At 39.9% G+C, this 241,847-nt stretch overlaps 1 protein-coding gene across 1 annotated transcript; it reads left to right on the top strand.

Annotated features, from left to right (window-relative positions):
• The first annotated feature begins 16,281 nt into the window (after positions 1-16,281).
• Positions 16,282-226,834, top strand: LOC121507547 (plexin-A2-like). Its single transcript, XM_041783970.1, has 32 exons — positions 16,282-16,369; positions 46,865-48,206; positions 58,701-58,883; positions 106,900-107,034; positions 122,180-122,280; positions 128,614-128,737; positions 132,902-133,055; positions 133,570-133,666; positions 141,094-141,208; positions 144,213-144,413; positions 149,382-149,478; positions 152,289-152,488; positions 159,748-159,899; positions 160,949-161,066; positions 162,760-162,896; positions 167,834-168,001; positions 171,420-171,513; positions 183,529-183,768; positions 189,032-189,175; positions 189,636-189,870; positions 192,396-192,538; positions 196,742-197,010; positions 200,382-200,448; positions 200,803-200,949; positions 209,160-209,319; positions 210,050-210,153; positions 213,836-213,932; positions 216,063-216,262; positions 217,123-217,292; positions 217,605-217,817; positions 221,127-221,277; positions 225,177-226,834. Exons 2-32 carry the CDS (start codon positions 46,986-46,988, stop codon positions 225,270-225,272), a joined length of 5,733 nt encoding a protein of 1,910 aa, XP_041639904.1. The 5' UTR covers positions 16,282-16,369; positions 46,865-46,985; the 3' UTR covers positions 225,273-226,834.
• Positions 226,835-241,847: the final 15,013 nt, after the last annotated feature.

Genomic DNA, 241,847 nt, shown 5'->3' with positions numbered 1-241,847 from the left:
CTCATGTAAAATTCTGAACTCAAAAGTTTACTTTTCCTCATCAGTGGCATCATTGTAGCTCTGTGACCCACTGACCTCCTGATGACCTCTTGCTTATCTTGCAGGATGAGACATAATGTTGATACAGTAATGCTTTATAATCAGGAGTCCATACATTGTGTTTTGAAGTAACTTTGCACTATTTTTTTTTTTTTTTTTTTGTAGTTCGGGCCAATCTGCTTACATGGAATGACACGGTTTGGCAGCAGCCAGCGCCAAAAATATACCTAGAGGGAGTGATTTGCTCCACGTCGCATTTCGCTGTCAGATTGCATTGGCATTGCATGTGGAAATTGGAGATTATGGTCTGGATTTTATGGTATTTGTGCAAAGTATTCAAACAGCGGAGCCAATGTGTTGGAGCCTCCCTAACCTTGAATTGCAAATATCCAAAAATATGTGATGCCTGTGATTCCGGGTATGGCTGGACAGTCAGCAGAGAATCTCCCTCATTCTCCAGGGGTTTTTGTTTGATTTGTTTGAGTCTTGATTGATATCAAGTTTCAGTGTGTTTAGAGATGAATTTGTTATTTTACTTGACAAGGATTTTAAGTGATTTATCTTTTATGTTGCCAACTAGACTGATTATAAGTACAAGTTATCTTCAGAATGGCATTAAAAATTGATATTTATACCAAGATAGGCTGTGAGTCTTGATTTATATGGAGAATTCAGACAAATCAATGCAATAATGAACATTGATCACCCCTGTAAAGCTTGAATGATCCTTGTTTTATAAGTAGGCATTCCACCTTGAGATTTAATGATGGCCTACAGTCTTTAAATAAATCATTGAATATTTGACTATTTGGGATCACTCTTACTACAGCCATAATATCACAGTTAACACAGAACTCATCAGTAAATGTGCTGGTTCCCTGTAGCCCTTAGCACAATGCCGATTCAAGGCTGGATTTTTACACTATTAACACCTTTTCTGCAGTGTGCTATGTCTTCAAAAACATCCTTGATGTCAGCTGTTTTTCACCACTGCTCTCAGTGCTTTTGGTTGAAAATAGTTCAGTTTTTGGAGCAGCATGTGCTCGGCAGCATCACTTCTCTCTCACTCCCTCTCGATGGACTCGATGACTTCAATCATCTGCTCCCCTTTAAATGTCCTTAAAGACAAGATATAAAAATAACACAGCATCATTAAATAAACTCTAAATTTTCCCTGCATCTGCTTCATACTGTATGTTTGTTAATATTTCTACTATTGACTTGTTGCATTTTGAGTGTGGTATAAACAGGAAGCCACAAAATGTCAGAAAATGTCAGCTGATGAAAATGCATGACTAATGAGTGAGCTGTGTTTTCATATCACATTCACACACAGTTTGCTCTCACCCTCCTCCTGTTACGGGATGCTGCATCCTGCAAAACACCCTCAGAGTCAGTGAGGGTAATAAAGTGATGATAAAGGCTAAGCTCACGTAAACACGTCAGAAAACTTCATTTACACATGGCAGCAGAAGAGGAAAGGGTCAATTTAAACTCGATTCAATCAGCAGAGGTGCTGGGTTGTTTATAAGACGATTCACAGAGGTGGAAATATTTGGTCCCATATTTTCACCTGTCAGGACGTCCTGAATGAGATCTATGTTATTATTTTATTACTGCAGCTTAATTTAAGCAGTGTCCTGAATCGGAACAAAGCATAACCGTGACGGATATGGCTGGTCTTGTACTTAACATGTTCTCACCTCCGATCTCTGCTCCAAAACATCTGACATTTTACCTTTTTCTTTTTTTCTCCAATAAAACAGTCTTATAGCCCACCTGTGAGGTCAAATTACATAAAGATATCTAAAGGCTTGAAGATGACTTATTTGTTAAGGGGGAAAAAAAATCCAAATCTATCTGTCCCTATGTGAAAAAGTAATTGCCCCCCCTTGTTGAATCATGAGTTAACAGTGGTGAACCTTGGAGCGGTGGCTCATCCAGGAGGTCACAAAAAACCCCAGAACGACATCCAAAGGGCTGCAAGTATCACTGGCCTCAGTTAAGGTCAGCGTTCATGACTCAACCATAAGAACAACTAACCTTGCATAGCAGATTGATCCGCCCGTTTCCGTGTTTCTCACTGGCAAATCCATCTTGCAAAGCTCCCATCTGAACCGTTTGGGCCTGGTTAGAAAGTGACAGGACCAATCAGTGACTTTTAGGCATGGCATAGTCGGGATGTAAGCAAGAGGCGAGAAGAGGCTTGTGCAATTATGGCGGAAGACATTAGAGTGGATTCAGCTAAAGTGCCAGTTTTATCAGAACTTGAAGACATTTCTTTGTTAAATGAAGAACAAAGAACAGCATTGAATTGTTTTCTTTTGAACATGTTTACAGTCACTATGGTTCGCATTATGCAGCTCTCTATAGAATCTATTTGTCGGTAGTGGTGCACCTCGGTTTGGGGCTACAACATCACATGTGTTGTTGATCTGATTGGCCCGTAAAGCCGTGACAGACAGAACGTTCATCCAATCACCCTCTGAGAGTCAAAGACGCTGCCCTTCCCCAAACACCATCTATGGAAGGTTTCCCAGATGGATGTGTGAAACACATCCATCAGGGCTGTATATGAATGGATGTAAATTTGAGAAGCTTGGCAGATTGCATGTAATAGGAACAGTGCGCTATGACAGGTTTTAAGTAGTCAATGGAGATAAAATGGTGTAAAGGCTTTCCAGGGTTGAACTCCTGCATTACTACTCAACCGGGGGAAAAAATGGCCACATATCAAAGGACGATCTCAACTCGCAAAGAAGATTGAAGGCTGGCGGCGCTAGCTGCCAATGTTAGCTACACTCTATACAGTATATCAGGCTACAGCACACCTGCTAACACAACAAACCTGTGATGAATTTGACTGCTTTCTACGCATTTTCTTCTCTTTCGACTTGTCAGTTAAACAGAACTTAACTTGGGGAAACAGACACCTAAGAACATCCCTAATTTACACGTACCATATTCCTTGCATTTCATAATGATGGATTTAACTGAACTCCAGGGGATGATCAGTGCCTTGGAAGTTTTTTGTATCCATCCCCAGACTTTAACTTTTCAATAAGCTTTTCTCTGAGTTGCTTGAAATGTTCTTTTGTCTTCATGGTGTAATGGTAGCCAGGAATACTGATTAAACAGTGACAGGACCTTCCAGACAGAGGTGTCTTTAAACTACAATCACTTGGGACAGATTCACTGCACCCTGGGAGATAAAATAAGCGAGCCCTCTGTTCTCTAGATTCTCTAAATCAGTCTCTGTCTGAAAGCCCTGACATGTTAACACGCAAACTGAGCTAAAAAGAAAAATCAAGCCGTGTCAGTCTGAAAGGGGCTGCGCATAGCTGGTGTAACACACTGAAGAAGAGGAATCGATCCTACTGCTTTGTTGATTTTATGATCATATATAAAATTTCCATTTTGAGGTGTTGCTTAGCTCACTTGGTAGAGCAGCGTTCTCACATACAAAGGGGTGTGACTACATTTATTAATGCATGCTCAGCCACGTTCTTCCTCACATTTCCTGTCTCTTTAGCTGTTCTTCCACAGTGCCAATTTGGTATTTTCTCTGTTTTATGTGCTGTACAAACAAAATATTTTGATTATAATCCAACTAGTTGTAAGAATTTTTGCAAAATCCCCTCTTTTTGTACACAGATCAGGTGTAAACAGATGAGAAAGCTGTGACGCTTCTTTGTTTAACTTGATTATACCTGAAAAAAGTTCCTTATGAGGTATTCCCAACAGGTGCCTTGTTTAAAGAGTCTCTGATTGCATTTGCTATTAAAAAGACTTTGTAGTTTGTCAAAAAAGCAACAGCCACTGTTTTATATCAAACACAGAAAATGATTTATCTACAGGAAATCAGACTTTAAGAAAAGACTGAAGAAGCATGACTTTAAAGGAAAGTTAAACACAAAGAGACCAAAAAGACAAGCATAAAGGTAAGTTCTGATCAAAATAAGCCACAAACAAATGAAAAACACCCTGTTTCTCTGATTTATGTGCATAAATATTCTTGTTTATGTTTAAATGAGTGGATGCTTCTGTGTCTGAATATTGATGAAGAATGAATTTGGAGTATTTATAATGAATAAATTAATGACTTGTTCATCTGGATGTATCGAGTGTTGTTGAACAGAGAAATTGATTGATGTAATGAGACCAAGGGATGGCATCAGTGCTTGTATTCTTCAGATTAATTTCCCAGAGGAAATAATTAAAGGTTGGCTGATGAATCAAAGTCAAAGAGTCTCATTTGAAAAATTAAAACTAACACTTCTACAATACAGATAATTGTTTTTTCATAACTTAAACCAAACAGGTAGTTCCAGCAAAATGTTCATTATTGAAGGTTCTGTCACATGTTTAAAGGGTTTGTTTTCAGCTGTCCCCCCTGCAGATTTACTGTGTGTATTCTCAGATAAATGTTGTAGACTTGTTATGATCCTGAAGGAAATTCTGGTGTTGACTGTTCTAGTATTATAGCAAGAAAGGAGAAAAACACAGATGAATATAAAACGTGTTAATTACAGTTTGAATGAACGTGAAAAAAAAACACACAAGGACAAAAACAGCCCTTAAAACAGAGCAGCAACAGTAGAAAGACAGGTAAGAAAGTAGGGAAGTAATTGTACTGATTGTGGTCATTTATATGCTCTATGATTGTGTGATTTAGTTCATTTTAAAGAGGAACAAACAAAGCTAAAAAAACAAATCTTACATCCTTACTGTATTTGGAGGATGCTCTAAATAAGCAGGTATTCAAAAATAAAGAAAAGAACAGACAACAAAGAAGTAGAGACGTGCATCTGTCAAAGAGACTGACTTGTGAATAAACTCTGAAGAAGGAATTAAAAATGTGGAGCCCATAATTTAAAACTGACTTCAAAATGTGTTATGACACAATGACAGTCTCCTGTGCAGGGACCCCAGGTTTGGCAGAGTGCATAAAACACACTAACATGACTTGGCACCAGATTAAGCCATAAAAATAAATGCTTGGACTAAAAGTAAAGACTAAAATATGAAGACTTTTTATGGACTAAATCTAGACTACAATGTTTTGAGTTTTTGTCGACTAACACTAGACTTAAACTTAATAGGATAGAAATGACTAAAATGTGACTAAAACTAAAATGCATTTCATTTAAAGAATAAAACTAAGACTAAAATTAAAAATAGATGCCAAAATTAACACTGATTTAGATTTTTTAAACTTTTATCAATTTATTTTTGTATTTAGTGTTTCATTCCTTGAGAACAAAGCGAACTGGAGTTTTTGTAAACATACTTGGCCAATAAAGCTGATTCTGAGAGGACAAAAAGGGATATTTCAATGTTTACAAGATGTGTAGAACATTTTCTGTATCTCCACTGCTGCTGCTGCAAAAATGTATGAGACCATTTCTTTAGACACAAATATATGATCATAGAAATACCGCAACTTCTGGGATTTGATACTTGTGGTGGGACATATTGCAATTTCATCTGCATTTCAATTATTCACCCAGCTCTGGTAGCTACTGAGGAGTTGTATAATGAACTTTCCTTATCAGTTTTTCAGCTAAAGTCACACCTCTATTATAAAGTGAAATACAACATGTGGAATCATCTCCATGTGCCACTGTGTAGTTAAAAGAGGTGGAAAAAGTACAAGAGTACTGTACTCAAGTTAAAGTACAGCAACTCTGGTTAAAACTTGCGTAAATAGAAGTAAAGTGCACATTTCAAAAAGTACCCATAAAAACTACCCAATTATAGTAAGTTGAGTGAAGGTTATTAGTATTTTCCACCTCTGATATATCTTTCAGTTTCATATCCTCTTGTGTTGTGCCTCCCATTCCCATCCCTACAGCAAATCATGAACAAACAGGCATTAAGCTGAAGTCTGAGCTCACCCTTTTATGATTGTGTTTTTTTATGATGTAAATAAACATATTATTATATTTTTGTGAAAAATTGATCATTCTCACCAAACTGAACTTCTTTTTTTGCAGACACCGTTGGCAGTTTTGCTGAGTTGAAGTGAAACATAAATGTGATAATAAATGAAGTATGTTTACATGGAGGCAACATGATAATAAATATAACAGGCATTCACTTGTTTGTGTGATGAAGGCAATGTCCAATCTACAGCATCTAAGGCTCATAAAACAGGGCTGTATATGAATGAATATTTAAGCAGCCACACTGGCTGTGGAGACAAATGTTGATCATCAATCAGTTGTGAAAGATGCACCTGGTTTCATTTTTCTTTTGGATGATAAATGTATGTGAACACTCTTCTATAGACAACAGAAAAATGTGCATGAGAAGTCTAAATAGGAACAAATGACATGGAGATGGATAATTGTTTTTCAGCATAAGACTCCTCTTGATGAATGTCTCATTATAATCTGCAGATGATGGATGTGCTCCGGATAAATCCGGGTGTGAATCTGTGGCTGCTGAGGTGAAATGAGGGATATAAGGGCCTCTCAGTCCTATTCTTTGCACAGTGAGGTGTAACCGTTCGGATTGAAAGGTTTTAATGGCTTCCAGTTGTTATTATCCTCCGTGTTATGACAGCTTGATTGGGCCTGCAGTCTTCTTTCATTGCCGTTTCATTTGCATGCATGTCCCCTCTGCAGATTTGTGTTGTTATGGTAATTTTCATGAAGTAGATTGCATCTGGCCGGCTGCAGGCTGGTCCCGTTTGTGGGAGAAGCCCAGAGCGACGGCATAATGTTCTTAATGAACACATCTCAACTGTGCAAGGTTTAAATAGGGTTTTATGTAGGGTCAGAGTTCAGCTCAGAGCAGCTAAAAATCTAAAAGCTTTAACCAATCAGATGCCTCAGCTGAAGGGCTTCCAAGTGGAAAAATAAGGGGAAAAATTGCAGTGGGAATTTAGTGGATCATAAAATTTCTCTGGTCATACCCGTTTGACTCTTTCACACATGCACTGAAACTAAAGAAAACTTGCCAAAGTTGACAAAGTGAGCAGAGTGAGAGTCAGAAATTTTAACCCCAACTCTACTCTGAATTTTTCCCACCATGCCTGAATGAAAATATGCAAGTCGATGTGAAAAAGCAGCAGGAAATATGCAGAGAAATTCACCATTAAGCTGGCGTTGACTGTCATCAAAGTATCAGACTTAGAGTATTGTCAGTATTGTTGAGCCAATGATACAAATGCTAAAGGCTGCTATCAGAGCAACCTGGGCTTCCTAACACCTCAGCAGTGCCACAGTGCCACGCCACTCACATGTAGCAGTCATGCAAAAGGAGCTGCAACCAATTACTGGGTGCATAAATAAGCAGAATTTTCCTGTAGGTCAACCTTTCTGTGTTATAAATCCTTTTTTCTGACTGATATTTTGTGGTATTTATATACACTATATTGCCAAAAGTTTTCACTCACCCATCTAAATAAAAGCATGACAACTGTTGCTTTTACAGGTTTAAATTCTGTTAATGGTTATGCCATCAATCCCTCGCCTCCCCACACCCAGGTCCCTGTGCCTGGTTCCTAACCCTGACCCAAGGATAAACTAACTCTTCCTGCTTCTCCTCCACACCCCCTACCCCTCTCCAACCCCAGCTGCTACTGTAAATGTTGCTAGTGCAGAGCTCATGGTGATTAACGTTGGGTCTTTATAACAATACACCAAAGAGGTCTAGACCTGCTCTCTTTATAAAGTGTCTTGAGATACTTTGTTTATGAATTGGCACTTTACAAATAAAGATTGATTGATTTTAAAGGTCATAGGTCAAGGTCATTGGACCTTGTGTCCATCCCCTTGGGTGCTTTCACACTAGGCCCAGTCGATTCGAACCGCGCCACGTCACGATTCCTCCCCCTCCCCCTTCCCCTGCAGGCTTGCTTTCACACTAGCAATATCAAACCGTGCCCGGGCGCACTTCCGTATTTACTCAGTCTGAAACAGCAGGTGGCAGTATGCACATAGCTGGTTTACAACCCTGCGAAGGAGGAGAGAGAAGAAGAAGATTGTTTTTGTTCTGACCTGGAAAAACGTCCATCCTGCATCCATGGATGATTAAAATCACTTTTAAGATGCCAGCAACTTGGCTCTTCGTATCTGCACATCTACGTGCAGCTCAGAGGATTAAATGGGTTTGCGCTGCAAAGATACAGCGGTTTTGGAAGTGATTGGAGACTTTTTACTGCCTTTGCATCTCCTCTCACTGACTCCAACCTGTGTTCATCTGTAAGGTGAGTCACAGCAGACCATTCATTGACTGGATTCTGATGATTTCCACCCTTTATTGAGGAAAAATGTGAACAAAATGTGAACAGCTGCGCTGTTAGCTTTTACGATGATGTCATAAAGCTGATCCAACGCTCTGTCCCTTATCCGAGCACGGTTGCATTCACATCTCATCTGAACCATGCCAGAGTCCACTTGAAATGCGCCTGAGACCACCTTCCCAAGTGGGCCCGGGCCCGGTGCCCGGGCGCGGTTCGTTTGCATTCACTCTACCCAAATGAACCAGACTTTGGCCTCAAGTGCACTTGGATCCGGGACTGGGCCCCTAGTGTGAAAGCCACCTTAATTTTTACAGCATTCTCAACAAAATATCTGAAGATTGCTTTGAAGTTTTTTCTTGAAATTTTCAAAAAAAAATCCTCTCTGATTCAAGGATAAACTGGCTGTATTTTGGGGGTCAAAGGTAAAAGTCAGTAGTAGTACCACACAAAACACCACAGTCCTTCCTCATGACCTTCCATGCTACTTTTGCATTTCTAGGCTTGAACGAGATTTCACAGTTAAATTCAAGCAGCGCTCTCCTGCTTCAACAATATAATGACACATTTCAAAAAGTACTACGGGTACATTTTGTGCATTAGCAGCAGCCTCATTCAGACGTTGTTCATCTGAGCAGATAACCTGTGGTTTCTCCTCTCTCTGAGAGTCTCCTCAGGAGTCTGGTTTACTCGAGAGCTACTCTTGAGGAAATGATAACACAGGGTTACAGAGCAGCTCAGAAACTCATTCATGACTGTGACTGCCCTTGAAAATGAAGATCTGCAATTCAGAAACATGTGCTTTCAGTAGAGTTACATTTATAGAGGCATGAATCCTCACGTCTGTATACTCAGTATTTATTATCACTCACAAGGTACATCACTTATATTTCAAACACAATGGAAAGCTCCTTCAGTGAAAGATCTGCTTAAAAAAAGACTAATGTGAAGCCTTGAATTTAGCATGTGTCCTTGTTAACCCTGTGTTTTCAACATACTGAAATCTCTACGATGCTCTGCAATATTCCTCCCACTCACCAGTTGGATTTTTCCAACAGTTGCTGGTTTTGCTGCCACATTTCCTGCTTGCCTGTGTACAGGAAACAATGTCGACTGAAACTCATGTTGGAGTTGGAGCTGATAAATACGGAGCAGCAGCTGATTAAACTGCAGTTATGGAAAAGAAAAGAGAGGAGACGTCAGAGGAGCCGCTGAATCAGCTGAGGAAGAGGATGGGGGATGTTTAACACTCGTTCAGTCACTGAGAGAGACGTAGATGAGGAAATGCAAAGCTGATATATTTTGATGTCAGCTACCGTCTGACTTGAGGCCTGAGTCTTGAGTAACCACAGTATGTCTATTGACATGACTCAGGCCTCAGCATTAGGATCAGGGCCATTGATGTATCCACTGATGTACAAGAAAGGCTTGGCAAGGAAATGAAAGGTATGACTTTGTCCAGTGGGGTCATCAATCAACAGGTTTTCACAGGTAGTTTTAGTTTCCCATTTATGCTGCCATTCTTGTGCATTGCATTCTGGGTAGTAATGTTGTTGGGCTAGTGGGTGATTGGTTGAGATTCAGTTACGATTTTAGCTTCCCACGATCATAAAAACAAGAAAATTGAAAGCAAAGAATTGCTATGCCACATGAAGGGTGTGCTTGATTTGTTTTGAGTGGCCTCCCAAAAGTGTTTGCAGGGATATATCTAAAGATGCTAAATGCAGAGGCGGAAGCAGTACAAGACTATCTTACTCAAGTAAAAGAGGAGTTACTCTGGTAAAATTCTACTTGAGTAAAAGTAAAAGTACTAGTCTTTAAATTTAATCAAGAAAATGTAAAGAAAAAAAAAAGATCTAATTTGATTTGATTTTAAGTACTGAGTAACTACTGAGGGGTTGTACTATAAAATCTGATCTTTCCTTATTAGCAAGAACAAGAGAATAAGTGGTTCAGGTAAGTTACACCTGTATAATAAAGCAAAATCAACAGTATTAGTTAAGCTCATATAGAATTTAATTTAAAACTTGAATGGTGTCTATACTGGTCCATATACAATTAAACTATACTTTTGAAAGTGTTAAATATTTTACAGTATGTCAGAGCTGCAAGAAACCCTTGAAAATCTGTAGTAAGGTGGATCTCCTCTGGCAAGAACAAAGCAGAGAGTCATCCTCATAGCAAGGCAAAACATACTGATGAAGAATACACTCTATACGTCCTTTAGGAACACCTAAAGTGACAGGAGTGAACTCTAAGGTTGAACTATGGTGCAGAGCAAACAAGTGGACTCTTGTCTGCTTGAAAACATCTGTCTCGGTTTGCTTTGAACCAAGGTTTGAAAGCAAAGTGGACCAACTTGCGAACCAAAGGCAGGAAGTGACATAAATGAGTACAGTTAAATTTAGGTCATCTGATACCCTCAAATACATGTTCAAATCTCACGCTGTGTCTGTGTAACCATGGCAACATGTTATAGGCTCTGGCTTTCGCTTCTGCTCAACTTCTTCTTCTGTACTGATGCATCGTCACATGCTTAGAACGACTCACTGCCTCACTGCCTGCTGCTAATGCCTCAAAGCAACCTAAAAGACCTCACTCAGTGAAAACTTCACTCATGGTGCAAATGTGCCTCACATCAAAAACAACAATAATTCACCAGAAACATGAGCAAAGGAATCCCAGCAGGGTTCACTGTACAACAGACAACATCCAAACAACACGAAAGCTAATACATACTAAAGCACACTAAATATTCTGACCAAGGGCATGATGGGAAACCCGCTCACACATCCCCCCCAGATTTGAAAATCACAGAGGGTGGAGCTTGAATCAGTTGACTCTTTCCAGAGTTGAATAACACTGGTGGATCAACACTGAAGACCCTTTCAGTCAGAATGGAGTTAAAATTACACTTTTGGAGTTAAAATGAACTCTGAAATGTTTAACCCTGAGCTATCAACTCTCCAGGTTTTTGCTGTTATGGGATTTGATTTAGAATCACTTTCTTGTTTTCTGCTGAAGTGCAACAAAGGTGGAAAAAGAACAAGAGAATAGCACTCAAGTAAAGTCTAGATTTTTCACACACAAGTGAAATATTCAAAGTCTCTTTTGTTTTTAATCTTGATTATTACAGCTTAAAGCTCACAAAATCAAAAGCAGTATCTCAAATTATTACAATATTGCAGGAAAAGTCAAAATTCTTGTAAGTTATTTTCACTCTGAGAGCTCTAATCAGCTAAATAACTCCAAACATCTGCAAAGGTTTCCTTAGTCTTCATTCTCTCACTCTGGTTCAGTACACACAACTACAATCATGGGGAAAACTGCTGGCATACCTTCAGTAGACAACCACTGACAGGCTGCACAAGGTGGGCAAAATTAATGCAATGGGGTGCCATTCTTCTAAAAAGTACAGACATGTTTGTAAGATTCGATTATTGCAGTATAACATTCACATTAACATCCCTGAGCTTTCTTACATCTGTAAACTCTCTTTATTCCCGAATTTGTTTTTTTTTTTTTTTACTTCCCCTAAGCTGAAGCTCAGTTTCTCTGCAGACATGAGAGCATCTTTAGTCTTATTTCTATTCCCAGCCCTTTGTAGGAGCATGTGCCTGCCTTAAGTGTCTTGCATGTATTTGTATTCTTTCAGGCTTGTGTGTTTTTCCTTTACAACGTGTTTGTGTGTTTTTGTGAGTGTACTGTGGCCTCATGAACCACAGCACCTGACGAGGGGCCAGCGAGGACTTAGCCACCATCTGGTCAGCCCTGAGGGAGTCCGCCGGCCACCCAGAGCTGCTGAGCCTTAACAGGTAGCCCGTCTGACATCTCCAACTCATCTCCAACCCACCAAACGACTCATAATGAGGGGCGGACAGCTGGCCGCTGGACCCCGAGAGCTCTCCAACCACCGACGCTGGGGGAAATGTCAGCTTGGAGATTTTCAGCAGCGTTAGCAGTTCTGTGGTGGAGGAGAGTTTCATCTGGATGCGCTGCTGCTGCCTCTCTGTGTTTGTGTTCATAGTTGTCCTTCAAAAGCAGAGGTACACATGCATCATACATGACATCCTCCTACCCTGAAGTCACACATGTTTGGAGCTTTTACGTGCAGCAACTCCATAATGACTGGTTCTTTGTAAAACACAAGCTCTGTATCCAGAGGTGAGTCAAATACAGATCCTCATGACTAAAGAAGAGGTGTGTTTACTCGTATAAAGAGTCTGGTTCAAGTAAAAGTGCTGTTGTAACTTCTTTACTGATGTAGAAGTGAGAACAGGCATAAATATGTTATTGCTGTGTAAAGCCTCTTTCACACGTGTTGTTGTTGTGTACTCTTGTGTTACACCATTCATTTTAACATCAACAGGAATAACATGTCACTCACAGCCACTGTCATAGTAATAAAGTCAAAATGCTAAAGCAGAGAGATAAATAGTTCCAAAATCTGTGAGTTAAAGGGGACATAATGTGCAAAAATCACTTTTTTAGGCTTTTCCAAAAAAAAAAACAAAAAAAAAAAAACAAAAAAAAAAAAAACAAAAACTAAAAAATTCCAAAAAACATGTGCCCCTGGCCTGTCCACGAGTCCTCTAAGAATCATTAAAAATCCATTCTGTCCCCCCCCTTTTCTTCTCGACCTTTCAGAACTCAAGCCGTTCTTAGATTTTCCCCTCATGATGTCATGTGGTGAGTTAGCCCCGCCCCCAGGTTCAGTTGGCCCTCCCTGCTTGGAACAAAGTTCCACCCCCCTCTCCTGATCCTCCTCTCAGCTGCCACAATTAAGGCACATCTATTTCCTGAAGGGGTGTGGTCAGGGGGCGGAGTCAGACAGCTCAGTAACATTTAAAGCCACAGACACAAACAGCTCTGCTGAGCAGGGCTGAAACAGATGGGTCTTTAGACATACAAAAATCCAATACTGGAGATTTTTTTCAGAAACAAACTTCACAAACATGTTTTGGGGACCTCCGAGTCCAATATAAACTTGTCTTTAAAGGGTAAAATAGTATGCCCCCTTTAACATTATTTACATTACAGAGATCAATAGTGAAGCTGCAACACAGAGCACAACATCTTAAATTACTCAAAGCAGACCAATATTGTCACAGAATATCTTTAACATTCATTTTGGAGATCCTCCCAAACATATGGCATTTATAAATTATATGTTTACCAAGAAAATTCACTTGTTTTCAAGTGTTTTATAAGAGCGACTCACCACGGGGACAGCAGACTGGCAACCAGGCACTGTTCATTTTGTGAGTCAGCAAGTGCCCCAGCAGAGGGCGCTCATGTCACACAATGTACCAGTCCCAGTGGAAACTCATAAAAACACTTTATAAACAAACCAGTTCAGAGCCAGTGCTTAATCTAGCACCAGTTTTCTTTAATCACAGAACTAGCTGTGGGCCAGAAAACCGGTTCTGGTGTGCAACTCCATGCTGGCCCAGGGGAAAGAACCGGACTATGTATAGGCCTGTTCGCTGATGTTGGGGCTTTGTGCTTAAGTCTGTGGCTGTGTTTTCTTGTTTAATCTGAACATGGAGAAGTGTTTTAGGTTTGTCATCACATCCAGGCAAGCTAAATTATTTTCTGGTGGACGTTTCAATAAAGTCCAGTTATTTTCCTGCTCTACCACTTTCTCTCTCTGTGTTATGAAGAAAACTAGACTCATGATCTTGGTATAGTTTCTGTCTTTTAGTGTGAGTTTGAGAGTGAAGGCCGTCTCCTCTTCAGCAATTTGGCAGAGAGAGTGCATATGTTATGCAGGTGATGTGATGTAATAAGGGACAGGGAGGAGGGAAAACTGAAGTGAAAGATGCAACAATTTTTTAATTTCATAAAAAATCTGGCACCAGTTTTGAACCAGTACACCCAAGAAGTCTTCTGAGAAGTATCGAGGACAATTGGAGCAATGGTGTGCTGTCAAAGTCAACACAGACACGTTGTACTTGCAGAGAAAGATGTAATTATTTCCTAAATTCACAGCATGACTTCATCTAATGAAACTGACTTTTATAGCCTTTGAAAATGAGATTTATATTCGCCTTTTTCACATTTATCTGCTTGCAGAAACCAGCAGGCTGCAGCTTGACAAACGGAATCGCAGGCAACTACATCAGACAGCTTGATTCAAGCTGCAACAGCTCGGTTCAGACGGCTGCAACTCTCGCCAGCGAAGTTCTGAAACTGTCTCATACTGTTACAAATCTTTGGTCTGAAATGGACTTTAGACTGAACCAACTGTGAACCTGCTCCAGCTGTAGCCAAGCACCAGACTGGGATCTGGATTGGTGGAGGAGGGACAAAGGATTAGCCACCCAAACCCTAAAGGTTGGGTTACGCTAGGAGGATAGAATTAAATAAAACACACAACAAACTAAGAAAAAAAAAACAACAAGGGTAAGTCACATCCTGCCCCACAGTCAAGGTCGCTCCATGACAGAGATCTGCAACAGATGAGCCAAAAATGCCTCACCACAGAGGTCTGCAGTCAGATACTCCCGCAGGACTGCGTAGCCTAGCCTTTCCTCCACACCAGGTTAATCTGTTAAACCGAAATAAAAGCTATAGACGAATAGTTTTAGTCATAGTTTTAGTCAACAAAATGAACAGTTTCCCACTCATTCCTTATGGCTGTCTCCCACTTCCTGACCCCTAACCAATATTCAGGATCATTGATCAACCTATAAAGGCAAATGATGGCAAGTAGAATCATTAAAACTGCAACATGTTGAATTGGGTGTGGTAGCTGGAAGATGCCACTTCACTTCTGGGGCACTGCTGAGGTGCCTTTGAGCAAGGCACCAAATGTCCAGCATCCTCTGCTTATGCGTGTGTAGCATGCTCAAAACCAGAGGGTAAGACTAAGATTCCTCTTTGGGATTAAAGAAGTATGTCCTGTTTTTCATCTCACTGCATTTAAGGTATAGGATTAAGCTTTAGCTGTTACTTGTAGGGCTAGGAAGTATAAACATTGATGTTTTATTGATTGATGAAGGATTTATAACGTTGTAATAAAAATCTCTACTTAGGATTCAATGCTGAAAGCTCTGTTTAAGAACGATAAAATGCATCAAGGCTTAGTTATTTTCTCTGTATTACAGTTGCGAGAAAAGCATGCAGTTGCATGGTTCTACCTACAGATGGCAGTATTTTCCTGGAAACTTGGAGAGCAGGCTGCTGCTGAAAGCTGAATGAAAATAAAGCAGAAATGAATTCAGTGTAAAATGTATGAATGGTTACTACATAAAAAAAATCTGAAATGCCTGACTGTGTCTGTTTATGCCTGCTGATGTTACAAAAATCACATTTTACATTTAATTCATGCATATAAGAAGAGATTAGTCTCAAACATGCAAATATAAGACATATAACGCTGATTTGCATGGACTGAAGGCACTTTACAAAAACCTAAAGATGACAATCGTTTGATAAATAAGGCTATTTTACACTCTGACACTATCTCCATCCTGCCTGCTGCTGATAACGGACAGACCAGACACCTCCATACATTTTTCAATCTTTAATCTCATTTTAATCTATCGACAGTTATTCTATATGGACAAAGGGTACATTTTCATAAACATTTATGCAGGAATCTACGAACATTTTCAAGAGTTGTTCACGCCAGTAAACACAACGTGTAATGCAACGCGCTCAAGTTGTGCCAAAAGGATGACGCGATGGAGGAGGCTGGGTCTTATAGCGCGCAGCACACTGTACGTGAGGTGCAAGTGAACTGATGGGTGACTTCATGTAGCACCGGCATCCACGCATACGGAGAGAGAGGGAGAGAGAGAGGGAGGTTATGTGGCAGCATGTTTCAGAAAATGATCAATCCCTGAACGAGGTGTGGGAGGGTCAGTTGGCACCGAGATGCTCACCGCTGTCCAGATGACTTTACCGGCTGCGCTTGGAAGAGATTAACCGGCAGTTTACCGCGCTGCTTACGGCGTCCAACCTTTGACGAAGCTGACCGACCCAGTGGCTGAAAACGTGGAACCATCCACCCTCAAAAAAAATCTCAGAAATAACCGGATCTGCTCTGCTCATGAATGAGTCTCCTCTTATTTCAAGGTGAGTGGTCTCTCCTCTGAGCTGCAGCCTGGAGTGTGCAGGAAGGGTAAAGTTGGATAGACTTTACGCGCCCTGGACGCAGAGAGAGGCGTCCAGGGACATTGTGCGCTTTCATTTGCTACAATTTGAGGATGCTGCATGAGAATATGATCGATTATTTTCCCTGATGGCCACCTGTAACCGCAAACAGATGTGTGCAGATGCTGTGAACCATCTTTTCCATCACGGAGAGAATTCAGAGGAGCTGTGTGCAGGTTTTTGAGGATTCATTTTTTAAAGCATGCTGGGCTGTGCAGATTTTTGCAACTCTTTGCACATGTGGCTAATTCAGCAATTCAGTAGCAGTGGTTGTCAGCTGGTTTTGCCAACACCACCTTCTAAGGGAGGAAATGCAACCCAAAATTACCCAAAATTTCAACCACTCCTATTGATTTAATGGAAAAAAAAGTTGCAGCTTGGATCTTAGATGGAATAAAAATATGATTGAACAAAGAAAGGATGAAACAAACATTATAGCTTGCGTAAAATTAAAGTCCTGGAAGGACATGCATGCATCATTTTACTGCGTTTTCCATGATAACATGTAGATTTTAGTTGTTTTGAAGAGATCTAGAGACATTAGGACATTATCACGGGGAAGCAGCCTTGTTATCCCTACATAATGACATAATAAGTCAAAATTAAGAGAAAATAACCCAAATGTAATAATTATCAGAAGGAAAAGAGCATAAAATCACATATCTGTGTTTACTTAGGGCTTCCGTACATGATATACTTTTTCCAATATTTCTGCAACCACTCCAAAACCAACTTTTGGGTCCCAACTCACCAGTTGAGAACCCCATGAAGTGGTTTCAGGTTTTTGAGGATGCATTTAAATTTGATCGTGCAGATCTTTCCCAGAACTCTTTGCACATGGGGCTTACGCCGTGGTCATCAGGAGGATAGCAGACTGCAGTCCGTCCTTCCCTGCTGCCTCCTCGTGCAGCCTTGGCAGCGTGTGCAGAGCAGAAGCCACTGGGACGCTGATAAGCCCGGGCAGCCTGCGCCTGAAAGAAGCACACAGCTGTAGCAGCGCCAACCCCAACAATGCTGTTGACCAAGTGCATCTTTGTCGGAGCCCTCACAGTCTGTGCGTTTGGGTGGTAGTAGTGGGGGCTGCGGCGGTGGCGGCGGTTGGATTCTTTGACTGTTAGCCCTCATGCAAACCAGATGAAGCCCTCTTCTTTTCCTCTGTATGCTCTTTCTGGTCCGGCTTATCTAACCGGCCAGTTGGACCAGCTTTTATTCTCCTGGCCCCTCCAGAGCGGGTAAAACCTCTCATGGACAGACAGAGAGAGAAAGATTGGCTTTTCTGTCAGCGTGCTCATGCCAGTCATGAGCTCTGCCACTTTATCAGTTGCCTGTTAATTTTAAAATTTAAATGAATCTCCACATTAGTTCTGTGTCTCGCTCTCTTTCGCTGTTTGAAGGACAAAACTGAGCCTGTGGTTTTGGTTTTGATGATTTCTGTTTGTTTGGGCAGTTTCAGCAAAGTAGTTAGAGGGAAAAACAATCTAACTCCTGAATAAACCCATTTTAAAGGCTACATTTGGCAGGAATACAAAAACCTCTTTGTTTCTGAGTGGTTTTTCAGCCATTCAGATACTTTAAGACCAGTTTGAAAAGCAAACTTTCTTCAAATCCTCCTTGTTGTAAATTTGCTCATAGATCAACCTGATGAAAGTCAGTCATAAGAACAGACACTGACTTATTTGAAACACCAAACAAAGCGAGTGTAATGCTTAATCTATTGATTTATCGCATCATAAAGGAAATGTCAGAATCATGACTCATTCCTTGGGTTGCTGTCGCTGTCTGGACACCTTCCGTGTTTTTTATTTGATCAGTGAGACAATCTCGCTTCTTAATTTGAAGCCTCTGTTGACTTTTGGACTAACAACATAGACTGACATGATTCATTTTTCCAAATCTTCATTTTCTTCCTACATGCATTGGTGTAATTTTCCTTTAAAATGTTGAGACAAGTATTGATTTTCTCCAGAAGGCAGACCGTTTCTTCTGGAGTGGGCAGATCTTCAGAGCAGTTTGATGCATTTGCATATTCAGCTGTGATTTCAGTTTGAAAAGTCTTATCCTACCCAGAATTCACTATACTGCCAATTAGCAGTAATGGAGATCCATCTGTGTGCCATGGAAGTATCTAGTGATCTATCTGAAATCAGACTAATAGATATAAGCTTGATTCAGGGCCTTTTTGTTGAAGGGAGCTCCTTGTATGATGTGCTGAGTAGAGCTGTCATCATTAACATGTTAGTCATAATGCAATTAAGGCTAGAAATGAACACATCACAGATTTTTTATCCCATTAATTTCATCCTATTTTGACCTTAAGATGGCAACACCTTCACCAACCTTTCCACCAATCACTGTACAGTAGAGATCATCAGTAAAATATTCCCTATATGGACACAGTGATGAGCTGCCTGTGCACAGGGGTTCTCAACTGGTGGGTCAGGACCCAAGAAGTGGGCTGCAGAGTTGTTTGAAATGTGTGCCTGAAGAAAAGATGGTCAAAAAGGATTTTTTTCTTTGTTTCGCCACGTTTGGTACCATGTGGAGTCAGGATATGTTGAAAAGGTGTCTGCACACCTCAAAGTATGACGAGTGGAGGGATAGGATTCAAAAACTCTAAAAAAAGTCCCACACACCGTCTCGCTTTTAGCTGATGTTTACTGAAATACAACGTTTCAGTCTTACCAACCTTCATCAGGGATGGTGGCAGAATTCACACTCCCTGGCCACTTTATTAGGTACACCTTTCCAATTGGTTGTTAACACAAATAGCCAATCACATGGTGGTAACTCAGTGCATTTAGGCATGGAGATGTGATCAAGACAACTTGCTGAGGTTCAAGCCAAGCATCAGGATGGATAAGAAAGGGGATTTGAGTGACTTTGAACGTGGCGTGGTTGTTGGTGCCAGACAGGCTGGTGTGACTATTTCAGAAAATGTTGTCTACTGGGATTTTCTTGTGTAAACATCTCCAAGGTTTACAGAGAATGGTCTGAAAATGGGAAAATATCCACTGAGCTGCAGTTGTGTGGAGAAAAATGCCTTGTTTATGTCAGAGGAAAATGGACATACTGGTTCGAGATGATAGAAAGGCAACACTCAAATTACAACTAGTTACAATTATGGTATGCAGATGCCATCTCTGAATGCATTGAACCTTGAAGCAGACGGGCTACAGCAGCAGCAGACCACACCGGGTGCCACTCTTGTTGGCTAATAACAGGAAACTGAGGCTACAGTTTGCACAGGCTGACCAACATTGGACAATAGAAGATTGTGACATTTAGAAGGCAGGGTCAGAATTTGGATAAACAACAAGATAGCATGGATTTATGGATTCTCTGGCTTTGAAAACTGTTGTAAATACATAATCCAACATAATCCAAGAACTCAACTGAAAATATGAGCAACATATTAACAGCCATGCCTTTGTTAATTTTGACATTTCAGTGTGAAAATTCATATTCTACCCTCAAACCTTTGATTTGAAATCCAATTGTGATTAATAATTGAAATTCAACAATTAGCCCTAATTAAAGAGCAATTGTTCCACACTCCTAATGCTGGGGCATTAAAGCATGGTCCTTAGATATTTTGAAGGGATGCATGATATGAGTGTCAAAAGAATTTAGCTTAAAAAGCTATCTGTACAGGTGGATACGAACATTATTTAAGCTATAAATATCAGCTGTAAATACTGGCCATAGGAACAAATAAGATAGTGAGTTTTAGGCTGGACCAACAGACCTACATCAGCCCCAGTCTTTTCTCTGTTAATCATCATTCCTCACACTTTAAAGTGGATTTTATGGACTCAACGTTGTTAATCTGTTCATTCTTGAACTTTAAACTGTGTACTTTAAGGACAGAGGTTGTTGGTAGGACTGTACAATATCAATCCATCCACGCATTTTCTTCCGCTTAACCGGGATCAGGTTGCAGTAGCAGACATCTCTCTCCCCAGCAACATTTTTCAGTTCCTCCTGGGGGATTTGGAGGTGTTCCCAGGCCAGATAAGATATACAATCCCTCAAGCGAGATCTGGGTCTACCCTGAGGTCTCCTTCCAGTTGGATGTGCCCGGAAGACCTCCACATGGAGGCGACCAGGATGCATCCTAATGACATGGCCGAACCACCTCAGCTGGCTCCTTTCAACGCAAAGGAGCAGCAGATGTCTGAGCTCCTCACCCTTTCTCTAAGCCTGAGCCCAGACACCCTCCTGAGGAATCTCATTTCGACAGCTTGAACACGTGATCTTATTCTTTCAGTCATTACCCAGAGTTCATGACCATAGGTGAGGCTTGGGCCGAAGATCGGCTGGTAAATTGAGAGTTTTGCTTTCCGGCTCAGCTCCCTCTTCACCACGATGCTGTGGTACGTCTGCAAGAATGCAGATGCTGCACCGATCCGCCTGTCAGTCTCATGGTCCCTTCTACCTTCACTTGTGAACAAGGCAAAGACACTCTCCCCATCTGGAGGGAGCAACCCACCGTGTTCCAGTGCAATACCGTGCAGCCCTAATACTATCGCTGCTACAGTGATATGATTACATACCTGGATTATAATTCTGGTTTGAATGAAGGCCAAACTCAAAATCTGTGCCTCTTTTCTATTACAATTTTTCTCTAATTGGGAATCAATCCAAGTTTCTGTCTCTGATCAGTTTTGATCCATAAAGAAATCAATATTGAAAAAAACTTTGGTCTTTGGATGTCTAGTGTCACCAGTAATGTTGAAATGTGATTCACTTTTTAGCTTTCTTGTTTTTTTTTTTGCAAAAAAAGAGGCAGCAAAAAGAAAATTTACTCTGTTTTTGTGCAGAGACTAAAGGTACTGAGGACTTCATATTTTTCTAAGTAGTGCTTCAGCTGAATTGAGAAATATTCAAGCTGTTTTATAGACATTTTAGGATCAGACTTGACTACAAAGTGAGCAAAGGATGGCAGAAAAGAAAGGGTTTTTTTGTTGTTGTTTTTTTTTTGTGCAGTCTTTAGAGTTTTTCTACCATTTTCACCAGTTTTTGCAGAGAAATGTGTGAGTGCAAAAGGATTGCGTGAGAAACTTCATTATTTTGGAGTCTTTTAACCCCGCAGACAACAGCAGACCAGTGTAGGTGAAGTAATTTGGAACATCTGTCTCTGTCGAACTCACCCACAAGCCAAGAGTTAAGTGTTATCTCCGACTTTACAGAGATTAATGAGGGAGTATGTGGGTTTGGAGAGACAGAGAAATAAATGAAGAAATAGGAAACGCGAGCCTGTTACTGCTGAGAAAAACAGCTTTTGATTTAAACGTCCACCGGTTCAGCGTGTGACATCGATTCTGGGTTAATTTGAATATCAGGCAGCGCAATGGATGTGGGTCAGGGGCAAAGGCGACGGCGAGTTGCTGCAGTAGTACATCAGGCGAATTAGTGTATGTAACACAATTACACGGTGTGTGAGTGCACAGCAGCTCGCCGCTCCTACCCATAGATGGAGACCCCCCACCTTAAACCCTTCCACCCTCCCCCTACCGCTACCCCAGTTGCCCACGGAGACACTGATTAAACACGACTGTTCAGATGCTACAGCCTGAGGAGGAAGAGGAGGAAGACGGAGGAGAGCCCCATTCTCTGATAGTGTTTGCATGTACTGTATGTGAATGCATCCATACATAAGTGCCTGTTCATTTGAATTGACTCATGTGTCTGCTCAGATGTGTTTGCATTAAGAAAAGGGGAGAAAAAGCCTTAAAAAAAGGAGAGACACAAAGTCTGACAGAGATGAGTTGTAGAAAATAAAATGCTACAGAGCATCAAGCCAGCATATATGCTTTCATTTCTGAGTCCTTTCTTCTTTCTTAGTCTTTAAGCTTCCTGTGTGGTCAAAGCCTGAGGTGACATGGATGCACAGGTAGATAAAGGTAGAAAATGTGGTTACAGAGGAGATTAAAAGATGGAGAATGATAGGAAGCAAGAGTGAGAAAGGCTAATAAAGACAGAGAGAGAGAGAGAGAGAGAGAGAGAGAGAGAGGCAGCAGAAGAGACGAGTAAAAAGGAGGAGAAACCGTGCAGCTCACCTGCCAGATGGCAGCTTTGGCAGCCCCCTCAGCATGCAGTGATGGCGGTCTTGCAATATGGCGCATCGCCTCCAGATTGTCACACCGTTCTTGATACAAACAGTGTGATAACTTTGCTGATGTGTTTGTTTTGCGTGGTTCTTTCTGGCACCAGTGGAGCAGAGAGCATATGGTCGATTTGAAGAAACACCAACAAAGTTAGCAGAAGTCGTTTGCAGTTTTTTAGAGGAAAGTGTTGACACGTGAGTTTTTAAGTTTGGAGAGTTTGTAGGGGTGTTTCTTTACAGGGCATTCATGAAGAATGTCTATCAATCACTTCAAAAACAACTGAAAGATTGTAGAAAATAAAAAACGACTTCTATTGGTGCAGCAAAGGATAAACTCAAAGCAACAGTATGAAAACAGTCAGTTTGTTGCATTTTGACCCACCAAGGGTTTCACTGCACTGTGGTAAAGTGCAGTTTCTCCTATGGGGGGTCCCAACTCATTTTCAGTGGGTCACAGATGTGTGCCTGGAAAATATGTGGCCAAAACTCTATGACTTGCTTTTATTTTAAAGGATGCTTCTATATTTTTGTTCCATCATGTCCTTTGTTCCATTGCAAGTTCAAACTGCCCCAAAAAATGTGACTATGATTGAAAAATGTAAGAAATTTGGGTCAAGATTTGTCTTTAAAGAGGTAGTGATTGGTCCTGATGCCACCCCATGAACAACTGTCATGGTCAGCATGCATTTGTAGAGACATGGTGGCCAAGTCGACCATGAGTGAGTTGTTAGAATGTCAACTTACAAGCTAAAGTAATGCTACTAGAATATGGCCTTGGCCTGTTGTCTGCAAACTATTTCAAGTTAAATTCCAGACTAGCCATCCCAAGCCTATGCCATCCCATCCCATTAGAATTTATGGACATTTTTTCAAAAGTTTCAAAAGTTGCTGTTAATTAAACCATACTACTAGGATGCTTTAATAACAGAAATCTGTTCAAATTATATCCTTTGGGGATCATGGCCCAACCTGGCCACCTTGGACAAGTCTTGGGCTCGCACAGCAAATCTAACCTCTAGAGCCATGATCATTGACTGGTGGCCATCAGGCCCCCCAAAGATTCCCATTTCCCCCTGAGAAGATAATTCAGGAAATGTGATGAGAGTGAGGATGTTGTGGTACTGAGGGTGTCTATTTCTTTAAAATAAGGACCAACTTCACATTTTACCCAGAAATCTTCCTGTCATGGGGCGCGCCGGTAGTCATGTGGTTAGGGCGCGCACCATGTACACAGGCGGCCCGGGTTCGAATCCAGCCTGTGGCACCCTTTCCTGCATGTCTCTCCCCGCTCTCTTCCCTGTTTCCGAATCAATCCACTGTCCTCCTATCTCTAATAAAGGCACGAAAAAGCCCAAATATTCAACCAGGAGTACGAGCCCCCACTTTAAAAGAGCTTTGCCTGCTTGCTGTTTATTAAATAGTTGCACCCAATAACAACAAGGCATACTGGCACCAAACCCAGTGATGGACAACATGACAGCTGTAGCTAAGATATCTTAAACGCCCTCTTGTGGCTAGCTGCAGTATAAGTCATAGGGATGGATCTAACTTATCACGCCTAAAATCACATACATTTTGTGAGAAAATAAAAACCTTAAAACAGTAAAACGTAAATTAGAACAAAATGTTAGGGTATTATTAAGTGTTATGGAGAGGGAAGTTTATTACATGCTAGTTGAGATAGATTTATAAGGTTCCAAACTTTTACTGCTAACTTGAAGATCAACAAGAAAAGTGGTAACTATGGTTAAAATAACTTTCTGCATCTGGTAAAGCTGCTCAACATGAGACAAGTATGACAGCGATAACAGTACAGCCTAATGTTATCACCAGCTAGCAGTAATAGCACCGCCAACCTTGGATCCTCTTTGCAAGCTAACGTCCACAGGAATGTGGACATGAGGGATTCATGGCTTCAGTTATCTGAATATGACTGGACACAGCCTCTAGACAACTTCATTCCCATTTACTAGATCAAAATAGTGGTAAATGGGCTTGTTCCTGTGGGATGCTATCAATGCTATTGGTTCACCATTGTTTACTTCAGATTTGTGGCAGAAAAGCAGCAGCAATTAAGAACAATTACAGGTGCAACTTGCAAAGGGCAGCTGGAGTTTAGATGGAGTCAGTTTAACAAGGATAGGTCTTGTTTGATTTCTACAACATTCATATAAAAGTTTTATATTCTTATCGTTACAACCCTTAAACAAGGTCAGGCCTGTTTGAAAAGCATTGGCGTTTATTTGTGGTATAATCAGAATGATCAAATAAGCTTCTTGACTTTGCTGACGCTTAGTTTGTCAGTACTGAGTATATTTTTAGATCACTTGCGTCACTGTTAATAATCAACATTACTGAACTTGTAAGAGGAAAAATGCCTCTAACCTAATGCCCTAAACATCTATCTCATCATATCCCAAATGACCCATTTCTGCTTGGTTCCAGCTTCTTTTTTTGGCCGCTGTCCCCAGGAGTAAACTACATAAGACGAGCTTGATGTAGATACATGATTCTAAATTATCAGTGGCAAGTTAAACTCTTACCAAATCTTCAGAAGAGGAGTAAAAGCATCTTTTCCACTCAGAAGAGCTTTCAGTGTTTGCTCTTCTTTTTATAAAGAAATTCCCAATTCTGGTAGAACTACCACTACAGCTGCATACATGCTAATGAGCTCAGTGGCCGTCATTGTTTACAGGTTTACAGTCACTTCAGCTAACTGCAGCTATCGCCTTTCCTTCAGTGACTTTGACTTGTCGGGTTGTTCTCTGACTGGGAACAAGCTTTCAGCTTTCAGTTTTGCAAAACTGATCTACATGATGATAGATTTGAAATTTGCAAAGTTATTTCTTTTTCAAAACAACATCAGAGTCAGTTCTGTTGTGGACCGGGTCGTTCTCTGGGATCTTTGACCCTTTCTTGTTCAATAAATGCTAACTTTGGTGAACTTTGGTGGTCAGCTACAATCTGTGTTTATCATGGCTCCAGATTAAGTCACTAGTGCGATATGGAAATGCTAGTTACAGAGGTGTTTTGGCTTCACTTTTGTACAAAGGATGGAGATGGAGACATGTTGTCTTTGTTAATATATAATGATTTGCACCCAAACTCCCATTATTTTTGACAGTTTCCTGCATGTGTTGCTGTCAGTGGAGAGCAGGAGAAGGAGACAAAAGAAAGAAATATCACGGTACCAATACAGTATAGATATTAAAAGAACCAAAACTTGATATTTTTCATAAGACAGATGCTTGGAAAATGAATGAACCCATCAAAAAAATCCATACAATGTGCATCCCACATTTAAAATCTGATAAGCACTGGCAACTTACTGTTTTTACAATTAAAACAGTCCTCATGAGTCTGACAGCAATTTTTTGTCATTACAAACAAGAAATTACAAGTTAGTGGCACCACAATATCTATAATTGTTGCTGGAATATCTAAACATGTCTTAATTTGTTAGATTTTGACTAGTATAATACTGGATGTGGACATTTTGATATTGTAACCCCTTTTTGAGGCAATGGTTTTCAAACCTCATGGCCCACTATCAGCTCCTAAATTTAGAATTGCAGCCCAATTTTCTATTATTATTTTACCAGTCAGATTTACTTTAATGAAAAGAGGCTGGATGTGGGCCTAAGACAGTTTAAAACATGACAAATTAAAGAAACAGGACGAAAATAAGCATGTTTTGTTAGACTTTTTGGCACTTTTTCCAGGCACACATTTTGAGACCCACTTTTGGGTCCTGACCCACCAGTTGAGAACCATTGCTTTAAGGCATTAGATAAAGGGAGCAGGGTGAAGTGTTTTATCTATTTAAATACTTTGCCAAAAATGACCTCAACTAGCAGGGATAATTACCCAAGCAGGGACTGATATTCTCCTAAGAAGTCTATTTTGGGTGAAAACATGCTAGGTAATTTGTGGTGTGATTTTTATATTGCAAATAAGGGACTTTGAATTCATGAGGGACTCACATGGGACTAAGATCAAGGGCGGCCTCTCCAATTATGACAAATTACCAGACTTCCCCAGGTAATACTAAATAGGACTGTAGGGAATAACAGTCAGGATACTTGGGCAGCTCTTAATTCCTCCTTTTTTTTAAATCAGTGTCTTCCTCAAGCCCAGATTTAATGAATCCTCAATGCTAAACCACCAGAGCGCCACTTTAACTGGTCCAGACTGGTGCCAAGTTTAGAAATCATCATTTTGGATTTCATACATCTTATGAGTCGAGGAACCAAGAAATAGAAGTCTTGGAACATTGAAATTTGCTCTAAATTAACATGTGGTGATTTAACATAGAAATAGAAATGCAAATATTGGTCACGGAAAATGTTGTTATATAAGATGGAAATGTATGGAAATTGGTGCTAATGTAAAAAAAAAAAATGCATGGCTAATCCGTGTCACTCCGCTTTAAACGCTCTGCTCGCCTCCGTTTCTGCAAACCCCTGCAAGTGAAATCATTTTCAATCCTAGAAAATGATCCGTCTTTGTGGCATTTCTGCACTGACTGTCAGTAGACATGGATGAAAATACCATAAATAAAAACACACAGTGACTTTGAGTAGTCTCCACATTTATCAGAATAAATATGACTGTAGAGGAGAATGTTAAAGGCTGTTTTTGGGTTTAAGTCATTATGTCTGCTCTCCCTCCATAAAAACATGTGTTTCACAATTGTTGCATTTAAAATATGTCAAACCACTTAACATCAATCTCATCATCATTTAAAATTTTCTGTTGAATTTAAACTTGATTTTTATGATAGCCAGTGCCGGGGGCATTCTGTTTTGAGTTGTTCGTCCATCGGTCAGTCTTGTGAAAGCAATTTCTCCAGAGCGCTCCTAGGGATTTTCTTCCAGCTTTGCACAAAGGTCTGTTCTGACTCAAGGATAAACTGAGTACATTTTCGTGATACAGGGTCAAGTTTAAAAAAAAACAGCCAAGACGAAAGGCTTGGCCCACCACTGTACTTTCACTGTTGGGAAATTGTATGCCACATACTGTAGATAAGGGCTTTCTACAGCCATACAATACTCTGCAGACCTTCTAGGCATATTTGGGCCAAATATTGAGGCTGCAGTAGGCAGTAGACTGCTTTAGGGCATCATCTGGCAGAAAGGCGGATTGACACAACCCTATTATCATGCTCTGGATGTCCTTGCATGTTCCCAGCAGCATGGGATAATCTGTTTAAAAAATAAATGGGGTGTTTTAAGGGGTGGATATGATGGGTAAGCAGGGCCTAGGGTACTGTCTCAGCAGGTAGTAGGGTTTCCACTAGTCCCTGGTCATGCTTTGCATGTCTCAAGGGCCTGAAAACCACTGGCTGCATATTATGAGGGCTAAAAAGTCCAGACTAAAGAGATGCCATCAAGCTTGACCTCAGTTGCTGACATGTGTCAAGCTTGACTCTGGCTGCCCTCCCAGGTTGTGGCACATCAGCCAGGCTCTATTTCTAGTTTATTTGCTTGGACTTCTATGAATTTAGGCTCCAATTGCTTTATACTTTCTTTGTAATTGTGAGTTGGGCCAACATTATTGTTATCAAGCTTAAGGCCAAAGAAAAGACAAAGAAAAGGAAAGAAACAAACAATGGAAGAAAAAAGAAAGATGCAAACGCCTCTAGCTGAAATAATTTGTCGAAATAATGATTGTGCACTATTTTACCGTCTCCCACATACAGGCTTTATCTCTGCTTATTTCTTCTAGTAAATAGACACTTCATGCCTGGCTGCAGAGGTTTGAAGTAGCTTTTTAAATAAGGAAAAGTCATGAAAAGGTCAAGGTTAAAGAAAAGTCCTGATTCAAAAGATCTGAATTGAATTACAGCAGCAGGAAACTACATCTTTGCCTCCCCTTTGTGACCTTTTGAAACGCTTTTCAAGGAAATCTTCAAGCAAATAATGCTGCTCTTACACTGCCAGAACTCAAATCCAAGTAAGTGTAGCTGTTTGAGTTTCAGTCAGAAAAATAGGTGATTAAGTTTAATATAAGCAACACTCGCTTGATAGTCTGAATTTATTTTGAAAATAAGAAATATGAAATACTGTCTGTGTTTCTTGTAATGAATAAAATACCTGCCTGTCTGTCATGACTAATTAACACACTACAACATTTAAAGACTCCCTTGTAAAACCTTCCTGGCCTGTTGGTAGAATTTTCATTCTAGTGAATTCAGTATTTCTTCAAAGAACACCGTGAAGAATTTTCCTTAATATTTGCTGAATCGTCCGTTTTGTCTAAATCAGTGGTTCTCAAATGGTGTTGCAACAGGCAAGTCGAGGTGTTCTGGGGTATTGGTACATTATTCTTAGAACTATACAAACAGCTAATGATACTATTACTAATATTAAAGTGGTTTCTGTTGCATGCTAATGAATTTAAGTGTACCTTGACATTTTGGCATGATCTCTACTGTGCGTTTTGCAATAAAGTTTAAAAAACACTGATCTAAAGGATTAACTGATCATATCTTGGAGGTCAAAGGTCAAGCTTTGGGTCATACCAGCTCTGAGTTCAAACATAGCCTGGTTTCAGCTTAAATCCTTCTTACAACTGCCCAGGAGAGCTGGGATGAGAATCATCTACTTTATACGGGACCGGCAGCTGTGCTTCTAATGGCACCCGGTGTGCTTTCCCAGGCCTGATCCAGCTAACCGCATACTGGGTGCTCAAGACCTGGCGGGCTGGTTAACAAGTCAGTACCAACCGCATGTGTCACGAAGGGGCCCACTAGATGATGGCCATCAGGAGGCCAGAGCAGTACAGGTGCAAAGTTGATGTGGCAAAGCGCCAAACCAGCATATGCTCCCATACCTGACCGTGCAGACAGGTGCTGGAGCTACTTGGGGGATAAAACTCATGCCGAGGCGGGTTTGGAGATGTGCAATAACATCCTCTCTGCCGGGAGAAACTTTCAACATGGCTCTTTTCTCTTGTTTTAATAAAGAAATGTGGTCCAATTCTGATAAAACTGCTGCTATACTACAGCTACATCCAGCAGCAGCTGTTGTATTCACCGACTTACAGTTCAGCTAAACCACGTCCGTAACTATCGCAGACTCTTGCCAAAGCAGGTGGGGAGAAAAGCGTAAACATTTTTCTGCCATGAAAAGCTTCTAGTGTAGTTCTTTGTTTTTTAACATAAAGAAATGCGGGCCAGTCCTGATAAAACTGTTGCTATACTATAGCTACATCCAAGCTAAACACTACACTGGTGGCAGCTATGGCTGGTGGCTTCCAGTATGACTAAACCCTACCTGTAGCCCCCGCCTTGTTCTCTTCAAATGATGCCGATCCATCTTCAGACACGGAAAGTCATTTCAGATGGGAGCTTTGCAGGATGGACAGACATGGAATCTGGCCAATCCATCTGCTTTGCAAGGTTAATGAACAAAGAGAACAAAGGCCATTATTTTATGCATGATTGAACCCTACGCATTTTCTTAGACATATATTTTTAGGCTTTTTATGCCTTAATTTAGAGCAGAGGACAGTGGATATAGTTGAGAGAGAGAGGGGGTGAGACATGCAGGGAAGGAGCTGCAGGCCAGACTTGAACCCAGTCTGCCTGGACACATGGGGGGTGACTCAACCACTAGGCCATCTGCACCCCAACTTGCATGCACTTAACTTGCTTTGTAATCCACAGTTTCTTAGAAAACATGCAACTACACCATGAAAGTAATATGATTTCCACCAACTACCACAAAACCACCCCAGCTCTCTTTCTTGACCCTCCACTGTACTTTAACTGACCAAAAATTGCATATCTCATGGAGGCATACAACAACCAGGCATTTGTTCTAGTTTTAATTCATTAACAAAGCAATGAAGGCCTCATATTTTGCGTTTTATATCTTGAAATAAGGTGTCTTGCAGGGCTTGTCATGTAAATATGGCTTTAGTGGCTTAATACATCATAATTACGTGTTTTTGGCAAGGATTTAGACAGATATCCTTGCTTAGATTGAAGTTTTTTCAGTGTACCTTAAAAGTAAGTCATCACCTACCTGCAGAGCAACATTTCCCAGAAGCCCACAGCACCTGGACTACATCAATGTTCAGCCTTTGGCAGCAACAAACCAGATGGGACTGGACTAACTTAATAGACTTGTCGAATTCAATATAAACTGAAGATCAAATCCTATCAAGAGGACATGGTTGAAGCAGTAGAAAGTGGGAAAAGTTCCCTGCTGTGTATTTGCTGTTTACTTTAGCTTCACTGTTTTTGCAGAAGAGGTGCATTATGCAGATTTTTGAAGCTTTCATTCCGTTTGCCTCGCAGAGAATTTCTATTTGAGTGATATTCACCTGTGTTTGCAGTCCTGGTAGACCTCCAGCCCACTTGGGTGCTGTACTTTTAACCAGGCTATTTCTATTTCTTGAACATTTTCCCCAAAATCGCACTCAGGGGCTCAGGAGGCAGAATGGAATTTCACAGCGGGTTAGAATCGGGGACGAGGCGGGTGGACCTTGGAGACAGACTGAGATAATCTGTGAAGATGCTTGTATTTGTTCAGCTTTTGGGTGAATGGCCACCAAAGGCCTTATTTGCACAGCGGATTAAATGTTAAATGGGGTTTGGAGCGGCGGATACTTAGCAGGAAAGTTGTCTAACATGCAGCTTCTCTCCTCCTCTTCGCTGTCGTTCACCGTCTCCTCTCGCTCACAGTGATTTGTCAGCAGTGGAGGTAGCAGCTGTTCCTTTTGCATTGTAATGCCTTTGATCGTAATTACTCGTGCCAGATACCTCCAACCTTGGCATCCTCCACCCGATGGAGCCATATGGGCAAAGATGGAGGAAGCGGCGGAAACATGCAGACGTCTTTGGAACCATTTCTTTGATTTCCGTGTGCTGTGGTGTGGGAATTATGGACATATGTGCTTCACAGCCTCACATGTATCCTCTGAATGGCTGTGTTTGATTATTTTTCTCATTCATACGCACACTGGGGTCTAGTCTCTGCCAAATGTAATGTCTTTTCCCTGTCTGGTCCCCATGATTTATGCATGCAAAAGCAATATAGCGCTGCACATCTGTAACTGAATCAGCCCGAGCAGAGATGTAGCTTTGTTCTACAGAAAGAGCAATGTCAACTCAGACGAATAAAGACACTACCCCAGAAGATGGAGCAGACAATAAAATTACAGGCATGTGAGAGGCTGGATATCAGGCTGGTAGTCACTGAGCCAAGTAAAAATGGCTCTTAGAGGAGAAAAACATGACTGAAGAGCTTTCCTGTACTGGAGAGTGGAGCTCACATTTCATTCGGCCTCATTCTGTATTCCCCTCAGCTGCACCGGCCACAGATCACTCAGAGCCCTGTTCGGACTCCTCTGTTTACCCCCTTGTTCTTCTCCTTGCACTTAAGCGAGGTTATGGATAAGGGGCTGCTGAGCGGCCCCGGCAGCTCGGCTCTCACGCACACGCTGCAGGCTTTCCAAAAGAAAAGGCAGCCATGCTCTGTCTTCTTCTGCGCTCGCTGAATTATAGAAGACCCTCTATTGCACTTGAGCTGCATGGGTTTTCATCACGGAGCTGGAGGTCACTTTGACTCGCCCCTCTGCGCTCATCATATATGCAACACCAGGGCTTCTGCAGTGGAGAGGAGCCTGCTTGAGGTCACCATTAACCAGGGAAGACCGACAATGAGATTTATGGAAGAGGAGACAGAGCTGAGGAGAGGGACGAGAGGAGAAAAGGCATGCATGGTTAAATCTGACTGTGGCTGCAGTGCCCTTCATCTGCTCTTAACAGCAATTTCAGACATACAACTGTATCTGCATGTATAATGCATAGCTCTAAGATAATGGCATGCATTGCAGAGGAGGCTGCTGACTGTGTTGTGGCAATGTGCTGGAATTGGTCCCCTATGTCACATTTGCCTCTGCTGGGGTCCCTCGCAGCGTCCTGCAGTTATTAGGAGCAGAGCGTGTGGGGATGACGTAGTGCTGTTTTAGTTTTCCCCGCAGACAGCCTCCACTGCTCCACTATCAAGATTAGTGGCAGGCTGGAGAGTCCTGAAGTGTGCAATATCAGTGCTGGCCAGTAAACCAAACAAAGCTGAGAAAGGCAACTACACTTTTTGGTTTTATTAAAGCAATTAGAAACCCAAATCCACTCCAGCCTCCCAGCATTGTTTTTAGGGTTCCTACAGTGCCATATAACAGTAAACATCTAGAAAGAATGACAATAATGTTTGTTTTTATCCTTTACCAACTTTATAGTGGTGATCAGTAAAGTGGTTTCACTTAATTATAATCATCTCTGCCACTGAATGGATTTTTGCCAAATGGCCATCATCAGTTTGAATGCAAAATAATCTGAATAATAAGGAAATAATCTATGACTACAGTCGTGGTGTTCAAAGTTGCTTATTCTGTGACCTTCCTTATGCTCAAACGTCAGTTCAGTACGCCATCATGTTTTTTTTTTTTTTTTTTTTTTTTTTTTTTTTTTTAGGGAAGGTTAAACACCTGAATATGCATTCAAATTTGTTATCACCTAAATACCATGATGTAATACTGTTAGAGTAAGGCCATATCACCCTGCCCCTGTCATACACAGATTAACAATGTAAAAATGTTTGACAAATAAAGGTCAAAGCCCAGAGATTGATGTTAAATATGACAAGCAGACACAGGTTACAAAAGGTAAAATGACTTTTGACCATGAATAGTAGCCTCTAGCTTTTTCCCTCTTGCCTGCCTTTGTGCCCAAACAGAGGCTTTTAGCAAGTCTGGAACTTGGTTGACTTTCCGGGGCATTTAAAGATTAAACCCACACCAGTAACTCCAATATTGAATGTCAATGTTTTAATCTATTTTCTATCCTTTCTGCTACTATCTTAGCATTAGCCACCACGGTGGAGAGCCTGTGATGTGTCCCCCTGTGTCACTGCAGACAGGGGCTGTTTTAAATAGTGGCACAAATAGAGCCAATAAGAACAAGTGCAAGGACTTTTTGCTAAAGTTGTGAGTATTTTGAAGACTTTTTGTCAAAGAATATTTTTTTTCACTTATTGGTTCTCAAGATATGGGAGAACAGGTTTGAACAAAAAAAACCCTCTTTGCCATCATTGTTTACTGTTGTTTAGAGCAGTGGCTCTCAGCTGGTCTGGCCTCAGGACCCACCAGTTTGTCTTATGACAGATCGTGACCCAACTTTCCAAAACATTTTCAACAACACATGTTTAATTGATTGAATATGTTGTTATTTGGAGCATGATTGGACCAAAACACCCGATATAAATAAGAAAAGGGATTAAATGGACAAATTTCATACCCTCTTTCTCCATCAAGTGTCAATTTTTGCCAATTTTCTGGAGAACTTGTGAAATTCCTTCATTATCATGAAAAAGATAGACATTTATTGCAAGAAGAAGAGATAAATTGTTTGAAATATTGATCAAACATTTAAATTTACCCAATTTCACAATAAAACATGGTAAAATAAAAGGTATCGATGCATGTCCAATAAGGACTTCAGGTCTTTTGCCACCATTTTTTTTCAGACACCTAGTCGCGACCTCTGAAAACTGCTCTGCGACCCACCTTTGGGTCCCGACCCACCAGTTGAGAAACGCTGGTTTAGAGCTTGACTGTGCTTCACAGGGTCAATGTTTTACGAGTGTTTATGACAGAAAGTCCAGGTGAGACAAAATGGTTCAATAGATTAGGGTTCAGAGGGTTAACGATGACAGTCCTAGTTGATGTTTTTACTTTGATTTATTTCAACAACCAATGATATATCGGTCTTCGTAGACAGATTATTACACCCCTATTTGTTTTAGTGATTGATATTGAAAAGTATCAAAGCCTTCAAACCCTTCAGTGGAATTCAGTCAGACCCAGGCAAGTGAGCTAAATTGTGCAAAAATATGCAGGAATTTGCCAGCACTTTCGGCAATATAAATAATAAAACAGCTGATACTGGATGCTTTAAACGTCACTCCTTTAGTGGTTCATTCATCAATATTGTTTGATTTTTACTGGTTTTTAACTGAAGTTTAAAAATCTGATACAGGGAGAGCCCTCCTTCAAATGGTTGAAATCACACTCATTTATCAGCAGTTATGTGTGATGAAAGGAGCCCATCTAGAGAAATAAGGTTTATAAAGCTAAATGAGCCGTTTTCAAACTAGGTTTTCCATTTGCTACAAAAATTTAATTTCATTCAGACTTTGGTGGTTGCTTAATGAGACTCACACTTTGACAAATAAGTAGAATTTGCTGAGGCTTTTATATCTTTTTTTTTTTTTTTTTTTGGAGGGAACCACAGGCATTACGGCAAACTAAATTAAATTACAGCACTTGTTTCCAGAGAGTAGAAACATCAAAAAGGGTTGAATTCATTCATCTAAATACTTGTTGTTTAATGTTTTCCTCCCTGAAAGAGATATCAGGGGAAACTCTGCTGTTTCATTTACATTAAAATTAACCACAGGCCAACTGTCACTAAATTTCACTGCTCTGCATCAAAATCTCTATCTCCTGTGGGCATCTGCAGTGTGAGCATCCACGCTACACATTTTACCCTCTGAGGCTCCGGTCTGTGGGGGCGGCCTTGCAAGGCGGAGCCAACCTGCCCCTGGCTTCCCCTCCAAGACGTACCCATGGATAAAACATGGTGGACTGATCCTAAAACCTTCCTTTTTCTTACAAAGCCCACCGGTCTCGTGTGATTGGACGTGACATTCAGTTATAAGTCATCGCTAATAAAGACGACATTTTCATGTCCTAATTCCCCGACTCATCACTGTAGGTACCAGCGACAGCCCCTGGCTCTGGCTTGCCGGCTCCCTCCTCCCTCCTGTCTCTGCCACGTTTGACCTACTTCTGTCTCCACAACATTGTAAACAGATCTACTAATTGCCTTCATTTATTCATTTGGAAGTCAAGTTCTGTTGCGGCTGGCGCCCTCCCAGCTCATTCATGTGTAATGTGTACAACGCCGGCCCTCCCCCCAATGACTCGTCCGTGTGAGTTTACAGGAAACCCCTGACAAACGTAGCCTATCCGGCTATGTGGATTCACATACTGTAAATGCTAATATACTACAGTACATTACCATCAAGTGCTGCAAGCTAAACTTTCCCCTCTAAATCTGAAATTATCTCAAAGTAGGAGCATTTCCATCTTAAAGAAATAAATCCTGACACAATATGTGTGAGTTTCTGCCTCGTCGCCCTGTAATCATAATGGACAGAAGCTGATATGACTGCTGTAGTTCAGACACCTCTCTGCCTTCCTCTCTTCTCTGTTATTGCTTTTTGTGCTGTCTTATAAATCTAGGCCACACATAACAACAGCAAAAGGAAAAACATGTTTTTTATCACCTCTGATGCTGCCGACAATCACTCCCATTGTTGACTAAGTGTGACCACAGACAAGCTTCTTCTGACCTTTTCAAAGATTATGGCAAAGTGTAATGACAGTGTGCCCAGTTTCACAGAAATCTGTGATGGTAAAGAAAAGCAAGATAAAACTACACAGTTCTCAATATATCTTTTATTTTTAGAGATGTTGTGATGAAATATTTCCATCACAATACCTACATATTTGACAATAAAAAATAAGAAATACACTGCAATTTAAATATTCTGTTTATTAGCAGTTTTGCAGCTGTGACTGTTCTGGGATCCCCTTGCCCTTCCTCAAGACTGTTTAGAAATCATTAATAAGTAACAGGACACGTTCCTGCCTTTCCTGTGCCTACAAGGAAAGCCTAAGGCAGGGAGAGAGGCAGAGCAGAGCAGGCATCAATGATAACAGAATGACATTAAGTCTGATAAGCAGACAGGAGGAGCTGGGGTGGGGGAGGGTTGCAAAAAGCAGCTTGCAGAGGGAGTCGCAAATCATAGCCAGGCTAGAGCAACTCAAATATGGCAGCATGAGTGCAATTAGCCAATGGCGTGCTTAGAGTGAATCAGCTGGTTTTCAGCTGATAAGTTTGTGTGAGATCAGCTGATCTCAAATATATGGCAGTGCTCGACTCTGTGGCTTGCCTGGACTAACGCTATACATTTGATTTCTTGTGCCCTGATGGCCCTTAATTCAATTTAAGGACCCTGCAACTCAACTAATAACACAACACGTAAACAGATGGGCAGCAGAAAGCCAGCAACAGCTCAAGGATGTCTAGTGGGAAGGTCACTGTATTTGAAAAGCAAAAGATTTGAATTTTGAAATAAAGAAAACAAAATCAAGGGACAAACTGGGTTAAAGTGCACAAATTCAACCCGATTAAAGCCCAACTGTATTGTTGTAGCCTATCATCAAACATTGGGTCAAGTATGAACATCATGGTAATGACAAACTCTACTGTAGTTTGATATCAGTGATGTGTCTAGGGCGCCACACGACTCAGATTCAACAAGACGTCAGATTTTTTCTTGCAGCCTCGCCTCGTCCACCACCCTGACCCGATGACAACGTGTTTCCTGATGCTTACCAATAGGGAAACATTCGCTCTGTATCATCATTTACTAATGACATTTTACAACGCCCCAAACCCAGTCTTTTATTTTCTGTTTACATTCATCAGTGGTTTTCAAAGTTTATTTTTTGTTTTGTCCAAAGCAGACCCAATATCCAGGCAACATTGCATGGCACACTACATTCATGTCTTTGCAAAAAAACCATTGTAAAACATAATACAGTATGTTTGGTTGTTTTACAGTTGTAATCATAATGTCTAATCTTATGAATTTACAAATCAAACCGTCATGTTACCATTGCATGGACATATTTTACATTCATCTGGAAAACCTCCCATATGAAATGTTTGAGAAGGGCAGGACTTTTCACAAAATTATTGGAAGGCGATTGGACAAGTGTTCTTTCTGTCACATCCATCATAGGATAATCAGAGCAACAAGATATAATGAGGTGCTACAGCTGTAACCTGAGCTCGACAGACAGGCACTGCCTTGTGCATAAAGACGGGTATAACACATGCTGAGGCCAGTCAGGAGAAGTGCAAAAATATCTCCCTCTAGAGAAGCTGCCAGTGTGGCTCTTTGCTCTTGTAATAGTAAAGAAATGTGGCCCAGTTCTGATAAAATTGCAGCTATGCTATTGCTACATCAGAGCCGGTGGCAGCCATTGCTATTGGCTTTCAGGACAACTAAGGCTTTGCAAGATGGATCAGCCTGATAACAGACATGGAATCTGCTTTGCAAGACTACTTCTGGTAGTCATGTGTATTAAAAACCAAACAACTTGCCAGCTTCATGTGGTTTTCAGAAAGATAGAACCTTGTTTTGACTTTTAGTCTGTTTTTTTTTTCTACTCAGTGATGCTTTTAAGATGTAATGAAATACAATACTTCCCCCACAATATACTTAAGAAAAAGTAAAAATACTGATTTCAAGTTCAAGTCCACAAAAAGCTAATCAATTACAATAATTTCAATAAATCTAACTAGTTACTCTCCATCCCTGCTTGGTGCATAAGGCCAAGTCCCCAATTATCTTATCTTTGTTGTTCTCTCTTGTCAGAGCACAAGATCGCTAGCATCCTACAGAGCGCTTGTGTTGTAGCTAGGATTGACACCGCTTGATTGGCCAATGATTGACCAGGATCACACTGGTAGTGATGCCGGTCTATTGGCCCAGTACCATCGTCTGATCAGGCCATAAGCTCTCTGATGTACAAGAGGTGGTGTGCTCTTGCACAGGTTTTTGTCAGTCCATGTCTCTATCTAAAAGCAGGGCTTACGCAGTCCCTTCTTCTTGAGAAGTTTGAACATCGTTCACAGACTTTCTTTTTCTACCCTCCGTGGCTGGCCGTCAAGGTTTCCTCCTACAGCAACTTGCTGCTCTCTGAACCCATATGGGGTCACAGAAGGCTGGAGTAGATCCCAGTTGCCATTGGGTAAGAGATTGGGTACACCCTGACTGTCACCAGTCAGTCCTAGTTAGAAAGCAAACAAGAAGCAACACTCACATCTATGGGCAATTTAGAGTCACTAGTTAATCTAAGAAGCATGTTTGGGGTTGTGGGAGGAGGCCTAAATACCTCGAGAGGACCTACAAATGCACTGGGAGAACATGCAAAATGCATACAAAAAGGCCTAGTATGATCAGGATTCTAGCCTGGAATTAGTACAAAAAAACTAATGTTGTAATAAGCAGATGAATGGATATCTGCCCAGCTCTGTAAGCTCCTACTGTATATTTTGTCAAATCTATTAATCACAAGGTTAGACAGTTAATCAATATCACCCTTAAACTGTTACATATTGATATTTTACACAACAGCTTATCTGAATGTTCTCTAACGGTTTATAAATTGACAGGAAAAAGCCTCCTGAATAGTTTCTTTCTGAGGAAACACAGCTTGATGTTATTGAAACCTCAGAGGCAGTGGAAATGATGCAAAGTGACAGCCAAACAAAGAAGTACCCAACATGAACATTTTGCTTCATGTCTGATGGCAGATGGGTCAGACAAACAAAGAATCGAGAAAGCTAACCATCCCTTCTGTGCCGTGAATCACGGCTAACAGGGCACAACGGCAGCTATGACGGCGTTTCACCCCAATAAAGGCTGAACCCACAGGACGGCTTTGCTTCCACTGATCTCGATCCAGGTCAAAGGGTCATGTTTGTGGAAGCACAAGAGGCTGTCTTCTCCCTGCTCTGGCCTGTGATTGGTCCCCGCTGAGAGCTCGCGTCCCCAGAAGGCCTCGGCAAACTGTGTTCTTGTGTGTGTGAGTGTGAATGAGTCACGTCTGGGCTGGAGCGTGTCTGAGTGGCGAGGCAGAGAATTCAGCGGGGAGGACTGCGCAGGGCAAAGAGTTGTCTCTATAATCCAGGGTAAACACTGAGCAGCATGACTGCACGCTTTAGACGTGACTAAAGCCGGGAGAAAAGAAATGGATGAAACGATGAGGCTGCTGCATGCCTGCCCGGCTCCACTCGCCACCAGCACTTCCTCATTTCTCTTCTTGTTTTCCCCTTCTTTTGTGATTTCTCTGAGGATTGGACTGGAGACTCTCAACACTGAATTAACCTCAGGGTAGCTCTGCTGGTGTCTGATGTTTAAGGTCGTGCAGGACTCAAACCTCTCTCTGCAAATATCACTCCATCTGATATTTACTGTGGACCCCAAGAGCACTGCTGTATTAATTATTTCTAGTTTGGAAAGGACAGGAAGTCTGATAAGATTACAATGCAAATCCAAGCAAAGGTCACTGAGCCTGACTCACCAAACATTCTCTGGAATAAATTTGTTTTTGAAACCCTCTCACAGTTTTAAAGAAGATTCTGACATTCACCAAAGTTTCCTTCACTGTGATTTGTTAATTAGGACAAAATCTAAGATCACTCCAGAGCACTCTTATGACCATGTAAGTGCTGATAAGAGAGAATAAGATGTTTAATGTTGCACTCTTTAGCACTCAAATGTGCAATATTAATAAAGACACAATAAAATCTACTTTTTAAATTCTATTTGACTGCATTTTTTAGTAAATTTAACGCTTAATATGATTGTATTGCATGCAAACATACAAGACTGTATGGTACTGTAGTAATTTAAACATGTTGTTTTGGATCTTAAATATAAATTTAGCGCATGTGTAGGAGTTTTATTGACACTATTTCAAGCAACAGTTTGGGGAAGGCCTTTTTTTATTCCAACATGACTGTGCCCCAGTATACAAAGGAAGAGCTAAAAAGACATGGCTTAATGAGTTCAGTGTAGAGGAACTTGACTGGCCTGTACAGAGCCCTGACTTCAACCCCATCAAGCACCTTTGGGACAAACTGGAACAGAGATTGTGAGCCAGGTCGTCTTGTCTAACATCAGTGCCTGACCTCATAAACGCTCTACAGAATGAATGGGCACAAATTCCCACAGAGACACTCCAAAATCTTGTGGAAAGCCTTCCAAGAAGATTGGAGGCTGTTATAGCTGCAAAATGAGGCCAGCTCTATGTGTTTGAATACAGTGCCATTACAGTCCCTGTTGTTGTCCAAATACTTTAGTCCATAAAGTTTACCCTTGGCCTTAGTTTAAGTTGACAAAACCAATCTGATGTAGGTGAAGAGTTGTTTAGTAAATAAACATACTTGAAGAGCAATAGCCACAGCCAACAAGAGAAATGACTAATTGTTAGTCGATCTGATTTTGGGAGGTAATTTGTGTTTTTGTCGTCTTCTTGAGCTTTTGGACCCACGCTATGCCCTCCCATCTCGACATTACATTACTGACACTGGCTTACCGAAGCAGTACAACGAAATACATGACAGCAAACTAGAGACTTTAAAAACCAATGTCACTGCCCTTAACTTCACTACAGACATTTAGAGCTCAGATGTTTACCCCATGTCCCTGCTGAGCCTCACTGCAGAGTCCTCCACCTTTGATTTAAAGCATGCAGTATTTCATGCAGGCCAGTTTTGTGGGTTTCACACAGCAGAGCATGTAAAGCAGGCCATGCTGGTTCTCCTAAACAATAAGCTACACTTCATTTTAAAGTAATAGTGGGTAAAGAAATAAAAGTAAGTGGGGAAAAGTGATGTAGCAGCTCCAGGTGCACTTTAGAAATGGCTCAGTAATAACAAGAGCGCCTTGTATTTGATATTTGGGTTCTGTTATACTGTTAATTTTCTGGTTCATGTCTCAGATTAAGCTGCTACATTTTAATAGGAATTGTTGTTCTGAATCTGTATGATTCATATGTTTTTGATCCTATTCACATTAAAATGTTTACACCACTTAAACGTGAAGTTGGGATGTTTTTAATTAATTTTTTTAGTTCAGTTTTTGTTGTGACTAATAATCAAGTTAATTACCACTTCTAAGTGGAATTATAATACTTCAGATTCATTTATTGAATTAATTTGTTATTGTGACTTTTGACTCTGCTTTCATCACCTCTAAGTGGAACTGAGGTTATTTGAGTTCACTTTTTTGGCTGCTCAGGTCTGTCAGCGGTTTTGACCAATTTTAAGTGGATTTTTGATTGATTTAATTAAAATGCTGCACTAAGTGAAAATGTTACTTTATTTTTTTGACAAATGATTATAGTGAAACAGAGCTATTACACCATTCAGAGCAGAAATGTGATTTTATGTTTTTTACAACAATATTGGCTGTACTGAGTTAAATGGAAGTTTGAGATATCTAGTAGTCAGTTTACTTCAGTTATTTTTGTAAACAAAAAAACAACTGAAACTCTAATCTAGGTAATTATGAGTATTGAATCGGGACTCGGTATCTCTACAGTATTAAAAAAATCGGATCGGGACTGGAGGCCAAAAATGCTGATCATGACAACCCTAGTTTAAAACCGTATTATGAATCCCACAAGGTTTTCTTTTAAAGGGGACATATTATGCAAAAATCACTTTTCAGGCTTTTCTAACAAAAATATGTGCCCCTGGCCTGTCCACAAGCCCCTCAAGTACCAGAAAAATCCAATCCCTCTCCCCCTCTCTTTCTCCGCCTTTCAGAGAATTTGTGCTAAAACAAGCCATTCTCAGATTTTACACCTAGTGACCTCACATGGGGCGTAAGCACCTGCCCCCAGGTTTGGTTGGCCCTCCCCCATTTGGAGGAAAGTTCCGCCCTCCTCTACTGATCCTCTCAGCTACCTGCTGAGGTGCTGGATAGCTCAGTGGGTCTCCCTGGTCTGGGAGATTGATGGTTCAAATCCCAGTCAAGTCCCAAACTTTGGATAAAAATGTTTGTAACATCAGGAGTGCTGCATCCATTTCCTGAGAGGGGTGTGGTCAGGGGCGGAGTCAGACAACTAATTACCATTTAAAGCCACAGACACAGAAACAGCTAGTTCTGAGCAGGGCTGAAACAGACAGGTTTTTAGACATGCAAAAATCCAATACCGGAGTGGTTTTTCAGCAACAAACTTCACAGGCATGTTTTGGGGACCTCTGAGACCAATATAAACTTGTCTTAAACAGATAAAATATGTCCCCTTTAAAATTTTCGTATGAACGAATTTAAGAAAAATGTCAATACGATATTGGTGAACAAGGCCCATTGCCTTGAAGTTTGCAGCAATTTAAGAGAAATCCAAAGTAATGGGATTCTGCTGAGTTTCACAAAGCACAGACAACCCTAGTTGAATTGGTAAACAGGAAATCAATTGTCTGCTGCTTTTTGTGGCGTCTCAAGAAGCCGCACAAAAGATTGAGTCAGATTTTTGTGATCTTACCCGCCCACTTTCAAACAGCTCTTTGATGCATTACATCCATTTCAGCGTTCCTCTTTCACAACATAAAGCCCACATCACAAATGCAGACAAAAGACTCAGAGAAAGATTTCTGAAAGGTTTCTGCTGACTGCTGGTCCAGGAAATTCTGTGTGCTGGAAAACAAGTGCTGCTATATTTCAGTTAACCAAGACGCCGTCTAAATAAAGGACAGACACGCGTCCTTTGAAAGATTTCATCAAGGCCTGAATGTTCAGGGTTTCATATTAAAGGGACAAACGTCTGAAATTTGCAGTTACATCAAAACAGGAACTGGTTCAGGGACTCGTCAGCTTGCAAAGCAGATGATTTGAGGGATTTCCAGAAGGAATTTGCTGGACACTATTTCTCCCAAAATAAAGAAGCTGTAGCTATTCAAGCCAACATGTCCTGCCAAATCTCAGCTTTTCTGAGAACTAATAAAAGCAAACACAGTTGCTGAGTCCAGTCGGGGAAAATTACAGCAAAGCACAGAAAAGAAGCAGCTTCTGTCATCCAACTTTAAAGAAATATAAGGACAAAGATAGAAAGAAGACAAGCAGAGAGTGACTCTAGTTGATTCATATGGCTCTGTGCAAATGTCTGTCTTATAAATAAGAAAACAAACGTTCAACTTTAGTTTGAAATCCAGGAACAGTGTTTGTCAGATGTTGCTCTATGGTGGCCAATTACTGCTAGAGATGCTTACGCCGAGTCTGCCAAAATGAGCAGAGTGGGTCGAGACACTCGAGTGACTTCGGCCCCCCTGGGTGTGAGCGCTGCGTGGACAGATGGACAGGAGATGCTGGAGTAGAGCTGGACTCGAACCAGCAGGCTCAGTGTCAGTCCATCCGCTCCATCGCTGGCTCCCGCTCAAGTCTGCTGGACGTCCTGTTAGCCAGCCAATGGAGAGCACCCACCGCATCATGACCCCCGCATTAGGACCTGACATGGCTGTCTCCATTTAACCTTTAGTTATACCGGAGGAAGTCTCGCTGAGAAAACACCCTGTTTACATTAGCTCCGGCCAACATGGACAGTTGTCTTTGAGCTGAAGGCCTCCGGGAATTGGCAGGACATCTTTAGGGGACATTTAGATGAATTTCACTGAAGGATTTATGAGTTTTTCCTCTAATCTCTATTTGCAGATCCCTACGTAGAAATATACAGTACCTTTAAAAAGTATTCACCCCCTTGGATGTTTTACCCTTTCATTCATTTTATGAATCAATCATGGTCAATGTAATTTTTCTTTACCTCTTTAATGTCAAAGTGAAAAAGTTTTTTTGTAAAATAAGTGAATAAAAATAAGTAATGTAAAATAAATGACTGTGTCAATCTTCATCCCCGTCAAGTCAGTTTTGAGTAGAGTCACCTTTGGCTGCAATCACAGCACTGAGTCTGTGTGGATAGGTCTTCAACGGGCTTGCACATCTGGACACTGAAACTTTACTCCATCGTGTGTAGCTTTTTCTGTATGCTTCAGGTCATTGTCTTGCTGGGAAATAAATCTTCTCTAACAATCCATCGATTCAGGTCAAACATTTCAACTTTAGCCTCAAATCTACCTTATAACTGTTACTGTTTTTGTTTCCTGGCTAAAAAAATGACTAGTCAGTCTACTGCTGAACTGAATTGAGACTCAACACAGAAAGAGATGCCACTCCAGGGTTATTATGGACCAAGAACTGCTGGTTTAGCTCAGTGGGTAGAGCAGGCGCTCATATACAAAGGCTAGCCCTCAGTGCACTGGTTATGGGTTTGAGTCAAGGTCTTAGCACAGTTTGGTGCTTGTTCCGGTGCTCTCTCCCCATATATCCTGTTAAAGCTCAGCATGGGAACTGCAGAGCATGCTCAGAACCCCTTTGAGAGTTTGTGACCGATTGGAGAGGTATTTGGCTGCAGACCACCTATGGTGGGGCGTTTCAGGCTCATCTGTTTCAGACCTCTACAATGGGGCGACCTCGACTGTGAGGCGGGAAGTGATGTGCTGACCCTTGCTGGGCTGACCTTCATTTATGGAGTGTTATTTTTGTAATTGTATCCCCCTCCCCTTCCCTTTAACCTAGCCCTAACCTTTAGGGTTCAGGTGCCTGACCCTAACCCTCTTTGGGTTTTCCTTGGATATAGTGTGTTAAATCTTCATATCATATTTTAACCTTCAAGATTCACAATTTAAAATTTGAAGTCATATTTTTACCCTTTAAACTTGTGATTTTCTGTCTCATAAATTTGCCTTTTTAAAACATTATTTTGCCTTTAAATTTTCTTTTTTTGACCATTTGGACTAAAACATTTGACTTTTTATCTCAGACTTTGAGTCTTTAAACTTATGATTTTGAGTTTTTTCATCTCTGAATAATTTATTAATATATATTTGACATATATTTTATTATATATTTATTAACATTTATGTGTTTTTTCATATATTACTAATGGTGAATATGACAGTTTATAGTTAAATGCTGACCTTGTTAGGCTCCTAGGTTAGCCCTAAATTCAGAATCCACCATTGACTTTGACACTCCTGGCCTAAATATTCCGGCCCTCAGGACATGTCATTGGAGCAAATCTGGCCCCAGACTCAATATGTGTTTGACACCCCTGCCTTAGAGTTTGGATGCCTAACCCTAACCCTCTTCGGGTTTTTCTTAGTTTGTGGTGTGTTAACTTCAAATTTATCCCCCTCAGTAACTGTTTTATTTTTATTCATAAAATTCTGTTGTTGGGAAAAATAGCTGCTTACTGTAACCCCTGACAGCGTGCAGAAAGTACACATAATTCAGTACATCATTTTAGATGTGGCTTGGGTAATGTATGTCACTTCCCCACCCCACGGTCTAGGTCGGCCCATTGTAGAGGTTTACAATAGATGAGCCCAAGATGATCCACCATAGAGGTCTGCAGTCAGATCCTCTTGCCCCCCCCCCAGCTACATCATAGGGGTGTGTTCGACTGATTTAGTACAAATACAGATGGTCTTACATGTTTGTATGCATTTAAAAAGTCGACTTTTAGTTAAATGACCTCAATAAATTGTCTTTTTCATTATTATTAAAATGTATAGTGTGTTAGAGGTGCTAAAATAATACATGGAGAAAACAAAGGGTGAAATGGAAAGCACTTTTGTTGAAGCTTCTCATGGTACAAGCAGGATTTAGGGTCATGTAGGTGTCTTAATTTATGAGCCGTCCTCCTATGCAGACAGTTTTATTACTCCATTAATGGACTCTGTGGGGTAACACTGCATATGAAGCCACTATATCCACAATGCTTGTGTTACCATCACTGAAAAAAGCATCTTTATTTGAGATAAAAACCTTTTTTAGTCCCAAATGGGCCTATTCTGTCTCATCCTGCTTCAAACTAAAACACATCATAAAAACAGCAGTGACATGGGGAATAGTGGAGCGAACACATCAAACATCCTTTGTCATACCTCTAACTCATCCATCCTGCTGTCCACGCTGTGTTTGAGGGACATTGTTTGTCCCCTGGAAATAACTACATAAAATATGCTAATGAAATTAAACAGGGAAGTGCGAGGCTTGATGCTGCCTGGCTCTGAATCTCTAATGACTCCCTGGAAAAAGCCTGATTAATTTAGGAATGTCGGCCGCAGTGGAGAGTGATTAATTCCTCCTGGATTCAACCATTTAAACGAACAAGAAGGAGGGGAGAAAAGGAAACAGGGAGCCCAAAATATGGACGCATAATTAATACATTTGAATCATTTAATTAGCCAACGAAACAGCGAGGCGGCACGGCTACAGATTGTCACTGCTTTGTTCAAGTAATAGGCCACAGTTAGTTCTCCGTTACACAAAAGAGAATATAATGAGCCCCCCTGTTGGTAGGGGGGAAATTGGACCATCTCTAAGGCTAGTAAATATGGGGAGACAGTTTGAACAAATGATTACTTGTTTCTTTGATGTCTCGTGTGTCTGACTAAGCAGAGACTGAGGGAGGAACAAGCACATATATTTCTAGGTTTTCAGATAATGTGTCTAATGTTACCCTGAAAGAATTTTCCACTTTTGAAGAGCGATGGCTCTGCTGAGCTTAAACAAATATCTTTCTGTGTTTTTCAGAAATATGTGAAGATCACTTAAGAACAAGGAGACGGCACTTTAGAGCATCTTTTCAGCAAAACCCTGCATCACATTCCTGGGAGTTTTCTCTGAGCTTGGAGGTTTTCAGAGCCCTGTGGGGATGGGGACGTGCTTGGAGAGAGGATGGACTCACTGCGGCCTTACTAAAGGACACGGCCGTCTAAAGGTTATGTCATGGCCTCTGGCTCTATGGCTATTGACTCTTATCTCTATGAGCCAAAAGACTGTTGGACAGACTTTAAACAGCTTCCAATCAGAGAGGAAAGAGTGGTCACTGAACCACCTGACTGTGCATCAGTCCACTGGTGCTCTTTATGTCGGAGCTGTCAACAGAATCTACAAACTGTCAGCCAATCTAACCCTCCTGGTGTCCCACGATACAGGCCCAGAGTATGACAACAAAGCTTGTTATCCTCCCCTGATTGTGCAGCCGTGCTCTGAGTCTCTCGCCTCCACAGACAATGTGAACAAACTGTTGCTCATCGACTACTCTCATAACCGGTTGCTGGCCTGTGGCAGCCTCTACCAGGGCGTCTGTAAGCTGATGAGGCTGGACGACTTGTTTATCCTCGTGGAGCCAACACACAAGAAAGAGCACTATCTGTCCAGTGACAACCAGACAGGGACCATGTTCGGGGTTGTCGTGCCCTCGCAGAATCAGGATGCCACTTTGTACATTGGCACAGCTGTTGGTGGCAAACAGGACTACTTCCCAACGATATCCAGCCGTAAGCTGCCTCGTGACCCAGAATCCTCTGCCATGCTGGACTATGAGCTTCACACTGACTTTGTGTCCTCTCTCATTAAAATCCCCTCGGACACTCTGGCTCTCGTCCCACACTTTGACATCTACTACATCTACGGCTTCGCCAGCGGAAACTTCGTCTACTTCATGACAGTCCAGCCGGAGACGCCTGACAACGGGATGCCGGCGGGAAGCTCACCTGGTGACCTGTTTTACACCTCTCGGATCATCCGCCTCTGCAAAGGTGACAAGAAGTTCCACTCCTACGTGTCACTTCCTGTGGGGTGTGTACACAGAGGCGAGGAATACCGCCTGTTACAGGCTGCGTACCTGTCCAAGGCTGGCAGGGTTCTGGCAAAGTCGCTCAACATCAGCGCCCACGAGGACGTGCTGTTTGCTGTGTTCTCAAAGGGACAGAAGCAGCTACACGACCCCCCGGATCACTCAGCTCTCTGTGTTTTCACCATTCAAGACATCAACACAAGAATCAAGGAGCGACTGCAGTCCTGCTACCAGGGGGAGGGGAACCTGGAGCTGCACTGGCTGCTGGGAAAGGACGTACAGTGCACCAAGGCGGTAAGTGGAGGGAGAAAGACAGAAGAGCAACCTCTGGTTTCTCCATCTCTGAAGGTGTTTTCAGACCAGACCTGCAGCCTTGCTATCAGACTATTATGTTAACAATTCAGCATTAACAGAAATACTGGAACAAACACTGAAATAGGGCTGTGCAATGAATCCAAAATAAGATTAAATCACAGCATGTCCTGCTGCACTTTTCAAATCACAGAGGGTGCAATATGTCTTCAACCAGAAAGGTTCACAATACCAGTAATGGTAAAAGTAGTACACTTGACATGCAAACATTCAGTTATAAACATTTTAGAACAGCTCACAAATAGGGGTGTGTATTGGCAAGAATCTGGCGATACGATATGTATTGTGATACAGGGGCGCCGATATTGATATATTGTGATAGATTGTGATGCTATGAGCAAGGCAATATATTGCGACATTTTGGATATGCCAGCCTGCAGCCAACTAGTGGTCAGGGGGTGAAATTACACCACAAACTACCGCACCAACAAAGTAAATTATCAATTAAAAATGTCGATACTGCATTTTAAAATATCAATACAGTATTGTTTCTCGAAATATCGCGATATATCAGTGTATGAATATTTTCTAACACCCCTATTCACAAAAGAATCATGCTTTTCTTATTTTTCTAATATTCTGTTATGAAAATGAGAAGAAATGACCATTCCCTTCAAAACAGCAATTCTTATGAAGTTTGCAATATGAGTTGGAATAATCACCTTAGATATTTTTTCAAAGTCGTTCAGCCCTACTTTATTCTAACATTGTGTTGGTTATGGTATAGAACAATTTATTGTTTGTGTTTGTTGAAAAATTTATTAGATTAGCAACTTTAAAAGTATTGCATATTAAATTGCAATTACAATATTGGATTCAAAAATTGCAATTAGATTACTTTCCTGGATTTTTCAGCCCTTTACTGTAACTAAATACCTAAGAATTAAATAGAATAGCATATGAACATAATGTTTAAGTACATGTTGAGGAATATTGGCATGTGTGAAGAGCAAAGTTTGTTTGGATAGTGGGCCTTGAAGGAAATAATTAAGCGTGTTATTCTCAACAAACACCGAAATAATTAGCCTAATGATGCCATTATCCTTGTTTACAACATCTAACACACATTCTGTTGACTGCTTCTGATGGAGAGAGAGGTGCAGAAATCCAGATGCTAATTTGTACAGGATTGGTAGTACATGTGGACGTGTATGTTCAAATCTGAAACTATAATCTACAAATTAAGAGATGGTGGATACTGTTGGGATTAAACTTTTTGAATTGATGTGGATTTTAGTTTGGATCCATTATTTTCCTTTACTATATGCACAGTACTGTGAAGAACTTTTATTAAAGTTACTATTTATTAAACTTTTAGTAAAAAATTAAGGCTAAAGTAGGACGTGGTGAGTAAATCTCCTGATGGCAACAGTGCGTGGAAAGGAGGATTGACACAACTTCTGGTCAGGCTCTGGATGTCCTTGCATATTGCCAGGGGCACAGGAAAATAATCTGATGAAAAATTAACAAAGTCTACACCTTAAGGATGGGGTAAGAGGTGGATGTGACGAGTAAACAAAGCCTAGGGTATCATGCGGGCAGGTAGGGTTGCCCCTGGCCATGCTGTGGATGTCTCAAGGGCCTGAAAACCACCGGCAGTCTCCTACCAGGTCACTAGGGGGAAAGTCCCAGACAAATGATGCTGTTGAGCTTGACCTTGGCTGCTGAACTACACACAGGTGTGTCGACATGTGTCGAGCTTGACTCTGCACCCCAGCACCCTAGATGCCTTAAGGGCAAATTTTTAACCATAGAGCTGTGTAACTTAATTGCTTACTATTACCTACTATTGCAGCTTCCCACTGAAAGCATTCACTGGCAAGAGTACTTTTATTTTGAAGGAACATTTGACTACTTACTGGCTTACAACAGAAAAATGCCTCATTGTAGCATTAACATTTAATGTTCATCAAAATGCATTCAGTTGTTAGGCAAAACAAACATTTTCTGTGACTATTTGGACAGCAAATCAGACTGAAATGTGTCAGGGGAAGTTTTAATTGTGTGCAACCACAATCAGAGCTGCAATATGTTCTTAAATTTGTGGACAATTTAAAAAAAGGAATAATAAGAGTCATTTTTGGGGCCGTCACAAGCTGGGCAAAGGTGTCTTTAACGGGGACTGTCGCATTGGGACAAAAAGTTATAGAGATATTCATGAACAAAAGTTTACATGAAATATCAAGAGCAAGACATGAAATTGTTTCAGTCTGAGTTTCAACCTGGGTGAGAATTTGCTGTGTCCCAAAAGCCTTTAAGCACTGAGATTTTCCTGATGTCCTGAGATTGCATCAGATAAAACCAATCCAACCACATTCAAAAAGGGCAAGCATTAAAACATTTCTGAGCCTGTTGTTTTCCAAAAAGACTCCATAAAATATTGATTTGTACATTTTATGCTATTTTTAAGCATATGCAATTGATATGTAAATATAAAGGCAGACAGTATTGATCCAAGTGTTGCAGAAAGCCCAAGGATACTTCCTATTTTTTTAGTTATTCCTTCATTTGAAACCAACACAGGGTACTTATGCCCTTCTGAAAGATTAAATAATCAGGATTAAAATCTCTAAACCCAATTACACCGGTAGTATTTGCAGACCTATGAGTAGCAAAGAGCCAGCACTTAGCCAGAACTGTCAAGTGGGAGCCCCTCTTTGCTGGTGTTTTATTCAGTTAGTCCTATGACACCTCCAGAGGGTTAAAGAGTGATCTCCATCAGCCCAGAGCCACACACCTCCATAATAGCTACCCTAACATATGGCCACCACAGCCCCAACAGCATCGCCACCTTCAACAGACCCAGGATCTGTACATGCAAGCAGGCAGCGACAATACCCAAACACATAACTCATAATTGCCACCCAGTAAAGAACTATTCCTGGTGCTGACAATGCTCTTGAAAAGGATCTGCAAAGAGAAAACAAAACAACATAGAAGGACAGAGAAAGGTCAGGAGAGAGAGCTTTGGTGGAGGACGGCGGGAGCAGAGACAGGGGTGCAGAGTCCGGCTGATGGTCTGCCTCCCCCTACTCCCCCACTGACATGAATGGAAAGAGGGGAGTTTAATATGGTAAATTATGAGATAATTATTCTCACTTCCTCCCTTTCTCCATGTGTAAAACCAGAACAACTTCATTCACCTGGTTCCTGAAGCATTAGGAGTTGGTGTCATCCGGTCTTTGATAATAAAACTATTTTTTATTTGCCAACACTACGCCCACCAATGGAGCTGTTTGAATGTTTTAGGGGAGATTAGATGTCCTCTGAAGCTAAACTCCCTCAAATCTTTGTCGGAAAGAGATTCCTTTGGTAAACACCAGAAAAAAGGAGATATTTCAGCCCACAGTTGTTAGATTAATGGATAGTCCCAAAATAAATGCAGCATTGAACCATCATTTGATTGATTACATTCAGCACAAAGAGGTCTCTTTGTTCTGTCTGTTACAGATGAATAACTGACATGGAAGTCTGCTTAATTTGGGGTCAAACAGCTTTAGTGTCCCCTTTGAGACTTGCAGGTTAAAGCGAAAATGCCACTCACTGGAGACAGATTGACAGGAGCTCCAAAGCTCAAACAGCACGCTGGTAGTAGACCTGCAGGATGTTTAGCAGTGTCGGTTCAGCATTGTTATGATGATTTGAGGTAGATAAATTAAACAATGCATGTCAGCTTAAACACAGTTTTTATGTCTATCTGCTGTTCTTCATGCTTTACACAACACTTGTGCATTTCCATTATAAACCCAAAATAAATCCACAATGCAGTTTTTATGACTAAATTGGCTCCAATTTATCTGAGGGGAGCAGAGAGCTAGCTTGAGCTACATCTGACTGCATTATAACGGTATAAAAGCAGGGACATTATCCCTCCACCAAAAAGGTCAAGCCCAGTCAAACTTCATCTTCAGCACTTTTCTTATACAGGAAAATGTGTCGCACATTCAGTCGATCAGTCCATCAATGCAGATAAAATGACTGCACACGCTGTATTTTTATATGCACTTAGAAAAACCTGACCATTTTGCCCAGTTAGTTTGCCCAAAAGTGGACTTTTAAAATGCATGTAATTCTGTCTTAAATTGTATTGAATTTCTAGCCCTCAATAATGGTTGGAGATCAATTATTCTTGCATGAATAGAATCATTCTGACAAAGTATTATGTGCATGCTCCACAGTTTGCATGCTGAGCTTTGGCCTGTGAAGTAGACACAGCAGAGGTTGGGCTGTTTCTAGGTTTGGATATCATCATAAGCTATAAGGAGAGGCTGCATCAGGCAGGCCCACGAAAACAGCTAGGCCCCTGAAAAGCCCCGTGGGCCCTCCTCCAGTGTGATTTATTAATTTGAACGCATGTGTGTTGGATTAGTAGCAGTGGTGCCTCCTGACATTTGCCCCCATTTGGAGCTGAAAAGTATTTTAACAAATTATTGTTGGGTTCAACAGCTGCCTCAGTTTCTCTCCTTTATCTGACATCCTGAACTTAGTGCAGGTTATGGCATATCTATGAACTCTGACATGTTGTCATTAACACTTATAGACACTTGTTTAATTTTAGGAAATAGGGAGTATGCATTTTGGAACAGGCTATATTTTACCAAAGCAACAATAAATACAGTTCATAATTGTTTTGATAAGAATTTTGAGTACTTAAGTGAAAGAAAAATATGGCTATCACAACTTAAAGCTCCTGTAAAGTGAAAAAAAAGCCTCATTTTAGGTTTGGTGTATTGCAGGCCACTGTATTATGAACCACCAGACCAGATTTCAGTCAATAAAAACATCTCTAAGTTTATAAAATTAAGCTTTAAAATCATGAAAAATGAGGCAGAAAAATCTGCTCCAGGATGGTGTAGGCGTGTCAGTGGAATGAGTCTAAGCCACGCCCACTCAAAAGAAATACGATCCCAACTTTACAAAAAAAGATTTTTTACCACATTTTTACTGATTTATCTGGAAGCGATCAATATCACATTACTCTGTCCCTCTAGGCCTTAGTGTCATCTAGCCTGATGATGGGAAACAAGGGTCTAGAAAAGTCTTGTACTTAGCTAAGATGCTAGCTGAGCCCCTTTAATATACAAAACCACATATTTCCTTCATAAACATGCTTTTAACTGAAAAGGTAATATACTATCAACTAAATAAACTGTGTGAAGTAAGCAACCGAGTAAAGATGCGTTGTTCTACTAAATGGCTGTTTGATGTGAGCCACAGTAGCTAGCTGTCATTTGAGTGCCAGTTTCCTTTCCTCTATTCTGTGTCATTATTTAATCCACATTTAAAAAGCCAAACTGTTACCAAATAAAAAGCAGTTTGGGAGTCAAACAACCAGCTCTGCTGAACTGAGCCAAATGATCTGGATCTCTAAAAAGTGACATATATGTCCCATCACAAGGGCGAGAGTGGACAGACAACAGCTGAGGAAACACAGGCAAGATTAGAGTTTAACTTGCTAATCCATGGCCTCTGTCCAACTGGACTGGACCACTTTGTGGAAATGAACCATTACATAAGGCTTGTGTGACATTGCTGGTCCAGGCTTTAGACAGAGGGGATTTTTTTTTTTTTTTTGCCTGAATATTTCATTTCTACTTCATAGCTCAAGAATTAAGGAGTTTTTTTCCACACTTTGAATGCTTGACATAATCATAAACACTACAAACATGACCTTTTGGTCGTTTCTCTGTGCAGAAATTACTACTTGCCCCCCAGCAGAGTTCTCTGCTGTGTGACATCATCTGCAAAGAACCTCTATAAAAGTCTGTGTGGATTAATGGTAGGTTGGTTGCGTGGATGCTGAATAGACATGATTAAAAGTATAAAATGTGCAATCATTTAGAGGTAGATAAGATAGTTTACATTAATTAGTGGATGACTTAACTGTGCATGTAAATGTACTGAGTACAAAGTTACTCTTATTTATTGTGACACTAAGAGATTCTTTTTTAAAATGCTCATTCTACATTAATGATGCATTTATGATTTATTCTGCAAAGCTAGAAGTGTTTTTTTTTCTTTCTTTTAAATCTGACAGTTTATCAGTGAGCTGAATCAAGCCACGCATAAATAACAGGATATCAGACTGGTTAATCCTGCTACAGAAAAAGAGTAGAAATAGTTAAAATGCATGCCCCAATGTTAAGGACCAAAATATGATAGCTGTTGATAGCTGATTTTCTGCCAAATCCAAGCACTTTTACAAGTGCCATGTTCACCGTTTTACATCAAATCTATTAAACAGTGGCAGAGGATATTATGTAAAGTGCCCATCAGTATCAACTAACCCCATTCAGACAGTACTATGCCACTCCAGAGCAATTTGGGATTCAGTGTCACTTTGGCATGGCTGGAAATCAAAGCACCAACCTCAGCAACCAACTCTATGACTAGGCCACAGCTGCTCCCTTATTACTGAAGTTTATGAAGGGTTATTCATTTTATGGTCTGATCTGCACAGGAAGGAGCTTAATAGTAAGTAAAATTAGTCCAGCAAACACACTTTCATGCACATTTCTCAACCATATGGCAGTGAGCAGTGCTGATATAGATTTCCTCAAAGTTGGCACCCTGATTATCTGCGTCTGCAGCCCTGTTAGGTGATAAGCAGGCAGTCAGAGTTGGTTTGAAGAGCCTTCAGGTTTCAGGATCCCACCAGAGCAGCAGAGCTGGAGGAGATTAATTCCACAATGCTAATCAGAGGAGTCTTGTGAGGAGCTTTGATTCCATTCAGGGGTTTGGGCACCAGCTCCCTCCTCCTTCTCCACCCCTTCTCTCCTCACCTCTTCACGTCTTCTGTTGTCGCTGTCAGCAGTATTTGAACCCTCGGAGACCTGCTCTTGATCTTGAGAAAAAGGCTTTCTTGTAAATGTCCAAGTCTTTTGTGGTGTGAAAGCCATAATTCTGTATAATGAGCGGCTTTTATAGAAACAAGTTGAAAGAGAAGCATGAAGACAATGATATTCATCACATCACTGAGCTTTGATTTCACCATGTGTTCAAACAAATAAGATGTAATATTATTCATAAAAGCAGCTGAAGGAGGACAGAGGCACATAATAATTCAATAATTAACTCTCACAGTACGGCTAACCAAAGATCGTTATTTTTAAACCGGTCTGTAAATGAAACATGGTGCTACAGTTTGTTAGGATGTCATTAGATCCTCTGTTTCTGTGTTTGCTGATTTATTACTCAAAGATAAACAGTGGGCATGTTGATGCACAGCTGCGGCTTTTCAAGGAAAATTAACTTATCTTGGAAATTTTTCTCTTCTATCTTGTGATTTTAAAAGCCTAAGTCCTGGGATAATGACTTAAAAAGATGTACATGTTTTTTTCTCTCTTTATTTCCAATTCTTAGTTGTTTTCTTGTTTTTGCTTTTTAAGAAAGTAAATCTCACTACCAGCCAGTTATAGCAGTAAGAACACAGAGGAGTCTGCAGCCTTGGCAAGGGTGAATTTAGCATTTTGGAGGCCCTGGGCAAAGACAATAATGAGGCCCTGAGGTAAATAAGGGAGGAGGGTAAAAATCTTAAGTATAAATACTCAAAACCCAACAGTATTTCCTCATCAGCTCTTATAAGAGCATCATAACTCAAACTAACCACATCTGGCATTAGGGCTGGGAAATAAATCAATTAAATCCATAAATCGGGTTTTGAAATTGAAAGTCGAGATTTTCTGTCAAACTTGACCGCAATTAAATCTGCAAACCCTGTAAAATTACACATTTGTCTTTCATAACAAGTGTTCTGAAACTAAAGGGAAAATTCCCCTCAAACAAAGAAAAACCTCCTGCTCAGTTTTATTGATCATATTCACTCTGAATCTTTTTACTAGAAATTGAAATTTAATGTAGTTTTGGTCTGCTTGCAAACAATCACTGAATTGTTGCACAACAAACACTGAAATAGTTGTCATCTGCTTCTGTTCTTTTCAGAATTCATCTAAATACCTGTTATAGTGCTGTGAGAATAAAAACTAACCTGTTCTGCCAGATAGACGTCTTCAAATACTCATTGCATGGGAAATATTTCTCATCCATATGGGCAACACCGGGGTGTTCAGGATGGGCAAAACCTTAGGCAAAGTAGTAGTAGGCATACGCAACCCCTTCATAGTCTGATAGTCAACTGTTATCTTTACTCAGGGTCAGTGGAGCCAGTCGGTAACACTTGCTGAAGCAGGAACATCTTTTCTACCAAAAAAAGCTTTCAATGCATTTCCTTGCTCTTCTGATTACTTCACCTGCCGCCATTGTTTACGGGCTTGCAGTTGTTTCAACTAAACCACACCTGGAGCTACCACCTTTCCTCTAGAGCAGAGTTACTCAACACGTGGCTCTTGAGCCACATGTGGCTCTTTTGTGATGATTTGTGGCTCTTTTGTGTCTTAATTTAAAATATTTTTGCCCCAGAAATCTTTAAAAAAGGGAAACTTTGACCTCAGAAATTATCCATTACAAGTCACAAATCAGTTTATTTCCTACAGTAGGCTTTTATTGTCAATCTTTATTTTTTTGTCAGTGTATTTCCATTGCCCTTATTTGCAATATTTTGCCCCTTTTTCTATTTTGTTACCGCTTTTAACAATTTCTGCCACTTTTCGTAAATCTTGCTACTTTTATTCCTTTTTTGCTGCCTTTGCCCACCTTTTTGTTCACAATTTTCCCCTATTTGCCATTTTCTACCACTTTTCATTCATTTAAATTTTCTTTTGCCATTAAATGCCACTTTTTGCTATTTTTTCCCAATTTTTTGCTGCTTTTATCTCATTTTAGTCACTTTTCACTAATTTATTTCTATGGTTTGCTGGTTTTTGACCATTTTTGTCACCTGTAACCTACTTTTTTGGTCACTTCTCATCCATTTTTTTTTGCCACTTTTTCTCCCCATGTTTTCCACTTTTACCCAGTTTTAGTCATTTTTATGTTTGTTTTGCCCCCTTTCATCAATCTTTGCCACTTTTTGGTCATTTTTGCACTTAAACTTATTTTTATTGCCACTTTACCACTTCGATTGTGGCTCTTGCAAAGGTAATTTCCAACAATTTGGCTCTTTGGTTGAGCAGGGTTGAGTAACACTGCTCTAGAAGGATGCTGATTGGTCCGGTCACTCTCTGACTAGAGAAGCCTGCAATGAAAAGTGTGTTTTTATTTATTTTTTCTTAGTAAATAGTGTCGGCTGCTCCTCCCTTAAATGTCCAGATGTCCAGCACTGCAAAATAATGCTATTAAATCTAATAGTGAAATCATTGCTCATAAATGGGGAAATTATAATTAAAAAATACATTAAAATGCAGAGATATTTGTAAAAATGATGCAACATTTGTTGCTCGGCGGTCCGGTTAAGGGGGGCCCTGTGTAATATTCTCTCTGGGGGCCCAAACTCCCTAGCTACGCCCCTGCTTCTAAAGCAGAAACTCATGCAAAAAGTGTGATGGATTCATCATTTAAGATCTTTAAATGTCTGTTCATATCTCATGATTGAACAGATGCTCCTAACCAATGAGTTATTACAAATAAAAAACACCATCAGAATTCAGGCTTGCTTTCAGGCTTTGCTGCAAACAGATGACAGTAAGAGCTGTTACTGTTAAAACATACTGTATACACAGAGAGGATTTAAAATATTGAATAGCTGCATTGTTATCAGCCAAGTAACCTGGATGAAGCCAGAGAAGGTTGAGTTATAAAGTCACTCCACTAACATTCAGTAAGTCTTGATGAAAGAGGGTAGACAGTAAGCACTAAAATGTGCATGAGAAGTAGGCGATGTGATTTAAGAAATTAGCTGCCCTAAAAAAGGTAGATTTATACGCTGAATGACAAGCAATTAGCCCGAGTTTGAGGTCCATGTTAGTAGATGTAACAGGACTGCTTAGCATGCTGCTCTCTTTGATGCCTAATCAAACCCTGACATCTCTTGTGCTGTGTGTTTGTGTGATGTCAGATCAAGCGATCTAAAAAATCACAGAAACAGGCACAAAACACATAGCCTTTCTCGTGTTTGCCATCAGCAATTAGTCAGTGCCGCAAAAATTTGCCTGCTCCTAGGCTTGTTGGTAAATCCAGCAGCTCCTCAACCCTTTTGAAGTAACCGATTTTATGTGAGGAAACCGTGCCCTGAACGCATGTTACGCTTACCAGGAGTCAGTTTGAGTTCTCCTCTCATGTGCTCATGTGTCTACAACGATATCCGTCATTTTTGGAGCTCCTACTTACGCTCTCGTTACCTCCACCTCACCTCCTAATATCTGTCATCCCTACTCCTCCTTTCTTTCACTCTTGCCTTTTCCATCCCTACCTCCTGTAATCATTTCTTCTCTTTTCTCCCCATTTCTTCTGAAAAAAAGAGAAAAATCCAGCACTGTTAATGTGTTTTTTTTTTCTCCATACCTCCCTCTCTTCATGCAGCCGGTTCCCATTGATGACCACTTCTGTGGCCTGGATATAAACCAGCCCCTCGGGGGTTCTCAGCTGGTGTCGGGTCGAACGGTGTTCACGGAGAGCAGGGACCGGCTGACCTCTGTCACCTCCTACGTCTACAATGGACACAGCGTGGTGTTTCTGGGGACCAAGAGTGGACGGCTGAAGAAGGTGAGAGCACTTAAACACTAACAGGTTTTATCAGGAAGGACAGGCTGTATTTGCCTTTTTAGCACTCCTCAGGGATTGTACTTTTCTCCACTTTATAATCATCTCTGTGACAAGTGGCATCACTTATCCAGTCCAAACACAAATGATTTCTTCAGACTGCTAACCATTTTGCCAACTGTGCGATATCGCTGTCTCTTTTTACAATTAATGCTCTGGTTAGTTTTTTGGCCAGCAAACCGCTCAGTCAGAGGCAATGTCCTGACATTTAAGGGCACACTAACATCAGGCCTAGTTGCTATCTACTGTGCTGAAGCACACCAGTCACCCATATGGAGTCATTATTGCAAAACTCAAGAGCCCTCAAAATTTTCACTGTTCACATACGAAAATATTCTGGCCACATGCAGAACTTTCGGTGTGCACGTACAAAACTTTCTCTGTCTACCCGAAAGTTTCTCTGTGCTCATAAACTTTTCAGTGCACATATAAAACTTGCCGTGTCCACTCGAACCTTTCTCTGGGGGAGTACGAAACTTCCTCTGCCCACTCAAAACTCTATGCGCAGATATGAAACTTTCTCTGTCTACTCAAAACTTTTATCTGTCCACTAAGAAACTTTTTCACCGCACACAGGAAACTTCCTCTGTCCACTCAAAGTTCCTCTGCGCTGATGAAAAACTTTATCGGCACACTTGAGAAACTTTCTTCGTCCCCTAAAAACTTTCTCCATACGGGTCAAAAACTTTCAAGGGGCAGGTACATAAGTTTCTCTGCCCATTCAAACCTATTAAACATATTAAATTTTCTCTGTGCATGACAAAACTTTCTCTGTGCATCCCTGTGCGCCTTTGAAACTTTATCTGTGCACTCAAAACTTGATTATCGCATAAGAACTTCTTCTGTGCACGTACAAAACTTCCTCTGTAGGTTGCTATATCTGTGTTGTGGGCATGCGATAGCAATCATACCCTGCCAGAGTCCACCTCGTCCATCAGCGCCAGGGCTAAAGAAGTGTCCTGTGCCTGAGCGCAGAGTGGCACACTCACATTTGTCAAACAAACTAGACTAGACATGGTATGGATTGTCTCGTGCAGTGGTTCACAAATGGTGGGACATGGCATGCTGGTGTGCCTTGAGGCAAGTTTAGGTGTGTCTGGGATTTTGCTCAACCACGTTATTACTACAACAACTAAATATTCTTTAACATGTGTTAAAGAGGCTATTCTGTGTGGATATGAACATAGTGTGCCTTGAGATTTCAGCTAGATTCTAGGTGTGCTTCGGCCAAGTAAAGTGTGAAAACCACTGGCTTACTGTGCCTGGCCCCCTTAGACCAGGGTGGGGCACTGACTGCTTCACAGGTGGCATTAAGTTTGTGTGCATTAATTGTTTTTATCTCAATCAATCAATCATATCTTTTACAACCAAAAGCATAATAGTATGTCCCGTTGATAAGGGCTTGGGTGAGAAATCTGAAAGTTGCTGGGTAAAGTTCCAGTTAGACCAAGACTGCAATTTAGTCTGATGGCTAGTAAGGTGCGATTTAACTTCCTAACTACTACCAAGGTGCCCAGGGCTCCCTGGGTCACTGTGAGATCAGCCCCTGTTGTGCAGGGATACTTACAGGACCGAATGTGCACAACATTGAATTTTTACTATCTGATATTTCCAAACTCATCATAGCAGATACCTGGTATTTACTTAACTTTTTAAACAAACACTCAGTCTTTCCTCTACTAGAGCTTACCTGTTATTGAAATCAATTCTCCTAGTTAAACAGCTCAATAAATTCAGTAATTTTAAATCTGAAATAAAACAGATTTATATCATGTGTAAAACATCTTTTTTTATGTATTTATTTTTGGGCCTTTATTAGATAGAGGAGGACAGTGGATAGACTCGGAAACAGGGAAGAGAGTGGGGAGACCCATGCGGTAAAGGGCCACAGGCCGGACTCGAACCAAGGCTGCCCGTGTACATGGTGTGCACCTTAAACCACTCGACCATCTGTGCGCCTGATGTGTAAAACATCTTTGATATAAATAATAGAAGTTTGAAAAGTTATCAGCATGCAGTCATCCACATTAGGTAAGCTAATGACTATGCTTTGTTCCCAATTTGAAGAAAACTACTTAAATATATGCACTACAAAACAAAGGTCAGTTGTGTTACTAATTGTTAGAGCCTTATCCCAAAGAAAAATAGGTGTGAAAATGAAATGATACAAACAACATAAATTTATGAAGGGATTTTGATGGTTAGGCTGGCATTGACTTTGGAGCCATCTCACTAAGCTAAGATTGGATAAAGTCACCTATAATAGCTAGACTATCCCAGGCATCATGTTCAAACACTGAAATAAGAGGCATTAATCAGACTAAATGTTAGAGAAGGCTGAGGGAAAGCTCCTCACAGCTGTGATAACACAATGTCAGGCAAAAGAGCATTCAGTCTTTTTATCCGGTTATGCAAATTTATGAAATCTTAATGTACTTAACATGAATTTTACATGCTTGTAAGCATCATGTGTTTGGTTATTTATGCCGCATTTGAAGATTCAGGTCAGGACTGGAACCTTGACCTTTTATGAGGCAGAAGCAAAGACAACAGATTTAATGTATAGATTCAAGCCAAAACCAGCTGAATTTAAATATAAGTGTTGATATTAAATACTGCACTTCTGTAATGCTAAGGACTTTCCAGAGACATATAAATGGAGGATTAGTCAAATTTAAAGCAAGAGCTGCTCAAAATGGTTTGTTCTTGTCAGGCTTTTAAATTAAAAGGCTGAAAAACTGCATTTCCTAAAATGCACTTATGCTAATATGGTTTAATCATGCAGCTGCAATTTAGAGAAAAGTCTGTCTTGAAGAATTTTAACTACCAAATCTCCTTTAAAGTCATGACAGAAAAGTGTTAACGTGTCTAGTGTTGTGCTAGCCATTTACAAATTCATGTGCTGAAAAGGTGGAATGTCCCTTTAATGCCATAAATCACCACAAAGGCTCTTGCCAGTAGCATCTTTGGTCTGTATGAAAACGTGAGATACATCACCCGCAGCTGTTTTTGTGTGTAACCTCCATGGCACATTTAATGACCTTTAATCCATTAACACTAATTAATGCAATAATCTGATCAATTAATGGCCCAATTAGCATAACAGGCTGGCTTTAATGCATCACGGTGATTATGGTGGGAAATTATGCAGCTGAACAAAGGTGCAGTACTCGTGTAGCGCTACATCTCATGCTTCAGTCTTTACTCTGGAGCTCTCAGACGAGGGACAGAATTGATGTAAATTTTCACTGGTGACTACTTGAGCCCAGACTGGAGCACACCTCTGCTTCTTCTTCTCCTTTGTATCGGTTGTTTAAGCGTCAGGACATTATGCCGCTCTAGAGCCTCTTGTCTAATACTGTCCTGGTGGATGTCTGGTTTGAATAGCTGTTAGCATCATAGAGTACTTTGAGGACCACTTTACTGTGATTATGAATATTATCTCTGTGTACTTTACATTGATTTAGACATGGTGATGACCTCTGTTAAGGTAAACTTAAATAACAGGCTTCAATCATTCACTGTATGGCTCAAAAATATAGTTTCCCATAAAAGGTTCACTTTTAAACCAAATAAGAGATGTTCATACCAAATCTAGACTTTAACACCCTTCCAGTTCTTGCACAATAAGAAAAAATAAATTAATTTTGTAGACTTTTAAACAGCTTCAAATTGTACTTGTGGTGTACATGCTAGATTTTTCCATTAAGATCCAGTTCTATTAAAATCAGTCAACATTGATACCTGTTTTGATAGCATTACAACAGAAAAAGAAGACTTCTGCTGTCAGTATTTGGTCATTTTGAGTATTGAGTTTTTTAAATTATAATAATATGCAGGTAAACTCCAGCCAACTGTCTATATATCACACAAATACACTGGCAGAGTAATTTAGACCAGTGGTTCTCAACTGATCCATCTACTGTAATGCAAATTTCAGATTTTTATGAAATTAATTAAAAAATGCAGAAATTTGGACCTTAGAAGAAACTCAGCAAACGGCTGAACAAAAAGACTGGCTAACACTTTGGGAAGACATGCATGCAAACATTTCATTTCAGTAAGTTTTACCATTATAAGACATTTTGGTTGTTTTTTTGAAAGGTGACAAGACATTTACAAAACTAACTTTCCTGAAAATTTTTCCATCCAAGATAACAGGATAAATAAGTGAAAATCTCAAGAGACAATCTGAGTTTACTAGTTTTCCTGCAAAATAAAGTATATGGCTAGATGTCTGCCTATGGCTTCAATGCCAGAGATATTTTGTCTTTTTTTTTCTCCTGAAACCAGTTCGCGACCCACTGAAAACAGCCCTTTTTGGGTCCGACCCACCAGTTGAGAACCAATGATTTAGACAGCACTCTCAGTCTTTCAGTATAGGAAAAACTGACTTTATGCTTTATACTTTCTTACGTTATTTCCCCAAATAATGAAATGAAAACCACAGATCTGTTGTCACTGTCATTTTTGTAAAAGATGTCCCCTGATTTTAAAATAATGGAAATTCAATATTTTTAAATCTTGTGGCAATGGAAATGGATTGGGAATTTTGCCAGTTTTAGAAACAGTCCATACCACAAACCCTATTTTGTTTTTCAAAAATGTTCCGATCATTGTTTCGCCAGATTTATAACACTAAAGAAATCATCAGTTAATAAACAAGGCAAGTATCTCAGAATGAGCTAGACTGATATCCCATAACCCATTGAACCTCCCCCCCACAAGCCCCACATGAAAAACAATGTATTGCTATGCAATAAGTGATTTATCACAATTATTGCACCCCCATCCCCAGGATCTTTGGCCCTCCACCAAGGAGATCTTTGACCCTATAGGTTGGAAACCAATGCTATAGCCTTTATACAGAGGAGTGTTTGCTCTAATATGTCAGTTAAGAACAAGTTTTGATGTAAAAACAGATCTTTTTATAAAAGCTGAATACCAAAAACGTGTACAACAACAAACGGCTTCTGCACAAGCACACAGCTCATGACTGGTGCATGATGTAACGTAACCTTGAAATGAATCTAAATCTAGTCTTGCAATTAGTGACCCTTTAAAACCCCCAACTTGGGGGTGCAAACTCAGGGACTTTCTGACAAATTGTCTTCAGACGTGAGAGAGTGTCAAATGTTAGTCTTTTAAAAAAATGTCAAAATCGTTAATTGTAAAAGCAGCTTGAGTAGGAAGTTAGACGGCATAATTGGCTTAAACAGGCTACCTAATGAAGGATGCTAGATAAGGATGTCTTTAACTATTCATGTGCATATTTAAGGAACTGATTGCAAAAAATTCTGCGTTTCAAGCAAACCAACATCTGCTCTTGTTTTTTGCAGTGCAATATTGGTCCTGTTTACATCCTGGTAATTCTCAAAACCTGTATACTAAACTACTGAATGGTGAAAAAAATAAGAAAATTGGCCTCTCATCTATGGCTTCAGATAGTTTATGTCAAGTTGGGCTGGACACTATGAGACATCATCTATTTACAGACATACAAACACATGTTGCACATACAAGTAAAGGCAAGCCACGGAATTGAGATCAGCTGATCTCATGCAAGCCCTCATCAGCAGACGACCAGCTGATTTTCCCTAAGCATGCTATTGGTGAATCGTTACTGCCATATTTAAACTGCTCTAGCCTGGCTCCTCTTTGCTGCTCCCTCTTCAAGCTGCTTTTTTCAACCCTGCTCCACCCCAGCTCCTCCTTTACTCTGCTTCAGACTTAATTAATGTCATTCTGTTGTCAGTGATGCCTGCTCTGCTCTGGGGTGTTTTGCTGCTTCTCTCCCTGCCTCAGGCTTTCCTTGTAGGCACAGGAAGGCAGGAATGTGTGCGGCTCCTGACTGATTCTTTTCATGTAGGCTCGGTGAAGGGCAGGGGGATCGCAGAACAGCCACACCGACACCACCAAACATAAATAACGGCAATAAGTGCAAAGTAATAACTGCTAATTAAGAAAAATATTTATAACTGCAAATCATATGTTTCTTGACAAAGATCTCCTGACTGAACTAGAATTTATGGAGCTACTTTTTCATTGTCATTTTCTTATCCTTTATGTGTGTTTTTGGTCCTCATTCAAAGGTTCAAAAGTTTAACTATATTTGGCAGTAGCCTCATGTCCAGGGACAGTCCACATTTTGTTAACCGTAAAGAAATCCACTTAAAAAGACCAAAACCATCAATGACTGGTATTCTTTTATATAGTCTGAGCATCTACAGCATGATAAAGCTTGTTCCTCTGAGCCACAGAGCTCCATTGTTGTCCCTGAACGATTAAAAAACACATGAATGAGCCTCACTGTTACACTGGCTGACATGTTTTATGAACTCACTGTTTATTTTGAGTCATCCCACACAGACACGCTGCTCTGCTGCTCTATTCTGTCACTACAACACCACATCTGCAGCTGAAAATAATCCCCAACAAATGCACTTTTTACTCCCATTTGGTGACATTTTCTGAAACCTAGCGGGACCAGCTGTTTTAGGAAATCACTTAGCTTTAGCCTGTCTTTGAAAATGAAAGTATACTCTCAACCTCTTTATTCATGACCCTTTTTCAAAAGATTTAAGTCGGCGAGGACAAAAAAGGCTGAGTGCTAGAGACCAGCTGGGGAATTCCAGATGCATTAAGAGATTGACTGAAATGTTTTCATCTTTCTGTTGGATTAAAAAATTAGAAAAATAAAGAATATTACCATTTTTATCCTTTAAACTCTATTTTAAGTATTCCTCATCTAGAATCTAAATAAAGTTTCATTTTGTTCTGAGTTTAACCTCTGCTCTCGTGGTTTTTAATCATACTTAATCTGGTTCAGGGATGGTTTACAGTGTTTTTCTGCTGTTAAGCTGTGATTGCATCATCAGTAATAGGATGAAATCAGAGTAGTGACCACTGTAAAGCTCTGGGATACAAACCAGCTATATTGTGTGTTTGGGTCGTCTAAAGTCAACAGTTTCACCATCCAGTCATACTCATTTTTCCATCCTTACACCAGATTTGATGCTGGTCTTGCAAACTTTTGCTCTCTTCCCAGTAAATCCAGGGCCTGGGTCCACTATTGTCATGAATTCAATATAAAACCAGGCCAGTTCAGTATTTTTAGTACTTTGGTATGGATGGAACGGGTGCATCACAGCATGCAGTAGGATAATCATTTAATCTCCATTATCTTGTTTGAATGACCGTGGGAAGCCAGATTTATAATTGAAATTGAAACTCGATTAATCACCCAGCACTAGATGACATGGGTCTCGGATTTATGATCCGCATTCTTTGCATAAGGTTTTATTTTAAAATTTACCAGAAACTGTAGGCTATCCCATGCCTACTTGCTTGTTTGGATTAAATGCCCTCATCAAATAGTCTTGATCCAAGTTTTTTTTTGCAAAGGTGATCCTCAGATGGACCAGTGAAAACCCAAGCCCTTCCTGTGGGGATGTAGTGGTATACTGGTTGATGACACTGGCCCAGCTGACAGACTTCACCTCACTGGCAAATGTGGCATGAACCAATATCAGTAGCAGATTCTTTCTGTTGTACAATTTCTGTTCACTGCTGGTATGTATTTCACTTGGTTGCTGATTTTGTAATTTGTAGGTGTAGGTACCCCAAAAGCTCAGATTTCACCTCTGTACCTTAAAGGGGCTCTATGTAAGATATTTGCTTTAAAACTTTCCACTTTTGAGTATATAATGGTGCGCACTTTACCCCGATGTGTAGAATGAGGCCCTTTATGTCTTCCTTGTTTGCTTGTATAAGCCTGTGGAGTCATTTCTCTGCGAAGAATTCGGGCCAAATTTTCTGCGAAATCTCAACGGAAGTGACGTCGGGTACTACGTAATGTGCGCACCCCCTTGCTCCGTTTATACCTGACAACGACGTGATGAATGGAGAAGGCTGCTTCCGCGAATAAACGACCGGCTAGCCCAGCTCAAACACCCACACAAACTCCGTGAAAACATAAAAAACTAAGATAGTTTTATCTGCTGAAGCCCGTCAAGCTAAAAGGGAGGGTGACCGACGCAGGGGGGAAATCGAGGATAAATATCGGTGGAGCATTTGAGAAATGGAGGGAGCTTCGCTCGGGATAAATACCAGTCCAGAGATGGCCGTCTTTCTGTTGAAAAGGTAAGGCATCACTCCGGACCATGAAATACAATGTAGTGTGTTTTATGTTGTATAAACCATATGCTACATCACGTTAGTTTGCTTACGAAGATGCTATCCAAACAACGATAACGTCACGTTGCTCATTTAGTGTTTTCCGGATAATATTGCATCTTTTTCTTGCTTCCTGGCACTGGATTCAACTTGCTGAGTTTATTTTTTGATACTTAGTTCGTAAAATATCTTCAACACATAATGCCAGCTATCTGATATCCGGGGTCGAGGCACCATTATCAGAGCTAATGTTTGCCCTGTTGCTTCTGCCCTAAAACGCGTCCCATTCAATACACATTACACACGTAAAAAAAAAAAAACAATAAAATTGGTCAGTGCTGCATTAAGTAGCGAAGTAGTCCCTTGATAGAAATGGTCGCAAAAATATCGTCCCTATTTAATCGCCTCATATGAACCAATATTTAATTTTGTGCCGTGTCCGCACTAGGTTCAAACATACTTTATTCATTTTCACTTTTAGTTCGTGGAACTTTTAAGTGTTACTTCACTTACCTGCTCATCATACATGATGCCGGTAAATCACCTTGGGGTGCGTGTGTATCAGCTGATAAACCGGAGGCTTGTTCATGTGTAAGCGTGCCTTTGTGGACGAGCAGCACAATGTTGTTGTAGTTCGCCTAATGGCCGGCGGGGTCGCTACACTGATATTTTTTCTAAATCTTGCATAGAGCCCCTTGAAACTGGAAAATGTTGAGAAACCCCAGATGAGAATATTTGAGGAATTATAAACAAACAGATAAAAATCCTTAATGTATTTAAATCTATAGCAATGCAAACCAATAGCTGATCATTAATACTAGATAAAGGGCCTCTGTTTGTTGTTGACCATCATAGACCTCCTGTAGGGCTGGGTATGTCCAATAGCCTCACAATACAATACATTTTACGATACAGAGGCCATGTTACGATACGTATTGTGATTCACATTGGTTTGGGATAACAACCATGTTGTAATAAACATGTCCTACTCTGAATTCTTAGCAGCAGCTTCTTTATTTTAAAGTATAATAGAAGATGTGTAGTTTTAAGGTTTTTTCATTTTAAAAAACTTTAGTTCAGGTCCTCAGAGATTGAAGTACAACAAAATAGTCAATTCATAACTAATTGGCTATTAGAAATATTTGACTTCTACTTAAAATGGCCCTTTCTGTAATTTTCTCTACTTTTCATCTAATATTCTGGTTTCACTTTATTATAAGCCCACTTGCATTTGTAAAAATTAGTTTTTGCTTTACTTCTGCATAACCCGGCACAACAGTTTCTACACTGAACCACTGAGTGGGAATTAAACAGTGTCACACTGTCTGAAGCAGCTGCTTTAGGCTTTTGTTATCAACACTGCTGTTCAGCTCATGACTTTACCAATAAAGTGCTGCCTATGATCTCTGGATCCTGTCTCCAAATTTAGAGTTTGCGGTGTTGCTTAGTCCTGGTTGGAACAACACAGATTAGCCCACTAAACCTACCTACCTAGTAATTAACCCAGTGTGTCGATGAAGATTGGTGTTACTGCAGTGTTTTACCTTATTACAGCTGGCATGATTCATGTCCAACTCCTGACTTTCTGGTGTAAAAAGAAACCTGAAATAATTCTGTAACTTTGCCTTTAGCCTGCTAGTAGTAGGTAAAAGCTACAATCTGTGTTACCAGAGCGAGTACCAATTTCTTCTGGTGTGAGATGTGAGCCAGCACTGCATCATGCAGTTTTACGACTGCTGCCATCTTCTGGCCTTTTTGTTAACTGCACCATAGAGGACGTGTATTTTAAAACTTCCATCACAGCGTTTACATCCATGTTGATTCTGTAACATCTGGATTTATACATGTATCAGCTTGGTGCATGTAATTGCCTGCCGTATAGATCATTTGAGCGCAGGCCTAGACTCCTGAAGGTTTTACTTGTTGCTAGTTTCATTAAACAGTGATGGGAAAACCCAGGGTAACCAATTCTTGCTCTGGGTGCAACTTTTTAGGAGGCCTTGGAAACAAAACAGGCTTTAAGTAAAGAAATTTACCATCATCTCAGATTCTTCTTGGTGATTTTTCTTCCACCAATGTGCGACCCCCACAGTCATACAGTGACCTCTTTCTGAGAGGTTCATGAAGTTAATTTAGCTTATTGTCCATCATGTTTCCTTTAAAATGCATACTGTAATGATATATTATAATCAAGGTTCTATACGGACCATCTTTGATGTAACTGGATTGACTTGGCGGCACCGCAGGCTCTGCTTCCTGCGCCGTTGTGCGGCGAGCGACCGACTGAGGAAATGTGTGAGAGGACTGTTGTGACATTAGCCCGGGGGCCTCAGTCTTATGAGGAGCAATCTGTCTGACACACTAGACACAAACACAGACTCACATACACATGCGTCCAGATTGGTAGCACAGATAGCATCACTGCGGCTCTTTCATTGGGAGAGCCATCGGGGGAAAACACAACACAGCCAGAGAAAGAGAAATTGAGACAGCTAGTGTGAGACAAGGACAGAAGAGCTGCAAAGGGAAGAAAAGAGAGAAACAAAGGAGGCTGAGGGAAAAACGACAGAGACAGAAAAGGAGGAAAAGAAAGAGGGGCGGATGGATCTACAAACTTAAAGGGATTAATAAGAAATAAAAATACTGCTTAATGATTTTTATGATTGAATTAAATGATTAGACCTTGTTGAGGGATTTTAAAGCAAATATGTGGAACAACTGTTGTTTTCAGCTCCTTATTCTTGGCAATTTGCTGCTTCGTGCTGTTATTTATGATAGAAAACAAAAAATAAATTGGTTTTGAACACATGTAACATGGACATGGTCACAGTGGCATTTCTGAGGAGGCATTTTGAAGCCCAACGATGACAGCTGCCATATTGAGAATGCTGTCTCACATCTTCTGTCAGTCAAGAACATACAAAGAGACAGAGCTGACAGAAGCTTCCTGGAAAACAACTACGATGTGCCTGCATGCCAGTCAGTTTTACCAAGCCCCCAGTTATGCAAATGCATGCATAACTCATGACATTAAAATGGTCAGGCCAAAATCTCTCTCTGTACCAGGCTGTAAATATGTTTATTTTTGCTGTAACATTTTAACATGGGAATCAGTGGGCCTTGGATGCTTTTCCAGCCAGCCTCAAGAGGACTTCTAAGGAACTGCAGATTTTTGCATTTATGCAGTGGTGCCACCTTTTATCACCTGTTGTTGCGATATAGTTTTGAAGAAATCAGAAGCAGAATTATTCAAAACGCAAGATAATTCTAACCCTCGCAAAGCAGATGGATTTGCCAGACTCCATCTCTGTCATAAGTCAGGCAAATCCATCTTACAAAGGTCCAGTTCACAACATTTGTGCTGCACCACACACTGTTTGGACCAATCAGCGTCATTGAGGAGAATGAGGCGGTAGCTATGAGCGTGGTTAAGTTGTACTCGATGCCGTTTGTAATGGCTGCCTTCAGTGTGTCGATTAGCTCGGATATAGCTGCAGTATAGTATCAGTTTTACCAGAACTTGACCACATTACTGCATGAAATAAAGAATTAAGACAAACCTTAAAAGCTTTTCACGATGGAAAAGATGCTTTCGCTCTTCTGCTGACCTGCTTCGGCATGAGTCTGTGAGGGTTACGGGGGGAAGGGGTTTGTTGTGTGAGTGGGTGTAAACAATGACTGCTAGTGGAGTGATAAGCTCTGACTTAGCCACAGCTCCAGTTTTATCAGAACTTGAAAACATTTCTTTATTAAAACAAGGAAAGTGTGCAACATTGAAAGCTTTTCATGATAGAAAAGAGGTTTTCGCACTTTACCTGTCCTGCCTCGGCATGAGTTTGTGATTGTTATGGGTGGGGTCTGTCAGTGTATGTCTGCTGCTGTTGTAGCTATTAGCCAGGATGTAGCCGTAGGAAATACGCTGTTTAATAGGAACTGGAAAAAAAATCTTTTTTAAAGAAGCACAAAGAGCCACAAGAAAAAAACTGTCTCAGCAGAGAGGACACTTTTGCACGTCTTCCGACCGGCCTTGGCATCACATTTATTCACTGAGAAGCTCCGCCATTAACAATCTACAGCAGCGGTAGCATGTCAGCTCAAGAGAAATGCATGCGTACAACGTCACCTTGTGTTGTCGCTCTGATTGGCCTGTCATGAATTTGACAGACAGTTTGTCCAATCACCTTCTGGGATTTTTTTAAAAAGGCTTACCCTTCAGAAAAGCTTTCTATGGGAGCTTTCCCAGATGAATGTTAAATATATCGATGCAATGGATATGAAACAGTCTGTCGTGTTAGGGTTAAGATAACTATTACCTCTCATACTGCCTGAAAAACATTCTTGGCATCCACAGTGGGCCACAAATCCATGAACTGGATACCATTAATCTTCTCCCAATAAAAGCAACTGGTTTAGTTAAATTATCACCATTTAAAGAAATAAACAAGCTTCTTGTGTCCTCCTGAAAGTATTAGTTGGAAAATCCCTAACCCAGTTATGCCATGAATACACTATGGCATTTTTGGACACAACCCACATACTCAGCTCTGCTGCTCATCCCACAAATGAATTTTCCTTAGAAATTCAAAAGGAAAATAAAAAGGCTTTCCAACGGTATAAGATTTATTGCTAAAAAGCATTTTTACAACAAAGAAATAATCTACCAAACACAAAAATATATATTTGTTTCTAGCATAAATATCTACTATATATACACACATACAGTATATAGCCTGAAGAAAGGTGTAGATTTGGTGAATGAGCTTTCTGAGGGCAGGAAGGAGGATTGACACAACCCTGGTGGTTTTCTGGATGTTCTTGCATATTAGGGGCAAGAGAAAATAAGTAGTAAAAGAAGTAACAACATCCAGACCTTTGGGTGAAATAAAGGGTGGGACCCCCGTCTTCCCTTGAAGGGGATAAAGCGTACAATATTGCAAAAAGCATTTTAGGTAGATTTAATAACTTTTACTTGCATTTAAGCACAATAATTACAAAGTTTTGATTTTAATTTGAACTCATTACAACAATATTTTTTTAAATCAATAGATCAAATTTTTGATTTTAAATCATGAAATTTCTCTTTCTTTTATGGAAAGCATTCCATGACCCCCTGTCACAGTATTGTGACCCCCCTGGGTTCCCGACCCCTACTTTGGGAACCACTGGCTTATGGTACTGTCTGGCTGAGTTGTAGGATTGCGTCGACAAAAATGATAACATGCAGTGCAAAATTGGAGGCATCAAGCATACATGTCATGGAAAAACTACTCTGATGCTTTCAGTGTGCACAAAGAGCCCAAGCAGAAACCACACAGATAGAAAACAGGCAGTTTCTTATCATGCGCTATCCTTGTTATAATATGAGAGATGATAAGCCTGCTAAAAATAAACATGGAGACTGGAAAGATGCTCTTGTATAGTTTGGTGGAAGGAGACGGGCTCTGGTAGCTGATGGGGTTTGTAGAACCAGAGTAGAAGCCATCATCACAGCGAGCATCAGCCATGAGAGAGGGAGAGTCACAGCAGAACTGAGGGCTGATATGCAACATGCTGACAACATAGATGTTAATACAGACTGATGGATAGTAAGAGTTAAAAAGTTAGTCATGTAGATCCAGGAGGTCAAAGTGGACTTTTTTTTTAATGATAAATCAACTTATTTGTCTAATTTGTACTAATTTGTACGGTAATGAGAGGACTCGAATACTTAAAATCAATGAAAATGCACATCCCTAGTACTTTGTATGGAACTTTTCAAGTCAAGACTTCAGGTTTGGTATCAGGATGAAAATAAGTGTCTCTAAATATGTCTGATTAGAAAATTATTTAAGGCTCTGGGAAACTGGGACAGGCATTTTTCTTAAGCTGTTTGATATTAAATTCTTAAAAAGATTAAAAAAAAAAATCAATATTGAAATAATTGCTGCCGCAGCCCAAGGGACAAATCTTGGAAGAAAAAGAAGGTAGTCCTTGAAAAACAAGAGCAGAAAAACTCTTTCCTCTTGTTCTTGAGGAAGTGAGCAGCACGTTTAGGTGAGCAGAGTGAGAAATCCATCATTGCTGCTTTAAGTGCGGAGCGTCGAAAGGCCAGAGTTTGCCATTACACTGACAGGGTGTGCAGCCATGATTCAGACTCCCAGGAGCCTCCAAGGAGCACGGGTCACCTCTCAAATCCTAGTCCATCACCCCCCAAACAGACAGGCTGAGTGGAAATGAGGCATGACAATAAATGCCATCAGCGGATCACTCGGGATGCAGGGTTGCTGAAAAGGTCAGGGCTGCCACCGGAAGAGTACAGCTGGGGTGAAAGATCGCGGGGTTAACCAACAGTCCCAGCGTCCAGGCTCCGTGCAGCATATGGATGTTTCCATCATCATGTCTGGATGAGGCTACTCCCGTTCTTAATACAACAGGACGTATCTATCATCGCCTGACACGGCTCGGTAGCACTTGGTAGTTGATTTTAGGTGAGTAATACCCCCGCTGGGTGACTGTGTGCTGAATACAAAAGGGGCTTTTACACTCAGCATGACGTACGCTAATGAGGTGAATCCAGGTAAAAGCCATGATGGATCTTTAGCTCTATGACAGACAAATGCAGCCTTTAAAAGCACTGTCATGTTAGTTAAATGTCAGTAGAACCAAAGATTAGCATTTCCCTGCCTCAAACAATTGATCTCAGCTACTTTCCAAGACTTCTTTTGACCTGTTGTCCACTGCATGGACACTGCGCTGCACTGCTACGCTGCTTGGTTTAGCTTTTTCTGCATGGTGCCTCAGTGCAAGTAGATGAAAGCAATAGTGAAAAATATCACATTTTTTTTCTGCACAGTCTCTGACTTTCATTAGTCATTCTTACACAACAAATCTGACCTCAGAGTTTCCAAGACTGTCACATTCAGTTTGAGGTTGTCAGCCATTGAATCTGCTTGCTTTACCTAAAAAATGAACCCTTTCTGTTTGGCTGCAGAAGCAAGAAGTCAAGCTTGTACATGAGAAAAAAAGGTCAAGGTTAAAGCTTAGAAACTCTTCACCCTGATTCAGAACAACTGAACTGAAATACAGCAGGAAAGTTCCGTACATCTGTGCTTCGTTTTTGTGAAATTTTTCAAGGAAATCTTTAACCAACTAAAGTGTGCCTTTTACACACTAAAAACTAAAATCTAAGAAAGCGTAGCTGTCTGATTTCCAGTGAAAAAATAGGTGATAACATCAAATATTAGCCACATTCGCTGGACAAGTCGGAATGATAATCTAGTTTCAAAGTAAAACAAAAGAAAATGCATGCTTTGCTTGTTGGAAGTGAAAATACCAGCCAATAACAAATACTGATCAACACATTTTACAACTTCAATACACACAAATAAAATTTGCCTGCTCTGTTTGCAGACTTTTATGTTTTTGTCTTTTTTCTTGTCTATCCATCAGTACATCCAAATGCAATATCTCAAGAGCACTTTGGGAGGATTTTCTTCAAACTTTGCACAAATGTCCTCTCTGACTCAAGGATGAAAATTATTTTATTACTTGGAGATAAGGTCAATGGGATCTCAAATTTTGAATGCACTTAGGGATTTTTGTCAAACTGGGCACAAACTTAACCTGACACACCAGCTAGACTGTTTCATTTATCTCTTGTATGGGTATTTTTCAAATTCATCTGGTTAACCTCCCATACAAAGTGTTTGGGAAGAGCAGGACTTTTCATTTCATTCTCTGAATGTGATTGGACAGTCGGGCCAATCAGAACGATGACAAAATGAGGTTGTACACATGTGTAGCTTCAGAATAAACGCTGCCATACATGGACAGTAGAACATGATGTAGATAAAACTCATGTCGAGGCTGGTCGGGAGATGAGCACAAACATCTTCTCCACATAGAGAAGCATTAGCACTAGTCTGATAAAATTGCCTCCAATCATGATCCAGTTTTGAAATATTGAACATCCATATTTTACTGTTTTACCTGACAATAACACTGACAACTGAGTTGCTGTAATTTCACAGCAGGAGTGTAATGATACAAGTTATTACCGTGAATAGGATACAGCACCATATTGTAATCCTGCAATGAAATACTGTGATTTTAGAGTATTGTTGTGGTGTGGTAACTGTAAAATTCAGGAAACTTTTGAATGAATTCAGAGTAGGCAATAATAATTATTACAGTAGCGTACTGTAATTTTACATTAATGTACTGCTATTTCAGAAAAGCATACTATAATTTCACAACAGCAGACTGTAATTTAAAGGTAATGATGTGTCTAGATTGCTGTGAAAACATCATAAATTACTGTGTTTTTATCCATATTGCAAAATAATGGCAGCTTTATGCTATAAAGGAGGAGGCTGGGGTGGAGGAGGTTAAGCTTTGCCTCCAGTCGCAGCAGCAGCAGTGTAGTGCATCAGCATTGATGCAAGCAGGGATTAGTGAGAAGTACTTCATGTTTAAATACACAGCTGTGTTAAGAGAAAGAGCTGTGATTGGCTGTGGGAGCTGGGAGGTGATAATTAGGATTAGCTGGCCGCTGATCACAGCTTGGCGTATGACTACTGTGTCCTGCATGAAGTAATGTTAGGCTCCTTTATAAATCTGGGCAAATCTGCTGGCTGGACCAAGATTATTGAAACCATATATTTGTGTACAAAAGCAGTTGAAGTGAATACTTACCAGCAAAAAACCTTTTGTCACCCTGTAGCTTGAATATTAATATTTAAAAGCTGAACCTATACATGAAAAACAGATCATGCAAGCTAAAGTCTGCAGAAGCCAGCTGGTTAACAGGCTTTTAACCTAATGCTGCTTTTAAGTCCTGTCTGAAAGGAACCTGAACCAGAAAATGTTGCTGTTTCCACTGAACTACTTAATTTATACCTTATAAAATAGTAATCTTTGAAGCCTCGCTGAATCTTATGCTCCTACTGCAACATAAATAAAGATGATTGGCTCTGTTATATTTTAATTATAACCCAACCAGCCACTGTGTTTATGGTCTTTTATCCTCTTTGTCAGTGAAGCAACCTTGAAAAGGTTCATCTTTGGTAATTACTGAATACAAATCTACTGCCGTGCAATCGCTTTGTTTAAATTCTTTTATTCATTGTGATAAAGAGTGATTATAACACAAAGCATGGCGAGAATGGTTGACTGAGAGGCGGTGCATCACAAAAGAGGGTTTTTTTGGTTTAATTTTTCCAATTTCTTCACACAACAGAGGAGGATTCATGCAATTTAGCGTTACTCCATTGATTAGACGCTGAAAAGATAATGAAAAGTCACATTTCTTATGAAGATTGGGCTATATGTTAGCTGTGTATACAATCTCTAGCAATCAATAGGTTAGTGAAGGAGTCGTGACCGAGCTGTTGGTACCAAATAACAGGATCAAATGTGACATGAATAGATGTCAGTGGCAGATTTTTATCTGCTATGTTTAATCGGGTTTAATGTTGGCATTATGTACACTCTGCTGAATTAAATACCAGGTTTTTGTAATGGGCAGAAGTTGTCACCTGTTGGATGACTTAATGTTGGCATCAATTAAATGCTGACATCAATTACATCTAGCTTCTAATTCAGTAAGGAGGTTTTTTTCATCGACAGAAGAAGTCATCTGTTGGACAAACTCTGACCCGTGTGATAAAACTTTAGAGACAATGTTTGCATTTTGGGAGTCTTAAACATCTAAATTATTTTGTTTCACACTATATATCAATATACTATACTTTTGAAGGTTTCAAATATATGAAGAGAATGTACTCTTCATCCTTTGGGAACACCTAAAGTCATAGGCAGGGACTTTAACTCAATGGATAACTTCACTTATGGTGAAGGTGTGTATAACAACAAAAATCAATCAATCAATCGATCAGCTTTTATTTGTAGAGCACTTTACAACACATACAGTGACCAAAGTGCTTTCCAATAGAATCAAAGTATAAGAATAGGAATAATAAAACAATATAAAACAATATAAAACCAATAAAAACTACAATAAAACAAATACAAGTAATGTGTCACGACTGAATGTTAAAAGCCAGTCTGAAAAAATAGGTTTAAAGCGGGGATTTAAAAACGCCAAAGTCGGTGATGGGTGTCATGTCTGAGGGTAGCTTGTTCCAAAGTCTGGGCCCCGCCACAGAGAAGGCCCAGTCACCCAGTGTTTAAAAACAACAATAATTCACAATAATGAGCAAAAGAACCCCATAAGGGGTCACCGTACAACAGATAACAACCAAACACAACTAAAAACATCTAACCACAGGGTATGATGGGGAACCTCAGCCCACACATCAGCCCAGATTTGAAAAAGCTGTGGGTGAAGCTTAGATCAATCGACTCTTTACAGATTTGAACAAACACTGGTGGATCAACAGTGTATCTAACTCTGAAGACAGCTTCACTCAGAATGGAGTTAGAATTACACTTGAAAAATAAACTCTGAAATGATAAACCCTCTGATATCAACTCTCTTGGGTTTGCTGTGTACATCAGCTGTTATGGGATGTGATTGTTGAATCATTCGTTCGCTGTTTGCTATTGTGTAGTCAAGTACAAGAATGTTGCTCTCAAGTAGAAGTACAGTTTCTGTGGTTAAAACTTCAATAGAAGCTAAAGCACTAATTTAAAAATGTACTCAAAGAAGTACACATCTAAAAAAGGCCCAAAAACTGCCCAATAACAGTAATTTGAGTAAATAAAATTAGTAACTTTCCACCCCTGGTCATATTCAAAATTTCCTTGACAAAAATAAACAAGTCGTGTTTTTCAGAGACTGTCATGACAGGCAGGGTAACAAGACACATTCTGTTTGAATTAAAACAATGTAGAAATTCTCTGTTTTGGAAACTGTAGAAAGTATTTGGTGTAATGTAAGAACTCAACTTAAAATATCCAGTATTGTGCAGACCAAAAATTGAGTCTGACAAAAAGTGTATAATGGTGAGAGAGCCAATCTGAGGACAGCATCCAGCAGAGAGAAGGATTGACACAACCCAGGCTGTGCTCTGGATGTCTCCATAATGAAAAAATACAAAGCCAGGGCGCAGGTCTAGTGGTTTAAGGCTTGCCCCATGTATGCGGTCGGCCAGGGTTTGAATCCAGCCTGTAGCTCTCTCCCATATGTCTCTCACCCCTGTTTCCAATTCTGTCCACATCTGTCAATAAAGGCATAAAATGCCCAAAAATAAAACTTAAAGAAAATACAAAGCCCACACCTTTAGGGTGGATTTGGTTAGTACTGTGAGCATGGCCTGGGGTACCGTCCAGGTGAGTAGTGGAGTTGCCACGAGCCCCTGGTGGTGCTGTGGAGGTCTCAAGGGTCTGAAAACCACTGGCAATCTTCTGGTGTACCACCAGGGGCGAAAAGGCCAGGACAAAAGAAATGCCATCAAGCTTGACCTTCCTGCCAAATGACTCGATGTGTGTGTTGACCTGCTTAGCCTGACTCTGGATGCCTCCACAACCCTGGGTTGTGGCTGTCAGGCTCTGTGATGAATCCTTAGATCCCTGCATGCCTGAAATTAAACATACATTTCAGTGCAAAAATCTACATTAAATAGCCTCAAACATCAGCATCAACATTTTTACATTCAGCGCATCCCTGTCAAATAAGGCATGTAATTGCCAATTTATCTCTGCATATGTCAAAACGTTTCCCGACATTTTTTTCCTTTCTATTGTTTTTTCAGAAGCAGAGACTTGTAAATTTTCCAACCTGTTACACAGCAGAGGCATTAGTGCAGTGTTTTAGCTCCCCAGCCTGAGGCAGATTACAATGATGACTACAAAAGATTGTTCCTTTCTCATTTCTACCACTCTGCTATTTCCACTGTATTCCTATGACTCAGTATTCACTCACCCTAAATATAGATTTATAGGTATCAAGTCCAACAATTCGCTCCAGATACAAAGAGTGATATTTCCCGTGTTTTATTGTTTTCCACTTCTATTACAAAGGACAGCACACTTCCGTCTCTGAAAGTGTGTCAACAGCAAACATACTGCTGAGCGACAGTGTACCTGCACTCACCCTGTAGCAGCCTCAAACACATAACAGGCGCTGAGTGGAATTGATTTTCTGAGGTAATGTTTCTGAAGAGCGCTGTAATGCTTGGAAGGGCTACCATGGCATACGCGGCACAACCGGAAGCTTTCCTGACAGAGTGAGTGTGGACTGTGCAAGCCAGTATCAAAATAGTACAGTTATGTTTGTGTGAGTGCCAATTTCAGAGGAAAAATGATTAATATCAGGCATGCCTTGGAGAAACTGCAAACATATTCTAGCATGATTAAAGCCATTAATATGTGCCAGAGGATTTTAGGCAGAAGACAAAACCCTAAAAGTCAGAGGGAGGGCGGTCTTGTGGAGAAACTGTCCTTTCACTGAAGCATCACAAATGTGTTCCCTGCAGCTGCCTAAATACCGTTATTGAGCAAGTTGCTGGTGCCTGTACAGTCCACTTATTAGGAGTGAATTCACTCTGTGTGCGTAAATATAATTTAGAGGATGCTGACAATGTAAAATAAAGGCGGTCAGGGAAATAAAGACGGACAAGAGCTTTACTTTAAGCTGTGCCGTTTTCCAAGAAATGGCCGAAAATGTTAAGCACAAGCCAAATAAAGCCTTAGTCAAATACTCTCTTGAGCAAATAGCAGATTCATTATGGCTTATTGAGAGTTGACCGGGTGGGGAAATTCTCCGGTGAACGGCTAAATGAGTTGGACTTTTCAAAGTCATGGTTTCTAAGGAGGGCCAGGAAGGGGAGATTAGGTGATAGAAATCATGAGAATGGACTTTCAGACGAGGCAGAGAAGGTGTGTGTTTGAGGCTAAATTGAAAGGATTTTCATAACTGCGGGAAGCAAAGTGGACCTGAGGGTGAAAGTCTTTGGAGCAGATCGCTGTTAGATGTCTGAGTGCAGCTGAAGTAGTAAGTGGTTTTTAAGAGATCATTTCATAGGGAGAAATATAAAGGTGTCTGACTGTCTGCTCCTTTTTAAAGCAGTTTTATTATTCCTACAGGAACATCCTGATATATTTCACCACAAGAAGAGCCACAGCTATCAATCTGATTATTGACAAACATGCAAAGCAGATAGACTGGCTGGATTCCATGTCTGTCATCAGGCAGATCTAACAAAGCTTCAATCTGAAACAATTCCCTGTCAGAGACTGAAGGAACCAAAATGTTTGGGATCAGTTACAATAGATTGCTTTAGTTAACGGCTTTGTGTAAGGTTGATATGGCTGAAATGTATGCCACAAAAAAATGTGAATTTTAGCATGTATTTGTGTTATTCAGTTGTTCCAAAATGGTGTAGCATTGTGGATTTGAACAACCATGCATTCTTACCACAACTATATATCAACTAAAAATACTATTAAAAATTTGAAAGAGGAGATTTTGCATGGGTATAAAGATGGTGTGCCTTGAAACTTTGGCTTGATCTCAGGTGTGCCTTGGGCAAAAAAGGTTTGAAAGTCACTGATCTACCTCACTTGACACTGTGTATGCCTACCTTGTTCACACAGCCATCTTTTGGACATCCACATGAAACTTTTTAATTCTCACATCCTGTTTTATACTCTAGCTGTCACTCAAACCAGAGCCATAATCGACAAATGAGTGAGGGCCAGGAAATTCCAAGACAGTTTGGCAGCAGACCGTTCTCTCTGACTCACTACCATAGACCGTTCATCTCAGAACAGAAGCGCACGCTAAAAATTTTAAAATAAAATCGGATTAAACTTCCGTCTAGAGTTCGAGGAAGGGTTAAGGTAATGGTTAGGATACCAAAAGTTCAATATCAAAAAAACTGACTTGCAAAACCTGATTATAAAACCTTTAACAAAACCATGTAAACAGCCTGCTTACGGGAAAAAGCTAATCTTCTAACGCAGCAGAGCTTTGTTATCTACGTAGCTAATGTAGGTACATAGCTGATTTAGCTAAAGCTAAGCTCACAAAGCAGCTATGAAAGGTACATATCTACATGATCTACATTGCTATGTTAGCTTTATCTATGTTTGCTAAAGCTAACGTTGCTAAGGCTAACTTAGCTACATCGTCTTATGTACTGAGGTTAATAAAGTCAGTGGTTCTCAACCTTGGTGGTCACAACACACCGAGAGGGGATCACCAGATTCCTTAAAAAAAACTAGAAATATTTTTTAAATTACAGTTTCCACATTTTTCCAAATGTTAATCCTTTTCATCACTTTTTAACACAGATTTTAGCACATTTTTAACACTGAAAACCCATTTTTGTCCATTTTAAACCCTTTCCATCAGTTTTTTTCTGCCTGTTTTTTCCCCTTTTCTGAACAAATTCTTGCCACTCTCTTCCCATTGTTGCTTCGGTTGACTCTTTATTACCTCTATCAATCACTTTTTACAGTCCTTATTGACAATTTTAACCACATTTAACCCATTTTTGCCTGTTTATATCATTTTTTATCCTATCCCACCTAAGTTTCCACCAGTTTATTTGCACTTAAAAGCCCTTTCAGCCACTATTTAATCCCCTTTTACCACTTTTTTGTGTCCTTTTTTGCCACTTTAACCAATTTTTGTTTATTTTTGCCATTTTTATCTACTTTTTGCCACTTTCAACCCATTTGTGTTCTTTAAAAATCCAATTTCATCACCTTTTACACCATTTTTTTTAGCCATTTTCAACCCATTTTAATTGTTTTCAACAGAAATTATCTTCATATAGAGAAGGCTATTTACTACACAAATTAATAAATAAAGATTTTTGTTTCTTTGATAAGAGTGGTTATTATTCAGGTCAAAATTAAAATATGGTTTTCACAGCTTAACTTCACAATGGACCATGGTTTTGCTGACCTTCATGGGCCCCCAGTTTGGCTGGGTTTCAGAAACCTCCCCCTTTATACCCCCTTATGGACAGCCTTGTGTGCACATGACTTTTCATGGCTGTTCAACCACCTTCAGGTACAGTGGGGGTCCCCGGTCTCTGGCACCTTTATTTTGGGGGTTTCGTGGGCCAAAAATGGTTGAGAACCACTGAATTAAATAGCCAGTAGAGGTGGGACTCACTAGTGGCCCCAGACCTTTCTTGGAAATTCTTGTACCATAACGTTTTGAATATACAGAAAAAAAACAGAAAATTTTGGTATACCATGCAAAATCACAGGAAATCAATGTCTGCGATTATAACGTAAATAGATTATTCCAGCACCTTTAGTAATAGATCCCGCAACTAATCATACATTACAAATTTTTTACTTGTAAAAACAACAAAACAAAACAAAAACAGAGCTTTTATTAAATCCATGAAGGTTTTAGAGCAAAACAATCCGGGCTGGCTAAGTTTTATACTAATTCAGATGCTAATTAGCGTGATTCACATGCTGTGAGACTCAGGTCATCCTTGTGTCAGTGCAGATATTTGTGCAAAGTTTGGCAACAATCCCTCAAAGTGTTCTTGAACTAACTCATTCAAAAGAATGACCTGTTGGATGTACTCACAGACGTAAGAACAGATGGACCACCCCGGCTGTCAGAATCCAGTACAGTGTCTTCTTTAAGTGGGCTCATGTAAATGAGGACCTGGGTTGTTTAGGTCCTTGGTTCTCAGTTGCTCGTCAGGATCCAACAGTTGGTGACGAAGCCTTTTCAATGGGTTGCAAATATGTGCCGGTAACGTATGTGGCAAAAATTCTATGATGAGCTTTTATTTTGAAGGATACATCGCCATCTCTTTGTTACATTTGATATTTTGTTCTATTTCAAGTCCAAACTGAGCCTCTTTTGGCTCTACATTTTGTTAAGATTGATCATTTAAGAAATAAGGGACCAGATTTGTGGGTAGGTCCTGGTTCTAGACCAGCAGGTTTCAGCGTCTTTGATAAAGTAATAGCAATAGAATCAGATATTAGCATGTCATGGTAAAGTCAGGACTTCAAATTTAGCTTTTTATATCTGAGAGCTCTAAAAAGAGTCGTCTCTGCTTCGTCGGTATCTCCATCTCTGTATCCTCTCGGCTTTCCTTGCCCTGCTCGGTCACACAAATGGAAACACACATGAGGATCGTGACTGCACTGCGGTCAGGAAAATGAAGACCATACGGTTGTCATGAATTGTTCCACTGTCCCCCTCTCCCACTGCTTTTTGTTGATGGGCCATGGGAAACCTGACAAACAATGGGAGTGATTTTGAAGGACTGTGGGCGTCTGGAGGAGGACAGGAAACAGAGAACAGGAAACCGTGTCCTCAAGGAGAGAGAAAAGACGTTTACACGCTGAGACAGAGAGGAGACTGTGGTGAAGCTGCAGAAATTGTGGTATGAAGATTTGGACGCTCGCCACACAGCTGAAGGTTAGAGCTGAAAATCTGGCTGCTGCTACTTGAAAGGCTCGTAACAATAACCCAGAAACCACACATGCACGATCATGCACATAGCGCCCTTCTAACCCGGTCAGTAATCGTGTTTAGATATGTGCACTTGCCAGCACAGAGCGAATCTACTGACTGCAATCAATACGGCTCTCTTTGTGACTGCAGTTAATGTGATGGCTGAATGATTAGCCGTGTCCTGTAATACACATCTCCACCTCACTGACCCCTCAGCTTTATCTAGAGTGTCGTCTCATTAGCATTCACACAGCCGTGATGGATATATGGGCTAATCAATGCCCGCTCTCCTCTCCTGTCGTCCACGTTGGGACCATATGCACGTCCATTCAACCCTAAAGGTGGCCAGTTGTCTGGCCCGTATGTCGCTCAATGTCACAATATTGAAACAAGCCTGAGCCAAAATCTGTCTTTACAGTCTGTCTACATCTACTTCACATCCAGCCATGCATGTTGTTTCATTCACTGCCCTTTTTCCAGTGTGATGGAAGATTTATGTGAGGTTTCCTGCCAAAATATGACTTCTTTATTCTCAGTGGTTTTCATATGAAACACAATACTGTACGTAGAATCAGAAGGTTGCGTGCAAGAGGACAGGATATAGAGCAAAATGTCACAAAAAAACAACAGAGTCTCTGGAAATATAATTTGTTTGTCACTGCAATGCTCCATAATTAAACTGTGGTTCTAAAATAGTCAATGCAGGTTAAACTAGAGCAGAGACACTCAAGAAAGAAATCATCTTGCTTGTTTAAACAGGGTTCCTGCACCCTTAAGTAAATCTAATTTAAGACTTTTAAAGACCTTTTTAAGACTGGAACTGAAAAAAATAATATCACTTTTTGCAGGAAATGAATTTTCTGATTTAATATTGCTATTAAATGTTAAATGGCAGAGCTTCTGTCAGTGGTCTTTGGCCAGTTTCATAGGTGGATAAAAATATCTACAGACAAAATGTCAGGCTGAAAAATATGCCAATTACCGAATAAGTAAAAGTAAATAATGATACATTATGTAACCTAGAAGATACGTTGCAGGAATCCTTTAATATAAACCGAAAGTTACTCAAATTTTAGTACGACCTACCTCTGGGTCGGTGCTGGGGTTGTTTACCTACATAGGCAGCACATGGCTAACTTAGGTGGGGAATATTCATGTGATCAGTGAGGATGACAACAAAGAGCTTGGTCAGTGATCATCAACTGGAGGCCTGGGGGCCACATCGGGCCCCTCATGGTTTCCCATCCAGCCCTCTGAGGATAATCAAATTTAGAAAATTTGGGAAGGAAAAAATATGGCATGCTATTTTTAAACTTTTTTTCTTAAAGTTCAAATAAAACCTTCAACTTAGCAACTTTCAAACAAGAAGCAAATACGTATTGCATTCCTGGTAAAGAAAATACTTGTCATTCCTGTCTTGATTAAAGCTGCATTTTTAAGGCTCTTTGAGAGGGCAGTTTTCCTTTCTGGGACTCTATACAAAAGGCTTGTTTCCTGCATGTGTATTTGACCAATCACGGCACAGCTTATTAGCTTCAAACTCAGTGATGGACATTAAAAAGGCTCCAGAGATGTGTACCCAAAATATTTAAATCGCCCCCTTGTGGCTGGCTTCAGTATAGGTGATAAGTTTATAAGAGGTGATAGGTATATTACCTCACTGTTAAAAGCTAAAAGTTCCAGCCATTTTTAAACGCAGTAATACTTTTACAAGAATATGTTAATTCGATCAAAATATTAATTTTAGTTTCATTTCTTTGAATGTCTGTCCTACAGCGTATGTCAAGAAAAAGCTGGCCCTTGTGTGAATGGAGTTGATGACCCCTGAGCTAGGATTTTAGAGCTACTGAAAACTATGCGGGGAATTTGATGGTATGGAAGGATTTTGAGTTAGTCATTGCTGTAAGTAATAGCGGAGTGGCATAAATACAGATGCAACCTAGGCTGGCCAGAGTTATTGTGGACTTTAATGAGTGGGTAAATCTACCCGTGACAAATTGGTCACATCAGTTTTTCTTTTTTTAACACAGGATCAGAAAGGTGTGGATCGTTAGGACTCTGGTTAAATGGTATAGGGCAAATAATTGTACATCTACCATAAAAGCCCAGATTTGATGATTTCTGGCATGTTTAATGCCTCTATTCTATGAATATCTTACATGGTGATATTCATCATAATGCAGTTAGCAGGTGTGCTAAGCTGAGTTATAACATTTCGACTGTTAAAAAGCAGAAAAATGCTTTTTGTCGAAGAGACCTGTTAAGATAAGGGTGGGTAGCACAGATTTTTAAGTGAGCAACTTGGTAACCTAGAGACTTAAGAACTGGACTTTTGTGCTTTAAAATAAGATAAGGGTGGCGCTCCACCAGCAGCCATTGTTTATACAGGCCAGTTCTGAGAAATCTGTCGCGATACAATAGCTACATCTGAGCTAACTGCTACAGTGTCAGCAGCCATAGGGCTGGTTCACTAAACCTCTTTGATACTCATGCTCTGGTGATGACGACAATCTATGCCTGGATTATATCAGTGGAAATGTCTGTCTGTTGTGGAGAAAAAATCTTAACCCCTTAAAGCCTGTTGTATCATATTTGATACATACTTTTATGATTCCTCTATCTAATCAATATGATCAATAAATTACAAAAAAAATCTAAATACAATCTGATAAATGATAAAAATGCCCTCAAGTGGATTATCAGTTACCAAAAACACCTAATGTATCAAATGAAATACAAAAAAATATATGTGTTAAATGTTATGGAGATTTGGATTTTTTTGGATTTCAGTAGAAAGTTCAAAAATCATTTCAGTCCCCAAAAAATGGACGTTTCTGGCTATAATTGGTGTTTTCAGGCTTTAAGGGGTAAACCAAGCTTGAATTGTCTAATTTGGTCAAAAATCACTTTACAAAATAAATGATCAAATCATTTTAGGCATGTTATAAATATAGTGACTGTATGTGACACAAAGAGTTAAATGCCAGCAGAAGAACATCACAACTTTTAAGGCAATGTGTGCCCACTTATTTTCCAGTGTGATGGAAGATTTATGTGAGGTTTCCTGCTAAAATGTGACTTCTAGTTTTTAGCGGTTTTATATGTAAAAGAATACTTTTCCAGAAATCAGAGGTTTGTGTGCAAGATGAGATGATTTAGAGTCACATAAAAACACAAAGTCTCCTGGAAATAATATTTATACCACTAAACCTCCCAAAGATTTGTTTCTGGTTCTAATCTAATCAGTGCCTGGAATATTTTAAAGGAATCTTTCTGTTTATTGAAGAGGTTAATCTAAAACAGACTACTAAAGACAAAACTCATCTTAGTTTTTTGAAATAGCCAAAAAAAAAATCAGTAATGTACACTTGACATAAAACAGAACGTGTTAAAGCTATGAAAATCAAATTAAAGGACATTATAATGTCCATTAAAGACACATTTTTAACTATATTTAAGCCCCCACAGTGTCTCTCAAGAAAAAGTTGGCCCTTGTGTTAATGGAGTGGATGACCCCTGACCTAGGATATTGTCTGAGCGAGTAGTAGGGTTGCCATAAGCCCTAGTCATGCTGTGGATGCCCCTGACAATATAAGTGGGTTAAAAAGATTAGAGATTCAGAGACCACATAGCCCAACAAACTCAAACAGTTACTTCTCATTGAACAATAATGTTAATAATATTAAGTAACTATTGTTTTAACTACTTTGTATGAAAAATAACCACTAATAAAGCACTGAACTGAACTTTAATAGGTTTTTACAGAAACATCTGCCTTGTTTTCCAGTGTAATGGAAGCTTTGTGCTTGCATTATGAAAACCATCGTTGAGCTTGAAAAGACGTTTGCATGTAAAGTGACATGATATGACGAAAAAAGTAACAAAAACACACTGAGCAGCTCAGATCTGTGGTTTCATATGCTGTCCTGATAAAGGTGTGGTGATAGTATAATCACTTCCTGGATTTTTTTTTAATAAAGAATGATCTTTAAACTTGGTGAAATACCAAATAATAGTAAAAACAAACAAAAACACTCCATCCACTCATTGCAGCAGTGTTGGAGTGTTAATAACCTTTAGGTAACTGTTAATTCATAGTGAATGAACTAGAACCAAAGTTAATTTACCATGAGAACTAATCTAGTCTGGTTAACTTTATCGACTAAGAAAGTGAAACACAACAGTACAAAAAGATCACAAAAAAAAAACTGGAATCAACGGGGTTTGTTGGTACAAATGACTGCTCATATCTCTGCTTTGGAAGATTTACTGCCAAACTTTGATTTCATTACTTTTGGTGGTTTTATATGTAAAACAATATTTTACTTGGAAGCACAAGTTTGCCTGCAAGATTTTAAGATTTAGAGCTAAATGTCAAGAAAAGACCACAGATGCAATCCTGTCTAGTGGAAATATTGTTAGTGTTCAATCTTCTCTTTTAATCAAGCTGTGGTTATGATATAATTGCTGCCTGGATTATGTCAATAGACAGTGCTTATACATTATAGAAAAAAGAACAGCTTCCTGAGGAAAAATTAGTGTCAGTAAGTGCTCTTTGCTGAGGCTATTCAGAAAATAAAAAAGGTAAAACCACTCAGGAAAAGAATTATTTGACAGTAATCGTTATGCAGAAATAGAATAAACCATTTTAGAAAAGTTTAATGTCTGCAAAAATCCAGTTAGGAAAAAAAGTGAAATACAGCAATAAAGGAAAGCACTTTCTGATCCCCAAGAAAAAGAAGTTGTCATTATTGTTCAATTATAGTTCTAGTTTTGGTTTATTTTTTTGATTTTGCCTTTTTGTCCCATAACTGTTCCAAAAAGTCAGTGACATAGCTGCAGCACACTTGTTCTTAAAGCCCAGTTTGCACTACAGGATTGATGCTTTCAAACTTTATAAGACAATGAGTCCAGTTGAGACAAAATGGTTAAAAATAGCTCAGGGTTCAGAGGGTTAACACAGGCTATGTGCTGAAATAAATCAACTCAGTTTGCTGGGCCAATCACTGCAGGGAACATCTCTATAAAACTGCATATAAAAAGCTTTTGAACACTATTTTTTATTTTAGTATTTAGTATTTTAGTAGTATTTATTTTAGTCTCAGTCTTAGTTTTTAGATTAAATGCCTTTTAGTTTTAGTCACATTTTAGTCATTTCTACCCTTCTAGTCTAGTTTTAGTCCATAACAACATTTTAGTCTTTACTTTTAGTCCAAGCCTTTATTCTCTTACCTGAATCTGGTAGCGAATCATGTTAGTATGTTCTCTGCACCCTGACAAACCTGAGATCTCTGATTTCTACAGCTGAGAGGCAGAATAGCTATACATCTATTGTATTTTGACAGATTTACCCACAGTGGAGAAATATCTTGGACTTTGAATGTCTGACAAAAGCTTAATTAGATTTTAGTCTAGTTTTTATAAACTTGACAAAAATGAAACCCTCTTTTAGTCAGTTTTAATCATCAAACATCTATATTTGGCTAGTCTATCTCAGCCCTTCTCCTTGGTTTTGAGTGTTCACGTCAGGTAAAATGGTGTCTCAACTCTCTTTTGAATTGAGGGCTAGGGCTAAGGGTTAAGGGCTACATAGCCCTTGAAACAAAGATTTTTCAGAACCACACTTAAACCAAGGAGTATGATGAATTACCCACCATGCACTGCATTCACTTGTGAAATGGCACAATGGACACCGTGGGAGGTGTGTAAATGTAAATATTTTCAGCCTTTATAAATGATTATAGAAAAAAGCAGTTGAGGTTTTCTCATATATTCAGTCTTTAACTACGAGGGATGGGAGTTTGTTGTATTTGTAGTATGTACACATGTAAACCAGAGTCATTAACTGTATAAATAAATGGAGAAGATCAACATGGATATCCATAGTATGAACAAGATTGTCAAAGCTTTATTGTCACCTCTGATGACGCACTGTTTATCAGCAGTGTGTGTTGATGAACAGCAATCAAGTGGTGTCTCTTTTCTTAAGGGAAAGTTTTCACCCCTACCCCTTACCTCTCTAACCTTGCAAAGCAAATGGATTTGCCCGTTACCGTGTTTCTCACTGACGAATCCACCTTACAAAACTCCTGTCTGAACCACTGGGCCCGGTTAGAAAGTGACAGGACCAATCAGCGTCAAGGGAAAGTTCCTTTGGTTGCAGCAGAGTCGTGGCATAAGAAAGCAAATCAAAGGCTCTGCCTTTTCCCAAACGCTGTCTATGAGTGGTTTGTCAGATGGATGTGTGAAACAAATTCACCTGGTGTGCCAGGTTATAACCGTTCTGTTTTAAAGGGCAAGGGGAAGGGCAAAGGGGAAGGGTTAAGCGGTAGAAATGGGATTGGCCCTTAGTCTAGTCAGTGGAGAAGAGGCTGTTGTGTAACATTTTTAGTCATAGTTTTAGTCAGCGAATTAACACTGGCTTTAACTCATGACTCGCTTGTCCAAGATGAGTCAAAGAAGTGGGCTGTAGCTCTGATCGTGGTCAAAGAGGTGACTGTTAATACTGTTACTCTGTACACTGTCTGTCAGGTTTCTAGCTCTGCTAAAGTGTAGTTCATTCAATTATAAAAGAAATTTTCCAACAAGTTTTGCATAGAAAAGGTCCCCATTTGTTATTTTTGCCTGAAGGCTTTTATCATGAAAAAGTCATATCAGAAAGTTGTGTTTTCAGTACAAGCTAAACACGACTCTTCAGGAGGGAAAATGAAACTTAAAACAAAGTAATGCAGACTGAACACATGGAAAGACTTAAAAAAGCATCTTTCTGTGGTCCTCTTGCACAGATATTGGTCAAGTATCATGTCACAAGCTTGTTTGAGGGGGAGACAGGGGTCGAATTCCTGCCCACGTCTAATGGGCATGCTCTTTGAAATGTACAGGGCCGGCAGAAGACCAGCATTTTAGAGTAAATGGTCCAACCTTCTTGTGTGTGGTTCAGGTCAAACACAGCCATCTTCAGGGACAGATGAAACCTTGTAAAGAGTGGCAGATTGGTTATGACTGGTTGAGCAGAGTGCTCGCTCCCTCCTGGGTCATCATCCATATGTTTGGGTTAGCAGGCCTAAAGTGGAGGGCACATAGCGGCTGGTCACATATGGACACGCTTTTTCAAGATTGGACAGACGTCACCACATAAACATTGTAATCATCTGCTGTTCTCAGGTCCCCCAATTTGCAGCAGGAAAGCCATCCTTCCTGGACATTTGCTTGCATACTTCCTCTCAGCTTGATGAAAAATCATCAGCAGAAATGAATCTTGTGTAAATACTCACAGGAGAGACATTTGGGTGAGTGCACTCCTCACTGAAGCTCTGGCAGCTTTACAGCGGAGCCAACCAGACTCGAGCCAAGTGACATCTTAGAAGTCTAGGGTGTTTTTTTTTGTTTTGTTTTGTTTTCCTTGGCTCTCAAAGGATGAGAGTGCGGCCGAGCTTTAAGGATGCAAAAACCCTGCCACAAGAAAAGGAGGCTGTTTTGGTTAAGGGCACGGAGGCTCAGGTTTCATATCTGTTTGTGGAGGATATGCTAAAGTTGGTTGTTTATTCTGACCACTCATTCTGCTCGGGAATTTCAGCAGCAGGAAGGATATTGTGGTTATTGGCTTAATATTATTCATGGGTTAAATATATATCCTTGTGAGTTGTGAGACGATGGGAAAAGACTAAGAGGAACAGCTCATTGAGGTCAGGAACATGTGGTATTAATGTTAAACCAGTTTAGTTCTTCAATTACATGACATGGACCACACAAGGGAAATCTGTGTGAATATTTGTGGGTGGTTTACTGAGGGTCTGGTACATGTGCAGCATCGATATTCATCTAAAAAGAGCCCTAACTACTAAAAACAGATCCCATTTATGCTTACACGGCCTTGGCACCCTTCTCACGGGGATCAGGTTGCTTATCTTTAATAGAAAAGCTGACCACAAATGCAACCAAAGCATTTGAAGTGGGTTAAAATCCCATTTCTGTGGTCTAGCTTCATGTTGACGTAGAACTGTGTAAGCACAATGGAAAACTAGACTAGAGGAAGAGAATCTGAAATAAGACTGATCTTTCTCTCCGTCTAATTAAAGCAGCAAGAAAATTGATTTTACACAAGCTACTAGAGTGTGTATCTGATTCACAATCAATCTAATCACTAAATGATGTGTGCAGGTGGGACAGCAACACATGGCAGGTTGTAAACACCAAAATATTTCTGTTGAACTGACCTGCAACCAGGTGTTTCTGTTATTTCTGTGTTGTAGAATAGCTTGGTGACTGCTTAATGCAAACGAAAGGCATCAAGTAGGCCCCTGCACCAATAATCTCTATTTACAGATTCTGCATGAAAATAATCATTTTGTAGCTCTGTTTGGTTTATTTGCACTCTTTAGAGTTTAGCATTTATTTGCATATTTAAACATAAAAACAAAAGGATAATTTGGTTTCAACACTTCATTATTCATTATCACATCATGTGATTTGCTTGAATGTGATATTTACCAGGACACTGATCCTGAACTGTGAGTGCAGGACAGCATTTGCTGCACGCAGCAATAGAAAATTATTCAAATGAAGGATAACTCTTGTACAGTATATATGTTTTGATATAAAGATAATAATATACACAAGGGGGTGCATACCTTTACAGGTGGATAAAACTTATAAAAACTACACATAGCCATGGAGGAGATGCTAATTTTGACAGTTTTTTGCCATTCAGTAATTTAGAATTTGCCTTTGAAGAGCTCAGAGATAAAAAGAAAACTACAACTACATGGCAGCAAATAAGTCAAGAAATTATCCTGCCAGGAAAATAGCATAATTTGTGGACTATTTCACTAGAAAGACATACATAGATGGCCAAAGCAGCTCAGCTTAGATAAGCTAACTGTTTTAGTCATTTAGATGTTAGTTTGTATGTTAACTAACCTGTTTTAATTTAACTATGCCTTTCAAGTTTTAAATGTACAAATATTAGGACTGTGAAAGGTTTAAATTCTTTAATTACAATTAATCTTATAATGTTTATAATTAATCACAGTTAATCTCACTTTGCTGCATTTTAAAACTCCATTGTTTTGCACTGTCTTTGTTTTCTTTTTGTATTTTTGTACAGTCTTAAACTGGGAAATTGAATTCCTTTTTTGACACAAAATAAAGAACCTATCTGAAGATTATGACATGAGCTTGACCTCTGAAAAAGGAGCTTGTTATGGATTAATAAGGGAATGGTAAAAACTGATTTTTTTGGTATTACAAAGTGCTGATGACTTTGTCTACAGAGCTGAGATTTTTTAAATAAAATGAGACATTAAGGTGCAGTGGTAGACTTATTTACATCACTTACTGGGAGACAATGTAGTGGCCTACCCAAAGTGTGCCAAAAACTGATAATAAAATGTGTGATTTAAAAGAACATGATCATGCTAATTATTGACTTAAATTGCATGATGCATGATGCATTAATGCTGACAGTCCTAATGAATTATTTCAAACTTCTAAGATAATCTGAAAGCTCTTCATATAGAGCAGACCGGGGTCTGTCTTCTCAGCTGTGTTTTGCAGGCTGTCACGCTAAAATGACGTCAGTGCAGACCCTCTGATGCCTGCTCTTTGAGGAGTGGGTAAAAATTGGAGACAAGACGGACAACTATACATTTTAATCGGGGATATTTGAACTTAACAGAGATCCATGCTGTTTCCTAAAAATGAAGTGGACCGTGGTCATAAATCGAATTTTCTGACATTTATATGGACCTAATTTCAGTTACACAAAGCAGAGCCTGAAGGCTAACATCAGCCTGGCTCATCAGTGATGGATGTGAAACTGAATCAACATCAAAGTTTTGTCATTACAAAGTTTAAGATCAACTGTTTCTCCATTTTTCAGTGATTCATGTACTTTTGCTGAATGGTTGTTAAATCTGTTAAAAATCTGTTTTAAAGTCAAATTGTATTTTCAAATAAGATCAAGGCAGGATTTCTTACTTAATCTAGTTAAATGTAACCCCAGTTAACCCTTCATTTTATTTTTTATTTTGACAAATTCCCACAGTACAACTTTCAGCTTTCATATATACAGCGTCCCACTTTATGAAGCATTCACAGAAATAACTTGGAATGCCTGGAGAACCACCAACATTTTTGGGGCTCCTGGACAATCCATAGCATGATCAGGGGATTTTGGCAACCCTACCACCCGCTTGGAGAGTACTTTAGGCCAGTGGTTCTCAACTGGTGGGTCGGAACCCAAAGGTGGGTCGCGACTGGGTGTCTAAAAATGAATGGTGGCAAAAGTCCTGAAGTCCTTGTTGGACATGCATCAATACCTTCCATTTTACCCTGTTTTACTGTGAAATTGAATGATTTTAATTGTTTGATCAATATTTCAACTAATCTATCTCCTTGCAATAAATGGCTACCTTTGACATGATGATGACGTGATTTCACAAGTTCTCTTGAAAATTTGTAAAAATTGACACATAATGATGGGGAAAATGTATAAAATTTGTCAGTTTTGTCCCTTTTCTTTTTTATATCAAGTGTTTTGGTCCAATCATGCTCCAAACTGCAACATAATCAATTAATATGCGTTGATGAAAATTTTTTGGAAACTTGTGTCACAATCTGTTGTAAGACAAACTGGTGGGTCATGAGGCCGGGCCAGTTGAGAACCACTGCTCTAGGCCATGCTTACTCGCCACATCCTCCCTGTATGCCACCCCTAAGGCATACACTTTGTTAGTTTTTCCACAGATTATTTTCCCATGCCCCTGTTATATGCAAGGACATCCAGAGCATGACAGAGGCTGTGTCATCCCTCCTTCCTGCCCGATGGTGCCCTTAGGCAGGCTTACTTGCCATTACAGGCCTGACTTCAGCCCCAATTTTTGGCCTAGACATGCCAAAAAGTTCTGCATACTGTCAGTCATACATCACAGATATTCCTATAGGAGTGAAAGGATGTCAGGGTGACTCGTTACCATACGGCAGTCATGTATGGATAAAACCAGCTGGGCGCTGATACTTAAGCGGCCGTAAATATGCCTGTACGGGCTGCGTCTATGTGTGAGAAACACTAATAATGATATCAGCTAATTATAGATCTACATGCAAATCAACATGACAGATCAACACTTGTCATTTTGATTTCCTCTTTGAACTTGCCGGGAAAAATGTAAATGTGGGTTTGCATGACATGGATTAGATGCAAAATATGCAGATATTTGCATTTTGCGTGTTCTTGATATGCTATAATCCATGATAATGTATTGATTAAACAAGTGATCATGCACACAATGTACGATTACAAATTTAATGAGCTCCACTAACAAAAGCCTGAGTGCACAGTGTGTTTGTGTGTTAGTGGAGCATGTGTGTGTCTTTGTTTGCGTGCATGTGTGTAGGTGAGGTTGTGCGTGTGCAACTTTGTGTGTCATTTCCTACAAGCAGGCTCATTATAAAACCAATTAAACCCGCCTTACTCTCATTATGGAGCTGTGGGGCTTAAGCAGAGATTGAGGACCTGTTGTACTCCCAGAGGGCTCCTGCCTGGTCAGCCTTGCTTTAAATGATAAAAACACTTTTAATCCTCTGAAATCAAACACCGCCGACTGGTCACCATGGGTCACAATTTGTTTGAGCTCATCCATGCTCTCTTGGCCCTCTCTCAGCCTCACCACGGCCAACTGAAAAGCACTCACAGGTCTGTGTTTCTGCTCCTCTCTAGACTAATGTTTGAGTGTTCCTTTAACACGGTTTCACCACAGAAACATGCTCTGGTTTCCATCCCTGCTATTTATGAAATGAGGAGTGTGGGAAAATATAATGTAAACTGGCTCGGTTACAGCGTGGGACTGTAGTATGGGAGAGGAGAATTAGGCTGAGGATAAAGAGGAGGAGGAGGAGGGTGGGGGAGAGAGAGTAGGAGCAGGAGAAGACCAGGCAAGAGAAAGAAAGCAGACAATGAGCGAAGAAAAAGAGCTTAGCTGGGAGATAAATCTGTCTATGAAACAACTATTTAAAGGATGGGATTGTGCAGTGTTGAGGTAATGAACTGTGAGAGACAAACAGTGTCCTCTTATGATCTGCTTTAACAAACGATCTCATACAATTATAAGCACTATTTACCAAGCAGCAACCTCCAGAGATGAAAAATGAAGCCAATGCAGAAGTACAGAAAAGTGCAGTTCCTCAAGTGTCCACATGAGGCTGGCTGCAAAAGTTCAGCGTCCCCATTAGGACCCAAACTGTACAGCAGAAATAGACATGTTTTGAGCAAAATGATTTTGATCTTTACATTAAAAAATACATCACTGGGAATAATTTTAATATAATTAAGTGGAACTTTTTTAGCATCAAAAACAAGAAAATACTCCAAAAGGCTGTTTTACTCTTCTGTTTTTATTGTTGTAGTATCCAAACAGCTATCAGTGTTGTAAGTTTAAATTATTTCTGATTCATGATCAGATAATCTCCTCTATGTAAATCAGACAAAGAAGGCAGCAGTAGGCTACTAATCTGAAGGGAAATTGGGTCAAATGTCAAGACAACAACATGTTGGATAAAAATTAGCCTAGGCTAGGCTCAGACAACAGCTATCAGTTATATCCAGCCATGAAACAGCAACTTTAGCTGGAAATGGCTAGGTGCTAACATTAGCTGATGTTTGCCTATCCATACATTAAGATTAAATAACTAGCCAGCCACTAAATGCTAATGACAGACTCACTTGCTTACTGTTAGAGAGGAAGTAGCTTAATGATAATATTAAATGAGATTTAAAGTGACTTTTTAATATACAGCCATTCTGCTTATGCTAGCATCCAGCCCCTTGCTGATGTTACTCTGAGCTGTAAATGGCTGGATGCTAATGATGCTAATGTGCTAACATTAAGTGAGTTTAAAATTGAATGCTAGTGTGCAGCAGATTCTAAGTTTTCATCCAGTCTCTGGTTACTGTTAATGTGAATTAGGAAGTGGCTGGATGCTAACATTAGCCAGCCACTAATTGCAAATTATAGACTCACTTCTTAATGTTACTGTAAGCTGGGAAGTGGCTGTGTGCTAACATTAAGTGAGTTTACAATTGAATGCTAATATGCAGCAGATTCTTTGTTTCATCCAGTCTCTGGTTACTGTGACTGTTAGCTGGGAAGTGGCTGGATGCTAATATTAGCCAGCCACTAATTGCTAATGACAGACTTGCGTGCTAATATTACTGTTAGCTGGGAAGTGGCTGGATGCTAACATTAGCCAGCCACTAATTGCTAATGACAGACTCACTTGCTTACTGTTGACTGGATGCTAATATTAGCTCTGTTTCCAGATTGACAGCCATATTAGAAACCGACTTGTTGTCACTGTGAGCTGTAATCCAATTATCTTGCTTATGTTAGCATAGGCTGTTTATGCTAATTTAAGCACCACTTATTGGTAAATAATTATGGCTAATGGCTAGTTTTGATAATCCTAGGCTATCAAAACCCTTAAATTCTTAGCTAACATACCACTTATGTAAGCCATGGAACAAATTCCTTTGTTACCCTTTAATCCATCCACTTTTCAAATGGATGTGACTTTTTGGTTCACCTGCTGTGCAAAATTGGAATTTTATGTTTGTAAGGCACTTTCATAACTTGGATAAGTTCTATGCAGTCAAACATCATTTATATTATATTTCACATACTAACTAGCAGCTAAATTTACGTTAGCTAACATAATGTGATCTTGGTACGGCTTGAATACTAGAAGCCTGCGTGCTAAAATGTTGAGGCTTAAAGCCTATGTTGTTGAGGCTATTGGGAGCTTTCAACAAAATTCATGTATTTTTTTTCTAAATTTAATACTGCCTTGTTTTGTTTTTCATAATTGAGTTCTGCACACTTTACATTTATTGATACTATAGTTTCCATACTTACTACCAGCTAAAGTAATGTTAGCTAACTAGCTGGATCTCCTTTAATTCCATAAGTCTACATGCTAAAGAGTTGGATGTTGCTGTTTAAACTTATAAAACAGCTACAGTAGTCTACATGCAGCTATTTTACTTACATTGCCATCCAGCCTGTTGTGGCTGGATGCTAACGTTAGCTGCTGTGGTTGTTAAAAACCAATAATCCTGCTTATGTTTGTATAAACCACTTATGCCAACATAAACACCACTTACTAGTTAATAACTGTGGCTGAAGCTAGTATTTGGTAGTCTACTTAAACAAGATTCTCAACGTAAGCCTTAAACTCCTAGCTAACATAACAGTAACATGATCTTTCTAGCAATTTCCTCTTGTTCTACTTCTCAGCCACTTTTATAAATTTTATATGTTTGAAAGACTAATTTCGGTAAGTTCTATGCACTCTAACTTTATTATTTTTATTGCTTATATAGGTAACTTACTTACAGGTGATGCAAGCTAACATTAGAGGGAATACCTCAAAAGTAGTACACTCTTAATGTTCTAATTTATGAAATTCTACCAAACTGTCTTAACTTAAGGCATTTGACAAGAAGGGGTGAGCCCAGCTGTATCATATTTTTGAGCGTCTCTGTTTGAGTAACCATGTGTTGGTGCTCTGAGCTTGTTACTTTTGTTTTGTATGAAGATGACAATTCTCCTCCCTCCCCATGAACTCCAGAACATCCCCACAGAAGTGAACCCACAGGTCTCCACATATTCTCTGCCTCCCTTCGTCAGTACTCGCAGGCAGAGCTGACAGTCGGAGAGGCACAGCTGCCTGGAAGGTGGAGGAGTGATTGATTGATGAAGTTTTGGTGCCCAGGGGATCCAATCATGTAATCAGTTCGTATTGATTGACTGTCCCCATTGAGAGACTGCCGAGGCTCTGCCACCATGTGTACGAGAGAGACCTGGCACATGCTCAAAATCTTCTGCAGTCAAATTTGATTTGGGTGGCGAGGTTGCTTAAGTCCATGCGTCAGGATGTATGCAGGAAAGACTGGCAGAACCCTTCTGCAGACATTTTGCAACACTTCCGCAATTCCCTGCTCCAGTTCCTTCATTATTTTTGCATTTAGTTTAATTATCATGATTGAGAGATTAATTCAGATTTACTGTAATTGCATCACATGTTTAATGATCCAATCTCACAGGGATTTGAATCAGGCTGCGACCTTGGTTTGCATAGCTAATGAGCATTTTTCCCCACTAGTTATGCTTAATTCAGACTCTCATTTCACTTTTCTGACTTACATTACAAGTGTCAGGTTATCATCACTCGATGATGCAACTCTCGTCATTCCAGTGCTGCAATCATTCACATCATTTCAGTGGTGCAAGATGGGTTTTATGAGTGCAAAACCAGGTATCATTGTGAAATAAAAATAGAGATTTGAAGCTCTGCCAGGATTTTTGTGGTGGTAAAAATGGGCAATAGTTATGCAATAAAAAAAGAGACAGAGATTTCTCTTTGTGGCGAGTTGATGAAAAGTCTAAACATTTTCATTATGTAGGGTGTACAAACAGAGATTATATCAGCAATAATAAAGGGGTTTTCAGCTTATCCACCACTCTGAATCATTACAAACTGTTTCACCTCCTTATGAGGCAGCCTTCCAACAGCTCCAGCATCAGTGAGACACTTATTACAAAGACAGACCTGCTTATTTGTTTGCTTCACTGCAGCAGCACATCTTGTTTGTAGGCAGAGGTGGGAGAGGAGAATCGAAAACCCTTCACCACTGGGCATCTGTTCTCCATGTCTGCATTTAATGAGCCCCACAAGATTGTTGCCTGAAAGTCGTTCCAAAGTCAAATTAAGGCTGAGCTAACTGAACACATTTCAAAACTCGACTGCATGCGTCATGGCTGTAACCTCAGGGGTGGATTTCCGTCAGAGTGGCACTGGTGCTCAATTGGACTTCTGAATGAGCTGCAGCAGATAGACGAAATCTTCCTGTGCTCTGAGTATCACAGCACTTTACTGTGTAAGCTCCCTGTCACACAGCTGAGCTAGTACTAATTCAGAGGTGAAATAAAAGAAGACACACGTTAAGAGGCCATTCAACAGTGAAATGAAAAGCAGAATAAAGCTTAACTGATGTTTTCTAAGGATCTGTTCAACTTCAGAAGAATTTAAGTGCTGTTGCTCTGAGTTATCAACTATGAAATCAACATTAAGGCTTTGCAAGTCAGCTTTGTGATGTGTTGAAGAAAATATAAGCTTTTAGCAAAAAGCATCAAACGGGAAGCTTTGTTCAAGAGTTGTTGAAGATGCTTTCAACAACTCTCAAATTGTCTGGAGCTAATGATGTTTGCCTAATGATGTAGTTTCATTTTCTTCTGTATACAACATGGACATACTGTAGTCTCAGTCATGTCATCTATTGGTTTCCAGAAAGAAGTTCTGAAGCCCAGTGAAGGTGGCGGCCATATTGGAAATGCTATCTCAAGGTTTTTACTGGAGATGCACGGTTATCTGGTTAAACTCATCTATCAAATTATCTGGCACAAGATTTATGAGTCCATTAAAGCAGTGGTTCTCAACTGGTGGGTTGGGACCCTAAAGTGGGTTGCCAAGCCTTTCTCAGTGGGTTGCAAATGTGGTCTCAGGGAAAAATATTGTTCCGTAAGCTCTAAGAGAGTCTTCAAAACATGCCCATTTTTACTCTGTCTGGAACATTTTTCATGTAGCAAATTTGATTGGTTAAAAAATATCAAACATTTGGGTCCCTATTTAAGAGTAGACGGTTGGTCCTGCATCTCAATCAGTTAAAAACCACTGGATTAAAGTAAGTTTCTATCATCTTTTTTTATAAATATGACTTGAAATCCTGGTTAACACTCTGTAATAAAGCCTCCCGCCACTAGTAGCAGCTGTAGCCACTGCCTTACTTCACCAGTTGTATTTATGACAAGCTTAGCAGTAGCGTAGTAGTTAGCATGATGTAGGAACAGAGAAATATGACTGTTTTTTTTTACTAGAAAATTGAAATAAAGTCGTATGTCGGCTGTTCAGAGTTATACTAATGTATAATGACTCAACTGAAGTGACTTGTAACCACATTAAGCATGATATTAATCTGCGAAGAGAAATGAAGGCCAGCAGAGCTAGCAGCTAATATTAGCCATGCTCTACACAGCATATCAAGCTTGTTGCTTTGATTGGCCCGTCATGAATGTGACTGACAAAATGGCGTCCAGTCACCTTTTAAATGTTATATTATAAGGCTTATGGGTGATTAAAAAGAATTGCCTCCATATTACAGGGGTTGGGTTTGGGTGAGGTTTAAGGAAAATTCCATGTAATTGCCAGAGAATTGCTACATTATTACAAGGCTTAGGGTTGGAGGGTTATGGTTAGGGCAAGACACCACCAAATTACCAGAGAAATGCTACAACATTAGGGGGGTGAGAGCTGGGTTAAGAGGGTCAGGGTTTTGTAAGATACTACCTAATTACCAGAGAATTGCTACAGTTCTTTAGAGGGTTAATGTTAGAGGGCTAGGGTAAGGTTTAGGGTAGATACCACTGTACTACCAGAGAATTGCCACAATATAATAAGAAATTAATTGATGATTAATACATTTTGACTAGGTAAATACTTCCACAAGGTTATCCATCCATCTATTTATCCATCTTCTTCCGCTTATCCAAGGTCGGGTCGCGGGGGAAGCAGCCAAAGCAGGGAAGCCCAGACTTCCCTCTCCCCAGCCACTTCGTCCAGCTCTTCCCGGGAGATCCCAAGGCATTCCCAGGCCAGCCGAGAGACGTAGTCTCTCTCCAGCGTGTCTGGGGTCTTCCCCGAGGCCTCCTCCTGGTGGGACTTGCCTGGAACACCTCACCAGGGAGGCGTCCAGGAGGCATCTGGACCAGATGCCCGAGCCACCTCATCTGGTTCCTCTCAACGCGGAGGAGCAGCGGCTCTACGCTGAGTCCCTCCTGGATGGCCGAGCTCCTCACCCTATCTCTAAGGGAGAGCCCAGACACCCTGTGGAGGAAACTCATTTCGGCCGCCTGTATCCGTGATCTTGTTCTTTCGGTCCCAGCCCACAGCTCATGACCATAGGTGAGGGTAGGAACGTAGATCGACCGGTAATTCCAGAGTTTCGCCTTACGACTCAGCTCTTTCTTCACCACGACAGACCAATGCAGAGACCGCATCACTGCTGACGCCGCATCGATCCGCCTGTCAGTCTCCCGCTCCATTCTTCCCTCACTCATGAACAAGACTCCGAGATACCTAAACTCCTCCACTTGGGGCAGGATCTCATTCCCAACCTGGAGAGGGCATTCCACCTTTTTCCACAAGGTTAATTTCTCTATAATATTACCAAGTTATCATTTGGTAAAATAACTTATTACTAGGTAATTACACCTTATTCTTGGGAAGAATTACCGCTTATTTCTATTAACTTATTAGGAACGTAGGTCTAATAAAATATAGTACTTCCAATGTTTTAACTTTATCTGACCAGTTAGTGAAGAGTATGTTTGAAGTAACTTGAAAAACTAAAATGTATTGAAATATGTCAAAGCAGTGTGACTGCAGGTTAGCTAAAACCCCCTAAACCTATAGCCAGTGTTATACAACAAGAGTAGTGAAATCATCGCTAACATAGGGTGATTTTATGATACTTTATTGTTGGAGGAAATAAACTGAGTGGCACCCACTCAGACACAGTCTAAACAAGCAATCCTGACAAACAGAAGCTTACTGGCCTCTATTCGTAGGACTCCATGTCCCCCTTTTCCCGGCCTGTTACGGCCTGGATGCAGAAGTTTGGGGGAGTGCTGGCGCAGGAAGGTGGTCCTGGAGCAGTTCACGTAATCGCTGTTGCGTCTTGTGTTTGCGGCGACCTTCTGGGGTGAGGAACTTCTTCACCTGCCTCCACAAAGAGATCTCGTCAAAAAGTAGCTCCCTGACTTCTGACAGAACTGCATGGAGGTTGTCAGCCCTCAACCTCTGCTGTTCATTTTCTTCACTCAGTCTCTCTTTCTCCTCCCTCAGATCACAGCTGGTCTTCTCCTGGGCCTCAAGTTTTTGAAGCTGTATTTTAAGCTGGTTCTTGGTGGAAATTTCCCACTGGGAGGCCTCATCTTTCAGGCCCACGATCTTCTGCTGCAGCAAGGATTTTTCTTCTTCCAGCTTTTCAACCATCATCGAGGTGCTCTCTGTCGTCTCCGGATGCTGACGGCTGAATTGCTCCAGTTCTTCCTTGAAGCCATCAGCCCTCAAGGTCTGTTGATGCCGTTCTGTCTGAGCTTCTTCCAGCTCCTGTTGCAGCTGTAAATTGGTCTCCTCCTGAGCTCTCAGTTTTGACAAGAGCTCAAGTTTTCCAAGCTCCAGCTGGTTCTTTAAACTCTCTACCTGCTCTGAAAGCAGCCTTTCTCTGCTGGCAGCTTCATCTTTGAGGATGTTAACGTCCCTCTGCAGTGCCATATTGGCCTCCTCTTGGGTTTGGAGTTTGGAGGCCATCTGGAGATTGCTCTCAGTCATCTTGTTTAAGTCTTTCTTCAGGCTGGTGATCTCACTGGCACTTTTCATGCTGCTGCTGAAGGCCTGCATCTTCTGAGACTTAAACTTTTCCACCAGAGTGTCTTTTTCAGCCCTAAGGCTTGCATTGGTATTTCCCATGTTGGAGGTCTCCTCTCTGAGAACTTTGACTTCCTCCTCCAGGGATTCCTTTTCTGCAGTGAGCCTCTTGACAAGCATCGTGGCCTCACTGACCGCCTCCTCTTGTTGTTTCTGGATGCTGTCAGCTTGACGTTCTGCTGCCAATTTGGCATCCACCAGCTCCTTCTGCAGTTTAGTGTTTGCCTCCTGCATGGCTTGAAGATTGGAGATGAGCGCTTGTTTGCGTTGTTTCTCTTCCTCCAATTCCTTCTTCAGGGCCAGAGTCTTTTTGGCGGTCTCCATGTCGCTGCTGAAGGTTTTCAACTGAATACTCTTCAGTTTGTCCTTCAGAGCTGTGTTTTCAGCTCTCAGGCTGTGTTCCAGCGTGGAGTCTTTGGATGGATCCACCTTGAACTTTTCCTCTAGCTTCCTGTATGATTCATGGAGCATTTGATACTTTTCATGTATCATCTTGCTCTGATTTTTCTCTGTTTTCAGAGCAACTTTGGTCTCCTCCAGTTCCTTCTGGAGTTCAGCTACAATCAGCCATACATTAGTCGGTCTCTGCTCTTGGTAATCCATCGCTGACGTTTGATAATCCGTGTCGTGGATTGAAAACATTGTCACTCAGACTTTGTAAAATCTCAGATGATCTTTGAGCTGTCCTGCTATGTAAGATTTTTGATGTGACATCGTAATCCATTTGGCCATTGATGAGTCACTGCACCAGAATTCCAGAACACTGTTCTAGAATTCCCTCAGTGTTCTGGGCTTCCCCTCTCTCCTCCTTTAAAAAACAAAACAAAACAAACAAACAAAAAAATTCTGTTCCATGACAACACAGAATCATTCACAACACTCCCTGTAATTTCAAAATGGCCGCCACAGCATCAACACTCCACACAACTCTACACCAATGAACTATTCTAACACCATGTCCCAACAGTGAGCATCAGCTCACATGCCTGCTGTCCTCACCACATCCATTAAACCAGGGGTGTCCGAACTTTTTCAACCGAGGGCTGCATGTGGAGAAATTGAATGTTTCCAACGTTAAAATGTTTAAAATATTTATAGAAAAATATCCTACATCACAGCTTTCCATGAATGGCTTTTTAAAATAAAGAGCTCATAACTGTTAAGGATTTTGGGATTGCCACTCAGAATTCAGGGGGCCTTCCCCTCTAGATCTGCCCCTGCTTAAGATGAAAAAAGGCACCACATGGTGACAGCTCATCTCCACAGTCAGACAAGTATGGCAAGCGGTTTTAAAATTTAAAAGTTAAGTTTGACTATCCAGAATTCTAATTGTAGATATCTGTAATTCAATTTCGCCTAGTCAAAAAGAACATTTTGGATATCCGAAAATACATTCTGGCTATCCAAAATTGTCATTGAAGATATCTACGACGTCATTTTGACTAGGCGAAATGACCTCACTTTTGCCATTCATGTGAAAGGGGTTCGTCATTTCGGACATCCACAATGTGAATTACGGATATCTGCAAATGAATTGTAGATATCTGTAATTCTAATTCAAGATATCTCTGATTACATTTTGACTAGGCAGAATTAGAATTACAGATATCTTGAATTGTATAGAATTGATGCGAATTAAAGATATCTTGAAGATTGGAGCTTTTTTGCATTGTACCTCCAATTCCTTCTTCAGGGTCAGAGTCTTTTTGGTGGTCTCCATGTCAATGCTGAAGGTTTTCAACTGAATACTCTTCAGTTTGTCCTTCAGCTCTCAAGGCTTTGTTCCAGCATGGAGTCTTGCTTTGGCTCTCTGGATGGATCCACCTTGAACTTTTCCTCTAGCTTACTCTAAGATTCGTGGAGCATTTGATGATTTTCATGCATTATGTTGCTGTGATGTTTCTGTTTTCAGAGCAACTTTGACCTCCTCCAGTTCCTTCTAGAGTTCAGCTATGACTAGCCATACATTAGTCGGTCTCTGCTGTTGGTAATCCATTGCTGACGTTTGATAATCCGTGTCTTAGATTGAATTTTTTTTTATTAGTGTGTCAGGTTATGTCACAAATCCTTTATCGAAACACTTGCATCCCTATCGCCAAGCAAATACTGTTGCAATGCTAAAATGAGCTAAACATGCTTGTTTACATGATCTGGTATTTTCGTCCTCTCCAGTTGAGGATGGAGGAATAATTATTATAAAATTCAGTTTTAGTTTTACAAGATTCCGTTTACATATTTAAATCTCCAGATCACTCTAATAATCAGGATTAGCCTCCTGTTGCTATGCAAAAAAGGAACAAAAGTCCCGTCACATTTCATACAAAGTCTAATTGGGGCAAGGGATGAGGTGGATAAAGTAGTTATCAAAAGTGCAGCCTAATCCTTCATGATTTGTTCTCTCAACATTAATCAGGTTGGATTGTTTTCACATTGAAGTTTTTAACCAATCAAAAGCATGATAGCCTTAATAATCCATAATGCTACTGAAAGGCATAAAATTTGCTCTGTCTTGAGTCGAAAAATGACTAGATGAAACCATTTTGTTTTCAGGCTGTAAACATATTTGATTGCACTGTAAAGCAGGGCATTTTAACACAGTACTGAAAGGGTATTGACTCTTTTTCTGCCAGCCTCAAGTGGCCAGTCAGGGAACTGCAATCTTAGTCAGACACATTGGCTGTGTTTTGCAATTTAACAAGCAACTGAACAGGTGTACCTAATAAAGTGGCCGGTGAGTGTATATCCATGCAGTGGACACATGAAACAGTCTATCTGACGTGTCAGGTTACATTTAAGTGAGTGGACACTGTGTTCAACCTATTAGAGCCAAAGAGAAAATATTAAAATTAATGCTCATCAAACATAATCAGATCTACATGAAATATCTCAAAGATCGACCAGATCTGGTGACCCCTGCTGTAAGGTGTACTTCCTCTTGTTTAGGGGATGAGTTATGAGATTGTTCTGAGAAAGGATAAAATACTATACAGACTTATCTACGTTTTCTGTTGAATTAATTTCCATCTTCTTTGCTCCTATAATAAATGTTCAAAAGTTTCTGAAAAGTTTTAAAAGGATCTCTAATTGTTTTTTAACTACTAGAAAAGATCAACCATTAAAAGTTGCTCCAATTATAATCTGTCTGTGCTTAATATTTCTAGTGTACCTGCAGGTACATCCTGCTTTTACACTGTAATATAAAAAACAGAACATTAAATGAGCCATTTCCGATAGGCAGCCTCTCTGTTAATGAGCTAATGTTTGCACAAGAGGATGAGGGCTTATTTACAACTTATTAGTCATTTCAGATAAGTACGTTTGTCCTCAGAGAACAAAATGTAAATGGCTTTGACTAGAAGACATTTTGTACAGTACAGATGGTTGGACCAAGGTTTTCTTGAGGTAATATTTTTGTTATTTCACTATTTAATGAGAATACCAAGAATTCAGGGTTGTTACAGTACCCCAATGACAAAACCTCAGGCTTACCTTGGAGTTTTCCAACTGTTAAAGTAAGATAAAGGTGATGAAATGGATGGTATAAAGCCTGAAGCTTAACTGTTATAACCCATCCTCTTTTAAACAAGCTATTTTTGGCTCCAGGACCTTTCTGTATTGTGTTTTATGTATGCCGTCTTGGTTTACATAATTAGAGAGAGCTCTGCACAACCCTAGCTTTGCAGAATGCTAACAAAGTTTGTTCTGATTTGATCTGGATGAATTTTCCTGATACCAACAGTGTTTTTGAAGACAGACGTACAACAACAGACGTTTCTCTACAGTAACCATGCACCTACCGTGTCCTGCAGCGAGGCATTCACTGTCTCTTCCTCTCTGTGTTTATCTGTGTCTCTGCAGATCAGAGTGGACGGTCCTATGGAGGGAGGGGTGCTGTACGAGACAGTGACCGTAATGAAGGATAGCAGCCCCATCCTCAGGGACATGGCTTTCTCCCTGGACAGGACTTCTCTGTATGTCATGTCTGAGAATCAGGTAAGCAAACATCCTCATTTTGCCACATTTGTCATGAGAAACACAGAGCAGAGGGGTCATGAAGACAGTGGAGAGACTCGCAGCGAGTTCAAGCCCTTCTGCAGAAGGCAACATAAGGTCTTTGAGTTTGTGCAGATTTCTAGATCACAGCCTGTAGTTTTGATCTCTTGACTCTTTCACATGGCTGACTGTGTCTTCATTCTCTGTTGTTTTGCAAAGTATAAACACAGACCATACATTTACTGCACTTCTCTCCGCAGATTATTATGATTAGTCCTCTAGAATCTATAAGAACTACATCCTTAGCAACCATCTGCTTTTTATAGTAATGTGTTTTTAACAATCATGTGCCACTACAGTATAGCAGGCCCTTGTATGCATAATTGACCAATCAGAATAAAGTTTATATAATAGCTGTGTGATTACGTAAAGATATTCTTGGGATAATTGTAAGGCACTGGTGGACTCAGAGGAACAGAGAGGCCAGTCTTCCCTTCATGGTCCCCTAATGGCACCATGAAAGTGCCCTGTTGAATTCCCTAATGGCACATAAATGAATGTGATGATGAAGTACCTTTAAGGTGCCCTCTTAGTAGACAGAACATGATAGAGCGCCCCCTAGGGTGTACTCCCAGTGGACAAAAATGTGATAAAGGGCCCTGAAAGATACCCTTCCAGTGGGTATCCTGACAGAGTGCCCTTTCCTACCCTGACCGAGCTCCTCAAATACTGTACATGCCTAACCTTGCAAAGCCGACGGATTGGCCAGATTCCATGTCAGGCAGCTCCATCTTGCAGAGCTCCAATCTGAAATAATTGTGCCCGGTCTGAGAATTGAAGGGTCAATCAGCATCATTTGCAGAGAATGAAGTGGTAGAGAAACAATGCAGCATTCATGTTTGGTCTATTTCTACAAAAGGGTCCGGGTTGGTTCAGTACAATTTTGTTATGGTTTAGCATATTAAACACTGATCCAACCCATGTTTCCTGAGCTGATGTCTGTCTCACCAGCATCCAGCTTTCCTTGTCGTTCGTCTCATTTAAGAGATCCAGATCATTTGGCTCAGTGGAGCTGGTTGTTTGGTGCCCAAATGGCTCTTTATCTGGTCAGAGTTTGGCTTTTTAAATGTGGATTACATAACAAAACGAGTTGGAGGAAAGGAAACTGGCACTCAAAGAGGAGCTAGCTATCACGGCTAACATAAAAGAGCTGTTTTATATTCTTTTGCTCTCTTAGGCCGGCCACACACTACAGGATTTTAAGCCCGATTTTAGCCAAGATTTGACTTCCCCTACAATTGTGGGGGTGTATACTGACTGGAGCCTCATCGCAAACGATTATTTGTCTGAGTAGTCTGCATGTGTGTGGTGTCAACACGACTCATTTACTGCTCTAAATCGCGTCGTAGCCTCCCAGACCCTGAATCATAAATATCAAACATGTTTGATATTTACTTCATCTGACTAGATGACTCTAGACACTTAGAGGTCTGCAGGACTGAGAGATATTGATCAGGTCCTGAAATGCTGTACCTAGGAACACTGTCGTCCCTTGAGGCAAGTCCAATGTGCCTTGAAAATCTGTACAAATATACGCTGTTACTACATCTATGCAATGACTTAAGATACTGTAACACACAGTATGTCACAGAGGCTGTTTTGCATGGATATGAATATTATGTGCCTTTACATTTTTGGGCTTATCTTAGACCTAGGACTAAGTTTGAAATCCACTGGTATAATCACATAATAAAGAGCAATTAAATGTAACCAGAATTAATAACTACTTCACCATAAATGTGACAGCTTTCTGTGTGCTGGTGGCCCAGCTTATATTATTTTTGCCCCTGCCCCTCAAACTTCCTAGGTCTGCCACTGTCGTATGTTGTAACATAGTATGCTAATAAATCCTAACCAATGACATTTCAATGGCTAAATGGCTAAGAGGCCTTGTGGGGGCGGTCTGTTCCGCTTTGATGGCAGCACGGATGAACCACGAACCAGTCGGGAGTTAATATTGCGATGACCTCATCAGTTCACTCCCTGTTCGCTCCATCGAAATCTTGTCTCGGGAGAATCTCGGGAGAGATTTTCAATGAAGTCAGTTTACACGCTAATTCCAATATTTCTGCCACATACGTTTATCTTGTGGTTGAAAATTTGCATATGTGGAGTATAGACACCCAACATTGTGACTTTATATTTATGTTTTAAAAATCGAGAAAGTATAATACCCCCTCTTTAAATTTATTAAACATCACAGGCTAAAAATGTGACTGGAAAACACAGATAGCTTAGCTTTTGTAAGCTTTTATGTACAATGCAATGCCTTTCTAGCACCTCTCTGCTGTTGTCTACAGCTTAGAAACAGTGGCTAAAACAGCTATAAATTCGTATTGCTTAAACCTCTATCCTTTGTGAAGTTTTAAGCTCATTTTCAGGATGGTTTATATCATGGTGTTGGATTGGTGCATTGGCTGGTGTGACTGGGATACAGAACATTAAATTTTGAGTCGTATTAGGGCAGTTTAGATGTTAGAAGTGATGGTTTCTGGACAATTGTCATATTTGGTAGCTCAGCTCATTCGTATTTCCTTTTGAGGATTAAATTGGATTCAGTTTATCAGGATGGTGCAAACAGAAATGTTTGCCTTTGTTGTGCACATATATGAGCATTAGCTAGCCTTGTTGTGTATAGCCTGGGAATTAGCATTAAAACAGTTTCAAACCAAGCACACTAATTTATGTTAAATGATGAATTTATGCTATTTTATTTGGAATCCATCCAGATGATAAAGCCTTATCTCCTAGATTCAGTGTAGCAGGACCCAAACATTCATGGGGAGCGTGTCTCCTGTAAAGGGGTTGTTAAATATGTAGGCTGTGAGTAAGGGGATGGACCACTGTTCTAATTACTTATCCATGCGAATCGACTTACAGTGCATGCATCTTTTGTGTGTGACACACACTAACACACACTCTGTTCAACCATTAACCGTTTTCTCTCCTGAGCGGCGGTATATCCCCCCTCGTCTGCTCCTCTCTTGGCCAGGCATCACAGAGGAGAGCAGTTGTTGCTGTTGCTGGATGATATTCTCTGCACTCATTGGAGATAAGAGTGAACAGTGGTAATCACTTTCAACTCCCATCAAGTGATTATTTTGGCTCGGCTGCATGGCACTGTGAAATGGGATTAGGTGTCAGTACGGCCAAATAAAAAAAAAAAAAAAAAAAAAAAAGCCCATATAACCACTCCGGGATGTCCACTGACTGCTGGAATGTATCGAGCTAGAGTCACAGGACAGAGAGGGCAATGGGACAACTGCAGAAGAGGGGGCGGGAGGGGGGGGACAAATTTGAAGAGGGGGCTGCATGGAGGGTTTATTGATGCAGTGTATTGCATAATACATGCGTAAGAGTTTCGACAGTACAGCTCATAAAGGAGAGTATAAGGAAAGGGCTGGGTATTAGTAAGGAGAGGTGAGTAAAAATTTAACAGTGCTGTGTATATCAAAGTGTTTACGTACAGCCACTCCTCAGGCTGTGGCCATCTGTTGAAAACTTTGGGTCATCTATCGGAAATAATTAAATAAATCCATGAGCGTATAACCTTATTGCATCAATTTGACCTCATTTTCTCATTTATTTTCACTAATGGACACTATTTATCGCTACTTATCTACAACACTGCCCAAACAACACAACTCTCGTTAAAATAAGTTTTACTTGTGACGTCCCTATCACAACAGCTGAGCCCTGTGTGGGAAAACTCATACTGTAGCAAAACTATGATAGGGTAGAGACATTTGCAGCAACAAGCTGAAAAAAAATATAAAAGAACGGCATTAGAGGGGTCTTTTCAACACCTCAAGGAGGAGATTAACCAAAAAATGTCTGTCTTTGTCTCTGATCAAATCATGTAGACACCACTCATGACCAAGTAGCAATCTTGGGTCTTAAAAATCAAATCTTCATTCTTCAGGTGTAGAAGAATTCCCATTTGACAGTAAAAATAAAGAAGTGTACAGCTTGTTCAAAAAGAGAGAAAATAACATGTCGTCAGTGCTTATGTTTTACCACTACACTTCAGAAACTAATGAGTGAAACCACTGAGATTTCTTTGCACAACAAGCATTGCACGGGTGATACAGCCTGATTGATTGCACAGGCCCTCACCCACTGGATGCATTTCTGAAGCAGCGGAGCAAAGCCCTGAGCAGCTGGAGAAGAGAGATCACAAGATCAGGGGTGGACTACTGTGAGATCACGATAATGAGTCAAATGTGTGACTAGTATGTGACTTTACCTTTATGAAGTTGAGTTGCTTTTCACTTCCATATCATTCTGAGAGTTGTTGCTATGTCATTGGTAAGTGCATAAGAAAATTAGAAGGTTTATGATTTCTAGAAATGGCACGTGGTTTCATACATAAAATCCTGTGATTTTGGTATCATGTTACCTCTATGTTACCCTCTAACTTGATGACTTGTGGCTTGTGCCACAGGATGGGACATAATGATCATGTAGAGAAAAGATTTACAATCATCAACCTTTGCATTGTGAAAAATTTAATAACTAAGGTCACTAAAGGGAAGGGGAAACTAACAAAAACTGCATGAACAAAATGGGTTTTGGGTTTCTAAAAGGTGGCAGGGGATTATGTCTTCACACTGCCACCCACTAAGTCTATCAAAATGATAGATGAACTGAAAATATGACCCACAAACAAAAATAGGTGGGAGTCATTGAAGTAAGGGGAAGGTGAAATGACAATATTTTTGATTTTCTCACACTCACACACAAAAGCACTCCAACAAAAGTTCCTGTAGCACTAAGGGCAGAATTCCCAAAGTAACTGTGCATCTTGTTTTAGCATTTTAAAGGTAAAAGCATGCCCTTTTTCAGTTTTATCAAATGAGAAGCACTGTTATTTGCCATGTATTGTCAATTTGCATTGATACTTCTGTCAAAAGTATATTTCTTAATGGTAATCCATACATCTCATTAAAACATTGAAATAGTTGAGGCAATTAATCTTTTAATTCTGCCTTTTTTCAAATCTTGCGTTCAGGCTGAAATGCCGCACACATAGCCAGATGCAATAAGAGCAAAACCGTTTGGGTTTGCAGACTGGTGGTGGTAATCGCAGCACAGTATTTAAGTTATTGATCTAAGAATTAGAAGGATCCATAAATACAGTATTTTTGCTGTGTTTTGGGATAATTGTTCAGGACTGACCAGCCCATAAGGGCACACTCTTCAGCATGTGCAGGGATGGTTTGGGGCTATCTTAAAGTGCAGTTTGCTCTGCCCTGAGAAAGAACAGATATCTGTGTCGCGTTAAGTGCGGTTCATGGAGCTATCAGTGTCTGCATCTATTATTTCTTTTTCTCACCACTGCACTTCAAAAACCTGAACTATCCCTGAAAGAGTAGCTCCAAAAGTCTATGCTGTGAGCTGAAATAGCAGTCTGAAAAACCAATAAAAGTATCAAGTTTAAGAAAGCAATGGATGTCATCTGAGAAGTGAGGGAGAATAGAGACAGTATTGTGTCAAGTACTGTCTTCAGAAACAAATCAAGGCAGCTCTTCCCTCTGTGTGATAGACTGGAAGAGACAGGACATCACTTATTGATGAGCTCCGGTCGTTCAAGGAGAGACACATGCTTCCTTCAAGGAGATAGTTGGCTACTGTGTTCAGTCCGCCTCCAGTGACACAGAATAACCCAGCACAAACCCAAAACGGCCGGGGCATTTTCGCTCAATATTAGATCAGCTTTGGCTTTGTAGCCCTCAGGAGTTTTGGAGCAGAGTAAAGCCTTCCTCTCTCTGTCTCCCTCTCCATCTTTGCTCATCTTTCCCCCCTCAGACTTTCACGCGTAAGGGATCCCCAAGGGAGAGGGCTTCACTCACAGATTTCCCACATTTCCAGTAGATCCCTGAGATGAAGGATTTTGTGATTCCTGGGAGCCAAACAATGCAGGAATGATGTGGAATGAGGAGCGAGGCACAGACAGATTTGGCTGAGATCAGCCGACCCTCGTGGAATAACAATGAGCCTCTCTGTCTCCTGCCGAGTGAAACACGCAGGGATAGCATGATGATGAAGAGTGAGGAGAGAAGAGAGGGAATCAGTGAGTCTGTGGGTATATATATGAGTGTCTGTCTCCAACCAAAACATCATTTAAGAACCATTATGGATTTGAAAAAGAAAGGGATCTTCACAGCAGCTTATCTTTTCTCTCTGTGCCTTTAGTTTGATCATTTCTAAGAATAGAAACTCTCAGTATCCTCACACCAAACGCACAATAACCTCAGTGAATGTCACCGTCTGACTGTGAGATGATGGCTAAAGCTTTAAACATGGCATTCATGAGTGTGGGGGGGTTGCTGCTGCAGGCTTTTTCCAGGGCAATCTCTCAAAGTGCTTCTCTGAAAAATGTTAAATCATCGTTTGAAATCCCACACGTTCACTTCTTTGTTCCTCTCCCTGTGTCTCACCTGTTTCTGAGTTTACTGTACAGCTGCCATGCTCCTCAGAGAAAAGGAGGCGAATCTTTCTTTAGATCCTGTGAAGCCGGAGGTCACCATTAAACGGCAAGATTTCCTTTTCTGTATGGAACTTTACTGTCGATCCCTTTAGCAATGTAAGCCAGAAAAAGAAACGATTTTTAATGTCACATTTAAGGTGAATTAAGTTTACTGCCATAAAAGATCATGACGCAGGTTTGTAAAAGGTCAAATTTTGTTACATCTCCTTTTGAAAGGTGAAGAACACAACTTTTAAATCACATGTTTTATGAATGGAGTTTGTCTTGATCCTGACGGGTCTTAGGTTGGCCACACACTATGTGATTTTAAGCAAGATCTGAGGCCAGACGTCTAATACTCCTTGTGTGTGGGATCAACATGATTATTATACTCCTCCAAATAATGTTGTAGCCTCTCTGACCTTACATTGTAAAGATCAAAAATGTTTGATATTTAAGATTCTTGGTTGTAATGCCTCCGACAGAAGACCCACAACAACCAATGAGAGTGAGTATATTCAAAGTGGATATACAGTTTTACTTGGCAGAGAAGGGTTAGTCAAGCAGCATACTTTGACTTTCCAGGGTGCTCACAGCTAGAAACCCCCATATGGATAGATACATTAATGACAATGTATAATGAATACAATAAAATGAGTTCAAAAGCAATTAATGAATCTGAATATGAGGGTGCAACAAGCTTTATGCTATAAAGGAGGAGGCTGGGGTGGAGGAGGTTTAGCTTTTCCAGCAGGAGCATCAGCATTGATGCACACAGGGATTAGTGAGAAGTATGTCATATCTAAACACATGGCTGTGTTGGGAGAAAGAGCTGTGATTGGCTGGAGGAGCTGGGAGGTATCAGATGGATGTTGGCTGATGAAGATTGGTGTTGCTGCAGTGTTTTACCTTGTTTATTGCACAGCTTGTATGACTCATGCCTAACTCTTGATTTTCTGGTGTTCAAAGAAGCCTGAAATAATCCAGTATTTTTGCTATAAGCCTGCTGGCAACAGATAAACATTATGATCCATGTTACCATAGTTAGTACTATCTTGTTTTGGTAAGAGAAGGGGAGTGAGACATGCGCTGCATACTGCAGTTTTACATCTGCTGCCATCTGCTGGCTTTTTTGTTAACTGCGCCATAGAGGATGAAACTGCTGTCACAGCATTTACAGTCATATCGATTATGTAACATTTGTATATTGCTAATTTTTTTTAGTAGAGGCCTAACTGTTACCTTGATTGGGGATAAGGGGTCAGGGGTCGAGGTTGAAGTTATGCCTTACAGCTTGGACAACAGAAATCTCAGCCAAAGGCAGAAACAATGGTGGTCCACCACAACTAAGCATCACAAGGTTTCCTTTATCTTTGAAAACTGTCAGAAATAATGAGGTAACTTAGGTACTGAAAAAAATCTTTCCTTTAACTTTTTGAGACTTTGAGACTTCTCATTTGTTTTTCTGATCCTACTGATTAGATTCTGACCATAAACTGAAGGGAAACAATGCACTGATATAGCTGAATTACCCCCCTTTATTTCTTTCTGTCTTTCCAATTCATTTATTTCTGCTGGATCCAAAAGGCCATAAAATCCTGGCTCTAACTTGATAACCCCGGCCATCACATGATACTAAACAGTCAAGTGGGGAGCGCTGCAGTCTAAAAGCCTTTATGTCCACGACAGAGCTCGCAAAGTTCAGTTAAATCCGGATGAAAGAGTTAAAGTGATAGTGAACTGGTGAGATGATAAGTTAGGGCATTAGTGTGAGGCCATACCAGATGTTATGAAAAAGATAAAGACTTTGTAATTCCCAAAGCTGGAAAAGTGGATGTGATCATACAGCTCTGCTGTGATATAACTCAGAAAAGCCTCCAGAAGCAGTCAGAGAGAGACCCTCTCCTCTATCTGGGCTTTTATGGTTTTCTGTGTTTACTTTTAATGATCAGATTCTCCTGAAGAAATGATCTGAGAGAAGAAAAGGAAACAAAAGCATGATTAGAAATACTACCAACGGCTGCTTATGAATGATTCATGAGGAAGTACAGTACATTGAACATAAACTAAGGATGAAGGCTTAATCCAGTCATCCCTGATTGCAGAGTGATGATTGGGATGAACAGAGAATATGAATTATACTGTGAAATGAAGCTCAATCTACTCTGTATTTAAAATTTAAATCACAACAGTAACCACATAAATTATCGTCAATCATCTAAATATACCTCCATGTTTAACCTACATTCATGTATATGGTGGCTATCACTGGTCTGGAAATAATAAAAGGTTAACCAAAGCCCAGAGGCATGAAGTTTTTATCTGATTAGCAGCTGTTTCTATACACAAATCCTTCATCTATTATGGGCTAGTCCAGTATTTCTGTTCTCTTTGTGAAAATGGAAACGGGTTCACCTTCAACATGTCTGATGTTGAACCTTTAGGGCTATAAACAAAGGAAGTTAAGAACATTTGTTTCTGTGCATTTAAAATCTAGCCTGTATGAAGTTTTATAATTGCAGCAGATAAATAACATGTAAACTCTGCATAAGCATCTTCACTGTTCAGTTAGTGTAACCTCAAATCTTCAGTATACTGCCATGATATAGACATTTAACCTGTAATGACCAACAGCTTTTACATTGAGGTTCATAAAAAGCCTCATGGGCCTCATTCACCAATATCTGAGGATTTCTTCTGAAATTTGTTCTGAAATTCAAAAGGGGTCTGGCAACAGACTGCATATCTCAGACGCCACCTCTTGAAGACAACTACTGAGTCAGCACCTCTGCCAGAACAGGACAGGCATTATTTGCCAGTACAATTATTTAGAAAGATTTTTTTAGTTCAACTTTATTCATAAACAAGGTCTGGCAGTTACATTCAAGCAATAATACTTTTTGGAAATAGTTATGTGAAAGCAGACATAGCTTTACTAGCTACGTACCGGTAGTTAACATAACTACATAAGCCAATGCTTTTTGATTAGCTTTAGCTAAAGCTAACACAGCTAAGGTGAGCCACTGTTCACATAGCTATGTTTAAAACGGCAAAACATAGCATTACCTGACATAGCTAACATAGCGTCGTTTTTTTAAGTCTAGCTAGAAGACGCTGATTTTGTAACTACTTTACATTCATAGTTAACATAACTTCATTAGATTCAGCTTCATTAGCTTCCTTTCCTGAGTAGCTTATGTAGCTTTGTTAGCTATTATTTAGCTTCATAAGCTATATAGCTACCATACCTACGTAGCTTTTTTAACCTTTAGATTTAGCTACTTTATCTATGTAGCTAATGTAGCTCTGCTATTTTTAGCTTTAGCTATGTAAGTAGCATTAATTACATTGCTAAAAAAGCTTCATCAACTTTAGATTAAGCTGTTAGCTACAGTACCTATATTATTTAAATAACATAGCTTCATAAGATCAAGATTTAGCTACTTAAGCTTCATTTCACATGTAGATATTGCATGTTCTTTAGTTTTAGGTTTAGCTACTTTATCTGTGTAGTTATGTAGCTAAAGTATCTTTTTGGCATTAGATTCAGCTATGTTAGCTAGAATACCTATTTTTTATGTAGTTAATGTAGCTCTGTTAGCTTTAGATTGGCTACCTTTGTAGCTACATAATCTATGTGGACAATGTAGGTTTGTTGGATTTAGCATTTAACTGCTGGTAGCTACATCTCCCATGTAGATTACATAGCTCCTTTAGTTTAAGATTTAGCTACATGTAGCTATGTTTGCTACATAGCTAAAGTAGATTTTTTGGCATAGATTCAGCTATGTTGGGTACACCTATTTGTTTTACGTAGGTCTGTTAGCTTTAGATTGGCTACCTGTGTTGCAACATTATTTATTTAGCTTTGTTAGCTTTAGCAGTTAGCTGATGTTTGCTACATTAAATTGTTTTAATTGAGGACAACCTTTCTTCCTTCCTTCCTTTGCTTGGCTTCATTAAACGTTTTGTAAATAGGTTTTGCAGGTCAGGTTTTTAATTTTTAACCTTTGGTAGCCCTACTCTTTCCTTAACACTTACCCTAAATCCAACTTGAAGTTTATTATAATTTTATTTAAATTTTTGTCTCATGTGTATGTTCTGAAAGAGGTGTCTCACCTCAAGACTTCAGAAGAGACAGTAAAATAAAATAATGTAAGAATTACACACTGGAGACCAAGGGAGATATTCCAAAGTAGTCAGAAGTGCCCAGTACTTCAAGGGAGGCTAAACAAACATTAATAAAGCCATGCAGAATACAGCAGATCAGTTAAAGGCATCCCAGACCACCTCTGTATGCAGGTCTGAGCTTATGGATATCAAACCATTTTTCATTACACACTGAGGTACATCTACAGATATGCATACTGTACTCTGTGTAAAAATGGTGTATGTCAATCATACTGTAAGAATAGAGTGCACAAAGAAAGAGTAAAAAAAAAAAAAAAAAAGGTTAAATCCATTATCCACATTTTGCAAACCAAATATGGCTAATGGATTCTTCCTAACTTGAAACTAGCTGACTAAACGCTGATAAAATATTGGATTTGACATTGGTCAACCAGGAGCATCCTTTCTTTAATACAGTAGCAACCTTTACCCCACATTTCCTTCCTTCAGCCTTGAATCCAATGAAATCCCAATGTCCAAACATTCCCTAAAGACAATGCGATTACTGTAAAGTTCAGTAAATAGACTGGTGCTCATTCACATGCAGGATGCTCTTCTTTTAAACCCTCTGAACTTAAAAATAAGGACGCCTCTCCTAATCTTATTCTGTGCACTGGTGCTCAGGTCAGATCCACTAAACAAATCATTTGTGATGTTCAGACAGAGCCTCACATTTGATTCTTCGCAGGAACGTCCATAACTCTCTCCTTGTAAAGGTCACAGATCAACTCTGTTAGTTCAGAGCAGCTCCAGTCCACAACAATTCACGGATTATTCCTGCTGCGTCAGGTACGGCCCCTCGGCCCCTCCCGTGCTTACAAAATCATTTTGCTAATGGAAAGCGCCGAATTGCTTCTGAACTGCTGCAGAAAAGAGAGCAAAAGTTATTTCATAGGGAGCAGCAGATAATCCATTTTGCCAACACAGACCTGAGAGAGCACCCACTTATGCTATCAAGAGCAGCGGAGACACTCTAATCTATAATCCACTCTTCATTTGTGATTGCTTACATCAGGAAATTGCTTGCATCACACGTCCAGAGCTGGAATAATAACAAAGTCTAAAATAAGTGGGCTCAGGCTGCAGCTCCAGCCTGGTTTATATGCAGGGGTGATGCTGGCCGGGCGACAGCAGCGGCTCTCACAGCGGTTAATGAAGAGCTTATGCTTTGCCAGACATTCATGATGGAAGTGGCAGCAGAAGGAGAGCGTGTGGCTGTCTGTCTTTTTAGGAGGAAGCAGCATAAACCAGAACTGTGTGTAATTACTATTGCAAGAGTCCAAGAGTGCTTAAATAATGCAAGAAAATCTACTGTGGTAAAGAAAAGTTAAATCAGAATAGTCCTGCAGAAACATGCGTCTCAAGTAGTTGTGGTGTCATTTCATGTGTTTTCTGACTTCTGAGGAGAAAAAAATCGTCTTGTGTGCAGAAACCACAATGCTGCATGTTACAAATGTGTCAGCAGCAAGTAGTAGGAAGAAAACAGGCTTGTTTTCCTCTGGGAGTTTGCACAGTGTGAGTTATGATGAGGCTTTCACATATTGCAAAATAGACGACATGATGAAATGGCTTTTGGTCTCTCTCTGTCTCTCTCTCCTCATCAGAAACTGCTCATTATTTCATCAGAGCGATTTGGTCGCTCACTTTTGTTGACCTTATTTTTACTCCAACGCAGCCATTTTTAACTACACCAAGATTTCATTTGAATAAATAGATGGACATTTACATAAAAGTACTTTCAACAATCAGAGCTCCTTTGCACAGTGGCATAATTTAGAACCAGTATCCAGGTCAAACAAAGTTTTATAGGTGGATTTGTGATGTTAAAATTACAAAACAAAAACAGTGTGTATTTATTTCGTAGGAATATTGCAACATGTAGTCATAAATTTTATAAAGGTGGACTCTGCCAATAACTATTCAGCCAATATTCTGTTTCTCTAATTAGAAAGCATCCAAGGGCAGAAAGTCCAAATCAGACCTGCAATTTGTCTTCCTAATTATCAGGAGTTTAGTGAAGCATACATAAAGAGCTCTCGTACTATCAGGAAAATAAAGAAAGAAAAAGGAAACATAGAAGTAATTTATTGATTCACTGTCTTGTCTTTAATGAAAAGAAAAATTGTGACACAAATGTGAGTTACATCCTTAAAAGCCTTTCTTTTCTATGGAAAAAGTAGTCTAAAATTGAAAACACAAAACAAACAAAAACCTATGCTTTTAGGGTTTCACTCAATGTGTTTACATGCAGGAAGAAAAAGTTGATGTATTGTGTTAATCTAAAACTGGACTCGTGAAATGCATGTAGACTTTTGGTCCTACGCTGTAAAACAGAACATGTTGAAAGTATTCTCAACGTTTTTTTGAAAGTGATTACATCAACGTTTTTGAGTTGTGGGAATGCATTTTTGAGTAATTCCTAATATAACTCAAAAATTTAGGTAACCGGAAAAACTATATTTGTTTAGTAGCAGGAACTTGACCATGGCACTTATGTTGGGTTATTTACACTGTGGAAACTTCCCAACACTTCAAAATTATGTTAAAATCAAACTGAAAACAACCATTTATATTTGTCATAGAGCTACATGTTCTTCATTGACTTTGATCTATCCTTATTTTTTATCATATTTTCTTATCTTGAACATTTATGCCACTCAAAGTTGGCCAACTTAAGGGACTACAAGTGACAGTAAGTGAAAAACGCACACTGAACCAGACAGTCCTCACTCATCATGGTCTGTATTCCCTCTACTGTGTACTGAGGATGCTCCCTACAGTGGGACTTCTCAAACTCAGTCAGTATCTTTATTCCTGGTGCAAAAGGGCCTAATGCCCAAGGGCATGCTGGGGAAAATCTGCAGATTAAGGGATGATTGTCAGATAATTTGAGTACAATTGCAAAAAATACACAAAATGACTGAGTACTGTTTACATAAATCATATAGCACATAGTACTAAATCATATGTAGTTTGATTTCTCAAAGTCACACCATAAAGGGTTGATGATCAATTTACTCTTACCTGAAAACAACTAAATCAGACCCAAGCAAGACTAGGGTTTAACTGCATTTATGCTTTAATCTTATTTGACCAGGAAAACCTCATAGAGGTCAAGAATCAAGAGTGTCCTGACCAAAACCCAAAGTTTCAGACATAAAACATAAAAAACTATGAAAAAAACATCAAATCCTGGGTCACAGAGCAGAAAGTCATCAGCCAAATATCTAAAACCTGATAAATTTTCCTCCAACACCTTTCTAATCTAATCTATTTTTTACCACAGACAAATTTTCTTGCAGTAGATTCCGAGCTACATGAGCAGCCTACCTGAAAGACTCACTTTAGTGACAGATAGCAAAAGCAAATCTAGGGACTGAGTCACAGAGCGAAGGCTATAGCTTCCAGCACTTTTCACATAAATAGAGTCACGCAAGTAAGAGAGAAGCAGATTGAATAGAGTTATAAATAAGGATATGCCAGTTATTCTGTCTACAAGTGGCCAATGAAGGCGACCCAACTGGAAAAAACACTCAAAAAGATGAGTTATGTTTTATAGATTGGTAATGGACCTCAGTAACCCATGGTATCCAGTATTCAAACACCTAGACATTAAAAAGACAGCTGACTCCGTAGTAGATTTTGAACCAATGGTAGAACAATGAAGAAATGCTGTCCAGATCTGATCAAAACTGTAGCTACATGTAAGCTACTAGCTTCAGCAGTGGCAGTCAGTTCTACAATGTACTAAACTCCACCTGTAAGTATTGCAAACCCATGCTAAAGAAGGTGGGGAGAAAAGCAAAAACATCTATCCTCTTTCCACTATGAAAATCCTTTTTGTTCTATTCTTTGCTCTTGTTTGAATAAAGAGGTGTGGCCCAGTTTGGATAAAAATGCTGCTATACTGTAGCTACATTGGAGCTAATCGCTGCATCAGCAGCCATTGTATCGACTTACAGTGCAACTAATCCCCACACATAGCTATAGCTAACTCATGCAAAAACAGCTCAGGAGAAGAGGAAAACATTTTTTCTAATGAAAATCTTTAAATAAAGTAATGTGGTCCAGTTTGGATAAAAACTGCTGCTATACTACAGCTACTTCTGTGCTTATTGCTTTAATGGCTGCAGCTATTGCTACTGGCTTAGTAGAACTAAACCCCCACTCATCGCTACGGTCAGGTCCGTTCTAAGACTGGGCAAAGTTGTTGCAGATTGGAGCTCTGCAAGAAAGATCTACCTGATGACATGGAACCTGGCCAGTTAAGTTAAACTGCTTTGTTTAACCCTCCTCTGGAGGTGCAGCTTGACTAAAGAGAGAGAATTCCAGTCTTTATTTCCCTTTAAAAAACCTTTCCCATATCTAAATTTCAAGTATTGCTTATGCATCTTTAATTTTTCCATGCTTTTCCACACCTTAACCCTCTCCGTCTCTATCTTTCAGGTGTCTCAGGTGCCTGTGGAGGCCTGCGGACAGTACGGGACGTGTGCCGAGTGCCTGAGCTCCGGTGACCCTCATTGTGGCTGGTGTGTGCTGTATAACATGTGAGTCTCTGTCTCTTCATATGCTCACATCTCACATCACAGGCGAAGGATTAAAACTCCAGCATCAACAAACAGCTCATAGAGATCTATAAATATGCTGTGGCAGCACGTGGTCACATGATTCGTGCAGTTTGATATGAGAGAGTTATTATACTCTGTGTTTCACCATTATCAACAGCTGGCAGGACAAACGGAGAACCAGGGAATGGTTGTTGGGCAAAGTGATCCCTCTTAAATAGCGCTATTTAGGACAGCAGAAACCAGATTGAGGCAGGGGGGCTGACTGGTATTAATGGTAGAGGAGGGATTACAGTCTGTGTGGCACAGCGGGTGTACAAACTGCACCTCCACATACCCGGGGAACATTTTGAACCTGGACGAAGCTTATCTCCACCATCTTAATTATCTGACCCTGAGGTTAGCTTGCATAATACCTCGATATGGAGCAAAGGGGATTCGGGAGATTAAAAACCCTGTGTTTGTGAACCAGCTGCTGAGTTTGGAGTTGACCTGAGCGAGGGATTTACCCACTGCCTCAACTTATGACATCTGCATTTCAGCTCCGAATATCTTGATGACGATCGGCTTTTTTTAAATTGCAGCTCTCAGTATTATCACATGGAGAGGGGTAGAAAATAATGGGGTTGTTTTAATCTAAATTACCTCATTAACCAGTTGTTTTTCCTTTTTCCTGAGTGCTGACTTTGTCTGCGAGACCCATTACACTGTTTATTTAAATGAATGCCTTACACTTATCTGTGAATAGATAGGCGGCTGTTCCCTCAAGTAACCCAAAAAGTGAATCATTATCCCTCACTGCAGAATGAGACTACTTTATTTCTCTGTCTAATAAACCCACATCAGGGTCTTTTTCCTGCCTTTGAATGTCTGTCACGCTGTGTCATGTGGACCCTTTCAGGAGCTCACTTTCCCACCCCTGGCTGAGTGCACCTTTCGAACCAAGGGTGGGCGTAGCTGCACATGTGCAAAGCCTGGAGGAAAAGGGAACAAATGGCTCCATCAGACAAAACACGGTGAATAATAGAGATGAGAGATGAAAGCCCTCCGACTTTTTTTTCCAGGCACTTCAGCTGATGAGCGGTCAGGAGGTGACTGTCTGTACTCCTGTGGCGCTGGTCCGCCTCAAGGAGCCGAGCTGGCAGCAGCTGTTGCCGCGTTTCCATACCGCCTTTATATTGTGCTGTAATTACAGCGGAGGCCTCGGTGCTCTTTGAGCTCTCTCAGGAGGTGCCGCCCCCTCAGCAGCATCAGAGCCAGTGTATTAAGAGCCATCTCCCCTCGCTGTACATGTTTAAAAGAAAGACATGATGGTGTGCAGCCAAAATGCTCTGATTTAACTCAACAGCTGAGACTCTTGTTCTTTTGAATGCAGCATTTATGATTAAACACAGCCTGCGTGTTATTATCTAAGCCTGCAGAGACTTTGCTCCTAAAATTCCTCTTTCAAAGTATCAATGCAGCCATAATAAAAATATCTCTTCCACAAATCCCTGCCTCTAAAACGGGATAAATTGCTAAAAGTTTCTTCCTTCTTTTCTTCGCCTCGCTGTAACTTTTAATGTCCTTTTGCATAACATTTCTCCGTTACAAGATTAAATAAAGGTCACACTCTGGTGCAGACACTCTCACTTCTTACTTTTAATTGCCTGTTGGGATGTAGGAGGATCCAAGAGTTGAAGCTTCTTCGTCTGTTGCACTCTGGGTAATTTGTGCAGAAGAAAAGCACGGTTTAGATATAAAAGGAACAATTCAACCAAGCATGAGACAGGCAGCAATTTGGTTCAGATGACCATGTTGAAACTGAACTTATCTAAATATGCTAAGTTCTGTGTAAGAGTTAAGTTTAGTAGCTAAAACATTTATTTTACATAAAACTGATATAATTCATTTAAAGAGAAGTTATGGATAGCCTCAGGTGTTGCCTAGTCATTGTAATGTAATCCACTGTTAACTTGATTTACATGTTTGCTTACAACCTTGATCTGATCCTCTGCAGCCATGCTAGGAGAATATGACGCTGTTATGTAAGCTGTGACCAAGAAGAGCAGTTCCCTGTTTCTCTCAGCTATCTGGAGTGACCACACCCCATCATGAATGAAAAAAAGCCTTGAAATTGAATGGTGGTAGATTAGAAAACAGTAGTAGTAATGTAATAAATCACTATTTTATGCCCCCAAATGATGAATGCGTGTAAATAGGGATACATGCATTAAAATTGTTTAGCAAATAAGCTGGTGCGAGATGTAGGAGTCGGTGTAACTTACTACTGACATTTTTTTATTAACACAGGCTTGATATCGTGGTTTATAATTCTGTATTAAACTGCGATGAACCTCCCGCTCGGTTGCAAAAGAAGAGCTCTGTGGCTCTGGGCTGAAACTAGAGAGGGACAGATGATCTCAAATGAGGGATTTCTGAGCAGTATATGAAACATTGTCAGTCTGTTAACAGAGACTACAGTCTGCAGTGTAGTTCACACACCTCATTGTTAACCCTCACAGGTTAAGTTAAATAACTTTGAACCATGAGGTGTAGCCTCTTCCTTTTTTTCCTCAAGTATGTACCCATTGTGCAGCTCCAGTGACGCATGCCTTTGTAGCCCTTACAGAAGCTTTCTAGTGAGCCTGGAACTTAGGTGACTTTCTGATGTCTTTAACCATTAAATCTACACCAGTAAATCTGATATTTATCTATTTTTTAATCAATTTTTGATCTTTTTTTACTGCTAGCCACTAAGCTTAATGGCATATTGTTTTCCTGAATGCTTTGTGAGTTGCTGTTGACCAATGGCAGGCTGTTTTCTGCCATCGGGTCATGCTGTGTCCACCATATGGTTAAAATGTGCCAGTTTTCCACAGCACAGTCAGTCCAGAAAGTTTATAACAGTATTGGAGTGGAACTCAGTATTGGACGATACCCAGTGCTCTGGTTTGGGATCTGTGTCGGAAAGGAAAAAATGGTGTAGGAAGATCTCTGTTGCTAACATTGTGTTGCATTACTTTAGAAACAAATGTAGAATTCCCTCTTGATCTTTTTTACATACCATGTGGTCTGCTACACAGCTTTCTTCTGCTACACAGCTTAATCACAGACACTTTGCTGTGTTCATCTGAGGTGTAGGGAATGGAATAAAATAAAACTTGTGTACATCACTTGGCCATTTTTCAAAGTTATAACTGTATAAATTCCACAGAAACCACCGGAAAACCAACGTTGGTAAAGACTTTTTATAGGGATCAATGAGGCAGTTGTCCAAGCATATGTGTAGCTGCAAGAAATGTAATTGGCTCGTGGTGTTAGAGGGCGGTGCTTAGTGATAGGTAAATTAACAGAGCAATCAGGACACATTCAGTTTAAACAGGTGACAGATGCAAACAAGATGGAGAACTCTTGAGCAGCCAAGTAATACTGTGGAAGTTATTGGTGACAACTCAGTAGAAAAGGCTAATACCAAAAACAAAAGTGACCCTGAAGGATGTTACCCTGATTTGAGACACAGCAACAGAGATGCTTGCTCCCACCACATGGCTATAATAATTCCCCACTGTCACTCCACTTCTTTACCTTTGCACTGAGCCCTGCATCAGGCCTTTATTGCTGTCCCCTGTGTGTAACTTTACATTGCGTTTTTACATTTATACAGCGTTGTTCTGCCTTCCCAGCTCAGACATGTGACATGTCTCGCCCCGTTACACCTCTCCTCCTGCTCCAGCAGCGGAACCATTCTGCTTCTGTGACATTTACACTGATGGTAAGATGTAGCAGTCTCAGTTTGACTTGGCAGAACACAAGGTGCTAGTGCCTCGTACAGATGGAATAGGCAGACTCACCTTCAGCATCTGCATGAGACACTCTGGACACTAGACTGACTTGAATTTAAAACCAGCCACACTCAGTGCAACAGCTGTTTGTGACTCCGAAGAGAGAAAACAGACAAAAATAGACCCATGCCTGTCAATTTCACACGTAGTTTCAGTTCTGTTTGAAACCAAAATCTGCATCAAATTGTTTGAACAGTGGCTACGTGTTTGGTTTAGCCCTGATCCAACTATTCTGTTTGAAGTTAACCAAGAAAAGAGGAGAACAGACACCATTAATGCCTGTACGACAGAAACTACAGATTCTACCTTGTGCTGCAGACTGGGATGACAAAGAGGTTTGACACAGTGATGGTACCACATTAGTTGGGATGACGACCTTCAATAAGTAGAGCTAAGCTTGGCTTTGGATGCCAATAAATTTGAAATTTTAGATTGACTATGAAAATCAGTCATACGAGGGAGCACAGGCTGTTAGGTAGGGCGAATATGTAGCTCTTCTGCCTTTCAGCTGTAGAAAGCAGGGATGCCAGGATTAACATGGAACAAACAAGTATGATTCAGGCAAAGAGAGTAAGTATTTTGACTAAAATGTCAGGATTTCTTCTGAACAGAAACTGGTCTTAAGCTTTTTTAAATTTTTCATCGACTAAACTAAAACTGTAAAGAGAAGAAAATGACTAAAATGTGACTATATCTAAAAAGCATTTCAGTCTTAAACCTGAGACTAACCTCCTTTGCGGTGCAAATAAACAGCACAAAAATGCAAATAGGAGCCATGCAATTTTCCAAATAAGTTATGCAAATTGAGAAAAATTGTGCTGTGAAAGTCGTCAGTGTGTTTTGCACTATCCTTTGTACACTGAGATATATTAGAGTGGAAGATAAAATGAGGTTCCTGCATCTGTCTCCTTCTGTCTGTGCAGTCCTGTTTTATTTAACTGTTTTAATCATGTTATATATTAAGGCCGGACTTGAGGTTCACTGCAAGAAGCTGCAGGGGAGTGATATCAGAAAGCTGAGCAGTGATGAGCCTTGTGTTTGAAGTGGAGACTATGCTCATTGTACGGGGGGTGAATTTTTTTGTACCACAATGGTTTAGATTATATTTAGGAAAACCTCACTGCACACTGATTGGCGCGTCTCATTTGATTGACAGATAGCTTGACAGGCAGACGCTACCTATCTGTCAACCAGAAGGCTAGCTAGCTAGCTGGCTGGAAGCTGAGCATAGTGGGCGGGCCTCTAGGTTGATCCAAAGTTTGGTTGAGACTGTAATTTCAATATGGAAGCCGTCATGGATTGGCTTCAAAAGCAGTTTGAGTCCACCTATTGTAAGCAGACAGCTGACTTCACACAGACTTTGTCCAATTCTTTCAACTGTCTATGGTGGCAACCCGACTACCCACCCATACAACACTCACAAAGTCTGTGTCAGGACCCTTCAGTTGGTTGTGGGAGATTTTCTTTGGGTTGCCAAAAGTTATCTGAATTTCTTCACTACAGTTTTTAATGGGACATTTATTTCTGCAATATACATTATAGACACACTGGGGAGCTCCACTCACTCTCCACCATAATAAAACACACAACAAGGATTAATGTTATCCAAGCTAGCACTGGCTATCAGCCCAACCAACCAGCTGAGGATGGCACAGAACGCAGACCTGATCAGCAGTAACCTACTGAAAACCAAGCTGTTGGGTCACGATGGCTTTTATCTTCTAAAAAGTGGTTTTCCAGAATAAAGTTTTGGAAACACTGCCCTAGGCTGTGCTTACTCACCACATCCACCCCTTATTCTGCCCTAAAGGTGTGGACCGTACCATTTTTTTCAACAGAGTATTTTCCCATGCCCCTAGTAATATGCAAGGACATCCAGAGCATCAATCTCCTTTTTACACAATGGTGTCCTCAGGTGGCTTACCTGCCATATCTGTGCCTTACTTCAGCCTCAAGTTTTGGCCCAAACATGCCTAAAAGTTCTGCACAGTTCTGTATCAATGGACTAAAGTCCTGTTTGGTCTGCTGCCTGTCTCTATCTGTTACCAGGTTACTCCTCTATCTGCCTCATAACTCTTCCACCATTGGCAAAGACAAGTGTGTTCATTGGTTAGATGTTTTCTCATCTGAAGCCTACTTTGAAAAAACTGAACATGGTTAGAAAAAATATTAGTTGCAATTTTGTACAAAAAAATTACACTGCTGATGTGAAAGCTTGCATTGACTCATCTAAAATAATAACTATGTGTGTAAATTTATGACTAAAGTGATGTCTATTGAGTCAATAGGATTCTGTCTCGAGGTACATGTAGTGTTTGTTGAAATGGTCAAGGTGGTCCATGTGAGATATTTTCATCTCAAAGCGTCGTAATGATTTACTTTCTGCCTTACAGAGCTGTGCCCTTCACATGGATGTTTGCAGGTCTGTTCAGTGTTAAATTTGCTGCCCTTTTTTTTTAATAATTGAATAATTTGTCCTTTTTCTTCACAGGTGTTCACGGAAGGATCGGTGTCAGAGGGCGGAGGAGACGTTCCGGTTCGCCACTGACATTGACCGCTGTGTTAAGGTTATCGCTCACCCCGACAGCATCGCTGTGTCAGCACATAGCGTACCGGTGAGTCTGCTTTATCATTGCACCAATCACTGTCACTCCACGCACACCGAGCCCGCGTTTATGAGCAATCACTGAGAGCGGCCTTGTACGTGAACAGGAACATGTACAGTAACTATAAACCTGACTCAACGCTCGCTCTGACCTCTGAGAGACATGAAGACAGAAACACAGCTCCCCCTCAGGGGGGATTCACTCAATTTGTTTTGCTGTAAACACATTTAGTGTGAGATGGGAGACAAGTGAAAAAATTGGGTGAGGGATGTTTTTTTGTGGCAGTGAGCTGCTCTGTCTGCATCTCTGATGCATCTGCCAAAAGGTTGATTACATTTCCTGAAAGCTGAATTCAGCTGTTTTGCACTGTGGCCAAGAGCTCAGAGGACTTAAGTAGTGTAGGAGCGGGGATTAGCTCAAGGAAATAGTTCAACATTAAAACACTTTCTTTCTTTCTTTGCCCACAGTTAAACGAGAGGATTAATACCACTGCGGTATCTGTCTCTTAGATAGTTTATGATGTTTCAGCCAGTTAGCTTAACTTTGCACAAACACTGGAGAGCAGCTAGCCTTCTTATGTCCAGTAACCCTTAAGCATACTAATTAAAATCTCATTATATGATCCGTTCAAAAACAGAATTTTAAAAACAACCAATTATTCTTTTACAGGAAGGATAAGTATGATTTCTTTGCCAGGAGCAGTCATTTTTGTCCTTTTTACAGAGCAGCTTCTGCATAGATTATATAAATCAGACTTAAAGTGTTAATTAGCGGCTTAAGAAGGGCTGAAAGGCAGATTTTGTTAGCTAAAACTAAATTATTCTTGTCATTTCCAATGCAGGAACTTGCTAAGCTAACCCCCTCAAGTTAAACTTTTATATTAAACAGACGGATGCAAACCCTGAAAGACAACCTGAGCAAGAAAGTGAATGAGCAAAATTCCCCAAAAAGGACAAAAAGCTTCCCGAACTCTGTGAGAGTGAGTGGAAAACTCCAGTGAGGGAGAATGAAGTCAATTTAGAAAAACTTCAGTTTCTGAGTGTCGACTTGAGGCAGGCTTCAAAACCAAGAAAGTCTTGTTTATCCCAAAAAAACTAAATGCTTATTATTACAGCAGAAATTAATGTGTTTACAGCCTGGTACTGAGACAATGTTGGTCTCTTTTTGGTAAAAACTCTACCAATACTAGCTTATAATTACACAAAGTGTGATTAGGAGTGTAACGGTAAAAAAAAGACACATAAAATCCCAGATTTATAATTCTACATTTCTGTCTCTCTTAATTACTATAATATGGCTAAGATGAGTGCAATGTATATTTGTTTCTATGTAGTTTTGTTTAGAACTATCAGTGATAGTTGGTACAGCCTGTGATGTAGTAAACATGAAACAAAAAGAGGAAATTAGGGGTTTAAGGTACGCCCCATGTACAAGAGGGGCCTGGGTTCAAGTCCAGCCTGTTGCTACTTTCCTGTATGTCTCCTCCCACAGTCTCTCTCTATCCACAAAAAGAAAACAAACACCTATGCAAAAAAAAAAGCAAAACAGAATTGTATGGCCTAGCTTCTGAGTTGAAAGAATAAAATTGAATAAACTGCAAATTAAATACATGCAATATTAGAGCACTGTGCAATATGCATGATTTATGAAGAGTGGCGTGACCCTGTTGTTAGAAAAAAGCCAGTACAGTGGACACTAGTGCAAAATCCTGACTCATGTTTGTCAGTGAAGGATCAAGGATGGTCTTATTTTATTTAAGCGCTTGTAGCTGCTCTTCTCTACTTCTAAATGTCCGTGCATAGCCTTTAAAATGCAGCAGCATCAGTATAACCTTTTACATTGGGATGCTTTTTAAAAACATTGCAGAGGTGAGGAGAGGAAGAAGGAGCTGATGGGTTCTGCTTGTCTGCTTCTCATGCAGCGGGAGTAAACTTTTCTTCTTTGTGTGATTTGTAAAGCCAGCTTCTGTGTCTTCTTTGTTGGTTGATAAACAGCGGTTAGCAAGCACTTACAGACATTACTGCTGCCTATATAGAGTGGTGCAGTGATGATATAATTTTGCAGACAAAACCTAGAAGTTAGGCGGTGAGCCTATGGGGTTTTTGGATCAATGCTGAAAATAAAATCTGTGTCCACTATAAGTCCATGAAACTGACACGTTTAGTTCATAAATTCATCTCCATAAAAAATGATAATACGAGCATCATATTTGGTTTGTAAGAATAGTTGACGAAAGAAAAAAGCTGATGTCATGCTATATTGAAATACACAGCGTCATCAGCATGGCTCATGCAAGGAGGCAGGCTCAGTTTAGCCCTTTAGCAAATGCCTTTATTATGATACAAAGAGATCTAAAATTCAAAAGTGTGGCACTTTTTGGATGTTTTTTATGTCAAAAAAACATTAAAATCTCTTGAGCTTGTGTTTGACTCAGACCTTGTTTCAGGCATTTAACTGAAACTCAGTCAAAATTTCCATAAACAACCAGACGAGGGAACCAGAAGTGGTAAAATGCAAACTCACTTCTGGGTTTTAGGACTCACACCTGCACCATTCCATAGACGGGTAAATACTGTCTTTCTACTTTCTTGTCTTTATATATTTTTTAATGCTTCACAGGTATTTGTCTTACGGCTGCACCCACCAAACTGTGACCCCTGAACCCTCACAGTTCAGGACGAATACAAAACAACATTACACCCAAAGAGTGATGCATCTTTAGGCACAACGAAGGCTGTGGCTGATTTGACTGATGGATGCATTTCCAGCATTTATACATAAAATATATTTATCTACATAACCAGTGTCTTCACTCTAGTGGTGCTACATAAATATGTAACTCTATGTAGGTCCCAGTGCCCTGTTCTTGCATGTTCCACCCCGTTACGCCTCTCCTCCTACCTCAGCAGCTGAATCATTCTGCCTCTGTGACATTTACACACATGGCAAGATGTAGCAGTCTCTATTTAAAGAGGTAGCAAAGTGCTAGTATCTCATACAGATGGAAAAGGTAACCTCGACTTAAGTATATGTGTGAGACACTCTGGATGCTGGACTTGCTGTTATTTAACTTTTAATATGAAAAAGTATAAAAATGAATAAATTTTATACATAGGACTCAGTCCAACTGCATTTTTTGACCACTGAAATTAAAACAGATAGCAGACTCTACCACACTTGTCTGTATTGTGCAAAATCCACTATATGTACAAAAGTATTCTGATGCTTCACCATTCTAATACATGTACTTTAATATGGAGCTTTGCTACTGTAACAGCCTCCGCTCTTCTTCGAACACTTTCCACAAGATTTTGGAGAATTTTTCAGAAATTTTTGACCATTCATTCTGTAGAGCATCAATGAGGTCAGGCACTAATGTTGGACGAAAAGGCCTAGCTTGCATATTCTGTTCCAGTTTATCCAAAAGATGCTTGATGGGGTTGAGATCAGGGCTCCAAACTCCTCAGACCATGTCTTTCTAGTCCTTGCTTTGTGCAAACCCCCAGCTGTTGCCACAAAGTTTGAAGCACAGCATTGTCCAAAATGTCTTGGAATGCTAAAGCATTATGATCGCATTTCACTAGAAATAAGGGGGCTAGCCCAAACCTTGAAAACCAGCCCCATGCCATTATCCCTCCTCCACCAAACTTCACAGTTGGCACAATGCAGTCATGCTGGTAATGTTTCTCCAGCATCTGCCAATCCCATATTCACCAATCTGACGGCCAAACAGAGAAGCATGATTCACAGTCCAGTGCCAGTGTGCTTTACACTATTCCATCAGACACTAGGCATAGGACTTGCAAGCAGCTTCTCGGCCACTGAAACGCATTCATGGAGCTCCTGCTGCAGTTTTTGGGCCTATATTAGCTATGTAAACTTGGGCTCTGGAATCAGCAGAGTGTTGGCGACTTTTACGCGCCAAGTGCCTTAGCAGATTGTTGGCACCATTCACAAATCCTGCTGATGACTCTCAAGGCTCTGGGAGATTTCCATTAACACTCCACTTGGAACGTGTCCCTGGAAAAGTTGCCATTTGAAGAGCCATGTAGCCGTAACCCTTTACCCTACCCCCCTCTAGTCCAACAAGAATCAGGATGTGAACACAGAAGTGGGCTAAGAGGTGGGGATGAGGGATGGACATTTATTCTTCTTTGTCTCCGTGTCTTGAAGCTTCTGCTGGAGGTGAACAACGTTCCTGACCTCTCCGCTGGAATCATGTGCTCATTCGGCCAGCAGGCTGAATTAGAGGGTCATGTCAACGGGAACAGGGTGATGTGTCTGTCCCCGGCCGGGAAGGAGGTCCCTCAGATCCCAGAAGGACAAGGTGAGTTATTACAAGCTCAGCAAACTTTAACATATGAATGAGTATATACAGACGGAGTTGATGTCAATGTCAGGTGAATAAAACTTCAAATATCAATATTCCAGACACATAAAAACGTCCTTCTTTTCAGATGGACCACCGTGTATTTTCTGTTTATCCTGAAAGTTTGATAAGTACCAAGGAGCAGTAGAATTTTCTCTGAGCATATGCACTAATCCCTCCATTGAAGTTTCTGACTGAAGGTTTTTCTCACGACAACAGCAGCGTGCCCTTGCAGAGACGCAGACACCAGGTGGCTCTTTACAGAAATGTGATAAAAGTATTAACGCATTTTTTTTCATTTTGACCTCCTCTTTCCACTCATTGTTTTCGTCCTTTCATCCACCCTCTCCCTCTCTCTCACCTCTTTTTTCACGCTGTTCTCTCTCTTAACTTTTTTTCCTGCATATTTTTAATTCCCCCTCTCTCTCTCTGTCCTGTCATTATGCTGTCTCTCTCTGTCTGCCCCGCTCAGACTGGGCCGGCGTGGAGCTTCGTCTGAACTCAAAAGAGACGGGCCAAATGGTGGCCAGCACAGAGGTGAAGTTCTACAACTGCAGCACACATAAAACGTGAGTCCAGCCACCCCCGCTGCCCCATCTCTCTCTCTTTCCAGTCACCCTCCCCCTCCCCTGCCTCCCCCCAACCTTTGATTTGTTCAATAAATGGAAGAGCACAACTTAATTTAGGGCAATGATGTACTGACGCTTGCAGCTCCACTTAAGATCAGCCTGTTAGATAACCTCTGAGTTCAATTTATCTGTCAGGTTTCATTTGAATCAACATGATGCATTCGCCATGGCCTGTTTGTTTTGACTTTGCTTAAACTGCCAGTTTGTAGGCTTATTGCTCGCAGCTGTAGACACAGATATCTACTGATTTCATGTAAGTTTATCTGCAGTCTTTTTCTGATGCATGCTAAATCTGCAAATTATGTATACTCCTTTATGCTTAACCTTATACCAGGGGTCAGAAACCTCTCCTAATGAAAGAGCCACTCCCTTAAAAAACTCTATCTGGAGCTGCAAAACACATTTCAAATTCAAAAACTTTACAATGAAGGTAACAGCTGATAAAGTCTAAACTACATCAACATTACTGATAGAAGGGTTATTTTACCCTCACTTAGCATTTTTAATACAACCCCCTTTCCAAAAAAGTTGGGACATGGTGTAAAATGTAAATAAAATCAGAATGCAATGATTTGATAATCTCATAAACCCTTATTTTATTCACAATAGAACTTTAACAACATATCAGGTATTGAAACTGAAACTTTCTAACATTTCATGGATAATACTTGCTCATTTTGAATTTGATGGCAGCAACATATCTCAAAAAAGTTGGGTCAGGGCCATTTTTACCATTGTGTAGCATCCCCTCCTTTTTTTAACAACAGTCTGCAAACGACTAGGGAGTGAGGAGAGCAGTTGCTGGATTTTTTGGGGGAAGAATGTTGTCCCATTCTTGTCTTATTCAAGATTCTTGCTGCTCAACAGTCCCATGTTTTCTTTTTTTTTTTTTTTTTAAGATTTATTTTTGGGCCTTTTCATGCCTTTATTAGATAGAGTAAGGACAGTGGATAAACTCAGAAACAGGGAAGAGAGTGGGGAGAGACATGCGGTAAAGGGCCACAGGCCAGATTTGAACCCGGCCGCCCACGTACATGGGTAGCGCCTTAAACCACTCGACCATCTGCGCTCCCAGTCTCATGTCTTCTTTGCTGGAATTTTTTGTTTTATAATGTGAAAATTTTTTTCTTGTTCCCTCAACTCTTCAACTGTGAAGCCATGCTGCTGTGATGGATGCATTGTCTTGCTGAAATATCCAAGGCCTTCCCTGACAGAAATGTTGTCTGGGAGTATATGCTGCTCTAAAAGACACTTGCAAGTCTTGAATATATGGAGTAAATTGAATGTAGAGCATTGAATGACTTATGTAATTATGTTTTCTGTATGTTTTATATGATTCCCTCTCAGGAACAGGCATTGAAAATGAGCATTAGCTACAAATGTTGTGGTGTAGTACATGGAAAATGGTTGTTCAGTTCTCTGTGTTTACTGCATCTGTCCCTGCCAAATAAACCAATAAAATGAATTGAAAAAATTAAAAAAAAAAACCCTCTATACTTTTCAGCATTGACAGTTTCTCTCCAGATGTGTAAGCTGCCCACACCATAGGGACTAATGCAACCCTATACCATGAGGGGTGCAGGCTTTTGGACTGTGTGCTGATAACAAGCTGGCAAAAGCACTGGGGGTTTCAAAAAGTATTTTCAAATTTTGAGTCATCTGACCACAGAACAGTTTTCCATTTTGCCTCAATCCATTTTAAATGAGACTGATCCCAGAGAAGACAGTGATCTTTCTGGATTGTGTTCACATATAGTCTTCTTTGAATGATGCAACCTTAACTTGTATTTTTGGATTGCATTGTGATCTGTTTTGACAGACAGTGATTTCTGGAAGTGTTCCTGAGCACATGCTCAGTACAGTACAGAATCATGCTTGATTTTAATGCAGTGCCGCCCCATGAGCATCCAGTGACCTTCGGCCTTGTCCCTTGAGTACAGAGGTTCCTCCAGGTTCTCTGGGCTTTTGATGATAATATGTACTGTTTATGGTGGGATATTCAAAGTCTTTGCAATTTTAAGTTGAAGAACATTTTTCTAGAATTGTTCTACAATTTTTAGACACAGATTTTCACAGATTGGTGCATCTCTGCCCATCTTTATTCCTGAGAGACTCCGCCTCTCTAAAATACTCCTTGTATACCCAGTCATGTTTGTGACCTGTTGCCAATTAACCTAAGTAGGCACAGAGTGCTTCTCCAGCTGTTTTTTATAAGTACCACTTACTTTTCCAGCCTTTTGTTGCCCATCCTAACCTTTTTGAGATGTGTTCCTGCCATCAATTTCAATCAAAATTCAATACTTTTCATGAAGTGGTAAAATGTCTCAGTTTCAACATCTGATTGGTTGTTTATGTTCTATTATGGATAGAGTGTGGGTTTATGAGATTTGAAAATCAATGGATTCTGTTTATATAGATTTTGCACAGCATCCCAACTTTTATGGAATATAGGTTGTATAGAAAAAATAAAATAAAAGTAATAATTGAATGAAAAGGCTGTACATTTTACAGTCAAAGAATGTAGAAGTATCTTGAGTTCTCCTTTATTTAATATTTTTGACACGGCTGTAGAGAGCCATGGAGGAGGGGTAAAAGAGCTGTACGTTCCTAACCCTCTTATACATATTCACACCTGAATCTTGCCTATTAAACCCTCATTTCCCCTCACAGAGCAGCTTTACTTTGTGCGACTAAGTGTGCCTCATTGTAGGCCAGCGTTCCCGAAGGAGCCCTAAAAAGATAAGCGTTCGTCTCACCCCTTTTTGACTCGCCTTCATCCCGAGAGGCCCCGCTGCAGAATTGTGTTTGTTAGATACAAGCCATAAAGACATCTTTGATTCTTTTAGCCTTCCTCTGGTGCCTTGAGAGTAGATAAAATAATGTAAATTAAAGAGGGGGCTTCATTTGAATGCTCATCTGTTTTACCCTGCCAATACATAAGCTGCCTAACTGTTCAGGGAAGCTGCTTTGACTTTGAGCCATTATGCTAATGTCAACTATATTTAACGTAAGAGTAAACTATGACAAGGGTGTTTCTATCTGAATAACAATTGCACACAGAGCTACAGAGCTGGAGCTTATTAGGAAGGATGACAATTACTGTGGAAGTATTTGGCAGCTTTTAGGCAGGTCTGCAAATCAGAATCTTAATGAGTTTTCACTGAAACATCGGACGAGTCAAATCATAGCATGCAAATTTAACTTGTTGCTATGGATGATCCAATAGTAGATCTACATTTGCCTTCAATGCAGGTGAACACACATTACATAGACACACTATTAGAGATCCTGCAATTAGCCCTGTCATGGCGCCAGCTTTGCTTTCTCCTCATTTACTCACTTTTTCTCCAAACACTGCCATATTTCTGCCCAAATGTGTGATAGTAAATGGCGTGCCAGTGTTGCAGAAGCAAAACAGATGCGATGTGTATAACAAATATTCACAAAAACACACTTTGTGCTATCCTGCCAGTTCCCCCATTTACACAGATGTTGATTTGGCTCTGTGTCTACTCTGCTGTCAGCTTCACAGCTGAACTATCACACACCAGTTTGAGTTAATGAATTAGTAGAGTACAGTATTTTATGCATTATGTATGAGCTAATAAGAAAGTATTACCAGACAATATCTGGGAAAGATCTGAAAGAAGGAAAGCCACTTTAACTTAAAAGGAACAGAGATCTTTAAAAAATATCCCGGTTTCTATCACATTTTCTAAGTATCCTAGTTTCTGTTTGGGCATGTAAACATATCCCGTTTTCATAAACCAGGGTACATCCTTATCCTGGTTTTGTAAAACCTGATTTTGCTGCCAGGAAAGAAAATGACTAGGAAAGAAAATGCCTTATCCTGATTTCTGATAGCTGCCGACTATATGCACGACTTTGATTACACTATTCGAGTCACTTTAGACACTTAATTTACACACTAGCCTTTAATCTCCACATATGCTGCCTGCGCCGCAATCTGCCTGTGAAGCGCACTGCGGGGAAAATTGCCCCTCTTCTGGTCAATCTGTGCAGTCCATCTCTGGCGTGTCCCAGAAGCATCACTCTCAGAAGGTCACAGAGCTAATGCATTACCACTGATGGAGAAAAGTTGACTTTTGAGGTGGAAAAAACATAGAATTTTACATGAAACTACCCATAATCTGTAGCAAACATAAACCTTTTATCTTCCTAATGTACTCACCCATGGCAGAAGCAAAAAAACAATGAAAACATGTGGAAATGAACGATAGATCAACCCTAGAAACACAGAGTTGTGCTATACAAATACATTTGAATTAAAATGAAAATTACCAGGCTTAGGGTCAGGGGGTCAAGGGTAGGGTTAAGGTTGGAGAGAAGCAAAAAACTAATGAATTAATTGGAAATGAGTGGTAAATCAACCTTAGAAAGGCAGAGTTGTGTACCGCCAAACCACCGGGTCATGTCTAGATTCACTCTCTAGTAGCTGACTCAGAGTGACTGTGTCATCAGAAATGTTGATGTTTCCACACACATGGGAACTTCTGCAGTCATCAGTTTACATAATTTATTAAGATGAGACCCTAGGAAGACCTGGAGAAGGAGCAGAAAAATTCAAACATATGCCATTTCCCTGAATTACTAGTAGAGATAAAATAGTGGCTGGTTTTAGTAATAATGATGATAAATTTCTCTACGGTTATCACACGATTCATTATTTATCATTTAAACCTTTAGCTAAAAACACACTATAAAAAGACTCCTCTCTCATCCAAATGTACCTTTGTCTGTCAGCTTAGAAAAAAACCCAAAACAATAAACTACTTACTGGCTTTAGCTGTCCCTCAAATTCTTAGCTTTTTTTGTGAAAAGCACTCCCAAGTTTGTAGCAAGCCCCATTAGATAATAATATAAATCTAATGTTGAAATTGACATTGGCAGGTGTATAATAAAAGAGAAAAAATCGCAACAGTACTCGTAGAGCATCCTGGGATCATTTGCAGTGCAACTTGTAGGCACTATTTAACGGCTTTTCTTCTTCGGTATGAGAATTTAAAGGTCTCATATTATACAAAATACACTTTTTTAGGCTTTTCTAACACAAATATATGCTCCTTGCCTGTCCACAATCCCCCCAAGAATCAGAAAAATCCCCCCCTCACAGAAAATGTGTGCTGAAACAAGTCTTTTTCAGATTTTCCCCCCGGCTGGCCCTCCTCACTTGCAGAAATTTCCGCCCTCCTCCTCAGATCATTATCCCCCTCTCAGCTGTCAGCTGAGAGGAGGATCAGGAGAGCCACATCCATTAAGCCACATCCATTTCCTGAGAGGGGTGGAGTCAGGAGCGGAGTCAGACAACTCATGAGACAGAGGAAATAAAGGGCTTTTTAGACATGCAAAAATCGTATACTGGAGTGTTTTTTCCGCAAAAAAAAAACAAAAAACTTCACAGGCATGTTTTGGGGACCTCTGAGACCAAAATAAACTTGTCTTAAAGGTGTAAAATACATGACCTTTAACAAAGAACCAGAATGTTAGTTTATTGTTTAATACATTATAGGGCAGCTTTTAATGAACAGGGTCATCAGTTCATAAACAGAAGTAAGCTGTGGAAGTTGGTGGCCTAAGCAGTGGGCCTGGTCTCTGGTGTCTGGACTCTGATCTTGCAGCAGGGTTCAGTGTTATGGGATGAGCTTGAACTTGTAATCACTGGCTGTCTCTATAAGCAGACACATCGCATTAAAATTATTATTTGTAAAACTTTTTAAATTTATGTGGACATTTCAGTGCAAAACATCTATATATTGTGTCTTTGAAGTGTAGGTGGAATACATCTATCTGCCCCACGTATATTTACTCTCCAGAAACATTAAACTGAATGGTACTTCATCATGAGCACACTACAGCTCAGTAAATGGATATACAATTAGTCCACCTGAGCCAACGTTTCATTGATGTATTCACAGCTAAACCCAGGAAATTAGCCCGCTGCGGCTACACACGCCACCTATTCAGAAATGCTCTCTGACTGCGACATGAATGCCCCAGTATAACCAGATTAAGCCATTAGAGAGAAACAGTGGGAAGCTCATCACAACCGCCCCACACCAATACGGCCTCCATTAGCTGCAGAGTGACCCCGTGAACTCCTGTGATTAATATTTCAGACCAAACACACTCCAAACCGTGCACCTCTTCCTCTACCTCCTCCCTCCACGAGTATCACCTCAGCATCAAATCACCCTCCATAATTAATTATCCAGTGTTTGCAGCTCCCTGCCAGTCTGCTTCTATTAATACCCAGCCCCTACATTTCTCTCTTACTCACAAGCACACGTTTTTTATGTCCACACTGGCCCTGGGCGGCTAATTAATATCAAAATTTAATGGTGCCGGACTACATTTATTGGCATTTGTAGCTTGATATGAGCTGTGGTATTGGAGCACAGCTAGAACTTGTATTTTTTTTTCAGTTTGCTCATGGTTCATCTTATTTTAAGACCAAATGCAGGAGAACAGACTGATCTGTTTTCTGCACAGTGGTACACCTCTATTGTACACAGCCGAGTCCACGCCCGCCCCACAGGAGAGAGAACGTGCTCAATTTCCAGCTCTCAAATGGCACTGTTTGGTGAATCATCCATCTCTGTTCTCCCATCTCTTTATCCAGGAATGCATCAAAATCACGGCCCCTTCAAAATAATGATTAAACCCGGTCCAGCGGTGTTGTTTCTGCTGAACTTTAATCCAAAACTGACCGCTGGCTGCAGTTCACTGAATCATGGCCAAAAAGTTGTGCTCTCCTAGCCATCAAATATTCAGTTGATACTGTCAGTGTCAGAGTTTGAATATAATCCAGAGTTGCAGGGTTGACTTTAAAAATGTACTGCTTTTTAATAAGAATGAGAAATATGCATGAAGAAAAGGTCCAAGAAACACGATGAATAATGGCATATTAGGCTTAGGTTGCTCCATCTATACCAAGGACGCCATATATCCTTGTGGATGTACTTCCTTTTTAAACAACAGTTTCAGCTGCATAAAAGTGCTGCAGAGTGACAAGGACACTTGAATATTTACCTTCCTGCCAAGGCAGCAAGCTTGAGGTCGTTAATTGTCACATGTGACAAAAGACAACCGTTCATTTCCTCTGCATAGAAACCAGGAACACATCTGCTCTCTTTAGGACTGACAAGACAAATTCATTAAAAGAGCTTTAATTCTTTAACAGTCTGACATTTTTAATGCGATCCGCCCAGGAGAGGGTGATGTACATGATGGATAGGGGGAAAAGTGGAGTTTATAATGCATGCTGTGTCTGTGCAGCAGTAGTCGATGCAGCTGGGGAGGTATTCTTAAAGATTGGTGTTTGTGATTGTTGTCTTTTTGTCCTGCAGGTGTCTGTCCTGTGTAAACAGCACGTTTCGCTGTCACTGGTGTAAATACCGCAACCTGTGCACCCATGACCCCAGCAGCTGTTCGTTCCAGGAGGGAAGAGTCAACGCCTCGGAGGTACTTGACATTCACAGAAGTGACAGTGCAGACTTACGAATTAAAATGTAATGTAGCAGAGCATCATGTAAAAGGAGCCACTCATGATTCAAATTTAAACATGTTGTCCTAACTGACAGAGTAAGATAGACAGTCCTCAAATATACTAACAGATCTAAGAGTCTGCATTCAGGCACAACAATGCTAACATCTCCTTACTAAGAACCTCAAAACAGCTAACTTTCTAATAACCTGTAGTTTAATGTAGTGGCTGTTGCTATACAGGTGTGCTAACCATTACCTCACATACAGGTGCATCTAAAAATACTAGAATATTAAGCTTAATTGGATTAGAAGTCACCTGCTTAACAGGAAACAATACGTTGTTTGTAATGGAGCTAAATCTTTGTACAGTAATATCAAAATATAATACAGTAGTGGTAGTACTGTCTTTGATTGGCCAGCCAACTGATCTGACCTGAACGCCGTAGAGAATCTCTGAAGTACTGTCAAGAGGAAAATAAGAGACAGCTGACGCAATAATCAAGATGAGTTGAAGGCTGCTATCAGAGCAACCTTGGCTTCATAACACCCCAGCAGTGCCACAGACTGATCACCTCCATGCCACGTCACATACAGTATATTGCCAAAAGTATTCACCTGCCTTGACCCACGTATAAACTTTTGTGACATCCCATTCTTAATCCATAGGGTTGAATATGTCATCGGTCCACCCTTTGCAGCTACAACAGCTTCAACTCTTCTGGGAAGGGTTTCCACAAGGTTTAGGAGTGTGTTGATGGGAATTTTTGACCATTCTTCCAGAAGTGCATTAGTGAGGTCACACACTGATGGTGGACGAGAAGACCTGGCTCTCAGTCTCTGCTCTAATTCATCCCAAAGGTGTTCTATCAGGTTGAGGTCAGGACTCTGTGCAGGCCAGTCAAGTTCATCCATACCAAACTCTTTCATCCATGTCTTTATGGACCTTGCTTTGTGCACTGGTGCACAGTCATGTTGGAACAGGAAGGGGCCATCCCCAAACTGTTCCCACAAAGTTGGGAGCATGGAATTGTCCAAAATCTCTTGGAATGCTAAAGCATTCAGAGTTTCCTCCTGAAAAACTACCCCACATCATAATCCCCCCCTTGACCGAACTTGGCACAGTGCAGTCAGACAAGTACCGTTCTCCTGGCAACCGCCAAACCCAGACTCATTCATTAGATTGCCAGATGGAGAAGCGAGATTCGTCACTCCAGAGAACGCATCTCCACTGCTCTAGAGTCCAGTGGTGGCGTGCTTTACACCACCACATCCGACGCTTTCCATTGCACTTGGTGATGTATGGCTTGGATGCAGCTGCTCGGCCATAGAAACCCATTCCATGAAGCTCTCTACGCATTGTTCTTGAGCTAATCTGAAGGCCACATGAAGTTTGGAGGTCTGACTCTGCAGAAAGTTGGCAACCTCTGCGTACTATGCACCTCAGCATCCGCTGACCCCGCATTTTACGTGGCCTACCACTTAGTGGCTGAGTTGCTGTCGTTCCCAGTCGCTTCCACTTTGTTACAATACCACTGACAGTTGACTGTGGAATATTTAGGAGAGAGGAAATTTCACCAAAGGACTTGTTGCACATGTGGCATCCTATCACAGTACCACGCTGGTGTTCACTGAGCTCCTGAGAGTGACCCATTCTTTCACAAATGTTTGTAGAAACAGTCTGCATGCCTAGGTGCTTGATTTTATACACCTGTGGCCATGGAAGTGATTAGAACACCTGATTTCAATGATTTGGATGGGTGAGTGAATACTTCTGGCAATATAGTGTAGATGCAGTGCAAAAGGAGCTCCAACCAATTACAAAGAGCATACTTAGCATAATTTCTAGAAGGTCAACATGTCTGTATCATAAATCATTTTCTGACTGAATTTTTTTGTGATATTCTAATATTTAAAGCATGTGGATTTTGGATTTTTTTGTTATCTTTGCCAGAAAAGTCTTTAAATACGTCCCTTTGTGTGCAAAGAATCCAGAAAATATGGTAGTTTAACTTCAAATCACAGGGAAAAAAATGAACTTTTTGATGCTATTCTAATTTTTTAGATGCACCTGTATATCCCATGCTGGCGTGTCAGGTAACGTATGGCTAGAATAGGAACGTAATTGCAAAAATAAAGTAATGAGTAGAACAAACACAGATTGTTGAAGAAATAAGGCTGGACACTAAATGCACAGAGTGTAAGGAATAAGAAGTATTTACAAAAGTGCATAGAGACAGACTTAAAAATGGAATAATTTCCATTTTACAGATTGAAACCATTGTGCTTGACTAAAAGTATGTATCATATGTTAACATGTGCCTACTATAATTCTGTTGGACTCAGAAAGTATCAAATATCTCCATCATAAGACCTCACAAATACACAAACTGCCGTGTTGTACTTAATTTTGGAAGTTTTTGAGGAGAAATTAAAGTCTGTGTGGACTGACCATCTGTCATCGGCCTCCCTGAGCTACACAACAAGCTTGATGAAAACTGACAAGGCATTAAGAAGCTTACAAAACTACTGGAGGAAATTATAATCAATATTTTACAGAAAAGCAGGGAATTAATATCCATCAACAAAGAGCGGGGTCTAAAGTAATCTTCTGTGGTATTTAGCATAAATCACAGTCTCACTGTCCTTACATATAGTTTATTGTGGGAAAAGAAGAATTTAGCATCAGCATGCAAATTCAGTTTGGATTAGTGTTTTTGCCCCATTAATCCTTGGGTTACATGATTCCTGCTTGTTTATGTAAACATTCACATGTATTTATACAGATTACTAAGTTCAGATCCACTGGCCTACATGCATAGAGGAGACAATGATTGAAAAAAATATAGAAACTAGTTATGTAAATACCTCTCATGTATTATGCATGGTTGATATTAACGCACAACAGCAGAGAGAGAATGAAAACATGCATGTTTTTCCTTTGAATGGTGCAATTATGTTTGTTTGTATGTTGTTTTCACAGAACTGCCCCCAGCTCCTTCACTCCGGGGAAATTCTCATCCCAGCCGGCGAGGTCCGACCCATCACCCTGAGAGCCCGAAACCTTCCCCAGCCACAGTCGGGCCAGCGTGGCTACGAGTGCGTGGTGCACGTGCAGGGTGTCAGCCACCGTGTCACGGCACTGCGCTTCAACAGCACCAGCGTGCAGTGCCAGAACAGCTCGGTATGACCTCAAACACTCCCTGTGGGACTCTCACAGCTGTCAGATGAGGCGCACAGCTTGGTTGCTGTGTAGGCAAGGTACATGGGGTACATCACTGAATACCGCCCGAGGTGTGGAGCATACTGAGGAGAAAGTAGAGGAAAGGGAACAAGAGCGTAGTGAGGGGAGAAAAGAGATAGAAAATGAAGGAGAGTAAGGATAGAAAGGCTTAATTGTTGTATGGACAACCACAACTCTAACATGACCTCATCTTTTCAGCTGATTCATCCAGCCTAATAGTGACGTTCTTTTAAATACAGTCAAAACTTTTGGGATGAAAACAGAAGATCTTTAAGTTTTCTCTACACAATATTTATACCTATCAGCAAATCCTGCAAATGAAGGCGAGATCTGACTGTGAGGGGAAAAATCTACTTGCAGATCAAAATTCTCTGTCTTCCACCTCAGCTGTTTCAGCAGCCGTATGTTTCATATCCTCCCATGTCTCGTCTCTTTTATTTACTGCAATAATTGCAGTTTGATCAACCAGTGCTTGATATTTATTTGTTTTACTCCAATATAATACCCTGGTTTCAGCTGGCATGGTTTCCTGTCCACAAACAAGAATGTGGTGGACTGGAAACTGGTGATGGAGTTAGCATAGAAATCCCACTGCCAAATAGCATTTAGACAAAGCACTGCAGAGCCATGTGACAATGGTGTAGGTCACTACAGCATAGATAAATCAGGTTTTTGAGGCATAAATGTAACCTTTGCATTTTTATTAGGCATCAAAATGTCTTGAGACACATCAGTAAAAACATGCAGCACTGAAAAAACACAGTGTGTTGAAAAATTATGGCAACCACAACCAGCATTATCTCCTTCCAAGATCCCACTGACTACTGTACCATACTACTCAGACCTCAAATGTGAACCAGAACACTAATAAATAAAAATGTACTAAAAAATAACTAATGAAAATCAAACATTGCTTTTGAATTTAGGCTCAACAAAATCATGTTAAAGAACAAACTAATGACACTGGCCAGGACAAAAATGATAGCACCTTAGAAAAGATGTAAATATTTGACCACAGAGATATGTTAAAGACCCTGTAAAGTGAAAATAAATCTGTATTTAGGTTTGTTGTATGAGAGGTCACTGTGGTCAAATTTCAGCCAAATAAAACATCTCTAAGTTTATAAAATTAAACTTCAAAATCATGAAGGAGGATGGTGTGGGCGTGTCTGTTGAATGAGCTGAAGCCACGGCCACTCAGGAGAAATAAGATCCTCTCTGATTAAAAAATGTGAGTTGAGGAAAGCACTCAGGCCATTAGCCTGCCTCTTGACCTTTTCTTGACCTTAGAAGAAGAGACAAAGTCAGTTTTCTGGCTCAAATCTCTGTAAGGATACTTCAAATAATCCATAGGACACTTCGGCTGATAGATTTGGCAAATTTACATCACCATGAACAGAAAAACAGCATTTAACTGACTGTTAACTTTCAATAAAGGCAGTGACATTAGCTAACAACAGACTGTACTGAGATGAACTGCTCTGTGATTTACATTGTACTATTAGAGGGGCAGGGTCATTCCCACTGTGGGCTTGTGACATCATGAGCCCACATATAGACCACACCCGAGTTTAATCAAGCCAGAAAAGAGGTGAAAATCTTTCTAAGGGCCTTAATCCAAAATTCAGTCACATGTAGATCTCAGTGTTTTCACATGTTTACAGCAACCATGTTCCAACATATTTAGTGTTTTAAGACAAAACCTTTGTATTTCACTTTGCAGGGTCTTTAAACTAGGGTGTGTCCTGTAATCAGCATCACAGGTGTCTTCAAGCTTGTAATCAGTCAGTCTGCCTGTTTAAAGGGTGAAAAATAGTCACTGTGTTGTTTGGTATCAAGGTGTGTCCCACACTGAACATGGACCACAGAAAGCTAAGGAGACAGTTGTCTCTGGAAATTAGAGAGAGAATTGTAGACAAGCATGTTGAAGGTAAAGGCGATACGACCATGTCCAAGCAGCTTGTTGTTCTTGTGACTACAACTGACCATATTATTCAGAAGTTTAAGATCCACAGGACTGTAGCCAACCTCCTTGGATGTGGCTGCAAGAGAAAAATTGATGACAAATTGAATAGATGGATAATACGAATGGTGGACATGGTGAACTCCAGAGTCAAGGTACATCAATGTGAGAATGCACCACCCATCCACCAAAGTGGACTTAATGGAAGACGACAGAGGAAGACAGCGCCGGTCTGGAAAGCATTTTAACGATCACATTGTGAGAAAAACTGTCACGCGGCTACCATTCTTTGCTACTGCAGTGGGTCCTTTGCTTCTTCTTCACTGCTCTAAAATGGTATCCTTCGCTGCTCTAAAATGGTAGCCAGTGCAGCCAGTGTTTCCGGCACTGGTATTGGAATCGAAACAACCCTATTGACAAGCCGCAAAGCTTCACAAAGAATGTTCTTTGGACAGATGAGACAAAACTGGAGTTTTTTGGTGAGTCATATCAGCTCTGTGTTCACAGATGAAAGAATGAAGCAAACAAAGAAAAGAAGACTGTACCAACTGTGGAACATTGAGGAGGCTCGGTTATGTTCCAGGGTGTGGCACAGAGTGTCTTGGATCTGTGTTGGGTACAATAAATCTAAAGACTATCAAGACATCCTGGAGTGAAATGTGCTGCCCATTGTTAGAAAGCTTGGTCGTAGTCACAAGTCATGGGTCCTCCAACAGGGAAATGACCCAAAGCACAGCTAAAGACAGTCAAGAATGGCTACAAACAAAACATTGGACTATTCTGAAGTGGTCATCCATGAGCCCTGTTCTAAATCCTGTTGAACATCTGAATGGGCCAAAATACCTGAGGACAGGTGCAGAAGTCTCATTGAGAGTTACAGAGTCATCATTTTGTCTAGGTCAGTTTTGTTTTTTGTTTTTTTAATGATTCTGTTTAACCACAAATCAAAAGCAGTGTTGGATTTTCATCAGTAAATTTTCTGTAAATTTTTGTTTATTATTACTTTTATCAGCTCCAAGTTATATTAGTGACTACTGTGGGGTTTTCTTTCTTTAATGGAAGGGTACCAACAATTTTGTCCATGTGTGTAAATCTCGCTATTCACAAACACCTTCTACCTTTATCTGCAGAATGTATTTCTAGAGTTCGAAATGTGAAAGAAAACTCTCAGAAATTGTCTGCATTCATCCCAAAACTGTGACTGTGGGTTTAAAATGCAGCATTTATGCTTCACAAACACTTAGATGTTCCTCTGACAACATTCAAATCTCTAAAACCCATCAGCTTATGTGATGACAATATAGCTCCTGAGAGCGACAGCCAATTTATAATGGCTTCTGGTGTAGCCAGCAGTTTCAGATAAGCTTAAAAGTATCTCTCCGCCAAGATTCATATTTATTTACATTTGAAAAAAGCAAGATGAGACACAAGAACTGAGTCTGAGTTGATGGGCAGCGTTTATGACCGGACTGCTCATATATGCAGATGTCTTTTTATAGAGTAGTTAAATGCTGAATCACCAGTATACACTACTGTTTCTGCAGGTTAAAGCTGTATGCAGGTAAATTGTCTGTATGGAGAACAAAAAAGAGGCTGAATACCAGACCTGTAGTCAACTAAAGAAACACTTGGTTGACTGAACTTACACCAATGCACCGGCCTATTTATTGTTCCTAGAATTATTTTTAAAAAAACACAGAAAATGAACATAACAGGCTTTTCATCAATTTAAAACTTAAATCACATCATTTCTGTGATCATCATACAGTAACTTTTTAGTGTACAGCCTACAAAATAACCTAAATCTATTCCAGTTGCTTCTTCTTGACAAAGATTTGGAGAACCATGACCTGGATGAAAGGATGGATTAAACCCTGAAGGACCAGGAGACTAGTTATAACAGTCACTAACACTAATGTGTGCATTTTAACTAAATGGAAGAGAGACTGAAACAATTCAAGGTATGGCTATTGAATAATGAGACTGTGCTTATGAGGATAAAACCATGTGGTTCACAGTCACACCGAGTGTTAAATATTAAAGGTTGGGTTTTTACACACAACTGCTGTAATTTTCCAATAAGCTGCCACCTGAAGTGTACATGTTTTTGCTAAGGTGTCCGAAAATGGTTAGCTTAAAGCTGAACAAGTTGAATTCTTTGGTGAAACTGAACAAAACAGCAGTTGAATCTTTTAGAACATTACCTGAGATGTATGTTTAACCCTGCATGTCACACTCGAGTATTTTTGAATGGCACACAACATTGTGGGCACCCATGAACATCAAAAACTCAGGTTGAACAGAAATCTGTCTGAAAAGTGAGAAACAGTGAAAGTGCTCGTGAACATCTTAACTTTATTTGTTTTTATGTAGCTAGAAGAAAAACTGCAACTAGAAAAGAGGAAGTTTTGACACCAAAAACTTTTACTGTATATTTGAAAACCTGCCTGTGTTACCAGTGAGCTGTTTTCCCAGCCAGAGGCTGGATGGTCTTTCAGCTACAGCCGATGGATTCTGAGATTAGATACTGTCAGAATCTGAAAACTCAGCCTTCAGAAGCACAAATGTGACTTCTTCTCACTGCGGCAGCTTTGAAAAGGATACAAGGAGTTTTTTAGTCACACAATGCAAATGACAGGCGAAATTACAATGCAGGGCACACCTACTACACAGTGACAATGAATGAAAAGGCCATTTTCCTCAGATGTGGATGATCGGCCACCCCAGCCAGGGTTTGTGTCTCTACATGTCAAGGAGGAGAGGAGCAGACAAGCATGGCAGAAATGACAGATGGTTAAAAGCCTCGTCTCTCTGTTGCCCTTTCATCCTCTCATTTTCCCCCCACTCTGTCTTTCTTTGTATCTTTTTTTCTTCTAGTCTATCCTCTGACTTTCTCTCAATCTGGATCCACTTACTGACACTCAGTCTCTGTTTCTGCTTTATAGTACATGTACGAGGGAGTGAGGATCAGCGACCTGGCGGTGGACCTCTCCATCGTATGGAACGGCAATTTCATCATCGACAATCCCGAGAAGATTAAAGGTACCTCTGCCATCCATCACTGCCAGGCCAGGGAACTGTAAAGCACTCAATCCCCAGGGGATAGATGGGTCATACAGATCACCTCAAGGCTCCAAACGGGCCTTGGGAGAAAGTTCACAATAGCAGGCAGTGTTATCAAAAAGCACCCAATCACTTTGGTGCCCCAGGGGAAGAGGGGTGAATCTTCATATTTGCTCAGTTTGGTTTCCTCTCCATCATCATGCCGTTAAAGGTGCTTGTCAGTCGTCATTGTGGGTTGCACGTTAAACACATCCTGGCAGTCAAGGATGCACAGAGTGACGGCCATGAATTTAAAGAGGCCTTGTCATTATTGCCGTGAGTTACTATAGAGGCAGAAAAATACTGCAGAAGGGAGGATGTAAAAGACAGACTTCAAAGAAAGGTTTATTGGATTACTCCGGCATCGCTTTTTCGTAATTCCTCCAAGAGGGAATTTACACAAACATGCTGTTTATGAAATTTATTAAATTCTCAAGCTGACTGTCCATGGTTGGAGCACACTGTACACTGTCTTGCATAAATATTCATATTTTTATATTTTGTAATGTTGCAGCTACAAACTGAAATGGAATCAAAATCAAACTTGTGTCTTATATAATAAATAGACCAACGCGAACCAGTACATAAGTCTCAGCTATTTGGGAATATAACTATGAATCTCTAACATCTCAAAATTTGGTTGTAATTCTGAGGGTCATGATTTGATGTAGAATTGATATTCAGACTGGTTCCTGATTCACAACAATTCCCTTTTTTTCACAAAGTGCACTTTTTAAAAACTGAAGTGTTGATTTCTCTGTGTTACATTGATTTAACCCCCAAAGTGTAATTTTAATTCGAGCTGAATGGTCTTCAGTGTTGCGATTATTTGATAGTGTTAATCCAACTCTGTAGAGCAGGGGTCATCATCCACAGTCTATGTCTATGCAGACACTGTGAGGGCCAACGTGTTAAATTAACTAAATAAAATAAAACTTTTTTGTCTAAATAATGTATTTTTTTTTAAATGTACCTTATTGTTAGCTTTTAGCTGTGAACTCAGTGCCTATTCACACAGTTAAATCCCTACACTGCAGCAAGCCACTAGGGGGCGATCGAGATATTTGAGCCACATATTTCTGGGGCTGCCATGTAGTTTGAAATGAATATTCACCCCGTGTTCTACAGTGAAGTAGAGTTAAGATTTAAAGAAAGACTAAGCCCGGCCACACACTAGACGGTTTTTTAAATCTGAAACGATTTTAAAACCGTGTGAGACCACAGATATGAGGACAATTTCAAAAGATTTTTCATCTTTAATCCTCTGAACACACACTAGACAACTCAGCCAGACTGTCAGATCACTGGAGACCACACACCTGCCAACGACTTTGGTGATCACCTGACTTCAGAAAAAAAGCAAACAAACAAATAGATGTCTGTGATACCTTCTTGCTGTCCTGGCATGAGTTACAGGTGCAGCAAAAATCATAAAACATGGGAAAGGCTCAGGAGAAAATCCTGGCTGAAATTGAGTTAAAGTTGTGTTTATGGTTGTGAGCAGTGAAAGTATGCTGTGACGCTACCCCGTCTGCTCGCTCTGATTTGTTGTCGTGGGTACTTTGTCAGAGGCACTACGATATAGAATCATAAGCATCAAACATGTTTGAGATTTACGATTGGGATTTTGGAGGCTACGATGCGATTGGAGTAGTAAAACAGTTGTGTTGACACCACACATATGAGGATTATTCAGGCAAACAGTTGTTTGCGAGGAGGCTCCTCTTGAGATACGCCCCCACGATCGTCGGGTGAGGCAAATCTTGCCCCGAATCGGGCTTAAAATCCTGTAGTGTGTGGCCAGCCTAAATTTGACACCAATATGGGATGGGACCATATACACTCAGATACAGTGTTAAATTAAATCTTTAAGTCTTACTTTCACTCTGCAAAATGTACTGCTTGGTAATTATTTCAGCATCTATTCCAGTCTACTGTGCACTGAGGAGCTGAAAATAATATTTGGCATTAAAAATCTTAATCAAATGTGTTCAAGATAATACATGTTTAAGCCTTTTTTTTATTTTTGGAGCTGATTACAGTAATGTAAATACACGTAGGAAAACCTTAAACAAAGATGACATTGATTGCTGCTTTACCTCCAGAATAATCTTAGAGAAATCAAAATGTGTGAACTTAAGCAAGAAAAGTATTTATCAGGAACTAAAAAGCAAACATAAATCTAACGTCTTCACTGTTGATGATGCTGCAGGAGAAGTAAACAGTAATCCAATGTTTTATTTTCATGGATAAATTTTACATTTTGAGAGAAAAAAGGCTTAAAAGTGGGGATGTATTCCGGCCAAATGCAGATTAAAGTTACTTCCTGGTCACATGTTTCTATCTTGGTGTGCAAATAGTATATGGGACCCTGACTTTCCATTGACTCTGCACATTTGCTCCTTTTCTATACTGCAAGCTATCTCATGTTAAGATCTGCATATGGTAGGCTATTATTGTAGGTCTTAGCCATTGAAATAAAGGGGTTGACTTTACCTTTTAGTGCTACCATGTTTAATTCAGAGGATAAAATGTAAAAATCAGATGTGGATTGTGGTGGAAAGTTTTGGTTGCCATCAGCAGACCAAGTGTGAACAGAGTTGAATGCTACAGTTCTACGTCACATCCAGCTTAAATCAGCCTGTCTCCAATAGCTGTATTAACAGCGGTGATTTTTAAACGCTTGAAAAAGATAAATATTAAGCTACTTAATACTCTGACTGACAAGTTACCTCCATTTTTCCCCACAGTGCATCTCTACAAGTGCAGCGCCCAGCGGGACAGCTGCGGGATGTGTCTGCGGGCGGAGAGGAAGTTTCAATGCGGCTGGTGCAGCGGAGAAGGCCGATGCACCATGAAGCAGCACTGTCCTCCCATCTCCCCCTACGCCAGCCGCTGGCTCAACCTCTCTGCCAGGAACGTCAAGTGCACCAACCCACGCATCACCGAGGTGAGCTGTTTGTTTGGCCTGTGGCCCAGTCTGTGGGTCTATTAGTCAGTCTGTTTGTCAGCCAGTGTTAACATCAAGATTCAACATATAGTGCACTTTAGTTATACATAAATTAGATGTGGGTTTATGCAGCAAACTAGTTACATAAAAAGGCAGCCTTATTTAGAATTACTCCCTTTTCAGAAAGCTGGATTTCCTGGACCAAATAAGCCTTTCTTTACATATTCAGAAGGTCAGAGTAAATAAAAAAGAGCGAACTTGCAGCAGTAAAACAGTGGATTTATTTGCCTGTCTTGGCGTTGGAGAGCTACAGCAGGTTTAGTCTTGTTATACAGCTACAGGTCACAATGTAGAGGTGTGACACATGTTTATAGAAACCAAGGTGAAGAAGGTTGATACCATAGCTGAATTCACTTAATTTACCATGAACTGTTTGCAAAATAAGGATGTAGCAAACGTTACATCATCCTGCTTATCAGGAGCCTTGAGTTTGGCATCCTGATTTTTTTGGAACCAGGAGCTAAAAGAGGCAAGAGCAAATGCTAGATTATCTTTTAATGCTCCTATTAGCTTTGGTGGCAAGGTGAATCTTAAATGCACCTTGTAGTATGCAGCCTATGTCATTTTAATGTTGATGCTAATGTGGTCCAGAACTAAAGCTGGCTTAAAAAACACATTTATAACCAGCACAGTGCTCTGGTTGTCTCTTAGTTCAACCAAACCTTGAACAAGGCAGTATCCTTTAATCATACAGTAGCCTTAAGCCACTGTGCTATATCCTCTATTTTGATCTATCCAGTTTCTATCAATCCTCATCTATACCAGCTGTCCCTGTTGGGGTTGTGGGGGGCTGGAGTCGATTTCAGCCGAGAAATTGCCAAACAGAGATTCATCTTTACATTCAAACCAACAGGCAGTTTAATATCAGATATTTACCTAACAAGCATGTTCATGGTCTTTGGATGGAAACTCCACACAAAAAGGTCCTATTCAACCTCGACCCTTATTGCTGTGAGGTGACAGCTAACAACTGCATCACTGTGCAGATGATGCCACACAGCAGCAGAAAACTCCCCTTGGGGGGCAAGTAGAGATGTCTACATAGAGAAATGCTACCAAAAGGCCATGTTTGAGCTTTTTGTGACTATAACAAGCATTCAAGGTGTGAAAATACAAACATTTTTAACCCCTATGCTCCTTTGTGTCCCAAAAATAGGGAATTATTCAGGCAAAATCTTTTAAAAAGTTTAAAAAACTCACAGGTGGAAGAAGGTAGGAATTGAAAAAGCCCCCATCTAAAGCCTGGTCACATAATGCTCGTGTATGGTCTGTTTCCACAAAGCAGTCTAGTTTGGTTCAGTATAGCTGGTTATGGTTTAGTGTAGTAATCTCTAATCCCAGCCGTGTTTCAACAATTAATATCTGTGTCACCAACTACCAGCTTCATTTGTTGTGATGGGAAATGCGTCTATTTTAAGAGATCCAGCATATTTGGCTCAGCTCAGTGGGGCTTGTTGTTTGGCTCCCAAATAGGTTTTCATTTAGTGATAGTTTGGCTTTTAAAATGTGAATTAAATAATGACAAATGATGGAGGAAAGGAAACTGACACTCAAACAGGAGCTAGCTACTGTGGCTAACAGTAAAGAGCAGTTTCGTAAACAGGCTCACTGCTGAACGGCTCGTCATTACTGTCTCTTACTCCACAAGGTTTATTTGGCTGACAGTCCATCACCGTTTCAATTGAAAGTGTGTTTGTGACAAAATAAAGTTGTTTTACATGTTAAAGGGTCTTCATCTTAGTAGATAACGGTAGACACTAGGTCTGCAGTGCTGAGTAATTTGTGATATTCGTCAGTAAAATTTTGGTAAAAATTGCTTTTTTGTAAACTGTGGGGATCATACTCAATGAATGTGAATATTTTCCAAATGATAACTGCAGTGAACAGGTCCATTTAGAGCTGTAAAGTAGCCTATTAACTTACCTCTGTTCCCATTCATCTCTAACGGCTGCCCCCCTCTTCCTGACCCCCAATGGACATTCAGAACCACATGACTGCAAACAACCTATTAGACCATAGGTTTAAATACTGCATTTATGTATCTTTGATGAAGACATGAAGCTAGCAGTTGAATGGGCCTTAGGCCCATCAAAGAACATGTAGTGAGGTTTTAAAAGCTTGTGAAAAGTGGGATAATTTTCACATAGACCTTAATAAGAGGACTATAATAAAAGGACTTTTTATGCAGTCAGTGGAGTCATCCCCTGCTAGCTGTTACAGATAAATGCAGGTTCAAATCATTCATGGGAGATGTTAAACTCACAATGAATAGGTGCTACATTTTAGTCGAAATAGAATCCTGAATAGTTTCTTTCCAGTGTCATTATGCCTAAACACGGAGGACAGAAGGCTGCGGGCTGATTTGTAATGAAACCATCCAGTGTAAGGTTCTTATACTAATAACAGAGAACTTCATGTTGGCACAAAATGAAGTAAAAGTTAAGCCTGTCAGTAGAGATAGCCTCAGGCTTGAGGCTTGAGGCCTAGTGTGAGAGGGGAAGCCTTTAGATATCTTCTTTGTTAGCTCGCCATCCAGATTTTTCCAGTGATGAAAAAAGCCTGACCTGTTTAAAGAAACAGGTAATTCATGAACATGAAGTTTTCAATGAATAATGTTATTTCTCCTTTTCTTCAAAGTTGTTCACCGTTCTCCAGCAGGTTCTCACTCAATTCAGTTGCATGAGGTCACACAGAAGTATCCACATTTTCTGTAGGGGGTTGAGTTGATATTGAGGTTGGGTTATGGAGAGGTTTGCTAGTATTGACACAACTTTTTTAAAATTCTTATGGTGTTTTTTTTTTTTTTTTTGCTTACCACGTCCAAAGGTAAGTAATGTGGTTCCAAGATCAAGGTTCCAGTTTCCGTTTTGTTCACTTTTTGCTTTTTCCAAAATTGGAAAAAGTTGTAGAGGAATGTTGAGTGAGATTTTTCTGCTGAGATTTTGCTGATGCTGCTGCTCTCAGTATCAGTCGGTGTGTGAAATGGAGATCAGATTATATTGATTATAAATATAAAAATCTGGATCATCAAATTCATCTCTTTGCATTCATATAAACCCAAATTAAGGCACTGAGAAGAATTGTTTCACCTGTGGAGGTAAAAATTAAGAGATTGCAATCATTTGACAAGATATTGTCAAGATATATTTAGCAAAAAAGTTCCACCACCAAACAGACAAAAAATGTCATTATTGCAATGTATGAAAATAAGATGTTTAAAATTAGAGTTTTCTATTTCTATCCGTTTTCTGCCTGCAGTATGGAGGATTTTAGAGGCTGTAGGTTTCATAGAAAACAACACTTACATTTGTACTTGTGGGCTAAATGAAACCTGCTGGCAGATTTGGCCTGTAACTGGTGTATGTTTGACATCCTTGGGTTTTATTCTCAGACTTACAACCTACATCAAAGTCTTCATATGCGGCCCATCCTGCCAACTCTGGAAATAGTAACAGTATAGGATTGTAGTTTGGTTTGTGCTTCTGCAGAGTTTGGAAATAGTGCAGATTTCTTGTTAATTTCATGGACTTGTGGCTTCTACTGCATCTTACCAGCAGAGTTTAGTTTCTGGTCCTGTTTTTTTTTTTTTTTTTTTTTTTTTTTTTTTTGTGGTATTATTGAAAGAGTTTGATATTTAAAGTTTTGAACAGCAGCCTAAAGCCAATGAGTTTCCAATCACAAGCCTGTTTCTACTGTGTAAATCAGAGAATAACACTCCTTTAAACTAACACATCAAATACTAACCTCCCAGTTTCCCTAGCGACTGTTTACCTGAGACCATCTCACATTTTCTCCCTTGCTGGCTGAATACTTTAAGGGCCTGACAGCTAAACGAATTCAGTTTGTTTGGAGAGTGGTGATGGATCTTTTATGTCACAAACTCCTGTTCATCCTCCTGAATGAGGCACAGTGGGTCAGGCGCAGAGATGCGAGGCTCTCCCACTTCAAAGAGCCGCGAGCCTTTGATGTTGCTGTCACATTATTAGTGTTTCTGAAGGAGCTGCAGCAGAATGAATCGACCGCCGAGTCCTGCTCACGAGTGGAGGGAGTGTAGCTCCAACATCACTCCTGTTCTGCTCGGCAGGTTCCTGCTGGGATAGTTAACTCTACACTGAATGGTTTCCTCCAGGCCTGCTTGTTTACTGAATTATTCATTTAAGTTTGTTTTGAATTAAAGCTGATCGTAAGGCTTTTTGAATAGAGCCTGCCAGTCAGTGAATTATGGATATCACACAGAGTTAAAGCAAATTTCCTTCATGTTTACAAGGAGATTCCACAGTCATAGTGTTCAGTGTATCCGTGATTGATACTCATGTAAAGATGACAGAATCTGGGTTCTCTAAAGCAACAATATGTAACTTTCTACCCTAGGGAGGATGACTTTATGGCACTGGTTCACACACCCGCCTCTAGCTAAAAAGAAGCCAGTTAGCCTGTCTTAGCAACGAGTGCACTAACAGTAGGGCCAGTTACCTTAACCCAAGTAAACATCTTGAAAACTCAAAGGCTTATGCCTCAGTTTTATCTGCAGACTTTGGCTCTGCTTTTAAAACTGTCCAACCTCACCTGCTTAATGAGAAGCTTTTCAACTTACAGGTGATCCCTGTAATTATTAGATGTTTTTTCTCTCTCTTAGTAGAGAGGTCACTACAGGGTAATGTGAATGGAACTGCTGGAAATTATGTTATAACCATGTTTAACCACTGCAACCCAGTAACACTGCCCTCAGTGGTATATCATAAGAAATCATAAGGTACCTATATCCTCCTGAGACCCGAGCTTTTGTGTGGAATTTTCTTTAAATTTACTAGAGCTTCCCAAAACATAAAAATCCCCCCCAATTTCAAATCAAATTCTCAAATATCCACAAATAAATCCCCCAATTTCCTATGAAAATACCCAAAACTTTGAGACCAAATCTGCCCAATGACTCAAATAAACTACTTCATACAAACATATTCCCCAAAATTTTCAGAAAAATTTCTCACATTTTTAAATAATTTTTCCCCAACATTCATAGCAAATTATTTAAACTTCTATAGAAATTCTGGATAATTATCTTAAAAATTCGAATAGCAGAATTTATTACTATTAAAATGATGATATGGGTTGGGAACCATGTGCAGTGAGACATATGGATGACATGGTGTGTGATCAATATGCCAGATAGCAGACTGACTAAACAAATATTTTAGTGGGACATGTTCAATAATTACACCTGGGCAAGAGAAGTAGCAAAAATATTTGATAAGGCTGGTCTCCAATATACATATATATATATATATATATATATATATATATATATATAGGAATAAATTAAGGTGTCATGTCAACCAAATTTAATCAATACTTTTTGAGATTTATAAACAAAAGTGGATTGAGGAAGTTTTATGTAAACCAAAATTATAAACTTATACCCTCTTTCTTTCTTTCTTCTTTCTTTTTAGATTTATTTTTGGGCATTTTATGCCTTAATTGACAGAAGAGGACAGTGGACAGAATTAGAAACAGGGACGAGAGAGCTGAGGACAGACATGCAGGACAGAGCCAAAGGCCAGATTTATTATTATTGGGTAGGGACTCTGTAAGAATCATGTGTCAGGTCATGCCCACAACGTGATGATGTTTATTTCAATGTAGGAAGTGCTGCAAATACCTGTGGTCTCGTTTAAGAAGATTTTTGTTATGTGCGCTTTATTGTGTATTTTTTACAGACCCAACACTGCAACGAAACAGCACTCTGAAACATGGTGAATGTGTGACATGTTTGTGTAACTCCCCGGATTTTACATGCAAAAGGAATGACTGATCTATCTTATCCGGTTTCAAATCTACCACCGACCAAAAAGGAATATGCTAATCGTAGCGCTGGCGCTACGCTGGGTTCTATAGGGTTAAACCAAAAGGCCTTCTGTGACCCAAAAATATAAGAATTTAAAAATATATTCATTTTTGTGTATTTTAGGTCACTTTAGGAAATGTCATCCAATTTCAGGCTCAAAGAATGACGTTTAGAGGGATTTTTACTGCTGTCAAATAACAAAACAGGTCAAATTTGACCCGAACAGTATGAAAGGGTTAAGTTAGACACAGTGAGTCTACCCTAAGAGGCAACATTGACAACTTTGGAGGATGAGGCTAAGAAGAAGACTGAAAGAGTTAAGCAAAACATAATAACATTACCACTCAGTCTTTTGAGAAAATGACAGAGCAAGAAGCCAGAAAAAAACAGCTGTTTTAAGGTAGAGTGTACATTTCTGCAGACATATAACAGATCGTGATGTCCTATTATGGTTTGTGGTCATGGGTGCCATGCTGATTTAGAGAGGAGAATTACTAATGAGTGGAAGATGTGACCTGTTGGACAAACTATGCTCTGTTTTCATGGTCAAACATGAGAGAAAATGTTGGTATCAGCCCTTATTTTTAAAAATCAGTGCATCATTACTTCAAATGCATGTTCAAGCATCATGATCTTCTTACTCAAAAACAAGCCTGTGATGGCAATCTTTACTCATGTATGTGGATAGGATAACAAATTGCTGCATTAGTTCTCAGTTCTTACCAGCAACAAAATCTATGGTTTTACATTTAATGGCTGACTCCACAGCAGCACATGGGTAAACGCTGTTGCCTCACAGCAAGAAGGTCCCTGGTTCGCTTCCCGGTCAGGGCCTTTCTGTGCAGAGTTCTGGGTATTCCTGCTTCCTCCCACCACCAAAAACATGCTCATTAGGCTAATTGGTGGCTCTAAATTGGCTGTAGGTGTGAGTGTGAGCGTGCCTGATTGCCCTGCGATTGACTGGCAACCAGGGTGTACCCTACCCCTAGCCTGGTGACAGCTGGGATAGCTGACCCCCCAACGAGATAAGTGGTATAGAAAATAGATGGGCTGACTCTAGCTAATGGTAGAGTTAGATGTCTTGCAGCTAGAAGGTTGGTTGTTCAATTCCCAGCTCCTACAGTCACTTTAGCCAAGACAGCCGCCCCAAATTGCTCCTATGATGGCATCCTCTGTCATCAGAGCATGATTGTAGACCTGAGCTATACAAGCTTAAGTCCATTTAAAGTTTGTCATGCCACCTTTATGCAGTCTATGGGTTCAGAAATCGACTATCATCTTGCAACTGACCATTTAATATTTAAGAACCCGCCTCTTTTTTAATGCTTATAACACTTTTAATATCTTTTCTCTGCAGGTGAGCCCAGTGGCAGGACCTCTGGAGGGAGGCACACTGGTCACCATCCAGGGTCTGAACCTGGGTCTGTCCTTCTCTGAGCTGCAGGGCAACGTGGATGTGGCAGGTGTGCGTTGCACCCCACAGGAGGAGGGATACATCACTGCAGAACAGTAAGAGACTCTCCTCCCTCCTCTTCTCCTGCACAGACACACATGGATTTATAGTGCACTGTACATCCACACACTGCACGGATGCAGAAACAGAAAATAAGCACTCTCCTCGTCCCCCACACTAATTTCCTCACAGACTCTAGCACAGTCTGTGAATAAGCCCCGTCCCTGTGAAGCCTCATCAGGTTGTAAGATTGCGCGGGGCTTTGCATTGCTCTGGTGCAGTCGGAGCCAAAGGAAGAGACAGCCTTCTTTGTGTCGTTGTCGTTACGAGGCTGTCGGCGCAGCTGTAATTGAAATGCGCTGCATGTCGCTGACTGGAGGGACAATCTGTTAGCCATGTGTTTCTCTCACAGCCATGTAATGCGATTGGGCTCAGGCTGCAGGGACTTTATTTATTTCCTTGCAAAAAAAAAACGAAAAAAGGAAAAGAAAAAGAACATGCCACCAGAAAATTGGAAAACTCTGGTGATGTATGAATAGAAAGGCTGGGCAGGGACGATTCATTGGGTGCTCTTATTGTATTGGAAGGACGCAGAGTCTCTGTGCGTTCAGCAGGGCCATTCACAGTGCTTTAAAACACGGCATTACAGCTGTTACAACCATTAATTTCAGCATGGGGTCAGTTGCTATAATGACTTATTCATGGCGCACTTTATCTTATTGACCCGACAGGCAATACTGATTTATTGAAGAAAACCCCTGTGTTGTCATGGCAACCAGAGGTAATGGTGGGTGGCGATGGTGCCGGAGATGAGAAGGGGGGGCAGTTTATCATTTGAGTTATATTGCTGTTATAGGTTTCCCATTAGGAAGAAAGATGGCCCAGTGTATTGACCCACAACTTGTATGAAAGTCTGCCTCAATCACAGCGGCCGGCAGAGGCCATCTTCAGCCCGAGCCAGTCAAAACAAATGTGATCGAGTGCACCGATTCTGCAGTTTGTGGGTCTCTAACTTGTGGTACTACTCGTATGCATACTGATTTTTTCTCATGCCTTTTGCTTTTGTGCACTCACGTTTGTGTATTTGTCTTCTTTATTTCATTAGGATTGTTTGTGAGATGGCCGAAGCTCCTAAAGGAAGTGCTCCAGGTCCAGTGAAGTTATGTGTTGGTGAATGCAAGCCAGAACTACGAGCACAATCCTCCCAGCTTTACTCCTTTGTGGTAAACACAGAAAATCCTTTATTTTGTCTGTTTTATCTGTAGTGGTTGCAGTGATTTAGGCTGAAAATGCATTTGTTGATGAAAGAAAATGGCAAATTTGGTCTACTTGAACTACAGTCACAAACTGAAGAATAACCTGGGATGCTTGAAGTCACAAATACCATGATTAGAGATCAGATTTCATTTGATATAGGTTGTGTCTGAAATCACACTCATTCTCTCTATATACAGTGCTTAACAAGATTTTTAGATAAATATTCTAGAAATCTTTCAAAAAGTTGTTTAAAAGTAAAAATATCATTGCCATTTATTTAGCAAATAACAAACTAAAACAACCAAATCGTCTTTCTCACTCATAATAATGGACGTTTCCTCAGTCTCTTTTGTTATTGAGTTCTAAATAGTTTCTAGCTGTTCCCACCAGAGTGCTTAAGATGAATTTTTTGTGCAGTCAATCTTTGAATCAACTAAATCTCAAATATGTTTAATAGGATTCAAATCCTGACTTTGACTTGGCCAGTCCATCAGTTCCAGTTCTCCATATTCCTTTTTCTTGGTCCAGTAGTCTCTGCTGTCACAGCTTTGAAGTACGCTTCAGGTCATTGTCTTGTTGGTGTATGAACCCACGACCAATCAGATTCAGTCCAGAAGGGCTTCCATGAAGATGTGGTAGACGTTCTTGTTCATGCTGCCGTCGATTTTCACTAGGTGTGCAAGCTGAACGCCGGAGTGCATTGTGTTAGCAGCAAGAAATGTGATTGGCTCATTGTATTGGGGGTGGAGCTTAGAGACAGATAGATTCACAGAGCAGTCATGATCCATTCATTTAATAGGTGACAAGTAGATGCCATTGATGAATGCCTAATGTAGACTTGAATTTTTCTGCCTACATTACAAAGATTTGTAATATTATATTATATTATATTTTCAATGTGATTTTTAAATGAAAAGAATGGGATGCTTTATTACCCTTAACAAGGGTTGTATGCTTTTGGGAAGTTTTCTGAAATATGCAACCTCATCGGTGTAATTAGTTGGCATCAGATTTTATGGTTGGTTAAAATACCTACTAATAATTGTTTTTATAAATTTACTGTACTGTACTTTAGATTCTCAAGGAAAGCCACATATTTCAGTGGCAGTTTATTTGTGCACCTTTATTAAATTATTTGCAACCACGCTTTGCAGGAGAATGTGCCATGATCACAATGTACTCTGCAAAGGGCCACATAAGCAGCTGAATTTAAAATATCTGTTATTATCTGGTGTGATGTACTGTTTCAAATGAGGCCACACTTAATAATAATTTAGACCATGTTTAACTATGAAATGAACTGTGCTTAATTTTGACTGTTTTGTGTGTTTTTTCTTATCTCAGTCTGGATTCTAATGTCTGCTTAATCAACAGAAAATTTGTAGCTAGGAACATCTATTCTTTTGATCATTCAAAATATGTGAAGTATTTTTCAAAACCTCTCGAACTGTGGGTGTCATTAAAATCTCTTTTTGTACCCCAGAAAGTTCTTTATCCACATCCTTTTAACACTCTTTTGAAAACATTTTTAACACAGAAGTTTATTTAGCCAAGGCTGTTGAAGGAAAGGCTTTCAGAAACTGATAATTCATGAGACACTCTGCATTCTGTGTTTGACCTGTGTTGAATGAAATTTTAATGAATCATGGTCCTTCACAGACACCATCCATGCTGGCCCTCACTCCAGGCAGAGGACCTGAGTCTGGGGGCACGAAGGTCACCATTGTTGGGGAGAATCTGGGCGCTGGAAGTGCTGTTAATGTGTACTTTGGAAATCAGACATGTGAGCTGTACAGGTGAGTCTGATGGAAACATAACCTTCTGAAAAAATGCAAATTGTTTGAGAGAGGAAATTAAGACAGTCACTATAATGTAAACCAATCTACACTATATTGCCAAAAGTATTCACTCACCTATTCAAATAATTGAAATCAGGTGTTCGAATCACTTCCATGACCACAGGTGTATAAAATCAAACACCTAGGCATGCAGACTGTTTCTACAAACATTTGTGAAAGAATGGGTTGCTCTCAGGAGCTCAGTGAATTCCAGCGTGGTACTGTGATAGGATGCCACCTGCGCAACAAGTCTGAATTTTTTCAAAGTCAATCGCTACAGACCTCCAAACTTCATGTGGCCTTCAGATTAGCTCAAGAACAGTGCGTAGAGAGCTTCATGGAATGGGTTTCCATGGCTGAGCAGCTGCATCCAAGCCACACGTCACCGAGTGCAATGCAAAGCTAGCGATGCAGTGGTGTAAAGCATGCGCCACTGGACTCTAGAGCGACGAATTGCTTCTCCATCTGGCAATCTGATGGATGAGTCTGGGTTTGGCAGTTGCCAGGAGAACGGTACTTGTCTGACTGCACTGTGCCAAGTTCGGTCAAGGGGGGAATTATGGTGTGGGGTTGTTTTTCAGGAGCTGGGCTTGGCCCCTTAGTTCCAGTGAAAGGAACTCTGAATGCCTCAGCACACCAAGAGATTTTGGACAATACCATGCTCCCAACTTTGTGGGAACAGTTTGGGGATGGCCCCTTCCTGTTTCAACATGACTGTGCACCAGTGCACAAAGCAAGGTCCATAAAGACATGGATGAGAGAGTTTGGTGTGGATGAACTTGGCTGGCCTGCACAGAGTCCTGACCTCAACCTGATAGGACACCTTTGGGATGAATTTAGAGTGGAGACTGAGAGCCAGGCCCTCTTGTCCAACATCAGTGTGTGATCTCACAAATGTGCTGCTGGAAGAATGGTCAACAATTCCCATAAACACACTCCTAAACCTTGTGGAAAGCCTTCCCAGAAGAGTTGAAGCTGTTACAGCTGCAAAGGGTTGACCGACATCATATTAAACCCTATGGATTAAGAATGGGATGTCCATTAAGTTCATATACAAGTCAAGGCAGGTGAGTGAATACTTTTGGGAATATAGTGTATGTGGAGTACAGGAGATTGTTTTTTGTATATTGGACACCATTTTGGTTTCCTTGAACCAGGAGTATGGCCAAAGATTCAGCAAATATGGTCACTGCAATATTTTGTCTTTATCCTGCTTGACAGCATGTTGCCATGGTGACAGTTGCTTTATCATTTATTCTCAGCAAATTGTGAACCCTATCACCTAATGTAAGACACGTATAGCCTCTGGGAGAAACCATTTTTGGGGGGTTTCTGTTGATTTTTCTTATAAAAAGTTCATCATTACAGGGTCAAAGCTTTTTAACAAATTAAAGCCCATTTCAACAAAGGCCTTTTTTTTTTTTTTTTTTTTTTTTTTTAAACTGGCAGCGTCTGTGACCTCAATGTCAGAGCACTACTCACCGGTTCCTACCGTTGCTCGGTCCTGAAAGTTGGCTCTTTCACTTCCCCTGGCGCTGACGGTTAAGTGTAGTTTAAACTATCTATGCCTATTAGTCGCTTTTACCCAAAAAAGTTTGACTAAGAAAACATACAACAGCAAAAGGATATTGTGTCTTGGTAGCAGCTCTAGACTTAAAAAAAAAACACATTAAAAATACCAAGATTAGATCTCTTCTGCAGTTGTTGTTGACAAAACTGAAATCAGGAGTCCTGCCTTTCTTGACTTTGATCAATCAGCTAGATAGAACTGACAAGGATGAGCACAGAAGTGTTTGAAGAGCTAAACTTTTTCCAGTTTTCTCCAGCTGTGAGTGCTTAGAGTATTGCACCTAGGATGCTGAATGCCATGGCTAGCAGTATTAAAAAGATGTTAACTGACACACTCTTTAGATGCCAGAATCAAGCCGTGAGGTCAAAAGAACTGCCTGCAGAGCTCAGAGACAGGATCATTGCAAGGCACAGATCTGTGCAGGCTATAAAAAAACTCTGCTATACTTTGAGTTCCCAAGAACACAGTGGCCTCAGTAATTCTCAAATGGAAGAAGCAATCAAGGGAGGAGAAGGGCCTTAGTAGGAGAGGTGACCAAGAATCTGATAGGTACTCTGACTGAGCTCCATGTGTGGAGATGGGACAAAGTTCTAGAAGGACAACCATCACTGCAGCCTTCTACTGATCTGGGCTTATGACAGAATGGCCATGGAAAACCTGCTTGGCTTTTTATTTTGAGTTTGTTGCAAACTCCAGGTGGGCTTCCTGTGTTTTGCACTGAGGAGAGCTACTTATACAGTATAATGAAGGGGGTCTGAATACTTTCTGAATGCACTGTAGACATTAAAAAAGCCTAAATTGTCATTAGAATAAAAGGGTTAGGCCGTAGTACAGCCCAAATGCCTGTGGTGGCTGCTGTATTATTCAACAAGATGGGGTGCAGTTTTTCACAGATAGGTCAGGATGTACTGTACATTTTAGTTTGTTAGCTTGATGCCAACACTGATTTTTGCTGTTTTTTCCCCCTTTTTTAAATTCATTTTTAACAGAAGCAGGTGTACATCCTCATGTATCAGTAACATTGCATGAATTCATAATTACGATTAACAGCGTTACACAAAAACATTACAAAACTTCTACTACCTATTCTTCTTAGTTTCAAAACCCAAACCCTCCCCTTCCCCATGGGTCTCTCTCTGCAATATCTAACTCAAGAGATCTTTACAATACATCAAAAATAAATCAATAACTCCATGTTTCAACCGAATAGCAAGGGCGAAGAGAAGAAAAAAAATGCTAGTACAGATAGCAGTATAACAGTTACACCATAGATCTTGCAGCATTCAATGCCCCAACTCTATTTTTAATCACAACACTACCTGCCAGATTTATCCTGGCAACTGAAAGCTCCATTATCAAGATATCTATACTTACTTACACTCTTATTTATACACTTACTGGCTTTTGCTATTAAATTTGCAAAATTTGAGAATTTGCATTGATCGCAGTCATTTAAACTAAGAGATGATCTGCTTTATCAAGTTAAAAGTTAAGAGATGACTGTGGTTTCTTGGCATTGATTGCAAAGCAGCGGTTCGGTCACTGGTCACTCAGTCAGTGAAAGAGCAGAAGAGATGGTTGTGCATCTGAAGTTATATTAAAGGCAGTATGTTAGTAACTGTGCAAAGCAGATGGATTAACCTGACTCCATATCTGCCATCAGGCAGATCCATCTTGCAGCGCTTCAGTCTGAAATGATTGTGCCAGGTCTGAGAACAGGAGTGATCAGAGCAAGGTGTTAGCTACAGGCAGGGTTTCATATTGGAAGTCAGTGTGGTGATTAGCTTGGATATGGCAATTTATAGCAGCATTTTTATTAGAATTGTGCCACATTTCTTTATTGAATAACAAAGAACTGCAATGAAAGTTTTCCATATTGGAAAAAAGTTTATGCTCTTCTTCCAACAAAGGATGTGGATTAAAGCCCGGTCCGTGAAGACCTGTTGTGTATTTTTATGTTGTTTTAGCTTATTGATACTGCTATCGAGTCTGACATACTCTGTGATGTAACGTAATTTTACCATATCACTAGTATGAAACATTCATCAGTTTCTGCAAGGAGAACACAGGCTTAAAGCAAATCAGCATTGTGCATCAGATCAAAACAGAACGTGGTTCCATTAGCTCTCATCATGGATTAAAAAAAAAGCCTCTGCCTTCTAGTAGCATGCAATCACACCTGCCTGCACTGGCAGTAATGTGCATTCATAAGACTTGTTTCAGCTGCTGCAGGACAATTTTCTTCTTCACCTGCTCATATAAACGCTGAAAAGTTCTCCTAAACTTTGTAGTAGTTCCATTAGTTAAAGATATCAATCCAGAGTAGAAATCTGTGGTGGAATCGGCAGAATTTACATTAATTTGCTGACTTAACAAGCTGAAAGACAGATATATATGATGCATTCAGGTTACCTCAGTAAATTAGACAACTGTATCCTATATGTCATATGTTCTAATGCCACTTAAAAAAAGAAATTCAGTTTTGTTGAGAAACATCAACAAACAACAAAAGTTGTGAATATAAGGGATGTTTTTGTTTTTGAGGCATATAAAAAAGAAAATTTCAGACTGAATCATAAGTTTTTAACTCAACCACTACTCAGTTTGGACCACTTGAGTAAATATTTGTAATCATTTAGCCTTTTCCCCAAAAATAGAGACGTATTTAATTTTTTAAAGCATTATGCAATGTGTACATTGTTTAAGCTCTACCAAGAAAATACCATGTAACTCTGAAATAAATGTAAAAAAGATGTACGCCTTGTACATCTTTGAAGGTTACACTTGTTAGCTAACCCTGCCTTGAATATCAGTACACCCATATTCCCTCCAAGACTGCAGATTCACAGACACTTAACTGAATCTGCCTCCAACAATATTAAAGACTTCTTTAATCTCTATAAAACACAGGAAGAGATCACTCTATTTAAAGCAGCTCACTTTAGATACAATTAAGCGAACCTTCATTAAGTGAGAAGTCTAAGTAATGATGGGAGAGGAGGTGATGAAACCCACAGCGGTAGGTATTGTTCTCTGTGTATTTATAGATATCTATTTAAAGTTCAAAAAGCCTCACATGGTTGGAGTCAGGAGGGTGAGCGGAGGAAGCCATTAGCTGGAGCGCTCTCTAATTACACTGTTCATCCCTAATGTGTCTGTAACGAGGAGGAGACGGGACAGTCTATAATGAATCATCTCCTCTTGTACTGAAGTGCAGAGCTCGTGGGTGAAGTCAGAGATATGACACCAAGCAGTAGAGAGTGGGCATTCTTAATCAAAAACATGACTGTATCAGCCTTTTTTTTTTTTTTTTTAATTTTAACAGGAGAACCATGACGGAGATTGTGTGCTTCTCTGCTCCGTCTGTAACGAGAGCTGGACCGGTGCAGGTCAGTCTGAAGGTGGACTGGGCCAGAGTTCCTGGGAGTCTGGCCTTTGAGTACATAGAGGACCCAACAGTCCAACGAATTGAACCTCTGTGGAGCATTACCAGGTAACTTACCCTTATAGTACTGCCTAAACAAGTAATCCAATATTGATTCTTAAGGGCTGGCATGATATATCTATCACTAGTAGTTCATGGGACAGGTAACAGATATTTAGCAAGTCAGCAGCTATAAAGCAAGAGTACCTGATGATATTTCATGTTAAGATGTACAGCAATGAAACTAATAAATAGTGAAATGAAGCAAAATTAACAGCTTAGCACAGCTCCATTGATATCAGAAACAGCACAGGGTGAACTGTGGGAAAACAGGAAGTGATGAACTGTGTCAACATTGCTTTGACGTTGTTTGCGACTCCAGGCCAGAGAGTTTTGTTGGCAGGTCATAGGTGAGACTGTGAAGAGTGATGTAGAGCCAGAGGTGAAGACACACACTGAAAAAGAGCCAAAGTAGTGAACTATGTAAATTTATTAATTTTATAAGCAGTCAGTAAATTAAAATGCTGATATGGATAACCAACCAAATGCAAAATATCGGCGCTGATAATCAGCTAGGCCCATAACCCCTAGACCCTGTAACAAACACTGTGCACATTGCTGCTGTTGGGCCGTAACCTCCTATTTTCAGGGAAGGGGAAAAACTATTTAAAAGTGAATGGTCATAGCATTTTTTGACACTTTTTATTAGTTTAAAACCACCAACAGATGTAAAGGGTGACCACTGGCACTGATTTATGAAAAAAATTGCAAATTTTAGGGATAGGAGCAAGGTTATAATAGTTTTGGATTTCTCATTATTTTTTTTCTTATTTTGTTTTCACTTTATGTGTTCCACTTCAGTTTAATTTTTATTAGTTTTGACTGCTGGTTTGTTAGTTTAATTTAGGTTGTATATTTCAAAAATGTTTTGTTTTAGTTTCTTTTTTATTAGTTTTAGTGTTTTAGTTTTTTACGGATAGATGTCGGGACGTAACCCTGTTTAGCTCTCCAACCTGCACTTACTACACTAGAGATAAGGTGAGACACACATGCTGCAGTACCATTACTCCATTAATTAATCATATTGATGACTGATAATCGGCAAAAAGGCCAAATATTGGCACTGTCAGTCAGCCAGATCAATTATTGGTCAACCCCTAAACAACAAACAAAAGAAAGCCCTGACAAAAATAGGTAATATTGAAGAAATAAGTAAGAAATACATGTAGATTTCTAAATATACTGTATTTAGATGTTCATATCTTCTCCATGATGTCACCAGTAAATTGCAGGGGCCTGCCAGCCAGTGTTTATTTTGTCGACTGAAACTGCCTTGTTTTTTTTCATGACAAAAAATAGACTAAGACTTGCCAAAGATAGATCTGTGATGACTAAAACTCACTAAAAGTAAGTTCAGTTTTTGTCAGAATGACTAAAACTAGACTAAAATGTCATTTCATTTTCATCAAACATTCAAAATCCATGATATTTCTCCACCGTGGGTAAATCTGTCAAAAAACAATGCATCTCTTTTCCTTTTGCCTCTTAGCCGAAGAAAACAGAGACCTCAGGTTTGGCAGAGTGCATAGAACACACTAACATGACTTGGTACCAGATTTAGGCAAAAGAATAAATGCTTGGACTAAAAGTAAAGACTAAAATGTGAAGACTTTGTAAGGACTAAAACTAGACTAAAATGCTTTGGAGTTTGTGTCGACTAAAACTAGACTAAAACTAAAAAGGGTAGAAATTACTTAAACGTGACATGTAATCAAAAGACTAAGACTAATATTACAAATAGCTGTCAAAATTAACACTGCTGCCAGCATACATCCCTCAACTGGTTTCAGCTTTTTTGGTTAGGTTCTGCTTATCTGCATTAACGTTACAGCTTTTATTCAAAGTACAGCACACTAAGCATTATCCTCAGAATATACTTTAAGAAACAGTGATTTTGTTCTTCCCATGGTGAGACCAATTTGCCTAACCTAGAGACCATCAATATCACAGTCCTCAGACTTTATGTCCAGCCTGATGAAGGTGCTATAGATGATGAGGGTAGACATGAGTGTTGAGCAGTCGTGTACTGTACTAAGAGGCTAGAGCTGCACCCCTTCAACAGCTTTCTCCCTTGTTTTATCATAAACATGGAGGTGTGTCACCACTTTTCTGCTTCATTGTTAAGCAATGCCATCTGCAAATAATTTGTTTGGATAGTAAAACTGCATATTAACAACAGGGAGTAAATGCATGCAAAAGTACATCTACTGAGCACACTAGAGGCACATCCATTGTGATGATTGGATTTTTCTTTAGCAGCTGTTTCTTGAGATTGTGTTTATGTTTGATTCCATGCATATGTTTCTTTAATGCAGTTGTTCTTATTTATATTTGCAGTGACAGCAGAATTTAGCATGCATTTTTATATTTTAGTTTCAAAATTTGCAGACACCTAAGAACAAAAACAAGGGCAGGTTTGTCTGCAGATCTCTGACACTGCATTTGTAATAGATGAATTTAATAATATGGGTGCTAGGATGTAGAGAGTAATGCACACAACAGCAAACCTTTGTTAGTCTGCAAACAAGAAAAGTAAAACACATATCTGATAAGAGATCACAGGAAAAATTGCCTTCTGTATTCAGCTGAGGTACTTCTACAATTTTTAGCTGATTGAGAGTGGAGCTGCTAGCATTGCAAGGACAGTCTTCTGCATAAACAGATCTCAAGTTACCTGTACTGTGCTGAATAAAAGATGGGACTTAACGTGGTTTGGGGTGGGATTACGCGGCTCTGCGTCCCTGCAGGTTAGACTTCAGAGAGACACCCTGGCCCTCAGCCTGGTGACAGGAGGAGCTTTGTGGAGCTGCAATCAAGAGCCCTCATCATGAATGTGCAGCCTCACTATGTGGCCCTACAAGCTTAGGTAGCCTTTGAAGTGTGAGAAGAGAAGGATTGGCACTCTGTCAGACTCAAGATCCCAGCCAGATTTTTTAAAGCCATTTTTTCCCCCTGTCTCATTTTTTAGTCTCCCTCTTTTCTTTTTCTGTCTCCATCCTACAGCTTCTCTCTGCAGAAATTAGAGAGTCTTGTTTGTTTTAATCACATCTAGCGCTGAGATGTAAACAAGCAGCACCTGTATTCATGCTATGCCAGCCTCACAGTCATGGATGAATATAAAATAGCAGCCAGCTGGTTCCCCGTTTGATCTGGCTCTCCTGGCCAATAACAAAGAGCGGGTCTCTGTGCCAGCTATACCTCCTCAGACCTGCATTAATGCAGTTTTCTCCAAAGTGTTGGTTTGCAAGTTAAAAAGACTGATCTCTCTGCAGCCGTCTCTCTAATTAAATCATGCTAAAATAGACAGCTTGTGTTCACATGCACTCTACCTGGAAACTCAGCCGTAATTGACTAGTAAGTCTGCATATTCCTCTAATCATCTTTGTTTTTTTGTTAATAAACCCACTCTTCTTTTCTGTTCTCCCAGCGGACACACCACCCTCACGGTGACTGGAACTAACCTGGATGTAGTTCAGGAGCCACGGGTCAGAGTCAAATATGCCGGCCATGAATCTGTCAATGTAAGTGTGACAACTGCTAGTTTACTACAGTCCATACATTGATGTTACTTACCAGAGCTGGTAGATGTCAAAGTGAAGTTGATCTTTATCGATGGTTTGATATTGTGGCACCAATTAAGGGAAAAATACAGCAAGCAGGGCTTAGAGAGGAAATAAACCCAGGAAGGATGTTCATTATCCAGATTATTTAGCTGCTACACAATGAAACAATTCACTAAACTAATCCTTGGAAATTATTTCATTGCTTTATAGTGTATTTCTTCACTGAGAACACTTTCTGCAGATGGATCAATCCATCTCTCTTTCCTTGACCTTCCTTTCTCTTCCCTTCTTTAACCTTTCTATTCCTTCCTTTCCTTAACCAAAATTCCCTTACCCCCCATAACCTTCTTCCTCTTCCTTTCCTTAACCTCTTTCCTTACATCACATTTCTTTCCTTAACCCTCCCTTCCATGCCCCCTCATTTCCTTAACCTTCCTTTCCCTTCATTTCCCTCCCTTTCCTTAACTTACCTTAACCTTACTTTCCTTTCCTTAAACCTCCTGTCACTTATTTCACTTCCCTTCCTTTTCCTTCCTTTCCTTAACCTTCCTTTCCTTAACTTTCCTTAACCTTACTTTTATTTCCTTAACTTTCCTTAACCTTTCTTCAATTTCATACCATAATCTGTCGTCCTCTTCCTTTCCTAACCTCTTTCCTTACATCACATTCCTTTCCTTAACCTTCCCTTCCTTGCCCCCTCATTTCCTTAACCTTCCTTTACCTCCCTTTCCTTAATTTAACTTAACCTTATTTTCCTTTCCTTAACTTCTCTGTCACTTCTTTCCCTTCCCTTCCTTTCCCTCTCTTTCCTTAACCTTCCCTGAATCTTACTTGACTTTCATTTCCATAACCTGTCTTCCCTGTCCTTTCCTTAAACTTCCTTCCCTAACCCTTCCTTAACCTTACTTCCTTTTACTTTCTGTAACCCCTCTTCCTCTTCATTTCCTTTACCTTCCTTGCCTTTACACTCCTTTCTTTAAGCTTTCATCCCTTGCCCCTTCATTTCCTTAAGCTTCCTTTCCTTAACCTACCTTACCTTAACTTACTTTCCCTTACATTTCCTTGACCTTCTTTTCACTTCCTTCCCCTTCTTCCTTTCCTTCCTCTTCCTTTCTGTTTCTTTCCTCTCCTTAATCTTCCTTCCATTTCCTCTTCTTTCCTTTTCCCAACCTTCCTTTCCCTTCCCCCCATCCTCTTTCCTTTCCTTTTCTCTCCCTTTGTTCCTCTCCTTTTTGTGAGCCAGGAACTTGGGTGATTTTCCAGGGTCCTCAGAGATATCTTTATCAGATATTGAACAACTTTTTATCCTATTTTTAATCCATTTTGATAGTTACTTCTACTAGCCTAGCATTAGCCACCATCTTGAGTTCCCAAAACAGATGTCACATGGGCTGTGACAACCAATGGCAGGTCGTCACATCATACTTGCCAAACAGCACTGGTGTAAACACTTAAAAACTGAAGGAGATGGCCTAGATAGCTCATAATGGAGAGACAGGGAGCCTGTGGCCCTCTGTGTCACTGCAGACAGGAACCGCTTTCAATGATGGCTCATAATCAGCCAATATAAAACCGTGCATTCTTTTTTGAGAATGTGTGAATGTTTTGAAGATTTCTTTCTTTGCCACAGAATGATTATTTTTTTCACTTTTGGTCTTTACTGTTTACTTTGGTCTTAAAAGTCCCATAACTTTTTAAAAATTCAAGTGCCATTTCTGCATTACACATATTCTTAAAGCCCTTTTGTCCTGAAAAAAAGGATGTTTAGAGCTTGGCTGTGCACCACAGGGTTGAGTCTAGTCTAGACAAGACAAAATGGTTAAAATAGATTGGGGATCAGAGGGTTAAGATTAAAATATGCTTAGTTTTAGTCACATGTTAATGATTTTTCACCCTTGAAGTTTCAGTTGATGAAAACCCAAAAATATTTTTGTTCAGTTTATAAATAAAACATCCTGTCATTTAGTCTTTACTCTTAGTCACTGTGATTAAATAGTCACAGATGAGCCAGAATGGTTTCTCTTCCACTATTATCAGAAGTCTCACCCCATGATTTTGATTGGCCAGTAAGGGAGAAGTGACAGTGACGATCACGGTGCTGTGCCAAATGCTGAACTATTTTCAAATGAGAGCACTGTGAGTTCAGGGACTGACACAGCTGCAGAGGACTAATTTTCTGCTCAGGGCACTGAGTACAGAAAACACTGGACTGCTTTGGCTTTGTTTCGAAAATGAGCATTGCCAGTGCTGGGCACAAGCCCTTACTCTCATAATACAGCATTCTGGCTGAACAGTTCCCTCATTAGACAGAGAAATGAAATAAGTTGGAGAGTTTTTCACATGAAATGACCACCGGTCCGCTGGGGCCTCTCCTGGCCCTCTGAGTCTGTGTGAGTGGCTGAAATCTGTCAGTCTGAGTGGATGTGACCCAGCCCCCCCGATGAAAACATGTCAGGAAAACACGTTTCACTGAGCCTTGGCTGGACATAAAGGCACTCACAGCCGTATGCCTTTACAGGGAAAAATACTGTCTGTAAAGACTACGTGGTAGCTATGCTTCTACTATTATATTATCTCTTTAACACTAGAACCGCTGTGGATCTCTACATACCTCAAACAACCAACGGGTCAAATTTAATGTCATTAAAGTGCCTTGATTTTCATAAATAGCACTGATCAAGGACTGATAGTTAACCACTGACATTGAACAGCTTATTAACCACAGATAGCAAACTAGATCACTGTTGGAAGATGATCTGTCACCCAGAAAATTGTCTTTGGACTGACTGCTAATCCCGAAACTTTCTCATCACCATATTCTTCCTTATTAAAAGCAGTTAAAAGCACTTAACTTACATTTCACAATGGTAAATGTCTTTTTCCCTGTTTTATTCATGTTGAAGGTTGATCTATCGACTTCTGATTAGGCATTGCTGTAAGAGAGAGATGGTGTGAAATAAAAGAGTGGGAAAATCAAGGCTTTCTTATGGGGTAAATTTGACCTGCATGGTGGTTCTAGATATAAACGTCCATAAAAAAATTTGGGCTTAGGCAAAGATTTTTTTTATGATACCAGGTGCTGTTCAACAAACTTTTAGGAAAAGTCAAACAGTCTTTAAAACTTTATACACATAAAATAAGATACAGTTAAAGACCAGCCTTGGGTAAATTTTACCCATTGGCAGTTCTAGTGTTAATTACAAGGAAGTTAAATAATTATTATCACGTAGGAATCTGTTTTTATCTCAGTTGTAAGGTGCTTGTAACTTGAAAGTGCTTAAAAAGTTCTTGAATATGACCTTTAAATTTGTGTATGAACCCTGATAATTGCTGGTATCTTCCCATCTTAAATATTTAACTTGTTTTTTTAATGGTTCTGTGACTTTGTATGGCTGCTCCGGGTCTTGTAGAGGAGATATTTAATCTCTGTGCAACTCCCTGGTAAAATAAACGTTTTAAAACAAACTAAACAGCACATTAAAGATCTGAAAACGGATCTGCAGTGACATTTTCTACATGTTGCCTTAAGCAAGGCCGTCCATAAAGTGGTATAAAGGGGAGAGCTTTCTGGGGCCCAGCCAAATGGAGGATCCATGGAGGTCAGCAAAACCACTCCACTGTAAAGTTAAGCTGTGATAACCATATTTCATTTTTGTTTTTACCTTAGTAACTGTGTGTTAAAGCAATACCAGTAAAGTTGCAAAAATAGGTTAAAAGATGCAAAAATAGGTTAAGAGAGACAAGAATTGGTGTACAAATTGGTGGAAAGTATTAAAGTGGGAGAAATCAATTTAAAATGGCAAAAATAGGTTCAAAATGTCAGAAAATGTCAGAAAAGGTGGTGAAATTGGATTACCAAATGGAATATTGGGTTAAAAGTTGCAAAAATTGGTTTAAAGTGGCAAAAATGGAGTACCTGGGGTGAAACGTAAGCTGAGAGTGAAAAAAATTTGGCTAACAATAGAAAAAACAAGAATAAAAGATGGTGGATGGGGTTAAAAAGTGGAAGACTGGGTTAAAAGTGGCAGAAAATAGGTAAAATTGTGGCAAAATGGATTTAAAACGGCAAAAAAGAGACATAAAAAGAAGCTAAATTAAACTTTAAAAGTGGCAAAATGTGTTTAAAGTGGCAGAAATGGAGTAACTGGGACAAAACATAAGCTGAAAGTGAAAAAAAACTTGGTCAACAATGGCAAAAACAAGCATAAAAGATGATGGATGGGTGGTGGAAGATTGGGTTAAAAGTGGCAGAAAGTAGGCTTAAAAAGAGGCTTCATTAAAATCAAAAGAGTAGAGATTTGTTTAAATTGGCAAAAATGGATGAGAAATGTAATAAAAGTGGATTACAAAGTACAAAATGTGTTTAAAGTGGCAAGTAATGGGAGGGGAAAATTTTTGGAACGGGGTTAAAATGTGGCTAAAATGGGTTTAAAGTTGCAAAAAATTGTTAAAAAAAGATGCAACAACAGGCAAAAGTGGCAAAATGGCAAGTAATAGTGGCAAAAATGGATGGAAAAAGTGGTTAAAAGGTGGTCAGAAGAGGCACAAATGTATAATTTCAACATCAGAGCCCAGCTTGACACAGTTTTCAGCTCCAAAATTAGGCAGCTGTTAGCCAGGACGCTGATCCAACACAAATGCATTTATATCACCAGTAAATCACAGCTGGGGAGGACCCATTCTCTGGGTTTGTCAGGCCTGGCCTTAGGCATTAATAAAGTTCAACACTAAACCTTTTCTCAAGGAAGGCTCATGACATGCTGGTTTAGATTTGGTTTGGTTTTGAGTATAAAATACTTTTGAACCACTAAAAAGTGAACAAAGTCAGAAAAACAACCATCCTCTGCACCAAAAAGCCTCCAGCAGCTGAGAGCAAATTAACCAACAAGAGCCTGAAATCTTTTGGCACAGTTTAATAAGCCGTAGTTTCTGAAATGTCAGTGTTGTTGTGAGAGCAGAAACGGAGCTATAAATAAACAGCTGGGCTAAAAAGAGGTTGCACACACAGAGATTTATTCCAAAATGAGATTTTAAAAAAACCTGACATGAAAGTATAACTGAGTTTTTGGAGGTGATTTATGGCGCTGATTCTGCTCGCAGAGCTCCTCAGGCGAGTCGCCTCAAAGTGATTGATTGTTGTAAAGTGCTGCAGCCCCAATGGCAGAAGTCTGCTCACCTTTAGCCTTTAAGTTTCCACTTCACACCCATCAGGGGATCGCCAGAGGATCCCAGACTGCACACAGGGTCCAAACTTTGAGAGGGAACTTTTAGCTTGACCTTGAGACAGATCAATATAATCCTGAAAAATCAATTTCCAACTGTCAGCGAGAGAAAAAAAACTGCCAGGATGGAAGGAAAACACTATATCAGCCTTTTTCCTCTGCTATGAAGTCTCTGCCTCAAACCTTTCCTTACCATCCATCCATCCATCCATCCATCCATCCATCCCAAAAGGAGACTGTTTGCCTCTAAAAACCACCACATAGATACTTCCAGAAAAAGACAGAAAGGTTAAAAATGTTTGATTTTATGGTTTCTTTAAATTGTAAATACATATTTTCCTCACCCATCACTAAGGTGATCTAATACAGCAACTTGACCATAAAATCTAATTTTAAATGATCAGTTTAAGACTTATTAATGACAGTAAAAAAAGATGCTTATTGAACTGCAGCTTGAATGCAGAGGGTTCTCAGCTTGTTGTCACAGCTCACAAGCATCATCTATGACTTTGAACTGTGCAGCATTTATTATTATTAGAAGAATTATCATTTCTGTGTATTTAGGGTCCTCCTAACAGTCGGAAATCTGAAGCTTTTTTTCTGAAGGTACAGAAGCAAAAGTATGGAAATCCATTTCCGCCAATTTAAAAAGAAAAATGTGAAAGTTAGGAAATTCTACAAAAAAAAAAGAATCTTAAGTCATAATTATGCGATTAAAAGTCATTATTATTGGATTGGAAAAATCAAAATCATGAGATAAAAAGTCGAAATTCATATTTTTCGACTTTTTATCCCATAATTTTGATTTTTATCTCATAATTATGACTTTTCTCTATAATTTTGATTTTTCATTTTTAAATTTTGACTTTTTATCTCATAATTTTGACTTTTCATTTAAGATTTTTTACTTTTTATCACATAATTTTGTCTTTTTTATCTCATTACAATGACTTTATATCTTATAATGACTTTTTATGTCAGAAATTTGACCTGTCCTTTTACAATTATGACTATTTTCCTGTAATTTTGACTTTTTTTCCTCATAATTTTGACTCAATATTCTTTTTTTTTTTTGTTACATAACATTGTGAACATTCAAATTTGTCTTTTAAAGTGGCAGTAATGGGCTTCCATACAAACGTGTATTTTTTTCTATCGATGAGCCTATCTCCACTATCTCCACTTAGTAAAACAAAGTGTAAAGATATGTGAGAAAAGTGAAAGAAAAGTCAGTGCATTGCATGCTGTTAGGACATGGTTCACATAGGTTCCAGGTTACCTTGTCTATCCAGAGATCTTGGAGGTCGCAATTCTTCGCCTGCTTCAAGGTTGTCAAAGTTAGATTTGCATGTATTGACTAAAATAAGAAAGCAGTTTATGGATAGTTTGTCTAAAGGTCTTTTGGAAAAAACATGTGTGCCTATTCTGTTGGAATTTTATTAATGAAAACACTCACATTTTTATGTTAACACATGAGTTTGGATACATGTTTTTCCGTAGGGTTGCTGAGGAGGAAATTAGCTTATCTTAGATACACTTCAGGCACGGTTATGCTTTTGGCGTGGACGGCTGCATTGATGCAAACTGACACAGAATCATGACGCTGAAACGTCTGGTGCATTTATACCTAGCACCAGCTTCCTCCTCACTGCAAACCGATATTCACCCAAAAGCTAGGGGGCAGTGTCTCCAGCACGGTTTAATGAAAGTTACAAAGGAAGAATTATTGTTTACAATGAAGAGAACCACAAAGAGGAGGTGATTTGTTTACTCTTGTCACTAAAACAAAAATAGAGCAGAGATAGTCTCTGTTCTTTAAAGTTCACCATGCATCAGTGTCTGTTGCAATTTCTTAGAAAAATCACCACACAGGACCCCAAGGAATGGGCGTGTCTTAAGATTTTATGTCACGTTTGACACGCGGACACTCGTGACTCTGCAGATGCATCAAGCATAAAACAGGTTTTAGAGGGCTCCATGGAGAAATGGTCATGAACTGCTTATATAGTCCAGAACTACTTCTTACACAATGCACTGCATTCATCCATACTCATATAAATGTACTCACAGTACCTTGCCTGCATTTGTTTTCATGTGGCCCGAATCCAACCACAGATCTTTTGCTCAGTTGGAGGCTCACCAGTCTAAATACTCTATACTTATACCAATGATATAAGAAGATGTTCCTTATATTTTCCTATCTTTAAGAGTCTCTGCTTCAAGTAAAGGGGTTCAGAAATCTTGTTTACAAGGGTCTTCCTTATGAGTTAGGCTGTGTGAATCTTGAGACTGACTGAAGGATTTATCAGTGATCATGGAGGCATTCTTGAAGACTGCTGCGGTATAAAGGGAGCTTTGCCTGAAGGAAAGACCATTCGTTTAGCTGTCAGTTGATCCAGTATGTTAAAACCCTCGAGTATAGTCGTGAGATTTAATGTGATGACCGGAGGAATTAACCTGTATCCATCCAAATGTTTCACATATCCATGCCATGGGACATACACATACACTAAGATCAGGACTTCTCAAAAAAATGTTGGAGGGTGAACGTCCTGTCTGTCATATTTATAAGCAGCCAATCAGAGCAGTAAATGTATGCTGTAGCAGGCCTGGAAGTAAACTACATATGAAGCTCAACAGGCAGCCCTTACCTTACCCTCTTAGCCTTTTTTTTTGCTAAGCTGGTTGTAAAAAGAGCAAAAACATATTTTCCACCAAGAAAAGCTTCCATTGCATTTATTTGCTCCTCTTCTAATTGATAAATGTTGACCAGTTATGATAAAACAGCCACTATAGCTGCATCCATGCTACCTTCTTAAACTGTCACCATGTTTACAGGCTACACAGTACAACTCAACAGAATTGAAAGCTACTGCCTCTTTCTCCTTAAATGACCCTGATTGGTGCGGCCTGGGAACATGCATTTCAGCTAAAGCCTTGCAAGACGAATCTGCCTGATGACAGTCGTGGAATCTGGCCAATCCATCGGCTTTGCAAGGTTACAGAAGATTTGAAGGCGGGTACAAGTGGGCAAAATGAGTTTCTGTGAAGAGTGGCTGGGCTCAGCCTTAGAGGAGGGGTGAAGAGCTTGGACATCTGGAGGGGGATCGGTGTAGAGCCACTACTCCTTTGCATCCAAAGGAGCCAACTGAAGTGGTTCAGTCATTTGACTGGAGTGCCTCTTTGGCACATAGTTTTGGAGGTTTTTCCGGGCATGTGCATATGGGAGGAAACTCCGGAGATTGCTAGAGGAATTTGATCTAGTCAGGGGGACACCCCAGAATCCCCAAGGAGGAGCTGCAGCCATCCTGACCTTTCTTCTATAGGTGCTTCAATCAGTTTCAATTTGCCTCTTAAAGCAGAATTCATGGCTGACCTGTTGTACACGATTGTAATGAATTTCAGCAGTGTATCAAAAGAAGTGATCAGGGAGTGACTTTGGAAATTGCCTGCTTATAAATCAGCTGAGCAACTTGGAAATAGCCTTCAACTTTTCATTTAAAGGCATAACATATAGTGAAGTAAATGTTTAGATTTTATCCTTGAAATTGTGTCCCTGGGTGTCAGTGGATGCACCTGTATAGTGTGCACAAAAACGCTGAATCTAATCATAATGGATCTCAGGTGAGAGCATGAAAAGACAAAGTCAGGTGAGGCCAGAGAAAATTTAAGAACATTAAACGTGAAGCACTTATGTAGATTTTTTTCTGTCAGCAACACAGTGACTACCAGAGAAACGCCCTGAGCCAATTAAACGCCAGGGTAATGATGGTGTCCCTGCTGGATTTGAGCCAGTCATTAAAACTGCATGTTTTACAGTGTCAGTGGCAGCAGGGAGATCTAAAGGGATTAACGCTGAACTTTAACCTGAATCAGCAGCTAAAAGAGGGTCACTGGTGAATTTAATGAGGGCAGTGTCTTTGTCATACTGATCTTTAAAACATAACTAGAATTACTTTTAAGTGTTTTTGGTTTAATTGACTCGAAACAACTTTCTGTGTAAGCTCAGATAAAAATGCAGCTTAGAAATTGGCCTGGAGCAAAGGGAGGGGGAATTTAGGGGCACTGCTTGGTTTTGAGGAGGGTTTTTAAGAACTGGAGAACAAAAGGAAGAGAGAATAACAGCTGTGGATAGGTATTTGTCACAGAAAATATACATATAACCAGGAATTTTGTGATTAACTGTGTCAAGGGAGTATTTGTTTTCAAATTATTGTTTTTTTTTCCTCTAGGATGCCTCTAGTATCTAATGGTGATTCTAGAGTGGTTGCCAAATGGTGTGGGAAGGCACACTAGAGTCTTGAGGCAAATCTAGGTGTGCCATGGGATTTTGTACAACCATACACTATTACTAAAAAACTATACAAGAACTTAAGTTACTGTAATACATTTACAAGAGTCTATTTTGAATGAATATGCATATGGTGTGCCTTGAGATTTTGATTTGATCGTAGCTGTACCTTGGGCAGAGAATCGGTTGAAAACCACGGATCTTGAGTCTGTTTGGGCCATAGGCAAAAATTCACATTGGGTCTTTCCAACCAGACTTCATCACCATTGTGTTCAGAAAACAATCTGACACCACCAAAAAAGCAAAATGAGTTACTTCGAAAATATATTTTTTTGTTGAGAATGGGTGCTTTTCAGATGGGGCGCCCTAAGGGGGGTTTCCTACTGTCATTGCAAACTTTGCACATTTTGAGCCACTGCTGTGGTTTGAAGTTTTTCAGCCCTCTGATGTCCCTTTCTGGTCAAAAGTAAAGCCTGGAATATATACAAAATGTACACAGCAGTTAAGTGGACAATGATTTTACTGTCAGGAATAAATCAGCTGGAAGAAGGTCCTATAATAACTAGCAGTGGAAACGAAAGAACATTTGGACACTGGAAGTACTGTCATCAAAAAAATAACTCTCACCTGTGCTTATATACTGAAAATAGGACGGTTGTTCAATTAACCAGAATATTAAGATTACCCTGAGGTTGTGGTTTTTATAGGTTGCATGCACTCGTGTGACCCAGATGACAGGCAAATGTCAGATGAAGGGCAGGAAGTGAAGTTAGGTTAAAGCTTCATTTATAACCACATGCTGCAATTATCAGTAGAAGATTTCTACATATATATGTTATGATCCCTATACATCAAAAGCTTTTTAATATTTTCGGGTTTTCATCAATTAGCCTGTTGTTGAGTTGATTGATATAACAAACACTTAGTCCTACTGATCTCTAACTGCAGGCCTACCCAGATAAAGGGAGACAAAATGAGACAAGATATATGAAACTGCTCTCTAATGTGAACCACAGGAGCTGGCTCCTGTTTAAGAGCCAGCCTTGCTTTCCCATTGCAACAAAGAAGGCTAGATGGACATCAGCTGTGGAAACACAAGCAAGATCAGGGCTGACTGGCATAAATCACAGCTAACTGTACTGAACCAAGCTAGACCGCTTTGTGGAAACATACCATATGCTAGCGTTGTCTTAAACAGCTTACTCAGACTTTAGATGGAGACTTTTAACCCATGTCTGCTGTCATTTCTCTTTGAGCTTTTGAAACTGTTTTGCCTGATGTGCAACTACTTTTGCAACACAAAAGTGGCTCCAGATTGGGTTTTTTTGCCCCCCATCTGGAGTTCTTTGCTAAGATGTGATGTCATCTGCAAACACCCTGTTTTCAGGTGTAAAAATGTTTTCAATTAACACATAAGCTTAGTCTCTGGAACCACCAAAAATGCAAATTTCAACATTTTATAATCCAAAATTCACAAGTCTTGTTTTTAAAATATCATGTATCATGTCTTTTCCAGAGCAAATGCTGTTAGATGGGGCCCTCTTAGGGAGGTCCCCTACTGCCATTGCAAACTTCGCACATTTTGAGTCACTTGTGTGATGACAAGATTTAATTCTTTTCCAGAGTGAGTGATGTGAGATGGGGCCCCCTTAGGGAGGTTCCTTGTTGTCATTGCAAACTTTGCACATTTTGAGTCACTGCTGTTATTTGTAGTTTTTAAGCCCTTGGTGGCCCCTTACTGACCTTGCATTCCAAGCAGTTGCCTGTCTCTCTTGTTGACAAGCAATATCTCTGTTAGAAACATCACTGAAGCAGTAAAAGTAGCAGAGCAACTGTGGTACATTTATAAGAGGAAGGTGAAAAAAGAGCAGTGAGGTGAACATATGGACGAGAGGAGGTAGATACTCTAATGGCTAATGAATAACAGACATCTACATGTGTAATTATACATTTTTAGGCAAACACCACAGAGACCATCTGTTTATTTATGTTCACACCATTAAAAGACTCAAAAATTGTGAAATAACCAAGAAAAGGAAGTATATCTCACTTTGGAAGGAAAAACAACACCTGCTGAGATAAAACTTCGCTAAATTGGTTTCTAAAAAGTAAAAAGAGTTCTTAATTTATTGCCTTGTTTTAGATACTTAATGTGCTGTTGATAATTTAAAGAGGACGATTGAAGTAGGGTTTATCCTGTTGATTATTTACTTGATGGCTGTTCCTGCTTTGGATGTCAGATTGTTTTAATTATTAAACCCGTGAGGATGTTTAATATCTGTCTTTTAATGATTTATCCAACTATTAATCATGCAGCATACAACCCTGTGAGTCATTATATCATTAAATGCATGCACAGTCATATGTACAACAAGGTTTCTGTGACAAATCTCAGTGCACGCTCTGCATGTTCGACATTATGTGTAGTAACAGCTGTTGTGCCCCCCCCCCCCCCCCCAGGTGTGCAAAGTCCTAAACACCACCACCATCAGCTGCTTCGCCCCCTCTCTGAAGTCGGAGTACACCGCAGACCAGGAGACGATCAAACACGTGGACGAGTTCGGCTTCGTCTTCAACAATGTCCAGGCTCTGCTCACCTACAACAACACCAGCTTTGTGTACTACCCCAACCCTTACCTGGAGCCCCTCAGCCTGACCGGCGTGCTGGAGCAGAAACCTGGAACTCCCATCATACTCAAAGTAAGTCACCTGCTGCAAAAAAAATTAAGCTCACAGATACAATATTTCCCACTGACAGAGTAATACAACATTAATGTCAGTCAACGTTTAGTATAACGATTCAACTGTTTCCACTCCAAATATGACTCACAGAGAAGGCATCATAGGCAGCATAAAAATGTCTGCAAGACGTCTACAAGATGATTACAGTCATTATACTAATGGCCCAAAATTGCATGGTGATAATTTATTGAGTTTGTACCGTAATTCATGTGAATAAAAGAACACCAGGTTAAACACATTAAATCAGCAGTACTGCAGAAGAATGCAGCCTCATCTAAACAGACTCTGACATCAGATCAAGAAGTGTTCACTCTTTTGTTAAGAGATTTTTCCTTTATTTGGAAGAGAATCAGTACCTGGCATTGTTAAAAAATAAGAGTTACTTTTGCAGTTACTCTGTTGAATAAATAGGGTTGAAATACCCGAGTGTAAAAGGCAAAGTGTCAAGAATAATGAAAAAAATCCTTCAGTTTGGAATGTGAATCCTTCAGTATTTCACAGTTCAACTGGGATTTGGATACTGGGGTAAATGTTTTATTCAGAATCAGGGGGTGCTTATTTCTGTATGATAAGAAGCTGAAAAATTATTATTTGCCTTTGAAAATATTTTTAAAAAGTCTTCGAGTTAGGGCAGCTTTTAGCCATTATTTCTGGCATTTCTATCAGCCAATTACAAAAAAATCAAACTACAGAGGAAAACCTAAAACAAAGAAAATATTACCCGTATTTCAACTCCAAAATATTTTATATAAATCAAACGTGAGTTCAAACCAGAAAGAAACACATTTATCAGTGAAAGCCCTTGATGCTAATGATGCTGTAGCAGAGCAGGTGTTACAGTGTAACAGGTGACCGTATAAGATGGTGACCTTCAGCTGAAAATGTCAGTGGTTGATGCAGCAAAAAACTCAACGTTCTGCATCAATCTGAATTATACTTGCCAGACATGAATTTAATGAAAACTAAACAAAAGGTATTTTTAAATTTTGAATGTCTGTTGTTATGACAACCAGAGGTGCATTGATTGTCACCACACAGCAAAATCTTTAGAGTTAATTCAACCCCCATAGTGATAACTATAACACTTTCCTGAGTTTCAATAAGTCTTATTCATTTTACCACTCACAGTGTTTTCTTATTACACAGTAAAGTGCACTTTTAACACAGTCTCAATTCCTTTTATTTGCCTGTTAATATAAGTGTGTCATCATTTATTAATAACAGAATGCAGAACTTGTTTTATTCTTACAAAGGCAGGCAATGCTCTTCTTAAAAGACATAAAAATCAACACGTGAGAGATCCCTAACTAGTGGATAACTTCATTCATGATGCAAACACATCTAACACGAAAAACAAGGAATCCTAGCAGGGATCACTGTCCAACAGGCAGCATCAAAACAGACATGGAACAGATGATAGATCCTGTAATCTTTTTGTCTAACCTGTGCTTCTATACTGAAACCAGGACAGTTGTTCAATTAACCAAAATATTAATGTAGTATTTAGTTCTGCGTACTCAGAGGTAAGTGTTGATTTTTACCACAGACAATATAAACAAAGAGAGGTAGGTGTCTCAATTAAGAGAACGAGAGGCTAGCAACTTCAAATTAAGTTTACTTTTATTTACAGTTTTTAGGTATATAAAAAAGAAGTCCAACTGGACCAATATAATTATAGGCAGTCAAACAATAAACATAAGCACAGCTACCACAGGAGTGTGCAAATTTGCTTCTACAATCTCATTTGATGCAGTAGTAAAAAACTTAGATCTTAACAGTTGATGCTCTTTAATACTTCACACCGTCCCAAAATAAGACCAAACTCGCACGGCAAAATTGGATAAATCACTACAATTAACAAACACAGTAAACAAAGGGATCGTGCCGGCAGAACAACTACACTTCTGGATTTTACTATGACTTGAGGATTGCACTTTGCTTATTAATATATTAATATTTATAATATTTATTAATATTAATATTAATATTTCATGTAGCCCATTCAACAATGAACTAATATTAGTAGAGTGGGAAAAGAAACAGCAACAGGAAATAGCACCACAGTCCTAAAAGAAAATAAACAATGCATCAAAATACTATATACACATATGTAAAAATAACGATTCTTTTAAAGAAAGTAACTGGAAACATACCTTAAATTAATACACCAAGCACTTAATCAGCCGTGTGACTAGTGTTGTGGTAAACCCAGCTAAAAACAAAAAACAAAATTACAACTCTAGCTGCATGATTCAACAGCTTTGCTTTGATTTAATAAAGCAGATAAACATTTACTGCAATCGACAGATGAACTTTACCACTAGTACCAATGGCTACATTAAAACAACTCACCCTATGCAGTCATTTACAAGAGAGTGAAACACTGATTTAATAAATCATATCACATGTGAAACAGCCTACCGTTGGTAATGCTTCACAGCGACATTGCAGCAGAGTGTCCGTCGTTCGTTATGTTTTCTGGATGCTCCAAAATAAATATACTTAATTTAATGAGCTGTCTTACATGAACTTTTAAATTGCTTGGCCAGAGTTGCGATTAAACTATGTAGATTGCTTACCGCCAGCAAATGTTTGTCAAGCGTGTGCTCCTCACAGCACTTCCTCATTTAGCCCTGTCTACGTCACCCTCATATAGCCTCCCGCAGGGAAACAGCGGTTTTTGTAGATTGTGTGCACTTGTGATCCAGATGACGCACCTGTTGCTGCCTGTTGTCCTGCTTATTTCAAGTCCTGGTGGCTTTGTATGATGTGAACTTTGGCTTTTGACTTGTTTCCGGAGTCGAAAGCCTGTTTGTAGATTCTGCAGTGCGTCTTAACATTTTTCTTTGTGAAAATGGCATGGGTTAAGTGTGTCACAGCTCCACAGACAGTGCGGGTGGTATGCTGGAGTGTCAGACATCGCCATGTAAACATTAGACAGAGTTAGCAATGCTAATGCTAACAGTGCAGAAATTGAGCCATATAGCTCCTGCGGCATTGTGTATCAGGGAAGTAGTAGTAAAGGAAAATATGTGCAGAATGAAAATGTTCTTAGACTGAAATGATGTACAGTTAAAATAATGTCTTTAGGTTTTTTTACATTTTGACTCAGTTCAAACTTTTTCAAATGTTTATTAGCAATCCGAACATAAAATAATTTTTCCTCTCTACTTTCAGAATTAAAAGTATAACAACAATGTGAAGAGGAATATGTTATTACTTTTGAATATTTTGAATGAATTAAAAAGTGAAAAATTGAAAATAAGTCAGATTTTCTGTTTAAATGCCAGATGCTAGAAAAATAAACAAAAGAAGATGGCTTTTAATTTTCTCTTTCTGTCTTTTAAAGAGTCGAATGCCAATGGTAGAAACGAATAGCAAATTAGATTAAATACTACATGCGAAACAAAAATTTCTGCACTTCAGCCAATTAAAAGCACACAAATAAGAAGTTGTTTTTCCTTTGGCATTTAAAAAAGAAGAAGTCCAAGGCTGGGAGAGGAGTGAAATGTCAAGAGTGTAGCTGAAAATGAAGCATTTGTGCCATTTCAGAAAAGAAAGTGCAGAAAATGTTTTCTTTTAACTACAGAGGGAAGATCTTTGGATATTTTGAAATTAAATGTTGGAAAACTGGTTGTAAATTTGTGAACAGACCCAAAAGAATCAATCAGTGGCAGACATTGCACAGCTATCTTTGCATTCACAAACAGGTCTACATAACTGCAGATGTGTGTGTACTCAGGCTTTCAATCATTTAAAATGTTCAATTCATTTGACTATTTCTGTAGTTATTCTTGATTAATTTTCCTTTTCTGACACATTTTGAAACTCTATGTTTTGCATTTTAATCAGGTTTTTTTCATTCCGGTTTTTGCACTTCTTTAACGCTTCAGGTCTTAAGCTATTTTTTAATCATTTTCTCTCACCTTGACTTATTGTCTTAAAAAGCTTGTAAAAACATCAACCTTGTGGTACACAGTCAAGCTCTAAACATCCTTTAAGGACAACCTTGGCTTAAAGAATATGCAGTAATGTTATTAGAATTTTAAAAAGTTATGGGACTATAAATACAAAAGAAAAAACTAGACTGAAATTGAAACTCAAATATTTATATATGTGTATATATGTGTGGCACACACAATGACTAAGACTTTTTTACGCAAACATGTCTTCTATCTTGTGGGGACCAAAAAGTGAAAAAAAAAATCATTCTGTGACAAAAAGTCTTCAAAATATTCACATTTTTACAGAGAAAAAGTCATTTCACTTTTTTATATTGGCTTATTATGAGCCATTATTCAAAGCGGGGTCCCGTCTGCTGTGACACAATGGGCCACATCACAGGCTCTCTGTCTCTCTTTCGCTCAAGTATTAGCTATTCATGCTGTCTCCAGCATGATTTAACTGCTGAGGCATGCACAGTTTGACCGGTGACAGCACAGCCTGCCATTGGTTGACAGCCCCTCACAAAGCATTTTGTTCGAAAATAATGGATACATGATATTGGATTTCTGCAGCTGATATTTAGAATTAAGAATAATTTCAGCCAATACCGATATTGATATCAATATTTAAATGTAGTTCAGACCTAAAACACACAATTTAAAGTTCAAGGATGAACAGATTAGCATATATCAGACCTTATATCATACTTTAGAGAGTAAGGAATGATGACAAATAACGAAAATTGACAGGTCTGTTGGTCCAGTCTAAAACTTCGCTAACTTATTTGTTAATACAGCCAATATTTAAAGCTAATACAGCCAGATATTTACAAGCGAAATATGGGTTGTAAATATCGGCATATACCGATATCATAACAATAATATTTAGCATCCATATCGAAAATTTGGATAACTAAGGGATAACTAAGGGAGAAGGGAAAAAAGTACATTTTTGACAACATAAAGCGCAGATACATTTTGCTTGTCCACTGAAAAATCTGCAAAATCTTATTTTTATTTCATCCAGCCTCAATATAAGTATTCCAGCTGAGATGCAAAAATCAAGAAGACAAACTATAACAAAAAAGCTCATATCAGTCTTGTTTTTACACATTTGTGTATCAATAAATGCATTTACAACAATTTTTAAAACAGTAATATCTCCCATTTTCTTTATCACATTTTCACAATGTGGAGATGAACATCAGTGTGAAGAATTTTTGTAATGTCCTTTCTGATCTATTCCCTTTATATATATTTCTGTATCTGTGTTTCAGGGACGTAATCTGGTGCCATCTGCGTCTGGTGGAGCGAGGTTGAACTACACGGTGCTGATCGGAGACACGCCCTGCTCTCTCACCGTGTCTGACACTCAGCTCCTCTGCGAGCCTCCGAACCTCACCGGGCAGCACAAAGTCCTGGTCAGTGTGAAAGTCTTTCTACCTCCACGCTTGATTTCTGCCAATCACTGCGTCTGATTGCCTGCCTGCGTGGAAGTGGGTCACAGTGTGTAGGTCACAGATTGTGTATGTGTGACTGTGTTTGTGGGTCAATGACGGGCTTTCAGTTATTGTCTGCCACTCATGGTCTGCTAGGTTCACAATTACAGCACTTTACCCCCCGGAGTTATTGACAGGCACTCTTGCACATAATGAGAAAAGAGCGGGAAAAAGAAAAGCCGCAGTGATGGGTAATTCAGGGAAGAAAGTCTTTCTTCAAAGATGATTGTTCAGGGAAATGCTCTTTATCTCCTCGTGTTTGCTAATTTAATCCTTCAGTAACAATGCTTTCAATTCATCACCAGCCTCTTTTATTACTCATTATTGTCATTTCTAATGTGAATTTTGAAATACTGCTCTAATAATTGTTTTTATGGTCTAGGTCCAAGTCGGAGGACTCCACATCTCTCCAGGAGAAGTTCACATCCGCTCGGACAGCCTGCTCACCCTCCCTGCTATCTTCAGTATCGCGGCAGGAGGAGGGCTGCTCCTCATCATCGTCATCATCGTCCTGCTCGCCTACAGACGAAAGTCTCATGAGAATGACCTCACGCTAAAGAGGCTGCAGATGCAGATGGACAATCTAGAGTCCAGAGTGGCTCTGGAGTGCAAGGAAGGTGAGGAAGAGCAACTAAAACCCTGATTATTTTAACTATACATACAAATTATTAGTGTCTTACAGCACATCATGTTAAGAACTTAGTTTTTACGGATGTTTTTGGGTCCTTTGATTACTAAATTGTTATTGATATAAAGGATTATTCCCTTGTGAGTGTCCATTTTTAGAGTTCTACGGTGCCTCAGAAGAACTTTTAGATTCCTGATCAAGGACATTTAAGGGCATTGCTCCCCTTATGCCCTTTTTTAAAAAAAAGATTGTATCATCATAATTTGATGGGGCAGGCTGAAATAAACAGGAAACTGGAGCAGAAGGGTTGCACCATATAATAACATGTCTGGAATTTAAACCTGGGAGTAGTACAACAAGGACGTTAACTATATGGGACACCTGCTCCTCTGACTGAGAGAAACTAGTTCCCTATGCCACACATGCAGTACATTCAGGAAATATTCAGACCCCCTTCACTTTTTTCAATTTTGTTATGTTGCAGTCTGATGCTGCAATCCAAAAATCCATTCTTATCCTCATTAATCTACACTCAGTACCCCATCATGACCAGAGGTGTAAAGTAATGAAGTACAAATATTTCGTTACCTTACTTAAGTAGAAATTTGTGGTATCTAAACTTTACTGGAGTAATTATTTTTCAGCCGACTTTTTACCTCTACTCCTTACATTTTCACGCAATTATCTGTACTTTCTACTCCTTACACTTTAAAAATAGCCTTATTACTCCTATTTCATTTCACCTATCCAGATAAAACACGCCATCCGGATAGAGTGAATTTGATTTTGGTTGGATGAGAAGTATAAACATAACACCATTCTGACACCCTATTGGTTTGTACGCGATCCATCACACCTGCGCATGTGACACAAATCACACTTCAGCAAGGACATAGCAGACGTATGTAGCCTAATACGAAAATGTCCATGGCAGAGACTCAAGAGAACTCGAGCGAAATGTCCCAACCAAGCACCAGTGAGGAGGTTGGTAGCCAGGAAGACTAGTACTTACAGGCAACTAGTCATTACATCTTTCGTTCCATGAAACACATGTTAATGCTCAGTAGTACACATATGGTTCTTGAGTGTATTTGCATTGTACTAAAATGTGTTCATTTTCAATAGACATAAATGCGGCTGAAACAGGTGCATCCCACATTTTTTCAACAGGGCTGCCGAGGGGGGGGTAATGCACTATAGGCCACTGTGGCACGGCCTAAGCTTTTGTCCTTAATGGCATTTTTTTCCCACTTATATTACTTTTACTTTTATACTTTAAGTAGTTTTAGAACCAGTACTTTTATATTTTTACTTGAGTAAAAATCTTGAGTTGATACTTCAACTTCTACGGAAGTCACGAGAGCATAGTGGCCTCTTTAATTCTCAAATGGAAGAAGTCTGGCACAACCAGGACTCTTCCAAAAGCTGGTTGCTTGGCCAAACTGAGAAATTCAGGGAGAAGGGGTTTAGTAAGAGAGGTGACCAAGAACCCAGTGGTCACTCTGGCTGAGCCCCAGAGATCCTGTGTGGAGAAGGGGCAAAGTTCCAGGAGGACAACCATTACTGCAGCCCTCCACTGATCTGAGCTTTATGGCAGAGTGGCTAGATAGAAGCCCCTAGGAGTGCAAGTCTTTTCATGAATAGGTCAGGGACGTTTAAAGGCTTGGACTGTTAAATCGATACGCGCATGACCAAAAATGTTATTCTTACAACACCAATGATGTGGATAGCTGTTAGCGGCCTGCTACATCCACACATCTCCTTTTGAGTTGGATTGTGATGTGTTTTTAGAACTGGACCCAAAAGTGGGTCGCAAAGCCCTTTTCAGTGGGTATCGGATGTGTGCCTAGGAAAAAAATTGCACCAAATTGTCTATGAGACTCTATAAAACGTGCATTTGTCCTGTGTCATTGTTTTGTTACACCTTTTGTACTGTCTTAGGCCCAAGTTCTATTATTTTTTTTATCATATACACCTGAACGACCAAAAAAATCTAAAAAATTTGGGTCGCAATTCTCCTTGAGGAGTTGATTGTGGGTCCATTGACCCAAGCAGTTGAGAACCACTGTTAGTAAACTGTAAGTTTGTCCTCCATTTTTGTTGCCATCTAACTTTATAATTCATGTTTACCATTGTCACTGTGGCTGTGTTTGCTGTGCTTCCTCTTTCGTTCAGCTTGCTTTCTGACTGGCTGCTATTCAGTTCCACATGACAGATTTCCAGTTGTCAATACTGAATGTTTAATATTTATTATTTAAAATGGCCCCGATTGTCTTCCATGCAGATCGGGGAGGGTACAGTCACTCTTAACAAACCACAGAAAAATTTGGCCTTTTGTAATAAATGCCTTTTGATTTATTGTTGTGCCTTTTTTGGATTTTTTTTTGAAAGTACTCAATAAATACAGTACCTGTGTTCATTATTTGCTATATAAAAGAAACACCTCATTAGCTTTCTGTGATTAACATCTAAAAACCTCAGTAAGTCTTTAACATACTCCCCTGTCACACTCAGCCTTTGCAGAGCTGCAGACCGACATCAACGAGTTAACGAGCGACCTGGATCGAGCCGGCATCCCTTTCCTGGACTATCGCACATATGCAATGAGAGTCCTGTTCCCTGGCATCGATGATCACCCTGTGCTCCGAGAGCTGGAGGTAAAAACACCCTCGAGCAAGACTGCACAACTTGAATTCAGTTTCATATATTTTCCTGACATGTTGACCTCACAGCTCACGTATACTTGAAGCTAAATTGATTTTGGCTTGTTGGCAAGTGCTGTCAAACTGCTGTTGAACAGAGCGGAGTGAAAAATGTCAGTTTGTGCAATGTGCTGAGTGATGTTTGTCTAACGGTGTCCACAGCGGCTCGAAGAGTCTGTGTGCTGATGTTATCCATCGTTATCTCAGGTCTCAGTCACACACATTTTTAACTTCACACTCCAATCGCTGTCTGACTCACACTTTGTGACATTTAAAACTTTCTAAGAAATACTTTTCCACATTCTACACATCCCACATTTCCTCATCACTGACTTTATTACAGGTAATAGAAAGAGCTTGTCAAGTGTTTATATATTGCCTTGTCGAAATCTTGTGCCCCAGTAGGTTTGATGTTGAAGGAAACAGTAATGAGGTCTTCAACATTTCACATTTCAAAATACTCCCTCAGGTTTAATATTTTACAGTTGTGTTTAAGGTTTTTAGAGCTTGTTTTGTGCAGATTTTGTGCAGGATGAGACTTGCCTTCCTTTTCCTTGCAGCCGTTTTAGACTGGGTGCGTGGCGGCTGCACAATAGCTGCGACATGCCTTGATTTTCATTTCAGCATGCTAACAAGTCGGGGCTTTCAGACCACATGCATGAGTGCTGCATTTCATGCATCGTGAATTTAGAGAATAGAAGACTTAGCTATTTGTAACCAGAAGTTGTGCATGCTTTTTTAAATTAGAGTTTATGCTTGACTGTTGTTTTTTGTCTTCGGCCCATGTGGCCAGCAGTCCTCCAGAATTCCAGCTATTTCGAAAAATTACTGATCATACACTTTGGATAGCCATATGCAACTACAAAACCTGAATTTAACAGCAATAAGACCCTCAACACTACAGATACATGTCTGCAGCCCAACAGTAAACCTGAGTTGTTGTTTCTCTGACTTGCTGGACACAAGTTTACACATGACCAGAACTTGGAAAAGACTAATAAGTCTTTTTACTTATCTATGTAGGCTGTTTTAACAAAAACACACTGTGAAATGTGTGAGCTAGAGGTTTGACAGTTCTGTACACATAGTCTCACGACATCTGAATACAGAAAAACGGCAACCACACATGTCAGTATTACCTGCCAATGGGAGTGGCAGTAATGTTTCAATTGTAAGCTAACTGCTTTTGAACAACCAGTGAAGAAAAAAAAGAGTACGGGTGCAGTAGCAGAGGAGTGGCAGGATCCGCCAGCTTTTTCCTCCTCTTGCTGACTTCTCTGTGCTGTTCCCTAAAACAAGATTTAAAAGCAGAGAGAGTTGTGGACTTTAGCAACACTAATATGTTTTAAAAGCCATACGCGGATATGCAGAAGTAGAGAACAGCAGCTACAGGTGTGTTTAAGGGCCCTTCTTTGTAATGGAGATTACAGCATCCCATCCTGTGTTTACATGACCTGTTCTGTGGTCCTTCACCGTCAAACAAGAGTAATGTTTTTACATGAGTAGTACACACATCAGCCTGCTGCTTTTAACTTTTAACTATCACAGTCAGTTCTCATTCCAAAAGGATGAAACTGTGAGCTTCACGACTGTCAGATTTAAAAGTAATAAATGAGGGAAACCTGGAACTAGGTCTATAAATCTGGGACGTTATGTTTAGATTTTACCAATGAACCTACCCTGTATGGCAGGGATCATCAACTGGAGGCCCCTCCACAGCTTCAACTCCGGCCCCCAGAAGATTATTAAATTCTGAAAATGTGACAAAAATGTGTTATGTTATTTACAATGTCTTGCCATTTTCAGAATTTCCTAAAGGAACCCCAACATTGACTTAGATAAAACATTTCTTCTGGATTTGCTTGATCAGTTTCACAAAAGTCGACCTGTCAGCCATTATTAATAAATAAGATGAATGACAAACACACACTGATCGGTCTGTTACATTGTCAACCTACCAATTTCCCTGCCTGGATATCAAAAACAAAAGACTTGTTTACTGCATGTGTTTTTCACCAACCAGGATTACAAATATTTGACTCAAACCCAGTGATGCACAGCATCATAGCCCTAGAAATATGTGGCAAATATATCTCAGTTGCCCCCTTGTGGCTGGCTGCAGTATAGGCAGTAGGGACTGAATTTACTGCTAATGCCTAAAATAACGTCCATTACAAAGGAAATCAAAACATCTCAATAGATCTTATTTTCTTAATTAACAGTCTGGCTCCCATAATGTCTGCCAAGAAAACAATCTGGCCCTTGTGCCCTCGTGCAAATGTATCTGGTGATCCCTGCCATAGAACCATGACCCAAAAACCGTTAGACCCCTAGTGTGAGCTGTTCCTCACACATGGTGTCAGTTGCACAACAGTTGCACAATGTATGCCTATTTAACACATGCACAACAGTGCTTAGCTTCACATCAGCTCTCTGTTAGTCTGTTAGCATTTCAACTTCTTCCATAACTTAGCAGCACACAGCCAAATTATATTCTCCACAGAAAGCACCAAAAAATCGTCTCATCAAGTAGTAATAGACCAGTGGTCTATTAACTAGACACCACAATAAAACTCTGCATTTCAAGTGAAAAGTTGACATAAGGTGGTGAACTCAACTTCAACGGCCGCTACCTTAAAATGATAAAAAAAAAAAAAACACTGTTGTTTATTTGGGGTAGTCATGTAGAAAGTCATCCTCATTCCCGGCCACTGCATTGGGGTTTGTGTTGCTCAGCTCTCTGCTGTTCCCTTTGCTCTGGCTTCTTTATTACCTGCATCAACGACTAACTCTGAATCCTGTCATTAATTTCCCTGCATAGTTTTCCATCGCTCTAAACTCCCTCAAAGACAAGCTTTGTTTTAAGTTGATCAAAATAATATTCACCACCTAAATTAGCCACAGGCTGTGTTACTAAGATAAACAACCCCAGCAAGAAACAGGAAGTGGAGTCACTAGTGTGATGGTCACTGTAGCTACAGAGTCATGGATCTGTCCATGGTGTTATGTGTTACTGTTAACTATATTTTTGTGTTCAGTCGTGTGTTTTGGTCTGCAGAAGAGTTGACGCGATGATTGAACAAAGCCTGGATTGTGTGGTTCATGCTAAGTTTTTCCTCTATGCTATATAGCTATCAGTTTTATTGTCATCTCATATTTCCTTCAGAGCTGGATCTGAGATGCTGATGAGCAGTACACTTTTAAAAACACAGAAAGCCACTGGCAGCCCTATGTTTGATGTATTGTTTTTCATAGTAATTGTGATTAGTGAGTACTTGAATAGCGAAACTACTGTAAAATCTTTGACTGTCCAGTTAGTGCTTTTCAAAGTAAAAGCCCAGTTTGTCATTTCTACAAAATGCTTTTAAGTTGAAATTTTCCAGCTCAGTTATGCGATGACTTAAGTCTCTTTCGGGGAGATCTATTAAGGGAAAGCCTCAAAGGATGGACAGGGCTGTGACAACAGGGCCACACAGCCAACACACAGCACACAAGCCTGGTATGAAAGCCAAGGCGGCGTGAACTCAAGCGGACCCATGCAGCAGCACAGAGTCTGAAACAGTCGTCATCTGACCCTCCTGTGGTCTTGAAAGTTTCATAAAAATTTGTTTGATGAAGACAAGATTGTTTTTAGTTTTTACCTTGAGGGTTTAATTTTGAAGCACTCTGTTCCTAATAAATAAAAAGTCTGATAATGACCCACTTTCCTTTTTGTTATTTAAACACAACTTTTCAGGCATTCAAAGGTTACAATGAACTGCTGCTGCTGCTAAAAAGTGGTTGTAATCAAGCTGTTATTATGTTTCAGTGTTTTTTTTAGATTGGAAGAGCCTCTCTTATGACAACTAAATCATCATTTAAATTTTATAATCAAACAAGCCATTTGTTTTTTCAAGAATTATGAAGCTTACTTTTGGATTTTCTTGATGAATTTTTCTAACATAATCAACTATGACTCAGACTTTCTCATGCATGGATAGCTGTGTCCTGTAGGTTTCTATCAACTCTGCCAGGCTTCGCCTGAAGCTGCACCACTGGTTCTGTTTTGCATTAAAAGCTTCGGGATGATTCATGCTTCTGCACCTGTGTTTTGACTTTCCTCATCCTTGAGTGAGTATGAACTAATGAGTGCCTCTTTCTCATGTGTGATGCATGCAGGTGCCGGGCAGCGGACAGCAGAGTGTGGAGAAATCCTTGAAGCAGTTCGCTCAGCTGTTGAATAACAAAGTTTTCCTGCTGACGTTCATCCGCACGCTGGAGTTGCAGCGCTCCTTCTCCATGCGTGACCGTGGCTACGTGGCCTCACTTATCATGACCGCTCTGCAGGGACGGCTGGAGTACGCCACAGACATCCTGAAACACCTGCTGTCAGACCTGATAGAGCGCAACCTGGAGAGCAAAAACCACCCCAAACTACTACTACGCAGGTAAACCATCAGGGTTTGTTGTTACAAAAAGATGCTTGAAACATTTATTACTTTGTTCTTTATTTCAAAGTATTATTGAATTGATTTCTCACTCAAGGACTCTCATTTGACAGCAGCTTTACAAAAAAATGCAATAACAAAGAGCATAAACTTCACTTTAAGTAGAAGCCCGGAACAAGAAGAGTTGTTCTTTTCTACTTTAAGAAGCTCAAGCTTGATCTGCCCTGCATTTTCCCGTTTGAATCAGTTGTTCACTTGAACAGTTAGTTTTTACAAGTAGAGCTGCACATTGTTGGAAAAATCTCTTTTGTCTCAGGGACATTTACTTCAGAGATATAGGAAACAAAAACAGTTATTAACATCAAATCCATTCATATACAATCACAGAAGAAGACTCACATGCCTAGTTATGCCTGCTGACATTGGCTATGACTGTGACAAAAATCTAAAGACTTTATTTAGAAAAGTCTGAAGTTGAAGCCATAACTGGTCATTTCCTCTATCTCTCTCTTCATCACAATCAAACAGCATTGGCATCTGTGTCAGCTGGAGGTCTGCAGGTTGGCATGTTCCCTGCTCATTTAAAGTGCCTATAAAAAGTATTCACTCCCTCAGATGTTTCACCTTTTTACTGATTTTATAAATCAACCATCGTCAATATAATTTGGCATTTTGACCAAAAAAAAAAAAAAATTACAAAGTGATTGTATAAAGACACCTGTGTCTGGAGGGTTCAGTCACTGTTTAATCAGTATTCCTGGCTACCATTACACCATGAAGACAAAAGAACACTCCACGCAACTCAGAGAAAAGGTTATTGAACAGTATAAGTCAGGGGATGAATACAAAAAAATTCCAAGGCACTGAACATCCCCCAGAGTTCAGTTAAATCCGCCTAGATCAGCCTGTCATCACAAACTTAGAGACCGTGCAAGAAGGAGACTCGTGAGAGAGTCCACCAAGACACCTCTGACTACTCTGTAGGAGTTACAAGCTTCAGCAGCTGAGATGGGAGAGACTCTGCATACAGTGACTGTTGAACTGGGTTTTCAGCAGTCAAAGCTTTATAGGAGAGTGGCAAAGGGAACAGCACTGTTGAAGAAAACTCAGATTAAATCTTGACTAGAATTCACCAAAATGCATGTAGGAGACTCCATGGTCATGTGGAAGCAAGGTCTTTGATCTGATGAAACCAAAATGGTTCTTTTGGCCTCAGAGAAGATGCCAAACACTGCACATCACCACAAACACACTGTCATCACTGTGTAGCATGATGGTGGCAGCATCATGCTGTGGGGATACCTCTCAGCAGCCGGACCTGGAAGGCTTGTAAAGGCAGAGGGTAAAATGAAAGCTGGAAATCAAGGAAAATCCTGGAGGACAATCTTATTCAAGATTCTGCAGGAGAACTACAGTTCAGGAGAAGATTCTTTTTCCAGCCAAAGCACACATTGAAAGATACACAGAAATGGTTTAATGGCAACATGGTGAATGTTCTGGAGTGGCCGAGTCAAAGCCAGACCTCAGTCTGATGGAGAATTTGTGGCTGGACTTGAAAAGGGATGTTCATGCCTGATTCCCGGGCAACCTGGCAGAGCTCGAGCAAAGAAGAATGGAGTAAAATTGCAGTGTATGGACGTGCAAGCCTGGCTGAGACCTATCCACACAGACTCGGTGCTGTGACTGCAGCCAAAGGTGACTTGAAGGGGGTGAATATTTATGCAGTCACTTCTTTTACAGTATTTTTATTTAATTGACAATACTTTGTTGAAATCTTACATTAAAGAGGTAAAAAAATGGTCAAAAATTCAATTTAAATTGAAGGGTAAAACAACCAAGGGAGTGAATACTTTTTGTAGGCATGAGTATATCAAGGTGAATATAAGCAGAGAAGCTGCTATGAAAAAACATGTGTGCTGCAATTCACTGTTTGCAGCTTCAAGTCATGGCTTTTACAACTGCAGTTTTAAATCTGTTTTTTAAAACCATTCAAAAGCAATTTTTTATTGAATAATGGGAGGGGCCGCACAGACAGGGATGAATTCCTCTTAAATGGAGATACTGTGGACACTCCCTTGAAGGCTGAGCATAAATAAGGCACTGTAGATAGAAAGGCACCATCTCATGCATCTTTCAAGGCTAAATTTGACTATTTCAACAGAATAAAAGCCACATTCTTCCTCTGTCTATATTCACCACCACGGTCAGGTTATTTAAACTGAAAATCCTTGAACACTCCCAATGTGGTCTTCTTATATTTTAGCACGGATAATTCCTCTATGCATTGCTCTTTCCAGCCCAGTTCCCTCGCTTCTATCGGATGAGTAACTAGGCCAGCGACGGAGAGCCCACCTCTGCTCAGCTTTGTTTTGTGCAGCGGCGTGAAACAGCCGTAAAGCGTGTGAGAAACAGTGAGCCTGAGCAGACAGGTGAAAGACAGGAGCAGTAACAGTGATAGAGAGAGGGAGGGACTGGTAGTGGAAGGGAAACTTAATGGGGAAGAGTGAGTGCAGCGGCAGCAGCAGAGTCGTTGTCAGTCTGACTTATCTTCTGCGTGCCGCTCATGAAACATTCAGCTGTAGCTCACGTTCCTTCCCCTCCGTCACCTCTCCTCTCTCGCCTCTCTACCTCTTTTCCCTCCGACTCTGGTTATCTGCCGATTGTTTTCCCAGTGCTGAGCCTGGCCTCCTGAATCTTTCATGAGTTTCCTTTTTTTCCGTTTTTGAAAGAGAGGGCTCTCTCAATCTGAAGCACACTCATTAAATATAAGGATGAGCTCGCTTGGGAGCCGACACAACAGGAACTTGTTAGCCTAAACATGCTGCACTTGTGGAAAAAATCTTAAATTTAATGGGATGTCGTGAACAGGAGAGCCAGTAAAGGTTAGAGTTTGAATGCAGGTAACAGAGTGACAGAGACAGCAGGTGAGGAAGGGAAAGATGGATCTAAAGCTGCAGACTTTGGATAAGTTTTAGATTAAAAAGAGCTTACACACCATTTGACGGGTACAGTTTTATGATTTAAAGGATTTACGACCAAATCTTTCCCATCTGTACCCATGTTTGGCAGCTAAATGCAGACTGAGCAAAGAAGAGAAAGTAGACTTGAAGTGGTAGTCTGCACATTTATGTCATGACCCAAATATGTTCTGCACAAGCAGCACTTAACTTAAAGTATATCCAAGTATGTGTCCTTAGAGACCAGGCGGCTGAGTAAGGATGCTTTTCTCTGTAAACTCTCCATGTCATGTGTTTTCGTCTCCAACAATGTCAGCCTCTTCTAAATTATAAAAGAACAATCAGAGCACTCCAGCTCTCTGTGGGATGTCTCCAGCTTTAAAAAAATGAGCGTGCTTTCTTCTCCTCTTTCAGAACCGAGTCGGTGGCGGAGAAGATGCTGACAAATTGGTTCGCTTTCTTGCTGCACAAATTTCTCAAGGTAAAGTGAAATCTCCCTTGCGCCTTATCTCTACAGGTGTCAATGTGATACACGAGTGCAATGCTTCTTAAAATCTCCGCATTGATTTTCTCATAGACCGCTGTGAATGCTTTTGTAGGAGCTGTCACTTTAAAAGTCTCAGACTGATAAGCTTTGTGGATATTGTGCTGAGATAATAGTCACCTGTGGGGTCAATCATATGCTGACTTTGCAGTTTAAAAAGCTCTGCTTTGCTACGTTTGATGCTCTTGAATCTCAAAGTCTGCTCTGTGCTGGTGATGAATACCTTTAATGTCTTATTTCCCTCTCTCCCACCGTTCGCTCCAATCCCCCGGATCTCCTTCCAAAACAAAGGAGTGTGCTGGCGAGCCTCTCTTCATGCTGTTCTGTGCCATTAAACAGCAAATGGAGAAGGGACCGATAGACTCCATCACCGGAGAGGCTCGATATTCCCTCAGTGAGGACAAACTCATCCGACAGCAGATTGAATACAAGACGCTGGTGAGTCACAACCACATTGATAAGAAAGGAAGAAACTGTTTGTATTCATTTTTGTAATTTTTCCTCCAATGTTGACAGATTCTAAGGAATGATCACAAGGCTGTGGTTGTATTTTTATAAATGCTTTGAATAGTTGGATTGATTGCAGTGGGCCAGTAATTCTGCCTAGCCACATGCTTTTCTTTTATACCTCAGTGAAATCTACTCAGTGTTATTCAAGACAAATAGATTCCTAGAACTTCAGGTAGATTTGAGTTTAATACCAGTCAAGTAATAATCATTAGGTTAGTTTGCCATGGTAGACTTTGAAATAGCTCAATAATATGCAGGTAGGCTCATACTTACGCCTTCATTGATAATCCTGATACACTCAAACATCCAAACCATTCGATATGAAGCACTTCTTTCTGCAAAGACACTTTGAACCTTAAATATTAATAAATAAAATGCATTTTGGACACTTTCTAAGTCAAAGTCAAAGTATTCAAATTCAAATAACTTATGAAACATAAATCGAAGCTGCGTACATATTTTTCTTCTGAAAGCCCTCCGTTTTGTAGTTCTGATGACGCTATCCACGCCTTCATAGCCTTACAGAACATTTTCTTGCGAGCCTGGAACTTAGGTGAGTTTCCAGTGTCGTTAAAAAAAGATTAAACCCACACCAGTAACTCTGATACTGGACATCTTTCTGTCCATTTATAATCCATTTATTGATCATTCCTGCAACTAGCGTGTGTTAGCTTGCCGCCATATTGTTTGTTTGTATCCCAGAATGCATTGTGACTGTGAAAACCAATGGCAGGCTGTTCTGCCGTCACGTCATGCTTAGAAACTGGAGAAGAGAGCCTGAATGCCACATAATAGAGAGAAAGAGACACAGAGAGGCTGTGATGTGTCCCTCTGTGGCACTGCAGACAGGAACTGCTTTCAGTAATGACTCAAATTCCCAAAAGCGCAAGGATTTTTTTCTGTAAAAATGTGAATTTATGGAAGAATTTTAGTCACAGAATGATTTTATTATTTGGCCCCAAATAGCTGGGAGAAAAAGTCTGTGCAAAAAAACACATTAATGTTACTTGTGTGCAATACGTCAGTAATCTTTGAGTTTTAACTTCCGATTATTTTTTCTTTGTCTTTATAGTCCATTATTGTTCTTAAAAATTCAAGTGACTTTACTGCAGCACAAATATTCTCAATGCTCAGGCTGCCGTGAAGAAAAGGATGTTTAGAGCTCTACTGTGAACCACAGGGTTGATGTTTTACAAGCCTTTTAAGACAACAAGTCCAGGCGAGACACAATTGTTAAAAAGATAGCAATCTCTTCCCCTTCTGCATCAACACTGCTAAATTTTGGATTTCCTCTGATCAAAGCAGTACAGTAGGTCTTCTTCAGACAGTTGTCTCAGAACCTCTGCTGTCCTTTTCTTAACGTCTGACTCAAACATGTTGCGTTGATCTTAGGAAAAGGAAAAAGTCACACAGTGCTAGACCAGGTGAATGGGGAGGGTGATCAAGCACTGTGAATTGTTTTTGGACCAGAAGCTGCTTTACTGAAAGAGCAGTGTGAGCTGGAGCGTTGTCTTGATGAAGAATGAAACCATTTTTGCACAATTGTGTTCTCTTTCTTCAGACTTTTTCTCATTGTTCTTCTAAAAACTGTTTGTGAAGGTGATGATTCACCTTTGACCCTTCTGGAACCCAACTCCTCTGAAATGATACCCTTAATGCCAAAGAAAGTTTCATCCCATGTAATCAGTCCTTCCAAAATTATTTGGGTTTCTTTCAATTGTTCCAAAATATCTCCACAAATTTACTTGTGTTTTTCCTTTTGATCAGGGTTCAGAAGTTTTGGGGTAACTTTTGCACACTTTGTCATTTTCAAATTTTCACTCAAAACTTGTAGAAATGATTTTAATGGGGACCATTTCTGCTATCATTCTTATACTGAGTCATCAATCACTTTGAATGATTTGTTCAATTTGTTGAATGTTTCAAGAAATTTTTGATGTGGATGGGTACCCAGAACTTCCATGGTCTTGGTGATCCCCTCTGCTGTCACTAAATATTTTGTACCATTCAAACACACATGAATGTGATATGCATGTTTTGTTCAGTTTCACCAAAAGTTGATGTGTCTCTCAACTCATTTTCAGACACCTTAGCAAAAAGACGTTCACTTATTGGAAACTTACAGCAGTTGTGCCTGAATTGGCGTATGGCTAAGCCACGCCCCCTCCACTCACTCGCACAAATAATGAACATTCAGTGACAGACGCTATTGCAGTTGTCACAGTAGGAGACATTTCACAGGAGGCCATTGATGATCTTTGGAGACAGAAAGATCACATATCATCTAGAAGTCACCAAAAGGGTCTAAACTATGCAATGGAGGGATATATTAATCATTTTATTGTCGAGAAAGTTGATAAAAAGCTTCAGTTACAAGCCAAAATTTACAGGTCCCTGTGCAAACGTGATAAACCGCATCTCGTTGCCATCACAATCTCAGACCACGAGATAGAGGATCAGAATCAAAGTGCCACTGAAGTTAAGGTTTTTGGCTCAGAATATGAGAAAAATATAACAGCCTTTTTACCATCTTTACCAAGAGTGTCTCTCCGTTAGTTTGGTGCTACAGTATTTACATTGAATCATTCAGCATAACATTTGCCAACCTTTGTTATCTCAGCTTTTACAGATAAGTTAATGAAGCTAAGCTCCAGAAGTTAACGTTAGTTTAACTACAGCCCTTTGGACAACAGCTAACAATGATGTACGATCACCAAAGAATAAAAACTAGAACAAACAATGCCAATGAACTCTCAACAAACAATGTGACACAACGAACAATGCAGCTAGGAGCTAACGTTAGGCTAACTTTAGCTAACGTTAGAGATGTTAAAGATAACTTTATATTTCTTTCCAGCGAAGTGACAATGTGCTGCCTCAAATACAGTGTTGGCTTACCTAAGAACAGATGTTGTTAACTTTATCCACGTTGAGTTGATGTTGTGGTCTACCACACTATCATATCCAAAGAAGACACTTTTCTCGGTTTAGATGTGGCTTAGGAAAGGGTAAAAAATACATTCCGTTGCCCAGCCTCCCATAATACCTTGTGTTGGAGTCGCATGTACCCCATGAACACCGTTTGACCATTTTTAAACTTAAAATCTCAAAAAAATCCCTCAAAAAACTGGACGAAAACTGACTTTCTCCCATTCATTTCAATGGACGTCCAGGCAGCCGATGTCCGAGTGTATGGAGTGGCTATATGCACTGTGATTGGCTCATCGCGTTTGAGGGCGGGACTTAGCCATAGGTCAGTTCCCAACCCAGTGAGACTGTGAACCATGTTGTTTTGTCCTCATAAGAGCAGTCTTTATTTAACAGCCATACCTCAGCCACATTGATGGCTTAAACTTTTTTGGTTCAGTGTCTTGCTAAAGGAAACTTCTGCATGCTGAAGTGATGAGACAGAATTCAACCCACAAACTAATCAATATGTTTATGTGTATTGTAAAGCTGTTGTTATGACTAGAATGGCAGTTTACCCTGATGACTGACCTTGTCCCAGTATACATGCATGCTATGAGAATTGACTCATTGATGAGAGCATGTCTGCTTCTGCTACAGTAGATGGCGAAGGCAATATGCCCCCATTCAGCTTCTTACTGCGGATCTCTTCCTGTTGACCTTACTAATAAGTCAGACAGCATTAGACTGGTTTGATGTTGGACTGTGAAAGCATGGGCAAACTTAACAGCTCTGTACATTTCAAGGATCAAGGACATGTTTAATGTCCCCCTGAGGGGCAAACTGCTTCACAGCTAGCAGTACCATACAAAATATATATATAAAAAAAAAAAGCTGGAATAGAAAATTAAATACAAAACACATCAGAAATAAGAACAGTGGCATAGAAAAAATAAAAAATAAGTATCACATTCAGCTGTTTAACAGGCTAATGGCAGTCGAGACAACCCCTTAAACTCGTCTCCCTGTGGACGGCTGCTTAATCAGATTGTGTTGTGATGTATAATGATAATAAAATCTATAAATATTGATGAAAAGTTGTTTTCTTTTTGTCAAAACCTTTGAGATGTGAGGTCTTAAGTTTCACATTGAGCTCTATGCTATACTTTTTGCACAAATGTGATGCATGCAATCCCTCCAGCTTGCTGTACTTTTGATTATTTTTAAGGGCTTTTTTACTTTATTTGATAGGATAGCTAAAGGGAGACAGGAAATCTGCGTAGAGAGACTGGGGGAAGAGATGCACCAAACATAGGCTGAGACTGGGATCGATCCCATAGGACTACAGCCTCTGCTTATGGGTGCCTGCCCTACCAACTAAGCTATACCAGTGCCCTAACTATGACCTTCTTCTGTTCTTACTGCTGAGAATTTATGCAATCAACTTCTGAATCAGATTCAGGCATGTAAGGATGTAGAGCTTGCACAGACTGCTGTGTCAAATTTTGGTCTGATTTAGGACCAAATGAGTAAATAAACCTCCGCCTACTGTCAGTCTGACTTTGAGAGATTCAGTTCTGTACAATTTCAGTCTAATATATTGTCTTTTTTCTAACTTCATGCATGTGCGCAACTACGATGTGTGTACAACAAAGCACTGACTGTTGTGCTGAAAGCGATGGAAAGCTACTTTTTTGGAGGCAATTTTAAAAGTACTGCAGTCAGTAAATCTAAATAACCTGAAATAAAAATTTGATCTCTGTGGCTGTCACTCATTATAGTCATCCAATCACTGGTTAACTTATCCCTCTACATCAGTGGTTCTCAGCTGGTGGTCCAGGACCCAGAAGGGAGTCATGGAGCTATTTCCAGTGGGTTGCAAATGTGTCAGAGTCTGCTCAGTGCTTTTTTAAGATAAACTTTTAGTACTCCTCTCTTGGAATTTTCTTGTAAATCTGTAATTATCAGGAATTTTCCCACATAATTTCATTGTCTAGTCCTGAAAAATTTCAGGGATTTATAAGTGGAAATGTCAGGGAATTTGGGGAATCTTTCTGGATTTTTAAAAATTTTTTATTAATTTGGGATTTCCCCAAACAGTCAGGAATCTTCTCTGACACTTCCCCAGAAATTTAATTCTTTATCATTTATATTATTTCTTATTTTTTTCATTCTGATTTGTCACTTTCTTTTTTTATCGGATCTGTCTTTTATCTAATAAATCTACCTGACCGATTTATATATCTGAAATTTGGGTCCTGAAGTTAGACCAGCTGAAAAGCACTGTTCTAACCTTTCTGTGCATTCAGTGCATGTTCTCCCACTGGAGTCAGGGAGCCTCCTTTAAACTAAAGCTTGCAGGGTAGAAAGAAATAAAGTTCAAAGTATTTTTATTAATTTCAATTGCATTTTTAGAGATTTATTTTCATGTTTATTTAGATAGGACAGTTAATGAATAAACAGAAGAAAGGGAGTGCAGGAACAAAGCCACAGGTTAGATTTGAACACAGGCTGCCTGCTTCAGCCTCTGTGCATGAGATCCGTGCACAACTTCCCAACCCTGATACTTTGAGAGTTTATACTTTGACAGTCTGGTTATCTTTCCCTGGTTTCTCTGAAGTTTCCTATCCTGACTTTAAGATTCTCTTGGCCTGATAAACTTTGACAGGTCCCCTCTTTTCTTATCTCCATATACAGATCCAACATAAAAAGCTGAATCCGCTCTGGGGTTCTAAATTTAAGCATTGAAGTGTTCTGGTTTTGGTTAGCTGCACAGTTTCACTCAAAATAGATCTGATCGATGACGTATCAGTAGGGTTTGGTGTACAAGGAAAAGCAGTCCATTTGGACAGCAGAAGCAGGCAGAATGTGAGCTGTGGTGATGACATCCAGGCTACTCATGGCAGTAATCTGATGACAGTTTATTATTATCTATAAACAGATACTATCTGCATGTAGTCTGCTAAATTAGAAACTGGACACACTGGATGATACACAAAATGTTTTCTTCTTTTCTGAGTGCAGTCCTGAAAAGTTTGCGTGTTTCCTTTTCAAATCTGTGTCAAAAGTTTTTCTGCAAATTTCATACCTGCCATAAAAAAAATCTGTTCCTTTTTCAGAGTCATGTGGCTGAAAGCCTCCATGCAACTTAGGGTGTTTTCACAGTAGGGCCCCGGAACTGAGCGCACTTGAGTCCAAAGTCCAGTTGTTTTTGGTAGTGTTAAAGCAAACGAACCATGCCAGGGCACCGGGCCCGGGCCCACTTTGGGAGGTGGTCTCGAACGTGATTCAAGTGGACTCTGCCTCGGTTCGGATGAGATGTGAATAGAACCTCGTATCAGCTGTATGACGTCATCGTAAAAGCTAAACTTCTTTCCACAGCGCGGCAGTTTGTTCACATTTTTCCTTAATAAAGTGCGGAAATCATCAGAATCCAGTCAATAAACGGTCTGTTGTGACTCACCTTGAACCACAGATGAATACAAGTTGGAGTCAGTGAGAGGAGGTGCAAAGGCAATAAAAGTCTCCTGTCACCTCAAAAACTGCTGTTTCTGCACAGCACGAGCCCATTGAATCCTCTTAGCTGTAGTAGATGTGCAGATATGAAGTTGCTGGCATCTTAAAAGTGATTTTAATCATCCATGGCTGCAGGATGGACTTTTTGCCGGGTCAAAACAAAAACAATCTTCACTCAGGTCATGACCCGAGTGGTTGCCATGGTAGCTTCTTCTTCTCTGTCCTCCTTGGCGGGGTTGTAAACCAACTATGTGCATACTGCCACCTGCTGTTTCAGACTGAGTAAATATGCAAGTGGGCCCAGGCACGGTTTGATGTTGCTAGTGAGAAAGCAAGCCAGCGAGGGAAAGGGGGAGGGGGAGGAATCTTGCTGTGGCATGGTTCGAAACAGCTAGGCCTAATGTGAAAACTCCTTTAATATTTACAGAGAAACTGAGACTTGCAAGAAACAGATGGATGGCTTCTCCTGGGGGGGGGGTCTAATGAAGCAAGACATTATGGCATTTATGTTACAGCCATGTCAGATAAGGAAGAGTTTAGCTTGGCTTTTGACCTGAATGCACACTCGCTCATAAAATTGCAAACTGGAATGTAAAAAAGCATGAATGGAAAAGGAAAGTCTCAGCTGGAAGTCATATGTCGCATACACGGGGAAAAGATGAAGCACATATCATCACCAACAATTGCCAACAGGTTCAGAGATCACTACTTGTTTTATCTAACTTTACTTACTTTACAAAAATTTGTAACAAGGGGCAGAAACAGGCAGAAAATGGTGAAATGGGTTAAAAAATGGCAAAAATTTGAATATTGGCAAAAAATGTGCAGGAAAAGTAGTGGGAAGTGTTAGTAAATTAGAAAATGTCTTAAAAGTGGCAGAAACTGGTGGAATAGCGTTAATTTGGATTTTGAAAGTAGCAGGAATTGGTTTAAGGTGGCAAAAACTGGCAGAAAATGGTGAAATGGGTTTAAAGTGGCAAAAAATGAATGTAATAAATAATCAAATGGGGCTAAAGTGGTGAAAAATGTGAGTATAAAGTGGCAAATATTGGCAGGAAAAAAGTGGTGGAAAGGGTATAAAAATGGCAAAATGGCTTTACATTTTCAGAACTGGGTTGAAAAGGGATGAAATGGGATTTTAAAAGTCACAAAAATGGGTTAAAGTGGCAAAAATGTGTTCAAAATGCATTGAGTGTCAATAAATCACACCTGGGCAGGGGCCAGTCTCTAAGTTTGTCAGGGGTCCAGCCAAGTCTGTGGGCAGGCCTGAAGATAGATCGATAGATAGGAAATACTGAGTCAAGAGAACGTGACAAGGATATGGGTATTAGTAGAGGTCGTGTGACTGGGCCACCTGTATAACACGACATGGCTCTCTTCTATTAAAATAAGTCCGACTGGGTGTCTCCGCCAGCCCGCTAGAATAAGTTCTCCCTCAGGCTTTAGCTGCAGAGCAGAGCCAGCCAGCGACAGGATGACACCTCTCTGATATCCGTGTCCGACAGTCTGGGCGGCTGTGTCTCATTACTTGTTCAATGCCCCTGCTAGAGCCGCACAGCCACAATCTGGAGGTGTGAAATTACATTTCTGGCCAAGATCCTCTCCGCCAGGACAGTTTGGTGAGGAGCAGGTAATGAAAGGACTTCTCTGGCAAGCAACACCTTTCTCTTATTACCTGCTTTCTCTCTCTCTGTATCTGCACCCTCCATCCCCAGACGCTGAGCTGTGTGAACCCAGACAATGAGAACAGCCCGGAAATCCCTGTCAAGGTGCTCAACTGTGACACCATTACCCAGGTAAAGGAGAAGATCCTGGACGCCGTGTATAAGAACATGCCGTACTCGCAGCGACCACGGGCTGCAGACATGGATCTTGGTGAGCATTCAGAGGCTGCAAATACACTGTGAAAAAGCAATTTCATACCTCTAATTGTCTTACATATTCTGAAATAAACACTGACTTAAAATGCACCATTATGTTGGAAATAGGACAGCGGGCATGCACACAATCTGGAGATGGTATTTCAGCAGAGATATCACACGTTTCACTGAAGCTATATGACATAAACAAAGAGCTTAACACCACTTTTTTTAGGAAACAACCCCTCCCCACACCTGTTTACATCAGCGCTCACCAGCACTGACATTAAACCTCTCTGACAGCTCACCTACTCTCAGGATTACGCCCACTACATGTCATCTAACAGTGAATGACTCGGCCCAAATCCAGCTGACACGTACCTTCAAAAGCAGTAAATAAGATGCCTTGTAGGTAGTGGCTGATACTGCTCTAGGTTTGTAGTTTTACACCTTAAGAAGCTTTCACAGGTCGGGGATTTAGAGAGGATCTGTTACTCCTTGTTGCTTTGGGCAGCTTAAATCCCCATGAAGACACTGTGTCCCTTGTTGTGTTTGTTTGCACAGTCAATTTAATTGTTGAGGAGAAATGAAGAGAAGTGCCTCTCAGTAGTGTTTTCGCTGCCGTGCTTGACAATTTATAGAATATACAGTAGACAGAAGGAAAGACAAAGGATGGAAATAGGACATTGTGTTCTTTAAATGATTCCCAGAAATGTCAGATGTCACATATTTGTGTTTTTCTTCAGAGTGGCGTCAGGGCAGAACAGCTCGTGTGGTCCTGCAGGATGAGGACATCACCACCAAGATCGAGAGTGACTGGAAGAGACTCAACACACTCATGCACTATCAGGTCAGTTTATACTAACAACTCCTGTGGCAGATAACCAACTGGTGCCAGGACATGATGGAAGAGCTAAGGTTTTGCTAGGCCTGCATGGTATGAGAGGAAGAAGTGATAAAATTGTTCTGTACTACGATGACAGTATCAGGTGCAATAAATGTAAAAAAGGGAATACACCATTGCTATCGCTATTAGCTATTCATCATATTTACAAAGGGATGGAACACTAAAGATCAATGTGCTTGTTGCTATATTTCATATTGCAATAATGATGAAACTAGAGTTTACTTTGGATCTTCTTTAATCTCCTTTAAACTTTAATATGAGTCACAATTTTAAAAAGATTTTAGAGGGGCTTTACTGCTTGCTTATTGCACATGGTCCATCAGAGTTAACAGTAGTTTAATGACAGAGCACTTAGAAGAGGAGGACCTCCTATTATTTTGAAAAGGAAGAGTAACTAGAGAATTCAATTTCTGGGGGCGCAGGTGGCGTAATTGTTTAAGGTGCACCCCAGCAACTGAACGGCCCAGGTTCTAATCCAGCCTGTGGCACTTTCCCTAATGTCTCTCCCCAGCTCTCTTGTCCCTGTTTCCGATTCTGTCCACTGTCCTCCCCTGTCAATAAAGGCATGAAAAGCCAAAAAAACCTAAATCTTGAAAATGCAAAAGAAGTTGCAGTGTGAATGCTGCATGCTGATTGGCTGACGCCGAACTACTAATGCTGCGTCCAAAAAAAAAAAAAAAAATTTATACATATATATATATATATATGTATAAATTTTTTTTTAATATATATATATATATATATATTTTATGAAAGAAGAATAATGAATTGTTGAATGGCTGGCACCAAGTTGCTAATGCTGCATTGGAATAAATTGAGTAATATATTCTATAAATGAAGCTTAATGAATTGCCGAATGGTTGAAGCCTAGTTTCAAATTCTGCAAAGTAAAATCATTGAATGATTTTAATAATGAGAATGGATGTAGGAGATTGTAAAAAATCTTGAGCTGAACTGCTAAATCTGCATTTTGAATGTTGATGAATGTCAGTCCACAAGGGACTTCTCACAAACCTGTTCTTCCATGCATGTTTTGAGCATCGATGAGCTCTCAGAGAGCAGTTGCTAATGGTAACTGTTGTTAAACAGCCACGTTCTGCTGGTTCCATTCTCTTATTTTCCTGTCTGTGTGCTGTGGCTGTATGAACATGTGCAGGCTTTGATGAAGCAGTCATGTTAGTTTCAGTTATGTGACCCAACACAGCAAAATAAGAACGCTCTGGTGTTCTCCTCAGGTTTTAGTCAAAGCTCTGCACCATGTCACATGGAGGAGTTGGTGGTTCTCTTGTTACAGTCGGTCGATTTGTAGTAAAGAGGACGATTCTATTAATTTGGTTCCTGGTTTAACACATGGTAGTCAAGATCATCTCTGTTTCAATGTAGGCTATTTTTAACTCGTGTTGTTGGATTTGTGATTTGAGCCCCAATTTGTTTGGGAAAGTTAACGCTTACCCACTTGTTACCATGGAGATGGGAGACCCATTTCATTTCAGTGGGATTTTAAGTAGGATTTGACTTGAAAAAGTGCTCTGAAACTTATGTCATTGTGCCAAGACTGTAACTGCTATCATTAAACGGGTTACATCATGAGAAAGACAAGGCTTTGAAGAGGCAGTCATGTCAGTTTTGTGTTGTTAGAGCGAGAAATGTGTCCAGGGCAAGGACATAAAAAAGTCCTGTCTTCTTGGTCTGCAGAAATTTTGCAGTGGAGACATTGGAGATTTTGGATTTCCTGCAACAGTTGGCAGATTTCTGTGGAAGGGATTCGTTTTATTGATAGAAGCAGGACAAAATAACCTCCGTCTTTGGTCCTATTTTGATGTTTGTGGTGTTAGATTTGTGGTTTACCATGCAATTTAAGTGAATGACGAATGCCCTGACAGGATGGAAAAGGTGAATCTAAGCTCATTGTGAAGAAACGATAACTGATAGGAAGGAGCTGAATCATACTGAAATAGCTGAATTTCCTGTGAACATTTTAAAAGTTTGATTGAGTCTCTGAGTGGAAGAATGAATGAGTTTTAAGGTCCTGAATAATGGTTAGAAAAAATGTGAATTTGGCAGTTGAAGCCTAGTTGAACAGTCAAATGCTTTTGAAACTGTTCCAATTTTTTGGAAAATCTCTGCATATCTTATACACTTTAATGACTATTTCTTAGAAAAATCATCATGATGTTGTCCTAATAAGGCTGAATGTTTTCATGTTTGAATGGTTTTAATCAGTTGAATTTTGTAGAAGAAGAAGCATGCCAAAAATGTGGGCAGAAGAGAAATAGACAGAAAGAAAATGGCTAAACCAAATCACAACACCTGCGAATGCCTTTCAGCATTCAAAAGGTTGTGAAAATCTGAGACACTGTGACTCCATGACAACGATATATAAATATCAATAAAAATGGCACAATATATTGTCAGATAATCAATAAATTCTGTCATGAATTTGTTTAAAAAGTCACCAAAAAATCCCAAAGGCAAAGATCACTTAAAATTGCAGTTTTTTTCTAGAGAAATTAAACAATAAAATGAAAGAAAAAAAATACACAATAGCAAGGTTAAGTAGAAAATAGTCGTTACGCAATGTTTGGTGGGCTATTTGAAAAGTGACTCAGATTATTGAACGTCTTTAAGAATAGCCGCAGATTCATCCACCATGAGCAGATACATAATTTCAGACTTTTCCCTCATTCATTTGTCCTCCTCCTTCAAACCTTGACTCTTTCAAACTTCTGTAAAAAAGCAACAACAATCAAGTTCCTCAAAGGTGGTGGATGCTATAGATGAAGGACGGAGGATTACTCATTCACATTCATCTCACCAAAAGCAACCGTCCCTGTCACCAGCCTGCGTAGCCGACCTAAACACGAGCTTTTGTCTCTGTGTCTTTTACAACATCTCCTCTCCTGCATGAAAACGACTCCACAGGTCAACGACCTTGGATGAGTCATCCTGCTCCGCTGTCAATCAACTGTTTGTTTCAGAAATCAGCTTTGGGCCAACGTGACACCCGCTCAGCCAGCGTTTCAGTGCTGAATACTTATTTACTCAAAGAGAGAAATAAAGACAAAAGAAATCTGCAGTTTCTGCAGTAGAAGTTTGTTTCTCTCCTTATCTGCAGTAAACAATTTCTCTCTCATTCTTAATCTTTTTTGCCAGGTGGGGAAATGTCTGTTGAGTTGCAAAGCTGGATTTGTTATAGCTTTGTTTTATAGCTCATGCAATATTGGTGCAAATATTTTCAGAACTGCAAATGACCAAAAAGCATCTGCAAAGAAAAGATACAGAGTGAAATATTTACCTGGAGCTGCTGTTTAGAAGACTTGTTAGAAAATCTGATCATTAGACACTCTGACTGAGCCTTTGCTTTGCTATGATGATCACTGCTATGCTCTCTTTACTTCTATTCAGATTTAAAATGAAAGAAAGTGTCATTAAGGATGTTTTACTTCAGCTAGACGACACATTTTTTCACGTGATGCCCCCTAACAGGCTCTGAAAACCTCAGAATCATAATTTCCATATCAGCTATTCATCAATGCTATCAGTTCCAGCCATGATAACTTGTGACTAACCTCTGTGTGCTGCACATTCCTGAAAACAACAGACTGATCTTACCTTTGTGCTGCAGGTGTCTGAGCGCTGTGTGGTGGCCTTGGTGCCCAAACAGATGTCCTCTTTCAACATCCCGTCCTCGGCCAGCTTCCCCCGCAGCATCAGCAGATACGGTCAGTAGCGTTAAAAGAAACACAGATACTTTATATTCATCCAACACTGCTTCACCATCTGTTACTGCCATTCATCCCTCTCTTTTAAAGTTATGAATCACAGCACAGTAAATGGTAGGAGATGCAAAATTTAAACAATCAAGATGCATTTAGCCACTTTGAAACAGCTCAGACTTGCTACACCTGTTCAGACTACAAAGTTAAATATGTATACTATAAAAGAAACCCAGCATATTATTTTAGAGTCATATAAAGATCATCCTGGATCCAGTCCCAACTCTGAGACTGTAGATCAGTGACATCTTTTTTTTAGGTTTTAAAGCTCTATACTTGAAACCAAGATACATGAGATTGAACACGATGATAACAGGAGCAAAAAACTCATGAACAATGTGACAGGACACAGGACCAGAGCAGGGAACATGCTTTTATGGAATAAGTGTATGTCTGTATCAGTAGGAAAGCAACCAATAAAGTAAGAACAGCACTCAAAATCATAAAGAGAGCCGCCAGACTGGCTGATGATCGACTAAAATTTACTCTGTTAACAAGCTCTCACTATGGTCGACGTGTTCAAATCTAAACTGAATTAAGGTGATCAATATGGATCAAATTTTGAATTCTATCAGTTTTTCTAAAGGTCTAATCCAAATGGGAATAATTTTAATTTGGTAATCATTTTTAAAACTCAGGATCAAATAATCCAGCTCACTTTTATTCTGTTATTAGAATGATTTAATCCAGATTACCAGCATTATTTTAATGTTTTTTTATTTTTGTCAGATTTTTTGGGGGGGCTTATTAGGCTATTATTAGGACAAGCCTGTAGCAAATGGTGCCATTCAATTGGGTAAGACGTCATTTCCAGCTCCGACATCAGATTTCTGAGGTAGATGGATGCAACGGAGGTCCCTGAATGAGGACTTGGCGCAACATTTTGGGATTTTATAGAAAAATCTGTTCACATCACTTTTTTCATGGCACCAGTTTCAAACCAGTATACCTGAGAAATCTTCTGAGAGAAATCTAGGACAACTGGAGCAACGGTGTGGCGTGCAAATCAACACAGACAGACAGACTAAACTGGTGCACATTTACCAGTGAACCAAAATGGATTTTACACAGCATAGTATGGCCACAGGGGGTGCCAAGATCCACACAAACTAAACAATCTTTAAAATTACTTTTTTCTTTCAACCGAAATTCTTGTCAATGAAGGAATACGACATTCCAATGAAAATAAATTTAAAAAATGTGATTTCTTGTATTTCTCTTATAATCCTTTGAATCCCGCCCTCTGCTGGGATCAATGTAATCCTGTTGTTTTGATTAAAAGTATCCCAACCCTATTTATTAGATTTTAAACTAAAGGATTTATCCAGATCAAAAAAGGATTGGTAAATCTGATGTAATCTGAATAGATGTTCTTTTTGTTCAAATTTGAAACAGCCAAATTTGAAGATATTATCTGATCCCAAAGCTCTAATCCTGCTGGACTACTTTAAACAGCTGGGCCCGCTGAAATAAAATGAAAGAGTGAAAACTTTTGATTTGTTTGAAAAAAAAAAAATCTAACTTTTTGACGGTGATGTAGACTTTTACTATTTCTGTTTTCTCTTAAACCACTGTCACTAACTTGACTGAGTCAGTAAGTATAAGGGTATCATCAAAATATATAGTAAACATTTATTTAATGATCATTTAATCTGTTTTTTGACTACTTTTTACACAGTTTATTTTAGGGTAAGTGATCTCTCAGGTATACATGAACCATAATTCACTTGTCGATTAGAGGTCATAATGAAAAAGTTAACCAAATCCTGTAAATATCAAACATAAACTCTGTAAATTAAAGCAGCTGTTTGGGTTTTGATAGTCTCTGTGGATCAGGACTGTAATGTGAGGACCCATTTAGAGCACAAGGAATACACATTATGTTATCATTAAAAGTCTCCACTAGTTAAAGGGTTATCTAATCCAGTTTTCCTTTATTTAAAAATGTAAAACAGGATTGATTAACTGGTCAGAAATATAAAATATTTGAATTCCAAAATGGATCATTCTGATAAAGGTGAAAGCTCTGGTACATCTGAGACATCTTTCCCTTATATCTGATATTTAATTGTCTAGGTGTGGACGTCCCATTCCGATCCACTCCCACCAGCCCAGACAGCCCTCACTCTCGAGTCCCCATGCTGACTCCAGACCTAGAGAGCGGGGTCAAAGTTTGGCACTTAGTCAAGAACCACGACCATGGAGACCAGAAGGAGGGTGAGCGCGGCAGCAAGATGGTGTCAGAGATCTACCTGACCAGGCTACTAGCAACAAAGGTATGACAGGGTCAACTTCCTGTAGTAACAACATGCACATGTATGCAACATGTATGTTTGAACCTCTAAATTTAAAGCTATAAGACCCACTGTTGTATTATTACATTACTCTCCACTAGCCTACAAAGGTGACTGTTTTAAACACATTAGCATAGCCTCATAGCTCCCATTGTTTATCCTCACAGAGCTCTGGATGATATATATATAGAGAGAGATTTTTTTTTTTTTTAACCTGGAAATCACTTCCTTAATTTACACAACTTAAAAACTTTTCTGCTGTCCAGTTTTCAGTAGATTCAGCCAAACTCCTCTACCACCAAGGCCTGATGTTATAATAGTGTAATATTTTGCAAAAACACTCACAAAAACATAAGAAAAATAATCCTGTTTTTGCATCAGTGGTAGGATCTCAACAGCATTATCCAGAGGGGGATACTATGTTGCTCTATTGTCCCATTTTATTCCAGCAAGATAAAGGTTTTCTTTTAGCAGCATGAATGAATAACTATGAAAAATAATTAAAAACATAAAGAATAAGGCTTCATTGATTATAAAAAGAAATTAAATGGGAAGGACTATCCTGTGTAAATACAAGAACAGTTTGAGGTTCAGTTTTTGTGACTAACCTTTTATGCCATTGTAGACAAATTTGATCAAGGACGGTAAAATTGAGACGCTTTTATCAGCCCTTGTCCATGCCATAAGAAAAGCAGTGGCAGCTCAGTGCCAAGTTAAAATGCAAAAATAGGTTCTAATTTTTCAAAGATTTAACCAAGGCCTAGTGATTTCTAATAACAAAATCAGGTGTCTTTGCTAAGAAGCTGTTAAACTTTAAACATCTAAGCCTTGTTTTCTTTCAGGGAACACTGCAGAAGTTTGTAGACGACCTGTTTGAGACCCTGTTCAGCACGGTGTGTCGAGGCACCGCTCTGCCTCTCGCGATCAAATATATGTTTGACTTCCTGGACGAGCAGGCGGACAAACATGGCATCCATGACACTGACGTGAGGCACACCTGGAAGAGCAACTGGTGAGAAAACTTTCATCTTTAAATAGTCTGAAGGAAATGCTTCTGAATTCAGAAACAGCCAACAGTCAGAAGGTGATAAAAAACTGAGTTCTGAACTTGAAAAGAACTTCTTGAATTTTTCTGTTGCATATTTTTGTTTCTCAAGTTGAATTCATAATTATGACTTCAAATAGTCTCCAAAAATCGTTACTTGTTCTAAAATTCATTTAAGAAAATCAATATAAGATGAAACAAAAGAACACCAAAATACTCTAAAATATTCTCCAAACTCTAGATGTGTTAAACTTTCCTGCTCTTTTTTGCTTTCTGCAGCCTCCCTCTGCGGTTCTGGGTGAACGTGATCAAGAATCCTCAGTTTGTGTTTGACATCCATAAAAGCAGCATCACAGACGCCTGTCTGTCTGTGGTCGCCCAGACCTTCATGGACTCGTGTTCGACCTCTGAACACCGTCTGGGCAAAGACTCGCCGTCCACAAAACTCCTCTATGCCAAGGATATACCGCATTATAAAAGCTGGGTAGAAAGGTGAGTCTGAGTGATTCTCAGGAGTGTTCATGCATGCGAAGATAAAATCCTTCACAAGGATCCAAAGTCACCTCAAATATGAGGCTTTTTTCTAGTCTGTGGGTTTGGTGCAGGGGTCTTCAAGTACGTCTGCACAAGGGCCAGATTTAATCTTTATAGAAACTCTGGGGGCTAGACTTTCAAATAAACCAAAATTAAATTAATATTATGGCCTAATTAGCATATTATTGTATTAGTATTTTTATTTTCTTTTAAGACGCAGGGAGTTGTGATTGAACACCAATATTAACTCATTTCTGACACTTTTTAACACCTTTTCACTACTTCATTCAGCTATTTCTGCACCTTTAATGTCACTCTTTACCCATTTTTGATCATTTTTGCCAATTCTAAACCAATTTTGGTACTTCTTGCCCATTTTGCCACTCTTTAGCCCCTTTTTGACACCTTCCTGCTAATTATTCCTCCTGTGTGCCACTCTTAAAACCCTTTTCATTTCTTTGCCAGGCTATTTTTGTTTTATTTTCCCACTTTTAACCAATTTTTGACACTTTTTGCCTCTTTAACCCGATTTTTGCCTACTTTAACCCCTTTAAAACCACTTTTCCTAATGTTTTACCCCCATTGCCGCCACTCTTTTATCCATTTTTGCTACTTTAAAACTATTTTACCACTTGTTAACCCATCTTTGATACTTTTTCCCCCTCCTCTATTACCTATTGTTGGCATTTTAACCTCTTTTCACCATTTTCACCCATTTTTGTCCCTTTGTGCCAATCCACAATCCATTTGGACACTAACTTTTGCCACTCTCTAACCCTTTTTCACCACTTTATCTGGCCATTTTTGCAATATTTCTGCCAATCTTAACCCATTTTTAAAAATATTTATATTTTTCTTTAAAATTTCTTTAAAAACAGATCAATTGTTATTTCAGTACTAATCATTTTTGGGGTGGATTTAATAGCTGTAGACAGTTTAAGCTGAGGTATACTCTCAAAGATGACATATTTTACCCTTTTAAGACAAGTTTATATTGGTCTCAGAGGATGCTTAAAAAAACACTCCAGTATAAGATGGATTTTTGCATAGGATTTTTTGGATTAGGAGAGGAGGGCGGAACTTTCTACTAGCAGGGAGGGCCAACCAAACCTGGGGATGGTGCTAACTCCCCACATGACATCATGAGGGGAAAATCTTGTTTTAGCACACATTTTCTAAAAGGTGGAGATGGCTGGGGCACATAATTTTGTAAGAAAAGCCTGAAAAAGTGATTTATGCACTATATGTCCACCACAACGTCTTCTTTTCTCCTTTTCTAAATTGAATGATCTTCTGGGGGTCGGATAGGAAGCTTTGGGGTACCTGTAATGGCCCTCGGGCCGCCAGTTGGTGATCAGTGGCTTAGTGCCTATGTTTAAGGTGAAACTTTACATTTGTTATATAAAGATAACATGAGATTTGTTGTGCCACAGATTATTAGAGCTATTATGTCAGCCTAATGTTGAGTTAACGGGTTGAATGAGGCTTATAAGTGGATATATTAAAGCTGCATAGTTCTAGATTAAATAAAAATCCCAAATATTTTCGGTGTAATGATCTTATTTTTATGAAAAATGTCAGCTATGACTGCATGCTGTTCTAGGATCTGGCCATGATATCATTAACGATGTTGTGATTCCTGTTACTGACACTTTGTGGTATTATGAAGGGCATCAGTTGTCGCCATGTGAACAAAATATGTCAGAGAAAAGCATAAGAATAGCATTAATGCTGTTAGGAAAAGTCACTTTTTTTGCACTAAAGACCCAGATCAAATTAAAAAGTTATATTCAATCATAGTAATGCCACTCAGACTGGAATGATGTACTGTTTGGAGCACGTGTGTCCTCCCATGTTGGCTTCATCCTTGAGTTTGTGCATTTGATAGATAATAACAATATAACCTACTATGATAAGAGTATTTTTCACTAAGATCTAATAGAACACAGCATTAGCCTTTAAATTAAATTCAAACAAAGGTAAATATGATTTAAACTAGTCTTGTGTTTCAGCTGTAAAACTTTAACAGTCAAAGATGTAACATACTGTATACGACACAAACAAGCTGCTAGTAAAATTCAGGGTGTTGGCATTTCTAGAACATGCATCTGTCATATGAAATGAAAAGGGTTGTGAAGGACAGACATGTGATGACTGCTGTGAGGATTTTAGCTACATTACATAATTCTCATGTTTTGCTGAATTTCCAGTGACCGTCCCCTGTGGTGCAGACTAATCATGCTGGTGTTTATTACAGACTTAAAGTTTGATTTAGGCCTCATGGTGCTGTGATTAGGTGATGATCATGATTAAGAAGCTTTCAAGCAGGGTATAGGCCTTTGCTACAGGTCAGTATTTATGGACGTTATAGGCTGATATTTACTGCTAATATAGGCCAGTACTTATGGATGATATAAGCTGATATTTTCTACTGATATAGGCCAGTATTTATGGATGATATAGGCTGATATTTTCTACTGGTATAGACCAGTATTTATGGACGATATAAGCTGATATTTACTGCTGATATAGGCCAATACTTATGGATGATATAAGCCGATATTTTCTACTGATATGGGCCAGTACTTTTGGATGATATAGGCGATATTTACTGCTGATATAGACCAGTATTTATGGACGATATAGGCCGATATTTACAGCTGATATAGGCCAGTACTTATGGATGATATAGGCTGATATTTACTGCTGATATAGACCAGTATTTACAGCTGATATAGGCCAGCATTTACAGCCAATACTTGATACTAGTCCTTTTTTTTATCTGACCAGTTATATCAGGTTTTGTCAGACAAGAGGGCTGATTATATGTACTTAAGCCAACCATCAACAGGCAGATATTTAAAAGAGCTGCTCTTTATATCACTGACATATTCCTCACTGGGAGTAACAGATCTGGTTCTTTGTTTTTGCAGCTTTAGGGACAAATTAGGAGCGCTTGGTTTGCTGAAGCAAACCTCTGTTAGTACAGTTATGGCAGATTTCTCATGCAGAAGTAATCACGCAGCCCTTAGGGTTTGGAGTGACAGAAGTAATAAGTGGTAAAATGAAAGCAAACATTAGCAGAGCTAAATGAGACTTTGCTTTTGTAATGAAAAAAATGTGCTGGTGTAGTCTGAAGCCCCCTCTGATTTTCTGTCACCTCTGAAATTGTTCTCTCTTTGTCTTTTCTCAGACTTCACCAGAGGAAACGAGCTCTGTATGCATGACTGTACCTTCCACTTTGACATTGTCTGTGTGTCCTCTCAGGTACTACGCTGACATAAACCGCCTGCCTGCCATCAGTGATCAGGATATGAATGCCTATCTGGCTGAACAGGCTCGCCTTCACTCCAGTGAGTTCAACATGCTCAGTGCCCTCCACGAGATCTATGCTTACGTCAGCAAGTACAGCCAAGAGGTGAGGCCCGGTCGGTACAAAGTGACACACAAATGTGCTCCATATGATCTGCAGCTCTGGTTAGCCCTCTGCAGGTAGCGTCTCTAATATTTACACTGCTATAGTGCACATTTTTAGAGTAGAACAGGATGGAGTGACTAAAAAAGGCAGAGCTGATACCAGTGAATCCACTGAGATTTATCACCAGACTGCTTTATGGCAGCGCCAGTATCAGCTTATGTCTAAAACCCTCTGCATGCTGCCCGTCCAGCTGTCAGTCAGACAAAAATACTGACCAGACAGCAACCAGAGAGGAGCATTTAGCTGCTGGAAAACCACAGCATTCCCACAGGATGTATGGGAAAGCAAATATATGGAGAAATCACAAGGGTGCAAATACAGCTCTGAATAAATGCCATTGGAGCTCTATGTATTTTGTTGGTGTAGATATGCTTCTGTTATTAGACCTGTCCACCATATTAGGTTACTGTGTCTCATATGTTGGCATTTAAAGCTGTACATGTAAATTAGATGTAAATACCTATAAATAGCTCAGCAAAACAATGGTACCAAGACAAAAGTGACACAAACTCTGGTTTACAGCTTGTTTTTCTGCTCTCTAAGCATGCACTTAAAACACTGGCTTTAGCTGCTTCATGACAGTTTTCTTATTCATCTGCTCAGATTAGCACTGAAGAGCACTCCTAAACTTTGTAGCAAATCATGTCAGTTAAAAAAATTATATCCATGTTGAAATAAGAAGGATAAAAGTTAATTACGGGGTATGATAAGCATTCAGAGAGTTATATTAAAAGTCACTACAGTGAAAAATTAGGTATGCCTGATATATTTTTGCAGATATCTGATATGCCTATATTAACTGGTCTTTTAAGCAGGAGTCTGATCTGTGGCCCCTTTTCCACGTGTCATTCCCCGCTCTCCCTCCCTGATTTCTGAGGCTTTCAACTCTCCTTTCTACTTCAAATAAAAGAATAAAAAAGCCCATAAATAAATCTTAAATTTTAGGTAATGAGAATAAACAAAGAAAAAGACTTCAGCTTCCGTAGGTTTGTTGGTTTCGCCTAAAACTTATTGTAAAATTCAGTGTATGACCCGCAATTTTGATACCTATTTTTTCATCTAAAAATTTGGCTGTGGCTTATAAACCAGGACAGTGTTACATGATCAGTATAAACGGCGAAGACTCGCAGTATGAGTACCACAAGTGTGTGCAGCTGCAACTGTCTTGCACAAGACCGAGCACAGCTTCACTGCTGGAATACATAAAGACACAAACCACACCAGCTCTCCCTCCTTCTCATGTCACAACCATGCATTTAAAGGAAATCTGAGGTATACAGTTAAGTAAATAAACCATATGGAGCACTGGTTTGCCTGAGATCACTCCTCAGTAAGGACAACAGGTGACGGGAAAAGAACAGCGGGACCTGCAGGCTGAAAGCTCAATTACTGTGTCATACCTAGTCGATGTGCAGGGTTGATAAAACAACACTGTAGTGCTGAGCTCATGGAGATAAATGCTTGTCTTTATAATAATAGACCACAACAGAGATTATTGTCTAGGTCTGCTATCTTTGTAAAGTGTCTTTGGATAACTTTGGTTATGAATATGCGCTACAGAAAAAAACAAAGATGAGTGATTGAATGATAACACAGATAGTATTAAAAGAGCAGAACAGCTGCAGAAATTTGACACCGAAGACTTTGCAGAACAAAATTTAAATCGTTACCTGGGAAGATGGTTGAAACCTTTTTCCCCTTAAGGAGGTTTGAGAAAGGACTGTGGCTTATATACCAGATATTATGGTTTGCAGATGATACAGGCAGAAATTTACAGCTAATTTATCAGTAACAAATATTGGCAGAAATGTTCAAAACATCTGATACCAATATTTCACTTTTAATCTTCTGATGTCCATATCATGCTGATATTGTGCATCCCTAATAAAAATGACATTAGATTAATGTCAGTAACGTAATGTTTAAGATGTGTTGTCACATCAAGAAAACAAAAATTCTGTCCCTGTAAAGTGACATCCAAACTTTTTGTCTGGATCCAAACTAGATATGTTGGAACACAATTGCTGTAAACATGTTTAAAAAAACACTGAAATCTACATGTGACTGAATTTTTTATTTAGACTGTTAGAAAGTTGTTCAGTGTTAATTTCATTGACTAAAACTATCACTAAAACTATTCATTGATAGCCTTTATTTTCCATGACAAAAACTAGATTAAAGCCAACAAAAAATAGATCTGTGATGACTAAAACTGGAAAAAACTAAGTTTGGTTTTCGTCAAGATGACTAAAACTAGACTAAAATGTAATTTAGTTTTTGTCAGACATTCAAAATCCGTGATCTTCCTCCACTGTTAATAAATCTGTCTAAATACAATGCATCTGTAGCTATTCTGCCTCCCAGCTGTTGAAAGCAGGGACCCTAAGTTTGGTAGGGTGCAAAGAATACACTACCATGATTTGGTACCAGATTTAGGCAAGAAAATAAATGCTTGAACTTAAAGTTAAGACCAAAATGTGAGCATGACGTGAGGATGGAACAGCCTGCCATTGGTTGGCAGTCCCTCCCAGAGCATTTTGGTAAAACAATATGGCTGTTAGCATTAAAGCTAGTGGAAATAAATGATTGAAAACGATTAAAAAAAATGGATATAAAGACATTCATTATGAGATCTACTGGTGTGAATTTATCATGAATGTTCCCTAAAAGTCACCAAAGTTCCAGGTTCACTAGAGAAGCTTCTGTAAGGGAATGGAAGGCATGGGTCAATGGACAGTGCAACAGCAAGCTGCAAGAGGGAAAAAGAGTAAGAGACTATGATTTATGCTTCAAAAGTTATTTAACTTTCAATAACTGGTGTAACTTCTTATTTTAAACAATGCTGGTATTGGAAGAGTACTTAAAAACGTGCACTCCCCAATACCAATACTGACATTTTCAACAATGCCGGACATACAGTACTGTGCAGAAGTTTTACGCATGTTTGGGCCAGAATTTGAGGCTGAAGTAAGGTGTGTAATGGCGAGTACGCCCACCTGAGGGCCCCATTGGGCGTGAAGGAGGATTGACACAACATAGCCTAGGGTACTGTTAGGGTGGGTAGGAGGGTTGCCACAACCCCCTGGTTGTCATGAGTATGTTCTAAGCACCTGAAAACTGTTGGTGGTTGCTGGGTGTATTACCAGGGGTGCAAAGGCCCTGACAAAAAAAAAAAATGCTGTTAAGCTCAACCTTGGCTGCTAAGCAACACACGTATATGTCAAATGTGTCGACACTGACTCTGGCCGCTCTCCCTCCTCTCTTCAGCCCAGGGTTGTGGAACATCAGGACCTGTGAAGAACGGTTAGCGCTCTACAAGCCTAAAACTTCTGCACAGTACTGTATTTCTAAAACTGGTAATGGAATTGGAACACCTTTACAAATATCTCCCGATATTATCATGTATCCCGAATATCAATAAGGACTTGGATCAATGAGGAGTATCAATAAAGATATCATTATCAGTAGAATGTAACAATCTCCATCCCTACCTTGTACATATATTAATATCTGGCATCATCCTTGTACCAACTCCTATGTGCAGTAAGTGATTATGTAACAACTCTCTTTAGAAAAAATGGATACATTTGAAATGAATTCACCCAAATTCAGCACTAAATCAGATTAACCTGCAAACGTAGCTCAGACAGTTTCCCTCTGATTAAATTCTTGACAGAAATCCATTAAATAATCAAAGACGAATGAGAAGTCGGAGCTGTTGGAGTTGTAGCTCGGTTTTGTTTGATTCATGTGCATGTTTTTATAAAGTCCCACAGCTGACTGCAACAATAAGCCTGGTGTCCTTGAATTCACACTTTGTGTCTGTGTGTGTTTTTCAGATCATTGAGGCGCTGGAGCAGGATGAACAGGCCCAGAAGCAGAAGTTGGCGTATAAAGTGGAGCAGATCATCTCAGCCATGTCTACAGAGAGCTGAGACACACAATAACACACACACCCACATACGTACAAAAATACACACAAGCGCAGCATAACAGAAGACTTTAAACCCATCTGCAACGCACGCGGGGTACAGATTCTCACATAAACACGCAGGCATATGGATGTACGCAGAGACACTGCGGATTAATGGACCTACTGTATAAACAAACAGCACATACACAAAAAAAAGGAGATTCATACACATGCATACAAATGTACATACACAGACCACTCTACACATCAAACAGCAGAACGTCCCAAAGCACGACTTTTGAATCCAGTGTCAGTTTTTTTCTGAACAAACTCCAACAGGCAAGCTTCTGAAACGCTCCCATCGAGAAAAACAGACAAAAAAAGAGAGAGAAAGAAAAAGATTTGGGCCATCACAGCTGCTGAATCTGCAGCCACTTCTCTTCTGCTGGGTAGTGGTTTGCCTTTGTAGTGGCTGCTGCTCCTTCTTCTTCTACTAAATGTATGTGTGTGCTTGTGCGCGGCGTGGCTGGAGCTCTGAAGAAAAGAGCGGTACTTAATAAAGAATGACTCGACTTGAAAAAAGTCACTGGAGGAGCTCGACAAAGACAGGAGCCAATTTAACGGGACGCCACATGTCGTGGGACCAGAGTTCTTTTTACACGTGGGAGATGAAGGACGTTTCTCACACGACATATCACAGGCTTGGAGTGACATCGTCATTTGGAGCTGACGGGGGCAGAGATGTGGAACTGTGAGTTTGTTAAGCCTTTTTCTTGTTGCCTTTTAAAGGCTTCAAAAAGATAACACTTAAGACTTTGGCACTGTTGCAAACTCCGTGTCATTATTTATTGTTCTTTGGATGAAAACTTTTTAATTGACACCTCTGCTGGGGATTAAACTACTCAAAACTGATCGTTACATCAGTATAGATCCAGCTCTGTGATGATTTAACACTAAGAGGGTATAAAGCATACTCACACAGCAGCCACTTTCCTCTGATAACACTCTAAGGATGGGAAACTCAACAGCTAATATGATACCATACTGCTATAATCCTTCCTAATTATTAGGATATTTGATTGTTCTCTACAGTGGGTCCAGATTTAATTTTGGAGACTTAAAAATATGACTAAATATGTCAAGCAAACATTTTCACTGAGTAAGAAAAGACTAAAGACGAGCTAAAATAGACCTTGGACAATAAAAAAAATCTTATGAAAAGTTTGTTTGATTATCAAGAAGACTAAAACTAGAGTAGAATGTTAGTGCTACACTGCAGGACAATCAAAATCAATGATATTTCTTCATTGTGCATGGAATTTGCCAAGACATAAGCAACTAACACATTAATTTGAATGTTTTACAGCAATATTAATGGCACAATTTTGCTTTTTCAGTCAGTTTAAAGAGAAAAAATGTTTCGACTGTAAGTTAAAGGGCTTTTAATTGACTAAAACTGACCAAAAATGTTTGAGTTTTGTTTCAACTTTGACTTGACAAAATTTTTAAAGACGTAACACGAGGCTTCATCAGCTTTAGGTAAAATGAGCTAACTATTTTTGCTCATATTGCAAATGTGATGTCATTTGCTTTATTTAATGGCATTATCATTTTTATGACACTCATTTTGATTAAGAAAAACATACAGAAAACACAAAAAGGAGGATTTTTGTAAACCATTTTAAAAAATTGACACGTGAATGTTTGCAAAATGTACATAAAACCCTGCTGCTGCAAAAAATTGATTCAATAACAGGTGTTTTGATACATTTCAAGTTAAAGAAATATTGCAACTTCTGCAATCTGAAAATTGCAGCAGGCCATATTGCAATTTAATCTAATTTGCAATTAATTGCCCAGCACTATTTCCAAGCATACATTACTGTTAGCTAGCTAACACTGCTGTTGAAGAGAGGTTATGGCTCTCTTATTGTCTCGTGTACATTAATAAAATGGCCAGATGGTGATTAAATGTTAAAGTGAGCAAATATAAAAGGTAGTTAATATTTTACGCTTTGTTTAAATGCATTGGGTTGATCCAAAAATTAAGTTTCTAGTTGGAAAATTTTCATAAAAGCTCTCTAAATTCAGGAAAAACAACCAAGAAAATAGGAAACCATTTCTGTACCAAGCTTGCAAAGACGTCAGAATATTTGTCAGGTAATGCAGAAAAATCTCAGAACTGAGCAACGTATAGATACTGTTCAGAAACTTACTTGAAACTTTCTTTATTTGTCAGATGCAGAGTTGCATTTGCTAGCTGCTGTGCACAGTGTCTAAGAGTGGTTCAGACAGGCTCTTGGTTTGAGGAACCATGTGCATTTAGGAGCATTAAAATGCATGGTTAATAATAATGTTGTTTTAACTCAAATATGGCTAATATTGCTCAACATGTTCTGGTATTTATGGACTCTGAAGGTGCTGATCATTTGGTTATTAGTCAGACAAAGAAATTACTCAAATTGTAATGATACAAGCATTGCAACCCTGGACCACAGCAGTGAAATAACAGCATAATTCAATATAATCTATAACTGTATTTGAGTGTTCTAACTGGACTCTGACATTAGAGGGAAATGGCTGCAGCGTGACAATGCTAAATTACCTTCAAATGTGAAATAAATGGAGATATATTCCCAAATCCAATCCCTACCTTCTGTGCCAAATATAATGCCCCATGTTTCATTTATGTTAAAGGCCGTTATTAATACACGCCACTGAACAAAAGAGATCCCATTAGAGATAGGAAATTTTGTACAGCCATGATCGATAGACCACCAATCCAAGCACTCAAAGATAAGTGGTGACCAAATTGAACTGTAGCAGAAAGCATGATTAATGACGCTACGAGTCTGATCGGGGATCAGATTAGCTTAACCCCAGGCGGTGAAGCCCCTCCCCCCTCCCTCCCTGTCTCATCAGTCATTGTTTACATTTAGTTATACTTGAAATGCACCGAGTGTAGGAGACATTCAGAACACCTGCAGCTCTATGAAGTAATCTGCTTGGACTAGGTTGGGTGGAGGCTTTGATGCTGTATTGATTTTTCCAAATAATCCACTTTGAACTCAACCTGGAAATTAAACTGAAAGGAGGATCTGTGCTGACATTTGAGTCTCTAACTCAGAATAAAGTGGGTGTTCCTAATATTTTGTACACTGGGTGGATATATGATTAATTATATTTGCTTGAATCTGCAGTCCGTCCTAGAAGAAACCATTCCTGTTTGTTGTTTATCCTCTCTTTACATCCTGTTTTCATGTTTCAGTGTGCTCTTCACAAGTTTAAATCCTGCGTTTCTAATGTACATTTTACCCGACTGCTTGTTGTCTCCTCGCTGCTGTATTTATAGAGTGCCATATCGAAACTTTAAAATGATTATCATGAAATCTTCCATCTGAGACATGGCGTTTATTCAGGTTTTCAGTTTTGTTTGCATTTTACCCTTAAAAAGATGAAAGATGAACTTCATTCCATGCCTGAGGCTGTTTCATGGATCCATTAAACAATCGCTGTGACTGTCTAAAAGTGTCACTCTACAGCGCTGCTCTTTTTACCATGTCAGTATCGGTGGGGTTCATGCAGTCCCCACAGGACCTTGATTCATGCTAAAGATAAAATAAGATAAATAATAAATGCATTTCCTGTTCAGTGTTGAAATATGATGAGGGACTCGTCTGTTTCATGTGTGGTTTGATGATAATTTATAAATGTGTTGTGCAATAAACTGTCAGACGTTTAAACTGTAATGTTTTTTAAACTATATATTATTATGTATATTATTGTACATAAAGAACACTCCTATTTTGCAAGCAAAAGATTCACTTTGTACTGTTGTTATACATTAAATGCGCAGCTGATGAGAACTACTTTTCTCCTGGTCTCTGTTGTGAAGTCTTACATTCTCATATATTACACCTGGTTGCTTGCTGAGGAAACCAAAGCTGACATTTATCTGAACATCATGTTTGTGATAAGTTAATTTCCAGTTGTTGTCATCAGATTTAGACTTTGCGTTTCACTGTGGTGGTAAAGAAGCATCAGATATTGCTGTAAAAGCCATAAAAAGCTCAGTAGCTTCTGCAGCACGTACACAACCATGTAACCGGCCATTGTTATTTTGGTCGGGCCCATGCAGGCGTCTTAAAAGAGCTACACTATGTGTGACGCAGTCATTTAAAGAAAGATGCGGTTGGCCGTCCACACGGAGACGAAACGGTTGTCGTTTATGGATTCGTGCACTCTGGGACCTGGTTTCAAAAAGTATTGTTTACAGCAGACCCGGCAGCATGGGCTGGCATTGGGGGGCCATGCCCACCCACAGAGTCAGCTGTGGGACTTGAACCTGTCCATATTAGGGTTTTGTTTTTTTCATCGGAGTAGCCATCTTCTATTATTCCTATCTCGATTTGTCAAGCCTACATTTCAACCAATCCAACCAATGAACGAAGACAACATGCTAGCCAATTACAAATAGAGGGGGGCGGGTCACTGAGTCATACCGACTCATACATTCATGGCGTTCACTGTCGCTAGTGTGCAGTGAACTGAACAAGGATATCCAGAATTATTTCCAAAAAAATACAAAAGTACCGAGGACAATTGACGACAAGGACGGGAGTGAGCAGGAAGCAGCGCCATACAGCTTCACTTCTATGAACACAAGCACCGAAGTCAACAGCCACACTGGAGTAAACATTCATGATAGGAGGGTTAGCTACGGCAGCAAGGGAGCACAAGGAGCAGTGCCAAGCAGCATAACTCATCCACATCGAAGAAACGTTAGTGACAATGTCAACAACAACACCACCGAGGTTCACGGTAACATTACAGTTGTGAGGAACAGCAACAGGCCATTGCAGCCTAGTGACCTTGGCACAGAAAAGCCCCAAAGACTACTCATGCAGAGCTTTCCTCCACGCCTTTTCTGTGGGGACAAAAGCCTCTGCTGGCCTGTAGCTGTTCCTTGCAGCTGTAATGTTCGGTGGTGTTGTTGCTGTTGACTTCGTCACTCACGTTTCTTCCATGCGGATGAGTTCCGCTGCTTGGCGCTGCTCCTTGTGCTCCCTAGCTGCTGTAGCTACCTCTCCTAGCATGAATGTTTACTCCAGTGTTCAGTTTGACATCAGTGCTTATGTGTCGACACATAGCACTACACTACTGTTTTTCGGGGGGGGTTAGATTTGGGGATGAACTGCCCCTTTTTACTGAGAGAAAAATGATTTCTCAGCACTGTAGAAGTGGCCACAATGCCACTGTTCAGCCTGAAGCAAATAAAATTAAGTTTGAAAAGGTGTGCCCCCCCCCCCCCATTTTGTTTCTGCAGCCGGGTCTGGTTTACAGTCACCCAAAACGCTCTTTCCATGTGGATGAAATGCCGATACGAAAAAAAAACTTTCACGTAAACTCCTGAATTCGTCTCGGTGTGGACGGGGCCTTAGATCCCTTATCCTAAGTGTTGTTAAAGCACACAGCAAACATATTCAGGCTTTACTCATTAAACCAGCGTGGGTTAGGGCAGAATGACATGTCTTGGGTTCCACAACAAACAGAAAATTGTTTTTATTTCTTGATAATCAGACTCTTCTCTTTGTCTACATCTCCCCTTCCATTTTTCTGTATCTCCCACTTCTCTGTTTTGCACGTTCCTCTTCCTACATCTCCTGCTACCCTTTTATCTCTCCAACACACCTTCAGCAGACGGCTGTTCAACAGGAGTCTTGTTCTTCGGAAGGATTCTGCACAGTAAAAGGAAGGGGTTTTTTGCAATGTTAAATATTGCTTTGTGCTGTCCTCATGGTGAGTTAATGTTGGGTCCTTATAATATTAGAGTACAGTTCAGACATGTCTATGTAAAGTGCTTTGATATTACATTGGTTATGAAATAGTGCCATGCAAAATAGGACTGATTAAATGATTGATTTACATATTACCTGAAAATGAAGTACATAAAGTGCAGGTATTATGAACCCTCAAGGCCTCCATATCTTGAACTTTATATATTGCTTTACTTAACGCAGCTGTCTGAAGATTAATTTATGAGCCATAAATAAGAGCAGTGAGAGTTTCTTTTTCAGACAGTGTCTGGAGGTGAGGTCATTTCAAGATGATCTGAACTCTGCTCCACTTAACTACATCATCTATTATTGTTTGAGCGGGCCATTAGGCTAATGCCAATTTGACAGTTCAAGTGTTTGGGAGGGGGGTAATTGCCGTACAATGTCATAGATCATCAGAAATTGTCCAGACACATCTTTGCTCAACCTTTGTACATAAATGTATCAAAATTTTGCAGAAATCCAGAAAATATATTTTGCTGTTGTGAGTTTTGGGGAATTTAATATCCTGCTAAACTTGTTTTCACATATCAACTACTTATGGAAAATTCCTAACAGCTATCCCTGAAATATTTTAGAGTTGAATATTCACATGTGCTCCCTCAGGAGATGACACACAAGTTCAGAAGAAGCTGAGAAAATCTGAGATGGTGGGCTGAGAGTCAGATCCGTGCCGACTGTGTTTCACACGCACATGGCCTTCCGTTTTTCTGAAGCCCAGAAAAACCCTGAGCAACTGGAATGATCACAGGAGAACTATGAGTATACACAGTAATTGCAATGTCATGTGGTAATGATTAAAACATGAGAGTGGCATGTAAACACCAGGTAACATTGTCTTGCTGCCCATTTTGATATTATTGTGTGAGTACATCAGGAAGTCACTGCAAAAGCTTTATGTTTGCAGGGTGTGTGGTGTCACATAAACACCAGTGTTTTGTTCACCTCAAAATGATCCTTTCTTCTTCTGCTGTCTGTGGTCTAAAAAGTAACTTCCCTGACTCAACAGATGTCCTGCAAACTGGTGCTAGTAGTCTCACAGTTAGTGGAAAGGCAATCACTGAAGTGCAGTGAATGTGTCTCAAGTGATTGTAGTATAATGACACCTGTGTCTGGAAGGTCCAGTCACTGCGTAATCAGTATTCCTGGCTACCATTACATCATGAAGACAAAAGAACACTCCAAGCAACTGAGAGAAAAGGTTATTGAACAAGGGATGGATACAAAATGATTACAAGGCGTTGAGTATTTCCTAGAGTTCAGTTAAATCCATCATCAAGGAAGGGAAAGAATAATGCACGTATGTAAATCTGCCTACATCAGACCGTCCTCAGTGGGTTATGTAAAAAGGAGACTAGTGAGAGAGGCCACCAAGACAGCTTTGACTACTCTGAGGAGTTACAAGCTTCAGCAGCTGAGATGGGAGAGACTCTGCATACAACAACTGCTGCCCGGATTCTTCCCCAGTCAAAGCTCTATGTGAGAGTGGCAAAGAGAAGCCACTGTTGAAGAAAGCTCAGATTAAATCTGGACTAGAGTTCTCCAAAAGGCATGTGGAAGACTCCATGGTCAAGTAAAAAGGAGTTCTTTGGTCTGATGAGACCAGAATGATGCTTTAGGCCATTGCTGTTGAATATGTGGCTGTTCTGGGAAGGAGGAGCTGGGGTGGAGGAGGGTTGTAAAATGTCTCGGAAAAAGAGCAGCAGATCAAAGCTGGGTTAGAGGAGTTTAAATATGGCAGCATGAGTGTGATTATCCAATAGAGTGCTTAAAAGCAAATCAGCTGGCCGTCAGCTGACGAGGGCTCATGTGTATATAGCAGTGCTTGACTCCATGAACCTGCCTGAACTAATGCTATATGCTAAATTTACTGGCACATAATGGCAATTTTGTATAGAAATGGATTTAGTGTGCCTTGAAATTTTGGCTTGATTTTAGGTTTCCCTTGAGCAAAAAACATTTGAAAACCACTGCTTTAGGTCATCAGACAAGATACTATGTTTGGTGGACACCAAACACTGCGCATTACAAACACACCATCCACACTGTGAAGCACGGTGGTGGCAGCATCATGCTGTGGGGATGCTTCTCAGCAGCCAGCCCTGGAAGGCTTATAAAGGTAGAGCAGGGGTTCTCAACCTTTTCAGCCCCCGACCTACAAAATAAAGGTGCCAGAGACTGGGGACCCCCACTGTACCTGAAGGTGGTTGAACACAGCTATGAACAATGGGAGAGCTTTCTGGGGCCCAGCCAAACTGGGGGCCAGCAAAATCATGGTCCACTGTAAAATTAAGCTGTGGTATTTTATATTTAACCTAAATAATAACCACTCTTATCAAAGAAACAATTTTTAATTCATTTGTGTAGTAAGTATTCCTCTTAAAAATGTCAATCATTTTCTTTAAAACAGAATTAAAATATGCTAAAAATAGCTAAAATTGGTTAACAATGGCACAAAGGGGGGAAAGGTGGTGAAATTAGATTTTAAAAGTCACAGAAATGGGTGAGAAATGCCAAAAATCAGAAAAAAAGTGGCAAAAAATAACCAAAAATGGGCTAAAGTTGAAAAAATGGGCATAGTAAGTGGTAAAAGGGGATTCAAAAGTGGCTGAAATTGCATTTATTTGGCAAAAATAGGTGGAAATTTGGTAAAATGGGATGAAAATTAATATGAACTGGCAAAAATGGGCATATGAAATTGTGAAATGTGGCTTGAAAAGGGGTAAAAGGGGTTAATAGTGGCATTAATGTGTAAACAGAGCCAACAATAGCTAGAGATTTGCAATATTTGGTTTTGAAGCGGCAAAAACAGGCAGAAAAAAAAGTGGTGGAAAGGGTTTAAGGGATACTTCAACATTTTGGCAAATGCACCCATTGCCATAATTCCTATAGTATTAATAATGGGTTCGTTACCTTTAGTTGTCTGTGCAAGCTACTTTAGATCGGTGGCACTGAGATGCCAGCTGCTGTGCCAACTCTATGGAGTCTTATGGCTTTCCCTCATCAAACTCATCAAATACACAATCCAACAACTCCAAAATGTTCTCGTGGACAAGTTGTGACCTGCACATTGACCATGCTATGAATTAATCATGGAACATTAGGAGACAGAGTTGTTTTAAACTAAATGCAAAGCCAGAAGTACCAAGTAACTATGGCACTGCCACAGGCGTGCACTGTGTCACTTCGCCCAGTGGTTTACTCAGAAAGTAGTTCCGAGTATTTGCTTCATGTGTCGTAATGTTACTTAATTATACGTTATTATTTCATAGCATGGTGAATGTGCAGGTCACAACTTGTCCACGAGAGCATTTTAGGGTTGCTGGATTGTGTATCTGATGAGTTTGCTGAGGGAAAGCCGGGATACCTAGACTCCAAAGAGTTGGCAGAGCAGCTGCAATGTCAGCACCGCTGATCTAAAAATAGCTTGCACGGACAACTATGACTAAAGACTATAGGAGTTATGGCAGTGGGCGAATTTGCCAAAATGTTGAAATATCCCTTTAAAATTGACAAAAAATGGGTTTTAAGTTGCAAAAATGTTATAAAATGGGCAGAATTGGTGGGAAAAAGTGATTTAAAAATGGGTTAGAATTAGGCAACATTGGTGTAAAGTGGCAACAGTGTAATTAAAAAATGTTCTTAGTTTTTTTTAAGGCATCTGGAGACCCCATCTCAGTCAATTGCGACCCCCCAGTAGGGTCCCAACTCCAATGTTGAGAACCCCTGAGGCAGAGGCTAAAAGAATGGCATAATTAAGGAAAATCTGGAGGATAATCTTATTCAGTCCGCAGGAGAAGATTTATGTTCCAACAAGACAATGAGCCGAAGCATAGGTTTAAAGCTACACAGAAGTGGCTTAAAGACAACAAGGTGAAAGTTTTGGAGTGGCCGAGTCAAAGCCCCAATAGAGAATTTGTGGCTGGACTTGAAAAGGGCTGTTCACGCCGATTCTCCGTGCAATCTGACACAGCTTGAGCAGTTTTTTTTTTGTATCACATATTTTAATTTAAGTGGCATTACTTTGTAAAAATCTGTGTTCACTTCGACATTAAAGATTTTTTTCTGAAATGTTTGTGTCAAAAAAGCAAATTATATTGACCATGATCGATTTATAAAATCAATGACAGGGCACTCTATTTTCTATACCTTGCATCCATTACAGATGGGAAAAGGGACTGGATCTGATCCTAACTGTCTTTGGAGGTGGGAGGGGGGGTTACACCTAGACAGGTCACCAGCCAATTGTGGGGCTTCTTAAATTACAACCTGGCAGTTTAGAGTCACCAGATAACCTCACTGGTATGTGTTTGGACTTTGGAAGGAAGCCAAAGAAACTGAAGAAAACCCACGCATGCAACCAGGAACCTTTCAGCTGTGAGGTAACAGACTTAACCACTGAACTAGCATGCAGCCCAAAATAACAAACTTTGATCTTTACAACAGATTGTGTATCAAAGTAAAACTCAGGAGAGCATAAACAGCAAGGCAACAAAGAAAAAGTGGAAAATCCCTCAAATTTGAGAATAACCCCCCACAGAAGCCCCCGTTTGTGGCGATCCTCCCAGACTGAATAATAGTCTGCTCTGCCGTCACACACTGACTGTATTTATAATGACATGTGCTGCATATAAGGTCTCCTCAGCACTCGCCATAAGGAGCCTGGATTTATTATTCATGTTTAACCCTCGGGGCTCTGGGCAGGCAGGGCAGAGATGGGGGAGGAGAAGACCCAGGCCTCCCAACACAGACCTGTCAGATCCAGGTGGGGGTGTCATCAGCTCACTGAAGGGTCCTCTGTACACCTGCCAGACTCTAACCTCTTGTCTTTCCTCTCTTTTCTCTTTGCTTGTCAAACGGGCTATACTCAGCAGTCGGCAATTTCTATTCACTGACTACACTCACACAGAGGAACATCATTAGGACTCAAACCTCCTCTACTGACAGCTGAGCCAGCCGCAGGATATCTCATGATAGACTGTGTGCTCGGATGGAAGCAGACAGGTTTATGGAGCTTCTACAACCATTACAAGCCCATCACTCCTCTATCAAATCCAGACAGTCGTCATAACAACTCATTCTGCTTCCATTCCTGATTGATGCTGCATTACATCGAGGACGCAGAGCAAAATAAAAGTGCTTAAATTCTGAAAAATCACTGTTTGGAGGTACCAAACATCCTCTGCCTCTCCTGCATCTCAGAATATTCAATTCCTGGGAAAATGGACGTCACACATGCAGACTGCAGATCTTGAGGAATAATTCAAACTGTGGCTTTGACAGTGGAGTGAATGCTGAATGAAAGAAAGGCCTTGGACTTACACTATGCACCTTGAATCACCCTGCAGAGTTTGTGTTAATAGTCAATGGAGAAAGCTCTGCGTCAGTGCGCTGAAGTTCAGGGTGTGCTGAAGCATTTGACGGTTTTTCACTTTGCTCACTAAATAGAATTTATATACCATAATGTATGAATAAAGAAGGAGATTTGAAAAAATAGGAGGAACACTTGGAAGCTGGAATAGTATGGTATGGTATCATACAGTGCTGATGAAAAGTATTTACCCCTGGCTACCATTACACCACGCAGACAAAAGAACACTCCAAGCAACTCAAAGAAAAGGCTATTGAACAAGGGATGGATACAAAACGATTCCAAGGCCCTAAACATCCCCCAAAGTTCAGTTAAATGCATCATTAAGAAAGGAAGGAAATATGGCATGTGTAGATCTGCGTAGATCAGGTCGTCCTCATAAACTGAGTGACCGTGCAAGAAGGAGACGAGTGATAGAGGCCAAGTCATTAAACACAAAAGCAAATAAATATTAAAGCATGTTTTTACTTTGAATGCTTTGCAGGGTTATGCACAGCTCCAAACATGGTCTTTTGAGTTTTGAGTTTCTCTCTGCAGAAATCACTTCTTGCCCCCCATTGGGAGTTCTCAGCTGATGGATGACATCATCTCTCTTAATTTATGCACCACATTTTCTTTTTTACTAGCCCATGCAACAAAGGATAAACTGCCTGTTTCAGACAGCTCCTGCATATTTAGTGGAGGCAGTCTGACCTTGAGATGTAAATGTCAAACATCTTTGATATTTATGATTCCAGACTGCAGAGGCTCCAATGCAATAGGGACAGGTGAAATAACTGTGTTGATACCTCACACTTGAGGATTGTTCACACAGATATTTAGTTGCAACAAGCCTCATATCAGGAATGCCTTCAACCACTGGGGGAGCCAACTCTCCTAAAATTGGGCTTTAAATCTTCAAGCTTGTTTCCAGTCTGTCTCCTTACAGGATCTGTAAAAAGAGGTCTGAATGGTGACTGACTTTGCTGAACTTGCTCATTACCAACCCCTCAGGCTGCATTGGGCTGCTGTTTGTTTGCTTAAGGAATTAAATGGATAATTACTATATTTTTAAAAAATAGCTGCAGGCTTTTAATACAGTAGAATTATCCTAAATTGCCAATCATTCATCTTTAATATGATGCAGCATGCACCATGTTTGCACATTTCTTTTTTAGAAATTTTCTTTCATTTTAGCCGAGCAGAAAACAGACAGATAAAAATGTGTCACATCTTTGTTTTTCTTCTTTCTCTCCAGTCCACAGCGTTCCCTCCCTCGTCCCTCCACTGTGTAATCAAGCATCAAATTCCCTAAAGCAGCTCTGGTACGCAGCCTCCAGGCGATCGTGGTCTGTGAGCCTCAGTCTCCTGCTGTGTTGATTAAATGCATACTGTAATATCAGAGAGCACACAATCATGCAGACACTGATCTGTTTGTTCTCAGTGAGGACAAAGACAGCTGTCCAAACCAGAAAAATCACAAATGACCACACAGCCAGCTCCTTCCGGCATAATTCAGGATTTAGAGGATGAGCTAATCCATGACGGCATTTTATTTCCTCAATTTGCTGTGATAATAAATCTTTGTCCACCATAACAGCACGGTCACCTCTAGAGTTTCAATCATAACCGCTTTCATTCTCAACAATCTGAGGGTAAAAGCTCAACTCTTCAAATAAGTATGGGTGCAAATGCTTTCAGTGCATCTAACACACACAGAAATGAAGGATTTAATAGTGGAGCTGCTGAGGAGCTGATGTCCAGTATGCAGATGTGCACAGCACACCAGTCTGGTGCTGCCATCTTCTGGCCAAAGTAAGTATTACAAGCAGGACTTGAGAGTGAAAGAACTGAAGAAGAATGAGTAGTTATTCCACAGAGAGAGAGAAGAATGCATCAACATGCACACAGAATCAGATGAGCAGATCATTGCCACTGCATTATAAACACAATTAACCTCTGTGATCTTGTGCAAAAACATGGGGCAGGTTGGTGCAACCACCTCACTGAGGTTTGAATCCCCATGACAGAGCCTTTCTTTGGGAAGTTTTCATGTTCTCTCCATGCATGTGTGGGTTCCCCAAGTTTTTTCAGCATCCTCCCAAAAACATACATGCTAGTTTGACTGATGACTGGAAATTGCCAGTAGGTGTGAGTGTGAGCTTGACTGCTTGTTTTTTTTCCAATATGCCAGCCCACTGTATCTCGCCTTCCACTGTAATGAGAGCTTGCCACAAACTAGATACCTTTAAATCTGAAACGATTTTAAAAAACGTGGGAGACCACGGTCATTGAGACAATTTCAAATAATTTTTTCATTTTTAATCCTCTGAACGCACACACACGAGACGACTCAGCCAGGAGGTTCCATTTGCAACTGGCTATTGGACTTTTTGACCAACAGGCCACAACAGGTTCGGTTAGACCACCATTGCTCCTCCAACCTCACTCTAAACACCGGTGTACCACAAGGCTGTGTGATGAGCCCGTTCCTCTACTCCCTCTTCACCCATGACTGCAGACCTGAACATGGTACCAACACCATCATCAAGTTTGCGGATGACACCACAGTGATTGGCCATGAGTCGGCCTACAGGGAGGAGGTGGATCGCCTGGCTGCGTGGTATGAGGACAACAACCTGCTGCTCAACACCAAAAAGACCAAAGAGCTCATCGTGGACTTCAGGAGGAATGCTGATACACATCCACCCATCTACATCAACGGTGTGGTTGAGCGTGTGACCTGCTTCAAATTCTTGGGGATCCACATTCCACAACACCTCACCTGGACAACCAACTGCTCCAACCTGGTCAAGAAAGCTCCCCTGTGCCTCTTTTTCCTGAGGATCCTCAAGAAGAACCACCTCTCTTCAGACATCCTGGTGAGCTTCTACCGCTGCACCACCGAGAGCATCCTAACCAACTGTATTACAGTTTGGTATGGGAACTGCTCTGTTGTAAGTTGTAAAAACCGCCCAGCGCATCGCCGGAGCCCCGCTTCCTGCTACTGGGGACATTTACAGGAAGCATTGTCTCAGGAGAGACAACTGAACCAATTACTGTACCTCAATACACTTTACATTCCTGCACTACATCTGAACCTTTTCCTCCTATCATACCATTACACCACTGTATATAACTCTACTGTATTATACTGTACATACTATTTAATAATAATCTCTATTTGCCCCACTGTACATACTGTAAAATTGTAGTCTTAATTATAACTGTTCCTAACCTATTCATACCTGGCATAAATAGATATTCATGTAGACACATATTATATTTATGTTATTTATACCTTTAGCACTCTGTTTATATTGTATCATATTTTGTACCTGTGACATACACAATGACAATAAAGTTGAATCTAATCTAATCTAATCAAGCACCAAGTAGGAGGGGCTTAAGGGGCTCTCTATCAAGGGAAATACAAGAGTCGATGTGGACTTATGCATGTCATGAGGGGAGCTCAGTTGACTGAACGCATCAGAGAATAATCGCGGTCCATCACAAGTAAGCTGCACAAAACATGAATAAGATACAGCAACAGAAAGGCGGCTTCTTAAGAGAGTCTGGAGAAAAAGTGGGCAGTTACTGAAGAGCTTAGTAGTGATGACAGATGGCACCAAGTTGAAGTTAGTTCTCAGCTGGAACCCAAAAAATATTTGGTTCTTCATCATGAACCTTGACATCATCAGTGGGCGTGTCATATTCTAGGTTGTGAAGACAAGTGGAAAATGGAAAAAAAAAAAAGTGGTCTGCTCAGGAGACAAAATGTTTGGTAGTGATCTGGGCATCGCTAGAATTCCAGGTGAAGCTGAAGAGTATTTCCAGTAAGAGCAAGTTAAACGCTGAACTTATGGGAGAGATGGCGAAGGCTGGGTTCACCTGAACGCCACACAAAATAATCAATAAACTCAAAAAAACTGAAGAAGGAAAACTGGGACAGCAAGAAAGACTTGGGTAAAAGTGGAGTTGGATGTGATACATGTCGTTCAAGTCCTCCCACTTTGGTTCCCCTTAAACTGGTGTGAGCGTGGGCTGCTTCACCAGAAAGCACCAAAGTTCTGAAACTCCAGAACCATGTCTGTCTGAAAGCACTAACAGAGCACTAAATCAGCCAGGGTCTTTTCAAAATAATTCATTTGCAGAGGAGGATTTCAGCCTGTAGAAGGGACGTTTTTAACAAAAATGCAGAACTTAAAAACTGTGTGCTAAAATGTTGAGATTTGGACTCTTACTGGTGAATAAATCCCCATGTAGTTAAGTTTTCATCTGTAAAAAGTGGTCAGAGGGTTTAGTTACTCGTCAAACATTGCACATATTGCCAGACTGTGAGTGTCCCTGTGTGCAGAAAACATGGAACATCTGCAGAGCCATGGGCCGTCCTATAGGTCAAAACTAAACATAAAGACACTCAAAACAGACAAAGAACCAAGAGCTCACACAGGGACGTCCTTTTCTGCACATTTTGTTTTGGAAAGACGTGACTTTATCAATATAAAACTCGTCTCTTTCATTATCCTTGTAACCCTGAACTGTCCTGAGGAAAAGGATCCCTCTGAGGCCTTTATGAAAACTTTTTACCATTTTTTGTGAATGAAATCTTTAACCTTGGTCTGATTCTTGTGCCATGTCTTCCTCAGAGGAATAATTCCTGATCCTGAAGGACTCCTCTGCTTCATAAAGGTTGAGAAAAAAAAAAACAAAGGAGGGAGGTAACGGTCGACATGTGCTGCAGTTTGAATTTAAATCTCCTCCCACTCCTCCTGAATCCTCCCTCCTCCTCAGTTTCCCTCCTCAAATCTCCTCCACACAGCCTCCTTCGCCAGCAGCCAATCACTGAGATTTGTTGGATTTATGGCTCTCATTTTCAAAGCTCCATAAAACGTGTACAACAGCGTGCATGTGCTCCTCTGATTGTGCGTCTGCATGCATTTGTACTAATAAATTTCACTAATTAAATTAGTAGCAGCCTTCAAGAAGAACTCGTCTTTCATTTAGTTTATTTCTTCAGTTTTTCCTCTCAAGTCTACACAGAGCTGTGAATTTTTGACGTTTATTGTTAATTATTAACTTGTGGCACAAGAATTTCTCTTCCAACAAAAGATCGTCACATTAGTCGAGTCGATGTTTTACAACTTCCCGTGCAGAGCTTTGCCTGGGGCTCTAACAAATAATCCATTGCTGCTGAACTTTTGCTCCCACTCTGAATAAATAGTGAAGACCGCCAGAAGCCGCGCAACGTTTCAAGGATTTACATGTCTGAAAAAACCACAAACAAAGCTCTCGTATTGCTTATGATTTACAGAAAAGCTTTAAGTTGTGTGCAAGGAAACTTGAAGAAAGCCAAAGTCTTCAGAGAGTAAAAATCGATGACATTTTCTGCTGATGAGCTCTCTTGTTA

This window comes from Cheilinus undulatus, linkage group 3, assembly GCF_018320785.1.
Source record: "Cheilinus undulatus linkage group 3, ASM1832078v1, whole genome shotgun sequence".
Classification (NCBI taxonomy): domain Eukaryota; kingdom Metazoa; phylum Chordata; class Actinopteri; order Labriformes; family Labridae; genus Cheilinus; species Cheilinus undulatus.
This window is presented reverse-complemented; position numbering and strand designations above follow the sequence as displayed.

Coding starts and splice junctions, on each gene's coding strand:
- LOC121507547 (XM_041783970.1), top strand. CDS start 46,986: ATGGGGACGTGCTTGGAGAGAGGATGGACTCACTGCGGCCTTACTAAA. Junction 48,207..58,700: donor ACGTACAGTGCACCAAGGCG/GTAAGTGGAGGG, acceptor CTCTTCATGCAG/CCGGTTCCCATTGATGACCA. Junction 168,002..171,419: donor CCTCTGTGGAGCATTACCAG/GTAACTTACCCT, acceptor CTGTTCTCCCAG/CGGACACACCACCCTCACGG.